Source organism: Tympanuchus pallidicinctus, unplaced genomic scaffold, assembly GCF_026119805.1.
Source record: "Tympanuchus pallidicinctus isolate F22 unplaced genomic scaffold, pur_lepc_1.0 scaffold1, whole genome shotgun sequence".
Classification (NCBI taxonomy): domain Eukaryota; kingdom Metazoa; phylum Chordata; class Aves; order Galliformes; family Phasianidae; genus Tympanuchus; species Tympanuchus pallidicinctus.
Window position 1 is genome coordinate 93,208,002 of NW_026294618.1, and position 286,636 is coordinate 93,494,637.

At 44.7% G+C, this 286,636-nt stretch overlaps 5 protein-coding genes and 1 long non-coding RNA gene across 29 annotated transcripts; 3 read left to right on the forward strand and 3 right to left on the reverse strand.

The window, feature by feature from the left end:
* Window positions 1–5,840: 5,840 nt before the first annotated feature.
* On the forward strand, window positions 5,841–45,013 carry ATL2 (atlastin GTPase 2). Of its 8 annotated transcripts, none has more exons than XM_052701604.1 (13): window positions 5,841–5,985; window positions 23,278–23,558; window positions 28,076–28,210; window positions 29,611–29,715; window positions 30,680–30,730; window positions 32,791–32,847; window positions 33,755–33,847; window positions 34,104–34,242; window positions 35,065–35,192; window positions 36,761–36,817; window positions 37,958–38,029; window positions 40,544–40,975; window positions 42,501–45,013. In XM_052701604.1, the coding sequence occupies exons 1-13, from the start codon at window positions 5,856–5,858 to the stop codon at window positions 42,606–42,608; spliced, it is 1,788 nt and encodes a 595-aa protein (XP_052557564.1). In that variant the 5' UTR covers window positions 5,841–5,855; the 3' UTR covers window positions 42,609–45,013. The 8 variants fall into 8 exon arrangements, with proteins under 8 accessions (XP_052557564.1, XP_052557606.1, XP_052557561.1 ...); XM_052701646.1 differs by having other exon boundaries at window positions 42,388–42,612; XM_052701601.1 differs by having other exon boundaries at window positions 5,919–5,985; window positions 43,023–45,013.
* Window positions 45,014–45,945: 932 nt separating this feature from the next.
* On the reverse strand, window positions 45,946–52,453 carry EIF4A3 (eukaryotic translation initiation factor 4A3). The gene is made up of 12 exons (XM_052676283.1): window positions 52,180–52,453; window positions 51,995–52,067; window positions 51,849–51,915; window positions 51,126–51,188; window positions 50,538–50,670; window positions 49,199–49,279; window positions 48,634–48,775; window positions 47,757–47,895; window positions 47,157–47,272; window positions 46,572–46,679; window positions 46,364–46,491; window positions 45,946–46,152 (listed from the first exon to the last, which is right to left on the reverse strand). Exons 1-12 carry the CDS (start codon window positions 52,349–52,351, stop codon window positions 46,136–46,138), a joined length of 1,239 nt encoding a protein of 412 aa, XP_052532243.1. The 5' UTR covers window positions 52,352–52,453; the 3' UTR covers window positions 45,946–46,135.
* Window positions 52,454–52,527: 74 nt separating this feature from the next.
* Window positions 52,528–68,838, forward strand: NINL (ninein like). 11 transcript variants are annotated; one of them, XM_052676141.1, is made up of 17 exons: window positions 52,528–52,633; window positions 54,141–54,376; window positions 54,554–54,682; window positions 54,770–54,907; window positions 55,203–55,341; window positions 56,358–56,468; window positions 57,093–57,182; window positions 57,694–57,702; window positions 58,805–58,901; window positions 59,418–59,485; window positions 60,454–60,776; window positions 63,644–63,748; window positions 65,516–65,585; window positions 67,012–67,263; window positions 67,619–67,831; window positions 68,402–68,518; window positions 68,612–68,838. In XM_052676141.1, the coding sequence occupies exons 3-17, from the start codon at window positions 54,615–54,617 to the stop codon at window positions 68,798–68,800; spliced, it is 1,989 nt and encodes a 662-aa protein (XP_052532101.1). In that variant the 5' UTR covers window positions 52,528–52,633; window positions 54,141–54,376; window positions 54,554–54,614; the 3' UTR covers window positions 68,801–68,838. The 11 variants fall into 11 exon arrangements, with proteins under 11 accessions (XP_052532101.1, XP_052532159.1, XP_052532142.1 ...); XM_052676199.1 differs by having other exon boundaries at window positions 68,426–68,518; XM_052676182.1 differs by having other exon boundaries at window positions 54,141–54,279.
* Window positions 68,834–71,773, forward strand: LOC128077356 (uncharacterized). The gene is made up of 3 exons (XR_008204943.1): window positions 68,834–68,847; window positions 69,247–69,475; window positions 71,093–71,773. It is a non-coding gene; the product is annotated as an uncharacterized LOC128077356 (long non-coding RNA).
* Window positions 70,092–73,334, reverse strand: GINS1 (GINS complex subunit 1). Its single transcript, XM_052676441.1, has 7 exons — window positions 73,210–73,334; window positions 73,071–73,135; window positions 72,888–72,983; window positions 72,595–72,685; window positions 71,898–72,014; window positions 71,097–71,171; window positions 70,092–70,831 (listed from the first exon to the last, which is right to left on the reverse strand). The coding sequence occupies exons 1-7, from the start codon at window positions 73,282–73,284 to the stop codon at window positions 70,763–70,765; spliced, it is 588 nt and encodes a 195-aa protein (XP_052532401.1). The 5' UTR covers window positions 73,285–73,334; the 3' UTR covers window positions 70,092–70,762.
* Window positions 73,335–74,173: 839 nt separating this feature from the next.
* SLC8A1 (solute carrier family 8 member A1) lies at window positions 74,174–173,417 on the reverse strand. Of its 7 annotated transcripts, none has more exons than XM_052676063.1 (11): window positions 173,293–173,417; window positions 147,726–149,558; window positions 90,386–90,492; window positions 88,041–88,061; window positions 87,371–87,388; window positions 87,247–87,261; window positions 86,853–86,921; window positions 85,931–86,061; window positions 85,099–85,198; window positions 82,822–83,097; window positions 74,174–81,144 (listed from the first exon to the last, which is right to left on the reverse strand). In XM_052676063.1, exons 2-11 carry the CDS (start codon window positions 149,519–149,521, stop codon window positions 80,768–80,770), a joined length of 2,910 nt encoding a protein of 969 aa, XP_052532023.1. In that variant the 5' UTR covers window positions 149,522–149,558; window positions 173,293–173,417; the 3' UTR covers window positions 74,174–80,767. The 7 variants fall into 7 exon arrangements, with proteins under 7 accessions (XP_052532023.1, XP_052532025.1, XP_052532033.1 ...); XM_052676065.1 differs by lacking the exon at window positions 173,293–173,417 and adding an exon at window positions 158,052–158,165; XM_052676073.1 differs by lacking the exons at window positions 88,041–88,061; window positions 90,386–90,492 and adding an exon at window positions 90,000–90,103.
* Window positions 173,418–286,636: the final 113,219 nt, after the last annotated feature.

Below are 286,636 nucleotides of genomic sequence, written 5' to 3' on the forward strand. Positions count from 1 at the left end.
ACAGAATGAGCTGGGTCTGAACCAGGTGAGTCCATCCTTGAGCCTTAAGTTGATTATTGAGATCCCTCCTCTCCTCTTCCTCCTTGTGCATCTGGGATGTTCCAGGCAGCTCCAGGTCCCCTCTAATTGCTGTTCTCTGAGGGATGGTGTCAGATGCCCAAGGTTGTTGCTCCCCCCAAGTCTGAAAGATTAGATGGAAGTTTTCTGGGTGGGAGATGTCCCAGGGCTGAGGTCAGTGACAGAAATGTAACTGGTTATACAATCCGCTGTTAAATAATCGTTCAGGGCCACTGTGCCTGCCAGGTGGCTGCTGCTGGCAGTGGGGCTGCTTGGAAAACTGGCTGTGCTTTGCAGGACAAGAAGCAGGAAAAACAGTTACATGCTTTGGGGCATCCCACCCTTGGGACCTCCCTAATTGTGCCTTGGGGTTTCCTGTTGCATGGTGCTTTTTGGTGAAGGACACACCAGCCTCTCAATGGCACAGCTTATTTGCAAACCAAGCGCCATGATGTTTGCAGCAGGGAACTGCTCTCTGCATCTCTTAAAGCTGCACTGAGGGTAAATCTGGGGCTGGGACCACCCAGCACAAACCCCTCTGGGTGAGGATGAGCCCTCCAGAGTTACCAGTGTTGTTTACCAGAGTGCAAGGCCCAGGCCTTATGCGATACTGCCCGTCTGGGACTGGGTCTCATTTATCAGCACTGCACTAATGATTTCAAACATGCTGCAGAACAAAGAAGCTGAGGAAAGCATATGGAAAAAAAACTGGGAAATGTGTAGGAAGGGCTTAGAATGATCTCTGTTGGTTGCAAACAAGCAGTCTCCAGGGTGCCGTGACAATTTGTCGTAGGAAATAGAGGCTAAGTCCAGCGGGAGAGGCTGTACCTGCGGTGTGGGGAGAGCTCCCAGAGCAAACCTGGAAAGTGGTCGTGCTGTGCTCTGAGTCTAAGCCTTGCTGCCCTGAGTTGCCTTCCTTTAGCACACATTTACAGCTAGTTAGCCTATTTTTGCTGGATATTTTCTTCCTAATAAGGGTATTTGGCAGCTGGCTGTTCTCCCCTGAGGGCGATGGAGAGCACCTCAACAAAGTGATGTAGGGCCTGTCAAATTCCTGTTTTCAGTTTGAAGAGTGAGAAATAGAAACACTGGGGGGTGGCTGGATGCTGCAAATGTGGCTTGAGTTATCCCTTAGTTGTGTTCTGCCCTGCTAAATCCTGCATTAATAAGTGCAGAACTGGCATCAGTGTGGTTCTGTGAAGCTGCAGGAATAAGTTTCTTGGTTTCACCTGTTGCTGCTCTGCCTCCCTCTGCTCTGAGGTCCAAAGGCTGCAAGCAGCAGGGCTGTGCTAGGAACTGGCTTAGGAAATGGAAGCTGGTGCTGATACAGGAACAACAAAGCTGGGGATAATGCCAAGCACCTTTCACCTTCATGTCCTTCACAGAACTTCTCACAAAGCAGGTGGGAGTCATAAGCTGGGTCTCCTGCCATCCCTTCTGCTCCACACAAGAGGCAGTGGAGACCCCAAACTGGCAGATCACTGGCACATGCAGCTTACCTGTCTCTGATATCAGGCTGTCCTGCTTTTCCTTTACAGTGAATTGCTCAACACCCAAGTGCTGCTAAGCTGTGGCACAGCGTGCTCTTTGGTGCCTAGTTTCATGTGATCCAGGGAGGCATTCTGGCTTAATGCTGCTATTTTGTTGTTTAATCCTGCTTGATTTTCCTTAACACCTTTCCAAATGTTTTAAGCTATTCTTTGTGGTGTTCATCCACTATTTAATCTGAGATCAAATGATTGTATCTTAATCTCTGGATCTCAAATGAATTTGAGTTTGGGCAGCTAGCCCTCTAATGCAGCCAGGCTGCATTTACACAGGATGGGGTGAATCAGGTAAGGAATGAAACGCCTCTTCTCTGTTTTTCTGACATGGAACAAATGGCAATGTTGGCAGCTAAGCCTATTTTACTTCTGGAAAAATGGTCTTTCTGGAGACATGCTCTGCATAAGCAGTCCCCAGTAACAAAGATGTGCTGTGCTTCTGTGTGCTTCATTTTGGTGGTACTGGAGCAGGACTGGAGCTATCAGGTACCCCCCCCTGTGACTATGCCTTGCCCATGGTCTGACCTGTCCTCTCACTCCTCTGTCACACAGAAAGATTTTGAGGCAGGAGGACCACTCCATTAAGCCAGTATAAAGCCAAAGACAACAGGACCCTCATCTCAGCCCCATCCCGGAATCATAGGGGTTGGAAAGGACCTCTGGAGATCATCAAGTCCAACTCCCTTGCTAAAGCAGGCTCCCTGGAGTAGGTTATGCAGAAGATTGTCCAGGCAGGAGGTGCCTATGGCCGTGGTGCAGGCCCACAACTCAGGCACACTGAAAGATGCTTGGAGAAAAACTGAATGCATATACTCGTTTTCATTGAAAGTACGTAAATTAAATTTGCATGCTAATCCAGAGTGATTAAGCAACACATTCTGTTTTGTGTCCAAGGCTTGGCACAGGGCTTGACTGAATCTGGAAAGGCAGGCGGCAAAGCTGGTCTGATACTTCACGTCTAGTCTCAGCCCCAGGTTTTGATTTAATGCCAGAGATTGAATCCAAGCAGTTTCATTGGTGTATTAAGGATTATGCCCCAGCCCTGGGCCTGGCTCAAAGCAGAGCATGGCTATCTGTTTTTCCTGGAGGATGTTTCTGCTTCAGGCATCCTGTCATAAGCCCACAGTGCTGGTGGAAGATCCCTAGAGACCAAGGCACTGTTGGAACTGAGTCTCAAACCAGCTCCTGCTGGTGACTATTACATTTTTGAGGCTTGGGCTTTGCTACCTGTGAGCTTGATGAGGAAGCCCACAACAACCCAAATCTTCTCTTACTGAGGAGAGTTGAGCACAGTAGGTTGTGGTTATATTGCACCGAGGTCTGTCCTGATGTGGCATCCGGGGGTGTGGGGATGGAAATGTGGGGGACAGGGCTGGTGAGAGTTTGCTTCCTTGGAAAGGATCATGAGAGCTGCAACTTGGCTTCTTTGGTGTCGTGGGAATTCACGGAAGAATCCCTCTTTGAGCTAATTCATCACTGTGCAGCCAGTCTGGACCTGCAGGCGAAGAAACCACGTGAAACCCTGGGAATGAACCACCCACTTTCTTAAGGGACCTGTAAATCTCGCCCAGCAGGGCCCGAGTCACGTAGCTGTGAAGGATGCAAATAAACTCTTCTGTAATGAGCACCTTTTGTACAGTGGGCCAGTCACATTCAGTCCTGCAAACAACCCAGAGCCAGGCCTGCGTCCACAGGGCTCGATGTAAAATACCTTCCCTGGGTATAAAGCTGCACCGCTTTATTCAAATCCGTACCACAGTGATGCTTTTCCCTGTGGCAGAGGAGATAGCTTGTGATACCAAAGACCAGTTAATCTACAAGGAAAAATAACCTCATCTAAAAGTTAAACCTGTGCTGATAAGAATGTTTCTTAGAAAAAAAGAGCACTGAACTAAGCAATTGGTCTTACTGTATTACACTGAATAATAAAATGTCTACTAAGCATTTTTTTTTCAAATGGGACTCTGAATCAACACTGATGCTTGTGTGATGATGGGGTACTTCCATCTCAAATTGGCTCTGGTATCCACATCTTTTTTGCTGCATCATGCAGGAAAAGCACCAGCAGCGTGTACTGAAGCACAGTACCATGCATTGCGTAGACACCGTTGGGGTCTCTTCCTTCCCTGAGCCACGTGTCTTCTTGTTTGTATTAAGCAGAGCAGAAATAGCTCTATGCTGTGGAGAGAGGCTCCAGTGGGTGGTGTGATGTTTGATGGGCATCATACTGACAGCTGGAGCAATTCCTCTTTTTCTAGGACAAGAGGTTTGGGAGCAAGAGTCTAGGGATGTGGTGAGCTTATTTGTGGTGGCTTTCCTGTGCTAAGCAGCTATTAGGAAATGACAACAAAGGGGCCTTTAACCCCAGAGGTACATAGAGGGACCCACATCAAGTGAGAAGAAGCAGTTAAAAACTCGTGTGGAAAAGTTAGCATCATGCTGGCATTTAATGTGTGTGTACTCCCAGGCTGGTGTCATTTTTGAACACAGAGGCAGGTCACAAACCAAGGCAGACACATCCTTGGGGTGAGGCCAGGGGCAGTGCAATGATTGTAGGCAGAGAAGCTTCTCTTTGCTGCAGGTTCTTTAGCATTCTGTAAGCAGCCTGTAAGGGAGTCGTTTTCTAGCCCTGGCTTTTGAACTGTCTTCATCTCATTATGCTTTTGCCTAACAGTGAGATGGAATTTGCACTGTGTTTGTAGAGACCCAAATGACAGAAATTGGTTTGAGGAAATGCTTGTACATGAAGGCTTCAGCTGGTTAGAGATCTTCATTTCCACCAACAGAAGTAAATCACTTAGCTATTCACTCCTCTGAAAACTTCAACCATCCTGAAGTGAGGGCAGAAGACTCCTTCTCCATATGCACTTCTGGAATTGCCACCATCCCTCAGAGGGGACACCTAAACCAAAGCATTACTCTGGAGTCTGTCCATTGTCCTTCCTCTGGCAGTGCCACAGCCTCTTGATGTAAGCCCTTAATCTTGGGAAGATTGTGCAACAAGCCCTTGAGGCTGAAAATGGATTATGTCCAGCTTCAAAGGTACTCAGGCTGCAAACCCAGTTTTGTCTTGGGAGAGACCAGCAAAGTGGCCCAATCCCTCCTGTGAAAGCACCTGCAGGCAATTTCTGCAGCTGGTGCCTAGCAACGTGCTCTGAGCTGCTCTAACAACAGCTAAAATTCAACGTTATTTCATCCTTCTTCCCCAGAGGAGCAGCTCTTGAGTCATCACCAGAGGGGATGGGATGCGTCTCCCACTTGGCTTGCTATAAATGAGTGGTATGTGAGGGGCTGCTCTCTGCCTCTTAAGAGCATGCACTGCTGCCAGCTGAAATGCTGTCTCCACTGAGCATGCAGAAGAGCTGCAGGTTCAGGGGATTTGATGAACTGTTTTTTTCTTCCCCTTCCTAACTCACTTTCTGCTCCCAATAGCCTCTCTGCTTTTTCAGAGCTCTCTGCAGGGGAGCTGCTTGCCCAGGTAGGTTTGCTATCCCATGTTTCCATGCTCAGCATGCACTGCTGAAAGCATCCAACCAAGTATGGATCTTTGTTAAGCACTATCTTGGTTTTGCCTGGGCAAACCCCAAGCTGCGTGCTTGCTACCCACCACAGCAAACACACAAATAGGTACAAGCTCAGGGCTGTGGTGGGCATTTTCTAAATTAGACACACAAAAAGTCTGAGATCACCTGCATGATGGTTGCAGACATCCCTCAGTTCAAGAGGTTGCCATGCGAAACAGTGAATATCAGTGAGAAAAAATGCATTGGAAACCAAGCTTGTCTGTGAGGCTGGAATCCTCAGTGAGGTGGTGAGGCAAATGCCAGACAGCTCAGGCAGAACCTAGCAGGATGTGTCCGTGGGAGCATGCTTTCTTACAGAGTCAGCTATAGCTTGGGTAGCCTTCACATGGAAAAAGAAGACAAGGTGTCTTGCAGGGTTTGTCCTAGCTCTGAGGGGAACATGCTTGACTCTCTGAGCAAGCCTGAGATCTGGGTGGATTTCCTAATGGGAGACTGTTTTGAAATCTAAGTGACGTGGCTCCTTCAGTGATTTCTGTCAGATAGCAGCTGACTATCTGACCAGAGCAGAGCAGCCACTGCTCACCAGACATGTTTTGTTGCTGAGGGGGCTGCCAGAAGTCCACCTTTATCTCACAGCTGGCTTTCTTCAGCTCTCTCTATACCTCTCTGCAGCCTGGAGGGAAGGCTGAAACTCGTCTTATCATTCATTTGGTTCTAACGCCCCAAGCAAATGAGGAAAGATATCACTGAGCTCAGTACCTCTGACAGAAACCTCTCCAACTCGACCCAGGACCCTCAGCCCTTCAGGATGCGAGACTGCCCCGTTCCCCAGTGCCAGCACAGTGTTTACAGTGACTCAGGTAGGTGCTAGGCTTGCTGATTTGTCATTGCGCAGGTTACCTTAAACAAGCAGCATACAGGTTAGAGATGGTGACAGAGGATAATTGTATATGGAAAAGTGTAAAGAATCTGAATCTGATCTGGGCTTTCTCAGTATGAAACCAGTGTTTGGCTTAAGAAGTTTCAGTACTAACTCCTTGCTAGCCTGGTTAGAGGCAAGCAGCAAGCAACTGGGAGAGTGGTGGAGGTGGGGACCTTTGCAGACAGGAGTCTGCAAGTCTGCATTCCTGAGGCAAAATCCTCAGCTTGGAAAATGTCTCCTTTCTTCGTGTGAACAGAGCAGAATTAAGGTTGAGCTTTCTGACCTCTGCGTTCTTAATATCTGTTCTCACATTACAGCAGCAGTAAATCCTGCTGCATGGAACAGAAATCTGTCCATCTGTATATGCAGTATTTCAAACTCTTCTTTGCATGAACTCTTTTAGACTTGATCAGAAATAAGACTGTTTACTAGCAACAGAACTTGGAACCATCTTTATTGTTTTTAATTTTTTTTTCCCAGCTCCTTAGATTCATACTGAGCTGCTGAATCTTAACTATGTCATACTAACAGGGTTTGATTTTCCATGTGTTTTACTTCAGGGCTTTTCCATTTGCCTGATCGATGTATGTCTGAAATACCCCCAAATCCCTCCTTTCTTGAAAGTCACAAATCCAGAGTGTGTTCTGGTTTCTTTCTGATGTCAAGGAAAGTTTGCCTTTTGACTTGGGCTGAGATGAGAAGGACAGGCAGTGACGCACTTACTTTCCATAGCAAGCTGCCACAAATAAGTGGGGGATATTAAACTGCAGAAGGCCAATGGCAGTGTTTTCCTCTGCACTTCTATACAGAGCATTCTGCTTCCATCTGTGCTGGCTTAAATACAGCATAGTAGAATGCTTCTTGTCAGTTTCACAGCGACTCATACAAGCCACTGTTCTCGTTCTACAGCACTCAGCTGCTGTGGTTATGCCATCTCTTTCCGACACTGAGCTGCTGGAGGCAAGGCCTGTCAGCGGTGTGCCAGGTATCAGTGACACAAAGCCCCTTGTGCCCAGCTGAAAGCAGGGTGTGCAGGTTCAGAAAGCGCTCGCTGGGGCTACGACAGAACACGCTGGTTTTCAACCTCGTCTGACTTTTCCTTCCACCTGTTTAGGCATTGGTGTTTTTAGCTTGCTGCCACTCAAAGCCGTGTCTCCAGAACCAGCTCAGCTAGGGTAGCTCAGGGCCCTGAGAAGGGTAAGGTCTACACAAGGCGCGTTGCTGCACTCAGAGGGGTTTCAGCAACGCTGCTGCCCGGCTCACGTGCTGATTTACCATTGAAATGTATGACGTGACCTCTACCAACAGGCAATCTCGCAGGCCTAAAGCCTTTCCGCAGCCAGTCCGAACAGCTGCTGGGGCAGAGCCGGGCACTGAACGGCACCAGGGAGCCCGAAGCGGCGGCACCCCCCTGCCCACCCCGCGCCGACACAGCCCCCTCACACCTCGGGGCCCGTCAAACGCAAACCGCGCATGCGCCCTTCTCCTCCCGCCACCGGCAGGGCTGCCGGTTGCGCATGCGCTTCCCCTCCCGCGGCGGGCAGCCGAAGGCGCTAGGACCCGCCTTGCCCGCGCCCCGCGCGCCGCCGCCGGGCGATAAAGGTCTCGCGGCGGAGCTCTGACGTCACGGGGAGTTAATTTTAAACCCGGACAAGATGGCGGAAAGGGACGCGGCGCGGCGCGCGGGGTCGACCCGCCAACGGCCCGAGCCGGCAGGTAGCGCAGCCCGCCGGGCGGCCGGCGGCGGCGGGGACCGGCAGCGGGAGCTCCACTGGGACCGCCGAGGCCGCGCGGGGCCGGGCGGCGGGAGCCGTCTGCGGGCGGCACGGGGGGAGGCCCCGGGTTCTCCCCCCTCCTCAAAATGGCGGGGGCGGCCGCCAACCCCTGCGGGGTGAGGGCGGTGGGGGCCGTAGCGCCGTTCCCTCCGCCCGGCCCGCCGCTCGCTCCCGGGAGCGGTGACCGCGCTCTCCCCGCGCGGCCCGGGCCCGCAGCTATGCGGGGCGGAGGGGGGCTGCGGGCTCGGGGCCGCCGACTCCGCTCGTCGCTGCGGCACTGCCGACGTGTGCGTGGCCGGCAATGCGGCGGCGGGGCCCGGCTGCGGGCTGCGGGTACCTCGGGCCGCTGGCGGGGCTCTGGCCGCCTGGCAGGGCGGGCGGCTGCTCGGCCCTGGGCCGCTCTCCGCGCGGAGCTGGTGCCCTGCACCGTGCTCGCTCCTAACGCGTCTTCTGGTAGTGGGACTTGTTTCTGCTTGGGGCTGAGCCTCAGATGGGCTGGAGTTTGCGCAGTGTGGGGTTTCTTTAATACATAGATACATTTTATATGATTAGATCTGAAGGGTAGCTTGAACTTCAGAATGTAGGTCTGCATTACTGCGTGGATGGGGACTATCACTGGGACTGGCAGAGTTAGTATTGACTTAAACACAGGTCTCAATTGCATCAGGTTTTAGTGCTGCAATTAGATGTTAAGCTATTTGAACAACTTCTAACAACTCTCACTTAATTTTGAAACAGAAGGGTGGAACTAAGCATGATTAAACAAAGCTAGCAGATGCCATGTGGCAGTATTGGTTCAAATTGCTTCTGCAAGCCAGCTAGGAGCTGGGAAGGCTGACAGTGCTGTAAGCTGGCAGGTGCAGATCTGCTGTTCTGACTTTCTTACAGGGGAGGGGTAGGAGAAAGCTACTGAGCTGTTTCATTGAAGATGCGGTGCTGCCAGATGCATTCAGAGATGGAAACTGAGGATGTGATGCTGCTTGGCTGTTTGGCATTCTGTTTTCCATTCCTCCACTCCTAGTGCTGTTGAATTTTATTTGATGGTTCTGTCTATATTTTCAGTAGTATGTGGCATAATAATCTTAAAAGTATTGGGTTATTGCTTAACTTGCTCAGGGTCAGAAGTGTAGCAGCACACATGTAATAAATGGCCTTCAAGGTAGCTGTGTCATCATTAGTGAGGGAAACAAGAGTATGTCACTGTTAAGTTGCATAGGTATTTTAGGAATGGAACAACATAGCTGACAGGGTCTGCATGTAAAGATATGGGTGATCCTTTCGTGCCTGCAGAATACCCTTCTGTGCAATGAAATAAAGCAGCATGGAAGATTAGAGTAGTTACAAAGAAAGATAAGTAACAGGAGAGGCATGTAACTCCTTATGTACCATTACTAAATGTTACTTAACAGCTGTTATGTTCTAACTTGCAGTAGAGCCACTCATGACATTACAGTTCTTTCTCAAATAATAGCCAGAGCTCTGATATATTTCAGCTGTGAATCTTCTGAAAGCTAGGTGTGAGGCTGAGGAAGGCTGCATTCTTTCCTTTTCATGTTGTTCACCTGCCTGTAGCTTAAGTACACTTCTAGAATAGTTCAGGTATAGCTGTTCTGTACTGGAACTGTTGTGAAAGCATTCCTTTAAGCATGGCATACTCTCCTAGCTCAGAGAGGCCAGGCTGCCCTCGTTTATGCCAGGTGGTCTTGAGTGCCTGAGCCAAGTCCTGTGGGGGTGCTGATACTTCTTGGATATGCCAGCTGTGATCCCCATGTATCAGTTAAATATCTGTGATTAACGTCTGCTTATTGACTAGGCTACTGAGGTACTGCTGAATGGAGCAAGGCACGATGATACAGGAGTGGTTGTTTCCTCTCCTTATCCTGGTAAGAATAGGAGTGCAACCTCAAGCTGGCTAGGCTAGATAAGTGCAGGTGTGTGTGGGAGGGAAGGAGGGATGGGGATTTTTCTCTGATGTAATAGCAGGGTGCTTATCTCCTGATGGCTGTGTTGTAACCCCTCTGACTTTTGAGTTTTGTCCAGCTGTGAAAACGGATGTAACAAATGCAGGTGAATTGTTTTCTGTGTTCTTGCTTTGGTAGTGAGGCGTATTGATGTGCCAGTCTCCAACACAAGTTGGGTCACTGTACTTGAGCACTGTGATAACTTGTTCCAACTTTGTGCTCGTTGTTAGCAAACTGTTACACATTTTTAGCACAGTCCATAAAGGAAGTTTTAACTGTTCCAAGGACATTTATAAGGAAAACTGCCAGGTTTCATATCAAACTTAGCTGGAAGTCAGGTTAAAGTTGGGGGTGCTGGTATGGCAATTCTTGAGCGGGAAATTTTGAGCTTTAATAGCAGGTGGAATTGCATCCTTATTTTTGTTGTTGCTGTATGCTGTGTTTATAATGACATCTTCAACTTGCCAGTTTGAGTACATTTTGCCAAAGTTTTGCTAATTCTGTCTTAACGTCTCAAAGTTGTTATACTATTTGGTAGGGTTTTGTCTTACCTCTCAACTATGTAAGGTGAACAAGGAAACATTCTATGAGCATCTGCTTAGACTTGCAGTATGTGTCATTTGCAAGCAGTCGGAAAGTTTCAGAAGTAATTACATGCATAGTTTCTTAAGACTTCTTAGTGGGAAATGGTTGGGTCTATTTCTCAAAACACTTCCAGCAACCCAAACTTTGAACTTGAGCTGTCTGGGAGGAAAGATGAAAGTGGCTTTCCCTGCTTACAGAAGGCTGTTTGTGACATTAAGAATATTATTTTGTTCTAGAGCAGATTTTGAGGTCAGAGAGCTGTAAAGCTGATTTACACATGAATTAATTTGTGGTGTTGGGATTTGTCTACAAAAGGAATATAGATCTATTCTGTGAGTGAGTTTAAGGTGCATGTGAACATCACTAAGATTGATGTCTGCAGCTAAACAGAACAGCAAAGTGATGATTGATATGAAGTGAGTTATGTCTGTTAGAATAAGGATTGTAAGCACGTCATTTCTAGTAACAAATTAACATGTATTAGGTACTAATTTTATGAGAGCATTGATGGCTGACTTGTCATTTCTGTTTATTTCTGAAAGGAATTAATACATTTTGTCTAGTGCTCATTTTCAGCAGAGGAAGACCTTATGTGCTTGCTAAATGTATGTTATGGAACACATCCAGTATAGAAATCTGAGGAATTTGGAGGACATTTAAACTCTGGAAGTCTTTTTTCTCTTCAACCAGGAAGCTTGAAATGAAATCTGTGGGACAGATTTCCCACTCTTAAGCCTTGGTTGACTATGTTTATCTTCTAAAACTTGAAGATAATGTTCATTACCTTCTATAGCTGCACAAACAAGTTACTGTGAGATGATCAAGGGCATAAAGTAATGCTAGGCAAGTACCTACCTGCTGCTGTCTAACTGGAGTTGTCACTGCTGCCAAGAAAGGAGCTTGCCCTCCTGTCTCCTTTTGGGAGGGAGCATACACATGCTGTACAGTGCTACTGATGGCATATTCACCCAGTGAGTTACCTCCATAGCAGGTTGCTCATCTACTTATGTTTTCTAAAGTTATCCAGTTGGCTTGCATGGAGTTGGTCACTGCAAGCCCCTGCTCTTTCACAGGTATTACTCCTCGAGCTAACAAAACCAGTTGGTTTCTAGTTCTGGTGTGAGAATAGTGGTGGGTCTTAGTGCTCATTATGACCTCTGGCGCTGAAATAAGCATTTTCTGTCTTTGACCACTATTGCATTAACTGAACAGGAAGTAGCTGGCTCCTGTTTATGGCTGGAAGATCTTAAGGCAAAACGTTTGGCACCTAAGATGGCTTTATTGAGTCATGCAGCATCCAAAGCCTGCTAAAAGTGACCCGAATGAATGCGGTAAGCCACGTACGGGAGGTCTTGGTGCCTCTTGGTGAATGCTTGCACGGAGCTAATAGGCAATCGAATATATGGAAATGGATTATGTACAACTAAGTTTTGGAGGTATTTTGTCCTGCTCTTCTCTATTGTGCAGTAATAGATGAGGGAACTGCTAGAGCTTTAAAACCACACTGTGTTGCTCTTGGAAGATTGAAATAGAAGCTAAACCAGAAAGACATTAAAGTTGAGGACTCGAATTAATAAAATGTACAGGTTACAGGTGTGGAGTTTAGAATATAATTTAGAATGTAATTTTGAGTAAATTGAAAGCAGAATGTGGTTTGATCTTATGCAGTTGTTGCTTAAGTGAGGTGAGGCTTGGATTCCTGTCAGTAGTTACTGTCAAATTGTAATATAGTCATATTGAACTTGTAAGTTTTTTTGGGTTTCAGTACAGTATTTGAAGTGGCTTTTGAGCAAAGTGTTGTATAACCGTTCCAGTTCAACAAGGCTTTTTGTTTGTTTTATTTGGCTTCTATACAGTTTTCAACCTGTTGCAGAATGTATCAACTGCTTGTGCTGACATTTTAGGATTAACTCCTGTGCGTTGTGTGTACTTGGAAAAACTGTTCTTGCCTCTCATCTTCTCAAACAGGGTGGTGCTGGTGAGTGGAGGAATAAGCATGGTTATTTTAACCATCTCTGTAAGCCCAGTCCTGTGATACTACAGCCTGTAAGCTTGAGTGCTGTGTCTTATTCCTTTCCCTGTAACTCTACCTGTGTTCTCAGTTCCTGAGGTAGATGTAAGAAACACTCCTCTGGCTTTTGCTGTCTCTCACTTTGTCTGTGTAGTGAGATCCACTTGTGGAACCTTAGCTAACTGAGGGAAGTGAAAGAAAATGTTTGTAAATCCTCTGCCTAATGCAGAAATCATTATAGTACTGATTTCAGGGTGTGAACAATCACTCAAAGTACATGAAATCACTTGGAAAGTTATCTTGTTTTTAAGAGAAATGTTTTCTTAAACTTTCTAGTTTGGAACAAATCCGAAGGAGTTGTTTTTAGTAATGCCAACAGCCAACGCCAACTCTAAACCTGCCCTGGAAGTTGCCCTTGAGGCAGTTATCACTTATCTTTCAGGCAGTGAAGTCTTAAGGTTGCCACAGGGATGAGGGAGGGAATGCAGTGCAAAATACATAAAAGGAAATGTTCCTAAACGCTGGTGCGTCAGACTGATTAGTACAGTAGCTGTTTGGGAAAAGGGCATTCAGTAATGCTTTTAGGGGCTGGGGCACCAAGCTGGGCTATCTTCTAGAACTGGTAGTGCTACAGAAATAAGCGGCTCTTAGCAGATGTCCCTAAACACCTTCAAGTCCTACCAGAAATCCTACTTGTTTGAGAAGAGCCTTGAAACTCAGCCTCTTGCATTTAAAGAGGTTGGAAGTTGGCTCATGTGATACCCTGAGACTCTAAGAATAACATTCAGTCTAAGTACTTTGAGTTGCAGACATATCACTGTTTCATTAATCAAATATCAAACTGAGCTGTTTGGTGATGTAAACTGTTGCTGATTTCTCATTCCTGTAGTGTACTAGAACTGAGCACATGAAGCCCTTGTGAGCTCTAAAAAAGCAACACACTGCTATCTATCTCTGTTTGGGTTCTTTTTGTGAACTTGGACCTGTCCTCTTATCCTCTATGTGCTCTAAAGAAGGATTTCCTGAACCACAGAACAGGATCACGAATATGCTCTGCAAAAGCAAAACTGTTGGCTGCTGAGGTGTTAAACATTCAGTCTGCAGACAGTCACTTATTTCCTTCTTCCTTTACCCAAGGGAAAGATGGCTATAAAAGTGTACTTCTGACATACAGCGTGCTGCAGAAAAGTAGTTGGTTTGCCTGGATATACTTACACTGAGAACTGGAAGTAAAGAGAAGTAGTAACTTGCTCCCATTACATGTTGTTTGGATCAGGAGAATGGTGTGGCTTGCTTTTCATCTGGGATTATCATCTTTCTCTCCCTAGCACTATACTCTGCTGAGCTTGGCTTTCACAACCCTTGGCATGCAGGTAACAATGGCATTTACTGTTTCAGAAGAGTACTGTTAACAACGACGTTCTTGTTTGGGCTCTCAGTTATCACAGAGGCTGCTGTGGTAACAAGTGTTGGACAAGATGATACAGAACTTTAGGTAAATAGGTAAGTCTGGAGTCCTTTGAACTAATGCATAGATGCTTGTTGCGTGGCACTGAGATTCTGAAGAGAGAAAGTTTTACAGCATCCTTACGACAATTCAAGAGCTGCAGTTTCAAAAATCACATAGTGGAGACTGCTGTTAGCAGGCTGAGGGCATTCAGTAGGTACGTTCGAGGGCAGCTTCCTCCAGTGCAGGAGGACTGGGAGACCTCAAGGTCTTCCCACCAGTTGCACAACCTGACCTACCTTATTGACAAAACTGAAGCTGGTGCTTAACTGCATATACAGAGGAGGGGAGCCCTGATAAATGACCATTAAAAAGTGTATTGGCTATCTAAATCTGAACTCTTTCAGCTTGAGACAAATCTTTGGCAATGCAGTGTCTGATCCAGTTACAGCCCAGTTGTCTACCCTTCTTTGCAGCATTATCAGGTATCGTTGACTTGCTACGCACTTCAGCTTTTTGGTGGTGGGAGAAGACTTCCAGCTTGCCTAGGCTGTAATCACAAAGCCAAACTTGCCTTTTAGCGCCAGTGCTGAGTCAAGCAGCTTGTGCCTCCACCTCACTTGTGCTGGTACAGCTGTTTCAGAAGCTGTAGGGTGCACAGCACATCACCTTGTGTATCTTCAAGATAAGCTTTTGTGGGGATCAAGGACAGTGGTGCCAACTGGTATGGCAGCTGTCCTGTACAGTTCAGCAATACTGATGAACTAGGCTCTGGGGTCAGATGATGAAGTTGCATGGCTATGCTGTTTTTCTTCACCTCAGCTACTTGTTGAACTCTTACAGCTTGTAATCCAATATGAATTGCTTTCTACTTTTTCTGCTGTAGTATAATTTAGCTGGTTTGCCTCTTAGCAGAGTTGGGTATGTGGCAAAGCTAGCAGGAAAGGCTGTGTATTGGTACTGGAAATGAGAAGGAGTGAGAGAGCCCACGTGTGAATGGGAGGTTAAAGCTCAGTTGTGGAGAGGCGGCAGGGAGGGAGGAGGCAGGTATTGGCACTGTCTCGTTGGCAAGAGAAGTGTACTTTGAGTTGTTGTCTTAGCAGAGGACTTCTGTGCAGCAGCGACGATGCCTGGCGGAGACTCGACAGTGGTGGAGAGTGAGTGTGGGGTTCTGGAGAGCTTGGGCTCCATGAGGTGCTGTATCATCTATTGTGGCTCAGCTGCAGAACTCTGATAGGGCAGCCCAGAGCTCTTTCTGTGCATGGTTAGCAGTGGGAACTGTGAGAACTGTTTGTGTTATAGCCTTGTGAAAACAGTCTCTTCCTTCAGTGTTCATTTTGCTTTTGTTTAAGTTCTCCCTAAAATGTGATTTGCATGGTATGCTTTAGTTTCTCCAGTTTTGATTCTGCTTCTCGTTCTGGGCACTAACTTTGCATGCATTTTCCCTGGTCATGCTTCGGTTTCACCCGGTGCGTGTGTGTGTTAGTGATACCACTTTCTGTGACATGGAGAGGGATTGAAATACCCCCTCAAGATGTCTGAAAGTAGTTACTATACACACTTTGCAAGGTACATGATTTAGAGAAGGCAGTTTCTTAATGTAAATCCAGTTACTCCCTGTACAGCTCTTAGCTCTTTGAAATTTAATGTAGAAGTATGTAATAAAACTAAATTATGGCATTCCATGCTGGAAAAGCTGGATGGGAGGCTTTCTGAGCTACATGTTTTGAAGGGGAGGCAGGAAGCTGGGTGTAAGCTGGAGGCTGGACTGAAGGATCGTTTTTACTTAAAAGGTTCAGATCAAAAGCATAGTCTGAGCAAAAAAGAAAAATTAAAGCCTCTTTGAATCGCTCTTTTTCTTAAACCTGTTGGTATTCCTACTGACATCTTGTTTATCCTGGAAATGAATATGAAAACTGGCCTTCTGACATAGCTGCTTGTACAGCCCAATTAAGCACTTCCTTGAGCTCTTCTGTGACCACAACACAGATGGGGCTGGTGGCTTCACCTATTCTGGCTGGTAATCTAGTGATCAAACATGGCATAATTGCAGCTGGCATCTCTCACTCTTATCTCCCTATCCCCACTCAAAACTGTGGTTTGGGGTAGCTAATGATTGTCTGACTTAGTAGCTGCTGATATGTGAAGACTACATGTAATGTATGTAACATGCAATTACAGCCTAAAACAATTAGAAGATGCTGCTTGAATCTTCCAGGATGAGCAGCAACTTGAAGCAGTGTCATACTCTGATCTTCAACTCTGATTTGTGTCTGTAATGGCCTGCAAGGATCCAGTTAGCCTGCAGTGTTTGTACACCTTTCACTTGGCAGTGTTAGAATCTGTGGTGGACACAGGCATTGCCACATCTGCTGTAAGCTCGTTCCCATCCTCAGCAACTTGGATGTGGTGAGAAAGGAAAGAAAAGGTTAATAATTTTGTCTACCTTAGTCTTGGTGTTCTAAAGCAGCGTCCTTTGAGGGAGCTGGAAAAATGCTGATAAACCTTTTAGTAGGTAGAGATCCTGTTGTACTCTCCAGTGATATGCTAATAATAGCTGTGGTTTTTAGGCAGAGAGGAAGAGGGCTGAGGAGCATGCTTTGTCGCTATCACTACCTTCCAAGTTTTTCCTTGTAGCTATGGAGAAACATCTCTCTCAGTTCATGATGTGCTTTCAGGAGAGCAGTTCTTTCATATACAAGTTTTTTTGCTGCTTATTTTCTGAGATTGGGTTAGGGGTTGTGCTGCTTCTGTCTTAGCCTCTGCTTCTTGGTGTTAATGAATATAGCTGAATTGGAAGGTTGACTTTTCTTGCTCATCATTACAGTGAAGTTGCCCTTCAGCCTCTCTCTCCCCTTAAATGGAGAATGCAAAATGCCAGCTTACAAGTACTTTGTATGGGGATGAGAGAGCTGACTCCTGTGTGCGTGCTGATCATTCAACAGAGGAAGCAATTTAAATCACTTCAGGAGTAGACAGACCTATTGTCTGATTAGTTATTTAGGTCATTGGAGTATCTTTTTCCCCCTCACCCCCTTTGCTGGCAGAACTGTAGCTTCAGGTTCTTTTTGCTTTTCCTAGTACTTTATGTAACAGTTCTAGATCCCTCCCTCAACATCCATTGCCCTGAAGGAAAAGAGAGAGTTAAACATGGCTTTCTTCCCCCTCCCCCGTTCTCCTCTGTCAGTCTTATTGGGTATCCAAACGAGTCTTTGGAACTTAGCTTGTCAGTCCTATTTATAGCTGAAATATTCAAAACATTTAATTATTTTTGGCCTTAAAATGAGCTACTTGGCAGTATTTGCTAGTCAGCAGTGAGAAAGCAATGATGCATTAAGTTCTGCAGCAGCCCCTTAACTTTCGTGTGGGTCTTGCTGTGAGTTAACTGCATGGAGTAGCACTGATGGAGAAAGGGAGGATTTGAGCTTAAATCTAGTGTGTGTGTTTTTTTCTTTTTTAATTTATTTTTACAGTGGATGTGTCAGGGTTTTTTTTTTTTTTTTTGTCTTGTTCAAATAAGGCTTGAAAGTTAACCTACTTTTTTTCTATGCTCTGGAACTCAATTTACACCTGCCTACGCTCTACTTGGTTCACTACTCCAAAATGAGAAACATTTAAATAATTTGTTTCCTTTCTCTCTAATGAAAATTTCCTAGGTGAAGCTCTGAGAGAATGCATTATTTTTACATGTGGTGCAGTGATTTCTTCATAAGGCCTTGTTTTAAGCTTTTAATTAAAGCTGCCAACTTCCACAGGCTGTCGAAGTACACCAGAATTTCAAGCTGGATGGTTTAAGATCAGCGCAGTCCACTTCAGCTTGCTTTGCCATTCAGTTGTGTGGACAAAGTGATGGTGAATCTACACTGAGGGGGGAGGTTTAGGTTGTTTTGTGCGGCCACAGATGTGTGGTGTCCGTGGATGATCAGGAGAGGGGCTCAGGCGTGCTGAGAGCTGAAGAAGCAAGGCTTCCACCTAAGTGTGGGCTTGTAAATGAACAAGATTGCAAGACTGCTAGCTTGGAGGCTTAGACTTCCTCATGTCTCTGTAACTCCTTGAGGGAGCGAATAGAAGGAATACTGATATACCATCTTCACTAAATGAAAATGACTGATCTAGTTGAATGTTTATAGAGCTACTAAAGAGCAAACAATTTATTTTAATGTGTCAGCTTCTGTGTCCAGAGATGCTTAAATGTGGTGTTGATCAGAAACACACTGTATCTAACACCAACTGAATTTAGTAATTATGTAATTTTTTTTAACCTTATGAAAGAGCGTGAGTGATGCGTTTAACCTGCTCAGGCTCTGTGTTGAAACTTAAAGGTAGGTCTGATGCTTGGGTTCAATGAATATGCAGGTTCCTCCTCCTAAGCATTAAAAGCAGACTGTCTCTTTTATTTTCATAGCATGCAAGTTGAGCTCTTGTTCCCATGTTCTTACATTGGAGGACAAATAGGTCATCAGCTGCTCACTGTGCCCTTAGGGGAAGCAGGAATTAGCTTTTGTTCATTTTACTTCATACTTTAAGAAATGGGTTATTTAGTTGAGTTTGTTCAATTGAAATATTCTCTTTACCTACACAAGAAGCTACTGTTCTCACAATCTGGCTTAGCATTTCAACAAATGTTGCTTGTTTTAGATACTTAGCTGTTGTGTCAGTAGTCCTGCTGTAGTGGTTGCTGAGCGGAGTGCAGAACTTCTGGGGAAGCTGGGCAAAGTTGGTTCCTGTGGCTGTATCTGCTTCTATTCAAGTCTGTCTACTTTTGTGATTGCTTCTCCTGCATCTCCTACGCTGTTTGACCTGGCTTAGGAAGCTATTGCAGTAGCTCAAATTCTTAATCCGAATTATTCAGGCTGTGAGGGGCTGAAATGGAGTAGGGAGTGATTAGCAAATCAATGTAGTCATAGGGCTGAATGGACAGCAGGCTTCAGGGCAAGTCCAGTCAGTGATCTTTCTGCATCAGCTTCTTCCAGAAGAAAGTATATGACTACAGACCAAAGTACGTTAGTTTAATAGTGCAGAAGCTTCAAAGGATGGATGTACTGCTTGAAAAAATTCAGCTGTGGCTTTCTAGGCATGTTATCACTGCTCTATGAACTCTATGAATGCCATATGTTTTGTCAGATGAGGCTTTTCTGTAGGTACTGAAAGCCTTAGGTCCAGTGTTCTGTGGGCATTTCCATTCACATGAGCATTTCCAACATTGAGGCAAGCCTTATGCCATGCCTCTGAAAAAACTCTTCTCCGAGTGCTTGTGAATGAGTGCACTGGGACCATAACCCTGTTTCTGGAATGGAGCTGGACTTTCCCACAGTGTCAGGCTTTTCAAAACAAAAAAGAGCTGACAACAAGAACTAACAAACAAAAAATCCACCCAAGGCAACAGAATTCAACTACTTAGATTGCTTCTTCTGCAATCTGAATACCCTGTCATGGAGACCTATACAGAGAGGTTGCCGTGAGCTTGGTGAATTCAAACTACTGTCTAGTTGTCTAGAAACACTCCAGTGCAGGGATGACCTTTCTGGGAAAGCCACTGCTTATGCTTGGATTATTGGAGTACTGGAAGAACCTAGAGCAGTGTGTGGTCCTTAGATGAGGTGTAGGACAAATACACGTAAATTCTGAGTTGGTATTTGTGCACTATGTCTGTGCTGGGATAGGTGAGGAATGGGGGAGGGGGGGGGGGGAAAACAATGCACCAAACCAACCAGAGAAAACAAGAACACCCAACTGATGATGAGTAGAGCAGTAAGGAGTATTCTGCACTTCGTCAATCCTGGCTTGACTTGACAGTGCTCAGCACATTTCTTTTATGAACTACGTGCAGGCTTACTGTAATGCTCCTGCAGCTTTTGATGAAAATTGACTGTGGAGTGGGACTTTTCCTAATCATTGTTTTGAGACACTGCTGTGGAAGTAGTTCTTAGAAGTGGAATGCGATCCTTCTGCCCAGGATTCCGAAGCCTCCAAGGAAGCCTTCCAGAGTATTCCGGTGCTACCTGAGACAGCAGCTAGCAAAGTGACAGGGTAAGCAGTCAGAAAGTAATATCGAGAGGCCAGATAGCTTTGATATCTGCCTAGGAGCCAGTGGCAGGTTAGCGTATGTTGGTTATGTTGCTGGGCTGAACAGTAGTACTTGTTCCACAGTTACCATATTTAACACTGCAATGTCTGTCCAGTTAACTGGTTTAAAATCTCTTGAAAGGCAGGGTATTCTGTGCCACCTGAGAGTGGATTTATGAAACCAGCTCTTCTGGATGGATCAAGTTTCCTTCACAGCTGTCAACACTGTAGTTCTCCACCCTCAAAGTGCTTGATTCATGGCAATGATAGTGTTTTCTGTAGGCAGTTTGGGAACTTGGAGATATATTAAGCTGTCTAGTCTGACCTTCCCTTCCCTCCCCCAAAGGAGGGGGGGAAAAAGGCAACAAAAACTAAACAACCCAACAAAAGAATATCCCAAACCAACCCACTCTGCCTCCTGACTTGATGCACTGGACTTTTCTTTCTAGTCTCTGTTGGTAAGTAAAATATAATGGACATTGAACAGGACTGGAGATTAAACTTCCATACTCTGTTATTTAAGCTGCAGGGTGCAGAAGACTATTAACAAGGTATTGTGGACTTTAGCAGACCTATCGCTTCCAAGCTCTTGATAGCATTATCAACTTGTGATAGGGAGAACGTTTGTTTAGAAAAAAACTAATGATAAAAGGTCATACTACTTGTTTGTCTGGAAAGTGTTTTGCCTTGGGGAGGCTTTGGGTGGCTGCTCTATGTATTGGCAGAAGAATGTTGCTAAGGCTCTTGCTTTGAGATCTGCTAAGGGTCTGTTGACTTCCAGGAAGGAAAAGGTGGTTAGTGTCCGACTCCTGTTCAGGGAAGAGAAATAGCAGATGTTGCTTGATATTATAGAATCATAGAATCCTTAGCATTGGAAGGGGCCTTTAAAGGTAATCTAGTCCAACTCCCCTGCAATGGAAAGGGATGTGCACTACTAGATTAGGTAGCCCAGTGCCTGATCCAGCGTTGCCTTGAAAGTCTCCAGGGTTGGGGCATCCACCACATCTCTGGGCAGTCTGTGCTGGTGCCTCACTGCCCTGATAATAAAAAACACAACACAGTCTATTTTACTTGACAAAACTGAAGCATTATTGCAGTTGAAATGGAACAGATTTAAGAATAAGGCTTTTACGAAGCAGAGTTAAACATTGTCTAGGGGATATGTAAAAGCAGAGGTATACTTTGCTATAACTTGAAAGCTGCTTTTTCCTACTTAATGTTTTTATCGATAGAATTATTCTCTCTTTCTGTCAAAAAGACAAGGGCTATCTTCTATGTTTTTTCACCTACAAAGAATGCTTGCTATATGGGGCCAATTCTGTTTTGTGAAACTCTTTCAAAAAAGACTGTGTGTTTAACTTCTGAGAAGAAAAAAGCTTTAGGAGGAAGGTAGAGTTTTTCTTCTGAAATGGTGACCAGTATTGTGTCAATGTACTTTGGTGTCCAACTGATAGCTAATCTTAAAGCTGCTCCTGTTTATCAGGCCTGTGGGTGCAGCTGAATGTTTTGGCCTGCTTTGTCAGCCAGACTGGGTTAGGGTGCTGCTGGGAGCTGTTTTGTGCACTCACTTGGATAATGCTGGATAACTTAACTCTAGCTCCTTAGGATTTAAACACTCAAGATTACCATATAATCATTTGAGTTGGAAGAAACCTTTAAAGGTCATCTAATTCAACTCCCCTGCAACGAAAAGAGATACTACAGCTTGATCAGGTTGCTCAGGTCCCTGTCCAGCCTGACCTTGAATGTCTCCAGGGATGGAGAATCTACCACATGTCCAGGCAATCTGCGCATGGGCAGACTCAACTATCGCTGCCCTCTCCTTCTGAACCTAGTTTGAAGCCCTACTGGCTTTTCCCCAAGGACTCTCTTCCCCTTGGGAAAGGTCATAGGTGTCTGGTGGCTGCAAGCCCAGATCCACGTAGGCCACCCCGTGGATGAAAACCCCCCAATATTTTGGTTGTGGCACCAGGTATTTATAGGTAGACTCTTTCCTCCTGAAGTTCTACACTGGCTTTATATTATATTCAAAGCAATACATACGTGCATTTTTAAAGATTTACTGCCATTGACCTTTGGAGCAACACAAGTGCAATGCTTGAAAATGGAGTTGTCCACTCTAATTTACAGTAAAGTGAAGTGCTGTCAGAACTGGCTAAAGAGGCAGCCTTTGGAAAAACTCCAGGGTCACTGTGTTGCCAGGCTTTCAAGTATGTGGTAATGATTCAAATGTCTCGTTACATCAACAAAACAGTGTGTTGGAGCACTGTTCAAAGTCTTTTGCTGGGGATGGGATCTAAGATGCATAGTCTGGCAGGAATGACTTGGCTGAACCTGTGGATGTTGGCAGGATCTCTGCCATGTATGAGTCCAGCTGCATGGGTTCCGTGGTGCCTTGTGATACTGCTCCTGGTCTGCTTCCACAGGGAACGCTGGGCTGGGTAATAACAAATCTACATACAGCTGCTTCCTCTCTTTGATAAAAGCCATGCTGGGGAATGTAGGCATGACAAGCCATCCAACACAGTGAAGCTGATACACTGATATTCCCACATACGTAACTGCTGGGGAGATGCCTCAATCAGCTTTGTGCACATGGAGTTCTGTAGCTAAATCTGACCTTCTTTCAGCTACTGAAAGAATGGACTCTCAAAGGTTATTGATTCTTAGTGTGAATAAAATGAGCTCCCAATGTTCTTTAACTTTTTCTTTTTGTAGCAACTTGTACTCGCTGTTATTGAACCATGCTTAATGTGTCAGAAAAACAGCATGGGAACTGTTTTGGTGTTTCTCGCTTTGTTTTAGACCCCAAGATGTTACTCCTTATGTATGTGTGTGAGGTTTTTCCTCTTTCAAGGCAATGAACAGGCATTCTACTGTGTTTGAGAACTGAAGCAGGTGTTGGAATTAGAAAGGAATTTCATCATCTGCTGTTGTAATCTTGGTCTTGCTTGTACATGTTGGTAACCAAAACGGACTGAAAACATTTTGACAGCAGCAGAAGGTGATTACCTAAACTTTTTTTTTTTTTTTTTTTTACCTCTTTGGAGCTTGTGTTAAACTAACTAATATTTCCTAGATAAAGAAGAAACCTGCAATTTTTAATGCAAGTTGCATATAAGAAGCCTTGAAAATAGGTCTTGGTGCTGAAAAACAGTTTCCTTCTGTGACTTCTTAAAACATGTGGAATGCTGGAATCTGAAATGCAGACGATGTGCAAAACTCATGAAAATGTACAGACAGCAGCTGTTGATCTCATCTGCACATGTGCATTCCCAACAGCATTACTCTTGTTGCTGGAATGAGAGCCTAGCATGGATTTTCATAGAAATGTCTGGTGTCTTAAGGTCTGATTTACTAATGCAGTGTAACCTTCAATTTGCAGGTAAGCATTATGAGGAGGAAGAAGAGGAGGATGCCCTACCTGACTCGGATGTCATGCCAGATTCCGATGACGAGGTGGATTTGGATAAGCCACGCCCCATACAGATTGTTCTCGCTCATGAAGATGACCATAACTTTGAGTTAGATGAAGAAGCATTGGAAAAAATCTTGCTTCAGGAACACATCAAAGATCTTAACATAGTAGTTGTGTCTGTAGCAGGAGCTTTCCGCAAAGGAAAATCTTTTCTGCTGGACTTCATGCTTAGATACATGTATAACAGGGTGAGTAATTTGGCCTTTTTCCTGCAGCAAAAAAGTGATCTTTCAGTTGTTTACTTTTGTATTTGTTGACTTGAGTACGAATATAGCAGGTAAAATTTCTTACAGAGGAAGAAGGGAAGCCAGCTGCTGTGTGCTACGACTCTGTAAAGAAGTGTATTTAAGGTGATGGTTGTCCAGTATGTAGTTGCTATAGTTATCGCTTAAATTGTTGGAGTCCTGATGTAAGTGGACTTGAGAAGATCTTGAGTCAGGTGATCACAGTGGCCTTCTAGTTGAGGTTTGCAGAAGGTCTTATCCAGATAGTGGCTTGGAAGAATATTCCTTTGACTTGGTCTCCTACAGTCATGTTGTGCCGCTGTCTTTATCCATTGCTGCAAAAAGAATCTTAGCAGATAGCTATTGGAGGGTTAAATCTGCTTACTGAGATGTGGCAGACAGGAATGTGTCCCTGAACATAATCCAGGAACTTTTAGGTACTTTTCAGTCATTGATTAGTTAATGCCTGATCTGAAGCTTAATTCCTCTACTTTGTAGCTTTTGGCTTGTCTACTATGTTTTGAATTTTTGGCTGATACAGAAGGTGGCATAGGGCCTCCTGTGAATGTATTCATCTGCCTATCATAGGTTGTGATGTGTTTCTTTGTACAGTGAATATTAACAGTTCAGTACTTTGCTGCTTTTTGAAAGTCTTAAGTGACAGAACAAGAACAAATTCCTTTTTGGTCACTTCTTGGAGTTGGAATTCATGGTAGAGGAAACTTGCCTTTGTGCTAGCTGGCTTGAGGAGAAATCAAGCGACCCCTGCTTTTTCAGGAAATGTGGGAATATTGTAAAGAAGCTGCTGGTAGCTGGCAGATGAAGACTTTCTTTCCCTCACTCCAAGTAATGCCTGCTATTGAATTCTTCTCACTGATTTGCCAAAAGTTCCATAAGACACTCACTAAGGGTGTAGTAGAAGGAATACTAAATAGTAAGTTGGCACTTGCAACTTCTTAAGACTCTTCTAGGCTACAGAGAAATAAACATTTCATTGATATGGCTGTTCAGTGGGTGGCTCTTCATGTATATAATGTTCATAATAATACCAACCCCCTCCCCCCAAAAACAATCAGCAACAAAACTCCCAAGAAATACAGCCCTCTGAGCTAAATGGGCACTAAGTGGAGACAAAAATAGGTTATCCCAAAAATAGGTTTGCTCTTCAAGCAAATACTGTAACTTTCAGATTGCAAAATAAAAGTGCAGAGAGCAAAACGTATTGGAACATTTTCAGTCTTGCGTAGTAATGTTCTCTGTTCGCTGTACTGTACAAACACTTTTTTCAGTTTTCTATAGGTGTCCTTCAAATACCATTTACTGACAAGCTCAGCCATTTGGTGTTACAGCTATCTCTTCCCTAAAAAGAGGAGGTCTTGCTCTCCATGCGATGCTTCTGTCCAGGCATTTGTGTTCACAAGGTGTAATGCTCGCAGGCCCTTAGCTGAGCTGATTGTGCTTATGGATGCATCAGAAGATGCTGCACTTTGCTGAATTGTTCCCTGCCAGTGACGTAAACTGGCTTTGGGGAGGAGTATGACAAGCATAAAAGCAGCTTCAAACTTGAATAATAGAAATTGGGGATGAGGAAAGATAAGTGCAGTGCCTCTACTTCTGAGCCTGCTGAATTTTATGTCAGGTGGTGTCATCTATGCTTACACAAATTTTGGTACAGGAGGGGAGGTGGAGCTTTGATGGGGCTTTATAATACTTTTAAGTCTGATCTCTCTAACTTTATTACAGTCTGTATTTACTGTGAACTGAATGTTGGCCTTTGCACAAAATACCAGTGCATCCATGTTCAATTCATACGCTAATCAAGCAATCCTGGGATATTCTGTTCCACTTAAAGTACATGAAAACCATGCCAAAATAACAGTGACATCCCATTTTCTTATCTAAGACCAAGAGCTAAGAGTCATGTGAGAAGTTGCCATTCTAAAAATCTAACTTGTGCTGCTGAAGTCAAACGTAGAAGTTTTACAAGTCTGAAACTGGTTGCTGACTTCAGGGAGAATGGGCATCTCATTTCAAGCACTGATAATTAACGTTATCATTGCTTATTTGAAATGGAACAGGAGCTGCTACTGAATAGCAGCAGTATGTGTTCAATAAAGCTGCTGCAGTGATCCTGTGATCTCTGCATAATGAGCTTTATAAAGAATTGGGTGCAGTAACAGTAGTAAATTTAAATGGGAAAGCTTTTATTATTTAGAGGTGTGACCATAGCTTGTATAAATCTGCAGGATGCACCTCATGTTGATGGCACTAACGAAATAAAGCTGCATTGGACCTTTCTTTGATATGAAATACATTTAGAGAGACTAATACAGTATTATGGTGCTTCTTACAGTTTGATTTCCTGTAGGAGCAAAGCCTTACAAAAGCCAGCTTAGTGGATGAAAGTTGTTAAAATATTGTTCCCTGGAAAGGAGATCCAAGCTAGGAATGCTTCAAAGTAATGCAAAGCTCAGAGTCAGACCCAGGCTTTGTCTGCATTGCCTACAGGACGAAGCAGCTTGAGCTGAACTTCTGCTTATTAAGGCACTAATGTCTCCTGTTGCATGAATCACATGAAGTAAAAAGTGATTTTATGCAGTTCTCACTGAAATACTTGTCAAAACTTCGGGTAGTTTTGATCTGAGTTTCTGTGCATAGGGCAATATATGTCTGGACTAAATTGGGAAAAAGTGTTCTTCCTCTTGAGTAATGGATTATATTGCTGAATAATGTAACAGCTGCTTTTGAAAAAAGTGCAAAGTTACAGTCAGCTACAGTATGTCTGTGAGATCTGATCCAGCATTGCAGAGTTCTGCCCTGGGGTGTACTGAGTCCCAAAGCAAGCTTGGAGCTCTGATTTCTGCAATGGTCAGTGGGTGTGCAGTTGTGGGCTACAAACAAAACCTCAAAAAGAACAAAACTTCCAGGGAATATTTTTGTGTTACTCTTCTTCTCATTGGTTGTAGGTATATGTGTGTGTTAAAGACAAAGACAAAAATACCTGTAAAGAGCAGTAGTTTGCTTCCCTTAGGTGAATACGTCTTCTGTATTTTTTTTAATCTGCTCATTTGATTTGCTTTTGCCATGTATGATCCAAGTAGCAAAGATGAATGGTGTGCACTTAGCTTGGGAGGATGCTGATGCAGAATTGCTTAATTGACTTTTCCTTTTAGCACATGGGTTTTCTCTGCAGAAGGAGACAGTAGTGTGTATGAAGCATACTTTTTTCTCCTCCTTCTTTTGAAATAAGCGGTTTTATTGAACCACAGCAAATATTTCTGTATGTGCAGCTTCCTGAGTGCCACATCATTGGTGTTCTCTGAGATGTGAAGAAGTCTGTCGTGAGCTATTCTGAAAAGATGTGATGTGGAGTTAACAAGTTAGGCTGTAGCTTAGTGAGTGGAGGAGATGCCCCTTTGACCTCCATTATGAGCACACTTATCTTGTTATTGATATTCTCTGGGTGCTCAGAGGCAAATTCATTGAAAATCTGTTTCTGTGTTATAAAGGCTTTTCCCTAAGCTTCCTCTTCACTTAAAAATTTGCTTCCTGCTTTTCCAGGATTTCAGTGTATGTAACCTATCACAGTTAAAGTACCTTAGAGTGCCTGTTCATGTTTCCTTACTTCCCCGGCATGTAAGCTGCTTTTGTGGGCTAAATCTGTTCACATTGTGTCTGGAATCCTCTATGTGAGCCAGTGCTCCATTCATTGCCAGTCCTTGAGGACTGAAGATCTTGCTACCATACCAGCAGCCAGACCTTAGCTTCAGTCTGTATTTGACTGCCCAGCAGCCTTTCCCAACACAGAAGTCTTGGCCTGTGAGCTTGTAACATACATGTGTTGATTGGTACATGTCAGGCTCTCAGTTTTACCTTGTAAGGTGAATACTAATCACTTGGGAAAAGTACTTTCTGTGACTGATGTATAGGAATCCTCTAATCCTTGTGCTTTCTTTTTGGCTTCTGCAAGCAGCAGTGGGATTCTTGACTTTTGCCTCTGTTAGTGCAGGGGTTTAGATGCTTATTTAATTTCAGCAGTTGACCAGTTTGCAGCGGAGAAGGGGGAGGATCAAGTTGAAATTAGTTCTCTGTTTCTCGCAGAGGTTCAGCTGTTTCTGAAGTTACAATATATGGTGTTTACAACTGTGTTTTGGAGAGGAAGAGTAGGCAAAGTGGAATTGATGGATGAAACTGAGCTGTTCTCATGCTGACTCTGAGCGCTTGAGACTTGAAAGTTACGCATGTACACTCTTCAGTGGATAAAGATCTGGGCAACTGCTGAAATGCAATAGACCACAAAACAAACTTTTTTATCATCTGCAACGTACAGTTGAGAGCATTGTGGTTTTTAATTCTTAATGTAATGTTGCTATTCAGCTTTGACAAAAATGAAAGAGCAATATGAAAATCTGCTAAAACATACTTGGAATAAAAAAAAACCCCTTTCTTGGTGTTAAATAAGATTTCTTCTTGTTTTATAGACTTCTCCTTGCTGGATAGGTGGAAACACTGAGCCTTTGACTGGGTTTACATGGAGAGGTGGATGTGAACGGGAAACCACTGGCATCCAGATCTGGAGTGAAGTGTTTGTAATTGATAAACCCAATGGAACAAAGGTAAGTGCTTGATTTAAACAGTTGTATTTAGTGATTTTTGGCCTCTGGGTGAAGAGTTTTAATGCCATGGGTTTTGTGGGGGCAATTCAAACATCGGTTGGTTCCTTTCTATTCACTGGCTATGTAACGCATTTGGAAACCTTCTATCAGTGCAGGTGTGTGTTTTCCTGCTGGTATTCAATCTCCAACAATAGTCCATTTTAAAATTACTTTGGCGAAATCTGTTTTGTCCAGGCCAATGGGTGGGTTATCCTGTGAATGTTCTAAAACTATGTTGGTTATAAATACAGTGTATAGACAAGTGCTGTGATAAGAACAGCTCTAACAAATACTGCTTTTGGAGTTGAGATGTGTTCTGGCTTGTAACTGTTCAGGCGACATGTAGCATGTAGCTGTAAGCACTAGAAATGCAGCTTCAATGGCCAGAAGATGATTGTTCTGCATAGTTCAGCAGCTGGCTCATAAAAACAAAGCACATCTACTTGTGGGAAATACTTTATATACTAACTATACTTATCAAAATTGGTGCACCTTTGAACTCTAAATTGCTGTAACTACAGAGTTTGATTTCAGATGTTTATTTTCATGCTGAAACAGTCTCAGTGTTGTCAGTAAGTATTTTCTCCCTAACATCAGCACTGTATTCTTAACTGTTCTCCTGAACTGTAAACTCTTATTTAACTTCCATAGTCCTTATATTGCTGAAGTGCAGTGAGAACATCTGACGATGAATTAGTATGGGAAGCTGATTTTACCATGTTTTAGAGCGAACCAAGCAGTTCTCTGACTGGAAAGCAGTTGAGTTATGAGGATCTGTTGGTGCTCTGGAAAAAAAAAAAAAAAAAGCAACAAACTTATTTGTTATTGCTTATTTGTTGTCTGCAACTGAAAGAAAAAAGGAGTTGTACTAGGTCCCAAGGATGGGTATTGGGCAGATTAATTCTTATCATTAAGACCACTTCATTTCCATGTCGCTTCAGTAGATGTGCCATTTGTCTAGCTTTCTTCTGAAAATGATTAGTTTAAGACATCTGTCTGTCTTTTAAAGGGACCACCTCATACTTAGTTGACAATGCAGTACAGCTTATCAAAGCTGAGACCGATATTTTTACAGTTATTTAAGAGCTACCTTTTTGTTAACTGGGCTGTGGGATGTTTTTTCTGTGGGAGGGGATGAACAGCATAGCAATACCAAGGACGTAAGGCTGATGCGTTTGTGTAGTTGCTGCTTGCTAATCTGTAGGTATATATAAACGTTTGTACAGGAAACTAGTTGAGGCTTTAATAAGCAGGTGTGGAAGCAGAAACAATACTGTACTGTAAACAGAATTTACCCCAATGACCTGGAGTTTGAAACTGTAACAACTTGGTAACTGTTGCTGCTCTTCCAAAATCTGTAGGTTGCTGTACTACTCATGGATACCCAAGGTGCCTTTGATAGCCAATCCACTATCAAAGACTGTGCAACGGTTTTTGCCCTGAGCACCATGACAAGTTCTGTCCAGGTGAGAATACCTGTGCTGACAAATAATGGCAGCTATAGGAACCCTCTTGCCCAAGTCTGCACTTTCTCTTTAGCTATGCTTAGGAAGTTCACCTGCACGTTTTCCTCCAGTAATTATGAATGGTTTCATACTTAATGGTCCGTTTGCAGTATTGTGTAGATAACCTTGATTCCAGAAAGATATCCAAGACCAGTTTGGGTTAAATTGCTGAGTGAACTGGTAAATCCCAAACAAAAATGTCATAGTAACAACCACTCCTGTACTGATACAGTAAGGAACCTTTAAGACTTTAGATAATACAGCTTAGGGTGAAATTACACTGCAGTCTCTTAAAGGTACAGCTACTGATACTAAAAACATCAAAGTAACAGGAGGATGTGGAACCCTGCTTCTGACCTCCACCCCTTTGTTCCTGTTGTTAGGATAAGGTGTGGATCGCTGATGCATCCTTGAGCTAAGTGCTCTTCAGTATTGATGTCATTGGAGCAATTGTGAGCTCCCCAGAGAAAGAGATTTCTCTGGAAAGATTTGAGAGCAAAAAGGGCTAGTGAACCATCTGCCCAGCTGTTTTTAAAATAGAGATGATGCCACAGGAGCACTTAAACTTGAGAACAGCAGATGGACATGCCCATCTTAGTCCTTCCCTCTCACCACTGTGCTGTAATTAGAAGCATTCCAGCATTCTTCCTAGATTTCTTTATCACTTCTTTCCTTGGAAAGAGGATGTTCTAAGAAGGACTAGGGTAGTCAGCAGTGGTTTTTTTTTTTTTTTTTTTTTTGTCATTACCTCTAGGTCAAGGTAGTGACTTCTCTTGAAGTGTTTGCTTTGGCTGGTTTTCAGACACTGGCTTTCAGATAGTTGGATGTTTCTGGAGGTGGTGAAAATACTCAAGAGGTCTAAAGGAGCCTACATAAAAGATAATGGTTTCAAGTCATGTTTTAATTTCTTTACTGTTCCTTCTAGGTATACAACTTGTCCCAGAATATTCAGGAAGATGACCTTCAACATTTGCAGGTAAGAATATACAGAACTTATGTTAAGCTACGTCTGAGCTGACAATCTTGAAATTGTTCTTGAATTTACTACTGATAGAACTGTGATTTGGTAGCTGCTTTGTACTTTGTGCAAGCACTGAGTCTGACCTGATGCTAAAACTAATGCTGCCTATAAAAACATTATTTGCATCAACTCCATGATGCTGTGATGTTTCCTCTTTGACAGCATGAAAGTAATATAGCATAAACTTCTCATTTGGTAAAGTCTTCCAAAAGTCTGTTCTCTATACAGGAAGTGCCAAAATTCCAGAAAGGATTAGAATGGGAAGTAATTCCTGAGAGCACTTAATGAGAAGTTTCCAATATTTCTTCTTTTTTCCCTAAAATTAGAAAACTGACAGTGTTTCATAACTGGTTTCTACTGAAATTTGGGAACGTGACTTGGAGAAGAAAGAGCATCTGCTGCCTGGAAACCTTTTCTAGTTTTTCAGCTGAGAAACTTCTAGAGAGTCCGATTCAGTCTGGAAACAAAAATCATAAGAGTTGTCCACTTTCTACTGTGAGATTTTCATCCTCTAATGGGATGCTGTAGTCAAATGTCACTGAATTGTGGCTTCATGTGAATGGTACAAGAGCTTTATCTCCTTAACTTAAAACCTGTAGCTTCAAAAGCAGTTTTGTATCAACTTATGTCTGCCTGTGCTCAGGTTGTGACCTTGTTGCAGCTTGATTATTTATATATTGTCAGATTGAAAGGACTTCTGTCTTGTTCAGCGCTGCGGAATGCTGGCTGCCAGTGCTGGGAGTAGAAGTGAATTAACTGAGCATAATCTTCTGATTCTGTTCTCAGTTAAGAGTGGTATGCCAAAGGAAAGAAAAACAACCAAAAACTCCAGAGTCCACAAAACAAACCCCATAAAAAAAAAAAAAAACCAAAACATTTCCAAGCAAACAGAAAAGGTCAGGAAAGTTTGGCTTTTAAATAATTTACAAATAACTTTTAATAACCTTTGGCAACCTCAGTGTAGTCAGAATAGATAAATCTCTGTGTTACAGTGAATAGTGAGATTTGAGGGAAGTGCAATTTAAAAGAAGCAAATGCACAGGTATTTGCTACCCAGTAAAGATGGGGACAAGGAGTCATGGGCTGAGAGAAGAAAATGTGCTAGTCTGAAATACTCTTCACTCTGTCTCTTTCACGTAGCAGGGAGGTGAGTGCAGTGGGCATTCAGGGTCAGAGAAACAAGCCATTCTCACATGGATGCTTGGCCTCTTCAAAGCTTTATGCTCAGGATGACAGGGACTTAGAAGTTCACTTGTATTAAGTCTGTCTCGTAAGTTCTCAGATGTTCTTCTGACAAACAAAGGGAAAATTGTCCACATAGGATTTTTTTTTTTTTCCTGAAGTGTCAGAGAGATTAGCTTTAATGCAGAGGAACAATTGCCTGATTATAGAGGGTACTGGCATGCCTCCTTCATCTTTTACTTGTGTTCTCATGAGTTTGCTGGCCCGCTTAACATGGAGAGGAAGAATGCTGCTTTTAGCATGAAAGATGGTGAAAGTAACCAGAGGAAGACAGTTAAGTTAGCACTTCATTTTATGCTGAAGAGTAACAAAAATTGTGAGATTGCAGGCTGAAGTAGAGATCTGGGAAGCTGCTTGACTTTGAATGTCTGCTACTTTGAGTCTAGGCAACTTCCTTGAAATTCTGAGGAATAGATCTTTAGTGTAAGTAAGGGACAAGTGTTAGGCAAGCTTACCTCCTTAGCCTTGCAGACAAGTGTTGGAAACTGGCTGGAGACCTGCTCAGCTTTCATCTGAGAAAAGCCTGCAGGCTGCCCATTTTGAGCTGCAGTGCCATGACAATTCTGGTGTGGCACTGTGAAACCAGTGGAAATTATTTCCTTCCTGAGTTTTACAGAAGATTGATGTGCTTGTTCTTGAGCTGTGTTGGCCATTTTAAACCATAATGGGGTTTAAGATTGAATGCTTTATTCATTAGTGATGTAATGTGACATAGTGAGTTGTTACAGTGGAAAAGTGTTTTATGTGTGGCACTCTCACACTCTTTCTATTAGTTGTTTACAGAATATGGAAGACTAGCAATGGAAGAAATTTACCAAAAGCCGTTTCAAGTAAGTGTACATGTTAAATGTGTTGTAAGCAATTGAATGTGTAGAAAATGAGCTCAGGATAATGTATGAAGATAAATTAGTTTGCCTCAAGCTAGTCTCATCTTTACAAGATGAGCTTAAGCGTTAAGGAGGTATGAAAGTCAAGTCTTGTGTTGACATTAAGGAGAAAAGTTTCATTTTTTCCTTCCTAATCATTACTACTTGAGTTGTGGTTGGTCTTTGCTGTGTGTTTGTGAGTATAGGTCATATAGCTTTGAAATACTGTTCAGGGCCATACTGTGTTTCATTTACTTGAAGCATCAGTGATGTTAGTGTTTGAGTTCTCTAGATTGCTAACTTCCTCTCTCCGTTGGCTAATCTAGAGAAAGGTTTGAGGCTTCTTACATCTAGTGGACACAAAGTCTGAGATTCCTTTCAATCTGAATTATCAAATGGTCCTTCTGAACATTTAAAGGTACTAGTGGCAAGTTTTTACAACTTGTGTCTCTAGAATATTTGTGTGAGTCCTTTGTGCTCTTGTGTTGGTGCAGGTAAGATGGAGCCTTTAAAAGCACCTCATCTAATGTAAGGCTAACATCAAGGTTAGTTCTATATCTTCAGCTAATAAATAGGAGGATGGACCATGTAATCCCTCAGAGGTAGCAAAAAGTAAACCCATGGAAAAGAGAAGCTATCTTTTTTGAGATGCTGAAATACTACTTTTCATATAAGAAATCAGTCACAGTTGCTTGTGTGTTGGTGTGTGGTGTCTTTTAAATGAGCTGCTACTTACACCACAAAGCTATAAGGCTCATTCATTCACAGTAGCCCAGTTTTAGACTTTTTAATCTTAAAACAATCGTGTGTCATAGTTCTCGACTTTGGGAATGATACAAACCATTGACCACTGTTGTTCTTCCTGTTATAGACACTAATGTTCTTAATTAGAGATTGGAGTTACCCTTATGAGCATGCATATGGCTTGGAAGGAGGAAGAAAGTTCCTGGAGAAAAGATTGCAGGTAAATTATTTACAGTAGTCCTAGTATCGTGGTCTGGCATAAGTGATGCCTCACTGTCAAGATAGTGATGCATAATGACCTCGCTCTTTGTGCTTTTCCACTTGTATAGAGTTCTGGGATTTAGAACTCTACATTTCTAGGTTCAAGAATGAAAGCTTAAATACAGTCTTGTGCTCTTACTGCTTTTAAACTGATGCTCAGTCTTTCTTGCAGTGCTGCAAAACTGTTAGCAGTTCTTAATGCTTTTTTTCTTCAGGTGAAGCAAAACCAACATGAAGAGCTACAGAATGTAAGGAAGCATATTCACTCCTGTTTCAGTAACCTTGGCTGTTTCCTGTTGCCCCACCCTGGTCTTAAAGTTGCAACAAATCCAAATTTTGATGGGAGATTAAATGGTAAGAAAATCTCTATTGTGTGTTCTTTATTCAGATCACTGAATTAATTTTGTCATGAAAGTTAAACACTGATATAGTTGGCCATTGAAATGTTTTATTGGAAAAACATGGGGCTAAAAGGTGAAATGATGGTATCTAGAAACATGTATTGTGTGTTCTTATCAATTCAAAGGGGATGGATATCTTTCTTTGCATCTAGGTGTTGACTGTAGTGTCAATTAGTGTGAGACATACCTAAAGGTCATTAAATAGGATTCTAAAAAGAAAAAAAAATTGCAGACATGAGCATTTGTAAAATTAAAAGACTTTTCTTAATATTGAAAGGCTTTTCTTTAAGAACTCGCTAAATGAAAAGGTCTAACTGGAATGACTGTAAAATAGCTGTAAGATTTTGCCACTGTGGAATGGGAGGCAGCTAGGATTTCTTCATTATTGTGCTTCTCCCAGTAGAGAGAATGTATCAGAGTGGCAAAGGCTAAAAATACGACTGTGCAGTAGTGGGATGCTGGCTAGTTCTGTGCTGAAGGCACAAACAACCTATAGGTTGTATAAGAGACTGGTGTAATTGGGATATGTAGACCTTGTAACATTCAAAGTACAGGACTCAGTTTTCTGTTTGAATTCAAGCTTTCAGGAGAAAATAGAACTTAATGGAGGCGTAGCATGTATTTAAGACTTGAAAAGTTTTAAAAAAAATAAAATAAAATGCAGTTGTGTTGCTATTTTGAAGGGTTAAGGGTTATGGGTTATCAGTGTTCCTTTAGGAAATATAAGATTGAAAAGAGAACTAATGATTGTTTGCTGAAACTAAATTTTTCCCAGATATAGATGAGGATTTTAAGAAAGAGCTGCGGAATTTGGTACCATTACTGCTTGCCCCTGAGAACTTGGTAGAAAAAGAGATTAGTGGATCCAAGGTGACCTGTAGAGATCTTGTAGAATACTTCAAGGTAAGCAAACTCATGCTAATTATTTTTGTTAATGGCTTGAAAGAAAATATTCTAATTTTAGGATATCTTGTTCCCAGAGAAGATAAAGGTATCTAGGCTGACATCCACTGATCATCTCAGTTTTACTTTCATTATCTGACTTTCCAGAACTGGCACACAGCTTAACACAATAGCCCTTTGCAATCTGCTGTTAGCAATTTTTTTTTTTTTTTTAATAAGCTAAAATACTTCAAGTTCTATCAGATAGAGATTTTTTTCTTTGTTTTTACTATTTTGAGAATCTAGTTTGTCTGGATTTATGTGGGTGGGTGTTTTGTTTTTTGGTTTTCTTTAAAGCTCTCACTGACAGGTAGAAATCCAGCTCCTAAGCTTCTAGGTGTGCAGTAAAAATCTCATCTTATTTTCTGTCCCTCCAAATTTGTAGTATGCAACGTGAGTGCAGGAAAGCATCTTCATGTGTTACACCATTGTGTGCTATAAAATTTGTGGGTCCTTGCAGCTATTAAACGCTGAGCTGTTCTGATATAATGATGACATCAGGAGTAACATAGTAGCATGATTCCAACGTCACCAGGAATTGGTCTGGTTTATAGCTCTTTTTGAATTGAAAGGACTTAGCTGGCTTCATATGGGAAAGCAGCATCCCTAATGACTTGAATTTTACTACTTTTGAACACGTGTTGATGGCAAGTCAGCTGGTGTTATGGAAGTACTGACATGGAGTGGAATCTGAGACCAGAACTCTAACACGTAGATGTTGTTTTATGTATGCTTAGAAGAAGATGCTTTGTGGAAGGTATGATGTGGGATGCAGTACTCATGGTTGCTTTGACAAGCATAAAATCTGCTCTGAAGCTGGTGTGCTGTCTCTTGGTGTTCACATGGTTGTATATAGCTTGCTCTGTTTTCTTCTTTAGTGAGGCTTGATCTCATAGGGTGCAGGGAGTACATATTCAGTGGCAGTTCGAAAAGGAGTGCATCATAAAACTGTTTTTGGCTATTGAAAAGCAGTCTAATTCATGTTGCAGTAGCCAACCTGGGAACAGTTGTGCAGAAAAAGCATTCCCTGGTCTGGATCTAAAGCTGAAATCGTGAACTCTGAGTTGGAAAACTGAGGGGTTTTAGTTGAAGGAAATAGCTATCAAAGTAATAGCTACCAAAGAGTGAAAAAAAAAACAAGTACAAGCCAAACTTCATAGTTTATTGGTGCTTGCACGTTAAGAAAGCCTGCCAGTGGTTATTGAAAGAGAACCATTTTGGTGGAGATGAACAGCTTATTTTTAATACCAGTAAAAGCATGTTACTTGAAATGCTTTGTTAAAAGCAAGTACTGCTTTGATTTGCTTTAACTGGAGATTATGGGAGCTTCGTGTTAGGCTTCTGAAATGTAAAGGGGTTAAAGCACTAGGGATAAAAGTGACAGATATTTATGTATGGAGAAACTTGTGTGAGTATTTGTCATTATGACAAAATAATAATTCATGAGCTTTGTCTCTATGTAATGCCTTCTCTTTCCTTCTTACCCATATATGCTTAAGAAGTAAGAAACCTTTCCTTTTTAATTCTAGGCTTACATTAAAATCTATCAAGGAGAGGAGCTACCTCATCCAAAGTCTATGCTGCAGGTATTTTGATAGTAGATGTGTATTTCATAAGTCCTGGTCATGACCATTGGGAATGTGAAGCTTCCACACACTTGTAATTCTTGAAGGAACTGTGTGCTTTGAAAGCAAGTGAAGCAGGGGGCATTGTTTCTTTTTTAACCTGCTTCAATTTCAGGCATAAGCTTCCTTTAATAACTTGCTCTTCTGTCAGTGTCTTTCAGACAGTATTCAGAGGGCTTTTAGTATCAGCCTTAGTAGACAAAATGGAGAAAGATTATAGTAGTGCAGCTAATACTACTGTCTGACAGTGTTGGGCTCCTAACAAACAAACATGTGCAACAAAGATCAGGTAACTACACTGAACTTTCCTTTCTGTGTTGAGGGTGTAATCAGCTATAAAGTAATTAGAAATAGTGACTGTATAAAGCTATGTGATGAACACTCAGATTTTTGTGATAGTTTTCTTCTAAGCACAGACTCTAGAGCCAGTTAAAAAAATATTACCCACATCAAATGGTTAAAATTAAGCTTTTAGTGTCACTTCATTAAATATGGAGGGCAAGTCAATACCCAGAATAGTTGAGGAAACAATTTTTGAGACTTTTGGGTAGAGTGGGTGATTGGGAGAACTTTTCACAATGAAAGTGGTGGTTACCATGTCCTCTAATTAACATGCTGTAAATGTGGCTGAGAGGTAAAGATGACGACATCTTGCAGTATGAGCCAGGATAACTGTCCCTGATGTGACACGGTTTGAAAGTAGTATAAGTCCTTACAGATTGACACCAAAACTGCACATACACAGTGCAGAATTAATACCAGCTTGCAGCTTTCCTCACAGGCAGTGATGTGTCAGGATTAATGTTCAGTAGTGTAGGGATCCTTATTTGCTTTTTAACAGTAGAACACTCAGATTGCTCACAGTAACAAGCTGTACAAGCACATGGGAGTTTGTTCAGAGTTGTATTAGCTGAAAAAACCTTTCTCCTAGTCTGTAATGTGTCTTAATGTGTATCTCCAACCTTCACTTGTTTGTGTGGGGCATTTTCTTGGCAGTCTTTCTGTTTGGTGGTGGTTGCTGGAATATGTTGGACAGTGCAGATACATGTGTAAAACTAGCTGGTAGTACTATAGTGATAAGTGGTTCTCAATGTTTTCTAGGCAACAGCTGAGGCAAATAATCTTGCTGCTGTGGCAGGAGCAAAAGACTTGTACAGTAAAGGCATGGAGCAGGTATGGTAACAAAACTTTTTCTAACTGAATGTAAATACGGGCCTTCTGTTTTAGCGGTTGGTGTAGGTCAGGAGTGTGTTAATGGGGGGGAAAAAATAGCTTAGGCAGCCAGGATGGGTATCTGATGTAGTGCATCTGGGTTTCTTTGAGATAGGAATTGGTGGGGCGGTGTGGGAATGGGAGTTTGTGAGAAACCACCTGTGGATTCCTGCTGCTGCTCCTGACACATCTTAAAGATCTTGTAACATGAAATAGACAGGTAAGTGAGGAGATGTGGTGTCAGGGCATCTGAGGGTAGAGTTCTAGTATGGTTTCACAGTTTTGAGTAGCAATTGTCTATTAGCTGTCAAATATGTGGATTAAAATCCTTTGAAGCAAGCCCTTGAAATACCAAAACTATGTATGCCATTTCCTACTTGCTTTTTCTCTTAAGTTAGTAACTTATATAGATGGATTTCATAGTGTTACACAAGGTTTTTATCACAGCCAATTCTGAAAGCAGTTGCATGTCTGAAATTTTAACGAGGCTATGCTTATTGTGAAACTTTATATTGGGAGGGGACCAGTGGGGGTGATAACATGCTACAAACACAGCTTCCCACTAAGCGGGCAAATTCTGGTCTTAATCACTGAAATAGCTTTCTGTTTTGAAGTTAGAATAAGACCTAGTGCTAGTGGCAGGCTAGGCAGTTTCAGCTGTTAGCAGGCTGAGCTGAGAATGCTGATGTAGAGGGACTCCTTCATTTGTTTCCATTTTTGGATATCTCTTGAAATAACTTATGTTGTGTATTTGAAGGAAAGAAAAAAAAGCCCAGTCTGTTTTCCTGTCTTGACTTTTCATTGGCTACTAAGATACCATAGTTGTAGGACTTCCTTACTTGGAGCAAGGAATAAACAGAAACAGATGTTCTCCTAAACAGACTCATGTTTCCATAGTAATTTCCCTCAGTATTGTATATTTTTATATTGCTGTAGAGATGAAACACAAATATCTTAAATCAGTTCTTATCCAGAAGTCCCAAATGCTCGTAATGTGACACAGCTTTGAAACTTCTTTTTTCAGGAACGAGGCTTAAGGCTGGGTTATGTATGGATATTTCTTACTGTAGTGCCTTGAGCTCTCCTCATGAGCCAAAACCCTCTTTCTGAGTATGCATGAACACTCTCTCTTAATGATCTTAAATGTAAGGAAAAACAAGTGCAGGCACACAGCGTAAGAGAACAGTGGCAGTATCTGCATGGCAAGCCGTGGTTTTGATGCACAAGGATCTCCTCAGTACTCTGGGGAATGTGGAAAGACTGTTCTGGAAAATGAGAGATTAGTAACTGTTTTCCAGGGAGCTTTCTAGCTAAGGAGAACTAAAAAAAAAAAAAAAAAGAAAAAGCAGAAAGGTGCTTATTCAACTCAAGCAGGTGGGGTGATGGTGTCAGGATTTTAACAGTGAGATTTGCTTTGAAAAAGCTAGCCAATGAAGATGTACATCTTGTGAGGCAGAAAGGATGTGCTGTACTCTGAGAAAGTGATCTTTCTGTGTCCAGCTGAAGGAACAGCAGCAGGAGAAAGTTAAGGTTGTGTTTGAAGAATGAGATGATGAGCACTGTGATAAGTCTGCCTGTGTCACAGGACGAAGGCTGTAGTTTAAGGTCACATGGAAAGAATCTTCAGGCATAGTCTGACTGTAAGGGACTCAAGGAATCAGGACTGAAATGTGAGCAGTTTGGATCTGTGTTTAGGGACTCTCTGACTGTAGCCCTCGTGGTCACACGACAGTTTTACAGATTAGTCCTTAAGAGCATAACTATTTCTGTACTTGTGCTTATTTAGGGGGAGGAAGATGATGGGTGTCCTTAATGCAGGTATCCATCTGAGTCCCTGCTCTCTTCCCTTCAGCAGAAACTTGTTCTCTCAGGTTGATCTGAATCAACTGTCCTAGAGGGCAGTCTAGGGAAGAACAGGCTAAAGATGCTGTCAGCAGCTAGTTCTTGTTCATTTGTATCACCTGGTGAGTTCCCTGGAGCCTGTGAGTGGCAACAATAACCAACAAGTTACTGAGTGGGCCAAATCTGCCCTGCTTGTCCAGATTTGTTGCTGAACTTCTCATTGGGGTGGGTGGTCTGAACTGAAAAGCTGAGGGGAGGTCGTAAGAGTGCTATTTAACTTTTCTCTAGCCAAGCTTTCTCTGCCTCTGGATGTTCTTTGCTTTTTCCCTCTTCATAGCAGGAAATTACAGTGGAGTTGATGCCCTCTCCTTATGGGCTTACCTGAAGGAGAATACAGAAAGTATTAGTCCTGTCACGTGTTATGGCTTTGTATACAGTCAGGCAGTTTAGGCATTTGCAGGTCCATGATGCAGAGTACTTTTAGCTGCTTCCCTTGGGATGGCACTCCAGACCTTACAGAGGAAAATTGCAGGAGTCAGTCTGATAGTGGTTTGAAGGGTAAGCAGCAAGGAGCAGGTTTGCTGTCTGTACAGGACAAGATGCTGTGTTGACGCCACCTGATTGTTCCTGCAGATCTGTGGAGGAGATAAGCCTTACATTGCCCCATCGGATCTCGAGCGGAAGCACCAGGATTTCAAAGAGTCAGCTGTCAAGCATTTCTGCTCTGTGAAGAAGATGGGAGGGGAGGAGTTCTGTCGGCGCTACCAGGATCAGCTTGAGGCAGAAATCGACGAGATCTATGCAAACTTTGTGAAGCACAATGATGGCAAAAACATATTTTACGCTGCTCGTACCCCTGCCACTCTATTTGCAGTCATGTTTGCCATGTATATAATCTCAGGACTGACTGGGTTCCTTGGTATGAACTCCATAGCTACCCTGTGTAATCTTGTGCTGGGGATGGCTCTTATATCCTTTTGTACGTGGGCATACGTTAAGTACTCTGGGGAATTCAGAGAAGTTGGAACAGCCATTGATCAGATCGCTGAAGCTATATGGGAACAGGTTGGTATCTATTTTAATGACAAATCTTTTTTTGAGCAAACATACAAAATAGTTTCTGTTCAGTGCTGTGAGTGAAAAGCTGGTGTAGACGTAATAAAGAATGCTAGTTTTGCTGAAGGGAAAATTAGCTTAGAAATGTGACTGATCTTTTTAGCAGGAGAGTGTACAGGCAATGCTAGCCCAGGAATGTTACAGGCCTTACTAGATGCTTGAATGGTAAGAGTGGAGGGACTCTTAAAAAATCTTATTACTTCTTGAAGAGGAAAAATTGTGCTTTTAAAGGTAAGTTTAAAGTGGCAGGCCTGCACTGTGGATGAGCTGGGTAAAATATTTCCAATGGTTTAAGAAATGTGGATGTTAAAAACAGTGCTGTCCTTTTGCATTTCACCAAATGGTGTGTCTCTGGAGGATTAATTAGACCTGAAGGAAAATGGCTGATGGGTGACCAGACAGACTCGCAATAGTTGTTGTACACCAAGTTCCTTCCTCTTCCTGGAATACTTGTGCTGTGTGTGATACTTCAGATAGCATGGTTATTGTGATACTTGTTAGACAAAAACGAGAAGACTTGAGTGTCAACAGTACCAAAGGCATCTGTACAAAGATCTTTTGTCTGAATCCAGTTAACATAGCTATCCCAGTACAGCCAGTGTGAAGATCTTGACCAACTGACCAACTCTTCCAAGTAGCTTTTGGAACATTCCTAGTAGCTATATTAGATGCCAACAAAAGGGAAGTGCTTTTAGAGCTGTTGTTACTACCAGTTAAAAGGGCTGACTGAATTGACCCAGGATGATGCTAAAATAGATCCTGCTCAGCACAAACAAATAACTGGAGCTTCCTATGCAGATGCAGTCTTGTACATCTCAAATAACTTTATTCCAGGCTTTTTGTAGGCACTGGTATACTCAACCTGTCTCTGGCAGCTGTGTAGGATAATGAATTACTCTGAAATAACTGGAGAGAAAAAGTGGATTTCTAATAAAAGGAAGGAAATAAGAAAATATACTAAATTGAGTTACACTGCTTGATTAGTGGTTAAAATTGAGGCTCTTCTGTACCACTGTAGCTTCTTGCTTTTGAGCTTGGAGCCGAAGAGCACTACAGGAGAAGTGGAGGGTGTCAGCTGGTTGTGCACTGCTCCCTATGAGAGCAGTTCTGCTGGAGGATACCTGGAGCATGTGGGTTTAGTTTGATCACTGGCCTTCCCTGAGGAGGGGAAGAACGTGGTTTACGGCAGCAGGAGCTTTTGTGGGCTAGAGGAAGGTGTTCTCCAAAGGAGTTTGCTCTTTCTGTTGTTATTCTACATCACAGATAACAGGCAAAGCATTTATTGGTCCTGGTCTGAGTCACTCTCTGTATGTCCCATATTCTTTCCATTGATTTTTCTTTCTTTTCCCTCCATGCTTCAGAGGAATCCCAGGAAGGTAAGAAGTTGCTGGCAATCAGATTTTTCTGAACTTAACTGACTTTATCTGCTGCCTTCTGAGAGCCACGTTTCCTAACAGCTCAATTCATATTCTAGGTGTTTCTCAAACTCTTTGAAGTCCTTAGATGCCGAACAATTCGCCGTGCTCTTACATCAGTGCCGCGACAGCGACTCCCATCCAACAATAACAAGAAGAAAAACTAGCCAGTGTTTTTAACTTTCTTTCTGTATCTGAAGTGTTCACAACTTACACATATAGGACAATAAGCTGGACCGTCTGGGCCGGTCTGCATAAATGCTGTAACCATACCAGACTGATGCTGCATATAGGGTATGGAATTGCACATCCACCTTCTAGGAACTGTAAAGTGGTTTGAATTCAGAGAAATACTGCTGTGTAGGAGGGATATCACTTGTGTTCATAGCATGTGACTGATTTAACCTCATTAGTGTAGCAGCGAAACTCATCTATTTCAGTTCATGCCAGTTTGTGTCAGGCTTCAGCATTCCACATTTTTCCATTATTTCAAGTCTCATCTTTTTGTATGGTTTTTTTAATGTTTTATTTTCTTTGGTTACCTCATTTTTTTGTTTCTTTGCACGTTTCTCATTCCACAGGTGTTGAAGCCCATGAGTGATAATTTGGTGGAGGATCATATGAGGCAGTCTGTTAGAAACTCTATCAAAGCAGGCCTGACCGAGCAGGTGTCTCACCATGCCAGACTAAAGACAGACTGACAGTACATCTCCTCTTCAACTCTGCCCTCTCATCCTAGACGTGCTTGCTGTACCATGAGAACTCAATTAAAAAATAAAATAAATAAATAAACCAAAGTTTACAATCAACTGTAGAAGTAGTTTAGTGTGACTGGCTTCACAGACTGCTGCCATCACCTGGGGAGAGTAAGTTTGTCAAGTGCTCTGCTTCTGAGACAAACCGGTGCCATTGGAGACTGGGGGTGGGTGGGAGGGGGGTGTTTTTAAGCATAGTCCTGGTGAACCGTGCATGTGTGCGTTTTGGGGTGTGTGAGGGGGAGGGAGGGATCTTCCCCCCCAGTGTTTGAGTTGATGTGTCTGGCTTACAGTGGGAGCCTGTCCTCTGCAGGAGGTAACTTCAGGGAAGTAAGGGTCAGACCTTGTAAGGGGTGCTGTGCTGTCCCCAGGTGTACCGAGCTCTACAACACCCCTTTGCCACCTCTAAGGCCAGAATGTTTCCGTGTATGGAGTTGGTGAAGCTATTAGAGCCACTATGTTAGATATGCATCCTGCTTTACTGCCTTTTATACCAGTGTTACACAAACATGTATGTTGGTTCCTCACACTGCTGATGGCAGAATAGCTCGTAAGGGAGGCAGTGGGTCTGAGCATCTGGTGTCTTGCCTTGAACTCGCAGACCTGGTCCAGAGGGAGGTGCATATCAGAACTGAGCTGTTTTTTTTCTGCAGTTTAGCCTTCATGTATATAATATTGCCATTAATTCTACTGGGGGAAGAAATTCCATTGAAAAACGTTGCCTACAGCTACCAAGCGATGAGTTAGGATTGTCTGTACAGTGTGTTTAGTTTTTATTTTTTAAGAAATCACAGATAGGGCATGTATATGAAATATAAATATATAAATACGATTTTGTATCAAAGTTTTGTAGTTTATGGCAAAACCTGGTTCTGTGGTAGCTAAGTGCAGTCCCTGTAAGGGAATGTTTGTGGCTCATGTAAATGTGTGAATGCATCAACAATTTGAAGTTTTTTGATATATTTGTGATATTTACCTGCCTTGAGCACTGCAATCTCACCCCCTTGGGAAAATCAGTGGGAATGTTTGTTGTGAAACTCTTGTCTTCTGTTGCATTTTAAAGTTATTTCCTGTAATTTATTTTCAGTACATGATTAAAATCAGTTGTGTATATATGAAATGAAATTCGTGCTTATTTTTAAAAGATGTTTAAGTATGTATTCTACTACATAAACTATGTCAAATACTTATCCTGACAATTATATAAAGAAATTGTCTATTGTACTTCATGGCTTTCTCTCGAAGCTGATGTTTCTTTCCTGCTTGTCTCTGAAAGATGACATCTGTCTAGGTCCTCTCCCCTCCCTGGTTAGGAAAACTTTCTGCTCTTCTGAAGCACGCTCCTTGACTTTACCGAGTTGTTTGTCAGCTTCTGCCCTTCAACAACTGTATCACTCTGAAATCTCGTTACAGGCCCTGTTTTCACTTGACTAAGCATCGACTAAGGTGTTTTCAGAAGTTCGGAGCATAAGGGCAGCTAAACAGTTAACTGCTGTAGTTTCAGCTGGAAAATGACTGTGTGCAATAGCTTGTATTTTATTATTTCTTCATTCCGAAGTAGTACAGATTTCCATCAATGTTTGAGCTGCGTCAGGCTCCCCTCTCACAGGGAGGGAAACTTATTTGTTTAAACTAAAGCAATTGCACTGTGACTTTTGTACCCTACGGAGCTGCTAGGGGTTGGTGGTTGTTACCTGTCCTCCAGAGATTAGGGCTCAGCTCCAGGTGAATGATGCTGAAGATGAGGTAGGAATGTTGCATTTTATGCTATCTTCTCTCAAACTGTACAGATTAAATACTGTTATTTAAACAATCTATTGCTCTTGTGCTGAATCTGTTTTTCTTCTTGGTCAAAAAACTGAGGAATCACAAAGGTGGCTTGGAGTGCCACACTTGCTTTGTACCCTGGCCATGGTGAGAGCAGAACTCTATGAGTGAGGCTGGAAGTCTTGATCCAGCCTCTACCATTCTACTGGCAGGAGGATTGGTGGTTATAACGGTGGGCATGTGGTGGGATGGGGAGAGAAGTTATAGATCCTGCCCCAAGAAGCTACAAAGCAAACAATGCAAGGACACAGAGGAGGGGTAATTGTCATCTTCATCCTTCCTCTGCTGTTTTAGTACTGAAGGTTTAGGATACTGACGCAGAAAAGAGCATTTGGGATTTGTGCAAATTTGCTGTGGGATGATTTTGAGAGGATCCAAAGGCAGGAAGAGCGAGGGATCAAAGTGCTTTTCTTTTTTTTTTTTTTTTTGGAACTGCAGTGCGACTGAAGTGCCAGCAACTGCACTGGGGAACTTGACACAGGGACTGTGTTGAGAATGAGTACGTGGGAAGCAAGCGCCAGCCACTGCAGAGTCAGGATGCACGTCTGTATATGAATCCGGATTAGCCCATAATAGGTAAACCTGCTGGCTTATTGAAGCAGCCCTAGGTTTGGGTTGGATGTACACGTTGTTCTCCCTGAGGCAGCTAGAGGGACCAAACCTCTTGTTACAGAGACTCTCAGGGCCACTGAGACCCATCTGAATTGTGTGGAGACTAAAAAGGCCTTGAGACAATAACCTGTCCAATGCCCAGTGTTCAAGGTCAGTATTGGTGTCTGCAGGGGAGGGTCTGAACCAGCAGATATGTGGTGCAATGGTAGTGCAGCAATTATAAGGGGTGGAGAACGGGAAACTGTATTTTATGGCAGTATCTCAAAACTCTGCCTGTTACTGTTGTGGGTTAAAGTAATGAGGCGCAGGATATGGTAAAATTTCACTTTTATTGAAAAACGTGGGCAGGAGAAAAGACATTATTTACACAAGTTCCCAACTGCAACCCCAACTCAAGAACATACGACCAGCAGCATGACAAATGGAGGGGGGTCCAAACCACAATTATGGAGGCTAAGGACAAGGTATGATGAGTCCAGCTCCCTCGTGAATGCGGGCCTTCAGATAAGATCAGCAACTGAAAAGAAGAAAATGTAAGTATGCACCAAGCGTGCTGAGAACTGCAGCCCAGTCGGAAAATGCATGTACTGCTGGGCTTCTCTCCAGGGGAAGGAGAAGAGGGGTTGTGGTTGGGAACAAAGCGTGCAGAACAAAGCACGCTCTTTCAGATGCGGCGCACCAACCTCCAAGCAGAGGAGGGCAGCAGCTTGGGGCAGGCCTGCACTCACCGTTCATGGGCATCTCGTCTATCTGGGTGGAGTAGTACTGCTCGATGTCTCTCAGGATGCGGATGTCGTCGTTCTTCACAAAGTTGATAGCTACACCTTTTCGGCCGTAACGGCCTGAGCGGCCGATTCTGAGAGGCAGGAGAAACAATGAAGCCACCGTGGGTAAGGGTAACTCAGCCATGTTCCCTACTGTGAACGCCAAGCTTACCTGTGTATGTACAGTTCTCTGTTGTTGGGCAAGTCGTAATTAATGATCAGAGATACCTGAGGCACATCCAGACCTCTAGCCCAAACATCTGTTGAAATAAGGACTCGGCTGCAAAGAGAAGGGGACGGTCACTAAGCACAGATGTGAGCTGAGGAGTCAGGCTGCCCAGTGCTGGAAACATCTGCTATTCTGCTCTCCCCAGTGCACTTCCACAAGTGTGCTGCTAGGAAATCTGGTCCCACAGAACCACCAAACCTCTCTGATGAGATGGCGCAAAGCCAGCTCTGGTCTTACATTTTAATTCCTTATTTTAAATGTACCAACTCCCAGTCTCCTCAGCAAAACACAATGGGTAATTCTATGCCTAAAAGTACGAGCATCCCTTCTTGGATGGTGGACATCTCCCATCTCTGAGACACTACAAAGGGATGGAGGGAAATCAATTCTGATTTTCAAACTAAACCAGAAACAAGACCTTGAGAGAAGAGAGGATTTAAAGGCTTCTAAGACTGTTTCCTCTGAGGCACAGGAAGACCTCTTGCCTTATGTAGCAATACTGTAAGCAACGCTGTTGAAATCACTTACCTTGCACCAGATCTGAATTCTTTCATGATGGACTCTCTCTCCTTCTGTGGCATGTCCCCATGCATGGATGAAACGGTGAAGTTGGCTTCTCTCATTTTCTCTGTGAGCCAGTCTACCTGTGTGTACAGCCAAGCAGCCTGGGTTAGCAATCTGCTCATGCCAGCTGAAAGTGTTAGTTCTGTTTGGAGAACGTTTGCACATATATGCTAGTAAGGACTGAGAGAGACTTTAACGAGTGTTTTGGAGCAGAAGGAACCAAATAGTCCTTGCAGGGCATCACCTAAATGACAGGGTTCCATGAACCCTGAAAGGAAAGGAATTAAAGGCATTCATTCAGAGTGATTTTGTTTTGGGAATTACAATTAATAAGCGCGTTCTTATCAGTCCTACTAGTCTAAAAAGGCAGTTACTGCCAACTACATCAGGTCTGCCTGTAGCTTGCTGTCTGCATTAGGCATCTCCTAAAGACACATTTAACTGCTGTTCTTACTAGGCAATTGTCAACCAGGAAAACAACCAGACACTTTGGCTCAGTCCAGCATTTTCTTCTGTGTTGCCCTCTGCAAGTGAGATAACGTGCCCACCTCGTGGCTGCTGTACCTTTCTCTTGGTGTTACAGAAGATGACAGCCTGGGTGATAGTGAGCGTGTCGTAGAGATCGCACAAGGTGTCGAACTTCCATTCTTCCCTCTCCACAGCCACAAAAAACTGCTTGATTCCTTCAAGGGTCAATTCATCACTTTAGGAAAGAAGAACAGCTTTAAGACACTGCAAGTGGGTGAGTGCATACAATGCAGCTAAAAGGGCTGGATGCTCACATAGCTGTCTCAAGTGCTCTGGATTGCTGGGTCTCAAGTTACTCTATGAAGTCCCTGGAGAAGACTGCTCTAAGAAAGGCTTCAGGCATGACCCACACAGCAGAGCCTCAAACTTAGCACCCTCTCTGCTCTAGGCAGACAACTTCGAAGGGAAACATTTCTGTTCTCACTCTTGCAAACATCTTGGCAAGAACAGAGTGTAGTGAGGTGACTGGGGCAATGTAAGAGACCAGGCAGGGGTGAGGCCTTTCCAGTCAGGCTGCCTACGCTTACTTCTTTGACACCTGATGAGATGCAGCACGTAAGGACCTGTTGCAATGCTAGACATAAGCTGTGTACCTAGGGCCTTCAGGATCAATCAGCGTTAAGCTTTCCAGCCATACTCTATGGTATCAGTGGAAGGCACCTACAAAAGCCTAATGGAGGAGCACAGGAATTGGGTAGGAATGAAAGACAGATTTCCAGAAGAGATTGTACTTGGGAGGATGAGGGAAGTCGGGCTGAGCAGCAGCAAACAGAAATGGAGAAGGATAAAGCCAAAGAACCAATCTGGCCTTTCTCAAAGTGCAACATGAGGATGTCTGTAAATACCTACTCCAACTGCAACGCTGAGAAGGAACGTGATGAAGACAAGAATTGCTCTTCCCAGAAAAACTCACCGTTTCACCAAGATGCGAATGGGGTCTGTCATGAATTTGTTGGTCATCTCCAGAATTTCATGAGGCAAAGTGGCACTGATCAGCACCACCTGTGTAGCTGGAGGTAGATATCTGTACACATCATAAATCTGCTCCTTGAAACCTGCAAAAGGAAATCAAGTAGCATTGGGAAGTTAGCACATCTTTCTCCTGAATATCCTTTTATTTCAGTTTAGAATTAGATTACTTCAGCTTTGGGCCTATGCTCTAAGAATAACACTGAGTGTTTTTACTATACAGCCAGTGTCACCCCTCATTTATCTCCCCCCAGTTCTGCCAGACTTACCGTGACATGGCTGTGTTGCACAGTACAAAAAGCAACACTCCAGAATTTATAACTACTGAAAAGAACATGATTACTGAATTAGGCAAATTGTATTAAATTGCTTCCTACAGCCCGTAATGTAACTGTGCTTGCCTAGCTTTGGTTAAACAGCTGTTTTAAGAAGCAGTGCTACTAACTGGGATGATATCAGAATCTCAAAGAGGTGAGCAAAGAGAAGTAGAAGGGAGATAAATATTTCACCTTTGTTGAGCATTTCATCTGCTTCATCCAAAACCAGCATTTTGATAGCACGAGTCCTTAAACTTCGTCGCCGGATCATATCTGTAAGATTTCACTTTGTAAGATGAAAAGGCTCAGAAAGCAAGCGAGCCTACATTGCTCCCAGCTGCTGTCAGTGCATTTCACTGGAGGAGGGACTGGCACTTCCCCTGCTGCCAACAGAGACTGGTGTTTGGTGATGGAAAAGCACACTCAAGTGCCACAGTGTTCCCCAATATCCTGCAAGCAGGGGCTTGCTTCTGCTGCCCAGATAAGGAAGCACATAAGGAAGCACAGGCCACAGGGAAGCTGAGTCCGAGCTGTGGGATATTATTTGCTAACTGCATGCAAGTGCATCATCTCACATAGAACTGCAGCTGGATGCCAGCAATGCAATGTGCCACCTCAATTTCGTGTCCAGTGGGCAAATCTACCTCCTGTTTGAAGGAGCACATGGCTCTGTGTAATTCCTTCATCCTGTGACAGAACTATTTGCTCTAAGAGTTGTTCAGAGCCACCCAGTTTGGCAGCTATGAAGTTGGTTTGTGGTTGTTGCTGTTAGTTATTTTTGTCTATGGAGACTAGTGTTCTCCCAGTAGTATGTATTCATATAACAAAGTACTACACTGTTTCATAAATCCGTAACTTATGGGCTTGAAGGCTGATTCTCCGCCTGTACCAACTGTCAGGAACAGTAAATATGAAAATTTTCATGATGTGAAACTAGATAATAAAGTTGCACGATTTGACAAAGAGCTAATGAGGATCAGTACAGTGAACATATGGGCCTAATATTTATCCCTACATGGGAGAGAGATGGATTTGAAGACTGTTTAGTCGACTATAAGGAAGCGGACACAGAAGAGGAGGCTCCAGGGAAGCCTCACTGCAGCCTTGCAGTACTGTAAGGGAGCTTATATGCAGGAAAGAGACAGACTTTTTACACAGGCATTCTATGTCTCCTGTTTTGACACTCAAACAGACCCAGCCCCTATCTCTTCCATGACACTGAGATAATCCCAGGATTGCAATATTACCACCATTAAAAATATTGTTTTCTATGCTACAATGTAAAGAACCACTTTGTTATGAAAAGCAAAGCATAAACAGAAAATTCTAATTCTTTCCCCAGTGTTTTCTTTCTCATCTCTTCCAGGTGCTACTACAGTAAGTTTATACTTTGTTGCTCTTCATCGCTGCATACATTAATGATAAATGTAGTTTCCATGCTATTTCAAATCTAAATGCATTAAATTTGTGGGTTGGTCCCACGGTTCAATTGAAGCAAGAACACAGAAGCATGCAGCCTCCCTGATCTTACCAAACACCCGGCCTGGAGTGCCAGCAACAACATGCTGCCCGTAATCCAGCTTTCGGATATCTTCACCCACGTTGGTCCCCCCGATGCAGGCGTGACACTGGACATTCATGTAGTCTCCCAGAGCAAGAAGGCCCTATTTTGACATAAATAATAGATCAATCATCTGAGGTCTTATGAAATTTGTCATTTATCAAGTCATGTTGGGCTGAACAGCCACGTGGTGCTTTTCTAGAGATAAAAGCATAAAGATTTTTTCTGTTGTTCTCCAAACCTCCTCAATGGCAGGCTTACAAAGGCTGGGGATCTGGTTACTTCCCAGGGATCACAACTACTTTTAAAGAGTTCTGTACTTAGAAATTCAGATAGGAATATGTAAAACATTAGACTGCTAACTAACCCGTCATGTAAGGAAGAATGGATATAACACAGATGGGAAAAACAGCCCTTCATTAGGATTTCTTATTCCATTCAGGAAAACGCATTCTCTTGAAAAGCAGAAGTTGCACTTCGAGCTCTGCCAGAGAACGCTTTGAGAATCTGCACCAGTCCTTATAAATGCTTTACAGGCAATGATTTAGGTGTTCCTACCTTTTGAATCTGCACAGCCAGCTCTCGAGTTGGTGCTAAGATCAATGCCTGGGTCTCACGAACCTGTTGACCACATGGCAGTCAATCACATAGCAAGTACAGTGCAAACAGTAACAAACAGAATAGAGCCCACAGCACCCTGAACTGTCACACTTGAAGAATCAATTGTACAATTTTGTGCTAAAACGTATGGGTTTGCAAGCATTGGTACACCTAGAAAGCTGCACCTCCATGGACTGCTTCCATGTTTATAGCCCTTACGTTAAGTTACAAGACTGTGCTTGAGCAGCTCTTCACTGGACAGCTTGTTTTATTCATCCAATTGCTGAGAACAGCTGATCTTCTTGTTCAGAACACTATGCCTGTCAAACGCTCGTCAGTCAGAAGCCTGTGTCTGACCACACAATTCGTGCCAGCTGTTCAGATGGATCCAAGAGACTCCAAGAGCACAATTCTGACTGGTGAGAAATCAATTCAGCCCTCCAATGAAAGCAATCACAGAAACATATTTTGGGTTGTGTTGGAAGGGACCTTCAAGTCCACCTCGTTCCAACCCCCTGCTAAAGGCAGGGACACCTCCCTCTACACCAGGCTGCTCACAGCCCCGTGCAGCCTGGCCATGAAAGCCTGCAGGGAGGAGCATCCACAGCCTCTGGGCAGCCTGTGCCAGCGTCTCACCACCCTCACAGTAAAGACAACGGACATTTTCCCCGCGTGGACTACCTGTATGTCCAGACACTGTAGCACAGAGATGGAGAACGTCGCTGTTTTCCCCGTTCCCGACTGTGACCTGAGAACAGAGGTGCGGTGAAGGCTCCGGCGTTCCGGAGGAGCCACCCATCCCGCAGCCCGCCCCCCTGCCCACGTACTGCGCGATCACGTCGCGGCCCTTGATGATCTGCTTGATGGCTCTCTGCTGGATGGCCGACGGCTTCTCGAACCCTGTGGGGACACGGCCGTTACGGCGCGCCGCCGCGCATGCGCGCCGCCCCTCGCCGCCGCCATTTCCTTCACCCCCGCTCCCTCCCCCTCCAGCCGCCGCCCCGCCGCGCACCGTAGGCGTAAATGCCGCGCAGCAGGTCCTCCCGCAGCCCCATGGTGTCGAAAGTGGGCGTCACGTCCACCTCTTCGCTCGTCTCGAACTCCACCTTCGTCATGTCTTCCTCCTTCATGATCCGCTTCCTCGCCGAGCCGGTGGTGCCGCCGGAGCCCGCGGACCCCGACATGGCTCAGTCAGGCCTTCCCACCGCCCTACCCGCACGCGACGACGATGGCGCGGCCGCCACACACCCAGAGCACAGGCCGCTGCGCATGCGCGGGAATCCCGACGGAAGCGGTGGGTGCATGCATGGTGGGCGGGCGGAAGAGCCGGGGAGAGGCGTGCGCATGCACGTCGGGGTGGTTGAGAGCGTCGCGCATGCGCGACGGCAGAGCGGGTAGAGATGGGAGGCGTGCGCATGCGCGGCAGGAGAGTGGCGTAGTGAGCTGTGCGCATGCGCCGTGGGGCGGTAAGTCGGGTATTTTCTGTCTTTTCTCTTTTTAGCAGCGGTTTGGTGCTGTTCTCTCTGCGTTAGAATCTGCGGGAACAGCTTGAAGCTGCCTCGAAAAAACCAGGAGGGGAGCTATTTTAAAACCCTGATCGGCTGCTCTCAGCTGTGTTCCTGCGGCTGGTGAGCTCCTGTCATCCTCCTTTAGGAGCCCAAAGATGCATTCACTAAATCAAACGAGGCTGGGCGCTGCAGGGTGAGCTCTGAGGAGCTGCAAATTGGTTTGCTCAGCCACACGACCTTCTTTTTCCTGAGTACACTGAGATCCCTAAAGCAACTGAGGCTGTTAGCACATCGTGTGGTGAGCTGAAAGGCAGAAAAAGATCCTGATTCGTGGCCTTGATCTGCAGCTTCTCAGAGGTGACCTCCATTAGCTTTGATTAAGGAGCTGTAAGTCATTGCCATACATAGTTCATTTCTGTCTGATGTTTCTGCAGTGTTCTGAAGGGAATCCAGACACAAGTCCAGCCATCACATCTCTGTTTCCCCTCACCCAAACATAAAACAAAATTGCTAAAGAATGGGTTCTACTGAGGATAATTCAGATGAAGATGCTGTTTTTCACAGGGGGCTGATTTAATAGACGTCACTTGGTGTGGTGAATTGGAGAGAGTTCTCTGCTTGTTCCTTGTAGAGATGGTCTGGGCCCTTGTGTAGCGTCTGAATGACCCTCTTGGGAGCCACTTGAGTAGAAGTGGGAGCAAATCCTGTGCAGGTGGGGTGAGACAATAGTGCAGAAGGAAAGAGAGCTGTTCAGTCTTGTCTCTTTACTGGGGGACAAAATAAAAGGGAAAAAATCACCCCAATTCTAATATTGGCTTCAGAAACACGTTACTGCACATCTTAACTGAGGTTGTCACACTCTTTAGTTCATCTGTGTTTTCCTCGTTTGGTGTAATGATTTCTTCATAGCACTTTTAATCCCAAGAACTGACAAAGCAGTTGCAAATGCATTTGAAGTGTTTTAATGCACTAAAGTGGAAAAGGAAAGGCTTCCTCCAAACCTGAAATGAAAGTGGTGCTCTTGGGGGTGTTACCAACTCTGTGTTGACTTTCTGGCATTCAAGTTCTTTTGAGTCAACTTGGCTGAATCTCACTTAGCTTTGAGGCAGGAAGGGCTAAGCTGACCTCAACCCAATTTTAGCTTCTAGATCAAACAAGTATCAGCTGTCTTAACAGCTTTCAGATGACCCTCTAATGCTGTATAACTTCCAGAGTTGGTCTTTCTTTGGACACTGACTTTTCATCGGTTAGCAGGGAGACCAAAGTGGTTGGTCTGTGGCTTCCAGCTGTCTTCTTATGGCTGCCTTAGAGGTGGCTTATGACATCTCCAAGCTAACTTCTGGCAGCTTGATGTCGTTATTAGAACTTGATCCAATATCAGTATTTTGATTTTGAAAGATATCAGTTTTTCTCTGCCAATTTTGCCTCACTGACTTAACTCTGTTGCTTTTTTTCTTGGTGTCAGAGGAGTGCAAGCAGAGGAGTCCATCCTTCCTGCCAAGCTGCGTAAGCCCACGTCTCCTCACCAGCAACTGCACTAGATTTGCCAAGCCTGAATTTGTCATTGCCATCTGAGCCCTGGAAGAACTCAGCAGATCCTCAAGGTGCTCAGCATTACCATGTCTGGTGGTGGCAGGTGAAGTGAGGAACGAGACCTTCTAGCAAGTGTCTCTCTGGGGTGGAAGAAGTGCTCGTGGGCAGGTTTGTAATGGGAGGGTGAGCTTTGGCCACCCCAGGGTTGGGGAAAGTCTGGGGTGGGTGTTAACTGGGGCTCTTTTTGAAATGGGAGGCTGTCTCTTGAGAGCAGTCAGCTGGTGTAACCATGGAAGTGTTGTTGGAAGAGAGGAAGAGTGATTTCACTCAGTGCTTCTGTTTCAGAAACTGATTAGCAGCACAGAGGAGCCCAGCAGAGCTGCCTGCAGCCTTGGACAGCACACTCATGGTCTCAAGGAGTGGGCTTCAGCATGCAGCCATCACCTCCTATGCATACAAACTCCAGTGTCTCAAGTAAGGATGCTGCTTCACATGTGGGGTAGAGGGCCTTCATTGGACTGCAAGAGGTGTCTCTGAATGCACTGCTTACTGTGCCTGCAGAAGCCAGGTGAGGCAAATCTCCAGGGAGAGGGACAAGGCCAGACTGGACTTAGAGAAAGCAGAGAGACACTGCCTGCAGCTCAGCAGGGAGTTGGACAAGCAATACATCGCCCTCAAGCATAGCCAGAGCAAGCTCAAGTAGGAAGGGTTCTTTTGGTTGAGCAGGGAAAATGGTTTTCCTGTGAGTGCCCGCTGCCTCTCCTTCCTATGCCAGTCTCCCTTTCTGAATCTCTCACTTGTTTGGACATTGTGTGAGTGGCAGAGAAGTCCCTAAAGACCCCTTAACTTGTGTGCACTTCACTTATGCTTCCAGTATCTCTCCAAACAAGGTCTTCTCTTCTTCTTTTTGTGGGGTGAGCATGGATGCCTGGACCTCACAGTAATCTGAGAATAAATTTCAGCTGCCCCCAGACATGTTGCTTATCTGTTCCAGGGATGTTCGGGCTGAAGTGGAGGCAAAAGAGCTGCTTTTGCAGCAAGCCATCAACCATCAAGTGAAGCTGGAGGCTGATGCACAGTTCCTCCAGGGCAAAGAGGCCACCCTTCATGGGAGACTGAACCTCATGATGAAGGTAAGTGAAACTGTCCTGAATTAAATGTTTTCACTCTTTCAGAGGAATCAAAGCAGAAGTGGTGACGAGGCTGGATAACTTGTCTTGCTTTTGCTAGGAAGGGCAGGATTTTATGGAGAAGTTGTGAGTCACATCCATACTACGCAATTAAAATAAGGATCTTATTTGCTGGCCAGGACATTATTGAACCCTCTTGTAGTCTGTTGAGAATGATTTGGCCCTTAGTGACACCTGAACTGATGGCTGAGGCTAAAATTGTATGAAGGAGTATATAGTAGCAGAGACAAAGGTGTCCCTGTGCCTGAATATTATCTTGGAATAATTCAATTTGTTTGGGACCTTTAAAGGTTGTCTCATCCAACTCCCCTGCAATGAACGGGGACATCTGCAGCTGGATCAGATTGCTCAGAGCCCAGTTCTGCCTGACCTCCAAGGATGGGATATCTACCATATCTCTGGGCAACCTGTGCCAGTGTTTCATTATCCTCACTGTCAAAAAAAATAGCCTTTTTTCTTTTATCCAATCTAAATCTCCCCTCTTCTACTTTGAAGCCATTTCCCCTTGTCCTGTCACAGCAGAATCTACTAAAGGGTCCCCCCCCTTCTTTATTATAGCCCCCTTTTAGATACTGAAAGGCCTCTACCAAATCTCCGCAGTGGCTTCTGTTGATGTAGATATACCATCAGTGAAAGTGACTAGGTTGATCAGGGAGGTCTCCTTCTTCTCAACAACTAGCACAGACAGGTAGTTTTGTGAAGCAGAGGTACAGACAAGCCTACAGGGCTGTCTAGCTCTTATTCTATAAAGCCTATGCTTCTGTCTGTTGTTTGGAGAGATGAGCCAATCCCCAGCCCATGTGGCATGCCACTGTCCTGCCCAAAGTGGGATTTCCTGTGAGCAGTGCTGCGATCACAGTGCTGATGTGCTAGTAGTTCTGCAGCTGCCCACTGGAGGTCCAAAACTGATGAACTGAGGACCCACAACGCAAAGAGAATCTTCTCTGCTTCTACTGCAGGAGAACACACAGCTGCAAAACAAAGTCATGGAGATGGGTGAGAAACTGACCGCCTCTGAGACGCTGGTGTTGGAGCTTCAGAAAGAGCTCAACCTCGTTGTGAAGGACAAGGTAGCCTTTGTTTCTGTGTGGTGGTTAAGTCTTCTGAAGAATTCCTCAAAAGGTTAATCTTTTGTTTTTTTTTTGAAATTTGGTTTATTACAGCTCAGTTGTTGTGTTACTCCCCCCCCCCACACACTTTGAATTCTCCTGCATATTAATGACAACCTGGAAAAAAGAATTACTGTTTTAATTTAGGCCTTTCAGAGCTTGAAAGGAGGAAATTTGCAAGTATAGAAAACTATACAAATCTGAGATTTCCAAGTGAAAATTAGATGTTCAAAAAAATCTTCTTAACAGGTATTGAATAAAGGGTTTGTTCTTGTTATTATCAGTAGTTGACGTTTCCACTCCAGTGAGGAGCATGAAGTGGATCTGGGAAAGAAATGAGTCAGCGTTCTTGGTAGCTGGTTTGGGGAAGCCAGCCTGTCTGCAGTTAGGTATCTCTGTCTTAAGAAGAAAGACGTTCTTTCCCCTCTTTCTGCACTTGACCCATCCCACTGGCATCAATAGGAACCTTTCTTCTGAATCTAGGGCTTTAGGACTGTGACTCCAGTGATTTTGTAGAGCTTCTGTCTCTCCACTTGGAGAGATGACAATTTCCTTGATGAGAAGTGTTTCCCTGTGCTTGTGCAGCTGGACCAGGAGGAGCCCCGCAACCCAGAGCTCCTGAACCATGGCAAATACTTTGCAGAGATTGTGCTGGAATACGAGCGGCAATGCCAGGTACCAGTGGGCACCTCTTCAGCAATGCTGTCGTGATGCATTCAGCTGTCGTCTGCACATCTGTTGAGTGCTGCAGTCTGGGGCAGAGGAATGGGGCAGTGGTAACAAAGTGTGAAGGAGTGGTTTTCCTTCTTGCCTTGCTCAGCATCCTTTGGCAGGAGGCAGGACACAGCTATGCCCCTAGTAAAGGAACCTAATGCCTTGCTCCCACAGCTGTAGGAGCACAACTGTGTGTTGGTTCCCCTGCCAGGTTGAGGGGAACAGGGGTAGCTTGCAAATTTCACCCTTCCTGCTACCCTGTAGCCGTGGACTGTTTTGTGTGGGAATCATGTAGCTCCTTATATACAGGCAGACCACTCCAGGCTCTGCTGTAAGGTATTTTCTCTTGAATGGGAAGAGAAAGCTGTGCTCCTTTGGAACGCATACCGTCAGCCAAATTCTTCTTTTGTTTTTCCCTTTCTTTTTCTGTTCCCTACTTCACAACCCCTACAAAATTACTGGGCTGTGACAGAGAGTCAAGGTAAGCCTATCCAGGTACTTGGTGCGTGCACGGTCCTGGCATTGGTGTTGTGTGTGTTGCACCTCCTTCTCAGCTGCTGCCCAGAGCTTTGGCTCTCTGGGATGTGAGCACAGCCTCTGTCACCTTTCTATGATTTCTAAGCAATTTTTGTCTCTTGCATGTTTTGCATGGCTGGGTGTTCTCTGTGTTGGCTCCTGATTGTGCAGTGTCCTGTACTTATTGCATTGTCTGTGTTTCCAAGTGCTATGAGTGATTGTAGAGCACCACCAGGTAGAGATGGTGACTTACCAAATCTCTTCAGAGGCTAAAATCTGTGCATTTGCAGCAAAGCCATTGACAGATTCAGCAGATAGCTCCTATTGAAGCTGTAGCTAAAGGCAAACATGCTGAAACACTATCCAATATAGCAGTACTCCAGGTGGCACCAGAGGGCTGAAGATGCTTGGAGCTGTAATTCTTCCTAGGGCTGAGCTGTCCCAGGGTTGTTGATGCAAATGCAGCTGGATGGAGATGCCTTTGGCTTCATCCTGCCATGTGAGGCACCCAGCTGGGTACTGAATCCTGAATGCTGGCAGCCTATGTCCTCCTGTCTGCTCTTCTGTTTAGAATGGAGGTTAAACAAACTAGGTGTACTTTTTTCTAGACCTGCTTAGTAATATTCGTTAGTTTGGATTTGTGGAAGTTCCATAGCTTGTATTCTTATGCAGCCCATTCATTTTCTGGATAGGGTAGCATATAGGATGTAATTAGATGTCAGTTCAAAGTGGAGGGGAGACAGGATTCCTCACGCGCTCTTGCATCCGGTGTGGGATTCAGAATATAAAGTGAAACAAGGGGGATTCCTGATCCAGATGCATGGAAGTGGCTCATTGCTCAGCGTGGTGTTCATCTGTGAGACTCTTCGCTGTGGGGTGACACTGGATAAACTCCTGTGCTGCCTTTGGAGCTCTCTGCTCTAAGCAGGCAGTGGGACCTGTTTCATGCAGTGCTTCCCAAGAGCTCAGGTCCTTTTCACCTCGTTTTGTTCCCTCTGCAACCTGGGAACATTCTGTCCCAGTCCTGGGAAGCTTCACAGCTGCGTCATGGCCTGTCTCTGCCTCAGGTGCTGTGGGACCAGAATGACGTGCTGCAAAGAGAGCTGGAAGAGCTGCGTCTTCAGCTGCAGGAGAAGAGGGCTGAGAGAGGGCTGCTGGCTGGAGGTAAAATGCAGGGGTGTTTGGGGCATCTCTGTTTGTTTGGCAAGAGCAAGGTTTTGTGCTGACGGGAGTAGTGGGAGTGTAGAGTGGCTGCTCCTGGTTTTGGCACTGGGCAGCCATGCAAGGGAAGAAAGGAGCGACAGAGGTGGTTCCAACGTGTAAGCTTGTGACAGCAACATGAGGACTTGGCAGCTGGGAATGAGCTGGCAGATTTTCACTGTAGAGAATGGTGAAGAAACAATATAATTAAGTGGGGTTGGAGGTTCAAGCTGAGCATTAGGAAAAAACTTCTTAGGATTAGCTGCCATATAGATGAGAGAATCTGGCTTTGGTGATAGTCTTTCTCTGAGCAGGAGTTGGATTAGAGAGCCAGAGGACTAGACTCCAGCACTTCACAGAGTGTGGGGCAATCCTAAGTATCAGGCACAAGGACAGTGGACCAAAGACTGTTCTCGCAGTGCATCTTTTTCCCAGTGTGTTCCTCTCCCAACCATCTGGTTCCCATTTCTGTGTGTGCAGAGACGTCAATCACGACGCAGCAGCTCCAAGAACAGCTGCAGGACCTGAAGATGCAGCTGGAATCCAAGGTGAGTTGTGGGGGCTGATGTCCAGAATTCTCTGCACAGCTGCTTGGTGAATGGAGGTGGGAAATCTGTATTCCCATGCCCATTTTAGCAGTCAGGAAGATGCAGAGCCCTCATGGGTGGGCAAAAGCTTTGTGAATGACTCTGTCACCTTGCAAAAATTTTGCATGAGTTTTGCTTCTTACGTGGAACTAGAGATTATTTCTACTTTGCATTGTCCCTGTAAAATCAGCACAAGGACCAGAAGGAGAAGCAGCAATGTGCCTCCTGAGAGCATGGAAATTATCAGAGCTCTGTCTCCCTGTGCTTCCAGCGCACTTTTAACCTGCTTGCACTAAGATGACAGTGTGAGCCCAGCCCTCTAGACAGCAGCAGGATAGATTATCCTGAGTTGGAAGGGACCAACGGGGATCAGTTTCCACCTTCACTTCTTTTTCTGCTGAACTAGAGGTCATGCATTCTTGCTGGGTTTCCACTGCAGCACTGCAACTGTAAATCCTAAACTGCCACACAGATGACAGACAGTTCAAGGAGCACAAAGCTGCTTGCAGACCTCCTGCCTCCGTTGTGCTAATCCCACCCTGGGTTTTATGATTTTTTGCAGGGAGCTGTGGAAAGCAGCAGCTCCTCACCGCCACCTCTAGGGCAAGGGGCTACTCTGCAGGGTGGAGGAAGGATGTAGGAGTGTAGAGACGATGCTTCTCCTTTCTCTATGGAGTCCCAGTGCTGCAAACAAGGAGAAAGAGAGAGGTGTGCTGACAGCTGGGAAAACTGGGGTCCATTTATTTTTGCTTCTTAAAGGCTGCTGTGTGCAGCTGTTTATTGTCCTGAGTTCACTAGGGAGCAGAAATGTCTTGAGAGTGTCCCCTGCTGGGAGGAACCATTAGGGTGGTTCGAGTCAGAGTTACCAAAAGAGAGAGAGGCCCTCAGGAGCACAGCACTAATGTCCAACCCCTGTTTCTTTCCAACAGGTAAACTATTATGAGGAGGAAATGGAGCTAATGAGGAAAAACTTTGAAAGAGAAAAGGACAGCAAGGAGAACGTCAAGGCTGAGATGAGCAAGGTGGAAGACCAGGAAGAAGACCTGAGAGAAACAGTTTCAAAGTACCAGGTTGTACCTGATGTCATGAAAGAGCGAAAAGGTGTGCAGAGCCTGGAGCTGGAGGAGAGGTTTGAGATGGAGCCAGCCAGGGTTGAACTTCAGCACACTGAGGACATAGGGCATCCAAGGCAGCAGCTGAACCAGGAAGGAGAAGAGCTGAGAACGCAGTGCAGGAACAGAGGAAGCCTCAGGTATGGTGGTGTTCTTTTCTTGGGTCTAAGTAGGAGACAGAGGGTGAATACATCCCCTGCCTGCACCAGAATGGACCAGGGAGATTTCTTATGAGTCTGTAGAGCTTCTTCAATTGGGGAAAAAAAATCTAGGCATGAGGGTGAGGATACAGCAGTCTGAAGTGGGACATCCGAACTCCTCTTACATGACTGCTTTTATTTGAAGACTTCAGTTTTCCTTTAGTGTTGTGCAGGTGTGTCAGAGGAAGTGCCAGCAAAAACTGTACCTAACAACAAAGAGGGAAACAGGATGGTTTTTATCAGTGTTTTCATATGATATTTCTCTTTCTTGGTCCTTTAGCAAACTTGCTGCTACTTGCTAGATCATTACAGTCTGCTGTCTGAAAAGCAACAAAAGATGGCTTAAATTTTTCTGTTTGGCCAAAACAAACTCACTCATAGAAAAATAAGGTAATCTGTGAATAGGTGATCATCCTCCTTTCCTGTGCTTGTGGTGCCAATTCTGCAGCCTTCCTCGGGGTCAGATTGGCTTTGTGAAAGAGATTAAAGAGGAAGTATAGGAACATCATGGAGGAAACTGTTCATACCTGCCCCGTCCTGCTTCCCAGTGCGCCCTACCACTGTCCCCTGTTTCCTTTTGCCTTGCTGTCTCTTTGTGTGTCTCCACTGCCTCTTTTCAGCATCTGAGACCCCTTTCACAATACGCAGGTGGACGATTTCTCTGTTGCTCTCTGTTATAGGGCACAGTGGTGTGGGAGCTTGCTGTAATACTTAGTAATTTTGCAACCTAAGGAATACTGTATTGTCTCTCCAGCAAAAATGTGTTCCAGGGCTGGTTGAGCTTTTCAAGCTGTGCCTGCCATGTGTGCTATCAAATCCAGGTCAGAGAGATGTTAGTTATCTTTTGGAAAAATGCAGAGGTTGAATATAATCAAAAGCAGTAATGGAGTGAATGTTGTGTGAAGGCAGCTGTAGTGTAGCAGCAGCACTGCTGTGAGAAGAAGTAATTTCTCAGTGAATAAAGGCTGCTGGGGAGCAGCATGCCCAGGAAAAGCAGGGATGGGTCCAGAAGGAAAAGGACACAGTGTCCCTGTGGAGGATAAGATGTGAAAGAAGGTAAATGGGAAGCAAGTCAAGATGTATCAAATGGTGGCTGTTAAGAGGGTGGAAAGAAAACAAGGTAAAACAACAAAAAACACCAGGATGAAATGGATGTAATGTACAAATCACAAAGCTGAGGACTCTGGTACTGAAGGGATGATGTAGCTGGAGAGTTGCCCTCCAGTTGGAAAGGAGCATGTACCCAAGACTTGGGGACATAGAACAGCAACTCCTGTTGCAACCTCAGCATCAAAGGAATAGAGAAGAAATGAAAGGTGTTTTGATAGGCTGTTACAGATGTCCATTGCAGCAAATGGACTGTTCAGTCCAGAAACTGGAGCCAAAGCTGAATGCACTTGTCATGGAGAAACAAAATCTTGATAGACAAGAGGCTGTGCTTGGGAAGGAAACAGAGAAAGCAAAGATAGATTTGCCTTCACCCGGCAGAGGCAGCAGGATGTCAGGACATAATGTGATCTAGAGGGAGGTAGAGCAACATAGCAGCACAGGGGGAAACATGACAGTCAGGCTGTCAAAACGGAGCTGCAGAGGGAGAGGAACAGACTGAAGCTGTAGCTGATGCAGCTCAAGGACTTTGTGCAGTAGTTGGAAAATGATCCCCAAACCTCAAGAGAGCGGTGGGTTTGAGCACTCAGGCAGTTTGCAGAACCGAGTGCTGCGACAGCAAAAGAAGACCAGATGTCTTGTGTAACACAGGACTGCTTAACACGTTGGTCCAAGACACTGACAGCAGCTCTGTTCTGGCTTGCTGTTCCCTACATCTTTTCCTAACTGGGGGAGTGTGGTCAGAGAGCTGGGATGTGCTCACGTGGCCCTGGCTGACTGTGCGCTTGTCTCCTCTGCCTTGTTCAGCTGTATGTGGGTGTTGGAGATTCCACAGGAAGAACAGCATGTGAATCCTGATGTAAAACTGACTCAAAGAGCGGCTGCTGTGTGGAGTATCCTGCTAAGCAGGGGGAAGCAAACACTAGGCAGTGCACTAGTACTCCTTGCTTGCTTGGGGAGTAGAGCAAGAACTTCCCTGCTCAGCTCCTCTGCCTCTCACGTTGAGTGACAAAAACTGCAGTGCTGTTTTCCATGTTGAGCTAGATAGGCTCTTCTCCCATGCTCTTCTCTGCGGAAGAATATGGAGCCTGGAGGGATCTAGAGGTTAGCACTAACTGTTGGATAGTACTGTGCTCTTTAACACAGGGCTTACCTGCCTTTCAGCAGATGCGAGTATTTGTGGCCTCGTGGGAGGCTAAGAGTAGAGAAGAGGAAAGACAATGAGAGGTTTCCTTGCATTTGGTCTCATAGCTGGCACCCCTAGCACTGTATAGTCACAAGCTGGCTTTTCCTGACATGGCCTTATTGCACTCAGGTGTTGGGTTTGCCAGCTGGTTATCCTGAAATGAAGTCTATGTATGTCGTGATAGGCCAAGCCAACAGGTTTGCAAACAGATTTTAGTCAGCTGGAAGCCAAATAAATTCAGCATCTTATGCTATTTCTCCTTATTCTCTTTTGTTTTCCTGCCATCAATACTTAGTACTCTTTCTCTACCTTTGACAGTTCTTTGATTCTCCCCCCACATTCTGCTTGAGCTACTGGATGGATATTTCTCAGAATTCTTTTGTTCTTCTTGTCCTCGCAACATGGATGGGAACAGAGAAGGAAGACTGTGTAAGATGCAAACAGCAAACTGGGCTTTTGTATGGTTTTTTTTTGTATGGTGTGATTTTTCACATTTCTCTTTCTCTCCCTGCAGGGGAGAGCAGGGCTGGCTTCTGGAGGAGAACAGCTTGCTGAAAAGTCAAACTGGGAGACTCCAGGAAGAACTGAGGGAGGCTAAGGAGGAGTGCAGACATGACGAGTAAGAGAGGAGCCAGCTGTGGGAAGGCTGGCAAAAGGGGGAAAGATAATATTCGTGAAAGAGACTGCTGCTCAGGTGCATTTACCTGATTTCAGCTGTCCCAAGCTGCCTTTTGTTTGCTCATTTCCAAAAGCCAGCACTCTCACTGCCTTCACTTCATGCAAAAGCAGCCAATGCTGGATCAGGCTTAGCCAAAGGCTGGGTAGGCCAGAGGACTGGGTTCAGAGCTGCATTTGGAGAAGACACTGGGGGCAGAGATGTGCCGAGTGTGGAAAGCGTGAGATTCTTGTTTACACAAACATTTTTATCGGTGGTCAACTGCTGCCTTTGTAAGCTTGGGATAGATACTGGTGTCTCCTGCTGTATAATCAATGAATATTAAGATGTCATCATTACAAAATAAACAAGAGAGTTAGACAAAGCAGATTATGATAACAAAAAGAGAGTAGATAGAAAGCCTACCCGTATCCTGTGCTCACTTTCAAAACTCCAGCAGAGTGGATCTCCAGAAGAGATCCTTCCCCACTGGTCACCCTGTAATCCACTGTCATTCTCCACGTGCCATCCGACTTTCGCACTGGCCATAGGGGGGAGTTGTATGGGCTGTGTGCAGGTCTCGATATTTCATCTTGCCCACCCAGGAGCCTGTACTGTCTCACGTTAGTAACACGGCGCGGTTTCAGCAGGCAAACAGGCTCATGTTTTGCATGGCCTCTTAATACTGCCTGCACTGCCCAGACACTGATACATCTCTGTCGAAGTCTGAACTCTCCCACAGTTGTCTGGAGAGCCAGACCCCATAGAATATCGATGCCCAGGATGTATTCTTGGACTGGGGCAATAGACACCTTGTACTCCCGGGGTGGGAGACACCCAATACCCAATTTTAATAGTGGCCATGCCATTGTGGATGGAGGCAGCCAATTGTCTTTCTTTAGTGATCAGTACATCCTTATTAAGTCCCTGAAAGTAGTCTGCCATGTGGTATGGGGAGATATTGCCATAACGCGTAAGGGAGCCCATTTTTCAATGATAACCACTAGTTTATAACAGGGGGATCCCACACATCCTGGGATCTGCCCTGGAATCATTTTCTCTAGAGGGGTATTGTTCTCCCCCTTGACCCATTTATAGAAATTCCAAAGAAAAGACATGACGTAAATTTGGCCTGCCTGGCTCGCCAAGTGTATAATCAATGAATATTAGGATGTTATAGTTACAAAATAAACAAGAGAGTTAGGCAAAACAGATTACAACAACAAAAAGAAGATAGAAAGCTTACCCCTATCCTGGGCTCACTTACAGAACTCCAGCAGAGCAGATCTCCAGAAGAGATCCTTCCCCACTGGCAGCCAGCTCTTAAATAGGTCTAGGAGGGCTGGAGCCTGGCTCCACTCCTTCCAGCAGCACAGGAGAATTGCCTTCACCTGTGCTCCTCTGGCTGACTCATGGCTCACCTCAGGTGATCAGTCTGAGGTTCAGGCCGTGACTCAGCAGTTCCCACACACTTGCTCAGCCATAAACCAGGCTTCCCCATTGTACTTCATACTCTGAATTTTTGGTCTCTAACACTGTTATAGGACTTCAGGTGTCCCCACCTCTCTGCCCTGAGCTGAAACACCCACTCTGGAATCAATTCAGGACCATGTCTGTTCTGGCCTGGTTTGTCTCCTTTTCCAGACCAAGATCAGCTGCGTAGGTCCCCAAAACAGAGGTTGTGTTTGCTGCTTTCTGTTATGAAGCTAATCATATCCCTCTACCTGACAGGAAACACACGAGCAAGTTGAGCAGAGAGAAGGTAGAAAAACTGGCTGTAGCAGTAAAGTTGAAGAAGTCGGTAAGAAGCCATTAACAATAACTGACAGATTCTTGGATGTGGGGTTTAAGAGGACAAAAACTGCATGGTCTTATAGGGGAGGATGCAAACGTCTTATCTCAAGCAACTGAATCTAATCTTACTTGGAAGAAACTGCTTTGTTTTATAACTATCAAGGAGGGAAAAGATATGTGACAAAAGCCTGTGAAAGTCTTTGCAGCAGAGAAAGGTGGTACTTAATACATCTCTAAAAAGATTAGCTTTAAGCACTTGCTCTCATTCCCTGAGTTTCTACTCAATCCCAGTCTCAAACACTCATGCTCCCAAGCCTGTGAACAAGTATGTGCAAAAGGTTTGGTCAGAATACTCGTGTGATTGAGGATAGCAGGTTTTCAAGTACTCACCCTTTTTCTGGGACTCTTCCTGGCTAATAACAGCAACTTCTCTGGAAATATCTTCACTGCTTGGGTCTGTAATGATGTAACGCTATAACGTGCTGGAGAGTTATAATAATAACTGCAGTAATAGCAGGGTGGCACAATCCTAGGCTACAGTAAAAGAGACCAAGTCCAAATGCAGCAGCCATGGATGCAGAAATAAAGGAAGAAAAATTTTCTAACCTTCAGAAGGCTTCCAGCAGGCAGAGATCTCCAGCACGATCACTTTACTTTCACTGCTGGCCCTTAAATGAGGTCTGGGAAGGGGTGGATCCTGGCTCCACCTCTTTCAGTTACTCAGGAGTATTGCATGCACCTGAGCTCCCCTGGAGGTGGTCCTGCCTTCCCACCAGGTGCTCAGTCACTGCTTCAAGCCCTGACTTAGCATTTCCACTACAGAGGCCATCATCTGCAACTGGGTGGTCCTTTCCTGACCCTTGCTGAGTCAGCTTCCATAAGCCTTAGGCCCAGGTACACCGCACACTTTTCCTCCATTTGAAGAAAGCTATGTTTGTTACTATTTTCCTGAGAAGCTGACAGGAATGAGGGGGCCGTGAGATGTATGCTGGTAGATGCAGGCTTCCTGCTGACACGTTAACCACGGAAACTGCACCTTGCTCAGCACTGCTGCTGAGAGTGTGATGTCCCAGGAACGTCAAGGGGATGGTGCCCTTTGGTGTTGATGGAGGTTGCATTTGTAGCCCTTCTTCTATTATGATAGTCCACTCATACTGCACTGATGCCAATCTTAATATTTCTGTTACATGGCTCTACTGTCAGACCTTAGGACCCCCTCTCTTCCTTCCCGACCAACCTCTTCCAGGGTTGTAATCTGTGTAGGCTTTCCTAAGCATGAGGCTGTTCATGGCTTCGGGGCTTGGTTCAGGTTGGAAAATGAGTCCTGGGTGCACGCAAGGTCCTGTGGTGACAGCAGTGTTCCTATGTAGGGACCCAGCAGTTTCTGCTAGTATTCCCACTCCAAACCTTTGTGTGTTTTATTTTATTTACAGAGTGGAAAGAGCAATGTGGATATCTCCCAGACAAACATCAAGGTGAGTAAGCTGAGCCATAAGATCCTGGAGCATGAAGTCGGCTGCAGCGCCAGCACTGGGTCCACCCAGCTGCAGAACCAGAGGTTCATGGAAGTCAAGCAACTACAAGGAGTGGAGATGGCCATGAGGCCGGAGCACTGCCAGCAGCATGCAGCGTGTCGGTCAGAGATGGAGCTGCTCTGGCAGCAGCTCGAGGCATCGCAAGAGGAAGTAGGTGCTGTTTGGTCATTGACAAGGTAGCATGCAGCTGGGTGGTCCCTGTGATGTTGGTGCTTCCCCACTGAGGGCTGTATTGAACACCTTCCCCAGACAGAAAAGACTGTCCTCTTTGAGAGCTACAAAGGAGTCACCCTTCTGCAGCTCCCAGCACTGTCAATACGTGGCTTTGCAGGCTGCCTGTTAAGCCTACCTGTCAAGATTCTACTGGTCTGCTGTGGCCATGATGACATGAGACCTAGGGTGGAGGCTGAGTGTGCTGCTTAGCCCCTCCTTTTATGTGCAGCACGCCTTCAACCTGTCCTATTGCTGGCACAATGCTGTAACTGGCAACCTTTCTCTGTTGCAGCTCTTTGAAGCCAAAGCAAGGTTGAGTCTGGCTCAGACTCAGCATGCACTGCAGCTGCAGCAGGCCAAGGCACAGCTGAACAATGTGGTGCCAAGGAAACAGTTTGAACAGCTGCAAGCCAGCTTGAAAGAGGAACAGTGCAAGGTTCAGCAGCTCCAGGCAAACCTCCAGCAGCAGGCTGAGCAGGCATGCAGACAGCTGGTCAGGACCCAGGTAAGCAGGGAGCTGCAAAAGTTCCCTCAAGGGTACCAGAGAGGGAGCACTACCAGCCTGGAATGGAGCTGTGGTCAAGGGCACCAGAGGAGTGGATGGAAAATTCTGTACCTGAAAAATGCAATCGATTTTCAAGTTCCAGCTGCAGTTTTCATTCCTTATGAATCTTGTCACCAAACTGTGCTTGATCAGGAGTACACTCCACTTCTATTCATCTACCTCAGACCAGATACCTTGTGCCTAGAGGGCAGGAACCATTTAGGGAGACACTGTGTGTTGGCTTAGGCTGTGGAAAGAAAGCTTGAGCCCTCTACATGGACATGCACAGAGCAGGCTGGCTTTAAATGTAGGGCACCAAGTCAACAAGGTGTTGGGTTTTAAAAAACAGACTGGTGCTGAACTAGGGAAGGTGGTGCTGGTCTTAAGCACTCCCCACCAAGCTCTTTGCATCTTGCAACACCTCCACTGCTCCCCCATTCACGCTTCAGGGAGAGTGCTGGGGACCTGGTGGGATGCATACATTACCTGGGACAGCCCAACATAACATCAGGATTTTGTTTCGTGCTGAAGAAAGAACATGAGCGCCTGTTGCAGGCAGCTGTGGAGCAGGCAGAGGGGTTGCAGTGTGACCTAAGGAGTGCTGAAGCTGCGCTTGCAGATGGGGCAGCTCGCCTCAAGGATGCACAGGTGAGTGCAGGAGGTGCTGGTGCCACTTGTCTCTGCTGGGCTGGGACTTCCGTGGAGGGACACTGAACCTTAAGCCTCCTGTCTGTACCGCAGGCTCAACTGTGCAGGAACAAACTGCTGATTAAAGATCTCCGTGAAGAAAACAGAGGGTTTGCAATGGCCGTGCAGGCAGCTGAACTGAAGCAGATGAACGCTGAGAGGAAGAACCACATGCTGGAGGAGCAGGCCTTGGCCTTGAAGAAGCTTGTTGAAAAAATCACACCAGCATCTCTGAGTGCATGATGGAGCACTGCTATGGCAGCCTTGCTCCTGAGCCTGAGGTTTGTCAGGTATGAAAGAAGAAATCTGGCTGAGTAATCAGCTTTGTTCTCTCTGATCTTGCTCGGATTTCCCTGGGTAGAAAGTAGAAAGTAGAGATGCTAGTCCTTCAAGGAAACTAGTCCAGTAGGTAGCTTAATTTTCTTACTATAAACGCAATCTTTGGTACCAGTCCCAATGGCAGCATGTGCTGTTGTCTCAGGGCAGCCATTCCCCAGGAGCTGCCTGCATCTGGAAAGCCAGGGCAGAGGGGGCTGCAGGTTCCTGCATCTGGTGTACTCTGAGTAGAAAGCTGTATTCTGTATTGTGGTATCAGTACTTCCTGCCATCTCCAGCCTCCTCTGAATTTCAGGTGTCTCCTGCAACTATTGCTGAACTTTTTTCTTTTTTTTTTTCCTCCTTCCCTACAGTTCCTCTAGGAGACTCTGAACCTGAAGTTTCCCAAAACCTGAGCCTAGGATCCAAACTAACTTGCTGGTGGGTTGTTGCCTCTGCCATAAGCAGATCAGAGCATCTGAGGGAAGAGTCCTCTTCAGATTTCAATCTCCAAAGCTTGGGGCAGGGCTGGTCCCCCCTGTGCACCACCATACTTCAGCAAGCTGTCCTTATTGCACGTTCTCAGGGAGAGCAGGAAGCATGGTAAGTAAAGCACAACATTTCACCTTCCTTGTTAAGTCTTCACTGGCAAGCTTTCTAAGATGCCACAAAGCCAAGCATTCACATGAGCAGATAACAGGTATATTGATCAGCCCAGGGTGTTACCCTCTGTACATCATTACACCCTGCCTTGCTCTCTGCCAGGCTGTAAAAGGACTTGTGATTCTCAAGGGACTGTGGTGACTGCTGCAGCAGAAAGACTAAACAAGCCTGACTGCAACAGAGTGGTGACACAGAGCCTGACAGTCAATATAGGCAAAAGGGCTTCAACATAGATCAACCTGTTGTTGGAATGAAAATAACGGTGGATAAATTGGCTCTTAACTCCTAGCCTAGCAGTGCTGGGATGTTCTCCAGCCCTGCTTCTATAAGGGACAGGACAGGGACAACACCAGGAGAGGGCTGACTGAAAAGGCCTCAGGTCTATGGGTGATTTTTCTGTTGCGGAAGATGGCAGAGTCTTCTCTTGTCCTGGGGCAGCCCTAAAGAGTAGGGCTATTGGAGAAGCTGGTAAAGATGAAAGCCCACACAGGGTAGCAAAACAAGGCAGGGAACACCTCTGAGCTACCCCTAGCTTAGGCTGGGAGCAGCAGTGAAAAAACTGCTTGGGCACTTCTCTGCTTGCATTCTTCCTTAAGCTACTGCTTTTTTTGCTTGTCAGATGGGCATCAGGCCAATAAAGCCTGCGGTCTTACCTAGAGCTCATGCTTTTGGAAGTACTATCTCTCAGCCACTATTGAAGGTGAGCAGCTCCACATCTAGCCCCAGCAAGAAACTCTTGGAGCTGACCTGATGGTTGAAGTTCACTGAGACACCTAATGACCTCCTAAGCATCACTCTGCACAGTCAAGCTGGGTTGAACAAAAGAGCCAGGTCAGAGAGCTGTAAAGAACATAACATAGACTCTCGAAGAGCTATTATCATTGGAAGATGAAGCAGTTTTTTATTTGGCAGCTGTGGAACTCTCCCAGCTGGTCAGTCTCTTATTTTCCAAGGCACAAAGAACTGCTCCAAGCAAAACTGCATTCACAAACACTGCTTGTAGCTGTGGTGCTTACAAGACACCCTCCACCCACTGCAGGACTCTCAGGCTTACTGTGTTACTGCTACGCACCCTTTGGTCACAAAGTGCTGGCCAATATGGTTTGCTTACAAGCTTGGAGATGATCTTTGTGTCAAGCTGTTATGAGAAGTTGTAGGGTGCTCTAAAATACTGAGGTGGCTGAAGTCCTGCACAGACCACCAAGCAAAGGCTCCTGTCCTGCACGCTTATGACAGAATGTGCTCCAGGACTCCTTGTCTGATTAACTGCTCACATTTCCAGCGGGGCAAGAAGTGCTGCACAGAAACACAGACAGATTTTCCCTGAAATACAGGCAGACTGGATTTGTTATTACATAGCCAATTCTGCTACATCACAGATCAGGCAGGGGTGAAGTGCAGTCCTGGTGCATGCAGACAGCTTGCAGCACACACAAGGGAGCCACACATGGGGGAACTGTGACATGCTGTGAAGCTGGGATGGGCAGGGCTACGTCACAAGAGTGGAAGAGAAGGAAAAGAACAGGAGAGGATTTAAACCTTGTTTTCATGTCACAGGTACCTGGCTGTTCTTCTTCAACAGGACAGTGGTGCCATCATCGATCTCAAATTCTCCATAGTCTCTCAAACACCGCACCTGTGAAGCAGAAAGGTAGCTGTGTCTGCAGCATTACACCTCCCACAGAAAATGTCAGACATCACTGCAAGAGACGCAAGAGTTATGGAGCATATGTCTGAAGTGCGGACATATTCCTACCCACCTCGCACAGCCCTGACTTGAAAATACAAAACCAGGTGGACCCCATAGTCTGAGGGCCTACCTGATGTTCTCTTCATGCCTCTGCCTGCAACATGAAGCACAGTGGGCAGAGCAGGCACCCCAGAGACTAAGGAAAGAGTAGCACTGCACAACAGCAGCATTTCTAGAGCCTCCTCACACATGTAGCAGAAAATGTCAGTCTGTTAGCAGTGAAACAGTTATAAAGAGCAGGCTGGTTGCCTGTATGTTTTCTTTTTAAGAGAACACAGCACTTCAGCTACTGACTCCGAAATCATTTTCCACTTGCTTTTGCTTTGTTGTATCAATGGCATAAAATGATTTATAGTCTGATCTGTGAAAATCTATTAAACAATGACAAGAAAGCACCAACACCTAGTTGACAATGCTTAAGTGAGAACAAGGTTTCTAATTGATCTGAAGAGGTCTTTAGAAGAATAATTAAATTGCTACGAACTACACCCTGCAAGAACTTTTCACTGCCATTCAGACCACTCACCACTACTACACACATTTCCTGCAGACTAGTCATGCATTTGTCAGCATACTTTGTTCACAGGCAGCAGCCAGCACTCGTGCACTTACTTCAATGTACAGGCTTTTAGGAGGCTTTATGTCCTGTGTAAGGTCCAGTCCCTCCTCTCCTCCCACTGACCTCATGTAGGTAGCCAGGGATTTCTTGTACCGATTGAACCACTCCACCTGCAGATGCCAACAGCAGTCCCTCAGGCAGAGCCACACAGCTCATGCTGAAGGACATGTTCCTGATGGATGACACCTGGTTTGTTTGTGCTGTCACAGCTCTCCTTTGAGTACGAGTTCTTCTAAAGGGGGAAAAAAATAAAATCTGTTCTGGGCACAGGGCAGTCTGGATTTGGGCTAGCAAACATGCTGACCAGCAGCTCTGTGCTTCAGTCTAGCATTTGACTGACAGCATTTGAAAGCAGCATGTGGAGACTAGGATGGTCAGACCAGATGACCTTACTGGTCTTCCCAACCTTTACGCTTCTATGAACAAAGTTCTGTGGGCTGAGAGTCTGATCTGATGAAGGCGATGATCCTTGAAGTGGTCATGCATTATTGGTACTTATCATGCATTTGGGATTGCATCCTTCAGGCATAAAGAAACAAACTGATATTTACAGTAAGGCACATCAGGTGTCTCAAGTTTATAGTAAAGGAAAAAGACGTAATGCTGTTCTGACTGTACTAAATCATTTGGGAGGAGTGAGGGAATACTGAGAGGGAAATAGGGTAACAGTTGAAAAGCAGGCTGACTCACTTCCTCGGCTGCCATGTGGAACTGGATGGCATTGGGCAGAATGCTTCCATACTCCCACCGGAGCGCCCGGATCCGTAGCAGCCGGTCGTACCTGGGGGGGACACGAGTGGCAAACACGGCATCTTTGCTGATGCGGCGCCTGTTTGCCCTCGCAGCACTGGGCAAGAGCTCTGCTTAGGGCTCCCTCCTTCCTTTGAAGGATGCCGTTTTTGACCCATTCATTAGTTCGAACTTCTCGAGCAGAGGAGAAAGCCGGGACGCTGCAGGCCGGGGCCCCAGCACGCAGCACTCACAGGTAAGCCACGATGCAGCGTTGGTTGCGGAGGAGGCAGCAGTGCCGAAACCGGATGAGGAAAATCAGATCCGTTCGGCCCGACTTCGCTTCAGACCTGGCGGATGAGGAGCCCGGTTACAGGGCGGCGTTACACAGCTCCGCGGCCCCGCCCTCCCCATTCAGCTCCCACCGCGGCACTCACACATCCGCCTGGTTCCGCTCGTACAGCGTCCGCATCTCCTCCAGCACCTGCCGCAGCTCTTCCGCCTGCAGCACCGCAGAAGCCCGGTGAGGACGGGCCGCCCTCGGCTCACCCCTCGCCCCGCTCCCACCGCACTCACCCGGAAGGGCGGCAGCCGCCCGCCCGCAGCGCTCTGCAGCTCCCGCACAAGCCCGACCGCCCGCTCCCCCGCCATGCTGCCGTGCCGCGCGCGCGGGAAACTTGGCCGCCCCGCAGCCAATGGGAGCCGAGGGGCGGGGCCAGGAGGGAGGCCGCGGCTCCCGGGAACGGGGCTGCGGGGCGGGAAGGGGCGGGTGTTCGACGGTGGGGCTGGGATTGCGCGGGAAGGTGCGGTGAAAAGGGGCAATTAAATAAATAAATGTGTGTGTGTGTATATGTTATATATATATATAAATATATATAAAACAGTCACTTTGAATTGACTTTTGACATGCGTTTTTGAATTGAGTTTTTAAATTGCACTTTGAAATGCACTTTATCATTGGAACAAATGCAGTCAGCGTTTAAAATTGGACCAAATGCGATGAGCATGTAATGTTTAGAATATAAAGGTGAACCTGTTTTCACTGCTCTTCTGTACGGCCTTCCCGAGGCTGGCCTCTCCCCCAGCCCACTCTGCTCCTGCTGCTTTTGGTCCCCATCCCATCCCCAGGTGCTGCCCAAACCCAAGTCAATGGAGGTGAGGAAGTGGGGGGCTCCTGCAGGTGGGCAGGACATCTGGCAGCCCGAGGCCAGGCACCAAGCCCTGTCCTGCTGTGAGCATTCACTGCCAGAACTTCGTCTCTCTGATTTCATGGGTCTCTACGTTGGCACCGTTGGCACACACAGGCAGTGCTGGTGCTTCAGGAGCCCGTCCTGCTGAGCTGGGAAGGATCGCAGTGATCAGCATCCTTCCCCACTTCCACATCCCCAGTTCCATCGGTCCCCAGTTTGACCCATCCTCAGTTCCATCCATCCCCAGTTCCAGCTGCAGGGAGCCACTGGGTACAGCAGCCATGAGCAGGGGTGGTCGTTTGGGGGCAGGTCTTTGCCAGATTAGAAAACATAGAGATAGACAAAATGAATGAAGAATTTACAAACATCTATATTTTGTGTTAGGAAATGTGATAAAATTAGGAAAACGGCTGAAGACACTGATTTGTACAACTCTGGGCTACTTCAGGCAATGAGAGGTTTACATAGCACGGGTTTAACAAGATAAAGCTCTCCCACAAAGCACACAGGTGACGGACAGCTTGTCGGAACCGGACACAACACAGCACCAATACACGTGTGATGTGATGGACAGTGCCAGGCCATTCCCCAGGTGGGTAACATACAACCTCTGGATAAGGCAATTCTTAATTCAAGTCACAACATACCCAGGCAGCATGCAGGGAAAAGTCATTTATTTTATACATTGGGATGACACACCTCGCAACGTTTCCATGTTATGTAGCATATAAACCATTCAAATAACATATATATATATGCTTTATATGTATATATATATATATATATATATATATCTCAAGTCAACAGTTGTCTTTATCGGAATAAAGATTATCTGTTTGTTGGCTTCTTTTTTTTTTTTTTTTTTTTTTTTTTTGGTAAAAATAAAACTATTTGAATTCCCTAATTAACAAAATGCACAGTGATCAGAAACCCAGTTCTTCTCCCAGCTGCTGCCCATCCCCATGATGCCACGGTTGCAGATGCTGCCGGGGGCTCCATCCCACACACCCCACATCCCTGCTTCACCCCCTGCACCTCACACTGCTGCCTCCTCTCCACTGCAAGTGCATGAGGAGCTGATCCCGACCCATTCCTTTGTCACCAATCTCTGGCTTTTTACCATCAAGAAGTTTTATGACTCTGCTCAGAAGCAAAAAACAAACCACCCGACCCAGTGACCCATCCAACCCAACCCCTCTGCCATACGTATCTCTGGTAAGGTGGGGTCTGATGGGTACAGATAAGGACGAGTTCCTGGTGCAACAAGTGTAAGGATCGCAGACGACGATGGGAGGTGATTTTCTAGCATTAAAAAGCTCTTTCGAGCAGAAACTCTGAGGAAGGATAATAAGACTCTTGTTTTGTTTTTGTTTTTGTTTTCCCAACAAAATAAAGAAATCTCTAATTTCAGAGCAGACGGATCTGGGCAGCTTCACCCCTGGTTAACCTCACACCCACCAGGCCCGGACCTGACTTGAGGCATTGCAGGTGGAGCTGCAGGGCCATATGAGCATGAACCCTCGGGGGTGGTTTGGGGGGCCCAGCTCATCCCACAGGTGCTCGAACTGTGGAGGGGGCACTTGCCCACATCTCCTCCCCTCTGCTGTGTCCCATCCATCACCCGAATGGTAAGAAGTCATCCTACTTCTCCCTGTGCCTCCCTGTGTCCCTCTGCTCCTCTACATACGGCTCTGGTTAAAAAGGAAAAAAACAAAAACCAAAACATGGGTCTTTTTTGTTGCCCTTATATATATACCAAAATAAAAGCAAGTCTTCCCAAGAGAGCAGGGAGAAAGGTGCTTTCACAATGACATTCAGAGCAAAGAGAGAGAAATGACGCTTACAGACCATTAAGAAAGCTATCTTTGGCAGAATATTTCAAATAAATTATTATTACAAATAATTTCTGCAGTCGTATGTTTATTTTGAACATGTCGCTTTCAGCTATAGGGGTACTTGTTCACTACTCTCTATGAACTGGGAAACACCACAGATATAAAAATAGATGAGCTCAGCACAATTTCTCGAGGCTGCCACGACTGTCTCTGATGGTTTCAAATGACACAGAAAGCACAGGGTGGCTCTATGGCCATGTGTGGGACGGTCAGCCTTCGGTGGGGACGGGATGTGCGGCGTCACCATGGCTTCGGATGTGGCCTCGCATCTCTGGGTGCACTGCCCCATTTTTGGGCCAGGTCCCGTCCCCATGTCCACAGTCACCCCAAGGGATGCCAGGTTGTCCGGTGGCTGGCCTCCCCTCACCCCGCAAACATTTAGGCTTAAATACTTTGCTTTGTTTATACAGCATGTACAGAATATACAGCACTGGGTGATTGTTCCCCAGTAGACTACGAGCGTCTCCCAAGATGACCTCTTTTATCAACAAATATATATAAATCAACAGTTCGAAAAGAGTCGTACCAACAAATAGTATGGCTTTTCAAATAGTGTAGCTGCATCGTGTGAGCCGACAAGGAACCGCACGAGAGAAGAGATGGAGAGGCTTGAGCTGGGGGCTGCCCGGCATGGTGCGCCCACTGGGGCTCGGAGGGCTGAGCAGTGCTGCTGGGCTCTCCCTCCTGCCCCAGTGAGGTTCTGCCTCGCTGATGGAAGCCTCCGATGAGGCTGCAAGAGCTCTGCTCCTGAAGTGGCTTTACCATCATCTGGCTGTTTGTCCCAGCGTCAGGCTGGAGCTCAGAGGAGGGCTCCCCGCTATCTTCTCTCAGTCTGCAAAAAGTCCCATCTGGCCATACTGCTGAGCTGCGGCCTCCTTGGAAGCCTGAAGGTCCAGGTTACCAGCAGAGCCCAGCCTCCTGCCATGAGGCACCGTGGGCTTAGTGCTCTGTGCAGGGCAGGAGCTGGAGGAGCCTTGTGACGAGGGTGGCCATTGGGGAACAAATACACATTGACTTGGGAAGGAGAGGGAAGCCACATGGAACAGATAGGTGAGGATATGGGAGGTGCTGGCTTGTCTTTTTGCTCAGGGCAGCTCTCACTGCTCAGCAAGACCAGACCACCACAGAGCCAGCAGTCTATGAAAGCTGGTTTTACCCCCAGACCGGCCTGGGTCAGGCTTTGATTTGGGCATAAAAGAGAGGAAATAAATCCAGCCTCTACAGAGAGGCCAAGGGAGGGCCCTGTGAGTGTCCCCCGTGTCCCGTGAGGGTCCAGGAGCTCTAAGGCTGGGTCAGTACCAGAGGTTGCTGCAGCTGGACGTCTCCCAGCAAGGACATTGTCTCAACCTCATGCTATCACCACGCAGCAGGACCACGCAGCAGGACTGATTGAGCTCTGCCCACTGTAATGTGGAGCCGGTGGGTTTTTTAGAACATTTAGTGCTGAGAATAGGCGCTTTTTTGATCTGAAAGAGGTGAAGTGGACCTCGAGCCCCCAGTTACAGTGTTCAGTTTGCTCTGACATGCTCAGGTGGGGAACAACAGCATGTGTGAGCCGTGAGGACATGGAAATTCAGCAGAAACATTGGAACTTCCAACACCCCCTGAGGGAGCAACAGTAAAAGCGAGCAGGAAGGGCTCGGTGTGCTCGCCTTCTCCACTGCCACCTGGAAACATGCACGGTGGCCATTGCTTGCCTGGCCTCACGTCCAAGATGCTGGGGAGCATCGCTGTCACCGTGTCCCAGCCATCAGGTGCATTCAGTTGACAGTCACAGCATTCAGGTTGGGGACAGCCCCTCAATGGGGTTTCCAGCAGTGGAGGGACATAGCGGTGCTGCCCCTGTCCCCATGCCAGACATCCAGCTAGCAGCGCCTGTGTCAGCAGCATTCCCACTCCTTCATGCCAGGGCTGGTGACGAGCTTGGCACCTCCGCTTCCAAAAGAGGGAAGTCTCAAGTCCTTAAAAGGTGAGGAATCTGGCTGTATTTATTGTCCCTCGGCGCATTTTGCAAGAATACAGAGGCCTCTGGATGCTTTCCTGCACAAGTCGAGCTTTTACAAGATAAACAGGCTTTCCCGCAGCTGTGCCTGTGTGTGTGGTTGGGCATCTTGAGAAGCTGGGGAGGCTCCTGGTGCTCTGCAAATGTGCTGCCTGGGATGGGCGCAGGTGCCAAAGCCTGTGGAAAAGCCCTGCAAAGGCTTCTCCCAGAATTATTCCCTCCAGCATGAAGCTTTTCCTTTTCTCTCTCCCTCTGGCACACCGGCACACCGGCACTTTTGGGCTGGTAAGGTGTCCGATCCTCCTCCGCAGGCACACACATAGCCCCCAGTACTGCCGCTCTTGCTTCATACCCAAGCGTTTAAAAATAACCCTAACAATAACACACATGCTCCAGCCCTCTCCTCCTGGCACGCAGCAAAAATAAATAGCACACTGAATTCACAGACCACATCCAGTTGCTTGGCATAGTTGAGGCATGTGTCTACCAGAAAGGGTCTCCAGCCCTCCCCTGCCCTCTTGTCCTTGTAGGAAGTGAAAAACATAGGGAGAAAATCTCTCCCAAAACTGGAGGCATCCGGAGCCTGTGTGTCTTGAGGAGTGCGGTTTGCAGGGCAGAGAGGCATCATGCTTTGCACGAGCTCGTTAAGGATGCCAGAAGCATGCGGCTGGCAGAGTAATAGCATAAACAAGGCTGGCGTTAACTGCGTGATTTAGGCCGTGTCCTAAGCAAGCAGTGCTCCATCATCCCTGCTGGAAGGCTCTTTGAGCAGAACAGTTATTTACTGCCTCTTAAAGCAGGCCGCTGCACAAGTCCCATTTGACTTGTTAATTACTTCAGTGAGTGCAGTTCATGGCAGAGAAGCGAAGGATGATGAGAGTGAAATACCAGCATCACCTTTCCGGAGATGTAATTACTGGGTCAGGAGAGCTGCTCTGCTCATATAGTTCAGGGCCCAGGGAAAGCATGTGGATGTGAGAGACTGTGCTTGGCTTAATGCTGCTGATGCTCAACCTGTGCTCGTCCTGGGGGATGCCGAGTGCTTGTGGGCAGATCGGGTGACACAAAGCAGCCTTGGATTTTTGGTTAGGAGGGCCAGGCTCAGTGATAGTGTTTGATCCTCACCCATGGGGCAGGAGCGGGCACGTGGGGGCCCTTGTTGGCAGCAGAAACACAACAAAGGCAAAGCGATGAAGAAATAAGAGGTGGGTGCCACGTACAGGAAGACAACAAGGGGGAAGGGGAGGGTTCTCCGTAGAGAATATGCAGGAGCACTACTGGGTCCATGAGGAATCATTGCAAACTTTATTTGTCTGTGCATTGTGTACCATTGATAAGGATCATCACAATTAGTGGATCACTGCCTATAGTGGTGGGCAATACACACAATGAAAAATCAACGAAGGCAAACAAATGAAAATGAAGTCATTGTACATAAAGGTAATCACACACCTGAACAACCTGCATCTGTGTTCAATTCTTCCCTTAAAACAAACAAACAAACAAACAAAAAAAACCAACAAAAAGAAAACCACAATAACCCTTCAAAAGTGAGAAGAGGATTGACAAGGAAAAAAAATCTTCAGACTCCTGGAGAAACTCTTACAACAGGTTCACTGAAGTTCCTGCAGATTGTTCACATGGATACAAATACCCCAGCCCAAGGGTTATGGTGCAGAGGTGCGTTCCAGCCAGGTTGGAGGAGCTCACCAGTGGATGCGCATGAGGGGTTTGCCTGTCTGGGCCACTGGTATGGCTGGTGGGAAGCGCAGGTAGGGGACATCCCCCAGACTCTGCGGGCATCCTGAAGTGGCCCTGTTGTGCCCCTTCCATTGGTTTCAGAAGGAGCATGTGCCAGACACATCCCTTGCTCTGCCTCCTCCCTGTCACCCTGCTCACCAGCCCCTCACCTCTGTGCCAGAGCTGCGCCCCAACGCGGCACATGAGGAGAACTTCTTACAGCCCTTGTGCTGAATTATTCCAAATGGCTGTGGGGAAGGAGCAGCCCCAAGGACACGTCCTGAAACGAGGGCTGCCACTTGGCCTCCAAGGACACAGAAAACCTACGTCCGTGTGGCTGTTTTTGCTTCTTGGGGACACATGTACTGAACAGGGAGTGGGGAAAGCTTTCCCTCCTGTCACTCCCTGTGAAGAGGAAACAAACAACCAAAGAACAACAACAACAACAAAAAACCCAAACCTATGAGAGAAACTACACTAACTATAATAAATAAAACCTGGTGAAAAGAAAACACTTATATCAGCAATGCTCAACCCACACAGCTGGAAGGACTATCACTATAGGATGTTATATACAGGTAGGGGTCGTTTTGTTCATGCAAATGTTACTAGTACCATGACAGCATGCCCAGGGAGGGACGAGGTGGGACCTCAGCTCAGGACACCAGACATGTGGCTGCGTCCCCAAAGCACAGAGAACATGGGGAAAGGGGAAAATGGAGCAGGGAGAAAGGGAGGAATGCTAATTGTACATACGTCAAAATGAAAAAAAAATAAATCAAATGATGAAAATGGTTGTGTTCTATCCTTAGGAGGCTCCCAATTTCCCCTTGTCTTCAGTCTGGTCTCTCGCTTCTTTCCAATAGGGCCGGAGGAGATGTTCCCAAGTGGCGAAGGCAGACGGAGGATGGTCGGAGGTCGGGACCCTTGCTCTCCTTTCCTTGCCCACTGTCTCCACTTCTAGCCAGCCATCGGCCTTCCCTGTGCCGACTCGCCCAGTTGCCTTCGCATCCATCCTCCCGGAGTCAGTGGGAGCAATGGGAAAGGGCTCAGGGGCTGCTGGCTGCTCTCACTGGTAGAGTTGCAAAGAAGGGACCCCTGAGGAGGGGTCCAGCCAACTTTGGGGTCCTGCCTAGTTCATCGGACTCTCCAAAGCTGCTTTCCATCAGCAGGTGTGTGAACATGGCAAATCTCTTTTATTCTTTCTCTGTTCATTATACACAGCATTATATCTATATCTATACCTATATATTGCTCTATATAGATACATATAGATATACATATATTTACTATCTCTGATTGTTCCTTTAGAAGCCTTTTATGTGGCAGTAGGCTTCCAGAGATGAGAAGAATATGTACAAGAGCCAGAGGAGGATAAAGAGTGAGGATGTGAGCAGCTTGGAAGTCCGCGGCCCACCTAGCTCACCTCCAATTTCGGGTCTCCTCCGGTAGAGCAGCACGCCCACACTGATGAAAGCAAAAATAGTGAAGAGAGTGACGGAGAAGGCCAGGGTGCCGGGTGAGACTTCAAAGGATTGTCCATGTGCTGCGTGGTAGATGGCCGCGATGGACCAGGCCACTCCGATGCCCAAGAAAACGTTCACAGCATTGCTCCCGGTGACGTTGCCAATGGAGGCGTCCGCATACTGGTCCTGCGTTGCTGCTACTTTACTGGCAAACGTGTCTGCAAAGGAAAGGTGGAGAGAAACCCTCAGGCAACAGACAGGTAGGGAGAGCTAGTGGAGGGTATCTTGGGGACAGATGCCACAAAGCACTGGTTAAGGATACAGACTTGTCTACAAGCGTTCTCAAGGAAGGACAGTCAGGGTCCAGAAATTCGCAGGAAGGAAATCTCTAATTCCAGAAATATGGGGCACCTCCCCCAGTATGATCCTCAGATGCCCCATGGTGCTTCAAGCTAAGGCAGCCCTTCCCAGTACCACTGTGTATCGGCCTCCGGCCCACATGCACTGACAGGCTGACTTGGTTGGAAGAGCTTTGTGGGAGCCACAATGGTTTGTCTCTATCCATCAGGTCTGCTGACGTTTGTATTTGCATTTCTGTGTTTGCTTTAATGATTTCTCTCCAGTGCCTTTTCCCTCACTAAATTCCAGAGCCTTGTGCAGAGCCTAACATTTTGGTAATCAAGAGCTCATCTTTCACCCCTTTAGCAGGGACTAAAAGCCATGCAGATGTGTGCACATTTGCTGTTTCACCAGCTCCAACAGCAAAAGATCTGTAATAAACCTGACTGGCCTCTTACACTGCAGACTTCGTGTCCAGTAGACCAGCGTGATGTTCCATAGGGAAGTGCTGGTTTTACATGCAAACCCAGGAGCCCAGTTAGCACTGCACCATCTGTGAGCACCTGCTAATTCAAACAAGAAGCCAAATATATCCTAAAAAGAATTTCTCGCTTTCCCTTGTTTCCCGAAATGCCAACTTTTGTCAACAAAAACAGAGGGGAGATTTTGTATGTTGAGGCTATGAGACAGCCCTGCAAAACTCACACGTAGCACTAGTGCCAGAAGACTATAAATAGCTTCTTTCCTTTCCTTGCTCAAATCTGCTCTCCCTTTTGGTTCTTTTGATTCCCTTTTGGGCTTTGATAGTGCTAGGTCAGTTTCAAGATCTCTGAGCACTTAAGTGTTGATCACTGGAAGTCTAGGACTGGTGAGACTGAAGCAGGAGAGTTACAGCCCCTTCTCTGGGAATCAGACTGTGTCTGGTCAGCACAGTGGTATAAGGCAATAGAAACTCATCTTTTATATCTCCCAGGTCAGTCCTCAGTCTCTGCTGTCTTCTGAAGCTGGATGACCTGACCAAGTGATCAGAGACATGTCTCTGAACATGTGTGCATACAGGGCCTTCTACAGCTTTTACAAAAGGCATTTCTAGCAGCTCCCCTTGGCTCAGTGGCCTCATCTTGATCAGTCTTAATCCCATGCAGAAACACCTGTACTGTGTAGCGCAAGCAAGCACCTATTTCAGCTGGGAGAGAATGTCAAAGGAGCAGACATTCCAAAAAAAGTGCATGATGGTCAACACTGGCAGCATTTTAATAAAAGACTGATTTCCCACTCTGAGAGCCAATGCTATGGAGGCTATCCAAAGAAAAAGAGGCTTCACAGCCTTTGCAAGTGGAAAGAGCTTGAAAGTATTTCCAGAGGAGTGAAATCACATCTTGGTTTATCCTCCTGTCTCATCTGAGACTGAAAAACAACTCCCATGTACATCTCCAATTGCCCCTCACTGGGTCCTGCAGAACACAGCTGAGGACCTCGCTGGCTTTCCCAACCCAAACCCCGGACCAGACTGGGCAGAGATGGATCTTTCCAACAAACTCTGCTGTTGTCCTTACCTGGCACTGATGTCCCCAGTGCCACAAACACAACTGCAGTGACGGAGTCCTTCAAGCCGATGGTGCAGCCAAAGTGGGATGCCAGGTCACCAATGAATGCTGTCAGGATGCCAATCATGAGGATGGAGACAACGAAGCAGGCCCAGCCGTTCCAGTAGTCTGTTGGGGGCACGAAGGCAAAAAGGACCTTCCAGAAGACGGTCAGAAAGTGCATCACGTAATCAAAGCAGGAGGGCAGCTTCTCCTCCCCACATTCATCATCATCGTCATCTTCCCCTGGAGAGAAACACCTGCTTAGACTCACCCATGTTGGGGGAAGGCTGATTTGTAGGCGTCAATTAACCCCACATACCATGACAAAGGAGCTATTGGGGAAAGACAATAAAGCAATGACCAGTCTGGGAAAAGTCCTACTCAGCATCCTGCTGGGTGGGCAACACTGCACACATATTGCTTGGCTTCAAAGTACTTTTGCAATTCAAGACCAACGTGTAAACATAGTTTCTCTAGAATAACTTGATGGAAAATCATGCGTTCGTTGGCTTTAAAACATTGCACTCACCATGGCAGAAGCGGTAGCAAATCAGGAGCATGGTATTATTATTTTGGCTAATATAAATAACCTATTCCTGTGCATTGTCGTGGATATAGGGAATTTTTTCAGCCTGGGAAGCTTATGCCTGCCTTTTTTTGCTTGTTGCACAAAAGCTGCTACTGGCAGGATACGCTGTACTGTGCTGACATTGTAATTTTGCAGCAGGTATTTTAATCCTTTTCCCAAGCTACTTGGCAGCAAGACTGCTGTGGATCTAGATCTTTAGGGAGATGATAAAGCAGACTGAAAAATGAACATGAGTGCTGCTGTCATAATGCTCATCCACATCTGTCTGTCATTTTGTTAAGCAGGAATAATGGCTCTCTTTTGAATTGCTGGCCAAATCCTGCTGAGGTGAATCGAAACACAGAGCAAGGCTGGGCAGTGACCAGGCAGCTCAGCTCACCAATTCCAGGATGTTTTTGCTTGAGGAGCTAAATCCTAGCAAAAATGTAGGGACAAACTTCTTTTTCCCAGATGCCAGGGACGGGTCATTTCCACTAAATTATGCCACACTTATTAAATGTCTATTAATCATTCTGTTAGCACTGATGGTAGCTGTATATTCAAGGCACGACAGTGGTGAGGCTTTCACATAACTGCAGCCTTTACATGCGTCACAGAGATGAGATCCGAATACCAGTGATTATCTTTGCTTTAATATGGGATGCAATTAAATAATTGATTCTGGCATAGATTATTTTAACCATATTAGCTATGAAACCTGCAGCGAGGATTGTCTTGCATGATATGTTCATTCTGTATCTGAAATAATAGGAAGCTCTTGGCTGGAGGCTCTAAGAATAACTATGATACAAAAAGAGGGATGGCAATTTGAGGGGATAGCTACTGCACGATGTCCTGTCCTCATTTTCAGATGCAAAGGGTAAATGGTACAGCCATCACTTTTAATTAATCTGTGCTGTGCAGAGTTTGCCCTGTATAGTAGAGCTTGAGGTAGGAAATGTGTTTCCCCACCCTTTTCAAAGCCAAATTATTCAGGTGGGCTCAGATTGCCTTCCGCTGTGTTTTAATCTAAGCTGGTTGATTTTGCCTTAATGCTTGCAGACACAGAACCCAGGGCTGTAACATCCAGCCACTGAGTTATAATGTCCCCAGTTGTTGAAACAAGATCTACCTTTCACAGAAGTGGGGGAAGTACTGGGTTGTAGAGCCATAAATACGGCTGGCTGGAGGAGCATTCCTGTCCTGAATGCAGGGGATCAAGAGCAAATTTTTGGCCATCAGAGGGGGATGCAGAGGCTGTCTTCAAGGCCTGTTATCTTGGCCCTTGCACAGACCCCACTGCAGGGAGCACCAGGGGCAGGGAGCAGTACCACTTCCTACCAGCACCATCTGTGCTACTCTGAATTTAAACACAGCATTTGCACCCCAAAGCTCTCTCACTGAAGCCACTTTTCCCTTCTGCCATGCAGTAGCAGCCTGGGTGTTTCTCTGCCGGGCACAACAAATACACTTACTGCAGGAGGTTTCCCATGCATCAGACAGGGTGATCTCACTAAAGGGTTTAATCAACTGCCTTATTTATGCAGACACTGTAAATAACTCTACCACTTGTTTTGCCTCCTCTTGCTCCACTATGATCCATATTACTGCTACAGCCAATCTGAGACATGACTGAGGTTGACTGTAATTCACCTGGTGCCGCAGACCAAACTCACCCGCGCTGACAGTAATAGCCTCAATAAACTGCTCTCTCCAACTGTTTGTGCCAACCACCAAGGCCAAGTTTGTCTTCTTAATGAGCTTGTCCACCGTGTTCTGCAAATGGAGATGCAGAAGAGAGAATCAGGGCCATGAGGCTGGAGATGCTGGACTAAAACCCACCAGTGCTGGTGCTTACAGCTATATGTTTATGGATAAAGCTTAGCAGATGCTAAGTTCACATCAAGTGCCCCTGCAGTGAAAGCAAATGTAAGCATCAGCAATTCCCCTTATTGCCACTCATAAAGACCTTTTGATCCTGCTCGCAGTGGGAGTTTGAGTGGTCTTGGTGGAGTTTTAACAGCAAGTAGCAGTGAGATGCTGCAGCTCACGTTGTTTGTAACACCTTGGGAGGACTTTTTACTGGGCTTCTTCAAAGAACTGTAAATAACTGAAACTTGAGAAAGATACTGCCTGTGTGTGCTGCTCAGGAGGAGAAGTTCAGTGCTCCTGGGAAGGCTTCACCACAGAGCCACAATTACTGCTTGCATTTAGGGTATCAGCCCTTTGCTGTGGGAGTCTCACATCCGGGGGGAGCACTCAACCAGGGTCCCACGACCAGGGACCACTCAAGACTGAATGTAAATAGAGTGCAAAGCATGGCTGTCATAGCAAGGTTATATGTGAAAACAGCTTGCTTGTATAATGGTGATCACAGACTGTCTGAGCCCTAGTGATGTCAGGAGCTGCCCTGCTTTGCTGTTATGCCATTAGCATGTGTTTGCCAACGCTGTGCAAACCCAAAAGCCAGAGGAGATGAAGGATGAGGGCATGAGATGCGAGCAGTACCTTGAACTCATAGGATTCCTCAATGATGACTTCAAGCTTGGTGTGCTCCCCCAGGACAGGGCGCCCCATCTCTGCAATTCGACGCTCTTCCTCCTCCTTGCTGGTCAGTGGTTGCTTCTCTTCGTTCTCCTCTGTAAAGCAAAGAGCCCGCCTGTGAGCCAGGCCCGGACGGCCACTCCTTGGAGCTGGCTTCCCATCAGCTGGTGGTCGGGAAGCCTTTGGGGGGAACATGAGCAACAGAGCAGGCAAGAAGAAGGAGGTCATGGAGCGATAGATAAGGCAGTTTTGCTGGGAAATGCTAGCAAAATTGGTTTGCAACTTGTCCAACCTCAGGAAGAGTTGAATTCGCCCTTCGGGTGGAAGAATTGTGTATTGCCTGGTGACTGCTGCCTCTCCTATGGGGTTGCTTGGGGGAACAGATTGCCTCTAAAGTTGCTACAATTCCCAGCCCTTCAGGTCTATGATTAGCACATTTCCATCACCCCACGGCAACCAGACAGAGCCACCTGCAACCCCAGGCCTGAGATGGGCATGAGACCCTCCTGAGCAGGGCTTGACCTTGAGGGAGAGCAGCCTGGCAGCTGCAGAGCATGGGGTTGGAGGGAAGAGCTGGGCTAGCACTGTGTGAGGAGCCATCTCCAAGGGCATGACTGGTCTTAGATGTGAGAGAGCTGGCAGTGACAGCACTGCAAGAGTCACGGAGCTGCTCTGCACCTTTGCTGACATCTTTGCAGCCTCCAGGCAGGGGACATTCTGTCATTGTCCCTGTGCAGACCCCCACGTTGCTCTCTGCCAGCCCACCCTGGGGACAATCAGAAGGCCATCAGGGTCCAAGGGGGGCTGGGTTTGCTGAAGAAATGGGTTAATCTGCCTGGGTCAGTAAACAAACACACCAATCAGTCTGTGTTAGACCCCTGGGTACCTCGGATGGTGACCACGGTGCAAGGAAGAGGACGCTCTCTAGATTGTACCTTCCTGAAGACAGGTTTGCCTATCAGAGCGATCAACAGGAGATCAGTCGGAGGCACTGCATGCCCTGTGCACACCCATGTTGTGCTGTTAGTAAACTCTACGTTCTACTGCAAACGGGGTTAGCGTGGCTCCCTCCCGGCTGCCCCACTGCCTGCAGAGAGCTGCTCGTGGCCAGAGCCTTGCTATAGCCTCAGGCATCACTGGCAGTGCTACTGAGGGGCTGCTCTGCGGCCCGCTGAGCCTTTTCCCAACCATCATGTCCTGCCAAGGGCCTCATGCATAGCAGGCTGGGTATGCTATGAGGGGACGCGGTGTGAGCGAGGGTGGCCTCACCACCTGCTTACCCTTCCAGAGTTTCCCTCCAGGGTGGAACAAAAGCAAAGAGGAAACCAAGAGGAAAGAGCAGGATGAGCATACAGCCATTAGAAAGGGAAGGGGGAGGGACAGAGGGAAAGCAGAAATCCATACCTGTGATGGTGAAGCCACCTAGACAAAACCAAAAACAAGAGAGACAGAAAGAGAGAAAGAGAAAGAGAAAGAGAGGGTTAGCATCACCACAGCAGCCCTCTGCAGCCTACAGTGACATGGAGGTCCTTCCCTGCCCCATGTGAGGATGGGGGCTGATTCCTTACTTCTAGCTTGGGGATGGCATGGGGACACCCTGCCCAAAAGTATTTGTAATTCCCTGGCACCTAAAATAGCCTGCCAGGGGCCTTGGGGTGCTTCACTTCCTTCCCTGTCTTCCAAACAGCAGGTATCACCTCTTCCAGATGGGTTGGCCAATTCTGCTGACCCTGCCACCAGCCCACTCTATTTTTGCCATGTCAGCATAGGCAGCTATGGACTAGTCATGGTGCAGTTTCGTGACCCGGGGTTGTTGGCGGGTTTGCTATGCCTGTTACTACTCCACTCCCAGAAAATGTTCTCTGCCATGGTGGGTTACCGCTCATTAACAATGACTTTTGGGCTCTATTCCGAAGGCTGATGGGGCATCAGATACCTGAGCTTACTTAAATAGTGCTGACCGCCCTAGAAGAGAATGTTGTGAGCAAGGAAAAATGTCAAACAAAATCAATCGTCTTCTGAAAATATGCAGACAAACTGGAAAAATGGAAAAGAAAAAGGAATGCGCGCTTACCAAGCTCATTCAACAACAGCGCTGTGAAGGAGACAGACAGAGACAAACACAGAAGAAGAAAAGTAAATGAATAATGAAATCAAAAGGAATATTCACAGAAAAACTCCAGATCCCAGGGCAGAGCTTTCAGATCTGTAAAACTGCAGGATACCATTAGTGTTGAGAGAGATGCACTAAAAATAAAGGAACGGAAACGTTTCATGGGACTGTGGATTTAAAATAAAAATGACTGCAGACATGGGGTGGGTATGAGATAAAAGGCACACTCCCAAAATTCATTTTTCCCCTTTAAATCATATGTGCAAGATCTTCCATTGGTCTCGGGGGTAGTTTTGCCTTGGAGGAGGACACAACGTGTCCCATGTGCAGTGCATAATGACTTTGACCTCTTCCAGCTGCTTAATGGGGAGCAAGAACTACTGCTGACAGCTGTGCTTCTAACATATGGAATGAGAGGAAAAAAGTCTGGGGCAAAGTTTGGCTCAGGGATCTGCTTACTCAACATTTGAGGTTTTTGAAATGAAAGAAAAAAGCTCTCCCTCGGTGCAAAGTGGGTTTCTGGCTCCCAAGGCACAGACCGCAGTGTGGCTACATGGCGCAGCGGTGATGTTTCAGGAGTGCTCCCATCTGCAGGTTGTGAGCGCTGCTCACCCCATCTCACTGCCTCTTATAAAATCAAGCACAAAATCCGGCTCAACAAAAAACCTCAACACAGCATGGCCAAAGCAGCAAATAGTATCCCTTTAAATCCTGACTAGCCTTTCAACTAGCTAGCTTGCAAAACTGAACATCTCTCAGCTACCCTCAATTTGTGACCAGGAGAGTGAGAAACTGATTTTTTTTTTAGCCTGACTCCTCCTACCAGTTCACATAACAAAGCTAGCCACAAAAACCAGCTGGAAACCTGACAGAGAAGATGGCAAAGCTGACCTGCAAGGCACCTGTTTGGAAGGGGAATCACTGCCAGATATTAGGCTGAAATAGTGTGGTATCTCCCTGCCTAGCATGGGGACTGCTGGAGACCCTCTCTGTCCTGAAGTGTAGTATGTGCCAGCCCTGTGGCTGCTGCAGGGAGAGCTTCCGTCCCAAAAACCAGACGGGCAGGCCAACCGTTCCTGCCAATTTGTTACAAAGGCTTTCATAAGGGACTGTTGTAGGGCAACTAATTATCTTAAGTAGCTTTAAAATTGCTTCTTGCTTGGCAACCAATAGCATGGAGGGTTAGCCTTGATGTTAATTTTTAGTTAATTTCTTGAGAGAAAAAAAAAAAAAAAAAAAAAGCTTAGAAAACGAAGTGAGCCGTGTCTTTTCGGAAAGGTTTGTAGTTGGTTGAGAAATGTTTTTATTTTATGTAATGAAAGAGGAAATTGTTTTTATTATTCCTATGAGGAGTTATTATCCAGTGCAGAGCCATGAAACTTTGAGTGTAACCTGATTTCTCCTGGATTGATTGCATCTTACGGCATTACCTGCTTGTGCCGTGATTCTGAGCTATTTTCAGACCCTAGTGCCAGCGTAGAAAAGACTGAAAAGACTGCTCTGGCCATGCATTTTACTTCAAGCAGAGGCTACTTGTATCTTCTGATAAAAATGATGCAGCACTGCTTGCTTCTGGAGGCTGAATTGATTTCTACTGAATTCTACTGGTTTTCTACTAAATTGAATGAAGCTGCAGCTGCGGGGTGGTGGGGCGATACGCTCAAAATGTCTGTGGGGGCTGGCGATGCTCATCATCCCCTGCCTGGATACCAGGGGGAACCCTTGCCAGCGAGACAGAGTCCCCCCCAAAACAAAAGAGAACAGAAAACAGAGTAAAAAGCTGCAAGGGCCAAGCTTCGAAGGAAGGAGGGCAAAACGGCCGGGAGCCAGAGTGCGAGGAGAAAGGAGTGTGAGAGTAGGGAGACACAGAGAAAAGCGGACGGCAGCGTCTCGAGAGCTGGTCTGGTGTTACTCTCACACCTTTCACTCCTCGTCGTAGCCACACCGGGTCCCCAAGCACAAGGAAGAAACTGCACTCTTTCTCATACTCCTCACGGTCAAGTATTCTAAGGGTAATGAATTTCCTGTGGGAACACAAGACAAAGGCAAACACATGATTGGCGTCGCACGCGCATGCAGTTCACGTCCGCCGTGGTGCCGAGATGGTTGGGGAGGGAGGGAAGCGGCTGCACATCCCAATGGGGCAGGCGGGGAAGGGCAGGAGCATCCCTGGGGGTTTCTGGGGGCTCCGCTCCTGCCCTTTTCCGCAGGCGCTGCGGATGTGAGCTCGGTGTTGCAGGTGCTAGGCATGAGTGAGCCAGACAGGGACACACAGGCTGGGCTCAGCCCCGGAGCACGTCCCCCACCTTTCTTCTCACTCATCTCCACCAGCCGGGGCTCCCCGATCTCTAGGTAGAAGGTCTTGTTTTTCTCATACTCCTCATCATCTATCACCTTGATTGATATCGTTTTGCTGGAACAGAGAAGAAGAAATAGAGATTCAAGAGTAAGGGGGGAAGAGGGAGGAGGGAGACAGGGAGAGGAGGAGGGTGGAAAGGCCAGGAGAAGGAGGCTGCGGAGAGAAAACAGTGGGTTTGGTAGCACAGCTGGAGGGGCAGCGCAGCCGAAAGCAAAAGGCAGAGGCTGAGAGGCCAAGAGGACGAGCAGGGAGGTCCATGGGGTCAGAGTACCTTCAAAAACTCTAGGTGCAAAGCAGCCCCTCGATGGCTTACTCCCATTTAACCAGCCCCGGCACGGCTAATCTGCAGCAGTGCCATTGGCTGTTCCATTGGGCTTTGTGGGCTTTGGTGGACGAGTTCAAGGGGGACGCAGCAGTCCCATCTGCTGCATCCTGCTAGGCAGAGCCCCTCTGCCTGGCTGACAGGTATTTGGCAGCAGAGGTGACGTTTTACTCTCTTTCACAGCAAACACTGCCAAGCACTTGGTGGAACAGCCAGGATGATTTCTTGTGCTGTTCGCTGTGAGTCAGAAGTGTATTAAGTTTGCCCTTCATGCTTATAATGAAACCATTTACTCAAGAGCAAGCAATGGCTGTGAAAAGTGTAACAGTGCAGCACAGTATGGGGTAATGGTATCTTAGAATGAATATCCGTAATAATTTGTTCTGTTTGTAATTATTGCTGCAAAGGTTTTGTACGTAGGAAAAATGGTTACCAAGCATGCAGCTCATCTTGCTATGCATTGATGAGTTAGAGGAAATTATTGCGTATTAAAAACCTAATGCTCTCAGCCAAGCTATCAGAGGACCTGACAGAATTAACAGAATGGCACTATTTCAGAAACATTACTCGCCAAATCAATAATTCTCCTGGCAACTCCCATTAAAATGCATTCTGCACCTTCCCTCCACATATGAAACAAAGCCCTTCTCAGGAAAGTTAATTAAAAAAGCTGTCTTCAGCAACGCTGAGGGCAGCAGAGCCATCAAGACGTAAGCTTCCTATGGGTGTGCTCTGCCTTCCTACATGCGGCATTTCTGAGCCCTGCAAAATAATTCTCTCTCACAAGAAGAAACTGGAAGAAGAAAGCTGCTGCCAGTGCTGAGACTCAGCACCAACAGGACTTGAATATGGAATCTCTGGGCTGAATCTCCCATTGCCAGTAGGTGTTGCTGCAATGAAGTTTTCTGGCTGGCATTTCCAAGGTGTGAGCATGTGCTCTGTGTCAGGCAGACACGTGCACTGCTCATTTTTTCTGCACAAGGCTAGGAGGAACAAATAGCAAGTCTGCTCACTGGATGCATTTCCAATCAGCAAAAAATTGCTGAGGCGAAATTGTTCCTGGGATGATACTGCAATCCCAGACAAAAGACTTTCCTTCTGATGATGTTCAAGACCACATCTGCTTGAGAAACAGCTATATGGAAATAAGACAGATTATTCTTAGACCATGGATCATCTTCACTGCACCGCATTTTGCCTTCTGGATTCTGCAGAGCACCCTGAAACCCTCTCCATTGTGCCCCAGCTGAGGTCCTGAGTTCTCAGTAGGAGAGGAGTTATTGCCTTTCCCAGCATTATGCTCCAGTTGAGTGCATGGGAGGATCAATCTGACCAGCGATGCATTCTCTGCTGATGAAAGAAAGCACTTGCATCAACCTAGCCATTCGTGATTATTGCAGGGAAGCTGGTGCCATGAAACATCACAGACATTTAGTGCACAGACACTGTGTGCATGGAAGACAGATAAAACATCGGGGAAATGTGGTTGGTGCCTCCTGATAGCATTGCCAAAACCCATGGAAGCCATCTGGGCCCAGCATCCAGCTCGGTGCTCATACCAACAAAAAGTTGGGCAAAATGTTGCCAAGGAGAAACCACACAAGTGTCTGCATTTCTGTATCAAAAATTGCTTGTCCCTGAGTCTGTAGGCAAGGCAATCTCTGAGGGAATGATTTTCAGCTCATTTCCATGTACCAGCAATCAAAAAATGAAATAAATCTTGCAGAACTGCAGCTCCAGCTCTTCTTTCCCAAAAGGATTATGTCTTCAGGGATGCAACATCCCTACTCTTGCTCTAAGCCTGTGGTCTCCACCAGGATAACAGCATTCTTTTCAAATCATGCTGTTTCAGTCAAACTGCAGAGCTCTTTCAGCACAGCCTCCACACACAATCCTTGGTCACTGGAGCTCATGGAAAGCTTCAGTACCAACCTCTTTGTTGGCAATGCCCTAGAAGGGTAAGTACTCTATGAAAAACCTCGTACATGAGCAGGGACAGGTCCATGCGTGATAAGTTAGCACAGACTGGCAGGAGCCGGATGGAGGGCAGCAGAGGAGTATTTCTCTGCAAGTATTTTTTTGACCAAGGCTACATCAGACTGTGGCAGCAGCACAGATGCAAGGAGCTGGGACTCCCACCTCAACCGTCTCTGCCATGCTTGTCTCTCTTGTGGGGTCAGGAGTGCCTGGTGGCGGCCTGCCTGGAACTTACATTCATTTTGAACCCGAATATGTGCACAGTCACTGGGCAAATCCTCCATGTGCTTGCAAAAATCCTGCTGCTCCCAATCCAGATGGTATCATTCAGTGATGTGAAATGGCACAAGCCCCTCTCATGACTCAGACAAGCACTGAACACAGCAGAGCATCAGCAATCGGCTCCAGAGAGATACAGGCAAGACGTGCTGGGGTATGGCCCCCAGAGCACTCGTCCTCCTTGACAGGACCAGATGTCCAGGAGCAGACATATGTCAGGTCCAGCACGCATGTCTGGCTGTCTGCTCAGGCTCAACATGGAGAAAGATTCCTTTCATCACAGCACAACGCATCTGTTAGCTCTCTTACAGATCCCTAGCAATGCCTTTTTAACACTGCTTTTGTTTTTTCCCTTTTTTTTTTTTCCTTCCTTCAAGTGAGAGGACAAGGCCAACTACCCCCATCCTTGGAGATGTGCAAAGCTTGCCTAAGCTACTGCTTGTGCTGTGATGGCCTTCTGAGCAGAGGTTAGACCAGAGACCTTCCAAAGTCCCTGCCAACCTTCACTCTGCTGTGCACCTAGATCAGAGATCTTGTGGCTAAGAAAGCATCACTGTGATCAGACCACATAACTAAGTGCTACATGTAGCCAGTCACGGTGTGCCCAGTGGGACTCGAAAATAAACATCTCTAAGTACAGCTGACCAACTGCTACAGCAGTCAGCAGCTAGCTCGATGATAAGCATGTAGCACACTTTTGCTGCGGGGACAGACACTTATTCCAGAATCAACAGAGACAATTATGTTCTTTTGCAGCTTGTCACCCATTCAACTTCCAGCAATCACCCAGGAGAGTTATATGTACAGACTGGAGGACTTCCAACTCCACATTCATAACGACAACATCCAGGTCAGAGGGCTGTGATGTCCTAAGTCCAAATCCCACAGTAACTAAGCACTTCCCAGCCCAATGGGTCAGTGATGGCAGTAAGAGAATAACCACGAAGGATGCATGCTCTGGAGATGATGTTTTGAAAGCACATTTGCTGGGGCTGTCCATTCCAGCCTGTGTTCTTAGACTACTGTAGAAAGCTGCCACGTTGATTTCTCATACATCTGCCTGTCAGCCAGTCACTTAATTAGTCACGGTTAAAGCTAGAGACGGCACGTGGCTGGAAATACTCCCTGCTTCATGCAGCTCACGTAGGTGCTGGGCACAGTGCAGAGGGGCAAGCATGGCCCAGGGGGCTGTTGCAGGGCATAAAAATCAGCACCAGAACTGAGTACAACCAAAGCCAGTGGCTAAGGCCAATTGAACTAGACCTAAGCCATTAGAAGCAGGGAGCAGATCCCAATGCATGGCTGGAAATAGCCACCAAGAGCAAAGTAGATCTTTCTCTTCCCATCCCCACCTCCCCTTTTTGGTGAGCACTCATCTGCCTGGAGACTGCAAGGGTTCAAGGCCCTGTCCGTGCTGTGAAAGATGCAAAGAGCCCTAGCTGCTCCTGTGCCTCCCTCTGCAGTGCACACCTTTTCAGACCCAGATGCTGGAGAATGTTTTTGTGCACTTAGCAGCTTCACTGCTCACACTTCTGACAGCTACTCGAGGAGGGAAGTTGTCTTGTTGCTGGGAAGTAAAAAGGAGGAGATGAGGTTTTTCTTCCACTAGTTGACAACAAAATTGCACCTGATAGCAAGAGGTGACACCTCTGTGTGCAGAGGCCCTAAGATGAAAGTGCTTATCCTGGCTGCAGTTGATGCACGTCTGGCAGGGGACACGTGGGAGGTACATGCAGTGTCCGCTGTGCCAGCGCAGGGACACCTGCTCCTGAGGGACAGAAGACGCAGCTGTGGACCAGAATGTACACAACTATTTATCACATGTGGTTTGTAGCTGTTACCTGGGGTCTCTGATGGAGGCGAGGGTTCATTAGGGTTTCTGTCCCTCCCATGCAAGGCCATGCTCTCTGGAGGCCTCTACCACCCAGCTGTACGGGGAGGGCAGCAGCAGCAGGCTATGATTCTGTGTAGAAAGACACAAAGATCACGCAGCCCAATCTTGGCTCCATTTCATGCCAACAGACAGGAGATGTCCCTTCTGAGGAGTGTCAGTTCTCTGTCAGCTCTCAGCCACCAATTCAGGCTGCCTAGAGGCCATAAAACGTCTTCTGGGAGATTCTGAGACTCACAGAGCTCAGATTCAGCCTCTTCTCCAGATGCACAACCACTAAAAATCCAATGGAAGGCAGGGGGAGCCATTGCAATCTCCTCTAGCACAAGCATAAAGGCAGAGCAAACCCCTCATCTCCTCTAGGGCAGGCTCAGAAAAAAGACATGCAGTGGTCTGTAGGGGCTCAGCAACTCTCTGTATCAGCAGCATGGTGGCCCTGACTTTCCAAGGGACAGACCTGTGGGAGTCCTACAAAAACACACTGGAATAGGGTAGACAAGACTCCTAGAGCCTCCTGGCAACTCAAAGAGCTCACATACGGAGTGTTACAGCACCCGCATGTCTAAAGAGAATTTGTTGCACTTTTTTTTTTTTCTTCCTGAAGCATCCTCAGTGGTTTTGAGAAGGAGCAGGTGATCAGATCTGGAGGCAGAGGCAGTCCCTTCAGCTCCATCACTGGCAGTGCATGCATCTGTCCTATCCCTCTCGGTGTTGTACACTGACTCAAGAAACGACCATCTCCAGCACTGCCAGCTTTATCCCAGCTGCACTACATGGGAAATGCTCAGTGAAATACCTGACTTTACTCATCCCCTATCTACCAAAAAGCAGAGAAACACAGCCCTTATCCTCAGATAGAGCTACAGATCTGAGTCGTCATCCCATCAACAGTATGGAGACCATGATGGTGAACGCCAGTAACAGAATCATCCTTGGTTCGAAGATTTTTCCCACTTGAAGAATCTGATCTGAAGAGTTCCTTTGCAAAGATAGCCACTGCCTTTGATCATAGGTGAAGGAGAGATATGAGACAGAGAGCACACACGGTGCAGTAAATCCGAACTCCCTGCTACATGGGTGTGAAAGAAAGCAGTTGCAAAAGCGGTCCAAGCTTTGCTCTTGTCTATTGCTCAAATCTGGAATGACAACAACTTGCCCAGGTGGTGAGAAAAGCATCTCAGGGCACTGATGATGCCACGGCTCTACTGCAAATGCTGGGGATGGACACTACATGGCTGAGCTGTGGGAACTAGACAGGCTTCCTGGCTTGCTACAGGTCCGACTCCATCAGATTTGAGCTCTGGTGTGCAAAGCTTGCAGGTGGTTATCAGCATGACATGTACTTCTTTCCACTGGGCTAACTGGACCACCATGGAGAATAAATTGCACAACTGACTGGAGATGAAGGTCAAATAGAAATGGGAGCGTGAGGGAGACAGGGGTGATGGCCATCCCTGATCCCATGCTGATGGGATCCCATATTTGTGTGATGCCCCATGAGTCACCCTTGCAGGGCCCTTTTCAGAACCGGCGCTTGCTTATCCAAAATGTCCGTGCTTGCTCAAAATTTGCCTGAAGCATGCTGCAAACATGACGTGGAGGGCAAAGGAAAGCCTCCCTGAAACTAAGCCTGACACATGCTTTGGGAAGGGTAAAGTGAGCAGATTTGATGAGGCAGCTCAGTTTGCAGGTCCAGCAGCCCAGATCTGAATGGAGCTGTACAGCCTAATGTCTGCAAAACAGTCAGCACACCAACCTGGCACTGAAATCTGTGAAGGGTGGGGAAACAATCATTTTCCCCTCATGTCTGGAGCCAAAATTTATTTGGCTGCTCTTATTTTCTTTGTTGCCCCACACTTCTTTTTTTTCCGAGAAATCAAGCTCGCTGAATCAATGCTTCTAAGAGCACAGATGATGTGTTGTCATCTCCCTAGCAGCATGAAACAACTGTTCCTCTGGCCTCAGGATGCATTAAATCTAAATGACAACACACAGCTCAAACACACAATGTTAGTCTGTTCCAGAGCATCGCTCCTAGAAGAGCCCTGGCAAAGCCTTATCTGTCCAGCCCATTCCCCCACAGCCTTGTGGAGAGGAAAGACATGGGAGGTAGTTTGCAGGGGCAGCAGAATCAATGATTTCACATGCAAGGCTGAATGCTGCTATAATTTCTATTTAGGAAGGCCATATTGGGCAGGATTTGTCAGATAAGAAACACTGCTTTTCTGGGGAATCCCTGATGTTGCCTGTGAATTTTGCACTCTAGCTCATCTGCCAACATCACATTTTGCAAAAAGCCATGACGCATTCTTGAGGTGCCCCAAAACAAGACCTGAGCCCTCAGTCACACTTAAAGGTTTCACCATCCCCAGATAGCTGAAGGTGTGATCATCCCATGGCTCTGGACAAACTGGAGTTTTGCTGTTCCTTCACACTCCCTTAGCTGTGTACATCAAGAGGTGGTGAGCACCTGGCACAGGCTGTCCAGGGAGGTGGTAGAGTCACAATCCCTGGAGGTATTCAAGAAGAGAGCAGATATGGCACTGAGGGACATGGTCTAGAGCAGTCACAGTCATGGACTGATGGTTGGACGTGATAATCTTAGTGATCTTTCCAACCTTAATGATTCTATGATTCTATGAGCTACCTTGTAAAGCTCATTGGGTGCCTGCTGCAGGCAGGACCATGGGGACACTGAACAGGAGACATTCTGTCTACATCAATGTCTGGATCTCCAAGGAGAGCATCACAGACAGTGCAATGCAAGTGACAACGACTAGGAGAAAAAATACATTTAATGTGAATTTGATCAAAAACACCCCCAACAGCAATTGCTTAAGGCGCCTGGGAAAGCTGACAAGGCAGAAATAACTCAACCCCTGGCACTGCACTGCCTTGCCCATGCCAGCTAAAAACTTTCATTATTTCCAAAAAATTCAGCTTGTGCTGCAAGCAAAGGGTTGAGTGCCCAGGGCTCAGTCTAGCCCAATACTCTTGCTGCATATCAATGCTTGCAAATGCCATTTCTAAGAAGCCTTCAGAGTTCAGAGCCAAAAGTTGGTACTTTACCTCTTCCCTAACCCCTGGTTGTTCTCATATACATTTTCCCCAAGAGAAAGCACTTGGAAACTCATTCAATTGCTTCTCACTTCTCCGCATATCTGAGCACATAGAAGCTTTTCTTTACAGGCAGGTTCCCTTTACAACAATAATTGCTCCGTTCTTCCAATAAATGCTTGTTGACCTTCTCTGTACGTGCCTGGCATAGTTGCCATGACTATGCTCCTCAAAGGGAAGACATCACTCTTATCAAAATGATTTTGGCACTCCTGAGAATGAATTTCAATGAGCAACAGCCAGCAGAGGGGACTTCTCTGCAGCCTTATAAATTATTTAGCAGACTTTGCTGCTTTTATGCTGAGTAAACAAAACAGAGAGCAGCATGCCAAATTGGGCAGCAAGGCTTCAGCACCAGGAATCAAGGCTGAAGGAAGCCCAGAACACATCTGCTGTGCAGCTCAGTGCTGCTACTGCAGAGAGGCAGTATATAAACGTCAGTAGTGCTTCCCTCTTGAAAGGTACCTTTCAAACTTCCTGGCATGGGTTTCCATGGGAGGTGTGCATCTGGCTCCTGGTGTTTGGTGCCAGCCCAAAGATCAGCCCCTTTGTTTCAAGCTGGGAGACGAAGGCATTCCCCACAGACTTTTGGAGTGACCCAAACGCTCTGACAAGAAGTGCAAAAAGCCTTTCATCATCACTACTTTTATCTTCTTTTGCCTGGTGATCAAGCGAGTGGCTTTGAGAGTGGGAATGTGCCCATGGTTCTGCTGTGCTGCTCACGCCAGCGTGCCTGCTGCTCTTAACAACTGTTCAAACTTAGCAAAACGTGTGTGCATGTGCACACACACAAGCTGCTGAGCAAAACATCTGCCCTGACTTGCGTGTGCACGTTGATGCAGATGTGATATGTATCTGCAGCCCAGCACAAAGCAAACATCCTACCTCCTCTCCCTGCTGGGGCTCTGCAGAAGCTAATGGGCTTCTGAGATACAGAAGAGCCTTTTGATCTTTTATGAGCTTGTCAGTGAGTGTCACATTGAACTTTTATTAGGAGAAGTTGTAAGTAATTGTGTGTCAAAGAAGGTTCCGATGCAACGCTCCTGTTTTAGCAATTGAAATGACTGGCTGCAGGGTGCCCACATATTCCAGCCTCCTTTGGGCCATTCACCTGTGCTGGTCCAGACCCGGCTGTAAAAAACACAAAGTCTGTGAGCATCAGCACACGAGATGCTGTTGTACTGCAGGCTTCAAATTCCAGGGATGCTCATTTCTGAAGACAGGAACCCCATCCCTGAGCTTCACCCTGGTGCTGTGCAATGCCATTTCTTCCCAGTCTTATCAGACATCTTCAGACCTCTGGCAGCTGCTATAGCAATTGGTGCTCAGCCCCTCAGAAAGGCATTTCTGAAACTGCCACAAGAGGATCAGAGGACCCTCATGGCCTTCCTGGACTTGAGATAAGTGAGACAAGACTTGTGAGGGATCACATGGACAATTTCAAGAGCCACCACTTGCTAACCGACATGCTGTTGATTTGCTGCCAAGTAAATTAAACTGTGAAATACAGCTCTCTCTGTTGAAACTCTAGGTACAGAAAGTCTTTTTAAAGAGACATCACATCTCCTGAAATCCCCAGTGATCAGTGGGGTTAAAATCCGCGGTGGGAGCACTGAAGCAAACGTTTGCTAATAAGAGCATTTCATTGGGAGACCTTTCATGCCTCCTCCTGGCGCTGAGATAGGCAGAAGGAGGATGAAAGAATTCTGCTTTTCCTTCCCGTTACCAAGGAGACTGTTTAAACAAAGCTAAAAACAAGAGGAACCGGGTGGCCGAGAGGAAGGCGAGCATGGAGGAGCACGTGAGTGCTTTGTCACTGCTTGCTGCAAGCCCTGCCAGGGGCTGTTCCCCTCCTCGTGGGGGAGAAGCCTGCATTTCAGAGTGCATAAACCTGGGTGAAGGTGTAAAGGAATATTTTAAAATGGCAACATAAAAAAGTGCCTAACCACAGGCTGCTCTTTGTGGCCAGCTCAGCACCTCCAATCACCATCTGTATGCCCAGACGGTTGATGGATGTATAAAATGCTGGATGAAAAATCCTACTCCATGGAGGCAGATGTGCTGTGTTGCTCCTGTGACAGTCAAAAGCCTGCAGCTAAAGCCCAGAAGACCTTTTGTAAAGGCAGGGCTTTTCCAAGCCCTACATACTGTATGCCCCAGCCCCACCTGGAAACCATGACATGAGGTGGAAGTGGTGATTCCCCCATCATTAGCAGAGGCCAGGGGCTGGTTTCCATCCCGCTGTGAACCCCCTGCTTCAGACATCAGAAGGGAAATGGTTCCCAGATGCATTTTCTCCATCTGATGCTCGTCTCTTATACTTGCTCATCTGCACGACTGAAACCCACAGGGCTTTGAGATTCAGGCAGAGCATGCCTGTTGTTACACCTGCTTGGGACTTCCTATGGAAATTTTGCCAGACTTTAGCTATTGAGATGGAAACTTTTCAGGTGGGGTGGCCACTGCTGAGAGAGTTACAAAGAGCCATCTCGCTGAGTGCTTCTTGCTCTGAAGGCTCAGTTTAGGGAGAAATAAGCTGTTTTGCCCATGGATTTTTTTTCCCCAAACACCGCACTGAGTAATTTTCTCCTTATGCTTCACTGCAGAGAATGAAACTTAGCAGAAAGCTCTCTCCAGTGCTTAGGATATGCCAATCCCATAAAAATTTGTTTAAATTAGACTGAGTTATAAGACTCAAAAAACTTTGAAAACACGTAGGCTCCTTTGAACTGGCAGCTCAAGGTCTTGGAAGATTTCATCTCCTCTGGAAATGCTCCATCCTATCCCAAGGCCAACCTGACATTATAGATGCTGTGCCCTCAGCAGGGCTTTCCCTATGTCTGGGAGCTGCTGGGGAGTTCTGGCCATGACCAGCTCTCCCTTTTCTGATCCTGATCCTGAGCTCGACTCTGCAAAAGCCAGAAATGGGACCACATTCCAACATGCCTCTGGGTGCAGGAGGGACCCAGGGAACAAGCGGACAATTTAAAACAAGATCTAGAGGCACTCAGAACAACAAAAGGTTGAAGAACATGTAAGGAGTGTCTTTGGGAGCATCTAGCCTGGCTCTGCAGTGGGAACTGCAGGGATGGTTTGGAAAATGTTGGATGGAAGGACAGAGAACAAAGTTGTCCAGAGCCCTCCTAGTGCAATGGCTGGGGTGAAGGCAGGCACAAACAAAGCTGTTGTTAATTGCCTTTGGTGATAGAAACCTATGTTGCTGTCAATAACATTCACATCAATACCCACCACCTCAGTGTGATACCTATTTTTTGACTGACTCCCAATCTGACCATGTATGTGTTTATTTGTTACAGCCCAGTAATGATCCTCTAATTGTCATAGACAGCTGCAGCTCCAACTTTTCACTGAAGCTCACCTTTTTGAAGTTATTTAGGTGTTTAAGGTTAGCTTAACCCTAATCACAATCACTGATGCAGGGCCCAAGCAAGGCTAGAGCTTCTGGCCATGCGCCTGCAGCTTCCAGCCCCAGCCTGCATCAAAGAACATGCTTTTTCTTTTTTTTTTTTTAAGAGAAGGAACCCTTAGTAATCATCCTTATTGTTTGCTAATTCAGAGCTGCCAGAGAGCCTGGAGGATTATTTTGTGCAGAGCTGTAAACGATGCCCCGTGATAATGATTGCTTTCACTGATCTTTGGAGGAAAATTCCAATTTCCAATTGTGAAAAAGAGATTTTCCACTTCTGTGCCTCAAATAAACAGCTTCACATCCAAAACCTAGCAGATAGGCTTCAGAAAAGTGTGTTTCCAAGCTCCCAGAAAGCCAGACAGAAATGCCCAAGGTGTATTCCAAATGGATGACGTGCAAAGGGCCTTGCCAGCACAGCAGGGAGCAGACTCAACCTCCAGCCAGCTGGGTTATGTCCCTGCTACACATATGGTGCCCCACATAGAGGCAGGACCATGCATATTTAATAGGCACTTGCACACACACAGCCCAGAGAATCAGGCAAAGCTGCAGCAGCCTCAGATATGCATAGCCTTGACACTGGATTGTGTCGAGAGGGTGATGGCACAAGCAGAGGAAACCTGTTTGCAGGGCTATATCTACCATGAATTTTGTCCTTTATTAGGTCTCTGTTATTCACTCTATTATTCATGAGCTCAGCCTTGTTTCCTCAAGAGCTAATCGGGATGAGTAATTCTGGGACAGCTGCTTTGTCAGTGAGCTGCTCACACAGCCTGTTGTTCCCTCAGACAGCGATCTCCCTGAGAAGACAGGGTTAAGCTCAGCAGGGTTTTCACCAGTCAAGGGGGATGTTCAAGGCTGGATTTATGTTCACTCCTTGGCTTAGGGCTTTGCCAGCTGATCCAAATGTGATCCCAGTCTTAATAGCAGTGCCCATACAAGCACAGCAGTGCCTGGCTGCTCCATTCCTCACTGCCTTCATGTGGCCTTGAGGGAATCAGGATTTCCATCCCAGGGAAAATTAGCAATATCCAGGCAAATCAAGACCAGCTGTGAAAGTCACTAGAGCCATTGGGAAATATTCAACCAGCCCATAGGGTTTCCCTTTTTCTAGCTTGTTGATAGCTACAGGAAACACACACTTTTTAAAGTTTTCATAACTGTGTTTCAAGAGGACTCATCAGCCTTATTTATTTATTTCTCTTGGCCCTGCCATCCCCATGAAGCTGCCTGGAAGTGAGGAGACATGGCCTTGCCACATTTCAGACTGAAGCAGGCTATAGGTCGGCAAGCCAACGAGGAATAGCATGTGAGTTAAAAATATGCATTCACATATATTTGCAATTATTCTTTGTGGCAAGGGTTTGGGAATTTGTTTTCTTGCTTTCATTGGGTTTATAGACCTTTCCAGATTTGATACTTAGGGAAACATCTTTAGTTGCTATATCCAGCAACCATTATGGCATTTTGATTTGCAATGCAACTGGCTATTCCAGCCAGCGGGCTCCAGACAGTCCATGATAAACAAGAGGAACAAAGCTGGGAAGAGAGCTATGTGGAAGATTTCTTTGTGTGGTTTCTAGCTGTTTATTTAACAAAGATCTTTGCACAGGCTAGATTCCATGTATCACTGCAGCCCAGACTGATGTTGGTCAGTGCGTGCTTTCAGGCTGACTTTTACCACTCTTTCTATGCTGTTGGGTTCAGCTGTGCACTCACATCACCGCTGGGTTCATCCTGTTCTTCCACTGAAAGAACCCAAATGCCTCAGAGAAAATTAAAGTTTCCAACTTCAGAGCTGGCTGTGCACAGCAGAGATTTGCACCGATTTGCATATGATTTGCATTTCATCTCTAATCACTGCACAAATGTGCGGAAAATACTCTTTTAATCATCTGACTGTGGGCCAACCAAGTAACCTCACTCGCAGCTGGGAGCTGGCTCTCCCCTGTCACGGCATCAGCAGTGGGCAGGCCAGGCTGCTTAGCCCACAGCCACAAAGCCACCCACCCAGCATGATACACTGAGGTACAGGACTCATCCCAGATCTCTGCCGTCAGACAGATAGATGTCTACAGAGGACACTGCTCAGGCTGACCAGAGGCCAAACACTGTGATCAACCCACTTTCACAGCAAGGACGGTCTCTCCAGCTCCGTGCAGTTCCTTGGATGTATTCATAGGCAAACCAAGACTCATCGATCAGCCAGGTAGCAAGCTGAACCCCACTCATGCCAGCACTTGCAGAAAGGCTATATTTCCTCCTCTAATCTCAAAAACAGGCCAGTCTGTTACACCTTCTAGTGGTTTGCTGTTAGGTCAGGACAGAAGATGGCAGATTCTTATCCAAAGAGGGAATTCCTGGGGAAGTGCACTGTGACCTGATTTCTGTTGGGCAGAAATGGATGTTTGTGATCCTGAGGCTGAGATATTCAGCAGAGATCCCAGCTTTGCTCATGACCCACTGTGTGAGGTCTCAGGAGGATGAGTTAGGACAACAATTTCAGTGCAGTCTTTGGAGGAGGATACTGAAGTCACCCAGTCAAACTGGCCCAGTGCCCGGTGGCCAGTGTCACCCCAGTGGGCAACTGGCCAGTTCAGCAGCTCTGTAAATAATACGCCTTTTTGATGAAAGTACTGAACTGGATCTGGATTCCTGGCCCTAACAAATCCAAATTAACCACGGTCTGACTCCAGTCTGTTGCTATTTTTAGCCTCAAAAAATGATCAGACCATGGGCTGCCCAACTCCCTGGTTGTGAATCCTTCCAGCATGGTTTGAATCAGAAACTGATTCAACACAAGCAGCCCTATTTCTGTTACTCTACTATGTTCATGATGCTGGCCTACCTCTCCTTCCCTCAACATGCCCATTCTGGGCTGCATTTCGATTCACGTGGATGCCTTTGGGCACTGGAAGATGGGTTCCCCAGGAGCTGCTTCAGAGCAGCAGATGGCTGATTCCCTGCGAAACTACCTGAAAGTGCACAAATCCCCCCCATATTTCAAGGCATACTTGAAACTTGAGTTCAAGATGCTTGATTCAAATTTAGGAAGAATTTCTTAGTGGAGAAGGTGAACAAGCATTGAAATGGGCTGCCAAGGGCAATGGTGGAGTCCCTATCCCTGGAGGTATTTAAAAGATGTGTGGACATGGCATTAAGGGACATGGTTCAGAAATTGGACTTGGCAGATCAGGTTGATGGTTAGAATTGATGATCTGAAGGTTGTTTCCAACTTAGATCATTTTGTGATTCTCTCATTCTCTAAAAATCACTCAGGTCAAAATGGAAAGGAAGATGTGATGGACCTGAATTGGCCAGGAGGCAGAAACAGCTCATCAGCATTGGATTTGACTGAGCGCTCTGGTATGTGCTGGCTGAAATGTCCCAGCCCGGCTGGTGGCACGGGAAGGGCTGCTCACACGTCAGGATGTCCAAATCTGTCTGCAAAAGTTATGTCTCACTGGGCTGAAGCCAAGTAGATACAGCCATGGCTGCCTTTCTCTTAACACCTCCAGGGCAGCTATGCCAAATGCCTCTTCCCAGATAGGTAGGGCACAGCAAAAGCAGAAACTCACTGATAATGGAGGTGTGAAAACCAGCACTGAGCTCATGCTTCACAGAAGTCCTGCAGGACTCCTTATCTCTCCTGCTCCATGACGGCAGCCATAGAAGGCTTTGGAAAACAGGTTACGGGTTTTTCCCCTCTTGTGGTCCCCAAAGAAAGATGAAGTCTTTAAACGTCTAGGCAGATATTAGTGCTCTGGCTCTGCTGCTCCCCAAATTTCTGACAAGCAGAAGAAGAGGATTAAGTTTTGGTCTGGAAGTCAAAATTTGCCCTGCTGAAGACCAGGCATCACTTGCCACCAGATCTGAAGTGGCTTTGGGAGCACAAATGGCTTTTGGCACCTTTGGCACCACTTGTGGTGCTAAGCTGGCTCTATTACATCTCCCAGACATAAAACCTCCTTGCCCTGGAGGAACAAGGTGCTAAAAGAGGGTAGATCAGAACAGAATTCTTCCTCAGATATTCTCCTTATGACCCAAAAAAGGTAGTTTACATTTTTATTAACAATGATGCATTGCTCTATTATTCCAGGATGCATCCAGAGTACTTTACACTATCATTTAAATGTCAATTCATTTACAGTCTTAGTTTCTATGTTAATAACATAAGGGTCATAATGTTCCTACCAGTATCTTCATCAGATTCTTGCCAAAATGAATCTCACTTGTAAGGGAGAAACTTCACCATCCTAAAAGCTTTCCTTTTCTCCCCACTTGAACGCTGCTGCAAGAGACCATTAGATCACAAAGCTACTTGGCCTTCTGTCCCCAAAAATAACAACCAAACGCCTTTCCCCAGTTGAAAGGCGAATTGTGGGATTCCCATTGCTATTTCACCACCCATCGCAGTTTCCAAGCAGATGGGGTTCAGCTCCACCAGCTAACTGCAGAAGGACTCAGCTATCCCCCCCATAGCCTGGTACTTTAGAAAGACATGGATGACCTTGAGATGCATTGCAGGATGTTTGTGTTAGAGGCAGTTTCTGCCACACTGGGAGAACTCCTGGAGTGACTTTTCACCAGATCTCTCTGCTTTTCTCCACATTCCTCCATGCTTTCAGCAGTGAAGGAAGCCTCTTCTCCAACTGCATGCACTGTGTGCAAAACAGGGCTGGGGCTGGCTGCCGGGAGGTCTGGCATAGCAAAACCTGGGGGCTCAAGGAGGGATTATCATGTGCCTGTTGCGCGTGTGGGACTTGATGTCCAGCTTAGTTAATGCCTGCTTAATCGCTCCTAAGCCACTCTGTTCTGAAAGAGTAATAACAATAATAGAAAACCCTCTTTAGTCTCTTTGCTTTGCTTTCCTGCTTGTAAATCCCAAGGCCTTCAATGAAGCATTGTCACTGCTCAGTGAACTTAACCTACAAAGATCCACCAGTGATTACATCTCTGAAAATAGATTTTATCCCTTCTCTCCACTCTCCCTTACTGATCGACACGCAAAAACGCTTAGTGATTGTTACTTGGCAACCATGGTAAAAATGTACCACAAGTTGCTCAAGAGGATGAAATCACTATCATGAAATTTCCAAAATAAGTACCATAATACCAGAACTCTTACTCCAAAGAGAAACAAATATCTCCCTTCCTTCTTTACTTCTTAAAAAAAAAAAAAAGAAAAAGGACGTATGCAAGAATTTTTAATTGGCAATCTTGTTTTCCCTGTTGCTTCTTTGTGAAGCAGGGACTTCATTCAGCTGATTTTTCTCCATAGATATTTCCATATCTATATGAGCTAGTAGGGTTCAGGAAAGTACATACTCTCTAAGTCTGATCAGAAATGTACCACCGTGGAGGATTTGGGTGGGCAGGAACCTCTGAAGCCCTCTGGTCCAACCCTTGCTCAAACTCAACCTCAAAGCTTGCTCACAGTGCTCACATATGTCACCATATAGGTGAGTGCACACACAACCATATGGGATATTTTCCAGGCTCTCAGAAGCAAGCCCAGACCACATCATAAGAGTTCAACCCCCAAGAGAGTGCATTAAAGCAGATATCACAAACAAGAGCAAAAACTGGGATGGAAATCAGTTATTGATTAATCTCTGCCTGAGCCTACAGTTGTCACATGCCCAACTCACATCGCCCTAAACCCATCTATCCTTTTTTGTATGCCTCAGCTCCTATATTTAATGCCAAGTAACCCCTGGGACTACAAAAGAGAAGAAAAAAAAAAGAAAAAAAAAAGGAGATGCAACTTGTAGGAGATAATTTTCCAGTTAATAAATATCTAAGCTTTAATCTTTAATAAAATGTTTCACAGTGAGAAAATGTTTGTGTCATGGCTCTTGTATGGAAAGCTGTGCCTTTACATCTGATCGAAAGCAGTCTTAGGTTGTCTTTGATTAATAAATGTTTCTCTGTTGGTGTCTCAATAACAATGGGGAAGAATTAATACTTTTATGTCTTTCTCAAAGACAAAGTTCAAAACACTTGGAGGCTGGCCAGCTTCTGGGTAGATAACTCCGCACAATCAGAGAGACCTAAAAGCGATGTGCATCAGGCTTAATTTTTCAAACAGGAGCCTCTTGGAGTTTTTCATTTTCTCACCAGGGAAATATTTAATTCCAGAGATTAAACATTCTGTCTGGAGACTCAGAGGCAAAATGTAATGCTGATTAGCATTTGTCTCAACGCCTAATTATTCACACCGTTCCCCATTTAGGGAACATACCTCTTTCAGGCTTGCACATAAATTTGTGCCCACAGATCTCTCTTCTCCTCCGATCGATACCCATTAGTTGCAACTTTCCCTAGGTAAGTGCATCCTTTGCTCTGAGGAGCAGTGCCACAGAGGACTGGCCACTTCAGATCAGCCTCACCACAGTTTTCAGTCCAACCCAGCCCCAAAGACTCTGCGTGCTGTGCTGCTGCAAGGACCAGGAGCATGAGGAGATGCTAGTGCATCCCTTCTGTGTCTCCTCCCCTGCAAAGGAAAGGAGATGCCTTCACCCATAAAGCAACACAAAGCATTGCTGAGGGGGTGAGACCCATGCACATAGGGCAAATTTTTACCTAACTTGTCTGAATCAGCAAGAGAAAACGAGCTTTAAGAAGACCACACAATATTTTGCATCTGTTTCCTGAAGCTTGTGATCAGCTGGGCTCTGAACTCCCCCAGAAAGTATTCCTGCTGCCTACAAGCACTTTAGGAATGGTTTTGGACACTGGCTTTTCGTCTGGTGAGAGCTGCCAAACCGTATCCTTTCTCCCATACTTTAAAGCCAATTTTTCACAAGTGCACATTTAGAAAATTCTTTCAGAAAATCCCCTAGCCAGCTAAATTGCATCTGCTTTCTAAATGTATGGTGCAGACATGCAGAGCTGTGGGTGACTAATAGGTATTTAAGCTAGCTATTATTTTCTTCTACAAACAGTGGCAAACCACAAGCACTAGTCATAGGGGAGTTCATTAGCTCACATGCAGAAGACTTAGCACTCCAGAATGCTGATGCACAGGGAGAAATTCCAACTCTGCATCTCAAAAATACAAGCCCTAAAGGAGCTGCTCTGAAGAAAGTCAAGCCCAAACCTATCTCCTGTGGGTGCAATTTGGGATTGTTGACTTGCTGGCATGAGCAAGGCTGCAGGTATTTGAATGCACTGTGTTCTCAGAGGAGTGATGGTGGACGCATCATGCTGTATGCAAGGGGAGCTACACTCCAGCCAAGGCTAGCATCCCCTCGTTGTGACAACATCACCCAAGAGGTGATGAATCACCCTGATCTCCACGGTGCTGTGGGACACACGTGAGGACCAGACAAATGGACATCTGTGGCTCCGAAACCACTCAAAGGTAAAGAGGTAAAGATCAGAGACCACAGGAAAGCAGCAGGAGCCGCTGGAGGAGCCAAGGGATGGATTACTTTGCATAATTCATTCCTGCACTTCAAGGGGAGGCTCATGAGCCAAGGTCTCCTCTTGCTGAAGCTGCTCTCCTCCATTGGCGCGCAGCAGAGACAAGATCAATCATGGCTGCTGCAGCTCTCCGGTGACATTTCTAAGTGCTCCACTGAGAGGAGATGAATTAGAGACAGTCGCAGCATAACCATGGGGTGCCCAGGTCTCCCTCCTGGGCTACAGCCTTGCTCTTCTTCCAGACCACACTTCCCGAGACAGATGGGATCAAGGAGATAAGGCTTGTACATAGCGGCACCAATCCCGATAACAAGCTATTAACAAGAAGTGCTTTCAAACTGTATCACTTTTAACAGGAGACTGACAACTGCAGAGTAAATAACACAAAGCAGATAAAAGCTGAGTGCTCCTATGCCTGTGCAGAGTGCTGATTGCAGCCATGGGGCAGAGCTCAGACCATGAGCGAGATACTGGGGAATGCAGCCATGTGGCGTAAGCCAGCACACAGCCCCTCCCTCAGACTTCCTGGGCTTCACTTTCCATTGTCTCTATGTGTTACCATGGGCTTCGTGAACTGCTTGGGGACCTCCGAGACAAAAGTGCTACATAAGACCCTAGATATTGCCGCATACGTTCAAGCTGCTGCACGTTTACATTTGGGGTGAGTACGGGTGACAGAGAGCAGCGCAGCCAGTTGGGATTTGCCCTTCAGAGCCCTGGATCTCCTGTGTGGCCATTTCATCCCTGTTGGTAGCAGCAGCCCTCTGTCAGCAAGGAGCAACCTGCTGCCAGGCTCGTCGCGGCACACAGTGCTCTCCGCAGGGCTGCAGCCTCGCAGTGCTCTCTGCTCTCCCAACCGTCCTGACCTGGAGAAGAAAGCCTCCAGCTGCACAGCCTCATCTCCTGGCTTCTGGCAAGGAAAGAACCGAGGTTTGTCCGCATCCTTCGCTCCCACCCAGGGCAAGGACCGCTCCTTCCTCAAAGCGCCTGCTTGCGGTGACGTTTCCCTAGGGGGACTGCGCTGCCAATGCCAGATACAGCTTCTAGGCTGCAATTCTTTTTTTCTAACTGGGTTGCTGTTTGTGCTGCACAATGCTTTCACAGCTTTCAGGACCTTCTGCTCCGCCCAAGGAGCTGTCAATCTGCTGGGCAGCTGTTTGCACAGCTGGGAAGGAGGGACAGAGCCCTTGGGCTGGATTAGCCCCAGGATGGTGCAGTCTGAATGCAGTACCCTCTGATGCCTGCCCAGAAGCCTGAGGAGATCTTTATTTGTCACCAGCATTTCCCGGGCCACAAAGCTGGCACATGGCCCCAGCACGGAGAGCTAAAAATAGACCATTTCTACTACAGCCCTGGGAAAGAGTGGAATTCCCATGGCATGGCCAAAAATGCAGGGAGAACAGCGGCACCAGAGCTGCCATGCAAACCCCCCCTCCACCTCAGGCAAGTACAGTCTGTGGGCATGCAGATGGAGTCCTACAGGCACACTTCTACGGGGTCAAGAAGGTATGGGTTGGGGAACAAAGTGGGGAGAGGGAAGCTGTGGGAACAGCTTCTGGGCAGAGCACCCAGCTTTGCTCTCAGCTCAACGGGTGAGTCATTGGTGAACAAGGAAGTTAAATGTCTGCCATCTATCAAATAGATGGCGATGATGTCGCTACTCAGGGCAGAGGACATGAGCTGGTCTCCCCAAATTGAAATCAGGATTTTGAGTGACAGGAGGTGGCATTTTGGAGAACAGACACTCATTGCCCAGCTGTGGGGTGGGCATGAGGGTGACAATGCTGCCAAGGCTTGCTTTCTTCAGAGGCAATGTTCTTGCCAATCTGAGCAATACAGGATGATGTAAGTGTATCATTCATTATCTCTATTTTCACTTTTGACACAAGGAAAAATTAATTTTCTTTTAAAATGTGATGTATGAAGAACAAAGATTTGCCTGAATAATATAAGAACCTCTAATCTGGCTGTTACCCTTTGTCTGAAGCATTAACATTAGCAAAAGGCAATTTAAGATGATTGCTTTTAAGTTGTAAAGCCAATGTTCAATTAGAGCATGAAATGAAAGACTTATCACTAGTACTGGCACAAAGATTTATTCTCAAAGTATTTCCTTTCAGCCACAAAGATGCTGGTTTTGTCTAAAGTGACATGTTTAGAACAAGCTGCTCTTGTCTAATACTACTAGGAGAAAAGGCTTGGAATTGAACATTTTTATATTTAGGATAATAAGAGCATTTTGTTAAAGATTTCTACACCGCACTTTGAATTTTGATTACTGAGCTCTCTTTGAGGAGAATCGAAAGAAGGTAGGTTCATCTGCTAGGGCAATGTGGTGGGAGCTGTGGTGGTACCACGAATGCTTTTATGACCAAACAGAGCCCTCAGCAGACCAGGTGTTTTAAAATAGTAATTCCCATTTTGTTCACTCCTTTGGATGTTCAACACACTGGGCTTTCCAGTGAACTTTCAGGGGAAACAGTATGTGGTTGTGCCACTGGCCACAGATGTGGGATTTGCCCCGGGCTAGGCACAGAGTAACTGCTACTGAAATAATGAAAGAAAAAAAAAAAAGCTCACTGCTTGCTGTGTTTAGCAATAAATAGCTGGAGGACAGTGACAGGGATGAGAAAGCCCCATGCCACATGCTGTGGGGCAGCCACGATCTGCTCAGACCTGAGGAAGCTTGCCAGTACGCCTTGTTCCTGCTCAGCACTATTAATTTGGCTAAGCAGCCAGGGCTGGTGAGTAGCCTGCGCAGAGCCCTAACATTGAGATGCAAGGCATGGCCAGGGCAAATCAGCCAGCACGTTCTGCCAGCCATCCCTCACCGCCCCGCCACCAGGACCCTTTCCTTTTGGAAGTGAAGTTTGTCTGCTGTGGTTTTTGCGTGCTTGGGTTGGCAGTAGTTCAATTTAATGCTATCATACAGCTAGGATTTGGAAACAGGAGTCTGAGAAAGCCAAGCGGATATCTGCAGTCAGTCTGTGCCTGGAATGGACTGAAAATGAGCAATGCAGCCCACTTTGGTCTTGGGGTGCTGCTCTGGAAGTCCTAGGGAAAAGATTAAAGGAGGACAAGGATGGAATAGCTACAAGGGGAGTTTATTGCTACAAAAGAAATCACTGGGTTCATTTGTACAAATCTATTTCTCAAGGCTGTAGAGATTATCACCTCACTAAGATATTTTCCAGAGGCCTGAACAGATCAGAATTACACCTTGGTTCTGGGCAGCTTCTGGCAAAAGTTTATATTGCATCAAGAAATGGAAAAAAGTACTAGAAAGTTTCTTGCAAGGAGAACATTTGTCACCGAGTTGTTTCACAGAATAAACCCTGGGCAGGGGACCAAGAGAAGTAATTGGACTGGCCTTACTCCATGTTTAAGATATTTGTCTTAGGCTTTTGAAATATGAAAGGAATATCAGGTCATTCTTCCAGAGAGCGAGGAAGAGAGGGGCTCATGGCATTTGTTTCCTCAGCCCTTGAAGCTCACATATCCTAACACTGCTGAAGGCGCAGGAGCTGACAAACTGCTGGATAGTGTGTGATGTGCAAAGGCAGCTGAAAACTGACTTCCACTCTGGGAAGGTGTTGTTCTTACCTCCTCATGTTATGACAGCGTTGAGAAAGGCTTCCTGCTGGGGAGACAGGAGATCGCTACGACAGCAGGCTCTCTACAGAGGCCAACGATGCTCTCAGTTAGCTCTCACCATTTGCTTCCATGTGGCTGTATTTAGCCTTCCAAATGGTTGGTTGGTTTGAAAAGAACTCAAGGGGTGACAAACCATCCTCCTGGTAGAACAGGGGCAAGGTGATTACGGATGAATAGTACTGAAGAACATCAATGGCTTTGCAAGTACTTCACATCCCACTCTTCAAACACTACAGGCAGTCTCAGCATTGAGAAATGCATCCTCACAAGCCCAACAAGAACAAACCTGGACACTGTAGTTGACGTCACCCTCTCTGGCATGGGAGAGATGAAAACTTGTTGTTTACTGCCAGCCTGAAAGCCTAAAATGCATATTGCCAGAGCACTCTGTGTGCCATGTGGGAGTCACGCTGCAGCACGCAGTGACGCTTGGCTGAGAGTCGTGCAAGGACAGCATCTCCAGAGAGGCACCTCTCCATGTGCTTATGGCCCAGGAGAGCTGGCAAAGACATCTCCAGCATGCCTTTTGCTTGCTGCTCCCCCTGGCCATCCATCTGTCACCTCAGTCCCAGAGGAGCTGCTGAGGAGAGAACAAAGCCCAGCTCTCGATGCACAACTCCCTTCCCAAATTCATGACAGCTTCTGAGTGATGTATGGATCAGTATATTAAAGACTGCAGCTTACTGATGCTTTATTATCAAGTAGGCAAGTCCTCAAGCATAGATTAATTGCCTCACTGTAGCAGGTAATGAAAGGGTATCTAAGCCCACTTTCACCCTAGCCAGTACAGACCACAAGACTCAGCCCATGCAACTGCACAAACCCGTTGCCTCCCAAACAGGACCAACAAGCCGAGGACGATGGATTTACATAATATTTGTTTGCCAGCAGAAGGTTCACCATCAATATTTAAAGCTAAATGAGTCTCAAGAGTAGAGATGAAGAGCCCTTCACAAGGCAGCATCCATCATTTTGGTTTTTAATTTTGCGCTTGCTTACTTGCTGCACAGCATTATATGCACATTGGGTAAATGAATAATGGATAAATAATTAATCAAATTGCTCAACCTTTTGATTTTCCCAGTCATCACTGAGCTCGGGCACCCTGCACAGAGATCTTATTCTCACTCTCAATGGGTTTTCGGGGAAGGCACGGTATCAATAGTTTACTCAATGCTTCTGAAATAAGCTTGCTAACAGCAGAACATTGCAGGTGCCCAGCCAAACATACTGCCCACACACTCTCCAAAAAACACAGCTCTGCTGGGAGAGCGCTCAAGATACTCAGGAGAGCAAACCCAAAGTACTGCAGAGCTCCCCTGGTCCAGCTTTCCTTTCTGGCTACCAGGCACAACTGAGCTGCTGGGAGAACCTTACTCCCGAGCCCTACAACAGGATTTATGTCACCGTTTACGGTGACAAATTGCAAACTGCCTGCTTATGGTGCAAAGAGACTAGCAGTTCCTGCTGGGAGATACTGCACACACAAAAGCTGAGTTTCCCCAGTAGCAATCAGTAGGCTCTAAACCTACCTAAAGCAGCTTGCTTTGTGGTCTGACAATTTTACAGCAATACCAGGGCTTTTGCAACCTCTGTTCCCAGAGGGGTGAGCAGGTGGTGTCACCTGCTCCAGTGCAATTTCAGTCCTTCTCTGCCTACAGAAGCATTGATTTGATGTGACAGTTCCAGTCCAGGTTTGGTCTGGCCTCAGACCCAGCTTATGAGGTGCCTCCATGCAGTTTTGTCCCTCCCTGGGTCACTGCAGGGATGCTGAGATATGGGAGCTCACCAGCTCCATCTGGTCAGAGCCAGTCTGTATGAAATGCAGCTCAAGGCTTTGCAGGCATTCTGTTAGTTTGTCAGTCCTTATACTGTCAATAAGCGTTTATACTTTGGGGAATAAAAGGGGAGATCGGGAGGTTCACTCCTGTTCCTTCCCCCACCACAGCTGCAAGAAGAGAAGGAAGAGCCCAGCATCAAAGCAAAACCATTTTCCCTCTGCCTCTGCTTTGTTTTGTGATGACCTTTAATAGTTGCAGAAGGGAAAACGGGCTGGTCAGTTTGCATTAGAAATTCACTCAAGTGTCTGGTGCTTTCTTCGGCTTATCAAATCCAAGCCGCTTGGATGAGCCCAGTGAGCAATTAGTGTTACAACCTACAGCCAGAAATTTAAGAAGCCCATTTGCATATAGTTAGGAAGAAAAACGTTGATTAATTTGTTCTGATATGCTCCAGAAAAAAAAATTCTGCTCAAATAGCACCAGGGAGTTTAGGCAGATTATAAACTGCTCTGCTCCAGATTGTAAATATCGTACCCGTGCCTCCTTTTGTGTTTTAAAGGCATCTTCATGGGCTGTGCCTTTGTGGAAGAGATTTGTTTTAATATTTTACACAGAAATGCATATTTCATTTGTAAGGTGCTTGTGAGGGAGGGATTTTTAATTTTGAAAAGCTTCGTCAGCTGTGGGGAGAACAAGAATGGATGATACACAGACACATAACTGCAATAAGCCAGGATGCTGCAGCTGCCTTGAGATATGATTTAAAATGCACAGGGCAGAAGAGAAGAAAAAAAACAAGAAAACAACAACACACGAGCACAGCCCTGAGCTTAGAGCCTCTCACCGTATCCCCCAAGGCAGAATAACAAAACCGTAAGTCACCTGGACCAGCTGATGGCCTCTTGTGCAACATAAGCAGCTGATATCATATTTTCTCTTTTCCTCTAAAGTAGGTAACATCAATTAAATTTTTGACCCTCAGGGAGTGATCTTCACAGACCACTGAGAAGTCACTTGTGAACTGTCACAAGCTGCAGGTGTTGGTACTGAGCACAGGATGCATCCCAGCTGGGGTCTGGGCCCTGTCCCTAATGTGCAGTGCTGCAGTGAGTGTTTATTTGCAGGGCTCTGCACAGTGCTAGCTGATGCTCTCCTAAAGATATGGTGTCCTCAGGCTGTGGAAATAACTACATTTTTCTTAAAACATTGTACCTAGGAGGTTTCTTGCAGTTCCAGGGCTTCTTAAGATGATATTCCCAACCCTGGACTGTGAAAGCTGCTCCCTTAAGAAGAAGGCTTTCTGCAGCTCCTTGCTGTGGTGGGCTGTAGCTCCAAGCACTCAGCAGTCTGCAAGGGCAGCTCCCAGCTACATCACAGAATAGAATCATAGAATAGAATCATAGAATTCTCAGTGTTGGAATGGACTTGGTGATCCTGAAGTTGTACTGCAACCTGGATGCTTCTGTGATTCTATGATCACTCACAGTGAGTTGGCACATTGGTGCAGAGAAGTGACAAAAACACCCAAGACCCTACCACAGCTGCAGCTCTGAGTGCCAGCAAAGCTTTAAACCTCAGCTGCAGGACTAGAAGGCAACGTGGCCTCTGTGCAGCCAGCAGCATTTTAGGGGAAGGTTAGGAAGACAGATTGAAAGCAGTGCCTTTTAAAGAGCTGACAACATTTAAAGACTGTTTTATATGTATGTATGCACACGTGCTGTCCTCTGAGCACTGCTGATCTAAATGAAGTCCAGCTATGCTTTCACAAACACATGCAGCTCTGGTTTAGCTTTGCACAAAACCTGGTCCTGTAAACTTGGGAAATACGGCCCGCTATGAAAATGGAAGGAAGCATGCAGAGGAGAATGACGATATGAAAAAACACAGGGACTTCAGCCTATGCACTTGCAGGGTACAGAAACATGTATTTATCTATAGTTATTCTGCAGACAAGCAGCTAATTCATCAACCATCCTCTCCTTAGGCAGTTTTTTTTTTTTTAAACCCTTTTTGAGGCAAAAACTGTCCACCATGGGGAGTCCCCAAGCTTTTGTCAGCACTAGCTGAGCTGCCCCTAAAAGTCAACCATGTGTGTCATGGGCATTAACAGAAGACAGGTGCTCAGGCTTTTATCCACCTATCTCTTCCTGAGCAAAACCAGCTGGCAGTCACCCCAGGACCCCAAGTGGTGTATGTGTCCAGGCCTGAGGCTCCCAGCACAAGACAGACATAGAGCTGTAAAAGGAGCTCAGGCTGTCTCTCAGCTGTAAGAAGGGCCTTGCAGGGGACACGGCCTCTGGACCGGAGGAGGCAGCTAAGCTGCAGTGGAGAGAGCTGTCTTCACCTCCACACCACATCAGCCCTGGTTCCCGTGGAGCAGAGAAATCCTTGGGCATACCCTACCTCTGTTGGAGAGCTCTGCCTGCTCCCCAATGCTGATTTATGGTCTTGTTCTGCTGCCAATGGAGCCCTTTATACCAGATAGCTTTTATCTCAAAATAAGCCCTGGAAAAATACCACAGGCTTTATTTGTCATTCGCTCTGGGAAAGTTTTGAGCTAAAAAATAAAGCTAAGTTATTCTAAAGAGCAGCAGCAGCTTTCCTGAAAACTTATTCAGGGCTCTTGACAGATACAACAATACCTCCATTGCCTCCATACCCGTAACTCCAGTTCCAGCAAAATTAGGTTTCTCAGACTGCAAAGAAAAAAAAAACTTTGCAAATCAAATTGCTTCATATTCATGTAATTAGCAATTATCTCCCTGGTGGAAATTGATTCCCCTACACAATATTTGGGTGAATCATACCCAAGTGTGGTTGTTTTTTTTTTTTTTTTTCCTCCTTTTTGCATGTGCACACACACAAGCTCTGAGGAACATCAGTATCTTGGCCAAGTTTTCCCCTCCTGGTTTTTAATATCCTTCATTTTAATACAGTTCAGATTGGAGGTCTCAGATCTTAAGCCATAGGAGGTTTCCAAGTGCTGGTGCTGCTGCCCCACTGACACTGAAAGAAAAATCACATCCAGGTCAGGAATGCGATCCTGCTCTGTGACATGGTCAGACCAGGACTCCTGAGGACAGCTGAGTAGTTTCTGCATGGTTTTGCAGAGCTGTGTACAGTGCTTGAGCAAGAAGGTGGGAGCACATCATCTCCATAAAGGTATGGCCATGCAGCAGGCCACAGCATCATGTGGGAGAGGGAGTCCTCACCATGAACCATATTTCGCACCTTCATTTTCACATGACAGATAACAGTCATCACATCCTCTGCTAGGACTCACTACTGCTTCCTCCCTGTTGAAGGATCTGTCACATGAGACTCCCCTCCAGGAACACCTCCATATTTCTGCTTGTTCTCCTGTCTTTGTGCCAGCAGATAATGCTTTTAATCCCTCTCCCAGCTGAAAAAAAAACTTGACAGGATGAATTTAGAAAATGGACTTTGATAATTTCAAATGATGTTGGCTAAGATTTGTTGAATCCCCTTGCTCAGGACACTAACACAACAGTAAGCACTCAATACAGCCACTAGAATCACAGAATCAAAGTCGGAAGAGGTCTCCAAGATCATTTAGGCCAACAGTCCACCTATCACCAATACTTTCCTCACTAAAACATGTTTATTTAATGCAACATCTTAACATTTCTTGAATGCCTTCAGGAGCAGTGATTCAACCACTTCTCTGGCAGCTCACTACAGTGCCTGACCACTCTTTCAGAGAAGAAATGTTTCCTAATATCCAACTTGAACCTCTCCTGGCACAGCATGAGAACATTCCCTCTCATCCTATTGCCACTTAAATAGGAGCAGGCCAAACACCGCCTCACCACAACCTCCTTTCAGGTGGTTGTGGAGAATGGTAAGTCTCCCCTAAGCCTTCTCTTCTCCAGACTGAACAATCTCCATTCCTTCAGCTGCTTCTCAGAGGACCTTTGCTCCAGACCTGCAGGACAACGTATATCTACATATGCACTCACATTCTAGTGGCAACTTCTGGAAAGTTGTGCTTTGAAGACATTTAAACTCTTTAGTTGGTTCAGCTCCTAAATCAGCAACAAAAACACAGACAACTAAACAACACGTTAGTATAAAATACCACTGCCTCTACTCTGAAATTCATAGCCTTAGGGCTCTGCCTTGGAAGTGATGGTTTATATAGATTTTGCATCTAATCCGAGCCTTTAATCACCTCTCAAAGGCAAAATCCCTATGGTCCTAAGAAGCAACATAGTACATGTGCCCATGAGAGAAGTGTAGACTGGGAGCCACAGAAGGACCCACATTTTCATTTTAGACCTGCTAAGACAGGGATCTGAGCAAACAACTGCCTGCCACCCAGCAGAGAACGCAAAGACAGCTCTAGCAAGCAAGGCTGAAGGGTGCTTGGAGCAGTATCACTTTACATGCAGTGCTGTCCCCAGACTTCATATGTCTGCAGAATGCACTGTCCATCTCCTATGTCACTTTAATGCACAGCTTGACCAGGTCAGCTCAGGATGCTGCCAGCATTTCTGCCTCAAAAGTGGATGCCTCACAAGGTACTTAGTGCTCTTTAATGGGACTTGTTTTCCAGTTTGAAGGGAACTGTGACAACGTTGAAACGCAGCACTTCTGAATTCCACCCCCAACACACACACACACACACTGCAATGCTGTTTTGGGATTTAAAAAAAAAAAAGCTCGTAATCTTTTTTTAATGTTCTCTTTCCCCTTTACACTATTTAACATTGTTTCACAATGGCTCAGTGACAGCATGCATGATACACTCCATTTCTCCCAGCATGGTGAACCAGAATTGTATTTACAGAACCATTTATAGAGTACCTCTTGAGTTGAATGAGAGACCAGCCTGTGCTAGAACAAAACACTCCACTCGCCTTGTCATCATATTATTTGTCATCAAGGGACTTGCTGAACATAGAATTAGCTTTTTTTTTTTTTTTTTTTTTAAATAACTTCATGAAATGAAGATTCCCCTTAAGGCGAGTCTGAAGCTGAAAGGCTATAAAGTATACATTCCTATGTACCATATATTCCTACATACACGTACCTATAACACAAGGTGTCACGTTCACAGAAGGGGCTACCACTCACCTTCATAGAATCATAAAATCATTTGTGTTGGAAGGTCACATAGTCCAACCCCCCTGCAATGAACAGGGACTCCTACAGCTAGAACAGGTTGCTGACAGCCCCATCCTGTCTGACAAATGTCTCCTAGGACAGGATTGCCCTCCACAGGCAACCTGTTCCAATGCCTCACCAAGATGTATCAGTGGCCACTTGATTCCCCACTGTATCATGTGAAAACTTGCTTTTGTTGTTTCTGGCCTCTTTATGGATTCCTAGAATTGCTGCCCATCTTCCTCTGGCGATGGAGGCTTTCTGGTTCTGCTGCTTCATGACTCACCTGGGAAAAATAAGAGCTGCCCTATGAGCAGACCTCAACAGGAAGCAGAAAGAGCTATCTCTTTGCTTCTGAGAGGGTTACCAAGGGGGATTTACATCTGCTTGTGTATTTGCTTATTCAGGTTTTGGAAAATGTAACAGCAGGGCTAAGACTTTCCTGGTATACCAAGACAGGCAGCAACGCACGGTGCAGCACTGAGCCCTGGATGCGCTCAGCCTCATGAGCTCACTGGTGGAGCAATATCAGCCCTTCAATGTTTTGGCTTTCTCTCCTGCCTCTTTGCACAATAATGTCTAACAATTTCTTTCTCAGTGAGCAAAATGGCTTCAGGCAGTAACTGGATTAGATTTTGAGAGAGGGTGAGCTATCACTGAAGGTGTCTGGTGTCAGAGCAGGAAATTTGATGATAAGAATCTAAGAGCATTCTGTGCAGCACTATCTAGTGTATAGTTCAAACAGCTTCAGTGTGGTCCAGGCCTCACAGAAAGATGGCAATGACAGACAATGATCACTACTGAAAAGATCTGAGACAGGTCATGGGTTTAAAAATAGCTCAGAAGTGGAAAACAAGGGAGAAAAGCAAAAGGTCTATTTTCCAGAGACTTGACAGTAAGGTGCCATCCAGTTGCATTGGAGAATACAGAGGGTTTTGTAAAGTCTTCAAAATCCTGAGAAAACACACACACACAAAGCCATTCATATGTATATATATATGCATGCATGTATTCCTCTCTCTACAGAGAAAGACATTGAAGCCCTGGAGATGTCCAGAGAAGGGCAACAAAGCTGTGGAGGGTCTGAAGCACAGGTCTTACAGGGAGCAGCCAAGAGAACTGAGATCAGTCTGGAGAAGAGGCAGCTCAGGAGAGACCTTTATTGCTCTTTATAAGCGCCTGAAAGGAGGTTGTGGCAAAGTGGGGGTTGGCCTCTTCTCCCAGGTAACAGTGATTGGACAAGAGGGAATGATCTCAAGTTGTACCAGAGGAGGTGCAGGTGAAATTTTAAGAAACATTTCTTCTCAGAAAGAGCAGTGAAGCACTGGCACTGCTGCCCAGCGAGGTGTTGGGGTCACCGTCCCTGGAGATGTTCAAGAACCATGGAGATTGGCACTGAGGGACGTGGTCAGGAGGCATATGGGCAATGGGTTGATGGTTGGACATGATAATCTTGGTGGTCTTCCCAACCTTAATGATTCTATACATGTGAATTTGACTCAAGCTCAGACTGGGAAATTTCAAATCACTTGCAAAGGGTGGAGAAATAGGAAGATGAAGTCCATAGAAATTAATGCAAAGCAATGCATGCATCGATGGAAAACAAACAAGAAAACTGCAGCTACAAACCCTACATTGCAAATAAGCTGTAGTAGCTGGCATAAAGGGCTAGTGTTTGCTGTAATCAGCCCTGTGCAGAGCTCCTCTTTGACATCAAGAAAACCAAAAAGCCTCTTGGACACGCGAATAGCAGATTGAAAAAAATAGTATCAAACCAGCACAAATGCCATTTGGTAAATCTGCAGGCAGTGCACATACTCACTTTTCTGACATTCTGCCCACAAAAGAGACAACATCAGTAACATGGTGACAACTGACTAAGGGGTGTAGACATTTCCACAGTAAAGCTGCATAGATTGGATTGGTTTTGATCAAAGATAAAGCAATATATAAAAGGTCTGCCTGACAGTTCTTATTTATCCTTACTTAACACAAGAGCAAATGATCTCAGAGAAATTAAAGCAACAGATTTAAAAGCAACAAAAGCATTTTTCTCTTATTTCTCAAAGAACAACAGAGTGCAGCACTAACTGACAAAGTATTTTTAAGGTCAGAAGATTAGTAGGATTTAAGAAGGAATTAGATATTTACACAGAAGATACAGTGACTTTAAATGCAAATTTAGAAAAAAAAACATGGTTCTTGGGCTCAATAAAAACAACAAGCAAGTTAAGGTCTGGAAAACTCAGCTGGCAGACTGGACCCTCTGCTCATCTAGCAGAGACTTATCTAAACCCAATAGCCTGCTGCTGAATTTGTGCTAAGAGAAGCCTGATAAACTCACATGGTGATTGAAGTGTGCAAATGCACGCAAATAATTAAGATTAAGAAAACTGCTAAACCTGCAGACAGAACAAAAGGACTGAACTTGCAGGGAAAGGGAGCATCTGAGCTTGATTTTCTTAGGTCCATGCAAGACTTAGCATAGCCCTCTGAGAAAGGTTTCCATTGACTCCCAATGAATAGGACTTCGACCCTCATCAGTTGCTATCCTACAGCAGCCCTATTTCCCCATCCTCCCTTCCTAGTTTGACTACTTTCAACCTCATGCTTCATGGCTGCATGCTTCAGCCAGAAGCACTGGGTTAGGAAATGACTTGCACGCTGCAAGGGCAAGCAAGTAGCCCACAGTGTAAGTCACCTTTGGCCTTTCCCATGGGAAAGAGCTCTCTAAACCTACTCACATCCATCATCACAGGTTCAGACCCTACAGAAAATTCTTGCTATGGTGCGTGGGGAGGTATTTCTAGAGGAAAGTAGCTTTATTTCTTAGCTGCATCTGTTGTAGGATATATCAGTTTTTTCCTCTCATGCTATAGAAGCATTAGTAGATGCTGGGACATTGCTACCTCTCTGTAGGTGTGCTCCCCAGCAGGAGCGAGCACAGCTAGCAGCACTGTTCCCATCTACAGAAGCAAAAGCAAGATTTGCCTGGTGCAGAAAAAGAGCAACCGGGGCTTAGGCAAGGTAATTCCTGCAGAAGCAAATGGTGTACAGAGCCCCACTGCTCAGTGGGACTGGTGGCTAGCTCCCTTTCAGGGGTCGCCCCAGAAGACGTGGATGCTACTCCCAGCAACTAGGGTAGGGACTACCTCAAAAGGGACTTGTCAAATGTGATGAGAAGGGGAACACAGTACCTTCCTGCATTGTTGCAGAGGGGTACCATGCTCCTGAGATGTGACAGATGTGTTACTTGTATTTGTAAACGACCCATACATGGACAAGACGTGCTATAGCCACTGCAGTAGAGAGAGAATAATGGCCGTAACTTGTCTCCATGCATATGGAGCCCAAAGAGACTCCCTGCCTCAATTCCCTTTAGAACAAGAGCAGCAGCTACAGCTTCGCATCTCTAAGCCATCAACACGCATTGAACATGCTCTCCTACAGTCCCAGTCACTATTTCTGGCACTGGGTTTGCAGCTTCTCCTAGCTATGCCAGGGTGGTGTCCAATTAACTTATCAGTCGCAGCTCTGTGAGCCCTGCTGGTGCAGACTCTCAAATGCATAAATAATAAATAGGAAAATTAACATGCTGTCTCTGTTTCTCCACTCTTTTCAATTGCAAATGCATGTGATGCAGACACCATGGTGTACACACAGACACAACCGTGCACACACACAGGGTAGCTAAGTGCCTGCACTCCAGTTTGATTAATACTGCATTTGGTGATGAGTTCAGCTCGTGGCAAGGCTGCACACACAACTTGAGAATGACAGTAGCTTTAATAGACCTAATTTTCATTAATCTTTCTGCTTTTTTCTCCCTGCCTCACCAAGAAGAAAACTGAAGTTAATCAGGAAAAAAAAAGGAGTCTCCTTCACAGAGCTGGTGGGAGTTCACAAAGAGCTGCATTGGTTATTTTCCATATTCCCCTGGGGCTTATGTAGGAACAGACATTTAGTCCAAACTATATTACTTGGCTAACAAGATTTACAAGCAGTTTGAGATAATGCAATCATTTCCAAAATGAAGGAAAGGCATTCTCTAAAAAGTAAAGCTGAGAGGAGGGAGCGGAGGGCTCATTTTCTCAAAATCCATTATGTGCAGCCCGGGCTCTGCGTATGCGAGTGTGCACGTTGCTTTCAGACTCTGAAGACTGATTTAAAGACCAGCTCAGAATATTCCCCACTAGCCTTTATTTGCAACGTTATTTTTCATTTTCATCTAGATTATTTTCCTCCCTCTATCTCACATGAATCTTCCGCAAGCAAACAGCAGAATCAAATCAGGCTGCCCAGCCTCGCCTCATTGCTGCTGCATGTTGTTCCACACACTGTCAGCAGCCATGCAAGAGCAGAGCATGCATCAATAGAAACCGGAATGCTCAGCTAATGCAATAACACCCTGGCAAACAGATGCCTGATTTGCAGCATGTCAGATCCTCAGGGATCGTGCCCACTCCTTATTCACCTGGAGCTGCAGAGGAGCACAATTAGCTTTCCAAAATGATTGACGACCATTGAATTGTAGAAAATAGAGATGGAAAAGTCAACTGTGCAATCCTGCTGCTCCCCACTTCACCTACATGCACACCCACGCACAGTCTGAGCTCACTGACCAGGCATCACCCACAGACAGTGCCTCTTCCCCAACCCATGAATTTGCACTTGCTCCATCATCCTTGTTATGCATCCTTCAGGTTTCTCCTGCACAGCGAGGCTTAGTAAGCGCACAGGCTATTTAATATTAAATGTGCTATTTATTATTTACACAGCAAAAAGCATGTGCTAAGGAGTGCTTCTAACACAGATGCACAGAGCCTGGCCCCAAAAAACCTCTCTTGCTCCTCCCAGTGCGGCCAAGAGGAACAAAATCTAGAAACATATCCATGGCAGTGAGGATGTATGTAGGTCATAGCAACACAGCAGGCACTGGGGCCATGGCCAGGCTGGGTCATGCTGCCTGGGACTATTGCTGTGGCCATCCTTTTCCCCCAAGCTCTTCCAGCATATGCAGGCTCACACGTGCTAACATGAAAATGCAAGCCACAGCTCCAGAAAATACATATAAAAATCAAATTGCCCCCAAACACCCTGCAGGGACTGTGCCTCCTCACAACCAGAACAAAGTGTGGTTAGCCCTCAAAACCAGCAGCAGATGCCTACCAAATGGATAAGAGGGGTTGGATAAGTAAGTCAGCCAAGTCTCTGGATCACAGGCAGGATGGATTGCTTCATACTCATACTTACATAGCAAGATTAAAGTACTTCCTATTTGCAAGGAACCATCCCTATTCCTTGAGCTGCAGAGGACTCAGATGAAAGTATGAGAATAGCTGCCAAACCCAGGCAACACAAAGCAAAATTTTCATTTGCTCCTGAGAGGAGTTATTCTGCATTCCTGATCTCTGCCATTGCACAGCTATGCAAAACCCTGAATGGACACGTGGCTGTGAATAGTTCAAGAATAGTTATGCCCAGAATTCAAAGACAAACTTGCCCTGAAGTGATGTCCTATGCCCTGCAATACTGCACTGATTTATGCCCTTTGGAATGCTGCTGAAATTCAGAGAAAAAAAAAATACCTGAATGGGGGTTCAGAGACCCCAGGGGAACCTGTGACAGGGGGTGCAGAATCTCCAAGCAGCCTTCTTCCAACCCCATCCAGTCACCACCCCCAGCCTGTCCATGCTGCTTCCCTGGCTCTATACCTCAGGATTTTTCCCTAGGCTATCTCCACTTTGGTTTACCTTGAAAGAGCCATGGTTGCAGATGGGTCTCCACATAATCTATTCCCTACTTTGAATTGCTTTAATCACATAGATACATAGACAAGCTAGCAAAAAACTTGCCTTATTCTCCAGCAGGATTTTGAGTCAGCATTTTTGAAGAGTTTGCTTGCTACATGAAAACTTCTGCTGGGCATGCAGGATACTCAGACACCTGCTCCCTTCCAGTCTGAGACACAGAGACACTGAGTAGAACATAACCACTCCCAAATGTCAGTCAAAGCAGCCTTAATTAATGAATTGCAGCAAAACATACAGATGCATGGAGCTGACCAGGGGAGCTGGGGCTTTCCAGGGAGTGCCTACCCAGAAGCTTTTGTCCTCCTGAGAGGTTGATGCTGGTCACTGGGTCAGCAGAACTGCCTGTTCTCATGGACGTGAGTTCTCAGACTCCAGGCTGATGTGACCGCATATGCAGCACAGCTTTTTCCTGCTCTTATCACATCCATTGTAATGCTGCATAAGAAACAAGCTTTTGCTGCAGTCCATATCCAGCCCTCCTTCCAGCTTGCGAGACCTCTTCAGATGGGAGCAGAATACATTACAGCAAACCCAAATGAAGGACTCTGGTTTCACAAGTCAAAATCTTCTTTGGAGCAATGGAAAAACACCTATTTGCTGCACTAAACTAGGATTCGCACATCTGTCTTCAGCGCCTTACACAAGGAATTATGGCTGCATCATTGGCAGGATTTAGAGCTTCGGTCAGCTCAGAACGATCATGAGACTGAATTTACTTTCTGAGCAAGGCACTATTTTATGACATCCTCTGCCTTGAATATATATGCCCTTGAGTATATATGCACCCAAAGTCTCCTCGGGCAGAGCTCAGAATACAACTCAGTGAAGATAGTGACCTTTTCCCAGGCAGTTAAGCTCCCAGTCCAAGCCCAGTAGGACTGATGGCACAAGACAGGTTTCCTCAGTTGTACAATGTACCAGTTCAGGGCTAATTGGCTCTGCCTGCCAGCTTCTAGTATGAAAAGTACTTTAATCAGACATGTTCTTAGAGTGCTTCCGTTGCTCATGCGTGCTTTGGTAAATGGTTGTACGCTGCAGTTGTGCATCTAAAATTATGGCAGCTGATAAACTGGAGGCAGAAAAGGAAGATAGAGCTCAAGGAAAAGTCTGCCAAGTTTCTAACAAAATTCAAAACACAGCAATATTTAAGAGTGTACACGAAGCCAGCATTTGTCTGTGTTTCAGTCTGCCTTGAAATCCCCTGAGCAATCAACCCACGTGGAGGCAGCTTAAGGAATGGAAAAATCAGTCACTTCTATTTCTCATGTCTTTTTTAGCCTGCAAAGTATGATATGCAGTGGGAAAATGAGATCCAAACCACTTACTCGGCAACAAAAGCAATTTTGGTTGTCTTCAACTTAAGAAAACCACTGATACATCTTTCTAAGGCCTGTCATGACAGAAGTCCACAGATGCTTGACTAAGCATGTGGGCTGAGAGAGAAAAATCTATCATCAGATATGAATGTTTCTCAGAAGAGTCCAGTTGTTCACTCACTCCTCAAATCATCTTTTTCCATTCTCTGTGGACATACACATTGTGAATCAGGAGACTTGTGAAGAAGTCTAACCAATGAAAAAAAAATCAGTTCTTTCCAGTATTAACTACGCAGTGCTGCATGTCTAAGCACAGGCTTTTAGTTGCTTCATATTTAATATCCAAAAAGATGCACAGTCATTCGTGCAGAGCTGTGGTTGCATTCACCTTGTAAAGACAAGGTCCTAGTTTGACCAGTGTCCCTGTACACACTGCAGTGGCCTGAAGCAGAACTAGTGTAGGTGTCCCTCTGGTTTGCACAACTTGCAACTGTGCCATGCACACCTCTGGCAGAGCTGCACAAGGAGGGATCTTGAAGCATCTGCAGAAGTATGCCAAGATGATCATTTCAGAGTAGAAGGAACAAGGTGTTAGGCTTGGTGTGCAGAACAGCATACAAGGTCTATGCCATAGCTAGTTTCTCTTAGGTGGCAGGGAAAGCTTACACGCCTTTCCTCCTGACCAGGCTGCAGCTATGAGAAGTTCCACCCTTCTATGTAGGAAACAAGCTTCAATCCCAAGACACAGTGAGAACTTGCTGTTGATAACAACACACCACTCTGGTCAAGGGAGACTCAAGTCTCTGAGGCAACAAAACCAAGACCAACATGAATATTCAGAGTGTGGAGAGCAATAAGATCAGCCTCCTGCATACCATAGCTCAATTTCACTGCTTGCTTTCACGCACTATAACACTAACTCATGATTTGAGTGGTGCCTTACAGTCAGAAATACCTTTGCTCATGACAGTGCTCTCTCAGGTACTAATTGTCCTTATGGTAGGAGTTTTTCCCAGCTTTCCTAGGGAAGGGAGCTCAGATTCTTAAACAAGGCAGAGGAAATCACTGTATTTGTTTAGAATGCAGTGATTTGGCTTACGAAAAAATTATTTCCTCTGAAACTCCACAAATCTCTTCAGAAGAAGGTTACTACCAGAGCTTTTTTTTTTTTTAAACAAACAAACACAGAAACATGCTAGAAGGTTTTCCCTCCATGAAAATTATCTCGCAATTCTTTGCTGAAATTTCAAGCCCTCACCATCCTTGAAACAAAGTGTTTAAATGCCACATTTTAGCTGCCTATTCAATTCCTTTTAGTTCTCGTTCTTGCTTTTTCCTACCCATTTCTTTTACTTCCAGCTTTTTGAAACTGTCAAGAACGCAGGGGAAAAAAGAAGGATCTGTTCTCCCACTTCCTATATGAGGGCTGCTCCAAAATTAATGCATCCCATTTTATTATGGGAATCCACGATGTCAGGGGCAGATGATGTTATGGCAGTAGAGGCTGAACCCTCCCACCAATATTTCTGTTTCATTTCACTGCTGTGGGACAGACAGCAACAGAGAGGCAGTCTGACACAGTGGGAGTGCATATAGAACAAAGGTGTTGAACTGAATTCCTCCATGTGGGGAAAAATAAATGGCACTCATTGACACAGATTAATGCTTGCTGAATGTTTCTGCAGACCAAACTGGATGTGCGTACAGTGAGGCGGTGGGTGGTCTGTTCCAGCAGTGGCAACAGAGACCTGAAAGAAATCACATTCTGGATGGCCATGCAGATTTTTTGAGCACAGCATGTAGGCTCTTGTTTACTGCTGGCAAAAGAAAAAAAAAAATAATGTGTAGCTAATGGTGGTGACTATATTGAAGAGTAGTGCTTTGTAGCTGAGAATTTGCTTAGTGTTACTGCATTCCTTGCTGTCGTTTCCACGGAAATAGGAGGCATTACTTTCAGAGCAACCTACATAGTTGAAGAAACCTTCTAAAGCTGAAGGAATTCTAACACACTATGGAGTTTCAACAGGCATAGTTTTACTTTCTGATTGCCATATCAGAACTTTCTTTCTACAAACCCAAGGAATTCTGGAAGAGCAGACAAAGCAAAACAAACGAACAAACAAACAAAAACCTTAGAATGAAAAGGAAAAAAGTAAGTTACTTCCCCAACCTTCTGTGTGACTTGGCAGTCGTTTACAGTCCTGACTAGTTAGATAAAATAAGAACCTGGAAGCAAAACCATGAGGATTCTAGTTTTGGGATTTTCATTTTTCCCCTAGCACCATGAGGTTTTATATTTTCAGTTAAATTTCTTTTCTCCCTTTTCAACCAGTCCTATCGTTTAGGCTGCATAATAATTTCCCCTGTTTAATATTTTTCTAGCTCATCTTGCATTTGCTTTCAACAATAAGGCTCAGCATTAATTATTTTTGGTTCTGGGAATAATTAACTCAGACAAGAGCCCACCCCATACACAACCTTGCTCCTGCCTACACACTGCATCGTGTCTACATTTATCACATCTGAGCACAGTTTACGATCCTTTGTGCAAAGAAAACCATAAGAAACAGGGCCCCATGCCCTGCCCTGGTATTTTGGTTGCCCTCAGCTCCAAGTGCACCCTAAAACCTCTACACTGGTGAGCTTTGTGTCTCTAGGGACACGCTACCTTATACAAATACACTAAGGAAGTTCAGTGGTGGGCAGTTTCCTAGTTACATGGTGTTTGCCTTCCGCACCAAGCGTCCATCTAGCGCTGGTGAGATATGGAGAATGAAGACTCTGGGGCATTATCAGCCTATGTCAACACACTATTAATAATCATTACTTCTGCACTGCCTATTGCTCGGCACTCCCAGCCGGATTAGCTCTGCTTTTTGCATCTCAGCTGTACACATGCTTATTACCACACCACCTTTACAACCAATGCAATTACTTGGCAGATTACTAAATGCTACAGATATAGCAGGCTTATCTCTGAAACCATCACAAAACCTCCAGGGCTAAAAAACAATAATAAAGTAATTGTAACAGAGATTAACTAATTTTCCCCCCTCCCATACGCTTGAGTGTTTGCTTTTCTTTCAGTTTGCATGGAGAACTGCTCTGCTTGTTCTAGTGGTGGCAATGATAAGCACTGAGAGAAGCAGCAGGCAGGAGCCTGCCTGGGGTGGATGTGGCCATGAATGCAGTCGCTCCAGGTAGGACCAGGGCAGGTGTGATGGTGAGAACTGCTGCCCCTTCTTCTCCACCTCCTGGCTATTTCCAGAGCTTGACTGAATAAGCTTGTCTGCTTTTTGTTCACAAGCATAATATTTACAAGTCCTTTCAACTGCCTGAATTAAGAGGGAAAATAAAAAGAAAACCTGAAATAAGGACAAAGCAAACAAGTGATTCTCACAGAAGCCTCTCAATACCTCTCAGTGTCCCATGCCAGACAGGAAGAGAAATGATAAGATCTTAAGCTTTCCTACTTTGAGGATGTGCCTGCCCAAGGCAGCAGTGGAGTCCCCATCCCTGGAGGTGTTTAAGAGACAGGTGGACATGGCACAAAAGGGAATAGTTCTGTAATGGGGCTCCGCAGGCCAGGCTGATGGCTGGACTCAGTGATCTCGAAGCTCTTTTCTAATCTGGATCATTCTGTGATTCTACGGGCAGAAAATCCTGGCTCTGCAGAGGCACCCCCACGCACTCTGGTTCATTCCCGTTCACAGTCTCAGGCAAATGGGATATGCTGGATGCCAACTTGAGCTACACATAGCAGGGCAACGATTCTCCTCGCTACACTGACATCTATTTTTAAACTACTGCATATGTTTCCTTTCATTACCAGTCACACTCATTTGCTTTGAAAGGAGGTTACAAATAAGGAGAAAGCCCCTCATTAATTAAGTGACTGGATGGGTCCATGCTTTTGGCTGAAGAGATTTATTGCCTCCTCCCTCCCTCAGCAGCCACACAGGCTTAAAGGCTGCACAAAGAAGAGCTGCTCAGCTCTGGTTTTGAAACAAACTGGACAAACACCAACGTTCAAAAGATGGGACTGACCCAAATTCTCCTTTTAACCTCTTGGCCTATTCGAATCAGACAGTTTCAGAGCAGCTGACATAGGTCCCTCTGTAAGAATACTAGGAAAAAATTCAGATTGGAAATTAAGAAAAGTTTCTTAGGGTGGTGAGGCACTGGCACGGGCTGCCCAGAGAGGTGGTAGAGTCACCATCCCTGGAGGTGTTCAAGGAAAGGGAAGATGTGGTACTTTCAGGGTTTAGTGGGCAATATTAGTGGTAGGTGGACAGTTGGACATGATCACCTTAGGAGGTCTTTTCCAACCTTAATGATTCTATGAAGGCCAGAGAGTGCCACCAGGAGCTGGGCTTCCCTGCGCTGTGAGAATGGGAGGAAGAAAAGGCCTAAGGAAAAATGTAGAAGGAGTAATGTAACACAAAAAGGAAAATAAAGTTTCAAACAAGCCTCAACTCCCCTAATGGAAACAAAATAAAACAATCCCAGCCTCCAACAAGGTGTTCAAATGCCTCCGTTCTCTGTATCTGGAGAGCTTGGGCAGGCAAACATCTGAAGGATGTTATTTGGAGCAGCTTGCTGGCTTTTCCTGGAGTTTAATAATAGCAACCGTATTTATAAGACTAAAATGTTTTTGTTAAAAGGCTAAGTAGTGGTATGTCACGCTAGTCACTTTAATTTAAAATAAATTCTAGAAGTTCTCACTGGAAAGGCTTGCAGCAAACTATAAATACATGCAATATGCAGATGGATTTTTTTGAAAGCAGATTTATTCTTCTTTGGAGACTGCATGAGGGCCCAGCATTTCTGTGGCACAGATTTCCAGAGGCCCTAGGAGTCAGGATTTTTACTGATATTGCTACAGTTTTGTTTTTTTCCAGCTCTTCTGCATGGAGTGGCTACAAATTCCTGGATTTCCATAGCATCCATCCCTGGGAGAAACTAGTGGAGAATACAGATGGCCCTTCTCACCACACACATTCACCTCCTTTGCAAGCCCAATATTCCAGATCCCAGCAGCTCCCCTCTGTTCATGCTCACAGGGAGCTTCACAGTGTTGCTGATGGTCTTTCTTTGGCTCCTGAGCTGGAGCGCGTGATGCCAGATGCGTGTTGCCCTAGCAGCAGTCCCACAGCAAAGCAACAGAGCTGTGGCAAGGCTGGCAGAGGTCTGCAACCATGCAGGTCTTTGGCCCCACATCCCTCCTGTGCACCCCGTGGTGCAGCTCTGGGGCTTACCTCCCTTGAATGCCCTTTATCAAGGGCAGGGTTTTTATTGCGGCAGTTGTAAGAGATGATGCCGGTGAATTCCTTAGAAGGGACTGAAGTCAGGCTGCTACCAGATAGCAGGAAATATTTATAACAATCTCTTCCAACTGCAGCCTTTCATCTAAAATCTAAACAGAAAGCTGAAATCCCCGGGCCTGTAAGTTGACACCTTGGCTATATATGGTCAAAGAAAAGGATGCTAAGTCCCTAGCAATGAGATCCATTAACCTCTGTTAAAATTAACAAGCCTGCATTGTCAGCCAGCTTCAAGGCTGGGTTGCCATGCTGTGCATGTGAAGAGCTCTGCTGTCCCAGGGATGTGCCAGCATGCTGTGCTCACCGCTGCCTCTGCAGCAGCCTGATGTGCTGGTAACACAGAGCATCCCCCTGCAGTCAATATACAGCAGTCGTTGCTATTGCAAAGCCACTGGGTGACCCACAGGGCTCTGAAAGCACAGCATTGCGGAGCAGAGGCATTTAGCAAATATCTGAACATCTGAATTTCAAGAACAGATTGTAAAAGAAAACGAAAGCTTCATCTTTTCAGTTCTAACATGCCGTCTCAACCTGCTTATTGTTACTGGGAGAACAGCAGAAAATCCGTTTCTGCATGTGTCCCTGCCATATGCAGTGACAAAACCATGAGAACCATTTCTATTTAAACACGAGCCCTCTTTTGTTTCTCTTCCTGTAACTCACACTTTAAAAAAAAACACCACCACTCAGTCTCCAATCTCCATTAGTGCTATGCCAAAAGCAATGCCAACTGGCTACACCACAGCAAATGGTGAGCACACAGGGCAGAAACAACCATCAGACACAAGACTCTTTACAGCAAGGATGCTGGCTTGAGAACTGTAGTTTAAAATACAACCCATCACAGCTTTTGCTGGTGGTGATTGTGTGGGCTGTGTCACAATGCATATTTGTGCAACAGAAACATCTTAAGATAATGCAGGAGGTGAAGACAATCCTACTGACATGCTGGGTTCAGCATTTTTTCTAGCTCCTCACAGCCAATCTTCCAGGAAACCACCTGGTCAGGGTGCATAGCCTTCAAGTGCCAGCATCTCTGCTGCACCTCTTGACAGGCTGCCTGCAAGCCATTTCTCACTGCTAAAAATACCCATCTTCATACCCACAGATTTACAGATAGACAGTTATCATTTAGCAGCTCCCTGCAACCTTGCTTTGCTTCTCCAGAACCTGGGAGGAGCACAAGACCATAAAACTCAGAACATGAGCAGGGGAAACCAGGGCTGGAGGAGAGGTTTGGACATGGGTGCAATAGGAAAAAAAGGGACTCTGTGAGAAGAAGGACGGACAATATTTTCCACCCTCAGGGGGAACACCTCAAATAGGGACATGGTGTGGTGATACACTGATGCCTGCTGACCCTTCCCAGCTTCCCCATCTGTTCTAGAGCCACTTTGCCATCAGGCATGATTGTTTCTGCACTCCTCAGAAGCCTGGTTACCTCTGACCACTGGTTGGATTGCCAGCCCTTTGATTTTTTTCCTTAGAAATTTCAAGAACTAAACCCCAGGGGTTTAAACCATAGAATGGCTTGGAAAGGACCTTAAAGTCCTCACTCCCTACTAGGAGAAAATTGTCCAGGCTTATCTTGTTACTCCAGTAGTAGTAAAGTACTCTAGACTTTAAAACAGGAAGTGGTTGACAATGAGAAACTAGGTAATGAAAGCTCCAATATAACTCATACCTCTGTCTTTTTCCTGTGTGAATTCCAGCCAGTGCAATCACACCTAAACGTGACATGGCTACATATGCTGAGATTGCTCAGAACGGCACGGACAGACCGCTTTGGTTGTCTCCTTATGGGGAGAGCGTTGTACAGGCATATTAGTTTCAGTCCTACAACAGCTGAGGCCAGTGAAATACTTGATTAATGGTTTTCCTCAGAAGTTCCTCAGTGTAATTCCTCCTTTTAGTGGAAGTGAGGAACATTGGAAACTTCTTACAGAAGACTAACCTTTATTTTTAAATTAAGAATTACAGAAGGAAGAATCACAGATTTTACAGGGTTTGGTTTTTTTTAAAGCAAAGACACCTGGAGCAAAATAAAACGTCAGCCTTTCCCACACCTGTTCTCAGTGGCAGAAACCCACAACACAACACTGCCAGTAAGTGACCTGCAGCCACATAACCTTTAGACCAGCTATGAGACAAAGCCTTTATTTGCAAGCTGTCATTGGTATTTAAAAATTGATGGCTGCCATTCTGACACAAGGAATTAAACCTCACTTTAGTGTGAATCATGGAATCATTAAGGCTGGAAAGACCAATAAGACCACCATGTCCAACCATCAACCCATGTCTGTGACCACCCCAAACCATATTCCTCAGTGATACATCTCTACAGTTCTTGAATACCTCCAGGGACAGCGATTCCCCCACACCCCTGGGCAGTCTGTCCCAGAGCCTCATCGCTCCTTCTTAGGGTAGATGTTTCTTAGAATTTAACTTGAACCTCTTCTAGCACAACTTGAGGCAATTTCCACTCATCCTATCACCATTCCCTGGGAGAGAAGGCCAACCCCCACCTCACAACAACCTCCTGTCAGGCAGTTGTAGACAGCAATACTCCCCTGAACCTCCTCTCTTCAACTGAAGAACATTCCAGCTCTCTCAGCTGCTCCCCATCAGACTTGTGCTCCACACCCTCACAGCTTTGTTGCCTTTCTCTGGACATGATCCAGAGTTTCAATACCTTTCTTGTAGTGAGGGGTCCAGCCCTGAACACAGCACTTGAGACACAGCCTCACCAGAGCTGAGTGCAGGGGAATGATGCTCTCCCTGCTCCGGCTGGCTGCACTGTTGTTGACACAAGTCATGATGCCGTTGGCCTTCCTGACCTTGCACACTGCTGGTTCCTATTCAGCTAGCTGCCACTGACAACACTCCCACATCCTTTTCCTCCATGCACCTTCCTAGCCGCGCAGTGGGTTCACACCACTCTGTGTTAATGACACTTCTTTTCATATTAAAAGTCATTAGTGCTACAGTGTTGAGAAGTTAACTGCTGCCAAATCAAGGCCCTTGCTCACAGAAGCTGGTGCAAAGAGACCATCATTTTACTTCATTTTTAATGACCCAAATGCAAGCCTGAAGCTACCCATGTTTAAACGTGTTAGCAGAGCTCACCAGTTCCCTTCTAATTAGTACATGTGCTTAAGCTCCAGAAGAAAGAAATGAATATAACCAATGGCACAAACTAAAGAGCACTGTGCCCTACTTCCCACAGCTGCTGCTGGACATCACCACCATGCGCAGTTCCAGGCACAGAGCTGGCATGCAGCCCTGCTACTCCCTGCTGCTCCTTTGTAGGATTTTCTGTCACCTAACAAGGGTGCCAGGAACAACTGTTTGCTTGCAAGGAGCTGTTACAGAAACGACACAGTATACACCTTTTTAACCCTCTGGCTTTTACATAGGCAGAGATGCAATGTTATTACTTTGCCTTCTGCCATAGTAGTTTTAAAACATTTGACTAAAATCCAGCTCCTGCTTAAGTTTCCAGCATTAATGAATGAAAGTGAGGCTCAAGTTGCAACTTGAACATTTTGTGAAGTAGTAAGTTAAGAAAAAAAAACAAAACAAAACAACAAACCACCAGAGTTCAATTAATCTCTTCAGATACCAATTTAGTCACTTGCAACATTCCTAAAAGGTAAAGCCTTTTTCCTGAAGTAAACGCTATTGCAGTGGAACAGAAAGCACAGCAAGACAGCAGAGCAGCAAGGTCCTATGCCATAGCAAGGCACAGATCCATTCAAACAAGACAGCAGTAAGTACAAAACAAGATAAAGAAACTGCTTACCTTTAGAAGGCCTACAAGGTCCTCAAGTAGACAGGGATCCCCAGGTAAGACACCCTCACCTCTACTGCCAGACCTTAAATGAGGTTTGGAAGTGGTGAATCCTGGCTCTAGCCCTTCCAGTCACTCAGGAGTAGTGCATGCACCTGAGCTCTCCTGGGTTGGCCCCACCTTCCCACCAGGTGCTCAATCACTGGTTCAGGCTGTGACTCAACATTTTCACTACACCTGTTCACACAGACTGGTATATATTCCCTTGATTTTTCAGCAAAGTGATTTTTAATCTCTGGTGTAGCTGAAAGAGAAGGGATCAACATAGTCTTAAACATGGAATTCTTCACATTACCTTTTTTCTTCCCATCTCTCGTGAGTGCATACACATAATCACCCACAAAGAATCTGGCTACCCTGGCACCGAAATGCTGAACAACAGCAGATTAATTCAGATCACTTTAGCTCTCCCTTTCACGTGCACAATTTGAAACTGTGTTGGCATTGGTGGCTATTTTTCTTCCTAAGCCCAAATTAATTTTCTTTTCCTTATTGCTTTTATTATGGCTGTCTAGCATCAAGCAAGGCCTTTCCCTGCAAGCACAATGAAGCTGAAATATCTGCAGTACCAGTTCAATTAATTTAAGACATAGATTATATAGCAACAGCCCAACAGTTTTTCATAACCAGCCTCTTTTCTAATTCCCAAGAGCTTAGCTGTGTTTTCCAGAAGGTCTCATGTGTACCCTACACATGGCAAAGTGTTCAGGTAGGCTGCTGTGGCTCTCCCTTCACCCTTTTCTCCTCTCTTCCACTTTGCACCTGAGACATGGCCATAAATGGTCCCAGCACAGTATCAACATGCTAGCAGCCTGGCCATGAGTTGATGGTGACTGGGACTGGGGATCAAAGCCCCGTTCACCAGCACAGCCTGGCACAGAAGTGGTGCTGGTTTCTCTCACAGGTTTCCCCTTTGTGCCACTGAACCTCTTCAGTGGCTTCCTGGGATCTCCACTAAAAATACACTGCTTTAGAAGCATAATGAGCTCCCCGAGTCGAGTCTTTTACTGACTCCCTGCAAATCACTGAAAGGACAAACTGCTGTTTCGATTCATTAGCAAATGCTTTGTAGAAATCTGTTTGTATATTCGCAAGAGACCAACGCACTCATTTATGTCAGGCCCAGGAAGACTGGCACAGAGGAGCCTCTCCCCTTCCCTTCCAGCTCTGCAGGGTGGACAATGAAGATCAATTTTCCTCCTAAAAGCACAGCAAATTCTCCCCTGGCACAGTAAGGGCCAGACAGGGCTCTCTGGATGTTATTCAGCATTTTTCTTAAAACCTCAACTCTGGGAGCTCTGGGATTCAACAAGAAATTTAATTTTCACCTAAAATACAATGCGCAAAAAACCCCTGGAGGGTTTAGTTTTTAGCACTGCAGAGGAAAACATCACCAGAAAGGCTCAGGCAAATAAAATAAACCTCATGATATTGGCATAATTTGCAGATCTTGTACGATTTAAGCAACCAAATCACCACGGCAGCTGTTTGTTATAATATTGTAAATGTGACCCACAGAGACCCGTGCAGGACCTACAAGAAAGTGGAGGCAAAGACCAGGCAAGAGAGAGGAATACTAGGAGACAAGAATGCAGGAAATAAAGCTCTAGGCTATTGCTTGGACTTTTCAAACTCACTGCCTTCGGACGCTTAATATTTGCTAATTAAAACAAGCACCACAGCTTTGACACCCTAAACTGAGCTAAAGCTTTCCATGAGGGTTTGTGGTTGCTGGAGAAGAGGAATTTCAGAAAACTTCAGGTTGGTTCAGCAGTTCTCTGCTGGATGGTACAGATTCATCCCAACTTTCCCTCATCATCTTTTTTACAACATTAACATCCAGAAGCAGCAATGGAATAGAAGTTACTGCTGCAGCCCACAAAGCTTGCTGGCTCAGTTACCTGGGGTGCAACAGCATGTGTTTGAATCCAAGGCAAGTGCTTTGCAGGGAGAGCAAATTCTCTTTCTACCTTGGAGAGGGCAGGGTGAAGGATCAGAGGTTAGGGGCTATTTGCACTAGTAAGACAAAAGAACAAGGAAGGGAAGTACTGTGTTAGGATCTGTGCTCAGTTACCCATAGGAGCAAAGAAATCCCCCCACACAGTGCCAGAGCACTGGATTCCCATTACCCACTCTGGGAGAGGAAGAACACTACGCAGAAATAAGAAGCCAGTAGTCCAAGTGAATTTTCCAAGGTCTTGTAATTGCCAGGTGAAGTTTAATATGCACAGCCCTCAGTCCACCACCACCTTCAGATCAGTTCATTAGCACCTTTGGGAGTGTTCTCCAAGACCGCCAGTTCTCAGGGGGCTGAGATGCAGTGTTTTAATTGTATATAATTAAATACTGCTCCCTTATCTAGATTTCAAAGTTTGCTGCTGGGGCTTCAGTACCAACACTCTTTCCCTCTAATTAGCTTCCTTAATCTGTGCAGCCTTGCTTCTTCCCCCACAGGGACAGGGCTTTCCTGCAGGGAAGCTTGGATTGTGTCTAATTATTAACAAAGGAGACAGACGGCAGGCGAGCACCATCCCCATCCCAGATACTATTGGGAGCAAAGAGCCCATATGGGGTAGCCGCAGGGAAGCTCTGAAGGCTGTATGGATGGATTTGGTCTTTGCTCCATCTGTAGGTTGCTTTGCATATTACCCCACCAGCCATTTGCAGCAGGAGATCATGCAGGACGAAGGCCTCTTGACTGAAGTACAGCTTACACAACGAATGCTTTTGCCTGGCTAGCATGTAAAAACAGGAGAGGGAGAGTTCCCAAGACCTCGTGTGACCCAGTGCTGTCCTAAAAGAGACAAGACACCAAACACTTCCAGTATCAATAACAGCTTTCCTCTGTTATTGATAGAAATTGCCCACTCCCGAGCTACTCTGGGTGGATCTATACATACAAGGAAGGAAATCCCTTCCTGTCTAATTTGAACTTCCTCTGCTACTGCTTCAAGACCCTGAAGACACAGATTGCCCTTTACGTAGCTCAAGGTTTAGATTTCTCCTAGGCCACGGTCTAAATTTAAAAGTTCTAGTTCTCTCAGTCTTTCTCCTAGGGTCTCATTTCTCAGACCACCGGTCATTTTCTGTGCTCAGGACTCTCCTCAACTTTTCCTGGATTTTGTGAATATCTCCAGGATGACATCAGCCTCATTCATTGCAGAAGCATGACACTGTGAGCTCAGATTTGGCTGCTGGCTCATGATGGCCTCAATCACTCCCCTCCTGCTTGGATCTGTGCTTATGACTTTCTTGCACAAGCACTTGTCTTTAAAATGTCCTGCTTCCTCTCAGGCTATTTCTCAGCCCACCTCTCTAAATCTCTGTCCTAGCCACAGTACTGCTTCCAGTGTATCCACTCTATCTGCGTGTTTAACAGCAAACTTGTCTGCTCCCAACAAGCTTCAGTTCAGGATAACACCTGCTGAACACATCTTCACCCTTGTCCACTTCCACATTTCTCTTTTCACACAGGTGTGACCCCATCACCCCAGTGGCCTGTTTAGCCAGCACCTCTTTACAGAGATACTGAACTAGGTAATATTAAAAACACTTCTGAAGTTGAGTTATGTGACAAGCACTGTTTCTCTCGTACCCAAAAGTCTGGCATAAAAGGAAATTAGGTTGGCTTGATAAGATTTGTACTTGACAAATCTGTGCTGGCTGTTACTCAACTCCTTGTTATCTTTGAAGTACTTACAAATAATGTGTTGATTTATTCCAGACTCTTTCAGGTGTAGAAGCAGACCTAATCTGATTGAGCTGCTATTGAAGGCAGCGTTGGAGCTTGACTACAGATGGACTACAGGGAACTGCTAGGAGCTCTGAGAGACCCTCTGGCATTCCCCTAACAACACAAAGCTAAATGTTAGTATCCACACTCACTCTGAGAACAGGTAGGTTAAATCATCTCCATCCTCCACGTGTGAGATTCCTGGAGGGGTTTCCTGACAGCCCCACAAGAACAGCTGAAGCATATTGAGGGAGGGATGTGCTTCTTGGTGGGAGCTGCCATTCAGCTCCACTCTCCTTCTCCCTCTGCACTACTAAGGTGTGGGCAAGACACCTCCTTTCCTTCTAATTCTCATCCAGCTCCTGCCCAACCTGACTCCAACCCAATTGCTCCCATGCAGCGCTGTTACATTCCTCCCTACTGAGCCGGCCCATTTTCTGTTTTTGTATGATTCTTTCCAAGTTCCAGGTCACTGGAGAGCTCGTGAGTCAGGTAAATCTCCTGTTACAGTTCCCTCCCTTTCCCCTGCAGTAGAATCATTTGTGCACAGGCCATTAATACTGACTTTGTTTATATTATTTTTAACCTGTGCAGAAGTGATATCTTATCCCCCTAGGTCCCATCACACATCCAGTCAGTAGGAGGAACATAAATTTCAAAAAACAGTCCTGAACTGGGAGTGCAGATCTAATGAACTAAGAAAAGGCAAAGCCCTGTGCAGTCTCTGGTGCTAGGCAAACCCTGCTCCCCGCTCAAGCCAAAGCAGTACCTCTCCTCTCAGATCCAGTCACCTGTTCCCAAAAAAACCAGCCTGGGAAGGCTCAACAGGTGATGGACCACTTAGTGGATTAGTATATTTCTACTCCAAATTGTTTGCAAAGGCCCGATTTATAACTGTTTTATTCTCCTGGAGGCAAGCAACTTTATTCAGCAGAGATTGAAAAAGATCTCCTAGGAATAAAGGAACTTCCTGGCAATGATGCCACAAAATGAAAACCACCTCCATGAAAAAAAACAAACCCACCGTCCCACAAAGCTAGTATCATATCCACTAGGCCTCAGAATAAAGGACCCTTCAGCCCAGTTCCATATCTGTTCTCAGCAATCTGGGAGCATCTGCATTGGGAAGACTTCCTCTGGAAAGGGTTTTGCTCTGATCAGCTCCTTCTCTCTCCTCCTGGCGCCCAGTTCGTGGGGATCCAGTCTGTGCCCCAGTTCTTTGCCAGTGCTTTGTTGCTTGCTGCCAGGCACATTTTATTGTCACTGTGATTGTGTAGGAAGGCGTCCAGGCACTATGGAAATGGAACCATATAGGGACTGGACAGAAAAGGCACATGCTGGTCACCCTCTCATTTGCACAGCAGTGGGAATATTTGTTCTCTTATGCTAAGATATTTTTAAAACAGAGAATGCTGTTATTATTCGTTGTCACCCAGGATCCAGCATTGCCATTCTTGGAAACCAGCACAATGCCTCCTGTTTCAGCATCAGAAACATTATTAGCAGACTTTTTGATATCTCCCCAGATGTTATCAGGTTAAATGGCATTTGGGACACGGACAAGGTTGGCACGATCTGCAACTGTGCCTGTGACCACAAAGCAGAGGACGTACCCCCACCAGTTCCAGTGCAGGCAGCCATGCACTCAGCCATTGCGTACTCTGTGAATGACTAACCTATATCAAAGCTTCTGGCCTGACAGTGTTGTAGGGATACAGGTGGTTAAGCCAGACCAGAGCATGGGTCTGCTTCTGACTCAGCCGCCTGTCTGCCAGGGCCAGCTTTTCCTCTCTGCTTGGCTTTGGATGACAGCAGATGTTTCTCTGCCCATCTGCTTGGATGCTGGCTGTAGTCAGCTGTCTGCTTTTTTGTTCTATTGGTCTCACATTAAGCCCACAAAACTACTAAATACGATCCACTGAGGTCAGGCCTAGGGGAGAACTGTCAGAGGGAGGGAAGCCTATTCCCAAGGAAGGGGCACAACTTGAACTCAAGGGTGCTGCACACATTTTTGGGTTGAATTTACCCAGGATAGGATCCCATGTGGACGGGAAGGAGAAGGGTGGGTACATGCTGCAGCTGGTGCTAGTGCCACTGCCAGCAGCGCTCAGGCCCATGGCAGGGGAGGAAAAGCACCTGCGAAGGAGGACAGGGCTTCTCCTGCCCACTGTTCTCATCTCCCCACCAAGAAACCAAGGAGCCATGTTGTGCTACAGGATGACTTTCCCATACCAACAGGCTTTGCTAGGATAGCTGCTTTACTTTCTTAAAACAAGCCTAGATCCTGTGTTTTATAAATTACTACAATGCTTTTAATAGGTAGCCTTTTCATAAAGGAGAACAGTGGATGTGTACACAGGCCCTGATGAAGCTAATAACTGCCTCTCAATAGCTTTCAGAGAGTTATTACATATTTAAGATCCAAGCTCCCTTAATCAACCACAGAGATGCAGCTGGCAGCAGTAAATTGCCAACAACAGCTCATTACAAATAAGGAAACATTGTTTTTTCAAGGACAAAAACTGTGTCAGTCCTTCAGCAAGAGCTAACCACTCTTGTCTTCACCCCTCTTCCCCCCCTGTCCCCTCAAGTGATGTGCTGGCACATCTCGCTTCATCCAATAACACAGCCTTGCTGCCTAATCTACTCCACAGGGGACATCATCAGATCAAGTTCCTAGATCTCATGCACATGCATCATGACTTATTTGGGCAAACAGCACGGACTGCATACTGCGCACACCCTCCCCAGGCAAGCCACGGGCAGGGCTTGTCCTACAACACCGCAGTGACTTGCTGCAGGAGCACACCCACTGGCTTTCCTCTGAGGATGACCAGATCAGCCCAAAAGACACATAGAGAAACTGTTATGACAAAGCACATTGTAGGCTTGAGACCTGGGAATGCTTTTCTGAGCCAAAACATATATGCACAGTATCCACATCACCTCCTGCCCAGCTTGCATACACAAGCCAACAGCGAGCACAAATCAGGCCTAGTGAGGTGCACGTTCAGCCAGCTCTTAACATGCCTCAACATCGGACATGCACTTTTAGTGGTCCTCCTGAGATGACTGAGAAAACAAAATCCAGCACCCAGCCCTATGCAACACAGGGTTTCTGCTGCAGGCAGCACCATTCCTCAAGGCCCCACACTGCATTTCCTTCTCCACCCTCAGGGTGGAGCACAGCACAGTTGCCACCCTCAGGGTATTTCTGCCCTCAGATCAGAAAGGCTTCCTGAATGGTAAAGCCATATGGACTCTCATTTTCAACTAGCGATGAATTTCCTTTCTTTCATGCCAAATGCCTAGCCTCATAGTGCTTTCATTTTGCTCAGTGTTGGAAGACTCAGACTGCCCTAAGCAGATCAATCCCCCTGAAGAAAATATTTCAAGCTTGCTTGGTTTCCTCCTCCTACATAGTAGTATCAATCTGTAAAGCACAAAGCTTAACAGAACTCCACACTACGTGGCCTTATTTTCCCTACTGTCTCCTAACATGGCATTCTGCTGTACAACTAAGACACGAGCACAGCAACTTAAAAGCATTCAGGAAAGGCTAAACGTGTCAACAGAAAGGAGAAAAAGAAGAGAGAGCTTATCCTATTACAGTTGCATCTTTCCCTGCTGAAGAAGGGACAATCATCTCAGGACCCAAAGCAAAGCTGCATTTCAGCCCTAGGGAACTTCTACTTCCCAAAACTCCTTTGGAAAGGGAAGTAAGCCCCTGAGACATACCACAGCCTTGCACTACCCGTATGCTCAGCTGTGCTCTGTGCCACCTCCAGTGGGCTGGATCCAGGATCCTGAGTGTGCTCATGCCAAGATCCCAGGATCTAGGTCCTGGTTGTTGTATTTGAGCTGTGTGTAAAGCCCACTGAGCCAGGTAGAACTGCTGCTGGCAAGGGGAAAATACGCTCCAAAGCCCAAACTGGGCAGTAGAAGCCAGATGAATAAGTTTAATCTTTGGTCAGTTTTGCTGCCTCATGCTGTGCCTCCAGCCATGAACCCTGTACAAGCCAGGGTCTGTGAGGGGATGCACACCAACCAACCCAAACAAAGAGAGAAAGAGAGAAACAATGCTTTTGATGACGAAAAATGGAAAGTGGAATGTTTGCTTGATTCACCTTCAGCCTCATTTATACCAAACTCTCTGCCACACTGGGTTGGTCCCTGCTCCTCAACTGCATTCTACTGTAAGGCTGGCAGTGCTGGAGGTTTCATTTCATCTCCTGAAGCTGCAAGTCACAGATGCAAAGCTGAGCTAGAGAAGGGTGAGCCAGGATTTTATTTTTTGCTATTTCTGTAGAAATACCTCACTCAACTTTTTCTGGAAAAGAAAAGGAGAACTTAAAAAAGCAGTACTACTTGGTTTTCCCCTCCTGCCACAATCTATATTTATTGACACTGGCATTTTTAAAGAGCCCTTGGGAGGGACATTCGCTCTGAGGATATTTTCCATACAAATCAGAGAGTTTAGCAGGTGTTTATGTCACTGTCCTAGATTTGTGCTTCCAGAGAAATACCAAAGCTGGCTTGGACAAGAAACTTTCAATGGGCCAAGAACTTCCCTCCCTAAGCCAGCAGCAGGCACCTTTTAGAAAAACAACGAAACCATACATTGTAAACAGCAAGATATATTAATAAAAGATTGTACATGCATTTATACAGCATAGCTGAAGTACGTGTAGAATTGTTTATAATTTAGTCTACCGTCTTCCTCACTTTTAATTGCAGAACAAACTTTTCTGCTCAGTACTCAGGGGGAGGCAGATATCTGGAGTACAGGTTGTAATAGTTCTCTAGTTGCAATGACAGCTCTAGAAAAGCTGCTATTTCTTGACTGTGAAAGAACATGTAGTTTTCTTGCAGCTCTGCAGTCACATCTGGAAGAGACGCACTTCCAGAAGTTTGAAGACAGCAAGGAGAAGAGATCGCATCAGCTGGGGAAAAGATTGTTTCCTGCTCCAAGATAGGAGGCTAGATTCCTTTTGAACTATTTGGCAGTTATTTATTCCATCAGGGGATAAAAATACACTGGCTAGATGAACCCCTGTCCTTTCTGACGGTTACAATACCTGCAGCAGATGGGTGTGCAGGAAAAGCCTGCAACTGCACATCTTACTAGTCCACGTTCTCATCAAGAAAGCTTTACTCATCAACAGAGATGCAAGACAAGGCCAGAGACGCCTTGCTGAGGTGGCCCCAGAGGAAAAGGTTTCTCCTAAACTTTACATCATAGCCGCTTGTCCTAAATGTATGTCTCACACTAGAGGTCCCTGTGCAACATCACTGAGATGCTGGCTTTACTGAGATGTAGGTTGGACATCTATAGCTTTCCCACATAACTTGGGATGATCTGTTGAAATGCTCAGCAGAGGCACGACTTCAGCATTTACACTGCAGTTTTGTATATTCTGAGAAAGGAGAAATCAACAGATTGCAAAATGGGAAATTGTGGTATCCACAAACAAATAACACGTTACGTAACCGGGCCTTTTGGGAGTTGGAGGGAGATCTCCAGGAGATCCAGGCTCTCCCAGCACTTCCTAATTTTAGTGGGACTTACCAGCAAGCCGGTCCTCTAATTTAAATACAGTCTTCCACACTGTTTTCTTTTACCTTCTCACCTTCCTGCACTTGCTCTACCCTCTTTGTTAGTGTCCCAGAGAAACATATCTTGCTCAGTTTTATTGAACTGATCAATACACCCTAGATTGGCAGAGCTGAAGAAGCACTGAAGACATTTAGAATGAGCAGCAAAGCAATTTCTTGGCCAGCCAAGCATGGGAAATATTAAAGTTTTAGAACTTTGACTTTACTGAGTCAAGTACTACAGAATGGCAGCACTCTACATAGCTGTGATTTAGCTGAAACACTGCACTAACACCCAGTGATGTAGTAAACAGGCTTTATCCCTGTAACCCGCATACTGTGCTAGCACATCTTGGATTCCTGTCAAAGCAAGGGGAGAATACCTATAAGCAGCAGCTCAGCTTCAGGACCAGATTTGCCTTTGTGCTGCAGAGCTGTCCTTAACTTGCACCCAGGCAAACACGGACTTGTGGGAGCTCTTCTGCAAGTCAGATCATACCATCCAACACCTGAACATGGACTGTAGTAGCTATGCTTCAGAAAAACGCCTACTGCCTGCCAAGCACATGGGCAGATGGCAATTTGTAAAATCGGTGCCATCAACTTCCCGAAATATAAGATACATGCATGTCTTCTCCAACCTGAATGAAATAAACCCCAAGCTCTCATCTGCTCTGGGCTGCCAATCTTAAAGTGCACACCGGTGCTTCCCATGTACTGTCCTTACAGTATCAGCAGAAAACAGTTTAAAGACAGCAGAGATATAACGGCAATACCTTGGCATTTGCGCAGAAAGAAAACACACTCCATTTTCTAAGAAAGCTGTTTTTCCCATTTGTTTCATGGTGTGTACATATAGATGACTGGTTAGAAAAGGAAGGAGAAGGCTTGCAGTGACAAAGACAAAGCAGTTCTTCCTGAGAGGTCAGGGAACAGCAGTGGCAGAATGTGGCCAGCCCATTTCCAGACTACTACCTGCTCACTGGGCTCTCAACAAAAACCAGCAGTGAGGAATGGGTGGAAAGTCCACCAGCAGCTGTCCCACTGCCTGGCCCCATGTCACGAGCTGAGCACTGACAGCAGGCATGGATACAGGTGATGCCACATCTCTTCAATAAGGGATGGCACAGAGATCCCAGCCAGAGCACTGACTCCAAGACAAAAGGGAAGTGAAATCAAACGTCAAGGTCTTCCTGTTGGCAGTCACATTTTGCTGGTAGTGATTTGGTTAAAAACTAAAGAGCCTTTGGTGGATATCCTTATAGACTAGCTCACTGCATCTCTGCAGATACCTCCCTATGTCTCCTACAAGGAAAAAAATCAAATCCAGTAACTACATTCCTGTCTACTATGACTATTGCTCAGGAGCCTGGACCAGGAGCAATAGTGTATTGTGTGCTCCTGACCGTAGCAGGAATAACATACACATTTTGGCCTCCAGAATGCTGGAGCTGTGAAGTTCTTGCTTAGCTATTTCTGAGAAGTTGAAACACCATCTGGTTACTAATACCCTGCCTAAAACTTATGAATCACCTTTTTATTTCTTGTTGTTCCTAGGAGTTTTACGATTCTTCTGTTTGTGTCATTCTCCCTATTCACATGGAGCAAGTATGAATAATGGAGAGAACGCACAGCCTACTCTCCACAATCACCTTGGGTCAGCCCCAGCTCCCAAAAGACCAGCTGTGCAAGATGCAGTATCCAAGCCACTGTTTAGGTCTCTCTTGACACAGCAGTGCCCTTTATCTAGGACTGCTCTGAGTCCTATGCAGTGGTTCTGTGCTACCGTGTCTACTGTTGGCAGGGTCTGGTCTACAGGTACAGACTTCAATGTAGGAGGAATCTGATGCTGGGGCAACACAACTCCAAGATCTTGCTCTCCCAGAGGCACAGCTGGGCAAGATGATGTCTTTCAAACATACCAAAGGACAAATGTTTTCAGCTGTGATTTACTGAGTTAACGGACATTCTCAGCATAACACGATAAACAAGGCAGAGCACAGTTTTTCCACTGGCCACCTAGCAGTACTTCATCAGTAGATATTCATCTTTTAATAATTTGCAAACAGCCAGATATGGCTCCACTTGCATCCTAACCATGAAGCTTCTCTTCATGACAATACTTTTTCAGGAAATGCATTAGACAAGTCACCCAAGCCCACAGTCCTTAAAAAGGGAGGAAGAAGAAGTGACATTCTCCAAATTCAGCAGCACTGAAGGGAGGAGTATCAGTGGCACAGGCCCAGAGGAACTCAGGCAAGTGGATGCAGTTACCACAATTCACACTCCTGATTTGGACATGTAACTTCATGGAACTGGGGGGTAACAGCCAGGTTGGTGTTCTCTCCTCCACTATAGAGCCAAAGCTATAGAGAACTGCTTGGCTCCTGGATAGAAGGTGGAAGGCTGGCCTTACACACCAGTTCCACTCTGTTCCTGGGAGGATGGAGTGCCTCTGAGTAGGCACAACTCTCTGACCTGCTAGCAAAGCAGGACCATAGCATTTCAGGCTCCCAGAAGCACACAAGAGCATTCAAAGCTTGCTATAACATACTGGCACCTGCACAATGCCAGTGCAGCTCTGGTAGCCATGTGCATTTAATTTCAGGAGAATGACAGACTATAAGTTACAAATAAAACCTCCACTTACACTATCTCATCATTCTGGAACTCCAGCTCCCCACAGGTGTCTTCGAAGTCTTCTCCTCCACCTTTGGCTGAGCCTTCAATGGTTTTATAGGGCACAATAACATTTCCTCGTGCGCCGGAGGTTCGCAACACTTTCACTTCCATGGTCCCCACACTCTCACTGACATGTGTTACTGGTTCCTCAAAGGTGAATATGCCAGCATGGTCATCGTCAAAGATGGTGACAGTGGCAGTAGATGGCGAGCCCAGGCAGGCAAGCGTGGAGACACGACTGGCCTCGAGAATACCCTCATCTGCCTCAGTGCTCACGCGGACGTTGCTGAGATGGACCAGAAAATTCTCATCCTCCTCAAATATGTCATCATCGATTATGCCAACACGGATTTCCTTCTGGGTCTCTCCAGGCTTGAAGACCACTGTCCCTTCAGTGAATTCATAGTCAGAGCCCGCGTTGGCCGTCCCATCCTCTGTCCGGAAGTCAACATAGACTGTGTTGGTCAAATCGCCACCCCGACGAATGATGGTCAGGGCAACGGTACCACAGTTCTCCAGACACTGGTAGGTACCCTGTTCGAAGTATAGCTTGCTGATGGGATCAGTTTCTGCCACCTCACTGTTGACCTCATGCATACTGACAGCTTTGCGGGCCTGGTCTGCAGCATGTCTCTTCAGGATGTTGCCAGCTCCTGTCATAAGTCGAGTGGCCTGGATGCGATAGAAAGCCCTGCTCTTCTGCTGCTGACTTAGGACCTGGTAGTTGGCCAACTCTATAAGCTGCTCAATTTCTTTGTCAGGGTGCTTTTGTTTCAGTTCTTTCAGAATCCGAGCCATTTCCCTCCTGGCTTCCTCATCATCCTGGTCTTTTTCATCTACCTCCAACACCAGTGTTCCATCTAAAAAGTTTTCAACATGAGAATTAGCAACCTTGCCGTCCATCTCAATATCAGCTTTGGAGGAGGGTCGGTCACCCTCATGCTCAATGATCATGCCTCTCTGTTTGCCAGCTCGGTATTTCTTGTAGACGTACTTGTAAAATAAAAGCCTCCTGTCAGCTATCCAGGCAAACACTACGCAGATTGGGAAGAAGAAGAAGGTGAGCAAGCCTTCCCAAACCTCTACAATCCCAGGAGAAGACACCGATAAAATAATGTAAAGCCAAGTGTAGGCAAAGATGCTCCAGGCTGCTGTAACAAAAAACACTCGCAAGTGCTTGATCTTCCTTATTTCTCCATCAGGAACAACATAAACACAGATTGCAATGATGACAAACATATTAAATGCAGCACTCCCCACAATTGTGCTTGGCCCCAAGTCCCCCGCTGTGAACCCATGGCCGCACACTTCAATGACGGACAGAAGGATCTCAGGAGCGGATGAGCCCAAGGCCATCAGTGTGAGGTTGGAAACAGTCTCATTCCAGATCCTCACTGTGGTTTTGCTGGTCTCACCATTGGGCTTCTTGATGGTTATTTCCCGTTCTTGGGATGTGATGACTTCAATGGAGGACATGAAGCGGTCAGCTATGATGGATACTCCCAGGAACATGTACACCATTGCTACAAAATACACTGTTGCTCGAGCTATTTTGTCACCAAATGAGGGATCTTGGGGTTCCCATATTGGTAAGATCACACCCTTTTTGCAGATGTACGAGCCTGTGCACACCTCAGATTTGTTTGCAGGCACTTCACTGGGACTTTCTGCGTGTATGCTGTCTGCATGGAAGAGCAGCACCACCACAATGCTCAGGAGTTGGAAGTTCACCAGGAAGGTGGGTGGGTGAGTTGTTTGCGACATGGCCGCTTCCACTCAGCAGTTCCCACACGTTCGCAACCTGCAGAGACAAAAGGAAAGACACACTGAGGCTGGCAGGAGACAACAGATCTTCCTCTCCATCCAATTTTTTTCCATCTTTCCCAAATGTATGATCAAATTACCCTATTGCTCAAGAAGACCCATTTAATGAGCCCTAATTGTATTATGATCACTGCAGTTTTCCATGTACAAATCATCTTCAGATCAGCTATCTGAACAAGGACTTAATCAGATGCTACCAGTGGGCTAGCACCTACTTCCTTCAGCTATACTGCTGTTTAATGCCTCTTTCTCTCTCTTTGCTGGAAGCCTATTTCTTCTACTATATTTTCTTGGTTTCCATCTAATTAGAATCCATCATTCAACTTAACAGCTAGCAGAAGTATTTCGTATTTCAAAGTTACAGAGCATTTACGCACTGGACAGCAGGGTGAGAGTAGAAGATGACGGGGAGATTTACTACCCTCCAATCATCTTTTCAAATATCTTTATAAAGCACATGTTTTACAGTCTTTTCTTGCTCACAGACCTCCCAAGCATCTACTCCATATCCGTACAAAGCAAGCTCAAGCCTTGTCAAAATCTTGTTCTTAACTGTATTTTGGTCATAAGGCACACCAGAAGGGCAGTCCTTAATTAATGATTTTGGAGCCATTTCTTCCACAGTGCATCACTTTGCACCTTCCTGAAACTGGAAAGAGCCCCATATGCATCCAAGCATGGTTATCTTGGCATGCTTCAAGAGGAAACCTGTCCTTACACTCTTTTCCCACTAGGTCAGCTTTGCTGGCTTTCCCTGCAAGGGCCTTTCTCACTCCATTTACAACATCAGTCACTAAGCATGACAGCAGTATTTGCCCTTGTCCTGCCTCAGGATTTTCCAGCAGTGTCAGGGAGCTGTTAAAGAGGTTTGCAGTTAGTTAACAGTGCATAAAGCTACGGACCAGATGTCTTTAAGTACATAGAGATCCTTAGTGCAAATACCCGAGCATGCTCAGTGTTAAATTCTCAATTTTACTAGGCAATAGAAGTTATTAAAGCTATATTTTCTTCTCAAGGAAGGCCTTTGCCATACTACATTTCTCCATTCCAAGTTAATTTAATCACACAGTACTTAAAAAACATTTCTATGAAGAGAAGGAAATGAGCATGTCAATACCTTTACTTTGCTGTAGCCTACAAAAGGCTGAATTGGTTTTGGTCATAAAAAAGAAAACAACACCCCAGAAACAAAAATGAAAAGAGCAAAGCTGGGGAAGACTTCATTTTTTAAGAGAAGGATGGTATTTCCAGACCTGTTCATACCAGAGACAGTGACATAAGCAGGAGGTCAAACCAGCATCACTGCCATGCCTGGTCTCTGGTAAACACAGAGGGGGTCCAACAGATCACAGGGTCACCGAGTCATCTAGGTCGGAAAAGACATTCAAGACCATCAAGTCCAACCATCAACCTGATCATCACTAAGCCATATCACTTAGCACCAGATGTACAGCTGCATGCAGTTGGAGCTATAGATGAGTTAAAGGCTGCATCTCAGTTGCCACATGTGCTTAGGTATGACCTGAGTGAGGTGGCAAAGCCACTCCTCTTCCTTCTTGAGGAGGGCTGTTCCTCGGCACAGCCGGGAGCTAGGCTGCTCTACACCCAGCACTGCTGATTGCATTCCAGGGAGATGCATTTATCCTCCTCAACAGGGTCACACCAACACCTACTTAAAGTGTGCCTGATCACCACCACTCATCTCCTTATAATGCCAAAATCATCCCTGCTCATCAGGGCAGGGGCATTTTATGCAGGGACAGGCTGCGTGCAAATGAAGAACTATCTGGAGGAGTGAGTACCATCTTGCACCCACGCTATAGAATCTACTCCTCAAAGAGATGTCGTAACGAGGGATGAATTTCCTCTGCTCGGTTTGCTTTTATTGAAGGATGCTGTAGTAGATAATTGATATGGAAGAATAATACAGAAAATATATTAACACAGTTTTATGTAAATGACATCTCTTCACTGGGAATTGTTGGTCTGTGCCACAATCCACTCCTTCAGTTTTCTAATTAAGTAAAGAAAAGGATACACTGAACAGGAAGTGAGCAATTCACAGAGTTAGGTGCTAAGAACAGATAAGATGAACAAGATGCTATGAAAAGCTCTTATTGCTGGAGTCAGAAGTCTCTAATCCCCGTGCACGTTCTGCTTCTCAGAATGCAGGCACGAGTCAACTACAGATCTGAAGTAAAAATCAAAAATGTGATGTTTATAAAGAAGAGTACCTTGCTGCATGCCATTTGGTAGATAGCTATGTTGAAGCAGAAATGCTTTTACGGTCATTGAAGTTTAGCCAAAGCATGACCCAACATCTGTAATCCTGACTGTGTTTCATGCTGCTTTAAAGCAGTCTTGGAGACGTTTGATACAGGGAAACACAAGCTGACTTAGAATCTAATCTGTTTATCCCATATATCTCCTAAGTGCTTCTTTATTGTTAGTATTATTTTAAAATATATATGCTTAAGAAAAAAATAGTATGGGCATAAAGTATTACTTATCTTTGTGGTTCTTCACCATCTCTTTCTAAAGGGCAGTAGTTTCAGCAGAAAATTCAAAACATCCACCTGCCCTTGTTTAGTTAATTTTCTCCCTGTGGCAAGTTATATCTCGTACATGTACAATTATTCAGAGCAACCAGGCATTGTGAAATCCCTTTGGCAAGAGGAGAAAACAGATGGTTCTAGAGAAAATATTATGCTTTGGGTCACTGATTTAGGTCATAAAGAATAGGAGAGTCCCATCACACTTTAGACCAACTCTGCCGTCTTAAAAGGATTTGAGCACTGGAATTCTCAGCCAGAAAAAAAACAAAAAACAAAAAACCACCCACTAAATCAGATTAATAAGTCACTTGAACCTTATTTGCCATCTTCTCTTCTTTCAAATATTCTACTACAATTTTTTTCTTTTAATCAAGTCCCATATTTTGTTAAACGGAAGGAACAAAAGCCTAGAGGCTTGCATCTGAACAATCCATCTTTCTGGCCTTCCCATGCAGCTCTCCATGTACAAACAATGTTTTTCCCTTAGACTGCCGAAGACAAGAGATGTGCGACTTTTCTGGAGGGCTCAGATGGGTGGAGAAGTGCTGGACCTCAATAAGGAAAAATATGCCAGCCTTGGCAATGTGCAAGTGGCTTTCTTTGAGTGGCCATAGCGTCCCCCAGCTTTGCACTGGACACTCCAACATTCTGTGGTGCAGTCATCAAGAAAGATTCACAACCCACCTCCTCTTCTCCCCCGGTCCTCCTGGAACCAATTCACAATCAATGTTATTGACACCAGACTCAGAAATTATAGAGGGTTAGAAACTGCTTGGCCACAACATGCTGGTTATGTGTATACAACTGGAGTCTGACACGCAAAATCTCTTAGAGAAGCAGCTGCTATAAAATCAGCAGTGTTTCTTTATTTACTCAATCCAAAATAAACAGCTCAGTCCCCAGAGACCCTCTTGCTCCGCATTTGCACGGGGTCTCGGCCCATGGTCAGCACTCTGCTGCAGAGGCAGTGGTAGGAATATTCCCAGACAAATCATTCATATTATTCTGTATCAAGAAGCAAGGCTACCGGAATGCCAGCTCTTCCTTCAGAGCCGACTTTGCTAGCTTTTCATTAAGGTGTCTCAATTGCATTTCCCAGCCAGGCCATCAACAAGAAAAGCAAACGCATGAGCTGGCTGTATGTGTGTGGTGACGAGCCACAAGCCACCACCCTGGATCGGCACAACCCTGCCAATAAGCATTGCCCTTACACCACAAAGCAGACCCAGAGCTTATTTTCTTGTTGGATCTGGTGCCTGGGGTCTTTCAAGCGGAGCTGGAGCTAACTGGGAGCCAGCCCCCAGCTCGGCTCCCCAAAAGCTCCCAAAGCACTAGCAGCAGCTTTCACACAGTCAGAGGGGAAAGCCTGCAGGAATGTGTGATCCTTTCGACGCAAGGTCAGCTTCCATCCAGACCCCAGCCAAGGGACATTTGTCCAGCTTTTATTCCTGCCTTCAGGGTTGTAAAACCCCAGGAGAGCAGCTTCTGCACAGAGTGAGGCTATGAGGGTTGCAGAGATATTTGCCTTTCGAATGGAAAAGGGAGCTTGAGTTTTTCCCTCAGACCTGAGCTTTACAGATTGGTAAACTAGGAACTCATGTTCCTAGTTCGTGCTCCAGCCTGCAGCTCAGGAGAAACCAGCTTTTGGGACCCTCCTTCGATCATTCCCTGGCAGGAATACTCCTTCAGGTTGGCTGCTTGCTGCATGCAAAGCCAGCCTGAAAGCTGCTCTGAGCTTGAGCAATGCACAGCTTTTCCTTTGCAGCAGCCTCTCCAAAGTCCCGTTCCCGTCTGGGCACTTCGCCCTCACCATGTCTACTTTTAGACCCTGTACCTTTGCATGATCAGGTTTGCAACCAACTGCAACAGGCAGCATTGCTATTGAGAGCACTGAAATAATACTGCTAGCTTGGATGCCTTTGGTATAGGGTTTGGGCAAGAAAGGTTGGGTTCATGAGGAAGGAGTGGCCGCACAAAAAGACTTTCCATAGGAAATATTTTTCGAGCATTTGACAACAAACGTTCTGCAACACATATAGCAGCTGTAACCCAGTGGCATTCACATCATTACTGCCAGCAACACAGACAGATACCCAGCTGTGCCTGCCCCACTGTACCATCAGCATGATGGTGAATTTGATGCCAGCTTGTACAGCATTCCTATGGCTGTGCCACCAGTGCAAGATGGGAGCAGCACTGTTTGAAACCTGTCTTCAAATCCTCACACCCTTCTCCCAGGTTGTCTTGCAGGCAAGCAGCACCCAATAGTCAAATGCAAGCTATTTCCCTTTGGGAAAGCTCTGCACACCTCACCTCCATGGCATCTATCTTGTCTCTCCACTTCCAGAGGACTAACAGCCTCCTCCACCCCCCTTCTCACCCTTGCTGGCCATGCTGCATCCTGCACACCTGCACCTTGTTGAAAGCAGCACTGTGATTTACAGCAGAGCGGCTTGAGCAGATCCTGCACTGGGAAAAGATGTGATAACTGTAGGAAAAAGCACCAACAAATTGGTTGTCTGAGCTCTGAGAATCAATCAGGAAATCAGCAAGGAGCCTACCTCCAGCTTCCTGAAGCTGAGGGACCAAAAGGGATGCAACAGGCTTGATCTGGACACTGCCTATGGCACAGCTCCTGCAAGCTGTGATTTGTACCCATCCAAGCAGGAGAAGGAGCTGAATACCATGCTAGTCAGACATCTGAACCCGTGGAGGAAAGCTGCTGTGTCCAAATGCGCTGCAGAGTGCGATGTCACTTTAAACGCAGCTTGGAAAGCCCTTGGCTCGCAGCCCTGCTCCTTCTTCTTTCTCCCAGCTCTGCCATGCTGAAGCTGTTGGCATTCCCTGCCCATGACCCTCCAGATCTCCACATCAGGAAAATGATTTCCAGGCTGTCAGCATCCTGATTGCATCAGTACAAAAACCATCAAAACCTTTCCAAATATAGTCAGAGGCACAAGCCCTTTACGAAGCCAATTGAGTACAATACACATCAGACCACCCTGTTTTCTGTAAAGGCCATTAAGAAGTTAGAATAATTATCAGTCTGCGACTGATTTTTCCAAGTATCCTATCTATCTCTTGCATACAGCATCCAATTCCCTCCTACAATCTCCCCAGCAACTTTCCAAAATAAACAGATAAATAGAGAAAATAAAGCGGCCCCAATCTAAAATTTGAGCCAGATTGGTTGAATTTGGGGGTAAGCCTGTAGAGAATGAGCTTAGGAGTGTTTGTGAGGGAAACTCCAGCTTTGCTTTTTAATGCATGCAGACCGAGTGGCGAGCTGTCCCTTTTCCTGTGGTACACAAGCTCAGCAAGGAAAATGCCAGGAAATGAGAAGCAAGGGAGAAATCCTTAATTTCTTTTTGTGCTGCGTTGTTGTTTTTTAACATCTCCCCTCTTCATTGCTTCTGTCTTCAAACCATTTCCCTATCCTCACAACGCCTTTTTGTCTTTTATTTATTGAGCGGCATCCTTTCCCACTATAAAATGACTGTTTAGAGAATAAAAGGCTGTCAACAAGTCCGGAGCTCCCGGGTAGCCTGGGGGAGGAATCATCTGCCCAGACATGAGGGCTACCATAGGACAGGAGGAATTAGCAGGCCTGTTGCTCTCCTTGTGCCTGCCTGTGCCCACTTTCCCTCGGATTGGCAGCTGCGTGTGGGATGCTCTCTTGGGCTCCACAGCAGGAAGAAGCAGAAGGGATTGGGGATCCCTCCTGTGTCCCCAGCTCCACCCGGATATTAGATCTCTAAATCCCAGGAAAGGCAGCTGAGCCCCAGTGCCACTAGGTCAGGCCCCAGTGCTGCCAGGCTTACCTCATGTCAGGGTTGGCCACCCCTCCATCCCACTTTGCCCACCTTCTCCATCTCCACAGCAGCAAATCTCCTTAGGAAGCCAGGCCTATGAAATCACACTTTCCATGTCTGTTTGTCCATCCCCCCCCACCCAATTTCAGCTAAACTTGCCAAAGGGGTACAGATAACAGAGAAAGCCGAGTTCCTCTGAGCTTCCTGAAAATAGCTGGAGAGGTTGCAGTCAGCACCCAGCGCTTAGGCTGCTTATGGTGCCCGTATCACAATCATTTGTGTTGGCCACGAGGAATTTGGTGGTCCTCCAGTGATGCCAGTGCCTCGGGCGTTATTACAAGATTTGAATTTCATTGGGATGCTGGAGAACAGAGGCTTTTCTCCCATAAGCTGGCAGGACTGTATGGCACCAAAAACAGAGCAGAAAACCAACATTTGTCCTACATGGAATGATAGAAAACTGTAACCATGACAGCCCTGAGCAGAGCGGGGCCAAAGAAAGGCCAGGGCAGCCAGAGAAGAGCTTGTGCCTACATGGCATCATGAGAGCAGGGACGTGAGACAAGCTCATGCCATATACAGCAGTGCCCAGAGAGCAAACCTGTTCAGTCTGGGCAGCCCCAGTACAGCCAATGTTACCATCTCAGGGGAAATATACAAATAAGACCTCAAAAAGCTCAATGAGGGCAGGGTAGAAAGAAGCAGGGAAAATTTCATTGGCTTAGAACTGCTGTTTGGTGTTGGCATTCAGGGATGCTAGGATGAAAAGTGAGCTTATCCTCAAATATCTTGAAGACAAACCCTCGTACAAAGGGAGCTTTGAGCAACACATTTCCCAACCTGGGCTTTGGAGCTGTTTGTATCTCCAATGGAAAAGAGCTGGTGCAACAAGAGAGGAGTCAGGCCACGAATCAACTTCCCTGGGGAGACAGAGAGGGGGTTCTGGCTGTACAAATGCTTGGCTGTGCCTTTGTTTGGTTTAAATACCGTAAGAGGGGCAAAGCTGTGATTAAAGAACCAGCTGGAAGGAAAGAGGGGAGATGGAAACGTTTATCAGACGCACCCAAGTGAACACAAATGCCTTTCTTTGGTGATGTCCATTGCCCCAGCCAAAGCCATGCAGCACAGCTGTTTTTTTTCCCTGTTGCCATCACCACATCAATGTGTGAGCATCCCAGCTTCCCTCCTCTGAATAAAAGCACACCTCTTCTCTTCATGGTGGTGTGAAAAAAGCATCAGAAAGCCAAAGCGGGAACTGGCAGAGCGCGTGGAGAACCCCAGCCTCCCTGTTCCTATCACCAGCCTCACAGCTTTCCAACATCTGGGACCGGAGGAAAGGCTTCAAGCAAAGCATGAGCAAGAGGAGCCCTGAAATCAACCGCTCGCACCCACACGCCCGTGACCTTGTGGTTTTACTACAGCTTTCATTTCCAGACACCGGTTCTCCCTAGCGCTTGCTGCATTTCTACAACATCTTGGCAGTTTGCTTTCGCCCTGGAGACAGAGCAGAGCGCGAGGTTGCTTAGAATGGCTCGGCGGGAGGGAAGCAACAAGGCTACGATTGAAGAATTAAACTAGAGATGACGGAAGAGCCCCAGCCATGCTTCCACCTAGACAAAGCCTACGTGATGCATGCTGCTTCATGCCAGCCCTTCAGAACGCGTGCCGCTCGAGAGGAAAAAGGGAATTTCGGCGTGGCCGCAGGTGTCTCTACCGCTCACCTCGGGAATCGTTTCGAGGCAGAAAACCCCGCGGCTGGAGGAAAGCAGCCCGGCCCGGGGGAGTCCGCAGCGCTGCTGGGCGGGGGCGCGGCTCCCCCCGCGGCAGATGCCCGAAGCCCCCCGGGGGGGGCGGCTCGCCGCAGCCCGCTCTCCGCTCCCGCATTCCCGAGTAAGGGGAGGCGCCCCCAACGTCGCCATCGGCCCCATCGCCTCGCCTCAATGTACGCGGCCGGATCGCAAAAAGCATCCCTGGGGCGGGGGGCGGCATCCCCCCTCTCCGCTTACCCGGCGGCTCCCGCACTGCTCCGGCTACCTCGTCCCCGCCCGGCATCGGGGACCCCCAAATGCGATAGGGCGGGGACCGGCGACTCGCTGTTCTTACCTGGCGGTGCGGCGGTTGGGGGACGGCGGCGGGTGCGGCCGGGGCCGGTTCAGCAGCGGCGGGGCATCGCGGCGGGGCGCGGGGCGGCTGCCGGAGCCCCGGTGCGCGGCTGCGGCGGCAGCAGGCGGGCGGGCGGGCGGGCGGGAGAGGGGAGGGAGGGAGAGATGGAAGGATGGATGGAGAAGCGCACACACGCGCAGCCCCGGGGATGCGCTCAGCCGGCCCGCCCCGCAGGCAGCCTCCCCTCCCTCCACATCCCCCCTCGGAGAAAGCCGCCGTCCCCCCTCCGCGGCTCCAGCCCTCCTCCTCCTTCTGCTGCTGCTGCTGCTGCTGCCGCTATTGCTGCTGGAAATATTTCCCGATTTCCTCCTCGGAGCGAGGGACTTTGAAAGGCAGGGCTGGCTGCGGACCCACCCCCGGCCGTCCTGCCCGCCCTGCCCTTCCCTGCCCTGCCCGGGGCAGCCCCCAGCCCTGTCCTGCTTGCCCCCAGCTCTGCCAATTCTCGGTCCCACAGTCCCGGCTGCCCTGCAGCCTGCCGGAGCAAGTACGACCCCATTTGCACCCTGCAGAGTAAGGGAGCAGCTGGCATAGCGCTCCCCCCGCATCCCCCCACTCCCTCTATCATTGGGTTAGGGAGCCCTGGGAGGAATGGAAAGATAGGCAGCGGGGTGCAAGGAGTATACTGCTGTGTCTGCCGCAGTCCCCTTTGCTGCTGTGTGGAGGCAGAGAGGCCAAGAGAGTCCCAAGGGGCCCGGGTTTGGGGTTCACTCCCTCCATCACATTCCCAGTGTCATGATGTTTGCATAGGACAGTAGGTGTTATGGGGCTGTGAGGTGGCAATCAAGGGATGCTCCAGTCATTTAGGGTCTTGGGAATTTCTTCTGCATCTGGCCACATCCAGGACAGACATTTAACCCTCAGAGCCTTCTTTCCTGCAGGGGTTCAGTGGAGTTGGGGGGAATCGTAGAATCATAGAATATCCCAAGTTGGAAGGGACCCAAGAAGAGAACCATTAGATCACTGAATCATTAAGGCTGGAAACAACCACTAAGATCATCATCCCAACCATCAAGGGATCATCACGCCCAACTCCTGGCTCCACACAGGAGCCAAAAATCAGACCATATGTCTGAGAGTGTTGTCCAGACCCTTCTTGAATTCTGCCATGTTCAGTGCCATGCCCACTGCCCTGGGCAGCCTATTCTGTGCCCACCGCTCTCTGGAGCAGACCCTGTCCCTAATCCACAGCTGCCCCTCCCCTGACAGCTCCACGCCGTTCCCTCAGGCCTGTCGCTGTCACAGAGAGCAGAGCTCAGCGCTTCCCTCCGCTCCCTGTGAGGAGCTGCAACCACCATGAGGCCTCCCCTCAGTTCCTCTGCTCTTGGCTGGGCAACCCCAGGGACCTCTGCACTCCTCATACACCTTGTCCTACGGACCCTTTCCCATCTCTGCATCCCTCCTTTGGATGCTCTCTAATAGTTTTATATCCGTTTTGTGCTGTGACACCCAGACTGCACCCAGTGCCGGAGATGAAGCCACACAGCGCAGAGCACAGGGGATGTGCTGGCCCGGTGGCAGTGCTGGGCCTGGTGCCCCCCACGTTGGCCCTCCTAGTGCCAGGGCACACTGCTGGCTCCTGTGCAACTTGCTGTCAGCCAGAGCCCCCCATCCCTTTCAGCAGGGCTGCTGTTCAGCATCTCACCCGCTGCCTGTACATACAACCAGGGCTGCTCTTCTCCCCAGGTGCAGAATCGGGCACTTCTGTTAAACTCTATGGCTGGTGATTGCCCAGCTCTCCAATTTGTGTAGATCTCTCTCTGAGGCCTCTCCACCTTTGATGGAGTCAACATCTCCTCCCAAATTAGTATTGTCAACAAACTTGCTTAAAACACCTTCGAGTCCTACACCCATGTCATTTATGAAAACACAAAGGAGAACTGGCCCTAAAATGGAGCCCTGGGGAATCCCACTAGTGACCAGCCACCAGCCTGAGATAACTCCATTTACTGTAACCCTTTGGGCCTGATTCATCAGCCAATTGCTCACCCATCGATTATATTTTTGTCTACTTCTGTGATGGGCATTTTGTCCAGGAGGATACCGTGGGAAGGTGTAAGAAGCTGCTTCCTATCAAAAGCTTTGCTGAAGTCCAAAAAGATACCTTCAGCTGGCTTCCCTTGCTTAACTAGATAGTTGTCCATGGGAAATCCTGCGGGAAGCCAGCAGCTCCAGAGAAGTCAACCAACGTAGAGACGTGCTCTCAAGCTGACCCAAGAGTGGGCAGTTCACCTCCTGCAACACCTGAATGACTCCTCCACCCTCTGCTGGCACCAGCAAGGACTGGATGAACCCATTGTCCTGCCCTCCAGAAAAAACTCCATCACTTTAACTACTTAAAGTAGGACCAAAGCTAATGACCCACAATCTGGTAGCTGCAAGTACCCAGTGACCTTGAGCAGCCCTCTGTACTTAGGCCCTCAGGTGCAGTGTGAACCCCACAGAGGCAGAGCCACACTCCCAGCTCTTGCACCTTCCTACACTTTCTCCTCTTACCTGGTCAGCCATGTGTGCAATTTATGTTGCCACTGACACAATAGCAAGCCAGAATCCTTCCTTCCTTCCTTTCTTCCTTCCTCTCTTCCTCCCTCCCTCCCTCCCTCCCTCCCTGTCTCCCTCCCTCCCTCTCTCCTTCCTATTTATTTATTTATTTATTTTCTGATGGGGAGGATAAGATTCCTGCATCACCATTTTCCCCAGTGAGGATAGGAAACCACATTTCTCTGGTTGGGATCTGGTGTAAGACGTGGATAACATCACAAAACCCATTTGAAAAATTCACTGTGATGAACAACACCGAGTTGTTACAAGTGTTGCCACAGTTATTGGTTTGTAGTTCTGGTTTCACTTTAAGAACGTATTACTTACACACTGGATGAAAAGCATTTCCAAATAATTTGGTTTAGGGAAGACCCTTTTGTGTCCAGTAGTTGGGTCTGGTTTGGCAGCAGTTGCTGGGTGTAAGGCGCTGTGCGAGCTGGCACAAGCTGTATGATCTGAGGCAAGTGGCTCCCTTGCAGCAAACGCAATCCCTGCATGCTGAAATCTAATCGGTGCAACAGTAAGCAGTAGAACTCAGATTTTAATTAGCTGTCAGCTGTGAAATTCTCCCTAATGCTCCTCGTTTCTCTCAGTTATGTTGCTGACCTACTTCCCAGCTTTATCACTGGATATGGTACACAACTCCTCTGGAGCAGGGAGATATTAACTTGGTGCACCCTGCTAACTGCTAGGCTGCTCGCTCAAGAGCCAGGCATGTCCCCAGCCTGCCTCTCCCTGCCTTTCAGCTGACTCCTTCCTCACCCCCAGGCTTCTCCAGCTGGAAGATCTTTTGTGATATCGGAGGAATGGGGGAATGAAGAAAACCAAAGTCTGCCAGTTGATGCTCATTAACCCATACAAATGTGCCCTTCACATCACCCAGCCTGAACTGCATGGAGACAGGAAAAGCAAAATCAAGAATTATCTCACCCATACCAGTGAGTTTCCTTCATCTATGTGAAAAGTGCCTGGTTGGGAGGGCCATGAGGCTGATAGGCTGGGAGAAGATGTCTTTCATTCTCCATCCCCTCACACACCTCTTTCCAGGCACATCCAGACCTTTGCTTTCCAAAATTGCCATTTAAAATGTGGAGCTGTGCTGGGAAAGAAAAAGCATAACCCAAGGGGTAGCTGTCTTTCTTCCCTGCCTTCCTTTGCAGCCATGCAAGTGAACATCTACCACTGCAAACATACTTACAACCACTAATTAGCGGTCTCAAAATCATGGAGATTCTTGTGCTGATGCTAAGGAATGGTTCATTCATTCATTCATTCATTCACACACACCCACAGCTCCTTCCGACAGCAGCCTGCACCTCCCTGCAATTGCTGGAGGAGGTTTTTGGATATTGGCTATATATGCAGAGCAGAAAGATGATTCCTCCCTGCAAATAAAGGAGTTAGTGGACTGTGGAGTCTGCAGGACAGATTGGTGCAAGCCAAATCTCCACTCAGTGCTTTGTGAAGACACCTGAGTTCCTACATGCTTTGGAGGAGGAAGACACAAGCATCTAGATATTTCTTGCATTTAAAAATCTTGCCCCAAATGCCCTATAAAAGACATATTTCTGAGCAGCTGTCCTACCACACTTTTACAGCCATGTCTGGAACATCTCAATGGGATGTTTTAGTCTCAGCTCTCTTTTGTGGGTACAAATAATGTTGGAGTATAACCAGTGAGCCCTCAGCTAATGCTTAGTCATTTCTGTCCACGTGTTCCTTGAGTCCCTCAGGAGGTGCCAGGGAGATCCTGTGGGAGCAGATGGGATGTCACCTCTGGCTTGCCATCCATCTGTCGTTGCTCCTCCCTGCAGCAGGCTTGTGCGTGTGCCCACTGAACCTTCCCTTGGCTCTCCTCTGTCTGTTCTTGGCAGAGACCTGGAGATCCCTATGAATTGTATTTCCAGAACAGATATTTCCCAGGCATAGTTTCCAAAAATTTTGAACATTCGCTTTCAGTCTCACCTTCACACCTGCCTTTGCTGGTTAGAGGATAAATCAGGCATTTAGAGACATGATGGATGGAATGGGGCATGGCAAAGAGCAGGAAGGGCAGTCCTCTGCACTGTACCTTGTACACTTTTGTTTGAGCCCTCCAGGCAGTGCCTGCCTAGCTGTTTCCCAGCATATGGCACAGTCTGAGTCCTGATCGTCCTGGGGAGGTCTGAACACATGGCAGGGGTTCATTGGCCTGACTGAGCCCTTGGATGTGGAAACCTGCCATGTGGCTGAGCAGAAAGCAGAACTTGTAGGGCACAGATTTAGGGGCTGCATATATTTCACAAACATCTAGCATGCAAAACCACATTCACACTTTGAACACAGCCTCAGAATCTCACTTTTTTGGGGGTAGAAGCTCTAAAGCCTTCTGGCAGCTGTCATTTGTCTCAACAGCACCAGCATCTCACTCTCATCCCTGTTCCACAGGCCAAAACCGCCTCCTAGCCTGAGTCACTGTAAAATGAAGGACCAGATGTCCCCTTCTTGACTGCCTGTCCCTTAGCATCTTTTCCCACCACACTAAAAAAGAAAGAAAAAAAAAAAAAGAAAAAAAAAAAGGAAAAAAAAGCAGCTTTGTTGTGCTGTTGCAAAACTGCAGAATACAGGAACTAGAAATGCAGATGCAAGGCAAGGTCAATCAAAGAGTGTTTCTCAGTGAAAGCAACAGCCCAGGGACTCTGTGCCTCCAGAGTAGTCTACAGCAAGGGGCTGCAGAATTGCAGTGTGCCAGCTGGGACTTCAAGAAACAACAAAAGTGCAAGCACCAAGATAATGTGGCAAGACCTGGAAAGCCACGGATTGCCAGTTGAAGACTGTATGATGCTTCCTCAGCAGCTCCAGTGTCATACGAGGCCATATCCATCATTTGATCTTCCTGCGATGGCTATCAGTAGGAGCGCCAGGGCAAATTAGATGTAGTGCATAGCTCTGGCTGTGGCCCCTGGTTGGGAAGGTAATTTGGCCTCCTCGGCACCATCTGTTTGCCAGCCCTAAGCTAGGCTGTGTACTCCAGGGAAAAGAGACCTTTTCATTATAAGTGAAGAGTGACTGACCTCAACTGCATTGAGGCACCTTCTCTATATTTTATTTATATATTCCAAGCCAAGAAAGCTGCTGGAACACCTCGCAAAACTCAAGCCTATTAGAAAAGAGGAGGAGAAATGACTTCTCTCAAAGGAGAAGCTGAATGAATGGGCTCTAACTCATGCTGCACTAGCAGGGGGGTCCTGAGACGCAAGTCCAGGGAATAGGGACCTCTACTGGAATGTGATCTTGCTGTTTTGGAGGAATGTTCTCTCTTTTGCACCCCTGAAGATGCATGGACCAGAAATTCTCTGTGCTATGCATCTTGTTCTAAATGCAGTAATTGAAGCCCTGCACATAGAGAGCATGCAAACAAAGAAGAAAACAGATTTAACTTCCTGAGAACCTAGTGACTTTTTTTTTTTCTTCTGGGGGATTTTGGAGAAATGAAACTACATTATTTGTGAGACTATATTCTCTGCTTCAAATTCCTTGTGAAGCCATGTGCCAGCCTGCTCTCCAGCTGGAATTTCAAACAGAGCCTCTTCAGAACTGCTTGGAGCTGAAGAGCTTTCCAGATTGCACAGTGCTTTAAAACACTGGGAGATGATACTTTGCCAACCATATCAAGGTTAGAAGACTCCAGGTCCGTTGTGAAAATCTGCTCCTATGGGAAGCTGTGCTTCTGGCAAAGCAGTTTGGGTTGTGAGGCTGCATTCCTGGGTTTGCAAATGCAGGAGAGACATGGGTGGGTTTGTGAAGGAACGCATGCGTGCAGATGTTTCTTAATGCAGATTGTGCAAGACCCAGCTTCTTCTCTCTGCGTTTCTGCTTATTCAAACAAACTCCTTCTCTCCCATGGGTGCTCCCATCTCTTCAACAGGTGAGACAATTTCCTGCACATAGCTGTCAGTCTGAGAACACAGGTTGCCGTGATGTTGTTATTTATGTGCAGCACTGGGGGACAGAATAGAACAGAGGCTTGGGGATTCACACACGCCTTGGCTCTGAAACAAAACCACTGCTTCACCTCCTGCCTCACCTGGGCTTTTCTTCTTCATTTGTCTCCCTTCCATGTGGTTCACACACACACTAAGAAAGCTTCCGGGTCCTGCAACTTCAAGATATCAGTGTGGTATTTCTGGTATTTGTGCCAGAGCTGTTAACAGTATCTGGCATTTTATTTGCATTTGTGGACTCCAGAGTTAATAGCTGTATTTACATGGTCAGTGACATCAGGAAGGTGGGAATAAATAGGAGAAGTGAGAGGCCTAGAAGATGTGAAGAGGAAACACTGAAGGAATGTGGACTGTCAAGTCTACGGAAGACATAACCTCATAAATCTGAAGGAATAGATGTTTCCCACTCCACTATTGATAAAATAAGAAGTCAGGAGGTTAATCATCAGCTAGGGAAACTGAAGTTTGATGTGTGGAAAAACTTTCCAGCCATGAGAGCAATGGTGTGGGTAGCTGGATTGTCTGCAGAGAGTGAGGAGTCTGCGTCATGGAAAGCTTTCAAGATCGAATGTGCAAACCTCTAGTGTGCTCAGATCAGGTGTCAGCAGCCCAGCTCTCAGCATCGTTTCATAAAGAAGGTGACAAGCAGATGAACAATCAGGAGACATGCATCATTTACCTCTCTTAGCAACCTCTTCTGATCATTTTTGTGCTTGAAGCTTTCCCAGATGCTCTCAGAAGCAGGTGACACGGAAAGACTTGTTTTGTGAATATCTGTCCTGCCTCAAATCCTTATCAAGTCCTCCACTCTCTCTCCTGCCCTCCTGACAGCTATATGTAAGGTGGGCAGACAAATTCCCTGCCCAAGCTGCAGCATGAGGAATGGCTGGCTGTTCCCCAGAGCAACGTAATACACCATACAGGAGACTAACTTAAGGCATGTCACAATGAAATGGTTTGAGAAGCTACCAGACCCCACTGGGAATAAACAGAGGAACAATGTCTATGCAGCTGAGTATCCCTGACTATTTAGTAGTTACACTAAATAGACAGCAGCATGAAAAATGGCAGAAAAGAAACATCAAGTGTAACAAAAGCAGACCACCAGCTTAGCTGTTGACTGAAGTAGAAATTACCAAGGCAACCATATCATGAATAACAAACAAGTGTAGACAGTCAGCAACCCAGGGCCGGTGAGGAAAGAATAAATATGTATGAATGGAGGGCTTGTCTGGGAGGAGCTGAACTTGGTAGAGAAGCAGAACCTGGGGAGATTCAAAGGGGCAAAAACAAGAACATAAAATAAAGCACTAGGAATGAGCTGTATCAGCCAGGTCTGAGGTCTGCCAGGCCATTCCCTGGCTCATTGCAGGGTCCAACACATTGTGGTGAGGGCTCTAGGAGGACAGAACTGGCTCGAGTGGAGTGTTTGCACAAATCACAGTCAAAAAAGCAAGGACACGTCACATGAAATCCCCTCCAAAGACAAGCAAGACAGCTACAAGTCAGGATGTAGGCGGGGAGTTAGCATGGTGAAACATTAGCTTTATTAAGGTTAAAGGCTTCAAACTTGTCTTGTTAGTTTCTGTAGGCTGCATACATCAAGGCACGTTTCAAGATAATCAAACTGTCTGTTTCAAAGAGAAGAATGTTAAAATTGGATACGTTTTTATCAACAGGGACAGAAAATGTCTAGGAAACATGAGTAGTGGCACATCTTGAAATGCTTACAAACTTGCCCTGTTTTGTAGCATTCCTCTAGGTTTGCGCATCAAAGCGTGCTTTAAAAATAGTCTGCCAGGCTATTTTTAAGGTACGAACACTTAAATTGGATACCTTTACATTGCTAAAGGCCAAAGATTTTTTAGTGTACCATCACAGAGGTGCATCTTTAGGCATATTGAACACATACCAGGCGTACTTGGAGGAGGCTTACCCTGGCCTCTAAGAATGAAAGGACTGTGGCCACATTATGGATCTTCAGGTGTGTTTCTGCGGATTTAAAATGGAGATTTTCAAGCAGCTACAAAAAGAATGATTAACTGTTATGAAGTACTCATGATTTGTCCTGAATCTTACTCAGTGATTGGTTGCTAAACAAACAATTGCTCACTAAGCAGATTTTCACTGATAGCCAGTACAAAGTTTTTCCTTTTTGATAAGGAGACATGACAGGTCTGTATACACTTTACTCCTCCATATCATAGCAGACAGCTTCATTCATGCTCACAGCAGCAAAACTTCAAGATTAACTCTTTCATTTAGGTTAGGATGCAGACCTGTCATACATCAGGGGAGCGACGAGGTTATCAGCACAGCTCTGAAGTGCTCCAATATTGGTTGCTGTTGTTCTTAAGAATTCACTTCAAACCATACCATCTCAAGAGAAAGGGTAAATGTCTCAGCTGTGGAGAGAGATGCTTCCTAAAGCATGTATTTTCCACAATCAGTGGCAAAAACTTTTTAAAAATGAGAGAATGCATTTGCTTCCCAAGCTTTCTGTGGACTGGGTCCAGGGCACAATGTGGCAGCAGCACAAGCACAGGGTCTGCTGTGGTGCTGGGATTATTTTATTTTTTTATGTTAATCTTTGAGTAATATAGCCAGAGTGCAAGGAGGGCACCTTTCACAGGTGTACATCTGTATTTGTACAGGATTTTGCCCACAAATTAACACTACCAATAAGATTTGGAAGACCTGATAGAATGTTTCCACAAATATTTGGTTAGGCTGCAGTTTTGAAAGACATGCAGGGGAGGTGAATGCTAAGAAATTAAACCTTTATTAGGTGCTCAGTCAGGATGGGGATTCCGTCTTGTGCCAGAGCATTGGTATAACATGCGGCTAGCATTTGAAAGCTGTCCTAGCAGTCAGCAAAGCAGTAAACACCACCATTCTGGATGGTCAACAGAAACGAAGACCTACTTATCCAGCTCAAGTTGGGGCAATCCAGAGCATCTGTCTTGCTTCTGAATCGGCCACTTACCCTGAACAGAAAATACTTTCAGAGCTGTTCCTTGAATAGCTAAGCTCCAAAAGAGCAGCCTAAATCCAGGAGGTCATCTTAGAACAATATTTGGCGGGCCAAAGTGACTTAGCATGCTGTAAGGGACCATATGGAATAAGTTATGCTGCAGTAAAACAAACACTTGTCTCTCACATCCAGTGTTATTGTTAGCAACTTATTTGACCGAGCGTATTTCTCAGCAGCGACAATGACTCACTGAATAACAGGATAATACCACGAATCGCTAGCATGTTGTGGTCTGTGGCCACAGGAAGGGTTTTACTTTTACAGTATACATGTTGGCAGTTTCAGCACACTAACAGCAAATCCAAAAGTTTATTGCTGCATCTAGTGCAGAGGCACAAGATCTCTGCTTGGAGCCTTTCTGTAAGCCAAAAAGAAAGCATGGGAATATTTTTAATGTCATGCTTGCCAAACTGCAGCAAAAGCAAAGAGCTGAGAATTGGTTACCAGAAGAGGAGACGTCACCTTTACTTTGCTTTTCTTCATTCTTCATTGTGTGGATATGGTGATCACTGGAGCTGGGAACCAGCATGAGAGCAGGTTGTCCCAAAGAAATGGACTCTGTGGTCCCCATATAAATATTCAACCTTGCTGCAGGTTGCTAATTTTGAACGTGGACATCAAAGCACGCTAATTTGGAAGGATGAAGAGTTTGCAGGACAAGAGATAAGACTGGTCCATCAAACCCCAGTCCAATCATTTTGTAGAAGAATTTGTATCCAGTGCACCTCAAAGCAGAGAAGAAAGCAAAAGGGAAGCATCTGTTGTGCAGAAGTTTCCAAGAGGGACTCAAGGAAGTTTTGGTGGGAGGATAGAAAGGCAGCAGCTTTGCAGGACGCTTTCCTGCACTTAATGTATTTTGTTATTTATCCATTTTCACATTTTCATTTAGCTCACTGCTTTTGCTTATGTAAGAGGAAAAAGAAAAACAAGCCAAATCAATGTTCCAGTGAGAGGAAGGACAATTCTCTGAAAGGACAGGAAATGATGTGTGCTGGTGTCATGCAGGAGTAGTCTGCAACCTCCAGGGCATGCTGTGGTCTGCAGGACAACCTGGGAAACATCCCAGAGACAAAAGCTCTGCTGAAACATCCTGGACAGGATGAAGGAAGGGCTTGAAAGCACTGGGAGACTGAGGACAGGAAAAGGGCTTTACACCTCATTCCATACAGCATATTCCCATGGGAATTAAAACAGTCCCAGCATGTATCTTCCAGTCCAGTGGGGAAAATTCTGTATTCAAACAGAACCCCTTGGTGGAAGAAGCTCTAGAATGTTTGTCTTCTTTGGATATTCACAGAAAAGTCATTAAGAATCATTAAGCAGAGTTGAGCCCAACCCAGTCTGGGGCATGTATCTTTCTGCTTTACTGGAATTTTGGCATTTGCTGGAATCCCGGTTCTGTGAGTGCTTTCCCTTCCACCTCTGCCCACATTTTTGTACAAATAAACTGATGTGGAGTTCTCCAGAACTGGAAAAGGCCCAGATGGAGAGACCAGAAACTGAAACCTGTATTTTATGTTAGCAGTGTCAGAGTTCTGCATTCCAGGGATTTGGGAAAGATCCTAAGAGCAAACATCCCAAACTCAGAAGGAAGTTTAGCACTAAATGCAAAAGAAATCCAAATATATTGAAGTATGGAAACTAAAACAACTTCAGCTTTGCCCTGCAGTGACCCCATGCAGTAAGAATACAATTACGATTAGATCACAGGAACAGTTGGAGCCCTAGATAAGAATAAACCAAGTTTTGAAGGCCTCCAGACATACTGCGTTGATTTGCCATATTTTCTCCCAGTGTAGTGCCAGAATAATACGGAGTTCCTTAAAGAATCAATTAAAAACTGAGTGTCAACTCAGAAATTGCCTGATTTACTTGTAAATTGGTGGAAAACAACACCACTACTTAAGGCTGTCATTTTGCTGCCTCCCTCCATAGCAGCACATGGAAGACTGGGGGGGATGATAACAAAATCTCCCTCTGTTTGTAGGATTAAATGTTTGGTGACAACAATGTCCTCATCAGCACATATGGCTTGGACCACCTCCAAGCAAACCCCTTCCACCACCTGAGTGTCTGAGCATGTTTCCTTTGTACTTTTCTGTGCTCTTCTTCCTCATGCATAACTGAGAGGTCTCCCATTCCTTTCTGGAAAAATACCTCTGTGCATCTTAGGGGAATGACTGCACTCTGACCTTGAATGTCTTCACATCAAAACTGAACTTCTTAGGTAACGCAACTCTGCATTCATGCCATTTTTTTCCCTCTACACTTGTAAAGAGGCTTCCTCTGTGCACTGGATACCTTGCCTGCAAATCTCTGTCCCTGGGTTTCCCTTGTATGAGCACAATTCAGCAGCACTGTGGCTCAGTACACTAACAAGATCCCAAGTCCTGAAAACCGAGTACCACAAAGAACTGACTTAAGTCTGCATTAAAGGCAACTTGTGTCATGGGACAGAAGTTTGGAAGTATTTTGTGTCTGTAAAGTGACTAAAAAGGACAACTGGATTTAGACCAGCGGAACGTTATTTACTCATCTCACCAAAATGTGCAGTTAGTTATTATACATTAAAGTTTTATAAAGAACAAAAAGCTTGTGAAGCTGGATAGCACACAGTTTAGCACCATGACACAAAAACGGCAGCAGTTTCTCCAAAGCAAAGGCAAATAAGTGTATTTTTAAGTCCCATTTGAAATGCTACGCTTATTTGAAAGATTGGTGGCCAAGTGCATGAAAGATGTTGAGTGGCTTTGTGCAGACAGCTGCACCAGGTGGCAATTGCAGGACATACTGTAGTGCCTTCATGTGGTGTTCACAGCCTGCAAAGCCAGACTTTTCCCCAAATACCATTCATTTTGGAAAACTGCCCGTGCTGTGTTTGTGAGTCCCCTAGTGAAACCTTCCCCAGGTCAATCGCTGTCCCACATCCTGAATATGCAGAGAAGAGAAAAAGAGAGCATGTTCTGGGCACAAGAAAACCAAAGAAGACAGCGGCACTTTTTCACAAGATTTCTGAAGCCTTACATTCTTCAGACATCAGCTTTTTGGTAAAATCAGAGGCAGGGCCATCCTGTAAAGGACTGTCACAAAACACCTTCTGACTTTCTGTGGTATGTCTTGAATGGGGAATGGTCACTCCTTCCATCTCCTTACAAGCTGGATGTGACACATCCTACAAACTGTTTTCCCTAGAAGAAAGGCAATAAAAAGTACTTGGCTGGATAAGCAAATCAGTCTGTGAGTGTGTCCCCAGAATCTGCTCCAATCTTCTGACTCATTAAGACTCCATCATTCAGGAATCACCATAAAAATATTGAAGTCATTGAAGGGAGGAGGATGTACACTTGGACTGATGCAAGCCAGAGCCAGTTTGCAAAATCCTTGCTGAATGACATCATGGCATAGCCCTCCTCCATGTGATTTATTTTGAGGACTGTCTCTTCTTGGGCATACTAAACAGCACAAATGTCCTTTCCCACAAGAAACTCTGCATTCAGGACCAGGCCAACACAATCTCACTTGCTCCAGGTGCCACCGGAGTTGAGACAGCTTTCTCTTCCACAGCACCAGCAAGGACAGCCTCCAAGTGTGACTTTGCCTTTGATGCCTCACTCAGTGAGTTTTGTGCCCAAGCTCAGCTCAGCGTCCAGTGGGCTGCTGGTGAGGAAGAGGAGCAGTGAGTGTGAGCACCTCGCAGTGGGTGCTCAGGGACCACTTGTTGTGACTTGTTGCTGGTAAAAGGCTCCCTAGCAATATGACTACAAAGGTGATTTGACTATTTATTTTCATGCCCAGGGTCTCAGAGTGAGATCCTGCCAGCTTTGCAAAAGAGACCAAACAAACACCAGCAATACCCAGGACTAATTGACAGTAAATATTTATAACAGCTAGTATGCTGATAATACTAATAAACTTTAGGGATGAAACAATCTGTATGGTATTGCTGCTGATGGAGGGGGGCACAAAGGAGAGGTCATTTGCAAGGTCTCGGTGCAGCTCTACCCAATGGCAATGGAAGCAATCCCAGTAAGCGAGGAGTGTAGGAGTGTCCTTTCATTGTAATAGCAGCATAAAGGGTTGTTTACTAGCAGCTTGATAGTAATTAAAAAGCTATTGTCTCTGTTTAGTTTAGGATTAATTTCCGTGCTTGCGTTTCTATAGAAAGGCGATAAGTGCTTGAAAGGTACTTGTCATAAAAAAGAGAAGTTTGTCTGGCACAGACAAATCTCAGCTGCAGCCTAATTGTGAACATTTCCAGCACATGGGAAGAAACCAGGCAAAGGGAAGATAAGCAGCTCAGTGAGTGTGAAAGCCAGGCTTGTGGGAATGTCCATAGAAATGCTTGCTAAATAAGGGGAAACCAGGGCTGCACTCACAGACCCTCTCGGCAGCAGACTTTACTACGGAGTTTCAAGTGAACGCTCCCATTATATTCTCCTTATGTAACAACAAGGGAAAGCATTTTCATTCATGAATGGAAATGCTTATGACATTTGTGGTCTAGTAATTTCCCTTTATGATCATCTGTCATCGTATCTCTGGAAATCTGACAATTTCAGTCATATTCCTGATATTATGTTCAGCTCTTTCTGTATAATTTCACTTCACCTGCTCTGCTGTTTTTTCCAGTCTATCAACCATCTGAAAAATGAGAAAGCTTTACCTGGCACTTTGCAGTGTGAGCATGAATACCACGTTTTAACACCTGAAAGCACATGAACCGATGTACAGATGTGATTCTCTAGCGTTTAAAGAAACATCTCATGTTAAACTGTACGGCCCCAAACCAACAAGATTTCAAGCCAAGGCTACAAGAGGATGATTGTGCAGTGTGGTTTTTTTTTTTTTTTGGTGTGTGTGCGTTCTGTTTAACAAAACACTGAAGTGGAGAAAGCCTTTCTGCCAAGGGTATGCTTTGCTTTTTTTTTTGCCAGTGCCCAGCTCAAAGAGCTAACGTGCTTCCCTGTGAGTTTGAAGGAGAGAGATTACTTCTGTGCTTTGGAAATAGTCACAATAGTGCACAGCTGTTTTCACTGGGGTCGACTTCCACCACGCTGTAATGACAGTTCAAGCCATACCAAAAATCCTCGCACAGGATGTAATCAACCTCAAATCTGGAGAGAAACATTGAGAAACTGCCTCTGAGTGCCAAGAAAAACAGCAGCCGTTTACAACATGCTTTTCCTAATGTCCACTCAGCTCAACCCACACGTCAAACTGGACGTCTCAAAGCGAAAGTAGGGCAGACCAGAGGAGAAAAGCCCCTTGACTATTGTGAAGAATTTTCTAAGCAGTAACACTGCAGGGCTCAGGCACTGGGAGCCACCTCTGATCCCTCCTACCCCTTCATTGAAGCTCTAGCATGGGGTGTCCTGAAAGACCACATCAGGAGTGTTAAAATGCTTGTTTTCCAAGAATTTTTTTTCTTGCCTCTTTCAGACACTTGGAAAGTTTCTGTCCCTCCAACAGCAAAGCTGCTACACGTCGCGTTCCGCGCTCGGAGCTTAACTGTCTATGCTGCTACAGGAGCCAGCCCACAGCGCCAGATTTACGGGTTTTCTCAGGATGCCGCGTTAACCAAAACCCTAATTATTCCCGAGAAACGCTCGAATCCATTTTCACTTACCCCAGCTGAGTCTCAGCAGTTGTGGATACAGCAGAATGGAAAAAAGCCCTCATATGATAGTGTCTCTAAATTTACCAGAAAGAAAGGAGCGGGGGTACTTGTCCTTTAAGTGTCTCTAAAGATGGTTTGCATAGCTGGATCTCAGCTTATCTATGCTTTTCTGCTTTTGCTTCCATACATGGATCTGTTCCCAACAGTAACTTTGAGCTGTCGAAAAGAAGCTATCTGGCAGCTTTCAGTTTCACCTGGCACATCAATGAGCAGAAATAAATAAATAACAATCTTTTCTGCTAGATCCCCTATTTGATTTGTACCCCTCTTTGTTTATTCCTTCTTTCTTCCTCCCTCCCTCCCTTCCTTTACCTCCCTTCCTCCCTTCCTTCCTTCCTCTCTTTTCTCACCCCTTTTCCTTTTTTCTCTCTTTTTTTTCTCCCCAGATTAAATTTTTTTTTTTTGCTGTTATTTCCAAAGTGATTCTTAAGTGGGGGCAAGTAGAAATGACCAAAACAGATTTTTCTTCCCCCTTTCCTGCAAGCTCATACACTTTATTCTCAGAAATATCTTTTTGTTGCTGTTGTTTTTTTGCTTTGCTTGTAGGTCAGGGTTTTGAATGTTTATTACTTGGAAGCATTTCAATGCAATATACATCATGTCTGCAGCAAGGGAAGGTTAAGAGTCAAATTTTTTGGAGAGAGGGATTATAGAAGAGCCACGTGACTGCTCCCAGATTAGCAGCAGTAGCAGGAGGAAGCATTCCTCTGATAATACAGTAACTACCATGGGACATGCCTGAAGCACCAAAGAGTGGAAGCTGTTGTTTGGAAGCTTCTTGCAGATGTGTTATGATTAAATTACTCCTCGTCCTCCTTCCCACCCCTCCAATCTCACCAGGTTTTTGTTTCAAGAAGAGCTGATACTGGACAAAACAATTTTTTTTTTTAACATGGGGAATACCATGCCACAGGTCAGAAAACCAATTATAGAAGGGCTGCTCTGAAAGTAATGCTTCTTATTTCATTATGTTGGCCCACAGCATCAAAGGCAGATGGCAGTTGGTGGCATGGCAGTAGGGGCTGAACCTTCCCACCAATATCCCATTACATTTTGTTGCCATGTGACAGATGGCAGCAGAGGGGCAGTCTGACACAATGGCATCTGACATGGAAGTGTGTCTGGAGCAAAGGTGTGGAACTGAATTCCTCAGTGTAAAAAAAACAGCACCCACTGACATTCATCAACGCTTGCTTGAGATTTTTCCTAAATATCTGTTAAACACATGGCAGAATAAAAGTTTTTTAAGATCTCACCAGCTCCAGCCGTACAATTAGTTACAAACTGTAATTTTGTTATTACAAATTATCCAATCAAGAGATGCTTCTTCAAACAACTTATTATCTCCTGTTCTTTGGTGCATAAGAAACTGGGGGAAGGTGTATATTTTGATGCGGCTTCTGGGAGGTTTCTAGCATCTACTCGGCATCCTGTGCCCTGAGAGCACACTGCTGTGTCCCACACTGAACAGAAGTCCTGCGTGGGTTGGATATACAAAACAGGCAGCAAAAAAACTCGTTTGCAGACAGTGAATGAGTACAAACTTGATGATCTTGAAGGCCTTTGCCAAACTAGATAATGGTTCTAAGATTCAGTGAAGGAGACCCTCCTGTTTCTGGCGTGCCAGCCAAATGATTAGTGCCTGTTGTATGGAGCAGTGGGAATCTGGAAATCCTTCCCAGGATTTCTTCAGCCTTTCAAGAAGAGCCAAGCTCATCTCAGGAGGGTGCTCAGGTGGGAATCCATGCCACTGATGCCTGTCAGACAAACCTGGTGACTCAGGAGAGAACCTCTTGTCCTATATTGCATGCATCAGTAAAGCCTTTGAGCTCCTGCTTAATTTAAAATATGCAAATAATACTTTTGACTTCCCTGGGGTTAGCCATGTCATCATTCTGTGCTTAATTTGGTTGTATAGAAGTGGAAATGAAGCTGTCACAAAGTGGCACAAAAAAAAAAAAAAAAGAAAAAAAAAGGACCCAAACAAGAACTGACATTATCTGAGTTTCCCAGATCTCTTGGCTGTGACTGTATTGCTCCAAAGCTGTAGAGTTTACCAGAATGGGCTAAGAAAAGCAAGACTTTTGGCTTCAACTCATTTCAGAAGTGTCTTCTTCTCTGTAAAGGAAATGTTGAAACCCAGATGTGCACATAACTTAAGAAAAATGTACGTTGCTTCGGGTTCCTGCAAATAAGATGATGACACAGCCCTCAGGGTTTGGGGAACTGAAAGGTGAAGGGAGCAGGCAATTTTCTGGCTATGTCCTGCCCTTCAGCACAGCCGCTGTGTGTCATCCCCGGTATGAGTGACACCACCTGCTTTGAACTCAGCTCTCTACGCTGACTGGCCAAAGAGCTGCTCATATTTTCCATCAAGAGCTTTTCCATTTGTCCCCGGTGAGAGAGGTGAAGTTGGTGTCAGGGCATGTGGATGGTAAGAGGAAAGGTATTTTTCTAGAGCAAAATAAAAAAGATAGATAATAGAGTCACTATCTAGTCCAGGCAAGTCTGACCAATTGCCCATGACCTGCATGAAGCCTGGCCCAGCCCGCCCTGTGGCTGTCCCCTGCCCCACACCATCATGGCAGCTCTGCCACACTGAGTGACCCAACCCAACCTCCTCCACACAGGGAGGGCAGAGTGCGGGGCTGAGTCGGTTATGGCAAATGGTTATGTGCATTGTGATGTGTTTGCTAAACAGTGGCCTGTCAACAGCAAAAAATATGCAGCCATGCCTTGCTTTTTGATACAGGGATTTGAGAACGGATTTCAAGATTGCTGAAATAAATGATGAAATTTTTTGTATATCTCGGTTCCATTTTCAGTCAACATGAATACATTACCTGTGAATTTCCAAGTGGAATGCATAGAGTTGCAATCAGATATTCATCTCAGAAATCTGACTCTGTCTCTTTACCATGCCTTGATAAGCCCTCTCCTACCAGAGAGAGAAGTACCCCCTCCTTTGCAGACACACCTTATCCGTGTCACCACTTTTGGGCAGCATGTACATTTGTGAACAACTGTTTTCAAGGCCTTAAGCTCAGAAAGAGTAAAACATCATCAGAAATCTCTGACAAACACTTGGGAGTTCACTTAGAATTGCAACCATTGCCACTGAACCTGACTGATGCATCAGCGTGGCAAAACAAGGAGAAATATCCCACTAGTTTATGAAGAGCGGCCGCCATGATGGTGCAGGGCAGAGGGCTGGCTGGGCCTCATGTGGCCCATGGCTTCAACATGCTTGAGCTACCCAGCAGGCCACAAGGAAATGGAAATACACACCTCAGCCTTTCATGCCCATTGACTCCTCTTGTCTTCCCTAAAACAAACAGAAGAGGAGGCGAAAACCCATCTTTGGGGGTGAGACAGCAAATGACATCTGAGGCTGTGCCTGGCACAGCATTGGGTAGAACGGCAGGAACTCAGGGCTGGGAGCAGGGCTGGTGCCTGTGCCAGAGCAGGGTGGTCAGACCTCATCTACTGAGCCTGATCCCCCTATGGACACCTTCAGTCCCCAGTGCCAACCCTGCCTGTGCTGCAGTTTGAAGCGACCAAAGAGGCATTGAAGCCTCTCTTCTGAATATCAATGTGAGTTTCACAAGCGTGGTTTAAATATAGCTGCTTGCTTTCCTGGGAGACCCTGTAGCAGTATTCTCGCTGCAGCAAAAGCTGCACCATATGCCCAGCATTCACAGCCGTTTCCCAAAGACCGCCAGGGAGTTGTTATTCTGCATTTGGCTTGCATGCCGTTCGAAATGAAAGGCTTGCTGGGGAGGAAGGCTGGAGGAACAGGCTGCAGCTGACGTCTTTCACACATTCAGATGTGCTGCTCAGGTGCGCTTATGCAGTGTTACGAGCTGCGAGAGCTGGATGCAGCTCTGAGCAACCTGATCTAACATGGAAGCCAGCCCAGCTCCAGGCAGGGGCTGGACCTCCAGAGGTCTCTCACCACTGAAATTATCCTCAACTCAACTTAGGATACAGTCATATGGCAGAGGAACAGAAAGGAAATCTGAATTTCTGGGTCATTTTGTCTTACCATTTATCTTACAAACCCTTCAAGCACGGTCCATGTCTCATCATACACAGGGCTTGTCTCCAAAGTAACTTGGACCTTACTTCGCTGCAAGTGAAAACCCACAATTCCCTCTTTTTTTTTTTTTCTTAAAGCAAACTGATTAAAATGCAGTTGGGACCATGCCCAGGTAAAGTGCAAGAAAGTCGGGCAGCCATTCTTTCCCTGTGTTAGGTATGTAAAGCACTGCAAGTGAGCAAGTCTTTTTCGTTCGGGATAAGCAAAGATGCTTAAAACCTGGGGAGTGTCCAATTCTTAGCCATCATTAAGTGATGAATTAACCATCGTTAAGACATATATTACCATGCCCTCAGGACAAACTAATAGAAAAAAATGCTAATTAGTGCTGGTCAGAAATTTTCCAGTGGAACATTTTTCTGTCAGAAACTCCCCTGATTAGTTTAAATTGAACTTTCCAGAAGAATGTGTTGGTTTTGCTGAATCCCCACTGCAACACAGTGGACTGTAGTGGGATGGGAGTAGGGAAAGAGGGACTCCATCAAAACTGTCGTGTTGACACCTTGCCAAATTATCTGCCTGACTGCAAGCCTTGTGGCAGCAGGAAGACCCGCAATTTGGGGCAGTCTGCCCCACAGAGTGCTGGCAAATGAACCCTGAATATTCCTGGTTCTTGTGCTGAGGGACTTGGAGATCACACCTGCAACCAGCAGCATGGTTAGGTCGTGTATGTAGCATTGCATGTTGGCTCTGCTCATGCCTGACTCCTTACTCCACTCCTGCTAAAGCCCTCCCAGCGCTCTGAATTTCCATGTTTTCCTCCCACAGAGCATGCCCCTGGAGCTGAGCACAAAAGAAGGGCTAAATGGGATCCTCTGGATCCTCAGACTGACAGAAGATGGCTCAAATGCTGATCAGAGTACTGCAGCATCCAGGACTGAGGATATCCTGAATTGCCAAACATTAATATTTGATGCATTTCAATATTTAAAGAGCTTGATAACATAATTTAAGAAATACTGTTGCTCTTTAAATTATTTGTAGACAATTTATAACAGGAGCAAATCCACTTGGAATGAGCAATATTTCGGCTAGAATAGATGTGTAGCTTAGACAGCTGCCTTCATTTATTTAAAGCATTGGAGATATGACGGTTTTGAGCTCCTCTGCTAGAAACCCCACATCCCACCAGGCCAGACTGCCATCCAGCAGAAGCGAGTGAACCATAGAATCACCAAGGTTGGAGATGGTTGGACTCCAAGGTCATCCAGTCCAACCATTCGCCTACCTCCAATATTGCAGACTAACCATGTCCTTTTCCTTAAACACCTCCAGAGATGCTGACTCCACCACCTCCCTGGGCAGCCTGTTCCAATGCATCACCACTCTTTCTGAGAGGAAATTCTTCCTAATATCCAACCTGAACCTCCCCTGCTGCAACTTGAGGATCCAGAAGAGTCTTTAGGCTGGTTGCGGTGTTGTTGAAGGAAAGTTTTGCTTTTGGAAACAAAGTTAAAGAGATGGAGGGTTTCCCTGAAAATTTTGTTTTCAGTGAAAATATTTGGGTTGTCATCTAGAACTATAAAACCACAGCTGGAAAAAAATAGGCTGCTGGTTGCCAAGAAAAAAAGAAAAAACCCACCCTGCTGCCATTCTTTCTTGATTTATTTCTTTTCCTGGAAACATCTTGGTGTAAGCAGCTCCAACAGTTTACACCTGGTCAGGATCAGTCCCAGCGCTGATAGCACTGCCATTCACTTGACAAATGCCATATGAGTCTGTAGAGAGCTCCCCGCAGCAGTCCATCTCCCATATACATCATCTCTGCCTGCAGTGGAGGGCAGGGAGGCAAGGGCACAATTCATGCAATGTTAGAATGAGCCTCTTTATTTAACACAGATGCCTCGGATGCACTGTGTGAAGGAAGCCAAGAAACCTCTGCACTGCAGCACAAGCAGAAGCACATGCTTAGCAGTGAGGGAACATTTTGCATCTGGCAGCCCCTTTATTTCCAGTCTTCCCATCCTGATTGCCAAGGGAGATCTCCAAACATACCATCAAAATGTAGAGTCACTACACTTTCATTTTTGCTCTAACCACTTTGAGCCTCAGGTCTTTGCCAGTTCTGCAGTCAACACAGAAGGGCTGTGCAGGGAAATTATTTCTCTGTGGTGATGCTGACAGTTTCCTATGGAAACCAACACATTGCTCCACAGATACCTGCACTAGGTGCAGTCCAGTTTTATCACAGAATTGTGGAATCATTGGGGTGGGAAAGCACCTTTGGATGCTATCTGTATCAACCCTTGCTCCAGCAGGACCACCCAGAGCTGCCCAAATGTCCCTGTCTCAGCAAATGTCCTGGGAATCCCTTACCCCTCTAGGATTACGAAACGAGTTTTCCACACTGTGGGAGAAGTGTGGCTGAGGGGCTCCCCTGCTTCTGCAGTCTTGTCTGGATGATGGGATTTTGACAACCTTTCTCCTGAGTGTTTTCGTTTCTGTTCATCAGCTTGTTGGTCTGATAACATTAATCAGCACTGTGGAAACAGTGCTTTCAGAAATGAACATTGTAATCAGAATGAAGAGACACTGAATGAGTGTTGCTAAAATTAAAGAGTCTAAATCCAGCAAAATTGCTTTCGCTGGGAAAAAGTATGTTTATCTATAGCCAGTGTTACCCACTAGATCCGTGCTATCTTGATAACATGAGGCATGATCCTTGTAGGAAGGTGTGGCATCTCTGGAGGAGCCCCACAAAGATATTCTTACAGCTCACATTTTCCCCGTGTGCCAGTTGGCAGAGGGAACTGGGATGGTTCAGTCTGGAAAAGAGAAGGCTCGGGGAGACCTTATCACTCTATATCAGCCTGAAAGGAGGTTGTGGTGAGGGGGAGATTGGCCTCTTCTCCCAGGTAACTGCAATGGCCTCAAATTGCACAAGGGAAGGCTCAGATTGGATATTAGGAGGTGTTCAAGAAAACGTGGCACTGAGGGACATGATTAGTGGGCATGGTGGGGAAGGATCAACGGTTGGACACAGAGATCTTAGAGGTCTTTTCCAACCTTTATGAGTCTATGATTCTATGACTCTCTCCTGCTCTATCAGCTGGCACAGACTCGTAGCAAGCAGCATTAGCTCCCAGAGACCAGAAAACCTGGCCCTACATTGGTTCTGGAAGTTCTTCATCCCAGACCCTGCTGCACATTGAAAAGATTAAACATTTCTACCATTTACCTCAGTCCAAAAATATGTCTAAAAATGGCCTGCTGGTGAGTTCTAGCATGTGTTTAAACATGATGAGATGATGCATGAGCTTGAAGGCAAGTGGCAAAACTGAAATCCCCGCTTAATATTTTCCTTTCTGAGGCTGCAAAGATCTCCAATCCAGGGAGTGATGCAAGGATATAACATAACTGCTAGCGTAGCTGGGATTAGGTAATTCGTGTGTGAATGTGGCTAGATGTTAGAGGAAGAGAACTATTTGTTGATAAGCCTGACAAAGATGAAGCATTTCAGAAAGATCCCACGGCCTATAAAACTGAAGTGCAACTCCTAAACATATTGCTGCCCCTGAAAAACATTAAATATAGCTGCTGGCACAAATATCAGGGCCATAAAGCTGCAAGTGCACAGCTCGAGGGCACCCTGAGCCTCTGCTTTCCCACTTCACCAGTTGTGTGAGCAAAACGGGGGATAAAAAAGAATTTCTTACTTTTGGATACTACTGCTTATAGTTCATGCATTGCTAATTAATATCGTTAATACAGTTCATACCATGCAGGATGGAGCAGTATACATTTAGTATTGTCACTAGACAGTCATTAATAATTTCCTTCTTGCTCTCAGAAGTCCAAAGCCAAGCCTTGGGCTGCCAGGGTAGAAGTCCCACACAGCATGTCTGAGCAATGGTGTCGTTTCTTACTTTTTTTTTCCTTTCTCAAGAATAGCTGCTCAAAATGCTTTATCCACTCCTAGTTGAAAGGCAGAAAGGGAATCTCCCCTCTTTTAGTTCAGAACCAGCCTCCTTGTCCTGTCACTATCTGCCCATGTAAAAATCACTCCCCCTTTTGCTTGTAAGCTCCTCTTAAGTACTGGAAGGCCGCAATGAGTTCTCTTCAGAGCCTTCTCTTCGCCAGAGAGGACGCCCAACTCCTTCAACCTTGCTCCATAGCAAAGGTGCTCCATGCCTCTGAGCATCTTCATGGTCCTCTTCTGAGCCTGCTCCAACAGCTTCCATGTCTTTCTTGTGCTGGGGGCCTGGAGCAGTACTCCAGATGAATTAATTCATTCATTCAATTTAACTAATTTGGATTTTTTCCTGTTCTTGAAGGCAGTCTTTGGATAGTTTAATAACATTACAACTAGTGACTGCAAAAATAAATATCTGACACCCCTAGTTTTTCTATGTGTCATCTGAATGGAAGTTTTCTGATGTATAATAATAAAAACATGCTTGTTAGGAATACATAATCTATAAATCAGACTTTTCCAACATCTTTGATTAATCTTTGTGAGTGGCGTAAGAAAGATTGCTTTCAACCTGTGACAAGTGATCCCTGCTCTGGGCTTCAACAGCGTTCACTGGCACTGAGGTCATAAACCACTTTTTAGTCAAAGCCTTTTGTTTTCATTTCCCTGTAAGTTTCTGAGACAATCACCTACAGAGCTAGAATTTTCCATGCTGAGCCTCCACCTGAGGGGGACTTCAGATGCTGTATTTTGGGAGGGAGAGTGCAGAGGGCAGCCAGAGGCACATTTTCCCTTCCCTTCTTCCTGTGGCAGGGAAAATTGGTTAACACTGGCAGAATAGCATGGAAGTCCTCATTCTCTCCAAGGAGATGTGTATAAGCTGTGGCTGGAACGAGCTGGTGGTGACAGGCTTACAAATACATGAAAAATATTACATCAAGCATGAATTCAAATGAGTGGCATGAGAAAAAAGTGTGGTACAGCCCCAGGCCACGACTCCATCCTTGCACAGGGAATGCTTATTCTCATCCTGGCATCATCCCCAGGAGATGATGTGTGGGGAGGACAGACGTTTCCAAGAAAGCAGAAAAGTGTAGAAGTGGGTCTTTCTTTTCCCAGGTTTGCTGACATTATGAGTGGTCTTACTGCTAAGTTTAGGCAGTTTGAGGATGGATCTTTGGGCCCTGCCGAGGTCTGCATAACAGCGCAAGAAGCTGGTGCACCTTCTTAACCAGGTTATTCACTGAAATAACAGCTTGGAAAGTTGGAAATTAAAAAATCCCCCATGCCTTTTCTGACAGTTAAGTAAGACAGCCTGGGCTTTAGATGTGCAAGAGCCTCCCCTAAATGCTATTGTCAAGGACAATACCTTCTGCCAGTCACCAGGGTAATACTTGTTTTTCCAGAGCTCCCCTGAGCTTCTGAGCTGCATGCTGACTCTGCAATGAGAGCACAACTGGAGCTGTCTAGGTGGCCCTGCTTAAGAGCAGGGCCAGGTGACCTCCAGAGGATTCTTCCCACCTCAACTATTCTGTGATTCTGTGATTATTATTGGTCTGAGACAGAGCAGGATTTTTGCCAGAATTTTTTTCACTTTTCTTGTGGAGAGTTGTAAGAGCATAAAGCATCTGATTGAAGTCCACTTGGAGATGCTGAAGAATTGCATAGCCCCTGTGGCTCACAGTAGGCCTTATTCAAATTGTTGCTCTTTGACATCATTTGACATTAAATGCTGTATTAGGCGGATGTTACTGGGGTCCGCTGTTGTGATCAGGCTTGTGGCTGCTTCCAGATAGCACTCATGAAGTCTGACACGCACTGCACTAAGACAGGTACTCGTGCACTCTGACTAATTGTGCCCACTGCTGTGCAGCTCATAGTGAATTATATTGGAGCTGGGAATCCCGCTGCAGGAAGGACACAATGAAATACAGCTGGTAATTTTGCAGGCCTGTGACACATTAACTTCTTGTGGTTTTGATGTTTCGATCAAGAAAAAGAGATGGCAAGGACATGGGTGGTACAGCTGTTAGGGTAGGAGAGTCGGATGAGAGGTTAAAAAGGAAGATAAACAGCAAGAAGTGCTGTGGGATGGTGTTGCTGGATCTGAAGAGCAGAGGGGAAAAAGAGTAAGATATGGCAGGACAGCTATATGAGGAGAGCCAAGAGAAATTAAGAGCCAGAAAGCAGGTGCTTTGTTTGGGCTGCTCCTCCAGCAGAGGGTGGAACAGGCTCCCTGGGGCAGTGGGCATGGCCCCAACTTGCTGGAGATCAAGAGGTGTTTGGGCACTGCTCTGACACATTGGGTTTGATTTGAGGTTGTACTGTGTGGAGCCTTGGGTTGGGCTCAGTGATTCCTGTTTGTCCCTTACAACCTATGGAATCCTATGATCATTTGCAGCCTGGAAAAGCAGGCTGGCTGAGCCGGCATCATTGCTCATATCCCTGCCCTGTGCTGCCAGAGCCATTGCAGCTTTTATATTTGCCTCCCTGCCTTTCCATTACCCACCATTATCCTCGGTTAACAGTTCTGCTGTGCCACAGCCTCCTTAGTTGAGATTAAATAGCACAAGCAGCTGAGAATACATGGATGGATGCCAAAGAATGAAAGTTGAAAGAATTCGTTTTTATGGTTTATTGAGTATAGTGACATATTAAGGCCTGCTAGAAAGCTGGAGCAGCTGGCTTTTTGATAACTTCAGTCATTTTAAGGCCATCTTTTTGAAGATTTCAGTGGGCGCCTTTTAGTTCTTGTTGTTCTGTCAGCTGGAGTAGTTGGCTACCCTGCTGTGTAGCATCCAGTGTTGGTCCTGGTTGTCACCTGGCTGTGCTGCTGGGAAGGTATCTGTGATGCTTCTTGTCTACTAGGGGCTTTGGTGGTGAGTTTGACCACGTATGCAAAGCACAGCACATTTCTGGCAGTTATCAGTCACCTCCTAAGGAGACCTCCTCATTTAGTGCCACATAGGCAGATTGTTTTAGACAAATAAACACAAGCATACAAGTACCAAATAAACACAAGAGGTGCCCAGCACGTTTATGGCCATAAGCTTGTCCTACTGGAAAGCTGAGCAACTACATAGATAGTTTTTTTTCCCACAGCATTATCCTTGCCAGTTCAGATGAGAAGATGTGATCTCTTCAGACCTGAGTTTAGCAAGATAATCAAAGATATGTATAAAACCCTACAGTTTTTGCAATGGAGTCATGTTTTTAGCTAAATTCTAACCTTTGCTTTAAGTATACGTAGGTTTTCTGGATTAAACTTATAATTTCAAACTCATATACTTATTCTTAGCAGCCTAAATTCTTAAGGTTGCCAGAAGTGTAAGGATTCCGGTTTTAAAACATCCAAGAGATTTTATATCTGTTCTTCAAGTTCATCTGGAAGCAATGACAGATTCTCAATAATTTCAACTCCATTTGCAGAGCTGAACTGCACTGTGATCCTGCTAAAGCTTCCTATCTGCCTGGAACTGAGTCAAATGGTGCTGCGACAAGTATGGGAGCAGCCGGTGTGCTGTTGGCGTCAGCCTGAGCATCTCCTCAGAATGAACATATGTTTCCCAGTTCAGCCACTTCTTTTGCTCTTCCCTTTTTAACTTTTACTGTATGCTTTTTTTTCCCCCTTAATTAAGAACTTTGAATTTTTGGAATTTTTTTTTTACTTTCCCACATCTGTGGATGTGAGCAAGGACAGATGCTGAAGGACAGAAGCTTTTGTTGATGAAACTAATCAGATTTTAATGAAACTAATCAGGTAATTCCTTCCTATCAAAGAAGGAATTGGAATAAAGACATCAGTAATTTGAGCAATGTTCTGAAAAATCACCATGTTTGGCTGTTTGTTAAAACTGCATCACTGATAAAGAGGGAGAAAAATTAGATGGAGTTACACCTGGGCTGGTGAACTCTAAAGACTCCAGAGCCTTCAGTTTGGCTCAGAAATGTTCTGCAAACTTGATGGCTGTGGAAGAGGATGATATCTAATGGGCACATTAGCAGAAATCATAATAATGACCAGAATTAGTGGGAGCGTGAGCCTTTGTGCACTCTGTCTTAGAAAACATCATGGAAGCAATGAATGCACAAATGGAAAGAGGAGATCTGGGAGCAGAGGTTTGGGCAAGTACTCCTCTAAGTAGCATTCAGATATGACTGGGAATAAAACAGCAAAAAGCACTGAGATCAATTCAGAGAGTCATTAAGATTGGAGAAGATCTCTAAGATCATCATGTCAACCATTTACCTAGCACCAGTATTCCCCACTAACCCACGTCCCTCAGAGCCACATCTACCCTTTTCTTAAACACCTCCAGAGACTCCACCACACCCCTGGGCAGCCTGTGCCAATGCCTCACCGCTCTTTCTGGGAAGAAAATTTTGCTAATATCCAACCTGAACCTCCCCTGGCACAACTTGAGGCCATTCTCTCTCATCCTATCACTGTTACCTGGGATAAGAGGCCGATCCCCACCTCACCACAACCTCCTTTCAGGGAGTTATAGACAGAGAAAGATAAAGTCTCTCCTGAGCCTCTTCTTTTTACCCCGTACGTTAACAAACAGGAGGAATGAGTAGATGATACCTCTTATAAATAAAAACATTCAAACATCAAAAAGAATATATCACAACATTCCAAAGGAAAGATCCTTTCTCATGCATTGCATAACGAAGCTGCAGAGCTCCCTTCCAGAAGATGCTTCAATAAATCAATCATTCAATCAATCATTAAATTAGAAATCTCATAAACTATCTCTATCAAAGGTTATTTAACATGGTAATAGGCACCATGGCCATCACTGTGGCTAAGATAGCAGGCAAATATGGTGAGAGAGAGGTGTTTACTTAATTCTCTCCTAGAATTTGTCACTGACAGCACGTAATGATGCAAAATGCAGGCAGGTCTATAATGATTCTGTCTGGTCTATATAACTATGAAAAAATAGCTTTTCTCCCTGTGTGTTTTCTGTTCTGCTATTGAGATTCAAGCTGTTCAGAGGGGGGCTGAGTCATATGACCAACAGACCCTCTTGGACCCTCTTGGTTGGAATCTCCACTGTAGTTTCTTAAAAGGATAATGACAATAGCATACAAGGACAGACTTCAGTAAGATATTTGCAGTATATTTGAGTCAATAAAGTCTATTTCATTCTATACAATCCCAAGAGACCAAGTACAAGGTGTCTTGAAGTCAGCTTCTTTTCCATGTGCCTCTGAATGAGTTGGAACAAGAATGTGAAATGTGATTTAACAGGTTCAAAGGCTGTCCTTAAAAGAGGTGGTATTTTGGCAGTGTGCAAACCTTTTTTTCTGAGCTTAGGAATCTTCCAAGTGAAGACACTTTGCACATTATGAGTTACTCTAGCAGATATTGCTTTCAGAAGTGTGAAAATTCCTGCTTATTTCCACCACTTGCTAATCCTGTTTTGGCTGGTGCAGTGCCTGCAAGGGGACCTCTCCAAAGGATGTGTTACTCAGAAATGAGCCGTACTATTGTTGAGATTTGGGAAGGGCTTTGATTTGCTTTATGAAGTGCTTCACTAGTAGAGAAAACCTGGTGAGTATTTGCTTGCTGCCAATTTGGTGCAAAGGAGTAAGAGTTATTTTATCCCCTTGCTTGAAGTGGACAATTTTGCTTCTTGTATTTATGCTAGTCTTCAACCTGGGAAGCTTTAAGAGTCAGTCTTTGTCAGTACAAACTAGTTCCATCATTCAGCATCAGGCCAATGTGCTCAGAGCAGATGTCCTCCAAATTCCCCCTGCTCTGTTAGTAGATGGCAGATGAGCCAAGAGTGTGCACACAGACCAGATGAATTATATGGTTGCTCAGACAGGAAATTGGAAGGAGGATGTTGCTGGCTGATAGGCTCACAAATGAACAACAAAGCAGTTGTTGTATCTTGATATGCCTCTTGTCAGCATCCAGCACCAGCTGCTTCAAAAGCATGGTTGAGGAAGGACTCTGGCAGGATATGCTCGGCACACTGTTCTTTGTCCCAAGGTAAGGTTTGATGTGGGTTAGTGGGCATGGTGGTGATGGGTTGATGGCTGGACTAGATGATCTTAAAGGTCTTTTCCAATCTTAATGATTCTGTGATTCTATATGTCTCATGGCCTGTCCTCATGAGAAGCCACTTTAGGAGGAGGACTTTCAAAAGATGAGAATTTGTACCTTGGAAGAAAACAAAGGCCCTTTTAATCTCTTGGATAGCAGTTGTTGAAATCAGGTTGCCCAAAGCTTCCTGGAGGGAAGGCTGTCCCTATCTGCTGGTGGCTTCAGGAATCTCACCTCATTTTCTCCAGGCTACCTTCCTAGGGCTGGGGGAATGAGAGCATCTGCCTGCAACACAGGCTTTGTACTGCGTGGCAAGCAGCATCCAAAACTGCACATGATGCAGAATGCTGAATTTTAAACTAGAGGAGAGACCTTCATTTATCCATCTGGTCTGAAGAAAACAGATATCCTATGGACAAGATAAGACATTTTATTAAAAAAAGGGAAATAATTGAACTCACAACAAAACCCACATAATGAACACACAAGCTGGCAGCTATGTAATGGACAGACCTGCAAATGCATTTCTGGGGACTTTTTTAGTATTATCTGAGCTAGCACTGACTCCAAGAGTCATAGCATTCCAGTCCATAGTTGTGTTCAAAGTATAACTTAAAATGTTCTCTGAATTTAAGGACGGCAAAACACTTTTGGAATAGCCACATAACTCTTTGTGGTGCAATAATTTAGTAATCAAAGCCTGTGTCTGGGGAGGGAGGAACAAATTGTGCTGCTTCTGCTTTTCTGCTGATGGACCCTGATTTCTCTTTGGTAGCTCTTCTATACGGCTTATTACTTTTATTACCTTTTTCATATTAATAGCATCCTTGCTTTCCTGATGGGTATTTCTTGTGAGAGCTGTTAATTCCTCGTACCCTCACTAGTGAACAAGTCTGGCAAACATGTTTATGTGCTGGATCAGATGCCAGTTCCTCCAGAGCAAAATGAAATCAAAGTTACAGCAGCTGGTGTGCAAATCTGCTGACACTGCATTCCCCTGGGAACGACCTGGAATACTGAATCAGAAAGCCTGTGTGGAGCCTTGCAAAGAGCCGAGCTGAGCCCAAGTCAGGAAGATGGACAAGGCAGGCCTGAGACATGGTGCTGGATACAGAATAGGATTGTAGAATTGCAAATCATTAAGGTTGGAAAAGACCTCTAAGATCATCATGCTCAACTGCCCACCTACCACCAACATTGCTCACTAACCACGTCCCTCAGTGCCACATCTCCACAGCTCTTGAACACCTCCAGGGACAGTCACTCCATCACCTCCCTGGGCAGCCTGTCCCAATGCATCACCACTCTTTCAGAGAAGAAATTGTTCCTAATATCCAACTCGATTCTCTCCTGGCACAGTTTAAAGAAGAGCCTGAAGGAGGGAAAGTTTCTTTAGGTTCGCTTTCAAGTTTCCAATGGAAATGAACCCAAGAATAAAGACACTTTTTCCTAAACACATTTGGATTTTAGGCAAACTCTTATACCTTGTTAAAGACTCTTTCTAGCAGTGAATTGTGAAATCTAGGCAGCCATAACTCTAATGGAGTTTCTTTATGGTGTGGCAGTTATGGTGATTGATATGGATAAATGTGATCTTGAAAGAGTAATAATAAGACAATACAGCTCAATATTAAAGCAAATGCATTTTGAAAATCAGTTTTTGAAATGACTGGCAAAGAAAATGGTGCAAGTGTGTGCATTTGTGCCTGGCTCTCTCATTCGTCTGGCTTTCAATCTGCAAAATTTGTAGCTGTGACCTCGGCCATGCTGACATCGATTATTGCTCTCTGGGAAGGCTGTGCTGTGACTGAGATTCTCACCTGCTTACATCGAAAGGTTGGAAGTTAAAAATGTACGTTGCTATCTCTTATCTTTTCAGAGGGACGTTCTGAAATATGTGCAGAGCTAGTGGAAGGAAAATATGAATCTATCACAGAGACAGAGATAAAAGCTCGTTTTGTGTGTCCGAAAGTATATGGCGCAGATGCTCTGCAGAAAGCAGGAGGAAAGGAGTTAGACTGAGCCATGCATCAGACCTAACGAAGGAGTTTGCAAACACATTCTCCAAGCATTCACTTGGCTCCACAAACAAGCAGATGAGAACAGAAACACACATCGAGTTCTTTGCAAATCTTTCTAAGCAGGGAACTGACCTTTAGCAATAATCTCATCTAGCAGCAGCTTCTTTCCAAATTTCCTTCTCTGAAAGCCTGCTGACCTCAGCCTGCTTTTCCAAGAGACTCCAGAAGGAACGTGGTGTTTTTCACCGATACTTGTTCGAGATGGAATCCTGTCCCAGACATGGTGCAGATGCCAAGCTCTCCCCTTCTCCTGCTGCACAGGCTGCACTCCCCTCTGCTGGAGGGATCTCGGGGCTCACCTTGCCACAGAACACAGAAACCGTGCTCTTGCTCAGAGAGGGAGCCTTTTCCTTGCGTTGCATGCTGAGAGGCTCTGGGAGACTGGAGATGCTGCGTCCTGTCCCTGGCAGTGCACGCACGCAGCTTAACGACTGCATTTTGCTGACATGGATTGCTTACTCTTGTCACTATGAGATGTTTCTCTCTCAAACACTATATTTAACCTGATGCTTTGTCATGCTGCCGTCTCTGAACAACAAGCAGATATCTTTAGTGAGCTTGCTGCAGTATTTCCCAGATCTATGCCCTTTAATAACCTTACTAGATTTTTCTTACTAGTATGTATTATGATACTTTTATCTAAATCATGACAGGAAGATATAATGATTTCCATCTTCCCAGCGTGTCTGGATATGTTTGGAGTTGGAGTGCTCTAGGACTTAACACTAGCATGAAACAGCACTGACAAAGATGGAAGCATACTCGTGAAATAGGAGTACTTCTTTTCATAGAATCACAGGATGGATTGTATTGGAAGGGACCTCAAAGCCCACCCAGTTCCAACCACCTCCCATGGGCAGGGCTGCCTCCCCCAGTACAGGCTGCCCAGGGACCATTCAACCTGGCCTGGAGCCCCTCCAGTGATGGGGTACCACAGCTTCTCTGGGCAGCTGTGCCAGAGCCTCACTGCCCTCTGAGTAAAGAAATTCCTCCTTACATCTAATTTAAATCTCCCCTCTTTTAGTTCAAAATTATCCCCCCTTGTCCTATCACTATCTACCAGTGTAAAAAGTTGATTTCCCTCCTATTTATAATCTCCCTTTAAGTATTAAAAAGCCACAATGAGGTCTTTTTTTGTTCAAGAAAATCAAACATCAGAAAAAAGTGATGCAACCTGGGCAACCCAAACTTTCTCTGTTACCAAATACAGCACTCCCAACAGGTCTGTCCGACTCCAGCAAGGCACATCAGGGAATCAGGGGAGTGCTGAGTGCTGTAGACTTGTCCATTGCTCTGACTGGCCAGAAAGATCTCGCTCTTCCCTATGAGATAAAAGGAAAAGCCACAATAGGATAGACAGTGTATTTGGGATTTGTCACTGAAGACTGAGCCAGGAGAACATGGCCTTAATTCTCTCAATTCTTTTGTTGGTACAGCTCTAACCATTTACTTCAATGATGGTACTCTCATGGATGCCATGCCACATTCAGAAAACACATTGTGCTGGAATCTATTGTCCTTGCATCACCTCTCTTGAGTTTAGGTATTAGAAAGGACAGACACAGAACTAAGAAAATGGTTGCTTCCCACCAGGGTGATGTGCAGCAGCCCAACATTGAGACATCCTGGAGCTTTCCTTACTACACTGTAAAAAATCTGCAGCACTGAAATATTTATTAAGGCATTTCTTTAACCCATATTGGCTTTCTGGTGCTGGAAACTAGCCTGACACAAATTATATTGGAATATTGCCATTACTTAGCTGAACGCTGGATAGGACACTTTTCTTTTTCTTAACATTCATTTTGATAATCTTAAACAGTCTTTGAAATTGAGAAATGAGAGCTGCCTTTGGAAGTATGTGACTAATGACAAATGAATCAGCATATTTAATAGGGTCAGTAGAATGGCTGGGAATTGCAAGAACCCTCTGATTTCCTGTTCTGCTCTTCTCACTGCATTAGAGTGAAGAATTACCTGAAAAATTGTTGCATTCAAACAGAAGAAAAGGGAAAATAGGAAGAGAGGGAAAAAAGTCATCACTGGATTTTTGAAGTGTGACTGGGCAAGGGTGTGAGCCTGAGCTCTGATTTGCCCTGCCACAAGCACAGAGTCAAACCAGGGATTCCTGGATTACTCAACAGTTCTGCAAATTTTCCTGAATAATTTCTCAAGCTACAGTCTGCTTCTATCTAAACACACAGTGCACGTAATCTTGTCTTTTCAGTGTTATCCTGCTGTATGTCAGCAGAGTTACATCCAGTAATGGAGATGTTGAAGCCAAATCAAAATTAAGAGAAAATTAATTCTGGGCTTTCCTACCTAGGAAAAGAGATGAACATGTAAACATCCTCTTATATGAGGGCTGCTCTGAAAGTAGTGCCTCTTCCTTTATGATGTTCTTTCATGATGTCAGAGGCAGATGTTGATGATATGGCAACAGAGCTGGAGCCTTCCTACCAATATCACATTCTATTTTGTTGCTGTGCAACCTTAATGGACTTACATCAGCAGTAGGTATAGAAGTTCACCATACTTCAAAGCGCATTTACATGCATTTTTAAGAGGTGAAATGCAAGATTATTGCATTCAAATAAAACCAACTGTTGAAAATCTCGCATTGGACCATGAAATGTAGGATGTGCTCCAGTGATTAAAAGCAGTGAGTGTTCACTGAAGTCAATGTTGGGCCATCTACATTCCACTAAGCTAAGCAGAATGTGGTTAAGAGCCTACTTGGACCCAGGAAAGCATAAGGAGTTAGGGAACAGAGCACAGTCTGGCTGGGGAGATTTCCAGGCCTAAGGATGTATTTATACCAGACTAACAACTGAGATACATCTGCCCATTTTAAGCCAGGGTATATTGAATGGCAGCAGTTCTCTGTTAATGTTTTCTGTTAATGTTAATGCCCCCTTTCAGCGGGCAAGGGCTGAGATGCTTGTGCAGTGCAAATGACAGCTGAGCCATGACTGAGCCCTCACAAAATGATCAACCTCAGAGCATCATGGGATCATTTTTCCTCCTGCTACATCTTCTGACACTTCACACTTACCATTTCCTCCTTTTCTGACTTTTTTTTCCACGTGGCTTCTCTCCTTAATTCCAGATGTTGAAAAAGAAGAGACATAAAATATCCAAAAGCACAACTTCTTCAAAGCAGTTCATCCCAAATAAAGTCAGGTTCCAAGTCACTCTATGTAAAAATGAGCACGACTGTTGATTTGCTTGAAAACTGGATCTTGTCTGTGGTGAAGGAAAAAAGATTTCCAAATTACTGAATATTCTGGACTGGTTCGTTTGTTTACTGCTGCCACTTCAGAGGGCTCAAAGCAGCATTGTGGATTTTCATCTTGGCATTCAGCAGCTATTCTGGAAATACTTACCTACTAAACACTACTGCTGACTTCTTATGTTAGTTCTCAGGTGATTTCCACATACGTTTCAGATCCCTTCTGTGTATTCCATGCTATCTGCCAGAGCTATGAGAGGACAATACGGTGTTCTTTACTCAAATCCAGCATTGTTTTCTCAAATGTTGCTTGGAATCAAGCAATTCTCAGAACAAAATCTTGATGAAAATTCCTTGAAAGGTTTTCCTCATATGCAGGAAACCATTTCAACCTGATTCAAAACAAGAAACTGAGTCACTACCTGTGGTATCTGCACTTCAAATTCATGATCTGTATTTCAGACAGGACTAGTGCTACATTGGTGATAAGTTATCTGTGGGTGCATACGTGGAACTTCGCTCCTGAGCTTTTTTCCTGATACTGCCTTACAAAGGATTACTTTGAGGATGATGGCAAATTGAATTCATCCTGTGAGGAATCTACATTTGGAACCTCCATTCACTTATTAAAGCAGAGGCAGTGTTTAACATTTCTTCAACACAGTATTAGAGGGAAGTGAATGAATTATTGAATGAACTATCTTCAAAAGTTCCCTGAGGCTTATATCATCCTGCACTTACCGAAAGTATGATGCCCGCTGTGCTCAGCTAATCCATTTACAAAGCTTTTAAAAATATTTAAGGGTGACCTTTGTCTTTCTTAAAGGCTTTTCTAAAAAAAAAAAAAAATAATCTCTGTTTAATTGGAAATAAGAAAAATACAAAATCTCACTGTTTAAAATAATTTTGATACTTGCTCCCAATAATCCTCTCTGTTCTTTTAACTGATTTTTTTCTATAATGCTATCTTGAATAAGTCAGTTTATCTTCAGCTTGCCATCTCTGATTACCGGATGTGGTTCGGGGTACATTGTACACCTAGAAATCTGCCCTGTGACTCAGAATGAGATGAAATTGCTGGCTTCTGGGAAGAGTGCCGAGTGCTAAGGAAGGCATTTTTCTCATGCTTTATGGACTCGTGGCAGTGTTGCCACCTACCCCTGCACTTCGGTCAGAGCTCAACCAGAAAACACTCAGTGACAGAGATTGTCCCCATCCAACAGCCTGGTGACCCGGATCCAGGGGAAGAAATTTCTCCGATGTCCATCCTGAACTACCAGGCTGCAGCTTCACATTGCTGCTCTGTGATGCATCATCTCCCAGGAACATGGCTCCTTGTTATTCCATCTCCTTTCACACAGTTGTGGCCTGCTTTCTGGTGTCTCTTCAGCCTCCTTTTCACTGAGTGTGCCATCATAGCTTTGCAGCGCTTTTTCCAAATTATGCACTGCTTGGTCACTGCTAGGAATAGGGTGGTGAGTATTGCTTCCTCCAGTTGTTTTGCCCCTTTCCTGCAATTGTTGAATTTCAGGCTCCTACTCAGAAGGGTCAGCCCCAGAGCGGATGATGAGGTTCAGCTCAAAATCTCAGACCGTGTAACCAGGCACAGTGCATGCAGCTTTAGGCTCTGATGATCTAGAAGAGATGATGCTTCCACATAGTTGCTTTTTATATATCTATGTATATCCACAATGTGATGACTTGCCACTTGCTGCCCAACATCTAGCGAACAGTACAACTGCCCACCAACACATCGGCCTTGTTAGCACAACACGTCATCATCCTCTGTCTAACATTCAGCCAATCCTCTAGCAGTAGGCTGACCCTCTCCCTCCAGCTAACTCCCCAAAGCTTTACCATCCTCTGCATGATGTCACGAGGCAGGGAACAACCCATTGCCCGATTCAGACCAGCTGTCTGGCTCTGCTCCTCCCCCTGCTGCTACAATTTTTTTCACACAGAGGAATTCAGTTTTACTCTTTTGCTTCACAGGCATTTCCATATCATATGCCACTTTGTCTGCCTCTACGACTGTACCACCAACATCTGCCTGTAACATTGTGGACAATATAATAAATTAGGAGGCATTACTTTCAGAGAAGACCTTGTAAAACCTATAAATTCGTGCCAAGGAGACCAAAGACGCTCTGTAACAGATCAGGGATCTCCCTGCCAGCTTTTGGGTAGTGAGGAATGTTCGTGGAAAGCAAGAACACTGCTCATGGTCAAGGGATGTGTTCATGCCATCCATTATGGATTTTTTGAGTTGTAATTTGAAGATGTAAGGAGGACACACTAAGAGTGGAGCAGGAGAACAAAAGACTCACGATAAAAAAACTGCAAGAAGGCCAATTTGAGCAGCACAGGTGGTGAGGTAAAGGAATAAGTGTGCTCATGTGTAGTGGTCAGCTGTCAGCAGGATCCAGCTAGTGCAAGAGGATACTGCTGGCATCAGGTGGGAGTCAGGTTTGAGAACTCCTGCAGTCCCTCCCTGCCTTCAATCCTGCCACTTGTTGCTGTAGGAGTCTCATCCATCACAAAAAAGGAATGAGCTTCCTGCTTTTTGACAGCAACAGCCAGATGATCTGCTTCTGATAACTACTACAGCAGGTCTGGAGCTTTACGTTACAGATGAGATGCTGTGATGGCTCTATTTACTCCTATGGAGAACCTCTCCAGTTAGGCAGTGCTAAAGGAAGCAAAGAAATGAATGTATCTGTATCTCTGGAACTGTTTTGAACTGACTTTCTTTAATTTCCCTGAGGCAAAGTCACAGGAAGGTACTAAAAAATTTCAAAGCAAGGAAACTCAACACGTAAAACTTTGTATAAAATAGAGTTTTATGTATGTAAAACCCCAGGATATTTGGCAGTCTGACTAATCTCTAAGCAATAACTAAGGTTTTAAATGCTTTCTCCGAAAACATTGAGGCTTTAATTCTGATAAAGCGATGTCAACACGCTGTCAGTTACCTCCTGGTAGATAATTACAGAGAACAATAAATGTTTTTGAACTCCTAGATGTGAGCTATATCAAGGGGAGAAGGTTTTAAAGACAATCCACCTCCCAGCTTGGATGTGCCGCTGGCAGACACCTCTGCTGCCTGGTCACTGACTAGCACAGAGCACCCAAGAAGTTCCAAGCATCGTGCAAACAGCTCACTTCTGTGTTGCAAAACCTTAGGAGCTTGGCCGGAGTTGTGCAAGGGACTCTGTAGCTGGGATGCTGCTGAAATGTGTCCTTCTGTGTCTCACCTTACAGCAAACAGGGTAAAACAGGGAGTTGAGAGAAGTGTTTAGAAGACAAAGTAAAACTGTAACTAAAAAGCCTGTGTAAATGCAGTAATGTAGTTGTGTGACCATAAATATTCATCTCAAACTAGATGGAAGCCTGGGCACTGTGTGAGATGAAGCCAAGGAGATGGCACAGTGCAGAGGTGGGTGTTTGGGGAAGTACCTTGGTCAGGTTCAAGACCCATTTTTGTGTTTTTATATCATAGAATCATGGAGTTGTACGGTTGGAAGGGACTTGTAGAGATCATTGAGTCCAACCCCCACCTAAAGCAGTTCTCTGTAGTAGTTGGTATAGTAGTAGGACAGCGTCCTGATAGGTCTTGAATGAATCAGGTTGCCATAAACGTAGACAAAATCCCTCAAAACAGTGATCAGTTTCCCATAAACAGTGATCAGATACTTATAAACAGTGATCAAGTCCCCATAAACACGGATCAGTTCCCTACAAACATGGATCAGATCCCACTCTTTTCATGATACACAAAGTCCAAGAATATTTGGGGGTGGGAGTTTTGGCCTTTCTAAAAGATATTTTATATTTTTAGCTTAGTTTCTGGTAGTGATAGCAAGTGGACATAATGTCATTTTTTTCTTATATTACCTACAAGCTCACATCTCTTGAATCCATTTGCCAAATTCAATGAGATCTGACCAAAGGGAAGAGATTTCAGAGCTGTCAACTTAAATTATATTCCAGTTAGTTCTGAGCTGCTGCATTACATTCTGTATGCTTAATGAAAATTGGCATTTACATGGAGATAATAGCTCCATTTTGGGCTTGAGTTCCCTTGAAAAAAGGCCAAGAGCAGCACTTGCCCCTCCCATACGAGCTGGGTCATTTGTCCTACAGAATTCAGTCCAAATATTATTATTATTTCAATATTAATAACTGTTTTCCAGTTCATGAAAATTTCTGGGCTAGCTTTTCCTATTCATTGGTATTAATCATAGATGGGACTACTCCGTTATGATGGTGTGAGGGGAAATAAAAGCCTTTATTCAGGGGAGTCCTGACTTTCTTCCCTTTCAAGACCTGTGCTCACTGAGTGCGTCAAAAACCAGGAAACAGGCACAGAGTGAGCAAAAAAGAGAATGGAAGTAATGTTGCTAGGGCAACTTTCTCATGATTTCCAAAGACATTAAAAAAAAACACAAAAAACAAACCACCAAAAACGTTAGTCATGCTCATTTCTTAATGCATTATTTTTATCTATCAATTTGGAGTTTGCTTTGCCGTAGCAGCCTGCCAGGAGAGCAGCAGTCACACGTGCTCACCAAGCAGCATGATGAAGCCTTGTGCACTGTGCACCAGGAGGAGCTGGTTCATCAGGAGGATGGCCATTAGGTTTCATGCTGAAAACAGCCCAGAATGCATTATTCACGGGTATTATTGCACTCTGGTTTTGCAAGAGGACCTACGATGCTCTCTGTAGCTGCACAGCCACTGCAATAAAGCTCTACCAGTTATACATTTATTCTCTTCCCAGATACTTGATTTAGCACAGAACATTTCCAGCATGCTTTGCAAGAAGAAAGATTTCTGTTGATGAACATTTTCACCTTGCCTAGCGTGGTTAAGTGAAATTAGGAAATCACAGTCGTTCCTTGTAGGGCTGTGGGGATATTTCTTATTTTTTTCCTCCAAACATGGAGATTATAAAGCCATAAAAAAAGAAAGGAAAATATTTGGCAAATGGAAAACTTAAAATCATTCTTGTGACACCATTTTTGCTTTGATAGTAAGCAATTTCTTTACTTGAAACAATTAGCTTGCAGGAAAAGCAAGAAAAAGTGCCGTGACTGAAGAAATGCACTTAATCCTGAAAGTGCAGGGAAAGGAGCTTGGCATTTATCTGAGTTATGTAACCAAGCCCTCGGTGGAACTGACAAGATTTTCAGAAGCATGTCAGTCCACAAATTCCTCGCAAATCCTCACTGGGGCACGGAAATTTTCAGTGCTGCTGAAGGTGCCATGTACCCTACGTACCCTATGTACCCTATGTACCCTATGTACCCTGTCTCACAGAAGCGCACCCGCTGTTTTTCTGCCGCTGTGCCCTCGAGATGTTCACGTGCCTCTTTGTGGGAGCCCTTGTGCTCAAAGAAACCCAGCCTGTGACTGATGGGAGCGAATCCAGTATGTCACAACAGGGACCGTGCTTCCTCTTTGTGATTCATTCCACTTTCAAAATGAAACAGGTCGTTTCCCAGCCCTGCTGGAAATGGGGGAGAAGTATGGAGCTGAGCTAGGTTGCTCACAAGCAGCCAAGCCAATTTGTTCACTTAAACTGGCTGCATGTGAAAGCACCCCTAGATTCAGAGCCACAGGGTCTGAGTGCAAAGGCTGTGAGGGATTTCAGAAGAAGATTGTGGCACATTTGCTATGCAGAATAGAATCATAAATCATTTGAATGGGAAGGGACCCTCCAAGACCATCTGCTCCAACTCCCCTGCAGTGAACACCTCAAACAGGCGCTCAGAGCCCCATTCAGCCTGATCTTGAGTGTCTCCAGGGATGGGGCATCCATCACCTCTCTGAACAACCTGTGCCAGTGCCTCACCAGCATTACTTTAAAAAAAGTTATTCTTTCTATCCAATCTAAGTCTCCTCTCTTTTAGTTTGAAATAATTTCCCCTTGTCCTATCACAACATACCCTGCTAAAGAGTTTGTCCCCTATGTTCTTGTAGCCCTGCTTTAGATACTGAAAGATTGCTAGATGTTGGAATTCTTTGAGAAGTGAATGGAAGTACAGGTCATAAAGTGGCCTTGTCCTCACAGTATTTCTGCAGTAGATGGCCTTCAGATACCCTGGTTTCAAAATTGCTGTGGTCCCTGCAAAACCTGCTTTGAACGAAGACTATGCTTATCACTTTATATGATGTTTTGTTTTGAGATCTTGTCTCACAAATAGCAGGTAATGGACCCTTGGATGCAGCTTTAGGAACTTATCACCTTTCATCAGCTTCCTAGAGCTCCAAAGTCTCTTCTTGCTGGTGTAGAAGGAGATACCTGGGTTTTATTCAGGATGATGAACATCTAGATAACAGACAGACTGTGGCTGGTATGGCCAGGGGGGTTGACATCCTCACTCCTTGTAATTTACTAAAGATTTTGTCTGTGAGGACAGAAGCAAAAATTTTGTATGTTGGTCTTTGCTGGGCCTTCTGTGTCATGTGCCAGGCTGTTTCATGTGAGTAACTCACTTGGTGCTAAGCAGATTCACTCTCCAGCCTATTAGCCATCATCTCAAGAAAGTGGAAGAGGTGAGGGGCTCTGGAGTGGGTGGTGGGATAGCAGCCAGCTCAGCTCAGAAATGAATGGCTTGCTGTGTCACCAGCTGTGTGTTGCCAGATTTAATCCGGGGAAATTCTTGCCTCAAGTACCAGAAGTTTGCTGAACACTGGCTAAAACTCAGAAGTGTGACTGGATGAGAAGATGGATATTTGCAAAACCATGCACCTATCAATGAAACCTACTGGGTAGAAATGCAGTCCTGCAATTAATCTACTACCTGATGTGTCCCAAAACATCATCTTATAGATCTGCAGTATCATAGAATGGCTTGGGTTGGAAGGGACCCTAAAGCCTACCCAATTCTGCACCAAGGTTTGCCTCTTCCTCAGCCAGGTGGGATGATGCAGAGCCCAAACCTTGTTTCTGTTCTCCCATATCTACCATGCCACCACACACACTCCTCACCATTTGGTTTTACTGTGTTAGTGTTGTAAAACACCCTGGAGCAGAAAGCCCTGTCTAGGTAGTGTTTGGCTGCTTGTTCTTTTGTTTCCCTCATGGTAGGGATAGCATTATTGCAAAGTACTTCTGCAAAGTACTGTGAAATTTAAAACCTGCTAGATGTGAACCCAAGAACATAATTTTCTAAAGGCAGTTTCTGTGCTCAGATGGTTTTCTCTCTTACAGTTCTTACAACAAAATTCAATGAAACATGGGAGAAAAAAAGCCATGGAAGGGGTTTATGTGAGCAGATGTTGCCACAATCAGGTACAGCTTATTAATTCATTTATGATCCGAGCTGATCAGTGCTACATCTGTCTGGGAATACATGGTTTAGAAGAAAAAAAAAGATGTTTCAGGGCTTGCCTACACACAGCTGCTAGTCCCACAGTGAAATGGATTTAGTTGAACTGGTAAGGCGTTACTGTTGCTCAGCTCTGAACTGTTTTCTTTTTTTCTCAGGGATAGTTTTGCATACCTGACAGACTGAAAGAGATTCTGTGTTACCTCATTTCTCTCTGGGAGACTGCTGTTGAGTTTAAATTTAACTTAAGATGAAAACATTTGGTATTCTTCAGAGAAAATATGTTCTGATACCCTCCAATTGATTGAGAATCAGAAAATTCAGTTCACCTAAATGAGAAGCTTTTAAAGTCATTACTTTTTATACTTGGAGCAGAAGTAGCAACACTGTTTCCCACTCTCATGAGTCATGACTAGAGGTAACAAAAACTCCTTCAGAATGTGGTGGTGACTGAAAACGGTTGTAGATGTTCATATATTTTCAGAAACAAAAACAAACAAACAAACAAACAAACAAACAAAAAAACACCAAAAAACCAGCCTGAGAAAAGCATGTTGTAGATTGGCAGTATTGTTATGATCTTATGAAAAATTCACATTTTCCCTATTAGCTGACTAGAGCCTACAGCAGTGTCTGTAATTGCTATTGTTACGCTAAGTCATTATTTACATTGCAGTTGTGCCTGGAGATCTTAAGCATGCATTCATATCTTGTTGTGGTGGGTGCAGGCACACGGAAAACAATAAAGCAAAATGTCATCTCACAGCCTGTTTCATTTTCCCTCTTTCCCAGCTGAGAAGGAAGGGCGAGAGGGCAGGCTGTCTATGTGTCTGTTATGCCGAGTGCCTCCGGTCTTGTCTCTTCAGCATTAATTTGTGGGTTTGAATGACTGGGTGCCACGCACTCCTTTTCAGCACAAAGTAGCTTTGTTTGAGCCACCAAACAAACCTAAATGATTCTATGATTCTGTGTGATGGGACTCATTAAGTCAGTTTGATGGTTGGACTTGATGATATTGAAGGAATCCTCCAGTCTAAACAGTTCTGTGATTCTATGATAGCTGTGATTCTACGATCAGTGCACAGAGACTTTCACATAAATAAAAAATTTGAACAGTTTCTCCTATTGTCTTATTTTGCTACCACAAATCCTTTCCTACCTTTCCTCTTCAAGGTCTTTCTCCTTCCAGCTCTCCAATTTCCAGTCCAGAATAGTTTGTACTTTTGTTCTATTGACGAACTGTACAGGAGGGATGTGCAGCTCTTGGAGCAGGTCCAGAGGAGGGCCAGAAGATTCTCAGAGGACTGGACCACCTCTCCTACGAAGACAAGCTGAAAGAATTGGACTCATTCAGCCTGGAGAAGGGGAGACCTCACTGGGCCTTCCAGTACTTGAAGGGAGCTTACAAGCATGAGAAAGAGCAACTTTGTACGTGATCTGATAGTGATAGGACAATAGGAATGGCTTTAAACTAAAAGAGGGGAGATTTAGGTCAGATGTGAGGAAGAAATTCTTTACTCAGAGGGCAGTGAGGCCCTGGCTGTGCTGCCCATAAGAACTGTGGTGCCCCATCACTGAAGGGGCTCCAGGCCAGATTGGATGGGGCCCTGGGCAGCCTGAGCTGGTGGAGGGCAGCCCTGTCCATGGCTTGGGGTTGGGGCTGGGAAAGCTTTATTGTCCCTTAGAATCATAGACTGGCTTGAGTTGTATGATTTACAGAGGTTAATTTTGAACCGTGGGGCCCACTGTGATAATTCCTGCAGGGACTGAATCTAAAACCTTGTTACATGGAATGGATTTGGGCTTCAGCAACAGAAAGGGCAATTTCACTTCAAGAGGTGGCCAAAGATCTATGGAGTTCTCCACACTTGGCAGTTGTCATGACCTAGGTGATAAAGTGACTGCCTTCATGATGCAGTGTTTAGGGATTGTCCTGCTCCAAGCAGAAGATGGGAGGAATGACTTTGAAGGTCTTTTCCCTGTGCTGTGGAACAGATGCCCTGTGCAGAGCAGAGCATTATTGTGCTGAGCAAGTTGTAAGAGCATAGACAGCTGCCTTCTCTCCATCTGGTTCTGGAACTGACTGCTCCCCAATTGTCATTTGCTGCCCCAAGACTACAGAGTGGGTACGCGTGGGAGCATTTTGGATGGCCATACAGCAGGAACCCCTTGTTTGCCCAGGGCTGGCAGGTGCTTACTGCAATTTGCTCATTTCTTTTTGATTTTTCAAAGCCAGAGTTCATGTGGGTCACTTCAGTCCTTTCATCTGGGTACAACGAAGCACGTCTCTGAGCTATTTGCACTCCACTGAGATCTACACCTGTATCTTTGCTGGCATTTATCTCCTGTACCTCCTCCCTGGTTCCTTGCTTATTTTACATGCAGCCCACTAACATTCAGCTGGGCATTTTGAAATCATTATTTTATTTTGTTCTGGTACAGTATTAGTCTGTTTAGTCTGTTTGTGGATTTATGTTTTTAAGCTCTTCTCTGATTTAATGAACCTCTCTGCTCTGCCTCACTGGAGGAGTTGCTAACAGATGGTTGGCATTTGTTTTTCCATTTAAAAGATTGAAAAGCAACCCTGTGAGGTTAGCGAGATGCCCAGGTGCCTCTGTTACAGCTCGGCTATTTGGCTGTATTGCTGTACCATCTTCCACCAAGCTCCTCACTGCCTTGTCCCTGCCAGAGGCTGCTCTGGCTGCTAGCAGTGCAATATTCCTGCAGCCCAGAGGGGAGGCCTTGCTTTGCACACCACACAGACCAGATTGCATGGGATGATGTTTTTAGCAGGAGCTTTGGCCCAACCCCTCAGGAATTTAATTCCAGTCCTTGGTCAGTGGGTTAGGACAGCAGCATCCTTTGTTCCTCAGGAAGGATTCTAGGTCACTATGGGTTATTAAACCAGTATTTGCTTGCTGGGCCTCTTTGGGCAAAAAAGCCTTACAGCAATGGGAGATTGCCTTTCTCCCTAAGAGACATTGAGCCGATCTTACTCAACCCACACAAAATAAACGAATGTTCTGGCACAAATGAAACTCAGCAGATTTTTCTAATACCTCTCTGCTCCACCTATGTGAAGAAACAAAGAAATTGTGGAAGAAAAGCTGTGAAGACTTTCCAGAGAAGCCCTATTATTGACAGACTGGTCGCTTGCTGCTGTGTAGGCCGAGCCATCACTATTGATGTGACCAAGGCCTGCTTCCTCCAGCAGGCGCCCAAGTTTCCCTCTCTTCACAAGCAGTTGCTCTGTCTTCCCTCTCTTCACAAGCAGTCCTCTGATGCCCTGCAAAGGAATGAGAGCTCCTGGCTGCACGGTACAGCAGTAAGTACTGGTAAAGACTTATTTGCCATCTCAAAATTTGGATGTAGCTTATCACTTTTGGAAGATAGGATGTCATGGTATGCATGTAGATGTTTTATCTACACCTGGCTTCTGCATCAGGGCAAGTTTGGTTTGCCAGCTGAGGCACAGCTTTGTCTCTTTTCTTTTTACAATACGGCATGTGTCACAGAGCTAGAAATCTCTGACTGAGGCTGCTTTAAAGAGAGCAGAGACACAAGGCATGTTAAGTTTTCTGTCAGATGGTGAAGTGTATTAGAAGGCTGCTACCTCTTGTCCTAAGTTATGTTGTACCAGGGGAGGTTCAGGTCAAATATTCAGAAATTATTCTCTGTAAAAACAATGAAGGATTGGAACAGGCTGCCCAGGGAGGTGGTGGATTCAGCGTCCCTGGAGGTGTTCAAGAAAAGGGCAGATGTGGTACATGGTCTAGAGCAGTAACAGGCATGGGCTGATGGTTGGACTAGATGATCTTAGAGGCCTTTGCAACCTTAATGATTCTACAAACTAAGTATGGGTAGAGATTTGAACCACCTACATGAAGGCTTCTGTTAGAAGTGTTCCAGTGAGTCAATTTGTGTTTTTTTTTTTTTAATTTATTTATTTATTGTTTGTTTTTAATAGGATATACTCACACAGAGAAAATCCTATCACCATTAGTTATTTCATGTGCTCCAATGAATGTAATTCCTCCCCTCTTTTGACCCATGGCTGGTACAAGTTCTTTATTTATTGTATAGTGTTTTTTTTGTTTTTTTGGTTTTTTTTTAACTTTTGTCACTGAGATTGTGGAAATAAAGATAATGGGTGAAACCTGTACCCTGTAAGGGCAGTTACTTACCACGACAGTCCTGTAGCCTGCTTCAATTGAGGAAGGCATACAAATGCCTACCCATAGAAATAGCTGGCCATCAAGGCATTTATTGTGATAAGTAAACTACTAAAAAGTCATATTTATATGGCAAAAGAAGGCAATAATAGTGCTTTCTAGTGGAACACAAATTCCCTAGAGCAATAGCAGATAAAAAAGAAGGAAAATTTGCTCACCACTTCCAATGACCAGTGACAGCTCAAGAGGAGTACAATCTCCATCCAGAGAGATACTGCTCTGTTAGCTGCTCAAGAGAAGTACAGTCCCCTTCCAGAGAGATACTCCTCTGCTACCTGCTAACCCTTAAAAAAAGGTGAGCAGGGGGTTGATCCTGGCTCTACCCCTTCCAGTTGCTCAGGTGCACTGCTTGCAACTGAGTTCCCTGGGTGAAGCACCTGGTGCTCATCTATTGGTTCAGACTGTGACCTGGCAATTCCACTGTACATGTTGTGAACAGATTGCTTGAGGGAAAAAAATAATGACAACCAAGTAAAATTTGGCTTTTGTACAGTCCTCATATTAAATGATATACCTTTGTTTATAGAAGGAAAACCAGTTTGTTGAAAAACAGCTTCTAGCTCTTTCCTTATTTCCTCATCAAAGTGTCACTCCCCATCCTGCAGGAACTGGTCACTGGATACGGATATAACACTTGCACTCCATGTCTCTTATTGCTGCTTACTTTCCTCTTCTGAATTACGCTGCGTTATGTTAGAAGGGTTATGAAGGGATACACCAGAAACATTTTAATGTCCTATAAAACAAAGTTCTTAACAAACAGCAGAACTAACTAAACCTTGCAGCCTAAATAAGCCTGGTTCATGTCCTATTTCCTTTGTAGGCAGCTTCGCCTCTGTTGTCCATGATGCCTGCAGGTAATGATGAGCTGCATCCCTGCTCGTCAGCCAGCCAGCGCATTTGTGCTGATGGGTCGCTAGCTGCTGCCAAGCACAACTTACAACAGACAGCAGAAACACTTCCTGGACTGCTATCCTATAACTAGATGCCAGTTTTCACAAAACTTGTAGCAGTGCAACATCCTGGAAACATCAACTGCTCAGTGACACCGATTGGTGAGTTAAAATGATTACACGAATATTGAAAGGTACATGAGAAATGTGATCTCTTAAACAACGTGGATGTGCAGAATCAGGCCAAAAAGTAAGAGCAGCATATATTATATGTACAATCAGGACTGATTACTTGTGTCTTTATCTCTTTTTTGTCTCTCTGCAAAAGATCTGTTGTTAAACAGCTTAAAGAATCGAAAAGATCAGAATCTAACTCAGTGTTTTTGCTTATTGCTCCTGCTGCAGAAAATATATTAAATGCATGTTCTGCAAAAATGATGTACTTTAAGTACACAATTTAAGTGCGTTAACATAAGTTATTTTGTCGGAACAGCAATGTCTTCTTCGAAGTATCAAAGGATGCTGTTTTTATTGTTTTTATTGTTATTTTATTGACTACAAAGTCTAGACCAAGGATGACCAATCTTTTGGCTTGCCTGGGCCATGCTGAGTAAAGAGGAATTTTCTTGGGCCTATTTAAAATATCTAAAATAATTAACATATAAGAGAAGTTTAAAAATATTTATTTTATTAAAACATTTAAAAAGAGAGAAGCAAAACCATAAAATCAGTCGGATATTTGACCTTGTTTTTGTGAAACTAATGCATCAGGATGGTTCAGTAGCAGTGACTGCAATTCTTAGTGAGTTCTCAGGTGCTCCTCAGAGGTTTCTAATGACATTTTACTCGTCCTGTGCTTTGTCCTTGAAAACAGTTGTTCATTATGTACTGCCAAAAAGCATTGACATGAATAAGACTGATTGTGAAGGGAGAGATGTTTTTGTTTGGGAGGAGAGGACTTATAAAAGTCTGATAAAGAGATACATCACATTTTTGTTTGAGTTGTGCATCTGATTCCATTTGCAATTTTGCAGGTAATGTATTTATGTGAACTGAAAATGGATTCACAAATATATCAAGTAATTAATTTTTTTGCAATTTTGAAACTTATTCTCAAATTCCTTTATCACAATGGAAACAGCTGCATGTTTTTCACTGTTCACAGGACTGTGTTCAGCCAATGTTACTTGCCATAACTCCAGTCTGCCATAACGTAAATTTCATTTTGAACAGTTATGGTATGAAACACAGCACAGATAAGCTGATTTTCACCTTGAAGATGCATGTTTAGCTCATTCAGATGAGCAGTCAAATCCACCAAAAATGCTACATCTGAGCCATTTTTCATCTTCAAGTTCTGGCACAATTTTTCCTTTTGATTCCATAAATGGTTTGATTTTATTTTGCAAACCATAAAACATTTTTAGCACTTCACCCTGACTTGGCCACTTCCCATCGGATATGTACAAGATGTCTCCATTATCAGCATCCATACTTTGAAGGAACTCCTGGAATTGATGATTCAAGCCCTTGGTCTTTATGGAATTCACAGCTTTGGTGATGGTTTGCACGACACTCTCTATTTTTAAAGCTTTCATACATACATTCTCCTGATGTACAACGCAATACTATTTCCTCAAACGCGAGCTGCTGGCGCATACGCATTGTCTGCTATTAATGTTATTAGCCCCACTTTTTTACCAACCATCACCAGGACACCATCTGTAGCTATTACCAGAGATGTTGACAAAGGTTAAAGAAAATCAATTGAATGTAACTTTTACAGCTTTGTACAAATCAAGAGATTTAGTTGTGTGTTTTAATGGCAACAAAGAAGCCATTCATCAGTGACATTATATTCATTATCAGTGTCTCTAATAAAAACAGCAAGTTCAGCTGTAACCATAGCATCAGTACTTTCATTTGTCACCAAAGCATAAAATTTGAAATTAGCAGCTTTATTCTCCAAATTTGCTTTGATAGATATTCCTGCTCCTTCATTTCACCTGGCTACAGTCTTATGAGACTATATAAATATCAGTGGTTGTCTTACGGAATGCCCTTGGGATGAAAGCAGGAATGGCTATAATTATGAAGAACTAAGTGCATCAGTCCCTGAAGTGCTGTTAGTACCTAATTGGAACACAATAGGTAAAAACCTTATTTTGACAACAGAAAAAGGATAATGCAAGATCCTCTAATACATGTGGTAAGAAGCTAGAGGATGTGAACAGGGAGGAGAAGAGCAGATTTACACTTCTTACGGAGGAATGCAATATATGTATCTTTCTAGTGTTACTGGAAAACAACTGCTGTTTCTACTGAATTATTTCAAATGACAAAGCAAAACTTCCTGTACTGTAAGCATCTAGAACTGTTGACCAATAAGTATCAAAGGCAAGCCTTGGTAAGAAGAAGCTCATGAGCTTTGTATTGCATGATCCAAGGTGCAAAGAAGGAAAAAAGCCTCTTGCAATTCTGAATTACTGTGCCAGCACCTGTAGTGGGGCTGGGAAGCTCTGTGTTCAGGATGTCGACATTGCCTCCATAGAGGAAAGAAAGACATTCTTCAGTGCTGCTGCTCAGACTCACTTTATGACGAAGTTTTCACAGAGCTGGGAGATTCCCTTCTGCGCTGATAAATATAGCATTAAGCAAAAAATATCTAATGATGTATCTTATAGAACAGATACACATGACAAGTACTTTGAAAAGGTGGCAGCTGAACCTACGCAAGACAGATGTCTCGGTGCGCACTGAAAGAACTTCAAGGCTGATTTTTGAGGAGAAAAAAATACGAAAATATTTCTTTGAACAAAATTAGAGGCATGCAGCTTTCTGCATTTGATTTGCCAAGGCAATAGGTTGCTTTTTACAGGGGAAAAAAAAAAGTGAAAGACAGTGAAGACAGTGTGCCTGCTCAGCTTGGTTTAGATGGAATTGGCATGTCCCCTAGGGATTAGACAACCATACATATTATATAGAAGTAATCACATGTACAATGTGAGGATTACAAACTTCTGAGAGTGGGTGGCTTGTCACAGCCTCTGCACATTTCCACGTGGTGGAACACGGGAAGGATACAGCTAAACCTTGTAGTTTTGCTGGGTTTGAAGATTTGCTTACATCTGAGATCATTCCACTGACTTTGAGATCCTTGCTTCCCCAGAATAGCAAGGTCACACCATTTCACCACAGCAATTAAAATATGCTCCTTATCTCCAGCCAGTGAGCTGTGGCTGTTCTCAGTTGTCTGTGTTGCAACTCTGTCTCTCAGCTTAGAAATCCCACTGCATAACTCCTGCTAAGCCTTTCCCTGGGAGCTAGCTATAATGCAGATTGGTATGGTCAAATCTGTCTGACCCTCCTGTGTCTCCTGGCAAAAATAGCCATAACCCAGCAATGTCTTGAGGCTGAGAGGCGTCAGGTCAGCTACCATATAGTGGCCAACACACTCCTGCAAGGCAAGCTGCCATGCCTAGAAGGGAATGGTGGGGGGGGGGGGGGGGGGAGAACAGTGAATGAACTTAGATGGGAAACTTGCTTGAAAATCTCCAGCATTTCTCTTTAGTGGAAAAGGTGCACATGGTACTTCTAGGAAACGTATCTTCCTTGTCATGCTCTGCTGAAGGCAAATCCACAGGAGAACAGACAAAAAAGAAAAAGCTCCACTTATCTGCTGTACTTCCCTTTTCTTGCAGCTCACTGCCAAGTGCAATAAGCCTTGTTTTGGTATAGGCTGAAGCATCACAGGCAAAACTTGATTTCATTATTACATTTCATTTGCTTTCTTGGCATTGTCTTGTTCCTGTCAGGCCCTCTGATAATCCATTTTTCTTTTCATTTTGCTGTTTTCTTCCATCCACTTACGTTTACTTAGTGCCCAAATCAATCTCCTGTTACCAGTCATTTATCTCAAATCCTTCCACTTCATAGAGACTACAAACGACTTGGAAAAGTCACTTGTGTTTTATTTTCAAAGGTCATTTGCCAATAACAATGCAACATCACATCAAGTTTCATACTTGATGGAAATCAGCAAAATAGGTCATTTTTTCCTCCCATAGATGAACTCTACATTTGCTTATTTGGACTTCAGCTTTCTCCTTGGACTCCAGTGACGTTTCCAAGTGCTCAGAAGCACTTTGGCGCAGCAAACTGAACCGGGAGCCCGATAGTTAGCCGTGTTTCTTCTTTTGTTTTCCTTTGGTCATGATAGCAGACACATTCTGATGGGCGTGCTTTAAATCAGAAAAATACTCCTAATAGCAACCGACAGTTTAATTGGTGTCTTGGCTTTTCTGTTCTTCATTTTTGGCAGCAGCACACCTACTACTGCACAATGTCTAATCCGGCACTATTAATATACTAAGCTCAGCAGCATGTACCTGCAATCTATTTCAGAAAAGGAACATGTATAAATGACCATGCAACAGCATTTCTTTGTGGGGAGGCTGTTGCTTATACAGTCAAGGACATGCTGTTCCCGTGCATGAAAACAGAAAGGAAATTGAGAAAATTGAAAACAATTCAATTGAAAATTGAAAAAGAAATTGAAAGAAAATTGGAACTGCATGAAAATGAAACGTCAAAAAATGGCACTAAGACATCGGAAGGAAGGGGACGTTCACTACAATAGCATTATACATTTTAACAATCTTTTTGAAGGGTTGCTAAATACTCTGGGGAAGAGCTTGTAAATACTTTCCAAGCAGGAAAGGGCCAAAAATTTGAATCTGAACTTACCTCAGTGGCATTGGCACTGGAGCAGTAGGTGAAATGACAAGGCCCTGCAAATACAATGAAAATAGATGGCTGGGTAGAAAGGTGAAATCCTAATACTGCTAAGGAGTAGACAGGAGAACAGATCCAGTCTGTATTAGATATCGCAGAACCTGTGCAAACTCTGCCGTCGTTCCTCTGCTCCCAGAATCACTAATTTGCTCTCGCAACCTCTTTCCTTTAAAAGATGGGAAATAAACTACACTGAAATTAACATTTCCATGACGACACACTGATTTTAGTCTTGTTCTCAAAGTTCAAAATTTTTAAAGAGTTTGTTCAGAGTTCTTTCACTGATGTATTTTTTTTCTGATCTTTTTTTCTTAGAAAGGATTGGCCATTGACTGTGTTCATTTTCTTCTGCATTTTTTCAGCACTTTTTTTTACTGGTTTGTTTTATATTTCTTTTTGTTTTTCCCCACTGCATTCAGCAGCATCAGCAGCGCTTGGTTCTTCAGATAAATACCTCATGGTGCCTGTGACATTTCCCTGTCTTTGTATTGCTGGAGATAAACTGCTGTGGCTGGAGTGATAAAAACATGTTGCAGAATGAGTTTTTATGGTCTGTTGGGTAATTCTGGCTGCACAGAGGATCATTTTCTTTCATGTGGCCTGCAGGTGAAACCACGGTATTGACAAACTCTGTGAAAAGAGATTTTACATAGAGAGGTACCTCATCATTGCCCCTCTGGCTGATTTCATTTCCCTGAGAGGAAAACAAACCCAAAATCTGGAGTGTCTTATCTCCTGAGCAGTCTCAGCTGAATATGCAGGATTAGGGGTTGTTTCTCGGAAATGCAGAAAACAGACATACCAGGAGAGTCATACCAGGCCTGCTGGCACTGTGTGGTGGTGTCTCATGGGCATTTCTCACCACGAGCCTGCTTTTTATCAAATTCTCTCTTTTTTTCCACACAAAGAAGTAGTGATGTGAAAAAAAAACTGGTTACAAAGCACTGATCAGGCAATGGCATGGGTTCTACCTGATCAAATCTCCTCTTCGCCAGCATCTGTATCAAGGCTGCTCAAAATATTTGGCATGCATTTCCCTGTCATTCAAGTGCTTCTGTTTGCCGGTCCTGGGGGGCTGTGGTTCTGCCTTTGGATTCTCCTCTCTTGGGCAAAGTTTGAATTCTTTGTGGATTTTGTTCTGTTAGAGGGTTGTCTTAGCTGTTAGAGGGTAAACTTTAGTTGCGCGCAGGTTCAAAGCACAATTTCCTTCCTGTCTTGCTGTTGTTTGGAATATAGACTTTTCTTTTAAAATATAAGGTCTAGCTAGTTGCTTAGGTTTTAGTGTCTTTGTAGAACAGCTTGGGGAAATGTAGGAGAGTGACTTATATCAGTAGCAGGCCAGCAGAGAAAAGGCACTTCAGAGAGATGGAAACTATTTGTGGGCTGAATTTAGCAAGTGGTCTTGTCTGAGAAAATAGTTTCCACAAGTGATGAAATACTTCCCCTCACACAGTCTTCTAAGAGGTTCCCTATGCCATGCCATGCAAAATCAGAACGTATAGTGAATAGCCACAGATAGGCTGTGGGAGGGATAAAGGGTTTCACTACAGTTAAATTAAACACAGCTAACACTGTCTCCCACAGTATTGTCATGGAGAAGCTGGCAGCCCATGGCTAGGACAGGTACACTCTTATCTGGATAAAAAATTGGCTGGAATGCCAGGCCTGAAGACTGGTGGTGAATGGAGTTAAATCCAGCTGGTGACTGTTCACAAGTGGTGTTCTTCTGGGATTGGTACTGGGGCCTGTCCTATTTAATATCTTTATTGATGATGTGATTGAAGAGATTGAGTGCACCTTCAGTAAGTTTGCAGATGACGCCAAGTTGGGAGGAAGTGTCAATCTGCCTGAAGGTAGGAAGGCCCTTCAGAGCGATCTGGATGGAATGGATGGATGGGCTGAGGCCAACAGGATGAAGCTCAACATAACCAAGTGCCAGGAACTGCACTTTGGTCAGAATGACCCCATGATTGCTACAGGCTTGGGGCAGAGTGGTTGGAAGACTGTGTGGAAAAATGGACCAGTGGGTGTTGATCAATGCTTGGCTATACATGAGCCAGCAGTGTGCCCAGGTGGCACAGCATCCTGGGCTTGTATCAGCACTAGTGCAGCCAGCAGGAGCAGGGAGGGGACTATGCCTCTCACTCAGCTCTGCTGAGACCTCACCTCAAGTGCTGCGTTCACTGTTGGGCCCCCCAGTACATGAAAGGCATTCAGGCCCTGGAGTGTGTCCAGTGAAGGGCAATGAAGCCCCCAACAAAGCTTTCCCCTCGAAGTGAAAAATGACATTTATAAGTATGCCTGAGTGTTAGGAATGTCTACTAATGGAGGCAGTATGAAACTGAGAGGAGGTAACGCTTAATAATAATCTAATGAAGCTTTTCTTCCATTAAAATGCTGCTTCAGGCAAGAGTGTGCTGTGTGATTAGTTTTTTGGAGAGCAGATTTTCATTCATAACAAGAACATACATCTCAGCCACTGTTATTCAGGCGAACATGCTCCGAAACAAAAACAGAAAGAATCCTACCCCCAAAGCTGTCAAGGCAGCTTAAAATGGTGTCAGATCATGACAAGGTGGGTTATTCAGTCCCATAGCAATGCTCAGGTACTCTGGGAGGCATGTGCTCTGTACAAGTCACTGATGTCAGTGCAGCAGTCACTCATATAATGGCCAGATTGGACCTCTGCTTCCTCTCCAAACAGTGGTTTTGGTACCCATCACTAGTATTGCTTTGCTGTCCTTGGCTTATAGGACAAAGTTTTTCCCTAAAAACCATCCAGATTTTTTCTCTGATAGTATTTCTGCTACCGTATCTGTTTTGAGATATGACAAATAGGGAATAGTTAAAATTGTTACCAAAAAATGTCGAAATGAACTCTTGAACTTAAAAAATACACTCATGAATTACTGTTTTCTAGCCCTGTTTGCTTTTGGGATTCCTTCTGACATGGAAATTTCTATTATTATTGTAGTCTTGCCAGGAAAATTAAAGCAGGAAATCCTGCTGGATAACTTGTTCACAGGAGTTTTCCAGACAAAGAGGTAAAACTACATAAATATCTTAAGGCTCAGACACACTTCGGAGCTAAATTAAGCTGCCCAGCTTTGCTCCTTTGCTGTGCTTAGTGTGTGACAGTCTCCCAGATTTCATGCAAGCTGCAGAACAATTGAGGATGCTGTTTTTCATGCTTGCCATTTCTCCCAGAGTACTGGAGGCACTAGCTCCTGTGCTTGACGTTTTCTCTCTGCTGTAACACTAGCCATTGACATATTAACAGTGTGTATTTTTTTATCTGTCAATTTTTATAGTGCGCTGTGTGCCCTGGGAGTATTTCGAAGCCGATCATTTTCTCCAGAAAATGAGGGATTATTTGTAATTTTTCCTACCAGTTCAGGCCAGAAGACATTTTCTGGGACAATCTGTACATGCATTCACCTTTCACAGGAATATCAGTTTTCTCAACTAAAATTTTCTTACTTATTCACTTACCTAATCCTTTGGTTCAAAGGCTGAATAGTTCCAAGAGAGCAGTGAAGTCTCTTATCCATTTTCCAGACTGATATTTTTATCTAAGCCTACAAATCAAGCATCAAGTCTGGGTCTTGCCATTAAATATACTGTGAGATGAGTTTGTTCATCACCCAAACCATATGCATGTGCCTGCATGAGAAAATGAACTAATTACATAAAAAGATCTGGAAGTGTTTAAATGCATGAGGAAGGTTGTTAGCTCAAAAGATGCTCTGTTGGAGAGGAAAAAGAACATAAATGGCATAAGCAAAATGGGGTTCAGGAGAGGATTCAATGCTCCAGAGGAACATTAGCTGATTTCCCAATTTCCGTAGAGGCTCTTCAGCTCCTTAAGGACTATCAGAGTCTCATTTGTCCCTAGCCATCTGGAATGATTTATATCCCATTCCTCCCATTCCTAGCTCCACAAGGCCATTAGATTGCTTGCAGTACATTTTAGACTGAGAAATAGGTAGTAATTATCTCTAGGAGACTGAGGCTTCAGCTTGTCAAGGGCAGGGGACCTTTCCATTTGATTCTTAATTGAGCTCTTCTGGTCTGAGTAGGAACCCATGTCTGGGCAGAACAGGATGCAGAATGAAGGCAAACAGAAATACTTGCTTCCAAACACTGTCTGTTGCAGTGATACAGAACTGAAAGTTGGTGAGATGCATCTTTCTTAAATTCTGAGGGAGATACCAAGGCTCTAGTCTGGTTTAGGGTCTTGAAGAGGAGAATCTATGCTAGAACTGGATGTTTCAATTTAGAAAAGAGCAAAGAGAGGCATGGTAGAAAAACAGCTGCTCTTTCTCCATAGAAGGGGACTTAACTCTTGTTCATGTCTTCTCAAGATATGAACAACATTCCACAGATGTGGGAAGGGACATTGATTGAGTCTAGATATAATGAAATCTTAATATTGTTTAATTGCTTATGCTAACAAATATTAGATGTAGGATTAGATGTTCAATTAGGATAGCTAAGATTGCCTCTGGTAAATGGAGAGGCAGATTGACTTTGGTACTGGACTTGCCAAAGGCACTTGAGAACAATTTTGGCTTCAAAGTGAAAAGTACTGGATGTGATTAAAGCTCTTCAGCAGCCCATGGGTTTTGTGTTCAGGATCTGGTAGGTGTGAGGATCTTTCACACAGAGTCGCTCACACAGAGTCAAGACAAGATGGGAGGGAAAGATCTGCTCTGAGTCACCATCAAAATGGCTGAAACCAGGCTTCTGTGAGCAGAAAGGTGCTCACACATGGATGGAAGGCAGAGGAAGTCTCTTTCAGCACAAGGGTTCACAAAATCCAATCAATGAGAAGTAAATGATCAATGAGAAAAGCATGCCTTGGATGAGAGGAGAAGGAGGGAAGCGGAGACATGAGATAACCCAGAAGTTATAGTCAGCTGAATACTGAATTACTAGTTCTGATCTGGACCATTAACGGTGGTCCACTGCTTGATTCCCAACGATTTTTTTCTTCTTCTCTCATGCTTTAGTAGATATTTGTGCTCTTAGGACATCTATTGTACAAGGAGCTGATTCAGAGCTCAGACCTGCAGTGTTCCTGAGGGCTTGAACTCAAGACAGAAATACACACATCAAATTTAATTTCTCTAGTCAAACTGACACTCTCCAGACCACTATGCTTAAATATGGGCTTATGGATTTCTTCTGATTGAAAATTGAAAATAAAATGTCTTTGTTCCCTATCTCCTTTCTAAAACATATGTTATATTTAAATATCTGTATCTACAGATGTCTCTATCTCTATATGCACAATATCATATTTTAAATTATGCATTCAAATAACACTCAAATATTCAAACTGAAGCTATCAGCATGGAAATGCAAGAAAGGAGAAACAGCAAGATAAAGAGGCCAGTGTTGTCTTCATATTTCTAGACTGCAGCAAGTGAGAAGCAGTGCCACAATGTTGGTCTTCTAACACAAACACAAAGTCGTACCCAGCGGATTGCACAGATGAAAACCCTGTCAGAGCATGAGATATGTTTTCATCTCAACTGCAAAAAGGATTATAGCTTCTGGAGAGTGCTACACATTCTGGGAAATCCATCCTCTGCATTTTTTTGTGTTGGGAAGCTGGTCTTGAGCTGCTACTCAGAAGAAGGGACAATTCTGCTTCTCTTTATTTTTTGGGGTTTTTTGGAGGGTGGGAGGGAGGTGGATACAGAACATAGAAAGAATTATCACAGCAGCAATTCAGGCATTTGTGGAAGAATCAGATCATTTGGAGAAAAAGAATACATGAACGTGTGATGAATAACAACACTGGGAAATAAATAGCAAAGAAAAGAGAAGTTGATGTAATTGTTGTAAACAAAGCCTAGTATACAATTACAGCTACTCAAGGCTTTTGTTATGAGAAAGCCAGTTAAACCAACAACAACTTCGCTCAGCTGTTTTTAAAAACAGAACAAACCCCATTAAAAAATAATAATAAAAAAAAAAAGAGGTCAAAAGAAGCAAACTATTTTCCCTCCCAATAGAATCTAGTGAGGGTACCAGCAACTGGTGAGACTGGAATGCAGGAGCAGAGGGCCAGTTACTGGACAGACTGGGAGTCCAGCTGCTGGAGACATCCACCTTGCACATAAGTGTATATGTGAGAATATATATGTGTATGTATTCTCATTGTACCTGGGGCATCTCTAAAACCTACAGTTACCTGCTGACCTTACTGGAGATTTTTCCTTGATGTCAGACCCACTTCATGGGCTGGCATGGGGGTAGATCAACATGGCAGACAGTCTTCTAAGCTGGTTGAGTCCCTTTCTTAGTAGACCGTGAGTTTGCTCTTCCTTTTTGGTCTGTAGATCCATGTTCCTTTGACACAAAGTGCTCTAAAGCATTGGATTGTTCATGATTCACATTATATAGAAAGCTGAGCAAAATGAGCTGTGGCTTACAGCCAACAATAGCTGAGATAAGAACTAGTGGGAACTCTGAACTTCAATTTGACAAGGGGAAAAATGCAGCATAGAGGGCAGTTCTGTGGCTCGCTGAGCAACAGCGTGATCTCATTTCTGACACTTCTTGTCATCTGGGAGATGAGAAGGGCATTTATACCCACTGCAGGAACACTGCCATAGGGTGACTTTCTCTGATGCTCCATTTAGAAAACAGATGTTTAAGCAAAAAAGAAAAGTTATGTATATGTGTGTGCGTGTAGCACTAGTTGAGGATTTTTAGATGGTGTGTTTATTGCCTGCAAATGCTACAGTTCATCGAAACCCATGTTTTGTGTGAACACGTTTAGTGATACTTTCATCGTGATTAATATGCCTTGCACAGTCCAACTAAGACTTTGCTGAAGTTCTCATCTCTCTGCCAGCCGTTGCTTGTGCTTGCACAGTGAGGTTGTAGTTCTGCTCCTGGAAACAGAGCTGCTGAAGACCTCGGAGAAAATCCCCAGCAAATGTTTTGCCTTCTCCAACATCAACTTGCTGCCCTGATGACAAAAATATCCCCATAGCAGCTTTTCTTCAGCCTTGTCACTCTTGAGTGCAGTGAAAATGGGGGGGGGAGGGGGGGGGGGGAGAAAGGGAGGGGAGGAAAAACCCTAGCAGAACATTAGAGAGAGGAAAGGAAAAAACCAAACCTGATTCCTTGGTCTCTTCTGGCAGAGAACAGACATCAAGACAAAAGATGGGGTCATCCTTTATCTATTGTGCGCTCTGTTTGTAGGTTGTCTCTGACATATGATTTATCATTAAATACCTGCTGTCTCTCCTTGAAGAGAACTCTGTTACTTCAGAAGGTAAGGAAACTTCCCACTGAGATAATCTGGTCTATTCAGTGCAGCCATCTGACTTCCTGAACTGTACTTCTTGGGATCATTTGGCGTGGGTCTGCCTAACTTCACCACCACAACGCAATAAATACAGCTGCCTGCATTGGATTCCTCTCAGAGAGGAAGATAATGAGCTGCTGCTGAGAAACAGAGGTTTTTTGGAGGCTCCAGTGCCACATTTTCTCCTCATCGTTTCTACACAAACATTCCCAGCAGCTCTGAGAGTTGTTGTGTCCAGGCAGCTGTGGGAGACTGAACAGGAAAGCATCTCTGAATAGCTCCTGGGGACTTCTTCTCCAAACCTTTCTCTGGAGATAAGCTGAACGTTGCTTTAGTACGTTGCATTTACTTCTTGCCATTTCTTCTTTCATACATCTAGGAGGAAAAAAACAGAAGTATGGGTAATCTTAATCTCTTTTTTCTTCCTCTTTTTTTTTTTTTTTTTAAATTTTTTTTTAAACATATTAAGCTGTCTTGAGTTCAATCCACAAGTTTCTAACTTTTACCCTTCCAATTCCCTTCCCCCACTTCATTGGAGCAGCGAGGAAGTGGCTGTGTGGCGCTGAGCTGCCTGCTTGGGTTAAGCCATAGCAATGGGTAAGGTCTTTCATTGCCCTAAAGTTTCAGTTACAAAGATTTTCAGGATGAAACTGTCTTCTTTGTGCAGTGTATGTGTCCATCAGGAGAATCTGTTATCCTTTTCTGGCCTGAATCACAGAATCACATGGGTTGGAAGGGATCTCTGGAGATCATCACACCCAACACCCTGCTAAAGCAGGTACACAGGAGAGTGTCCAGGTGTGCTTGAATGCCTCCACACCTTCTCTGGGCAGCCTGTTCAGTGTTAACAGCAAAGTTCTTCCTTGAGTTTCTATGGAACTTCCTATGTTGACTGTTGCCCCTTATCCTGTCATTGCACATCACCAAAAAGGCCTCATCCACTTGACTTCTACCCATTAGATACTTATAAACATTGATAAGATCCCCCCTCAGTCTTCGCTTCTGCTTGCTGAACAGCCCCAGCTCTCAACCTGTCCTCCTACCAGAATTGTTCTAGGCCATCTTCATGGCCCTCTGCTGGATTCTCTCTAGAACTTTCTGAAAGTCTGGCAAAAATCTGCCTCATGCTTCACTTTCTCCTTGAAAGCTGAGCATTTACTCCTCAAGTTCCTCCATGACTTCTCATATGCCCCGATTTGCAGTCATTTGTGAAGGACTCCTGAATAATTCAGCATCATGAAAGGAGTTTCAGCAGCCTTGGCTTAGCACTGCCTAAAGAAGCACTGCGCACACAGCCACAGGCTCCAGCACATCCCCAGCTCCTTTCTGAGACACATAAGACTCCTGAAGCATTTCTTTCTCCATAAAAACACCTCTGATTTCTATTAACTGCAGCTCAGCTCTGTATTGAGCAAGCAGCTAGATCCCATTAATCCTGGTGAGCAGATACTTCCACACACTCACCAAGCTGTTATCAGATCTTGCAGTTAGAATAGGCAGCCCTGTGCACTGACATGAAGTGTACATCACTGACAATTTAGATGGCTTGTATGCACATCCTAGAAATGCTTGTGTGTGCATATGTGTGACCTGCTGATGGACATGTTTCTTCTGATTAGGTTTAGGATTCGGTTTTAAGGGTCAGGGGCTAGGAGTCAGGATTAAGGTTAGTGTTAGGGATCAGGGGTGGGTTAGTTGTTAGGAGTCGGAGTTAGGCTTTAGGATTAGGGTTTAGAGCTAGGTTCAAGGGTTAAGCTTAGGGTTGGGATCACAAGGAGAACAGACTTGACTTGGGGAACGTTTATTTATTGCCTAATAATAGCAGACTAGTGCTGTGAGATCTAAAGGCAAACTCAAAATACCTTTCTCCTATCCACACTCTTCTACCACCTTTCACACATTCTGCTGCAGCAGAATGAGGGCTGCAGTCATCCATAATATTGGTTTTAGGGTAGATAAGTAGGTATTACAATGACTTTCTTAGGAGTGGGGACTGTTTCCATCACTTGAAATCTTGGATGAGACTTTGTGAAGTGACATGTTCCAATTCAGCAAGCAGTTGTCAGATTCCATCATACAGCTTTTAGATGGAAAGGAAAAAGACTATTGGGTGGTTATTTGCAAGCCTGTGTTATTTTTGTGTCTATGAGCAGTTGGTGAATGTGTTGCTTAACATATTAATGTTGTATATGGTGGACAAGCCCTTACAGTCATAGGAAGAGTTTGTTGAAGAGATTAAACCTATCAGAACTGGTTCCTAACTGGGATAACAGCAATAGGAGATGTCCATACTTTAGAGCAAGGGCATCTGGGATTTCAATTTTACCTTTCCAGAATAGAACCATTTTGCATCCTGATACTCTCAGTCAAGCAGCTGTGTAGTTCTGGTGGATATTAGAACAATTCTGAAATGAGGGCAGCATTATTGCTGACGTGATGAATCAGTCAGACCTCTGATTTCTTTTTTATCCACCCCAGAGCAGGTATAGGTCAGCAGTTACAGCCTGAGCTGTTTGCATGCATTTTCTCCCCAGGTGTTTTGCAAAGGATTACCTACATTATCTGGGTTTGAGCTTACGTCAGAAACAAGGCTTTTTTCTTTTTTCTTTTTCTCTTTTCTTTTTTTTTTTCCCCTCTGGAAGAAGAACCTGTAGAAAAATTTGACTGCTCTTGAAATCCATGGGCTCCTAATCCTTCAAACACCTCATGACCAGGGTGCACCAGAGATAGCAGGAGAATCTGGTAAAAACAAATTAGCAAGAAACAATAACAAAGATTTAAAAATGGGACTTTGGTAAGCTGCTTAGAGAAGGGCATTTAAATCTTCTTTCTGAAGTTGTGCATTCTTAGATTTATACATTATTACAAAACTAATCAGGGTTCTGAAATGCTGAATATCACCTTTTGTCATTTCTCATGGCTGCATAGCCTTTTACATGTGCTGCATTCTGTTAATTTTCTTTATGAAGAACTTCACATCTTTTTTCCTTTTCTTTTCAGTTGTATGTGGTATTCTTCTTTCTTCTCTGAATATTTATTATATTTATTCCATGTTTCAGTTACCCAATAGTGAACTTCTGATTTCCTTTGAGAATCCTCTGCATAAAAAAAGTCTTTATTCATTTATCGGGGAGAGTCCAGATGTCTCTGGCTAAACTGATGTTGTATTTTGCACAAACCTATAAAGTCAGGGTATTAAAAGGCTCTAATCCCCTCCCCGCAAAGGAATTATGTTAGTGTCACAACAATTTAACCAGATTCCCATTCTATCTTGTTGTCTTCAGACAACTCTATTCCTACAGTGTGCCTGGGAAAATACGAGACGTTATGGCATTTGGACTGAGATTTAAGAGCAGGAAAAAGATGTTAGGTGCGCAGCTCTGCTTTCATTCTTGTTCTGAAAGGGTCAGAAAAGAGCTAGGGAGAAGATTTCACTAGAAATGAGAAATACTTGGAATATTCTTGCTTCCCTCACTATACCTTCTTGATGCTTGGGGTTAAAAATGCATTGTTTGCACTCTTTATGTTCACACAGATCTCCAAGTTAAGACTGTTGTATTCCAGAAGAAATAACTTATAATTTCCTTCTCTATCAAAAAACTATTTGGACTTAAATACATCTGGAAGCTAGAAATGGGAATTAACCATATCATTTTGACACTAAGCCTAACGTATATTTAGGTATGCATCACATTTTCTACCTGCAGCAGCAAAATTAACTTCCTGCTGCCCCGCAGTGATTTCACCCTTATCTTCCCTATTTACTTTCCACCTTTCCTTATACAACAGTTTGTTTCCATAAAGATGTCTGTGAGCAAGAAGTGTACAGATCCATGAATCTTAGCTCTGGCCAGTGGCCCAATTTACACACATAGCTGTTGAAGTGTCATCTTTATGTGGCTGTATAATCAGCAGTAAATTAAATATACTACTATTTGTTTGCATAGCTGCCCCTCAGCTACAACAGGTTCAAACAGGTTCAAAAAACAGAAGAGCTCCAAAATCAATATCTATGTGCTTATTTTTCAAGTGTCTGCAGCAACATGCACATCCCAGTGGCATTCATTGTTCAGAGTAAGTTCTGTTTGCAGCCCCACAGTCTGGATAACCTTTGCTTTTTTTCTTTGCATGGTCTAATGATGGTAAGAGCAAAGACGTTGCTCTGCGAGTGACGGTGCAGCCTCCAAGTTACAACTCAACATACAACTCATCATGGACTCAAGGCTGTGTCAGTCCTTGAAAAAAGCAAGAGTTTTTCCCTGGAGTTTTGTAGCCTTGTTAAATCTTGCATGCAGGCCTTGAATCTTCGCCTCCTTACAGTTCTGTCCATGCTCCATATACATCAAATGCAACGGCACAGCTGCCCTTTCTTGCATACCCCTACAAAGGGCTGTCCTATGGGCCTGCTGTGTGGGGTTGTGGCAGGGGAGGGGGACTGGGTTCCTGCTGGCTGTGTCATTTCCCACGGTTTTGGGATCAAAAAGGCCTAATGGAGAATCACCTCTGGCAGATACAACCTGTCTTCGTGACTCTTTCCTACCCTGCATCACAGAGTACAGGACATGTTTCCTAACATGTTGTGCTGCGCTTGTGCCTCAGATACATGAGAACTCGACCTCCAGCAAGGGAGAACACCATGCTTACTAACCCTAGTGTCTACAAATCTCCTTCAGAGGCCGAGAAAACCTCTGATCAGCTAAGCAGCTTTTTCCACCCTTCTCTGCAATACCAGTGCCAGTCTTTATGAACACACCTTCAGTGTTAACAATGTTTGGGGCAACCCTGTAAGTCTCAACAGTCACTGTCTGATAACTTGAAAGCCAATGCTGCTTGATTTTTGAGTGCTGAAAATCAGGCTCGAGGGGTACACGCAAATTGTCGTAGGCAAAGGAATCTCTGTCCCACTCCTGACGCAGCCTATGCATTTCCAAGGCAGTGCCTTAATACGCTGGATTTTAGCATGGTTTCCTAGGAAACCAGTTTTGTATGATCAGGCTTTCTGTCATTCAGTTGCACCTCGGAGCACTTGAGTCTCTCGACCAAACTTAGCCAAATTTGGCAGTTGTATCACAGATACTGATTCCTTTGAAATTTTGTGAAATTAGGCAAAGATAGAGCAGTCTTTATCATGGCACCAATGTAAGATCAGCCCAACCCCAGCAAGACGTCAAAGGAAAAAGAAGCTTGGTCCTGGGGACACTACTGGCCAGGACAACATGGCATATATGACATGAAACTAGACCCTGAATTCCCCAAATTGGGTTGGGTAATTTCAAATTAAATAAGCTACAGCTTTCCAAGGTGCTTCTGATTTGGACAAACCCAAGGGTCTCGTTGTTCAAATACTTGAGGTGACTTCTCCTTCCCATTGTCTTTCACTCAGTCCAATGTCACAGTGGCAGCAATGCTATCCCAAGGAATGCACCGTTTTCCTTCACACATATTGTGGCAGTTTCACAGAATCACAGAAGCACAGAACTGTAGGGGTTGGAATGGACCTCTAGAGTTCATCGAGACCAAGCCCCTGCCAAAGCAGGCTCCCTACACCAGGTTGCACAGGTAGGCGTCCAGGCAAGACTTGAACATCTCCAGAGAAGTTTGCAGATCATAGAGTCATAGAATCATTATGGTTAGAAAAGACCACCAAGATCATCAAGTCCAATGACCAACCCCTCCCAACCATGCCCACTACCATATCCCTCAGTGCCACATCTCCACAGCTCTTGAACACGTCCAGGGATGACGACTCCACTATGTCCCTGGGCCACCTATTCCAATATTGCTCTCCTGTTTCAGAGAAGAAATTTTTCCTAACATCCAACCTAAATGATAGTTAGGACGTTTTCTGTACAGCTGCTTCCCAGAGAATTATGGATAACTCACCCTAACTTTTCATTCTCGTGCAGCTTGCACAAGGTTGCTTTAAAAACCAATGGGAAAAAGTTGAGTTCATTTCTCTTCCTTCTCTTTCCCAGGTGCTGAAACATAAAACCACACTAAGCAGATGCCTCTACTTTATATGCTAAATGTTCCTTGTAGAAACTCATTTTAAAAACCAGCTCGGGTACTCAGTTTCTTTCCCTTAGATTCTTTTCATTGTTTCTCATTACAGAACAGGGGAACTAACTGCTATTCTCACTGTTCTTGATAATTCTGCCTTTAAAACTCCGTAATACTCAACTCGTATTGCCTGGTGGCAGTTAAGAGTTAAAATAATGATATAAGGTGCATCTTCTTAAATTTTTCTATCCTTTACAAAATACTACATACTCTCCATAGAGACAAATCATAAAATGCCTTTCTCTTCCAGTTTTACCTTCCACTTGTGACTGAGAGCAACACAGCACAGCCACGTTTCTCATGGCTTTGGAGAGAATCTCCTTAGATGTGCATGACTCATGCAGAGCTAAACAGCTCATCAGTTGGATCCTGCAGAACTGATCAGGAGAGAAAATGTCTTTTAAAAGGATCCCTTCTGGGATGATATTTGCAATCCAGAACTGCTGTGAAAATGGAAAGATTGGGAAACACTATTCCTGTGACTCATAGCACGTCAGGTCTGGATACCCTCCTTCTTTCTCTTCTGCAGACAAGTTTCCAGTCCTGTCTGATGGGAGAGCTTGTTAGTCCTAAGAATGGAGAATGGCCACATGAAAAAAAAAGTTGCTGAAATTCCCACAGAAGTTCCACGCTGATAGACTTAGGCCACAGGTGCTTTAGAAAAAAATAATATTTTTTTGAGAGATTAAAGTGTTAGAAGGAAGTGTCAGAGGAAATGAAGGAGCTAGGAGAAAGTGGAGTAGACCAGAGATTATGCCCCCATCTTCTCCAGTTTACCACACCCTAAATTCTACCATTTTAATTTTATTGCATAGTTAAAAGGTAAAATAACTGTGCCTTACAGCAATGTTGAATCATCACAAGGACAGTGCAAAAATAATGTTGACAAACAAAACGTGGAGAGAGCCACAAGGAGAGACAGAAACACATTTGCTGTAATCCCTGAAGAGGGTGTAATAGCGACTTCATGCCTATATATTTCTACCTGTCTGCTGCTGGTATATATCAAATTCTGCAATGTGGTAGCTGTTCTGGGAAGTGTCACTGTAAGATGGGCCACAGAAATGACCAAGGGGTGGAACTCCTCCTCCATAGGGACAGGCTGAGAGAGCTGGGGCTGTTCAAGCTGGAGAAGAAAAGGCTCCAGGGAGATTTGAGAGCAGCCTTTCAGTATCTAAAGGTGGGGAGTAAGAAAGCAGAGTCAGATGTGATAGGATAGGGGGAAATGGTTTCAAGCTAAAAGTGGGGACATTTAGATTGCATGTAAGGAAGAATGTTTTTGCAGTCAGGGTAGTGAGGCCCTGGAACTGGTTGCTCAGAGAGGTGGTGGGTTACCTGTCCCCAGAGAAACCCACAGTCAGGCTGGGCAGGGCTCTGAGCACCCTGGTGTAGCTGTGGGTGTCCCTGTTCACTGCAGGGAGTTGAAGCAGATAACTTTTAAGGCCCCTCCCAACTCAAGTGATTCTATGATTCTGTGAAGTTATCATATAGTCCCTCATTTAAATTCCTGGTGATACCAATGTCTAAATGATTGTCTATGTAATCTCTTAGGGGTAAGATGTTAGAGATTTCTTCCTCATGATACATTTTTAAGGTGAAGAAATCACTGAATCAGTTGGAACCAAAGCATGAGAAAGCATGTTTGAAGTAGTTTTTAATTTGAACCGGAACCTATTATGAAGGGAAGATGTTTTATTCTCATATCTAGGCAACAAAATCATCACCTCCTTCCTGTTGACAAATATTTTCATGACCAAAATCCTGGAAGCACTCTAATAGAAAAAAATGTTGACTCCTTAATGAAACAGCAGCTGGGATAAGGAAAGGCAGAGGGGTCAACTGGGAAACTGGATGTTATTCTGCACTTTAGGGACACAGAAAAATGGGCTCCCTTTGCTGTTCTCATACAGACCATTTTCTCCTGGCTGTGCTGTTTCCAAGCTGAAATTTGTATCTAGAAAATGGTTACTAGGAAAATGTCTCCAATAGAGCTAAGAAGAACTGAAACTGCCTATCATCTCACGCGCTCTGTGTCCCAACAGAACTTCATCCCCTGCTAAATGTGACCTGACATGGATGCCCTCTCTTGCCAGATATGTGAGCTCCTCTGGAACATGTCAAGCAAATGAAGTTACTGTAAAAAAAAGTCCTGTCCTGTGCCTGAGTGAGGGTACTGTTGATGTACAGCATGCACAATCAGCATAGGCTAATGAGCTGGGTGGCAGTTACGAGACACGGTTGCTAATGGGAATAAAAGGTTGGGCAGTTCTATTTGGCAGTTTTTCTGCTCCTCTTTTTATCTGCTTGCTTTATTTCGGTCATACTGTTTTATGGCCACAGATGTCTGTCACCAAACAGTGGGTCTTAGAGAAATCATATAGCATAAAATCATAGCAGAAAAGGAATAAACTGCTGGAAGTATGATGTTTTTAGGAAAGCATGCCTTAGCTTAAGCATTTCCCACACAGATCACTGTGGCAGCTTGCCCTCCCCCTCCATTATCTAGCTAGGACCTAGGTGTTTGACGTGGTGGACAAGTGGCAAGGAAGCTGAGCACGTGCTGCCATCTTGCCCCTCAGAACCATGGAGCCTGGGGCTGGTGGCATGGGATGGCCATGTGCTGGTGCTGGGATTTGGGGCTGGCTTCAGGAGGAAAAAGTTGTCAGAGGGAGGATCTCTATATGGGGTTTTGCAAATTTTGAGCTGACCATCAATCCAATGGAGAATTTTGGTGCTTTGCTGACTTCATTTTCCCAAGAAACCTCTAAAAAATGGGAAAATGAGAGACAGAAAGAGAGGAAACCAAAGCTTGGGACCTGGTGAAATGACTGAAGGTCCTGGCACATTCGGGCTCTTGTACATCCCATAAAGCTGAGTGCATTTCATTTATGTCACAGCTTTGAATGAGCTTGCATGCACAATGAACTGTGCTGTCTGCCAGCAGAGGAAATGGAATAAAAGCAGAGCCAGCCAGAATGCCATGAGAGCTGTTCCAAAACCTAGCAGCATACCTGGCTGCATTTTCAAAAGGTTATTTAATCTTCCCACTGTTTTATATTGAAGCAATAATAGCCACAGACAAGAATCACTGATGCTTGTCAGGTCAAGCATCGACGGCAGTGTCTTGTCAGCTCTGGCTGTAAACCAAGACGAGGCTCCCAGGAATAAAGGCCCTTAAATGTTTCACCTGCTCCTTCTGCAGGGCTCCAATGTACTCCAGCCACGACATGGAGCAGCTGCCAGCTGTCAACAGCAGGAGAGCATGGGACCGTGCAGCTGCACTCAAAAAACACACTGCCATGCATGAAGGTGGGAATATCCTTGTGTGAGAAGGAGGAGAAAACAGACCTCCTGTGGAGGAGGGTATGTAGAGTTGGGTACGGCACAAAGATGACTTATGTCACTATCCCAAATGTTCTTGGTACAATCCTAGGAAGGGTAGCTGGGCCATGCTGCCAGGAGCCCCCTTAGGTCTGAGCTTTCTGAGTTTTACCATGTTTCCCCTCAGGCTGCTACTATCCCCTGTTTCCTGGCACAATGAGCTCTTAGGCAGAAAGATACAGACAAGAGTTTACTGGGATTGTCAAAGAAAAATGCATCTTTTGTACTTCGTTTCCCTGCTGGCACGACATGCACTGATTGAATCCTGCTCTATGCTCTCCACGTGTGGTTGTGTCTCCTGTGCCAGGACAGGCACATTGTTCATCAAAACGCAACGCTAAGCTTAATTACTCAGAACTTTTTCAAATATATAGGCTGAGATTCCCTCCTTCTTTTCTCTCATGTTTAGGGCAGTGATAAGCAAAGCTGTTCAGTAGCCTAGAGGAATATTCCAGCTAATAATTTCCTGGCTTTGTAGTTGCAGGCTTTCAACTTAGCTGTGACACTGAGCTGCTCTCCTAGCAAGACATGGAAGGAGCTCCATCTTATTGCAAGCACACTGTGCACAGAATGGGAGCGCAAGGATTGCAAGCATTGAAGGGCTGCAGGATACTGCATACCAGCAAAGAGCCTGGCCCTGCCTGATATGTATCTGATGCCTTGGGCACTGTCTTACCTCATGCTGTTTGAACGGCTATGTTGGCATAGGCCATCCTATCTCTGCTACAGTACAGTGAAACCACTGAGCTCCACAGCTTCAAAAGGATTTCTAAATGCCTAAAAATACATTAGCTCAAATAACTGCATTCAAGGTTTCTTCTGAGAGCAACAGTGAAACAGAAAAAGGTGTAGAGTGTCAAGAGTGCTGGGGTGCTCAAGATGCTGGGGGCAAAGAGAAAAAAAGCTCTATGTGTCAGTGAAGGTACTATGTTTTAACAAATGTTAGGAGTATCCTGTCTTCCAAGGACATGAGAATTTCTGGGGAAAAAAAGGAGAATTTCCATAGCAACAGGACTGAAGGGTGGTGGAACAGGCTAGGGTTGTCTTCAACCTTTTTATTCGCTTTGTTTCAAGACTGGGATCAGGTTGACCTAAGCTTTACTGATCCCCTACTAGTGATGCTTTGCTTTTCTACAGGAGAAAAGTCACTTGGTCAGACAGTCCTACTCTCCCCCCCATGGAGCACAGACTCTGAAAATACATTTTTCAGTGTATTTGTTCTTGTTCAGTTTGTACTAATTTGGAACCCCTTGATAAATTTTGTTTCTTTTTCCAAGTGTGAGGAGAAGGTCAGGGTGGTAGAAGAAAGGAGCCTTCAGCAGAGTGCTTGCAGAGCTTTGCTGCAACCTTCTGCACTGCAAGAGAAAACTGAAGCTTGCCTTTGGTTTTCAGTCCCAAACTGTGGGTTCTTGCAGGCCACATTTTGAATGGGGAAGAGAACTAGGGAGCTGAGAGCCATTGCCTGTGCCTGCTGTGAGTTTGATTTGTATTTCAGACCTCTTACCCTAAATTTCTCTCTAACACCTGAGGCTAGTACAACCTCTTTGCCATGCTCCAGCTCTTCTTGCAGCGCTATCTCCCCCTTTCATTTGTCAGTGCTTTCAGATCCCTTTCTGCTGCTTTACCAAATCTGTGTGTAGAGAGATTGTGGTAAGACTTGCAGTACTGTCACAACTGTGCCAGTTTTGGTACCAATTCTGAGAAACGAAGGACAAATGAGGGGTGAAAGCCAGCAGTGTGAATATCAGACCAAACGTGCCTCCATGAGAAGAGATGGATTATCTTTAATAAGTGCTGCTTGTGAAGCATCTCTGTTGACAGCTTAAATCCTGCAATATGAGATGGAGTCCAACATGATCAGAGCTGTGTCTTTGCACAATGCCACTGAGCTGAACCATGCAAAGCCTTGTTTGAAGAAGGTAAGACTGCCTCTATTAAGCAGCTGATTTCTAGGCTTTCAGGGTCAGTAACCTTGACAGGCCTTGGGCAGCATTTGTTTTAGGTCCTGAAGAGCTCTTTTTATCTAACAAAGACATGACTGACTGTTTTTTTCTCCTGATCCGGAGCTTCCTAGAGCTCCTCAGCTAATAGCCTGTGAAATATATAAATAAGCCCTGCAAGACAAAAGAGGTGTGTTGTATTTTCTGAACATGAGAGTTCTTCCTAACAGCCCTTTGGGGAGTATGATCACAGTCTAGTCATTTCCTCCATACTTCAATACAATTCTGGGGAGGTCTCTGGAGCAAAGAGAGTTTCCACTAGTTAATTCAGGTGATTAAATGATTGTCAGTGTGTTTTGGATGTATTTGATAAGGAAAATCTGGTGGCATAAAACCTAGGAAAGATTATGAAAAAAATTCTTATTGCAAAAAAAAATTGCTTAGTAGGAAAAATAAGTCTTTATTAGGAATAATGTCTTCTCTGAAAGAGTGGTGAGGCACTGACACAGGCTGCCCAGGGGGGTGGTGGAGTCACTGTCCCTGGAAGTGTTTAAGAACCATGAAGTGTGGCACTGAGGGACATGGTCAGTGGGCATGGTGGAAGTGGGTTGGTGGACAGACTTTCTGATCTTGGTAGTATTTTCCAACCTGAATGACTCTGTGATTCTATGATTCTATTTGAGCATCAGGGTAAACCTGCAATCCTCAGCTGTGCAAGGCGAATCCAGTTTTTGTTCTTCCCTATTTGTAAAAATCAAAGACAAACTAGAGTGGAGTGAGTATATTTTGTGTTAAAATCAGAGGGACCACCCATGACTTTTAGGGACATTTTCCAGATATGATCACAGATGGTCACCTGTGCTTCTAGCAGCCAAACTATGTAAGGAATTCTCCCTTTCTCTTCCATGAGCTGGTTTCATTAGCAAAAAAGCAGTCAGCAGTGGTGGCATTAAAGAGATCAGCATTAGACCTCTGAGCAGAGATGAAAGGGAAGACACAGCCATTGGTTTTCTGCAGTATCAGCCAAGCAGCTCTGCACCAGTTATAACTTATTTCAATGTCTGCAAGACTTTCTTCTTATGCAGAAGGGATTAATACTTCTTATTGTCAAAGAAGAGATGTGTCTTTGGAAAGAGTCACAGACAGCATCAAACACCTTAGCAGGGGTTTCAGAAGAAAAAAAATACTGTAAAATTGAAAACTTCCTAAGGAAATTATTTATATCATCAGGCCCCCCACACAAATGTGCAGCAGCTATTTCTGCTGCACAGATGATATATCAGCTGTGAGAGCAGATATTTGGGGTTTACGAGTTCTTTGAAAAGTGGACCGGTGTAAAGCAACTGGGACACAAGGTTGTAGCTTGTCTGTGATCCTTTGTTTCACTGAAGACCTGCTGAGCTTTTGCTTTCAGCCAGCTCCCCATGAAGATAAGGATTAAATATAAGAGCTTTGATGGTTTCTTTATCAGAGAAGATTGGAGTGCCATGTCCAGTGCTCCCACTGCAACCATTTCACATGGCAAATGAAACCATTAAGCTAAAACACAAGAGGAGAACACACTCTGGCATTAAACAAACAAACAAAAATACCACTATCAGAACGTAAAGACATCTTGGTCCACAAAAGGGAATATGTTTAGGCATTTTGGACTTAGTCAGAGGTCATTCCAGTGGGACTTCCCACTTAAACCACTCAGGAATGGTATTGCCTTGTGAAGGAGCCAGGGCAGTGCTGCCTCAGGCCAGTGGGGAACCCAAAATGCTCATTGGACTCAGAGGTCGGAGGAAAACAGCTTTCAGCTCCTTTAATTGTGAGAAGAAAGGGAATGCGTGCAGTTGTGTATGGTATGAACAGATATCCCTCAAGCTGACCTGATAAAGATAGAATATTCTGGGTATTTGTCTCCATGGGACAAGTTTGCATATTTCATTTCTGTTTGTTTGTTTGTTTCCTTCATAACTTCTATACTGCATAAAGGTAAACACTTTGCATGAGCCAGGTGGTCATTTTACATTCAGTTTTACTAAGGACAGAATTTTCATTTGAAAATACAGCTCAAATTTTACCTTCAGAAGATGTCAAGAACTGTAGCATGGTACATGCAGCAGGCATTTTCCCTTTATATCACCACATGGGAGTGAGGTACTGGGTGCCATGGTGCAGGAAGCAGAGAGACAGCTCAGTTCCCTTCAGTATCCTGTCCTGAGACTCAAGGTGAAAAAGGAGTGATTACTCCAGGCTGCTATTGCAGGCAGTAATCGGGGGAAGCAGTTGGCAAAGCACAGACAATTCTTCTGGCTCACACCTTTCAGCTGTCATTAGAACAAAATCCTAAATCAATATTATTGGTCCCAAGAGAGGTTTAGTGGAGCTAAATTAACATAACCTTATAAATGACAGGCTTTTCCATCCATCTCAGTCACTAGCAAGAAACTGTTGTTGCTTTACAGCAGCAGTTCACAGGCGCAGCCCCTGTGTTTCAGATGCTGCCAAATGACCTGAACCAAAAGCCCTGGTTTTTGCTTGCCAGCAATCTCCACAGACTTTGTACAAAGAAAAATCAACTTTCATCTTTTTATGTCTATAGAAAGGACAAAACATACAAGATTCTAAAAGTCTTTCCACTCTGTCATGGGAACTTAGAATTACAGAATCATTATGGTTGGAAAAGGCCTCTAAGATCATCTAGTCCGGCCATTCACCTCCCACCAACATTGCCCACTAACCCATGTCCCTCAGCACTGCATCTACCCTTTCCTTAAACCACTTCCCTGCACAACCCAGTCAGAACCAGCACTCTACTGGGGAGAAGGTTAATTTACTTCAAAGGCAATAGGCAATGCTGTACTCTAAAATGAAAATCAGCCAATCTTTTAGAAGTGGAAATAGTAAACAATTATTTTTGCATCCCGACACACAAAGGAATGAGTATTTTTCTCTAAAATCTCATATAGCTGGAAAAGGAGAGGCTTAGCCAAACATTTTGTTTTCAGCAAACCAGACTGATGAGAGATTTTTTTTTAAATGTCAGAGATGGAAAAGTACTGGTATGTAAAAACAATCTTAACTACAGGCAGATGAGATGATCAGATCCTACTTGAAAATTCAGTATATCCTTTCACTTTTTTTTTTTTTCACTCTGTCAAACTCCATAATCTGGTATTTTGTCAATTTATTGATATTCAAGCTAAGGAAATTGCCACAGAAGCTCACTGTACTGACGAGAAGCATGCACTCAGAGGCTGGGCACGTGCGGCATGCAAACCCTGAGCATCCCTTCAGAGTCTGCTCCTGCTCCCAGCAAGGGCTCTGAGAAAGCTGTTGGTGACACAGACTAACAGCAAATAGATGTTACTCAATCCCTAAAGATTCATTATATACATACACAATTCCCACAGGCTGGAATTTCTGTGCACGTAAAGATTCTGCTCCCTTTGCGGAAGGATGGCTGCTGCATGGACCACAGCCACTCTGGCTTCCTGCAGGGTGTCCTGGGCATTGGAGTGTCAAATACGTGGGAGTCAGTGGGGAGTTCAAACAAACTGCAGGGGTGAAGAGCAAGCTGAGGGAGGTGTTTTCCTCATTTGGAGGGGAAACAGAGTTCTTCGCTTTCTCTAGAAGATTATTTATGGAAAGGGTTGGATGAGAAATCGAACAGAAGGACTTCAAGTTTGGAAAAAACCATGGCTTTAGATATGACCTAGTTTTCTATGCTAGGAAATGCTCTTTATTGGCTATTTGTTGCTCTCACTTTTTAGTATGCATCATAGATATCTCGTTAATTTTGAACTATACCCCTCATGAAAAAAAGGCCATTTGTATGTACATAGAGCTTCTCAGACTTGGAGGTCTCAGGTGTTTTCATTATCTTTCTAAATATCTCAAGGTCATGGGGATATGATGAATAAGCGAGACTAAACTGCTTCTTATTGTTCATGGTAGTTTGCAGAACGCACAGCAATTTTCTCTATTGGAGACGGACCATTGTGACTTGTAACAGCAAATTAAAGATAGCACACAGAATGAGAGAAAGATGTATTTCTCCTGTATAGTCAGGGAGGTGATTTTACAATAACAATCAGCTTGCTGGAAGTCCCTTAATGGCTCTGCTCTGTGGACTCACTTCTACATTTTTCCATCTTTTTGATTGTTTTGGAGGTGTGTGTGTGTGTGGGGGGGGGGTTGATTTAATTTTCTTAGTTTAGGGGTTTTATTATGTTTACATGGAAGAGCACAGGGCAGAGAACTGGGACTGAGAATGTTTCCCTTGCCTGTCTTCTGTCACTGCCTCATGTCTTCCACAATGAGTCCTTCCAGACAGTGTCTCTCTCCTTGAACAGTGAAGGGCTAAGCTAAAGAATATGACAAGAAAAAAGAACTCTGATTTCTTTAGTCTGCAAGGACAAATAATCAGGAAAAAACTCCAGTACTTTGCCATTCACATACCTCCAGGTTTTGGAGCGTGGTCTCCCACCCCAAACTATCTGTCCTCTGAGCACTTCTGCTGAGATGTATTCAAGAACAAGACCTCATTAAGTGTTGTCAGACAGAGATGTGAGCTTTGACTGTGTCATGGAGAAGGCTAGGATAAGCATCCCTTACCCTCTGGAAGCACATACCAAGTCAGCAGGTGTAGGAGAGCCTCCCAGGGCAAGGTGCGTGCATGGCAGTATGGACACACAGGCAGGAGCAGAAATGGGCAGAGAGGCTGACAGCTGTAGCCCAGGGTAGGTGTGGAATGTGGTAAGGATGTGACATGGTCAAGCCAATGCTCTGATCCCTCAGAGGTTGGGCCCTCAAAATGCCATCCTTCTCTCATCTCAAGACCCTCTAAACTGCTTTAGGAATCTTCCTGGACCTACTGAAACATGGAATATCCCAAGTTGGACCAACTTATAGAAGGGATCCATTGAGTCCAACTGTAGAAGACAGAAGGAGCTGAGGACTGTCATGGACCTCTGGGACAAAAGTGGCCACGGTAGATTTTTCCACATCTTTGCTTTAAAAACTGATTTAGTATGTGCAGTGACAAGATATTTAAAAAGATGTTTAAAAGTTTCACATAGGAACACAGAGCGTAGATAGAAGAAAAATGAAACACCGTTACAAACCAAAGAACATAGTTAATAAATGGGTCCAAAGAAATGAGCCTTGAATGACTGCATGCCGCTTTTTGGGTGGAAAAATGGTGGCTGGCTCATTGTTAAAACAGTCCATATTTCTTGTGGGAAGTAACCATGCAGAGTAGTAACACTAATGCAAATAGAAATTCTCTCCAGAAATGATTTCTGAGAACGCCAAGAGTATTAAAATAGTTGCTTGCTCTCTCCAAATAGACACCACTGAGATAATGAAGAACTGACAAATTGGTGTAATTCCAGCAATAAGCCTGTAACTTTCTTCTGCAGTCATATTGTTGATTTACTGGGTGAGAAGAAGAAGGAGAAAAAAACCCACAACAAAACACAACAGCTCTAACACTGCAAGGCAAGTAGAGCTGGATTTTTGCTGTCCAAAAGAACAGCTTACAAAGCCAGTCTGGAAGAAGTCAAGGCAGCCACCCAGACGGAGCTTCCCTTGGGTGAGGCTGCTGTGCAGCAGAGGGCCATAACCCCTGCAGCTCACTCTTCCTTGTGCAGGATGGTGGGAGCCTCACCTGTGCCAGGTGCGCTCAGATGGAGTCACTCAGGCAGTGGGTGGAGGAGCTGCAGGAGGAAGTCAGCAGCCTGTGCTGTATTCGAGAGGGGAAACAAGAAACAGACTGATACTTGAGCTGGTGAAAGGAGAAATATTAAGACCTTGTGGCAGGGACCTCCAAGGACTGCCAGACAAAGGGCATCAACAACAGAGAACACCTTGGGGAAGGAGGCATCATGATCTCTGGTATTTTGTGGCAACAGGATGACTCTTCCCCATTTGTCCACCATCAAGTAACAAATACAAAGCCTTGGGCAGTGGATGAAGTCAGTGAGCAGGATTCACTGTGATAAACACATCAGCTGTGTGTGCTAACAGCCATAAAACAAAGCATCTAGGGTGAGGACTTTGTTAGGAGGCACCAGTAGCTGTGATTTTCTGGGTCAACTGTGCTAAAAGCAGGGTCTGGGATGGGCTTGTAGTGCAGAACAATTCCTGAGCCTTTCCTGGAAGCAGACAAAGAATACAGCTAAGCTTTTCTTTGCAGCAGACACGGTATGGGCTCAGGGTAAACTGACCTACATAACACCCAGCTATTGCTTTGCAATAGGACTTTGGAGCTTTTTGTTTGAATAAGCTTTCCTCTGTATTATATTAACGACTTTGTGATCAAGTACTGCATCTGAATTATTTCATTTCATGCCTGTCTTCCTCTTTATATTAATAGTATTTTATGCATTTAAATTTCAGGGAAAGCTAAACAAAAGGCATTGTAGCACAAGCACATCTAACAGACTCGTTTGTCAGTGTCACTTAAGGGGATGCTGTCTCTGCTGAGTCAGAAACCTGCCCATTGATTTATGACCACCTGCTGGTTGGAGGAAGCTTTCCTTGAGCCACAGCATTCAAAGCCTAGAGAGATTTTTCAGATCACCTGCACTGGCTGTCCATATATCACCATTTGTTCAGGCTATTCCCTTGGGACCCTGAGCTGTTTTTGGCTAGAAGGAAAGCTCTTGGGACAAGCAATCCTACATTCATTGGAATTTGAAGGTCAGAGCCGTTGGTTCTAACTGTGTCTCTCTATTGGACCAAAATTGCTCTGGGCCTGGTGGTTTTTTTATTCCAGAGGGTAGTGCTGTGCAGATGAAAAATAACAGGTAACTCACTGGCCATTTAGTAAGTGATTCTTATAAAATGAGATAAGGCTGACAGGCAGTCTGTTGGGCAGACCTGCATGCACAGGCAGTGTGTGCAGTGGCTCCAGTGGGACCTTGCAGGATTGTTTCCTGGGTTATTAGCATCAGGTGGTGTCTCGAAAGAGACTCAAGCTTGTTATAGAGCTTAAGGCCTCATTCGTACGTTAATAATAGGACTGACATTGGTACTGTTCTGTTCAGTTGAGAATAAATTGACTTTTGAGCACAAATAAGTAATGATGAATTTTGGCAGAGTTTAAACATCCCAGTGTTGATTGCTGCAGCTATCCTGGGCTTCAAGTCACTCAATGACCCGATACTCTGGAGTAAACACAGAGAAATCTTGAGAATTGAAAAGAGAAGTGCTTGCTAGGATAAGACAGCCAGGCTTTGGAGGTTTTAGTCTGGGAAGAGATGGCTGAAACATCCTTGATTACTGTATATTCTAGAGGTTGGAGGCAGCCCTGCTAAGACACTGCAAACAGTGAGTGGCACAAGGAAGATGGCTGTGGGTGGGGTGTGTTTTCCAGTTTGTTGTTATCTGAAGAGGAGGGCTGGGGATAGAGTTTGAGTTCTTCCAGTCTTACAGTGTTAATAGAGGCCTGCAACAAAAGCCAGCATGATGGCTTTGCTGTTTATTAGACTCAGCTGTGCTGTGCCTGCTACCAGAGCTTTCTACTCATAGCCAAGCAAAGAAAAAACATTTCCTTCCAAGGCCATCTGCAACATGTTGCTAGGTTTTCAGGCTTGATGGTGTTGGAGAACTTTAGGACTCCAAGTGCATAAAAGCGTAAGCGTGGTTTAAGACAGGTCAGGGAGAAACGTCATTAACTATGATCATAGCGAGAAGATGCCCTGGCAGCCTTTTTCCCTCTACTCCCCTGTTCTCTGCCAAGGGATCGTGCAGACCCTGCTTAATACAGATGCAAAGAGGTAAAGAAAAATTTATCCTTATGTTAGCACAGCCAAGCGTGCATTCTTTGAGGGAACAGGCTCCAGGTTACCATGTATATGTTAAAAAAGCCAAGTGCCCACGCCTGAGAGAGATGGACTCCTTTCAACTGCCACCATTATTTTACCACTGCAATGACAACTAGGCTTTGTTCAAAGAAAATGTCCAGTTAAGTTAGTGCAGCCCAGCATGTCTTCCGATCTTTGGTAGAAAAGGGAGAACCAGAAAACACCATCAAAAGGTACCTCTGCTCTGAGGTGTTTCTGGGAACAAGAGATTCACTTTTCTGGGAAGGCAGTTGCTGAGCTTGGTAAAATTAGGAACACTTCTTTAAGATTTAAGTTTCCCTTCTCACCAAAGGCCAATTCTGCAGTTACTCACTTTAAAGATACCAGTTTGCCGTAATAGCGGTGGACTTGAGCCAGGTGCAAAGATCTAACCCCTGCTCAGGTGTTTTATTGTCTCTAGTATAGAGCCTGTTGATTTATAGAGCACAGCTAGAAGGAGACCAGCTCTTAACGAGGTGCCTTAAAGCTGAGTTACTTAGCAGGGTCACATGAATTGTGAGTGCACAGCTTCCAGGTAATTAAAAGCAAGTGAATAGGTCAGAATTTTGTGCTGAAGTCTCAGGCGTAGGTATTTTTACTCAGCTGTGGGGGAATAAATAACTTCATGTCTTTCTTCTGTCACGTTATGGCTGGGCACTGTAAACAGTACTAACGAGGATCTCTGTTGCCTTGTAGTAGCTGTAATAAATCTCCTCCAAGTAAAATTCAGTTAGGCTTTACTTTGTTTTTAACCTTTTGAATGTTTTCAAACAGAGTATGTGACTTACCTATTTTAAAAATGATATGTGATTGATTTGGAAATGGTTGTAGGTGTGATTTTTGATATGGCCCCTGAAGGGAACAGAATAAAAGGAAGCAGCTAGCAGAGTTTGAGAATACTGATTCCTGGTGCTGTATTGCACCTGCAAATGTAAGCTGGGAGAGCATTGGTGCTGCACAGTGAAATGGCAGGGAGGACTTAAAGCAGTGCTCCAACCTGCCCAGGCAGCCTGCCTGGAGAAGTGGTATCTACCAACAGGAGGTGTTTAAAAGATGTGTGGACTTGGTGATGGTTGGATGTGGTGATCTTAAAGGTCTTTTTTCAATCTAAATGATTATATGAAATTGTGGTAGGCATCACGAATGCTTTGTGTCTTACTGTTTTCACTTCTTAATAAGACGCTCTCAGGCCTCTCTGATGAATTTTGTTTAATCTGCAGGTGGCCTACATAGCTCTGAGGAACTTCAGCACATCATTGCATCAGGCTGGTAAGATGATGTACCAGATGAATCCTTTTGTTTTCTTCCTAATGATTGACTGACCAAGTTCAGGTTTGCTAGAAAAAAACAAAAACAAAAAACAAACAAACAAACAAAAAAACACTTTTTTTTTTTTTTTCTTACTTTGGATCCTAAATTTAGTCTAACAGTTCTTTAGAAATGCATCATGCAGATAATAATATAATAATATATAATAATCAATGAGATTATTATATAGAAATAGGATATTCTTCTGTTTCTTTCCATGTCTTTCTACTGAATGAATGTTGGTTTTCCTGAAAATTAAATATAGTGATGTGCACTGAATGCTGACACAGATTTTTCTTGTGTAAAAATGTTACAGACAGAACTTCTGGAATTCTACAGAGGTTGAGTATGTATCTTGATCCGTTAAATATATCTAAAATATTGCAGACCAATCAAAGAAATGTTAAGCACACTTTGTATTTCTGAGAGTATTTTAAAGGATGAGGATTCAGAAACGTTTAAAGGAAAGTGTCCAGCTTTGGAAGGTGTGGAATGCCTGCTCAAGCTAGAATCTGTCCTTTAAAAATCCTTGTGTTTCCTGGAAATGTTCTTATCCGGACCATGCTTTGATCTCTGTGCCTCACAGTTTCTCAGGAATGGCTGAGGTATTACTAGCTGTTGAGATAAGAAGCCCAGCTAATTTCTACAATGCTATCATGCTTCATCTCTGCTATCTTAATCAGCACCATTCAGCTAAATATTGCAGCAGGGGTGTCCAACCTGAGGGATTTAACAACCAGTGCACCTGAGAATGATGCAAAAGAGCAATCCTACCTTAAGTTATGTTGGCAAATCTGGAGGGTGTGTTGGGGAGGATGGGGTTAAGGCTGGGGAAGTACCTGGCTGAGGATGCATTAGGAAGAGAAGTGCCTGTTCCCTCTCAAGTAGTGGGAGCCTGATTCAAGTCCTGGTAGAGAGAGCTTTTTCTTTGAGGCCTGGTAGGGAGGGTAGGGTCTGCTCTGTTATTTCAGCATGCAGGTGAAGCTCAAAGGGGGGACGAGCAGCCTTGCAGAGGAAGCTGCGTTCCCATTCCAGTCATATCCAAGTGACTCACCCCAGCCCTATGGGACAAGCTGGAGAGGGTGAGAAGAACTGCAGACTTGCTGCTTTTCCTTCTGATGGGGTTCAACTCTAAGACAGCTTTGTGTGCTGCAGCCAGTGTGTCAGCCATACAGCATCTCTGCAGGCAGCGTCTCTCTCAGGAGCCAGTTTTCCTGCTATGCAAAAGGGAGAATTGCCTAGACTGAGCTCCATACATTTGTAGCAGCCTAGTCCAGAGGCTGATGTTGCATACTCTGCCTTATTTTCATTCTGAGATCTGTGGTATAATTTTACTAAAACTGAGCCTAGGCAGCTGCTAAATCCACATATATCCACGACTAAAAACAAGCCAAAAGGTCTTTAGTAAGGCTAATTATACTGTAGAGACAGTGCTGTCAATGCAGTAATATTGTGCATGCTAGATTTGTTCTCTTATGCTAGTGAGACAACTCAGACCCCTAATGCTTTCACTTAGCATGTAACTAAGCTGCTTGTGTATCATGCAGCCAAGCCTGATTAAAGGCTCTTCTCTACTTGTCCCCAGAAAGGTATAAATAAAAGTAAATTTAGACACATTCCTTGCTTAGAGACATGTCTTTGTGAAGATGCAGATTATTTTTTTTTCCTTTAAGCTCCAGTCTTTATTTTCAGGTTCAAGTGAAACAGTCATCAGGTTTTTAATGAGGAATATAGTGGTAATGACGCTGTGACTAGGCTTTGAGCGATCTAGGAACTCAAGGTTGGTCTGCTAACAATCTGTGACCTCCAGGTGCTTCTCCAGGGGAAAACCAAGACTCTACATGTCTCATGTCTCATGTCTCTCTCATCCGGCACCCAAATGTTTGCTGGCGAAGGTACAGAGAAGTACCCACTAAACAGGAGTGACTGAGTAGAGAGCATCTATCAGCTATCTGGACTGAGGAGAAGGCTTGACTCTGTACTGACCAGAAGCCCAGTGCTCCAGAGAAACTGTTGATGGGCACAGCAGCGCCTCACCTTTCTAAAGCATTGCTTGCCAATGCATTGCAAAGAGATATCAGTTGTTCCTGAATCTTTAGATGTCCTAGTATGTGCTCTAGTACCATTGAAGAGGGAGGTAGTACTGCAAAATAATCAGAGGTTGAGATTAACAGGATCCCCATGGCTCAGCTCTCCTCAATGAGCCTTCTTACCCCATTTGTGCAGTGAGACACAGGCCATGCTGTTCTCTTAGCGGAGAAGCACCTCCTGCACCTCTGGTTGATGTCTCATCCTTGGCAAGGATCCCCTCCCACAAGGAGCAGCACAGCAGAGCAAGGGCAGGCTGTGGTGTGCAGGAGTAGGGAGCTTTCTAGCAGCTCTTCAGAAAGCTCATGTTGGCAAAATCAGCTCTTGAGGAAAAGTGGAACTGCAATTTTAAGTGCCCTAAGAGACTTTTAAAAGCACAGGTTGTGTTTTCACATCCAAAACTGCTAATGTTTTGATAATCTCCAGATTAATTGAAGGATGTTTCTGTCTGATTTAATTTGCTTATTGCTCTGCTGCCAAATCACGTATTTCAGATATGAGTGGATGTCTTTATGCTTTTGATCCTAATTATTGATAAGTAAGTGTGAACCATAATGGTACTTAACCCATGCCTCAGAGGATGAGCTTGCTTTTAATTACCAGATTTGTTGAGCATGAATGCAAATGGGGAGAGTGCATTATTTTAGAGTTAGGAAAGCAGAGTTGTTAGGAGATGTATCTTGTCCAAGGCTTGTGACTAAAGTTGCCTTCAGCATTATCATAGAATTGTTATAAGTTGGAAGGACCACTAAGATCATCATGACAAACCATGAACCCATCCCCCTCATGCCCACTAGCCATGTCCCTCAGTGCCACATCTACCCTTTCCTTGAACCCCCCAGGGATGGTGACTGCACCACCACCCTGGGCAGCCTGTGCCAGTGCGTTACCACTCCGTATGAGAAGAAATCTTTCCTGATATCCAGCCTGAACCTCCTCTGGTGCAACTTGAGGCCATTCTCTGTCATCCTATTGCTGTTCCCTGGGGGAAGAGGCCAACCCCCCACCTCAACACAACCTCCTTTCTGGCAGTACTAGAGAGTGATAAGGTCTCCCCTGAGCCTCTTCTCCAGACTGAACCATCCAAATTCCAGAAAATGCTTTCTGGAAGATCTGTATTAGTCTCAGGTAATGCTACCAACTCACCAATTCTGTTAGAACAACCCCAGAAGTCTGCTTATTCCCACCTCAGCCACCTGCTCCTTGGTGCTCGCTTCTTCCCAGGTGCCTAGCATGAGTCTGGCAAACCTCTGATGTTGTGCAATGACATTTCTCATCACAGTGTCACATGTGATTTGAGTTCTAATTTGATTTCAATTTCTAGTTGCTGCCCTTCTTTCTCAAATACAGCTGATGGTAAGAGGCATGTTTGACTTCCTGATTGATGTGGTCTGAGCAGGGTTAAAAAAACCCACAAAAACACAAAGCAGGTACTGATGTTTGGCACTTAAGGTATTCATATGAAACAATCCTTCGAGGCACTCTTCCAGAATGTAGATAATTTCTTGACAAGAATTTTATCATTTCACAGCGAGCTGTGCAAGCCTTGCATGTATCAGAGTACATAATATTAATTTCAACTGCAGGGCATTGTAGTGATATGAAATATTAAAAATAATAATAAAATAATCCTGGGTTAAAAAAAATAGCAATTTCTGCAACATCAAGAGTTTAAAAGCTGGAAGAAGATCACATCTTGCCCCCCTGTTGAACTGTGCTGATCCAACTATCTTCCAATTTTTCCGATGTGATGGAAAACATTTTACAAACCAGTGGAAGTAGAAATGGTGGGCATTCCAGTCTAGTTGTGTAATAGGGATGAATGATGGAGTAGCAGAATTTCTGTGGAATTTGTGCATAAGAATTAGGCTTGGACCCTGTTGGGGAACTCTTCTGTCGTGGCCTGAACTGATGATTGAGCATCTGGTGAAGGGGATGCTTGGCCCAGAAACATTGTCTCCAGCTGGGTGAGTTAACTTTTTCCTACATATGCTATTGGTATTCCCAATGATAGTTTGCCTGGTATTGCAAAAAAACTTGTCAGAAGCGGTTTTACTGCTTTCTAGGACAAAGAGATCCCTTCTCATGTTTGGTGGAATTGTGTGAGATTGCTTAAGATGAAAACTGAGGTTTCCAGCCCATACTAAGTGGCTGCCCCCTTGCAATAGTTAAAAAGGGCAAATGAACTTCTGTTAAGTGTAGAAGGATTTTACAGAGTACAGGAGCAGTCTGACTTCTGGGCTTCAGCTCTGGATAAAGGAATTGCTTTTTTATGTGTTATCATTATTATTCCCTCACCCCCTAAGGTACAACATACCTCTTCAAGTAGGGCCATGCAGGCTTTGGATGCCATCTGCTAGACTAGAAGATCACTGCATGGAACCACTGACTGGAGGAGGAAAATGGTGGAGAAGAGGTTGTGTGCCTCAGCCGTAGGTCTTCCTAGGTTAAGTGTCATGGCCAGGATTGGCACTGCTGTGCCTCATGGTGCTTTGTGGCTCTGTGAACAAAAAAATCATTAGGTGCCTTGTTGGTTTCAGTGAGGCTGGCTGGGAAAAGAGACCAAAGAGACGCAGCAGGAGGTTGGAGGAGTAAGCAATATGCTGGTCTACCTTGAACTTTCTTGATTTCCCAGTATCTTTGAATAAGCTCTGTCTGGAGATGGATCTGGAGCCCAGCCTAGCTCTCTCCCAGGCACATATCCTCTCCTTTTCTGGGGGATGAAAACAAAAAAAGGCATTGTTCTCCAATAATGAGTAAAATTCTAATTATGCCCGGTGTGGCCGAGGAGAGCATTGCCCCAGTTACACCTATGGCAAAAAGGCCTCTGGCTTTTCAGTTGTTTCTGCAGAGAAGGGGGAGGTGCTCCAGTAATTTAGGGAAAAACGTTCAGAACTGAATTTTCAGTGAAAATCTGAAAGTTTTCTGAAGTCTTTTCTAGTTCAGGAGGACACAAAAGGAAACGTCGTCTTTATGAAAACTCTAATTCATCTCTGCTATCTAGAAATGCTTTTAATTGGGATGACCAGGAAAAACAACAGGATAGCAACAATCTGGGGACAGATTCCTTGTACGGGTTCCTTCTATCTGTTCTGTGAAAGCACTCTGCAGCCTCCCAGCTGATGTGCTGGTTGGTCTTGTTTTTTTTTTTCCTTTTCTAAATATGCTTCTGGAAGGAATGTCTGACGCAGCAGTTCTTGATTGCATGTCCTGATTGCAGAGCTGTCATTTTGAGTCTGCTTGGCAGCATGACAAGATCAATATTGCACAGAGGTGTAAGAGGTATTTCACTGCTCTCCCTCCTTGAATAAATTGACTGATTGTTCTATAATTTACATGCTAGGTGAAGGACAACTGAATCAGGTACCCATGCCAGCACATTGCTAGTGCTTTCCAGCAGCGGCCTGGAGGGGCTATGAGGATTAATAGGCTGGTGTAAATTAGCACAGCTCTCTGGTGCTAGCAGTACTATGAGGCTGGCTTCTTAAAGAAATAAGGTTTGTTTGATCATTGTCTGTCTGGTCTTTCTTCCACTCCCAATAACTCCTGACTGTAGTGGACAAGCCTGATCAATCTCATAAATGAGCAGAGTTCCCCAAATTAATGAATTTTCTACCATGAATTCAGAAAATTACTAGTCAAGGAGGGTTGTGATGGAGTCAGCAGTTTGGTGCTGGTTTAGTCAACTGGTAGTTAGTCCAGCTCAGGAACAAGCCTCCTGGGAGGCATGGGGGAAAGCTGAGAGTACTGCGATGGGGAAAAATAATAAAGCAAAAATGTAAAGATGCAAATGTGCTGAAACTAATTCCACCGTGTGGCAAATGGGCTTGTGAATGAACTACGTAAGGAAGGAGAAGTCTGTATATAAAGGTTTATTGCTTTTTCTGTTGCTGCAGTGTCTGAGTATTTCCAGTCTTCTGTGAAGTTGTACAGCTAGCCTCCATCATATCTGACTTGTTTTTCTTTCAAATAGACCCTTTCCACCTGCTCTCTCGGGATAGACTGCTTATTCCTAGTGCTAGCTATGCCAAGCTTATGCTCACATTGGGTGGCCTGGTGGCAGCAAGGGCAACCCAGAAACACAGTTTGGCATCTTCAGCCTGGTGCATTGCTTTGGTGATGGCTGAAGCCTGGCTTATTCAAGAGCTGACTTATTTGTCCAACTTCAGTGGATATTATACTTTGCAACTGGCAGGTCACAGCAGCACACATGCATGGTGTCACCAGAGATAACAGAACCACAGTGTAAAGCTGATCCTGTTAGAAGTGACCCTGTGCAATTGCTTTTGCTGTAACTATCCTTGTCCTTCATCACACATCCAAATTCTGTTTAAATGAAATTGTGCTGAAGATGCATACCCTGGGTGGGGAAAATATACTGAAAAGGCAGTCTGGCAATGTCTGAAAATCACTGAAGCCCTACTGCAGACATCATTCCAGGTATGTGAAGGGCTGTGTTCTGATCTCCTTCCTGCATGGATGGATTTATTATGTACCAAGGGGTCCCTCTGCCCTTCGGGTTTGCTCTTAAAAAGAGATGCCTGAACACCTGTTAGGCACTCTTCATCAGCAGTGAACATGAGATTGCATCCATGTGGTTGAAATGACCACATGGTCACCATGAGCTGCAGAGAAGGAAAACATGCTGCAAGACCCTCTGATGCAAATGCAGCAGCTGCTTGCTGTGTGGGGTCTTGGCACAGCCATCTTTGCAGTCCCTAGTAGGTATATGCATGTATATGACTGAGAAGTATGTTGAGCTGTTCTGAGCTGAACTTGGCCTGATAACCTGATTATGTCAAGTAGTTCATAGGCAAAAGAGCAGAGGGAATTTACCCAGCTGTAGGTGCTTTACTACTCGGGGCACCTACCTGGACAGAACTGGAGGAGACTGAAGATATCACTAAGCTCATAAGGGCAACCTCTCTGCCAGTTGTAAGCATGGATAACCCTTCCCCAGCAGTAGATATTCTGTAAGGGATGGATAGATTCCAGAGCACATGATCATCACGTGGAGATGTGCCTGGGTGGCCACAAGGAAGGCAAAGAATGCAGCAACTGGGGAATTGCAGCAGGAAGGGAATAGTTAGGCACAAGGTACAGCGATGCATCAGCTGCACAAACCCTGGCCATTTCTGTCACTTTATTGCTGCGTGATGCAGCAGGAGTTTGCTAGCCTTGGGTGGAGTTGAATGGTGACTCACATAAAGTATGATCAGGTTTTGAATTAAAAGGTTAAGCTTTGCTGGTCAGCTGTAGGGACTGCATCGGGGATGATGCAGAGAGCACTCTAGCTTGTGTGCGTGCAGATCTGCACCATGCATAGCTGTGGTTCATGTGCTGGCCCGGCTCCTTGCCATGTGGCTGTCTCCAGAGATGCTTTGCTCTGAGTCTGGTCCTCCAAGACAGGAGATAAGGGAAATGAAACCCAACTCTTCCCCCTACTTTAGCAAGGCCTGTGCCTAATACTCCCTGCCAGCTTACAGAAATTTCTGCCTTAGCTGCTCATGTCAAAATGTATAGAGCACAACACTGAAAGGTAAGGGTTCATGTTTGTTAATGTCTTGGATGTTCTGTGAAGAAATTTCAAGGGTTTGGTCAGAAGGACTTCTGCAACACCCTTAAAATTTGGTTATTGAATGGATTTATATTATAGAGCAAAAATGCAGAGACATGGCACTACTTTGGTTTGGTGGAGAAAGACTAACATTGAAGATCTTTTATATGCAAATTCAGATTGGACACTGGATACATATTTTTCCATAATGTTGGAGTAAAGATCCCTCTGTTACTTCAGTTCTTGATGTTTTTGAATTATAATTGAATCCCTGCATGCACCCTTCTGCAGAAATATCACTTTCCAAGCAGAGTGCTGGAGATGTGGGATCTCTGATCCTAAGGGTCTGTGCATTCAGTGGGGTCGCTAGCACAAGCTGCTGGTTCAGGCTCTGTTACCTGGGGTTTGAATTGAATCTCAAGCTGCAGAACATCTTTGATTACTCACATTCACAGTACGGATGCTTTTGCTTTAGAGGATTAAGTGAAATGTCATGTCTAGAAGCTGAAGGAAGGGAGTGTTGCATTTCTCTCTAAGCCATCAATCATTTGAGGCTTCTTGTTGCTAGAGTGGGTGGGTGTGGTATATTAGCACTGACAGGGAACCCTGAGATGCTTTTTGTGCCCAGCTAATCAACCCCTTATGCTTGCTCTTAAGGCTGTTGTTGCATAAGGTCCACAATCAGGCTCAGGCTGATTTTTAAATGGAGCTGCTGGAGGTGACACGTGGGGAACCAAGTTCCTTAAAATCATTGCTGCCATTATGACAGAAAGGCTGCTTTCAGTCTGAATGCATCCCTCTCGTTCTGAATGATTATAGTATTTGTGCTAGAGCATTAGAACCAAAGGTCTAATTACTGCCTCTCTTCTTTTTCTTACTTGGGGTGGGCTGGGAAAGGAGAGCATGTTGGGTTAGCCAGGTTGCTTTCTGTGCCTCTCAGTCTGGGTGATGTGACCTCTTCAACTTAAGTCCTGTCTTCCAGTTGCTCTGTGGCAAAGCTGCTCAGAGGATAGCTAAATTTACCACAGTGTTTCAAAGCACTGAGCTCAAGCTGGCTTCTTCAGCCAGGCTGTGCCTTTGATAGGGAGAATTGGCTTCAAGCTGCCTCATGTAGTGCTTAGGACTGCGGCATTTTTCTCAAAGTGGCGATGTAGAATTATACACAAAATCAAAGAGCTGAGTGTGGCTGATTTTCAAAAGGCTGCTCTCAGTGCTGCAGGAAGCTTTCTCGTTTCACACAGTGAACACAGCAATAGTGATTGTTTTCTTTTTCATATTATGAGCAGTGGGTTGTCTTTGCTGTTTTCCATTGCTTACTAATTCTCTTGAGTTATTTTCCTCCCTATTTTCATCCCCTGAAGATGGGCTGCTTGGAGAAGAAGCCATCTCCCTAATTGTATTGCCATCACTAACCTGTTACAACTTTTGCCAGGCAAAAAGTGAATGATGTTTTGGAGGCAAAGGAGAGAGAAATCTCATGCACTTTCAGTCTTTGCTGTTACCATATTATTGTCTGAGCACAACCAGTACTTTTCTTTCCTCTCCTCTCTAATGCTGCCACCTCAATTCTTTGCTCTTTGTTTCAGGGGTCCCTAGGTTCTCAGGCTCTCTGTTTCTCAGTTCTCCTCTCCTGCTCCCTACTGCTTTGTAGTTGCTCCCCTGATGTCTAGTATGGGGATATTTCTGTTCCTTCATTTCTGTACCCTTTGGCTGCTTCTCCTTTATTCCACACATACTTCCAGCCTTTCTCATATAATATACATGCTAATTCCAATTGGTTCACATCTCTCCACAAGGATTTCCAAAGATACTTCAGTGACTTCATCAAAGTGATCCAGTGAACATTCAGTCACAGCAGCTACAGAAAAAATGTTTCTCAGCCTGTGGTTCTTGCTGCAGCTGAAGAAGAAAGTAATAGCTTGCAGTAGCCTGTGCTGTGCTACGTGTCAGGCATTCATAGAGAAGGTAAGGAGCGTTAAGAGATATGAGAATCTTCCAGGACTCAGCTCATGGGCTATTTGACTCATCTGAATCATATGAAACAAAACACTCTTGGCACAAGCATTATGAGGATGCATACACGTACCCAAAAGGGAGAGGAGTATGGTGTTGGTAAAGCCCAAACATCCAATTTAGGTAGGCACTGAACAGCTTGCAGAGAATCAGGGTGTGTTGTTTAGGTAGTTGATGGTCTGGTCACCATCCTTAAGATAAGGACTGTGTTCAGTTTTGGGTTCCTCACTGCAAGAAAGACAATGAGGCCCTGGAGCATGTCCAGAGAAGGGCAATAAAGCTATGAGGGATGTGGAGCACAAGGGCAATAAAGCTATGAGAGATGTGGAGCACAAGTCTTATGGGGAGTGGCTGAGGGAGCTGGGATGGCTCAGTCTGGAGAAGAGAAAGCTCAGAGGAGATCTTATTGTTCTCTATAACTGCCTGAAGGGAGGTTGTGGCGAGGTGGAGGTTGGCCTCTTCTCTTGTGTTACTAGTGATAGGATGAGAGGGAATGGCCTCAAGTTACACCATCGGAGGTTGAGGCTGGATGTTAGGAAAGAGTGGTCAGGCAGTGGAATGGGCTTCCCAGGGAGGTGGTGGAGTCACTGAACCTGGAGGTGTTCAAGGAATGTTTGGACGTTGTGTTGAGAGACATGGTTTAGTGAAAACTATTGGTGACTGGTGGATGGTTGGACTGCATGATCTTGTAGGTCTTTTTTAACCTTGGTGATTCTACAATTCTATAACTATATCAACTTCAGCGTCTTCTGGTCAGAAAAATAATGCTGCTGCCTAGATTCCTGAAATGAAAGAAAATCTGCCTGTAGCCCAATAGGCTCAGGCTTTAAATTCTTTGGGTGTTAGGACTATTTCTCTGAAGTGCTTAGTGCTCTGGCTGTGGAGCTCTGGTTTCCCTCCTGTTTAGTTAAATTCAGCTTTTAGGTTTGCTCCCCCCATTTCCTGATTAAGATGGGAAGATCCCTACAACTTATACCTCCTCAGCCAAATACAACATCTCTTCTCATCGTTGCTCCAACAATATGAATAACCTGAGTTGGAATGGGCTGCAGAGTGCAAATGCTTTTAGAGAAACCTGTGGTTTTACCCAGCAGGTAGCTCAGTATCACAAAGTCATTTGCTCGCTCCCTCCTCTCCCTGTGAGGTGGAGGAGAGAAATGGGTAGGGAGAAAAAAAACAAAGTAGGGCTTGTAGGTTGAAATAAAAGGTATTTACTAAGGCAGAGAAGGCAAAAAAGTAGTAATGATAATAACATATATGTATATGCATGATGCAATTGCTCATCACCTGTCAATTGATGCCCAGCCAGTCCCCAAGCAGGACAGTATGAGAAGCTGAGAAACTGCAGTGTCCCTGGCTCTGTTCAGCACTGCTCAGCAATGACTGGAAGCATTCAGATGTTATCTGCATTGTTTTTCTCCTGATGCCAAAGCATAGTATCCTACTAGATACCATCAAGGGAAAGTCAACTCCATCCCCAGAAACCAGGACAAATCTCATCAAACAGAGGGACTGCAGTTGTTAATTAGGGCTGTTACCCAGTTGAAGGCTGTAGAGGCCAGCTGAACATGTCTCTTAGTACAGCCTGTGCAGTAAATATCATTAAGCCAAATAGAATCATGGACAGAACGATGTGAAAACATGCCATCCATCACACTTGACGTGGCAGTTCTGGCATTAACTAGGACAGTGTGATGTGGCATTTTGCCACTTCCTGCTGCAGTCATTCATCTTTACCATGAAAGCACAGTATTCTCATCTATGAAATACTGGAGCTCACCACCTCCTGTGGTAAAGATGACCCTTATTCTGCTGTCTGAACAGGTCTCTGCAAATCCGCTTAATTTAAGGGGGTGGTTGAAAAATAAATGCATCTATGGAAGGCTTTTTTACTGAAGTTTATTTTAGCAAGTGATTTTTTTTTTTTTTTTTTGGCTCAGAAATGAATATGTGAAATGTTATCCTTCTTTCTTCCTTTCTTCTTTGGCTCTGCATTAAAGGGACAAGAAGCATAGCAAAATATGCATTTCTGATCTGTAAATGCAATCCTATTTGGCCTTGTAGGAATATAGCTTATGGTGATTCAAATAACTTCTGTGTGCATTCGCAGGTGGGAGTGGGGAAAAGATATCCATGCCTATCTTTACACCAATTACTTGATGCTATTGCTTTATGTTAAATACTTGTTGTTTTCTGGTGTTTCTAGCACTTCAGCTGGGGCAATTAGGTCAACAAGACACAGATGTAACTTTTTGTCCTAAATATCTGTAGCACAGAGGCCACTGTTCTCTGATCAGTGATGCATATGTTGTGCATCCATCTTGGCACGCGTGTGCTGCAGACTCTGGGCAGGCTCAGGTACACAGGCAGCCCTCTTCCTGTCTGAACATGGTCTTACCTGGGTACAAAACACTCTTCACCCTTCACCCGGTACAGAGCTGGAAGTGGTCATACCCTACAAAACTTGTGCTGAAATTGTTATATTTTACATAGGTCCAGAAGTTTGCAAGGAGCCCCTTCGAAGCTCCTAGAGTCTCCTCCTGCCTCTGCCATGTCTCTCTTTTCCTTGTACTTTTACTGAGCAGTACTGTGAGTCTTCAGTCCTGTCCCTTTTGGGCTAGTTATTAAAGGCCCAAAGGCTCTAATTTAGTATGAGCTGCTGCTAGAGTTTTTTACCATAGGCAGTGGCCTTCTTCGCTGTCCAAAGGCATGTGAATCCAACGTGATTAATTAGGTGAAAATATATTGGGGTTCCCTGAGTCTCAGTACAAAACAAAGGCTCTGACCTGTTCCTTTGTCTGATCACAAGCATGCAGAGCAGATGGTGAAACCAAGGTGAAGAACGAGTTTTAAACTAGAACATATTCTCAGTCTTTCTTCAACAAGCTTCAGAAATGGCCTTTTGAGTCTCATGCCACTAATTGCAGATGTGTTTACAAAGCCCTTTTAAGAAAACAGCTAATTCTTTGGGTACAGTTAATCGGCTTAATTTTTAAGGATGTTTCTTGCCATCAGGAATGTATTCCTATCGTCTTGTCGTTGAAGAGTAGTGCAATTAGATGTTTAAAACTACTGATAATTTTTTTTTTTTTTTACTATTTCTCATCCTTTAGCATTACTTTTTCAATTTTTTTCTTTATTCCCTTTCCATCAGCTCAGCTAAAGCTCTTCATCACTAAATTGAAATGAGTCAGTTGCTTCCGTCTTCTGAAGTTTGAAGTTCAAAGGCTTAATGCCTTTATTCAGTGGCATTTTCCAAAAGGAAAAGGTTACTTTTCATGGTGTATTGAAGAACATTTGGAAAGAATATCAGTAAGGGGAAAATCTGTTCAGATTTTCTGTTTGCTTTTATTTCTAGCTAGCTTCTGCTACCTTTCAGAACTGCTATCATGTGCTCTAAGAGCTCTGTACAGCTCAGCTTCAGGACAGTGTTGTGCCTTGATAGCAACTGAGTATTCTGGGAGAGCAGCTGACAGGAGGAAAGAAATCTGTCTTAGAACAGAAAAGGCAAGGGGCTCCTGTATTCTGCATATAGAAGTCTCATCCCTTCAGAAACTTTGGTTTTCTAGTTCTCAACAGAGCCAGATTGCTCTCAGAAGTACCTCGTAGAGGTGTAGGAAGAATATTTCTATCTGAACATGCTGGGAAAAGTTTCACCTTGGCACAGGAACCATGCTGCAACAAGCCAAGATGTGGCTGTGGGGTCTTCATACTTGCAAATACTCAGTGCTTGACTGGATGAGCAATTTGACCTAACTTCAGAGCTCTGAGCAGGAGGCTGGACCAGAGATCTCCACGGGTCATAGAATCATTTCAGTTGGAAGAAAGTCTTAAAGACCATCTTGTTCAGCACCCTTGGAATGAACAGGAACACCTACAGTTTGATCAGGTGCTCAGAACCCTGTCCAACCTGACCTTGAATTTCTCCAGGGATGGGGACCGCCTCTCTGGGCATCTTGTGCCAGTGCCTCACCACCCTTATTAGAAAAACTTTTTTCCTTATATCCAGTCTAAATGTCCTCTCTTCTACCTGTGGTGTAAACATTGTTAGATCTACAATGCTTAATATCATAGGTTTATGCGTATTTTCTAAGACAAACAAGAAGGAAATGTATATGAAAGGGAGCTTCTCAGGTAAGGATGGAATCAAAGAAGAGGAAAGAAATAACAAGTCAATTATTACTCAGTAATGTTAGGTATTTCCAGCACTCTCCAGTACCTCTTTCCTAGCAAGCAGTCATCCATTGAACAGTTTAATATCCCAATTGCAACAAGCATTAGACTCAGAGCAATGAAGCAGCATAGCAATGAGGACTAAAGAAGTCCTACCCTGCCTTTTATTCATTACTTCAGGTTGCTGATCAAAGTCTGCATGCCCAAAGCAAACAGATGTGATCTCTGGAAAGGCAGCACCCTGGGGTGAAACCTGACAGTATCTGTGCCCAAGTCTCTGAAGATACAGGAAGAATAAAATTTTACAGAGAAAAGGACAGAGCTGTGCACAGCAATGAATGTTTTCCCATGTGAAATATGAAGGGAACCCCTTTTCAGGCTGTGCTTTTTTTTTTTCCCCCTTGCTTTTGTGAAATAAAAGAGCAGCCCCTCCACCATCTTTCGCCTTATGCCAAAATAGTTTCCTGTGTACAATATCACAGGATATTGTAGGAAAAAGTCTGGGAAAGTGTCCAGCCTGTCAGGAAGGGAGAAGACTTGCTAGGACAGGGCAGGACATGGGGATACCAGATCCAAATCCCCTGGGACTGCTGGTGACAGGAAACTTTGTCTGTGGTAACTGGGAACAGGCAAGCCCTGAAAGAAGAAAGCAAAGAAAACCAAGCAGCAGAGAGATGCTCAAGGAGTGTATGGAACTATAAAATCTGTCCAGGAGACAAACTCAACTCAGACAGATAAATTAAGTAAAAGCTGTTTTGGAAGGAAATCATTTAATTTAATTACATAAAAGCAGTTTTGCTTCCTTGACCAGGACAGCTCTCTGTATCATGGCCTCAACTGCGCTATGTGCCTCTACTTTCTGCTCTTGTCCTGCTGGAGATCACAGCAACAGTGATTCCCCAGTGGCTCAGGTTCAGATGAGCAGCATCCCAGTGCCTCTGGGAGCTAGAGGCTGCGTGAATTCTGTACTGCCACTGCACTGTATCAAAGTCCCGCTTAAACTCCGATATATTGTAATAAGCCCCTCTGCTCAGAGGCTGCAGGGGTTCTTCAGTGGTGGGAAAGGATCTCTTCCTGGCTGCTTTCTCTTTGGGTCCTTACCAGCCCAAGTTTGGGAGTCTGAGTGATAATACCTAAGGTCTTAACACTGATCTTGTCACCATGATGCTTCTTTTTCTACGAACTGGATGTACTGACATCTTCCACAAGCGGAGAACTCTGTCCAAGCTCACAGGAGATGAAGATCTTTCTATTGAAAATAGTATACAGATGCCATTCCTCCTCAACCCTTTTTTTTTTTTTTTCCTGCCAAGAACAGGAGCGTTTTTGCTTTATCTCTTTTCCGTGTCCTCTTCAGTTTAGCATCTCTTGCTCTCTCTCTGGTAAGACTTCTGTGTGCTATGCTTTCCCTGCACAGCAGGGCAGTTATTTGTCAGGGAGCTTAAATAGACCTGGCATCTTTTTATTCCAAATATACCAGCCTGTCACCATTTGCAATGAGAAGAGGCTTCTTAAGACAGTGCAGGTATGAGTGTTTGCTGTCATTATTGCTCTTGAACTGAGAGACTTCCACAGATTTTTGGTTGACTACACTGTGAGTGTTGATAGTATCTTTTAATAGCTGTGTATCTCATAGTACTGCCTGGAGAAGTGCATGTGGAGCATTTCCTTAAATTTGTTCCTGTTGCTGTTCAGCTATTATGCCTTGCCTACAAGACACAATGTATTTTGAGTCTTTTGAATGTATTTATCATTTCTTGTATGCAGCAGCCCTGCCTTGTGATGTTCCCAGATCTGGGTGAGATAGGGCTGCCCTGCAGCATACAAATGCTTCATAGTGGGAAGTCCACAGGAAAGCATGCCTGTATAATTAAAACCAGGAGCTAGGAGAAGAGTGTGCCACTTGGTGAACCTATGCTGTGCCAGAAAAAACACTTTCTTGTTATGTGTGGTCCAGCAGAGCTGGGCAGCCAAGCAGGGAAGGCATAAGGAGCTACACACAGAATAGGCGAGCGTGCTGACCTCACATCTGCAAAGAAGACTTCAGCACTCCCAAATCCAGTCTTTTCCCTGTGCGACTGGGGAGACATCCTACTTCTCTCTTTGAAGTTGGATGCTTAAATAGCTCTAGCCTCTAGCTTTTGCAGTTTCTCTCAAAGTAGAAGTTGTGAAGCTTTTTTTTTTTTTTTTTTTTTTTCTTAAGTAGTCTCTTCCTTAGCTTGTGTAAATTGCCAAGAAAAGGATGCAATTTTTAATTAAACCACGTCTCTGCAGACCTTGGCCTTCTTCCGTGCCCAAACACAGTCTTCCAATGTCCCCTCCCTGCATCTACACTTATCTACCAATGTCCCAGGCAGCAAATGTAGGCTGGGCTGCCACCCTTAGAGTGCTAGGTGTAGATGCTCAGATGCTGTGCACTGGAAAGCTTGTTTGAACAGCTATGTATCTCCACCCCTGGTGTGTACTTACATTTTCTGCTGCAGAGAGTTTATAACAATAAATAAAATATTGAGGCCCCAAATTCTGGTGATGCCAGTGTTAGTAACTGCTTGACTACCCTGAGGACATGGCCATGGGCAAACTTATCAGGTAAGTTACTCAGAAAACTGTCAAGTCAGGCTTTTGCAGTGTGCTTCAGCAGGACAACTAAATCATTTGGGAGAGCATCAGTTATAGAGCAGAGGGTTAAATGTAATCTTTCATATAGGTTTTCAACGTTTCTATGTATAAATGTGTCTTTTCTTCTCCAAAGCACAACATGAGACCTTTTTAAGACTAGAAAATTCCGTTTAATGTTTCACAGAGCATTTGAAGTCCAGCACAGAAACTTTTTCCTTGCATTGAGTTATGTCTAAATCTGCCTTGGTTTCTCAGGAGAAACGCTTGCTAGGATGGAGAGTTGTGATCTCTTTTGATGTACTGATGAATTCATTGCTGTGTTCTGTATTCCAGCAGGCGTTCTGCTGTGCTTTATTTATACTTTTAATGTAATGCCATTTTGTATGTATCAAAACTGGCAATGAAATTAATATACAGTATATAAATGCATTAAAGAAAAAAGAACCCTGGCAGTTGCTTTAGAGAAGTGATTAAAATTTAAAAGGCAATTTTCCAGTGGAGAAAACAAAATAAACTCATTATTTACCATGGCTACCTCCCTAATGGAGTGTGGAAATTATTTTATTAATGATTTTGATATTTCAGAGCATTTTTTTTTTTTTTAATTGACAATTACAAAAGATCTCTACAGGAAGGATGATTGCTCTGAAATTTAACACTTTCTGTGATAAACTCAGTTGCTCTGGCAACAGCTTTCCTTCAAGAAGATAATATCCAATAAGTATATATTTTTCTTGTTTTTCAACCAACGTATTTGTAAATCAACTTACCTTATTATTCTAGATGCTCAGGCCAGAAATAAGTCTGTGCAAAGGTGTAGTCCATGAGGTCATCAGATGGGACAAGGAGAAATGGCTTCAAACTAAAAGAGGGGAGGTATAGATTGGAAAGAAGAAGTATTTTACACTAAGGGTGGTGAGGCACTTGCAGAGGATGCCCAGAGAGGTGGTGGGTGCCCCATCCCTGAACACATCCAAGGTCAGGCTGAACTGGGCTCTGAGCAACCTGATGGAGCTGTAGGTGCCCCTGTTCACAGCAGGGGAGTTGGGCTAGATGGCCTTTGGCGTCCCATCCAGCTCAAAGGATTCTGTGATGATTCTATGGTCTTAACCTGTTAAATCAAGTGGGGATACAAACTGCCCCAGGCAGTAGGCTGCTAACCTGATAAAGCAGCTGAACCCCTGAAAGTTGTGACTGCTGGTGTATGTTTGTTTATTTATTAAATTAGCTCAGCAGAAAGGGAAGTGGAAGCGATTTTCTTTTGGCGCAGAGAGAGGCTTTAGGTTTTGTTAATTAAACAGCAAGACAGTAAAGTCTTGATGTATTAATTGGCTATGTTGAGACATGTATTGATTGAATGAACAATTAGGGTGTCGCTGCAAGAAGATGGTGATTGCGTTAAGGTGGTTTTGGGGCTGGACTGTTCTGATGCAGAGATTTTGGAAACTGGTACTTGTTAAAATAACTGCTGCCTGAATAGGATAGTGGAAACGTTGAAGCAGTGGAAGGTAGTGCCCTGAATAGATTGTGGAACTAACGCCTGCTGCATTTTAACTATATTCAGGAATGTGATTTAATTATTTTGTTTTGGCTGTCTGTTTACCTACTGCAGGAGGCTATGAGTACAAAAACATAATAAGCCCTTGTGTTGTAAGAATGGTACTTTAATGCTGCTAATCAAAGGATATGAATGGTACCTTCTGCTTTTTGTGTGTGACTGCGATTATTTTAGTAGAGCAAAAATCACAGCTGTAGCCTGTTTTTATCTCCTCAAGGTAATCTGACTGTCAGCAAAGGTATCTTAGCCTGGTATCTAAGTTTTTTATTCCTTCAAGACTTGGGACTAATTAAATTCATATTTAACCTTAACATAGGTTCTGATAGGCCTTGAAACTGCTAAGCTCCAGAGAATGACTTTTTCATATTTTTTTAATAGATTGAATACAAAGTCATGCTAAGATATGATTGCAGGTACTGCTCCTGAGGAATTTTAATGCATTCCTTTCTTTTAAAACTAAGAAAGTAAAAGCAATGTTAACCAATTCAGTAGAGCACAGTGTAAGGAAGCAGCTGAATCTGAATAAGAAAATTGGATGCTTACCTGTCCTTATGCAGACTGTTTGTCTTGGTCCCCTTGGGTCTGGAATTCCTGTTCTCTTAGTCCTACACCTGCATATCTGGACCAAGAAGCCGCCCATTTCCTACCTGGTAGCTGTGGCAGCCTAGAGACTGCCCTAGTCAGCCTACTACCAGGATACTAGGAATAGTTTACCAGCCCACTTTTGTCTCTCCGTCAAGTAGGTCTTGTGCAGCATGCACTTCCCCATCCAGAACAGTGGAGATGCCCAACAATCTCCTTTAATTACTACACCTGAACATGGGAAGGGAAATTTCCAGCTTGCTTCCAGAGAAATCTGCTGTTCAGGATTGCGGGTTTGGGAAAGTGCAGCGTGCTGTGATTGAGTCCTTTTGGAGTAGGGCTGAAAGGCCTTGCTCTAACTAAGGTTTGACACTTTCTAGAAGCAAAGCATAGTTTGGTGGTAGCTTCTGAGTTCGAGTCACTTGTTTTTAGTGGAGGTTGGTTTTGCTTGTTTTGTTTTTTATCTCTCTCCTTCTGCCCTCCTCCCTTCTTTGTTGTTTCTTTTTGTTTGTTGTATTATTATTTTTTTTCCCAACCCAACATGCCTAGATCAGCATTTCCTCATTCACAACTGGACCTGCTGTGACACGTTGGAGAATTTGACAAGACCTCCAGGAAATGTCACCTTCTCTTGATATTAATAATCCCTTCCTATGATATATGGTAACATTATCATTATTTGCCTCTGAGCAGCCCAGACGCTTTCTGAGCTTATCCTCAGGTGGCTCTGGACACCCTTTTCCAGTTCATTTGCTTAGTCTCCAAGGATAGTTTTCACCTGCAAAACCAGGGAAAGGCAGAATGATTTGGACAGCGGTTGAATTCTTCTGTGCTGCCCGATGCCATCAGCTGAAGGAGAAATCCCAACTACGGGAAAACATAGGTGGACCTGTTTTCCCTGACCCATGGCTATAAACTAGGAAAGCAACTTGAAACTGAGCAACTGAAGTGTGCTAAATATGGTTCAATCAGATAGGAATCTTTCTTCCAAGCAGGGGTTACCTGGAGGGTGAGCTGCTCATGGCAAATTAACGTTACTGAAATAATAAAGAGAGTTTAAACTGGTTTCTATTCATCTGGCAAGTGCTTTCATGCTAATAATAGAAATGGCAGCAGTATTATGTAGTAATGGGCCTCCTTTCCATTGTTCTGTGAAACTGCACTTCATTAAATGGCAACCTTTCTCCTGGCCCTAAACAGTAAACTAGAGCAGTAGCAATATAAAAGCACTTCAATATTTTATAACAGCTAAGGCTGCCTGCTATCTATAATTACAGTCAATACTTGGACTGGAGGGAAATGCCTAATTTTCTTAATGTTTCATGCATGGAAAAACAATCAGGCTTTTCCTGTATTTGTAATTGCATTGGCTGGCTCTAGATGAGTGTGCTTTTCCAAATTATTAGCTGGCCCTGGCAAAAGTAGCACTGAAGTAAAAGCTTCTTGCAAATAAATGCTATTTCTTGTTGCACAAGTCCCTACCTCAATTCCTATTTATCTTTGGGATTACCAGCTTCACATTCATAAACCTTAAACCTTGATTGAATTCTGCCTGGAAAGCAATGAGCCTAGGAGCTTTTTATAATCCAGTCTCTGCCCTGACAAGCTCATGTTGTGCCATCACCTGCAAACCTGTAGTCCTGCTGGGAAAGGGGAAACTGGAGATTTGGGATAGGGAAGAAACAGGGAGCAACTTTGCTCAACTAAGCAATTACAGGCAGGAGAGAGGAGAACAAGGAAGAAGCCATAAATTGTAGGGATCTTTCTGTTTTGCTATGGGACCTCTTTCTTTTCCTTAGAAAAGGAATGTCAGGGCCATGAGAGCCCAGTAAAGTCCTGAACAAAGAGAATCTAAACTTGCTCATGTGTGCATGCTGGTCCAGCACTCGTGTAGTGCAGACCTTGTCCTTGGGACAGTGATGAGCAATCCCACCAGGATCAGATGGAAGCCAATGGGAAGTTTTAGTAATGAAGGGACAAGTAAATGAGAGTGGAAGAGCATTTTCTGTACAGTACTGCTAGGATGAGGAGAGCTGAAACAAAGGCACAGTAGGCTGTGACTTTCCTTCTTTATTGGTTCTGTCCTTAAAAACTACATCAGAAGTAGAGGTGATATCATTTTTCAGGTCCTTTACAAGCAGCCTGGGCTGGTCTACTACTTGATTTTCCCAGAGAGAACACCAGCCTACCAAAAACATCATTTATCTTCTGTTGTCATAAACCGAAGGCTTATGACTGTGTAATGCAGGAAAACTCTCCTCTGATGATGTCGTCTTCATCTCTCTCCAGAAGGCTTGTAGATATATGAGTGTTCAAAGTGTCTTCTTGTCTTTGTGTTAAAGGTTGTTTCTAGCTGGTCTAGCCCAGTCCTTCCAAGGTAGGAAGGTGTGGATATAGCCACACTGATCTACAGTGCACAGATGTCTAGAAAGATGTGGTATCTTCAGAATCTTGCAGGCTACCTGTATACTAAGGAACCGATTGCTTGGGCCATGTGCCTGCTATGTTACAGTGAACAGCAATCTGATGCTTACACTGAAAAGCAAGGGCTTGTAAATACATATTGTGCCATAATGCATATAGCTTACCTTTAAGAAAGCCCCCCATCCTTTGCTGTTGTCATTACTATGTCCCAGTAACATTGGTTGGGTAGTCAAATAGGGAGAGATGATTTCTGCACAGCTGGTACCCTAACTGTGGCTTAGCTGAAATAGCTATAACATTGCTGAAACCTTGCTCTAAGCCTAGTTTGGCTAACACTGACCTCTGCCCAAGCACAAAACAGTGCAGAAATTTTCCTGACTTACATGGTAAACTTTCACATTGGTAGTTTGCTCAGGATGCTGTGGCTTGAACTGGTGACCTGAGTTTGGTAGAGGAGGTGTTCCAAGAAAGTGAGAAGCAGAACTGACAGAAAAAGGGAAAGCATTCACTGTAAAGAGAGAAAAAAAAAAAAAAAAAAAGCAAGCAAAAAACAAGAAAACCCCAAAACATATCCTGCTGTTAGAGAAATTGGCACCTCCACTTCACAGCAAATTTGAACAAGATGACTGCCAGTATCTTAGGCAAGGATTGGAACTCAGCAATTGCATGTTCTGGGAAGAATTCCCTTATGTATGAGGAAAAATATTGATAGAAGCATGGTCTGGTGTTGTAATTCAGAGCCATTTAGCACCAGAGCAAATTCAAGTGGCCTTCAGCACAGCTTAAGAAGGGGGAGAAGAAAAAAAAAAAAAAAAAAAGAGGAAAAAAATGAAAATCAAAGCTCTTAATCCAATATCATTCCATAGCACTTAAAGGAGAGCCCAGTAGCACAAAGAGTAAGTTATCATAGAGAAACACAGTTGTACAATCCCTTCTACGGCATTTTGAGACTGATGCCAGTTTTGTCAACCTCCTTCATGCAAAATGTTGCATATCTGTCTGTCAGCTTTCGTCTTCCTTGTCAGCCAGGTCATGTTTGACAGTTCCTTCTCTAGAAGAATGTACCCACATTTTCCATCTCTTTGCAAGTGAGAGGTTATGATGTTTCTGCTGTGATTAACAGAAACCATTGTCTCACAACCCTTAGCTTTGTTTTGCTCCTATCTCCTTTCCTAGGATTATGGCCAGAGAGACCCTTAGCATGCAGCTCCTGCAGCCTTTCAGCTCAGGAGGTGCCATCAGCACTGGCTGACATGGCCCGCCTCCATCCTCATTTTCTTCCACCCTTTCTCAATTGCCATGCCTCATATTTGTGCTCGCTTCCCAGCCTACCCTGGGAGAACCCAGGCAGCCACTGTCTCTGCACGCCTCTCCTGCAGGCTGGCTCCTGCTGCTGACAAGCACTCTGCTACGGTCAGGATGGTCTTGCTCACAGTGCTCCTCAGGAGTCTTTTGAGCCTGGGCAGTGGGATACTAATTCATTCAGAGAAAGCAGACATGCACAGAGAAGAATTAAATATTTAGGCCAAAACTCAGTGCTCCCTTCCCCTTGAGATGTGGTTTTGGAAAACACCAGACTCTGTGCTAGATTATAAGGAAATATTTCATGAAATGGAAGTTGAGAGTAAAACTTCATTGTTTAGTCACTAAAAAAAGTTTCAGTACGAGAAGAGCTAAACCAGTTCTCAAATTCAGCTTATATCCTCACATATTGATTGAGTAGAGGATAATAGGACAAAATATTTTTCACATGAAGAGGTTTGGCAGGGAGATGATGCATTCAATGTGAAGGGGTTTTTTTTGTTTTTTTTTTTTTTGTTTGTTTGTTTGTTTTTTGGTTTTTTTTGCATTAAAGAAGGACATCTAACAACTAAATGATTTTAAACAGGCTTTTCAGACAACCATCAGACAGATATAAATATGTATTTATTTTAGGGTGAGAAAACCTCTTGTGTTCTTCCCAAATGATCTTACAGTCTTTTCCTAGTTTTAAGACCAGCTGGGATACTGTAAATTTGACCCCACATCATTCGGCTACATGCCAAACACTGAAGCTGGGGCAGGAAGTAATGCCAATGCAAAGGCTACCTTCATCCTAGCCAAAATCACTTGGGTTTGCAGAAGAGCCTGTATCTCATCCTAGGAGTCTTCCCACTTCCCTATTTCGTAGAATTGTAATATCATTTGAGTTGGAAGGGATCCCCAAAGGCCATCTAGCCCAACTCCCCTGCTGTGAACAGGGACACCTACAGCTCCATCAGGTTGCTCAGAGCCCAGTTCAGCCTGACCTTGGATGTGTTCAGGGATGGGGCACCCACCACCTCTCTGGGCATTCTCTGCAAGTGCCTCACCACCCTGAGTGTAAAATACTTTTTCCTTGTGTCCAATCCTTATCTCCCATCTTTTAGTTTGAAACAATCTCCCCTTGTCCTATCACAAAAAACCCTGGTAAAGAGTCTGTCCCCTTCCTTCTTACAGCCCCTCTATAGGTACTGAAAGGCTGCTCTTAGGTCTCCCTGGGGCCTTCTCCAGGCTGAACAGCCCCAACTCTCTCAACATGACTCAGCTACTGAGCCAAAGAATCAATTATTTAGAAAACTCTAGATTTCCTCTGCAGTTTGGCTTGGGATTTTGTTGCAGTCCGATTCCTTTTTGCCTCCCTGACTTCACATTTTAATCTTAAGCAACAGTAAATTTCCTGATCATTCGAACTTCTGGAATCCTTGCAGAGGAAAAAAACCCATGCACTTGTGGGAAAAATTAGCCCTCCAAATTCATCGCAAAACTTGAGAATGGTTTCAAGTATTCTTAAATAGAAAAAAACTGGAATATTCTTCTGGTTGCTTGGAGGAATAGAGGAGAAAAAACTTTGAGCATGTGTTTCTTCAATATTTTTTTCTCGTTCTTGGAAGAGATTTTGTACAAATGTGAAAATTAATTAGGATGCAGAATGTAGGATCTTATTTATGTGAACATATTTGTTGAAAGTTTATAAGGGCTGGATATTGCAGTAATTGATGCGTGCTTGTATTTCAGTTCTTTGCGGATGCCATCTGGTCAAGTTAAGTTGCTCTGATGTTTTATATGTTGTGTTGTTTTTGTTGTTTGGTTTTTTTTTTAATGATTTCTTTTGTTGTTTGGGTTTTTTTTAATGATTTTGTGCTTGCTGTTGTGAGGGGGGAGAGAGAGATTGAAATGTGGACAAGTTGGAGGAGGGCTGAAATATCTGTGAAAGCATAAGAACAGGATGAGTTCTGAGAAATTGGGTTTGTATCTGAACATGCGTTCTCTATACCAGGACTGGCAGCATGTGACCAAAGGGATGTGGAAATATTTGATGCAGATTTTTGAACAGTAGTCAGCTGGTGTCAGGGAGAAGGAAGAATACCTGCAAAGCTGCTAGTGGCAAATATGCATTTTTTCATCCTCTACAAAAATGGATGTTTTCATACCTACAAATAGGATGTGTAGGGGGCGAATTGAATTCTTCCTGGAATGGCCATACCTGGGCAGAGCAACTATTCTGCTGAATGTGCTGCTTTCTCATGCTTCCCATCCCTCAGCAAGAAATGTACTGTGGGTAATGACATTTCTTTCTGTTCTCCCTTATGCTGGTGTCGAAGAGGAGCAACCCACTGCTGAAACACAGCCGTGGAGCTACAGATCTCTCTTGTTGCCTTTCCATTCCACGTGTTCAGTTCCCTCCCTGCTGGCACAGAACTCTTCCCTCCCAAAATGGACTTTGCTTAGCCTGGCAGTCCCATGGGCAGCCCTGTTTGTATGCAGTGTTCTGCATTCTGTTCCTGTGCTTTGCCGACCGACCGCCATCCTTCCCTGGCTGCCAGCCCAGGACTGTGCTGCCAGAGTGGTTTTCATCTCCTTGCTGGCAGCTTTTCCCTTCATCTCCCAGGTCCTCATCAGCAAGCATTAACCCCATGTTTGGGCCATCTGTTCCCATCTCGCTCTACACAGGCAGCAGCAGATCTATTGCAAAACCAATTTCTCTTCCACAGAAATAAACTTCTCTCCCCATCGTGGCCTAGGGGGGAAGATATGCTAGTGCACAGACAGTTGGGGCTGGTCCAGGCCAAGCCACGTGCTAAATGGCCAGCCACAACACACGTGCTGATCAGTCAGCTAAGGCTGATGGTGACACATCTGTCTCCCTTTGGGGGCCTTGTGGAGCGTTTCCCTCTTCTGGACAGTGATTTTTATCATACGTGTAGAAGATTAGTTTTATTTCAGGTTTCTCTGTCAAATTGGGCTGAAATCAGCTAATGGACTCAAAAATGATCGCAGGGTCTGAAATGACTGTGCTAACAAAGCCAGGCAAAGAGCACCATTTCAGGCAATATGTAAATGGCTGTAGCTTGCTAACCTGAATGCGTTGTATTGAATTCTCCTTTTCAGCAATACTCAAGGTTCCAAAATGCTCTTGGTTCTTCTCTGTAGATGAGAAGAAAATGTTAGTCAAGAGACCACGATGCCATGAATAAGCTTGTGCACACAATGTAGCAAAAACTTCTTTGTGTGGAGGGGTGTATATTTCTTTGTAGAAGCAACAGTTAGTAGAGTTACAACTGCCTCATTTCTATGGCTGTCCTTAGATATAAGAGCTCTCTTAATCCCTGCGCATTTTAGAAGACGTGTTTTTAATTCCCTAGAAAGAGTTAAAACTTTAATAGGTAAACACAAATGTAAAAATTACAGGGCCATAAACTCTACTCTGAGCCGAGCTGATTGGAAACAGTTTGGCCTTCCTGAAAAGTGGAAACTGCGATCTTTTTCAAAAGGCAGTACTCCCCATATGATGCTTTTGTTTTGCCAAAATATTGGAAAGTAAGATAAAGCAATAATAATGTTCTCTTCCGTGGGTTGGGTTCAGTCACCAAGCAGTATCTCCCAAGATGTGATATATCCTGAATTACATGGCACTTAGGACAAACCTAATTATTAAAAAATTGAGGTAATCTCAAGGATAGATTTCTACTTATTAATTTTATTTTTTCAAGACATTATCTGGAGGAAATTACTGAAGAGTGAAACGACATTTTCCTTTCATAACTGATGCTGAATCATTTCTCCATTGGATGGCGAGGCAGAAACTGAATTATGGCAGAAGACGGACTGTGATTAGGTTTATCTGACAGCATAACTATCTTTCATAGCTGGAGATCCAAGGTCCAAGAACAGACTGAACTGGATTTTAAATCAGACCTTCCCCTCCAGGTACTCCCAAGGTCTCAGTAGCCATTTATGAGCTCCATATGGTAATTTACCACTGTTCTGCTCAGGATGAAACCCATCTTTTCTCCTGGTTTATTCTTGGCTGGCTGGTTGGCTTCAAAGTGTTCTGCCAAATATAGGATCTGTGGTGTCTGCTTTAGCTGCCCAGAAAGCAGTAAATTGACGTAGAAGAGAGCTGAATGGTTTAAGTAGAACTGTCTTTTCAGTTATCTTGACTTTGTATTGGCTTTCAAAGGCCATGCAATTGACCCTGCTGTGTGCTGCAGCAAGGACCTAAGTTCACCCAGTCCCTAAGCCAGTGCATCCTTCCTTGTCATTCTGTTGAACCACTGTGTTCAGAATTGTGGAACTTTCCAAAAAACCTGCACAGTAGAAAACCTGTTCCTGTGGCATTAATCCTGCATGAAAGTCTACTCTTGATTGTCTATCTAAGCAGATCTCTTGATCTGAGCTGTCCTGTCTTGATCCAGGACAATGCCATGGGTTTGCCTTCCCTGTCTCTACCACCCAGGGCTCAGACTGGCTTTGGGTATAGCTTCCTAACTCTTTCGTAGTATTAAATGTCAAGAAGAGCAAAAACCATTGGAAAAAATATTTTCAGAAACAGTGGTGAGGTTTGGTACAGACTGCCAGGGGAGGTAATGGAGTCACTGTCCCTGGAGGTGTTCAAGAAATGTGGAGATGTTGCACTGAGAGACGTGGGCATGGGGGGAATGGGTTGCACATGTTCTTCAACAGCAACTTTGGAAACAAAGGGGGCACTTCTGGAAAAAATACCTTGCAGAACTTCTTGAAGGGCTCAGTCTGAATTTTGAGAAGATCTAAAAGGAGCGTTGTTTGCAGGGTATAAGAATCTCACACTGAGGAAATAGCGGGTATTGAGAGCCATATTAATGTAGTGGAGAAAACCTTAACAGAAAAAAAACATCATAGAATCATAGAATGGTTTGGGTTGGAAGGGACCTTCAAGATCATCAAGTTCCAACCCCAGCAGGGATGCCTCTCACTATACCAGGTTGCTCAAGTGTCTAGAAATGAAAGTTCATATGAGGGGGAAAAAAAAACATGTTTTCTAGCAGGGAGGGGGACAAGAACTACTGTGAGATGCTAGTAAGCTTAACAAAGCTTCTTTTTGTACGTGCATGCAAGTTCAGATTCACACCTGTTTGGGGGAGATGAGTGCACCTTTAAACAAGTGCCCTGAGCATCATACATACAGAGTGCTGAACAGATGTTAGGGCTTAAGGTGTGCCTGCTGTCTACTTACCTGATCCTCTTCTGCATCATGATTTTGAGCCAAGAGCACCTGGGGGCCAGAGACAGTCTTGCTGGGTTCAATGATGCAAAGAAGGACCTTTTTTTTTGTGTCCAGGTTACCACAAGTAGGTACCTCAGAAAAGCTATGTTTGAATTTTGTCAGCTTCAGGGTATTCACAGAATTGCAGGAGTTGGAAGGGACCTCAAGAGATTGAGTGCAATGCCCTTGCTAAAGCAGGTTTCAAACAACAGGTTGCACAGGTAGGTGTCCTGATCTTGATCTTGAAAGTCTCTATAGAAGAAGACTTCACAACCAAATGTTTATTTCTCCCAACAAGGACATCAGATTTGTGATTAATTAAGGAGTTCCACTGGTTGAAGTACAAATAATTGAACCCCTGAACCACACTCATTTTTAGCTTTCTTCATCTAGATAAATTAGTTAAGGAAGCTAGAAGAAATCCACATCTTTGAGTATGAATAGATGGGAGTAGTTATTTCAATCCCATACTTGCAGTTGGGGCAGAGGTGGTGTGTGATGTCTGGAAAACAGCCTTTCCATCCCATGCCCTGCTGCTAACAGCTCACTCTACCCCAGCAGCCTCCTGAGTGGAAGAAATAAAATTCTCATGGAAAGCATCTCCTTGCTCCAAAAACAGATTGCACTCACTCTGCTAACACCTGCTAACACCTGGGGCAGTGCAGCCATTGCAGCACTGTGTGCCATGTTCCAACTGGGAAAGCACGTACTGCCCACAGCAAAGAAACCCTCTGCATCCTGCTGAGCTTGCTCACAGAAGGAGTTGATGTGGCCGAAGGGATACTCCAGGTTGATACACTCCTAGTATTAAGCGGCCCTGGATGGAGGTCTGTATTTTGCTCAGCATCTGGGAAGGTCCCCCTGCAAAATGCTGCTTGTCCAAACTGTTCTCCTGACTTTGTCACCTGGCTTGTGCACTGGAGCAGGGAGGGCTCACGCCTTTACTTTTAGAGTTCTAGGGAGTTTGGGGGCTCTTAATGTCCTCATCATCTACATGAAATAAACTATCATTGAAGTAAAGGGAACTTTTAATCTAGAAAGTTTCACCACTTAAATTTTTTTGTCTTGTAACTATTGGAAACACAGACATAGCCATACTGCAGTTAGCTAATTTTTTCCAGTGCTTTTGAGAAAAATAATGAGCTAATTAAGCAATCTCCCCCTTGGTCATGACATTACTGTTGCATTGCATGAACCTCTTTCTGATGTGTAGGATATGTTATTTCTGATGAAACCTGTTAAGTTCAGTATGTGCTTATTTATGAGATAGACCTTGAAATTTGTAAAAAAATAATTGGGCAGATGTGCTCAGCTTTCAGTAGCCAAACCTCTTTGTCTGAGTTACCAAGAAATAGAGATGCCGCAGAAAGGCATGTAGGTATTTGTGTGTCCTTTCCCTCTAACAGTAATCTCTGGTATTTGTTTGAGCTTTTCTTCAAGATTTCTTTTCTTCCTTTGCCACTTCCTCAGTACAGCTACTCAGTAGTCTAGCTGTCAGTAAAGATTTTCTTCATTTCTTTGAATATTTGTTTCATAGAAGCCCTAAGAAGATTTTGAGGGGTATTTGTCTCAAGTCTTCCCACAGAGAAGATGTAAGATGTGTGCGCAAAAAATCTCCACTATTCATTAAAGAGTGACATTTTGCTTTCCCATCTCTTGGGATACTTGTCCCCCTGGGTTGTCCTGTGGAAAAACTAACATACGTTATAATCTCTGTTACATTTATTTGTTTAGGGCTCTTTTTTGCTTTTTCATCCTTATTTGAAGATGAGAATGGGTGTTTAGAGAAGCCGCAGTACTTGGTGAATTGCTGGGTTGTCTAGGCTTGGAGGATTTGGAGATTTGGCCAGACAAAGCCACAACTGACTTGATCCAGTGTTGGGAACTGCCAGGCGGGTCTGGAAGCCTCCAGGGATCTCTCTCAAGTCACATGCAGGAGAAAAGTCCGATGACATCAGCAGTGAGGACTTAAAGGTGGATGCCATGATCACACTGGGTGTTTGCTCTCCTTCTCTCATCAGGCGTTGCTGGAAACAGACTGAAAAGTCTTTCCCATTTTGAGTATCTAGCCTTTCAAGCTTTTGGGGATGCATATGATTGTAAAGGCTTTAGTAGTAGGAATTGCAAGCAGTGAGGAGAGATAACGGCTGAATTAAATGCATTACAGTTCTCATCTAATAAGCATTATACATTACACCTTGGTACAGTTTGGAAACAAACACAAAGACTGGAATGAAAAGATGTCAGAATGTACACTAATCTTTTTACCTACAAGTTTCTCAGCCTTTCTTGCTAGAAGGACCACCTCTCCTTAATTTTATTTTCTTTTTGCCTTTATGGTTGGAAATCTTCATGTTATTTTTTATTTTTAAGATGTATATATTAGTCTCCCTGGAATGCTCTTCCAATAACTCACAGACAGTGCTGGTGGGACAGTTGACAGTAGAGAATCTCAAATCTATAGCATCCTTTCCATAAATTTTTCCCTTTAATTTATGTTTGGGAATCAAGCAGATTTTGAAATGTCTTAAAATATTAATATACCATAAGCGAGAACTGAGTAGGTGGGGATTCAACTACTCCAATGCCAGCAACCAGAATAAAACAGATTAAGGATTTGTCAGGAAAATGTCATCTTTTCTATGTTTTCTTGTTAGCCTATATAAAAAGAGATGAGGAAGCAAGATTCCCTCCTCCTCACTGCCCAACAGCAAAGCTTGTCAGACTGCTTAATGGAAGGGATGCTCACCTTCTTGAAGAAAGTGTCCTGCAGTACTATTCCAACTGTTTTGATTTACAGCTGATAAAAAAATGGACACAACTTTTAGTAGTCATTTCCTACTTACATAGCTTTTAGGATAGGCAAGAATGTCTCCATTTGACTTCATTCTCTAAAAGAACACCTTGTCAGGGTGCATTTTAATGGAAGATTTTCAGGCGCTAGAGATTTATATAAGTTTTTTTTTTCTGTATAAACTTTCTTGGTTTTCCTCAGAAAGACTTGGTTGGTCTCCTTAAGATTATTGAAATTATTTTCAAAATAACATTTCCTTTATTTCTTCTTTCCCAACTAGATTTGTCTCCATTTTCTTCCCCTTCCTGCTCTATTACTTAAAAAAGGGGGAGAGGAGAACACCACTTCCTGTGAATCCTCTTCCCAGTACCTTCCAGTTATTATGACTTAAGGTGACAGTCTGCTGGTTGTCTGTTCTCTGCATCCTGTTCCTGCCTACCTTTCTTGTTAGTACTTATCTGTAGGAAGTATTTATTGTGAGTGAGCTAAAGAAGCTTAGGAGGGGCTTTCAAAAGCAGTAGACTTTATTCTCTGGTTTACTAAGAAACCAAACATATTCCAAAACTGAGGAGCTGTGCAATGATAAGTAATAAGAGAATTCACTCTGCGTAGCAAGTTGAAAACACCATATGTTATCTCACAGTATTTAGCCCAGTATTTATTTCTTTCTCGTTTTTTTTCAGCAGCTGGAAAGGCTTACAGTATTTGTTGGTAATTGAATTAATGGGATATTGTCAGTTTGTTTACACAGTTTGTCTAAAGAAGCATATCTTGCCTCATAATCTGGAATAGTAGATGAAATACAGGTTGCATGGAAAGCTGCAGGGAGCTGCAAAAAACCGTCGGCCATGCAAAAGTTAGGCAGACCCAAACACCACTGTCATTCTGCTTTAGGCCATAGTTTGTGTAAGTTCATCAATGTTGTAATTAAAACTAATGAGCAACAACAGCAAAACAGCTTTAAACACAAGAAAAGCATCTTCAAGTCTTTCCTTAAAGTCTGCAAAATTCATGTTGCTCTAATTTGAAAGAAAAGGTTACAGCGCAGTGCAAGAATCCATTTTCCAAAGAATTTATAAGATTTGTACAGCTTAGTAAAGATGCCCAAGCACACAGTTCAGCTTTTTGAATACTTTTCTGCTGCCATCCCTGGCACTAAAGCTTGTTCCCCCAGCCTTTTCCATGTGGCACATTTGCAGGTGATATCTGCTTCCTTTTCTGCAGCAAAAAGGATGCAAGTCTGTGCTAGTTACTGCTAAAAACAAGGGAATGGGAGCACTGTGCTCCCAGTGGCAGAGAAACAGCCTCAATACTCAGCCCCATACGTGCATGCTGTGGCTAGTGGTACATCAGGGACAAGTTGCCTTCAGACTCAGGTATCTTGTTAGCTTAGCTACAACAGTCCCCAGACTGCAGAGCCTGGGATGCTGAAGAAGTTATCTGTTCCGAATGGGCCCATCTCCATGGCCCAGCATGTTGGCCAATAAAGTTTCTGCTGGCTTCTCTTTCACTGTTGAGGCTTGACACTCTGGCAGGAATGATTTATGACATGAGATAACTAGAAGACAACATTTCTTAATGCGTTTTTGCTGTGCTTGGTATCAGCTCCTCTCTGATGACTCAGTGACTGAACTGTGGACAGCTCTGCCAGACCAGTCCATCCTGAAATGAGGCAAAGCAGGCAAAAGCTGGCCTGTTTTTAGGCTTCCAGCCTGATGCTAGTCCTTGCAAGCCTGCTGTCTCTGTGAGTGGTGACTACTACAGGCTCTGACCCTTGCTTGTGGCTTTATTGCTGACAGTACATGTGTGCAGACAGCAAGAAGAGCAGTGCTTTTTTTCCTGTTTGTCACCATCCACTTCTTCTGCAGCTATTTCAGAGTTAAATGGGTTTGGCACCAGAGGCAAGAGATTAAAATGACAACCTCTTCAGACAATGGAGTTCAGTTCATAAAGAACCTTTTCAAAAGGTAGACTTGTTTGAGACAAAATAATAGCCAAAAAAAGTTTGGAATTGAAATGTATGTTGCCATTTCAGTTCTGACTTTGGAAGTTGTCAACATCGGATATTTTCCTGCTGAATGTTAGAAAATCCTGGGGCATGATTTGCAAGCTTCCATGATATTCTCAACTTCAGAAAAATTAGAGATGAGAAGAAAAAGCAACTTGGCTACTTTTTGCCTGCTGAGAAGTCAAGGAAGATTGCAAGCAAGCAAGCAAAGAATGAAACCTCCTAAACTTTCAAACCTGAAAATGGAAGAAAAAGAAAAAAACTTCTTGGATATCAAGAATGGATAAATTGATGACTCATACACTTGATGGTCTGCAGTCTGGGAGATTAGGAAATCATGACGTTTTTTATTTTTGGTTTTGAATTCTATAGAAAGATCATGAAAATTGATAATGTTTGAGCACTGTTCCTCATTTTCAGATTGCTTTCTTTTTAAATATAATGAATGACATTATGCAGTTCTTCTGCTGTGCTGATTGTCAGCATCTACATGGTAACTGCAGGTTTCTCTTGGTGTGGTGTTAGGCAGTGTATGGTGAGGTACCTGCTTGCCTCCACACCTACGCCCTTCTGATTCTGTGGAGTCCAGCCCTTTGAGTAGATACGGGTGTTTGAAGGGAATTAACAGTGAGGATGGTTGTGATAGACATTAGAACAAGGGTAATAACCAGAAACTGTGGTGCTGGAAATTCAGGTTGAAGGTAGGAAAAGTCCTGGCCCAGGGTAGTGCAGCCGCCTGGAAATGTGGGGAATCTCTGTCCTTGGAGTTTTCCAAAGACCTTTCCAACCAGTATGCACTGTGTTGCTGGTCATCATTGTATTCAGGTGGTGCCTGAACACTGAGCAGTCTTCCTCTGTTCCCTGCACACGTTAGAAGGCTTTACCAAAACTGAGCTGGTTCTTTCTAGACTAAATGTAGATGATGACAGCAGCTTCTCCTCGCCTCTGTTTGACAAGGCTTGTGAACCAGTGAACCAAGACTTGCACTTTGCCCTCCACATGACGAGGACTGTAAGCATCCTGTAGAAGCCTTTAACTTTGTATCATCACCAAAATTGTTCACAGCTTTTTTTAATTTTTTTTTTTTGGCCAAGATTAGGAGTGACTAATAGGCTGTATTGTGGCATCAGCTTAATCATTTTCCTCCTTCATCTTGGCAAGTGTTTAGGGTGGATCTGAGATGAGATTCAGCATTCAGCGCTGAACTTGTGATGTGGGGTGGAAGATGAGAGGAATGGCAGGGGATTTTCAGAGTTAGTGATGGCTGTTGCCAGTTTGCTCACATCTTGGACAAGTAAAACACAGGTACAACACAAAAGTGGATATGCAAGGTTGTGGTTTAACCCAGTAAGCAACTTAGTGCCACACAGCCTTTTGCTCACTGTATCTCCCCACAGTGCAACGGAGGAGAGAATCTGAAAAAAGTAGAACTTGTAAGTTGAGATTAAAAAAACCACACTTATTTACAAATACAGAAAAGGAAGAGAGAAATAACAGTAATCACTAATTCACCCTCACTGTGGCCAACTTCCCTCAGTTTTATAGTTTTTTTCACATGACACCATATATTATGAAATATCTCTTTGGCCAGTTTAGACCAGCTGCCCCAGCTCTGTGCACCTCAGCACCCCTCGCCATCAGGACAGTACAAGAAGTTGAAAACCTGAACTGTCCTTAGCTCTGTACAGCACCATTCAGCAGCAGCTAAAACATTGGTGCATTGTCAAAACTGTTTTCTCCTGAAGCCAAAACATAGCATCATTTCAGACTCTAGGAAGAAAATCAACCCTGTCCCATCTGAAAGCAAGATGATATTCCATACCATTTACGTCACATTCAGGTCCCACAGTTTCCCCATACATCATAATTAATTATCATCATCTACCTTGCCTTCTGATATATACACAAACCTGTCATTCCTGTGGTTTATTGGCCATCCCTGTAAACTGTCCATGGAGTTCATTTAATTTACAACCTTGGGCTTCATCTGTCCTAACAGCCTTTCACGACAGAATTGAGTTCCAAAAGAATTCATTCTTCTTTAATCTGTGTGATTCTTACAGTAATACCATTGATAGGCCCTATAAGAGCCATAGTAATTATGACATTAAGTATTATGCATGTATATTATGTTAATATCATGCAAATATCAAATTACTGGCCATTCTCACCCAGCATCAAATCCCCTTGAGGTGCACATCAGACATCCTAGAACAGCCTAGAACAGAGATCTCAAGCAAGAGGAGTTATGACAGAGGTTTAGGTGAAAATCTCCCTGGAAAGGATGCTGTGGAGGAATCATAGATGTTAGTTACAAGGCTGGGTGTGCATGTGTGTTTTTTAACTAGTATTGGGTCTTTGTGCACAGTGGCAGCTGCAGTTAATCAGAAATGATTAGTGATTCTTAAATATGTTCTTATTTTTGTATTGTTTTGCCAATTCCCAGATGTTTTCAGAAATGTTTCTTCTGTTCCAGCTAAAAAATGATGGTTGCTTGGAACTCCTTGAAATTAAAATGTAGTTCAAGAAATAATGGGCAAGCACTTCAGCAGCAGATGTTCTCTTTCACTTAAGACCTTAGCAGTCCAGAGCACAGGAGCCCACAGCTCCCAGTAAGCTCTGCTCCACTGCTTCCTCACTGATCATGGAGCCTATTGAAAGCAGGAGTTTATTCAGCAAAGGGAAAAAAAACAAAAAAGAAACAACAAAATCTCCAAACTATCAAAAGAAAACACAAGGTATCCTAATAGTCCCTCTACGGTTATCTGAAATGAAGGAAAATGATCTCCAGCTCTTTTGTGGACAGATGTGTTTATATCTGATGCTAATCTTCAATTCAAACTAATCTTCCTTCTTCTTCAGAGAGGGAAAGAAAACATTTTTTTCCCCAAAATGTTTACACATTGCCAGAGTTTGATGTATTATTGTTACAGTGGCATGGACAGGTGGTATTTCCCTTCCAACTATCCAGGCAGCAGAAAAAGTAAGCAAGTAGCATTAAATACTAATTGAAGCAGAGCAAACCATGAAGGGAACAAATAACTGGGTTTTTTTGTTGTTTTTTTTGTTTGTTTTTTTCCCTTGATTGGAATATCTTTCAACACACCAGGTGCAAGTGAGTCTAAAATTCTATATTGGGGAGGGGGGGGAGATTTTTTTTGTCCTTCGGATCCAATTTAATATTTTGGTAGATGTGAAATGTGAGGATTTCATATGGGAAGAATTTGAAATATTCTCAGTTCTAATCTTATTCCTTTTACACCTGCAGTGACTCAAAGATGGTAGAATACAACATCATTAGGACTGGCAATGTTTTTAGGGATGGAGCACCTCTCCTATGAGGACAGGCTGAGAGAGCTGGGGCTGTTCAGCCTGGAGAAGAAAAGGCTCTGGGGAGACCTAAGAGTGGCCTTTAAAGGAGGGCTATATGAAGCAAGGAGATAGGCTCTTTAGCAGGGTCTATTGTGATAGGATAAGTTTGGTTTCAAACTAAAGAAGGGGAGACACAGATTGGATATAAAGAATAAGTTTTTTACTCTGTGTGTGGTGATGCACTGGCACAGGTTTCCCAGAGAGGTGATGGATGCCCCATCCCTGCTGACATCCCTGGTCAGGCTGAACTGGGCTCCAAGCACCTGTTCATTGCAGGGGAGTTGGACTGGATGGCCTTTAAAATTCTCTTCCAACTGAAACGATTCTATGATTTTTCTCTTTCGTTCCTGGTGAACTTGTTTTTGCAGAACTAGATCATTTTATGTAATGAGTCTCTTTAAAACCCACTTAAGCCTGTTCAGCTCTACCAAGCCTTCACAGTTTCTCTCTTGCTCTTCTGAACTTCTTTCTCCCTCTTCTGAACAAATGCCAAGTTGGAATCATAGAATCATTTGAGTTGGAAGGGACCCCTGTGGGGCACCACTTGTCACTGATCTCCATCCAGACATTGAGCCACTGACCACTGCTCTCTGGATGCAGTGCCCTGACCCTGGACTTCTGTTCGTCTGTGTGCAGCTTTAGTGGGGAGTGCTAGAGTTATGAGCATCCCCCTGTGCCTGCCCTCACGGGATGGGATGTGAAGTCTGATAGCCTTTGCCCATCTTTTCTGCAGCAGGCAGTACATGCTTGTGTCTGTGTCATCTCCTTCATCTCACCTGCCCAAGGCTGTCTAAGCAGGGAGTGGAAACACGTGGCCCTGTATGTAGTTCACTGCTAAAGCTTCTAATTAGGCCTTTAGTATTTTTGAAGGTTCACACATACCTTAGAAGTGCTGATTTTTAAATAACTTGCTATGCAGATTGTGCATCCACCAAGGAGATTTCAAAGGTGTTTTTGCCCTCTTGCACTGTTTGTTGTGTTTGTCATTGTTGTGCACACTTCGGCTGAAGCAGCATTTTTCCAGCTAATAAGATGGCAATTTTGCCTGCCTTAGAGAACTATTGAAGCAATAGAGAAGGACTTGTGAAGATGGAAGAAGTAACAGCAGAAGGAGATAGCTCTCTGGGTGGCATTTTTTCAACAAGCTGGTCCATTTTACATAAGCTTTTTGGAGAATTGGTAGGGATTTCAGTTTGGGGCTCAGGGAACAGGGAATGAGGAAAAGAAAGAGATACTCAGAGTCTTGCTATTCTTGATATTGGCTAACAGCTGTGGTGAGACTTTTGACCTCTTCCAACTTGCTTCTCTATCCAAAGACTGAGTGAGATTACAAATCTTGCAGATAAAATTCTTAAGGCAGAATAGTACTGCCTTATTACCTCAGAGCAGCTATTTGGAGGGGACAATTTATTTGTCCCCCTGCTAATGTAATAAGGACCTGGGAGAGATCTTTGCCTTCTCCTGTGTGCAGGAGCAATCTCAGTGATGTTTAGTGAGCATGAAGCAGTGCCATATTCTAACTTGATGAAGCTCAGCAGTATGTCCAATTGGTGTTGCATTCAGCACCTTGTGAACAAATCTGCAGGGATCCTGTGTGGCCATTAAACCACAGCTCCTACTTTCAGAGAGGACACTGCACCTCCTGAACACAGGATGTGCCCATGTGTCAGCCTGCAGGCTAAGGAACCTTGCAGATGCATGTTTATGATGAAGGCTCTGATGTGTATGTAGATTGCTCCAAAAGTAATGCCTCCTACAACAGATACAAAGAGCACAATAACACTATTTAATAGAACAAATTCTCAGCTACAAAACACTGTTTTTCCATATAATCACTGCTATTAGCTATTCATTTTTGCCAGCAATGAAGAAGAGCCTGCATGCTGCACTTGTAACAATCTGCACCAGTGGAGGTGACCCACTGTCGCTGTTGACCCACTGCTGAAACGCACCACCCACTGCCTCACTGTGTTCACATCCGCTGTTTGGCCTCCAGAAACATTTGGCAAATGTCAGTGAATGTCAGTGAGTGTCATTTTTTCTGCATGGAAGAATTCAGTTCCACACCTTTGCTCCAGACACACTTCCATGTCAGATGCCGTTGTGTCAGACTGCCCCTCTGCTGCCAACTGTCCCATGGCAACGAAATGTAATGGGGTATTGGTGCGAGGGTTCAACTCTGCTGCCATGCCATCAACATATGTCCCTGGCATTGTGGGCCAACATAATGAAATACTAGGCATTATTTTCAGAGTAGCCCTTTTATATGCAGTGCAAACTAACTTGAGATGGGAATAAATAGAACTATTCCTAAATGAACTAGTAAATGAAGACTGTGCTTTCCTGAGACCACATTTTATTTTTATAGGTGACTAGTAACGTATATTTCTTGGTGAGAGCAGTGGTGAGGAGGGAGGTGCCATCCTTGTGAATGTTCACATTTTATATGTTTTAACTTCTGCTCGAAAGAAATGCACAAATGAGCAGCGTAGCTAAATCAATCTGTTGCTCATAAGTGCTTAACAAAAACATCTACCTGAAATCAAGGCAGTTCTGAACGACTAATCAATGTAAGTGAATCTGCGTTAAAGTAGGTGAGAGTGCTGTGCTGCTATGCTCCAGTTTCAACAGAGACTTAAGAAGGTTTAATGCAGTGAAAGAGGTACTGTACAACAGTGGGAGGACAAGGCAGCATTTCCTCCGTTATTAATTGCAGATCATCTACAGAGAGACCTGTCCCCATCTTCCAGGGCTTTATCCTTTTCTGCCCAAATGTCATTCAGCAAGTTTTCCTCTGATCCTAAGGTAGAACCACAACTCTGAAACCAGCCTCTCTATATTGTAACCAGGAATCAGGTACTGTCACTGTATTTCAAATTAAAGAGGATTTGAAGAGCATTTTTCCTCCTTTAGAGAGATTCCATGGTGACACGATCCTTGACTGAGGGAGAAGCTGAGTGTGTCAAGTGTCCTAAATGTACCAGGATAGGTTGTGAATGGAGAGACAGCAGGGATACGATGACATCAGGACAGTTCTTGTCTCCTGGAACCCTGTGAGGAACTTGCCTTCTACTTGCATATGGCAAGTGGAGGCTCCATGGCCGCTTTCCCTTCTCTGCATTTCATCTGCACACACATGAGATCATGTGAGCCAATGTGTGAAAACCACAGCAGGGTAAGAGGCTCTCATTTATTTGCTTCAACCTTGTTCGTTGTGAAAGCCAAGGTAACGCAGGGACACTCCTGCACTGAGCAACAGCTCTAAACAAATGTTAAAAAAAAAGAAGATGACGATAAGCAGGATGACTCTATCTTGAGCTGTTATTAACATTTCCAGCAAAAGACCTTCAAGCACTCTCTATATATAGCAATTAGTTAAGCTTTATAGTTAAATGACGTGACTCCAAACTGCATCAGACAATCAAGCCTTCAGGTGAGAGTGCAGCAGCTACAAGGATGGCATGGATGCTTTTGAACAGAAATGCTCAGCTCTGCCTGTAAATTATTACCCTGTTTCTCATCAGCCTCCCAGCTGACATGAGAGCTGCAGTGATATAAGCTAAATCTGAAGGTATTTATTTCACAAACGTGGTGTAGCCAGCAGCAGAACAGGTAGAGCTCTGTGTGATGTCATGAAGGGGGTTTGAGTCTGTGGCAGGACTAGAGTTATTTGTGGCTCTCCTCAAAATGTTTGTTGTTAAACAGGCAAAATAACTGAAGTAATTCTGTTTAATTTCCTTGCTATTTGCCGCCAATTAGAGATTAAAAAGTAATTGCTATCCTTAATGAGACTAGGAGTGACACTGACAGATGTCAGTGATAACAGATTGTGAAGGGAAAACCTCTTATGTGTGCTGGGTGAGTTGTGCTACCACAAACCTAAGAAATGAGGGGCCCTGAAGATTTGTAATTGATAAGCTGGGAAGGCATGGGCCTGAGGAGGGCTTAGTAGGTACTGCCCTGTCTGTTCATGAATGTACTGCATAGCCTTGTCTAACCAGGGAGCTCAGTGCCAGCCAGTGCAGTGCCTCAGCAGGGCAGGGAATCTCCCTGTGTTATTCATCACCCTGCCTGTTCAAGCTGGGCAAAAAAGAAAAAGCAGTGTTATTTTACTGATGACTTCAACCATGTAAGTTGATCTCAATGTAAGGAAATGTCACCTGGTAAGTTAAAACAATGGTACTAGAATGGGAAGGGGGTTAGGCAGAAGGAAAGACTATTGGGGTAAAATAGCTTAAATACTTTTCAGTTTTATTTGCAGTATAGAGAAATTTTGAAGGAAAGGCCCTGCAGTTCTGAAAATCTAGTTCTGAAAACATGAACGTTTATTTCAAAAAAGAATTCTAGTGTTTATGTTGGAATGGATGTCTGGTCCAGCCTCTCACTCACAAATAGCTCAGGAAGGGTGAGCATCTTGAAACCCACCACAGCAGAACTAGTGTGTGCTGCTTTGGGTGGGAGCCTTTTGTGGGAAAGCAGTAAAACTGCTTGTGCCCATCAAACCATGTTCTCATTCAGCACATCAGCTATTCCCACTGACTCACACGGGGATTTAGCTTGTCTGGGAGGTGTTTTCAGGATGGAGTTGTGTATTTGCCCAGTTGCTCTTTGGTTCTTTGCGGAGTAAATGACAGGGAACAGGCAGGGTGTGGGGGAGAGGGGCATTTCCATATTTAGAAAAAGGAAAAGTGATATTCATAATCTTTTTCCTCTTCTCTCTGTCTGCCGAGTGGCTCTTGGTCAAGAATTAAACATATTTTGAAAGCTGAGATTCTCAATACATTCTCTACTTGAGATGAGAGGCAAGGCAGCCTTGGTTGGGAGGATCAGAAGAAGGAAGTATGCAGCTGTCCCCTTTCAGTGGAATGATGTATTACTTTTGCAAACAGGCAATTTGAAAGCTAGCTAGCTGCCAGTGATTTCATCTTTAGTTGATTTAACCCAAGTCATCAGCAGAGTTATAATGCGCAAAGACCGTGCTCAGTGGCTGAGGGAATGAATCACAGAATGCCTCCTCTTCTGGGAGAAGAGTTCCTGATATTGCAGACTAGGGTTATATCAGTGCTTTGATGAGAAAAACGAAGAGAAAACATCTTAAAGCAAAATGGTCGCACTGGATGAAAGGATGACAGGCCATGTGCTGCATGCATTGGGTGGCAGTTCCTCAACTCTGCTGAGCTGGATTTCCAGGTCTTGCTCTTTGTTATTTGATTTTTCTTTTTACAGAAGGGAAAGGGAAACACTTCCCACACTGTCTTCCTCACATCAGCTAGTTCTGCCCTATCATGCCATGCAGCAGGCACAATGATACCAGAGGAGTCCTTCTGTCCGTTTCCTCTTTCCTCCTCTTTCCTCTTTCCTCTGGCTGGGCTCCAGGAGTAGCTGAGCGGTGAAGGTGTTCTGAGGAGCATACCTTGAGCCTCTGCATTGAATCCCATATGGTTTGAAACATGCTTGGATAGTTTGATTTGATTTGCATGGCCCAAGGAACTGAGACACAGGCACCTTTGCCCAAGGGGTGTTCCTGGCAGGCGACTAACAGCAGCTGCTGGAGGTGTGCTAGGACATAGAATCATTAAGATTGGAAAAGACCTCTAAGAACACTGTGTCCAACAACTGACCCATCCCCACCATGCCCAATAACCCATGTCCCTCCACACCTCCAGGGACGGTGACTCCATCCCCTCCCTGGGCAGCCTGTGCCAGTGCCTCACCACTCTTTCAGAGATATTTTTCTTAATACCCAACCCACACCTCCCCTGGCACAACTTGAGGCCATTCCCTCTCATTCTATCACCTTTACCTGGGTGAAGAAGCCAATCCCCACATCACCGCAACCTCCTTTCAGGCAGTTATAGAGAGCAATAAGGTCTCCCCTGGGTCTCCTCCAGTTCCTTCAGCTGCTCCCCGTAAGACTTGTGCTCCAGACCCTTCACAGCGTTTTTGCTTCTCTCCGGATATGCTCCAGGGCCTGAATGCCTTTCTTGTAGTGAAGGGGCCAACACTGAACACAGCACTTGAGGTGCAGCCTCACCAGAGCTGAGCATAGGGGAACGATGACTTCCCTGCTCCTGCTGGCTGCACTGCTGCTGATGCAAGTCAGGATGCTATCAGCCTACTTGGCCACCTAGGCACGCTGCTGGCTCCTGTTCAGTTGGCTGTCAAATAATGCTCCCAGATCCTTTTCCTCCATGCAGCTTTCCAGCCATTTTGCCCCCAGCCTGTAGCAATGCATGCAGCCTTTGTGGCCAAAGTGCAGGACCTGGCAGTTGGTTTTGCTGAACATCATACAATTGGCCTCAGCCCATCCATCCAGCATATCCATATCCACATGCTCAGGCCTTCCCCTCTGTAAATGCTGCAGCACTTACAGCCTCTGCTGCTCCAGTGTTTCCACATCATGCCCCTGCACAATGACACTGAGAGTGTCAGAGCCAGAGCCCTTTATCCAGTGTACTTCTAGGTTTCCCCTCTTCACTCTTGCTGCAATCAATTCTATTCTGTTGCTGCATCCACGTGTGAAATGGAATAAGACTGAATCAGTAGGTCAGCTGCTGCTGTTTGCAATTCCAGCTGGCCCTTTGCAGGCCCCCATCACACACACTCACACGCTTTATGGATGTGCAGGCATGCATTTTCAGCAAATGACGATGTTTACCTGCTCATATATCCACAATGAATTTTAGTACATTGCCTCCATTTGCTCACACCTGCCCTGCTGGGATGTTGCTGACCATTTATAACCAAGCAAAACAGCTAAAGTGTAGAACAGATAACACTGTTCCACCAACCACAAAATCTGTGCCTGAGTAAATTTCCTGAATGTGGCTGCCAAACACTGTAAAAGCATTCAGGTGCTGGGCAGAGAAGCAAATTCATCAAACTAATATCTCACAAAAAACTTCAGCCCTAAAGAACTCCTAAGTTATTGATATGGCTTTAATTTGTACAAGGGAAGGTTTAGGTTGGATATAAGGAAAAGTTTATTCTCAGAAACAGTGGTGAAGCAGTGGCACAGACTGCCCAGGAAGGTGGTGGAGTTGCTGTCCCTGGAGGAGGGAGGTGTTCAAGAACTGTAGAGATGTGGCACTCACGTATGTGGTTAGTGGGCATGGTGGGGATGGGTTGGTGGTTGGACTTGATCATGGTGTCCAACTTTTTGGCTTGCCTGGGCCTTACTGAAGAATTGTCTTAGGCTGCATATATGTAGGTTGTTCCAAAAATAATGCCTCCTGTGGGAACTACAACAAAGAGCACGATAATTCTATTTAATAGAACAAGTTCTCAGCTACGGTTCTTCCATAAAAACACTGTTTTTTCATATAATCACTGCTATTAGCTATTCATTTTTGCCAGCAATGAAGAAGAGCCTGTATGCCACACTTGTAACAATCTGCACCAGTGGAGGTGACCCACTGTTGCTATTATCACTGAAACGCACCACCCACTGCCTCACTGTGTTCACATCCGCTGTTTGGTCTCCAGAAACATTTGGCAAATGTCAGTGAATGTCAATGAGTGTCATTTTTTCTGCATGGAAGAATTCAGTTCCACACCTTTGCTCCAGACACACTTCCATGTCAGATGCCGTTGTGTCAGACTGCCCCTCTGCTGCCACCTGTCCCATGGCAACGAAATGTAATGGGATATTGGTGGGGAGGTTCAGCCTCTGCTGGCGTACCACCAACATGTGGCTCTGATACCATGGGCCAACATAATGAAATAGTAGGCATTACTTTCAGAATAGCCCTCAGAAAATATATAATGTAGTTAGTGTATATAAATAACAAAGTTTATTTAATTTTTAATGTTTTTTCTTATAACACTTCCAAACAAAACCATAGAACCAGTGGGATATATGACCTTGTTTTTGTGACGCTGATGCATCAGTAGGGTTCAATGGCAGTGGTTGCAGTTCTTAGTGTGCTATCCGGTGTTTATCACAGATTTTTGATTAAATTTTCCTCTTCCTGAGATTCATCCTTGAAACTGATGATTTTTTCAGCAATCTTGAAACCCAAATCCCTGTATCAAAATGCAAAGCACAGCTGTGTGTTTTTTGTTGTTCACAGGCTGTATGCAGCCAATATATCACAACCATTTCCCATATCGGAGTCAGCCCTGCACTGTGCCCTCCCATGTGCCAGTTTCAGCCCGTGCCGATCGCACACTGCTGTGTGGTTGTTGGGAGCAATGGATGCACGGCTGGGCCGGGCCACTCAGCAGGGCAGAGCCACCACCATGAGGTATGCGACCACCTGGACCAGATGATCTTAGTGGTCTTTCCAACCTTACTGATTCTATGATTCTATTTCTTCTGCCTTCCAAAAATTCATATCCTCTGCTTTGGCACACAAGACATCTGCAAATGATTTCTACCTTGGGCTACAGTCAGTTGTAGCACAGCTTTATTTTCTTTTTCAGCTTTAATCACCAACGAGTGGAACCAATCCATTTTGTGCAGACTCCTGGTAACATAATTAGTTAACTGAGGTCCTTTGTCTCCTTAAATTCAAATATGTTACACTTCCCCTCCAAAACCCTTAAATAGATATAAAATTAAGTTATCTTTAGGGATTGTTCTGGTGTTGGCATGCTGTTTGTTCAGAAGGCTTATCTGCAGCACCAGGACAATCTGCCACTTAAAATGAAACAGCTGGGGATATTTTATTTTCTCATGCTCAGTCTGAAAGCAGAGGTGTTCTTAATTAATTTTGAAATGCTCTTGCGGTTTAACCCGATAGGTAGCTCAGTGCCACACAGTCTTGGGCTCACTCCCCCCTCTCCCAGTGGGATGAAGGAGAGAGTTGAGGGGAAGAAAACAAAGCAGAGCTTGTGGGTTGAGATAAAATCTATTTACTAAGACAGAAAAAGGAAGAGGGAAAAAAAACCAAAGGATAATAGTTATGATGATCATATATATAGATATGTGTATATATATATACAAACCAAGTGATGCATAAGCAATTGCTTACTACCTGCCGACCAATGCCCAGCCAGTCCCTGAGCCTGCTCTGACCAATTCTCCATCATTTTCAAGGTTTTTTGCATGATGTCATATGGTGTGAAATATCCCTTTAGCCAATTTAGGCCAGCAGTCCTGATCCTGCCTCCTCCCAGATCCTTGTATTCCCCTCAGCCCCTCTCTCCAGAAGGACAGTACGAGAAGATGAAAAACTGCAATGTCCTTGGTTCTGTGCAGCACTGCTCAGCTACATTTCAAACACCGGTGCGTTATCTACGTTGTTTTTCTCCTAATGCCAAAACACAGCATCATTCCCGACACTATGAAGGAAAAATCAACTTCATCCCAGCTGAAGCCAGAACAGCTCTCTCAAAAGACTGTAAAGTAATTAAAAGAATGACAGGAGATGTGGTATATTACCACTGCCAAATATGATTCAGACAAACTGTCACTAGAAAATGTCTTTAATAATTCAAAATCCTCCAAAATCTATTATTAAAGCTATTTGGGCTATTTTTTTTTTTTTGTTTTCCACTGTCATTGCTAAACATAATCTTAGATCTAGCAACATACAAGTTACTGAGGAGGTCTCCACTGTATCTTATCCACTCTCAGCCATTTTTGGTGGCTGAACCCTGCAGCAATTTGGTTACCCCCCTGCAGCTCTAATCCTTTGAGTGCAACTCCAGGAACCAATGCGACTGTATGTCACCAGCTTCCTGAGCATGTGTGGCATGGCCAGCCTAGGGAAAGGCTATGACAGAGGCAATGTGTGCTGTACAGATGTGTGCTCCCTTCAGCCCAGGGAAAGCAGGTGTCTTTGCAGAGCTTTGTAAGTTGCTGCTGCTGAGTCAGTTGTGCTCACTATTCGCACATGGGGTTTTTGCCCCATGAGGTTGTCCAGTGTAGAAGGGTAAGGAGTGAACTTAGAAGAGAATTAGAGATCATTTTACCCCACAATTGTTAAAGCCTGGAAAGGCAAAGGAGTGGAGAAAAGGGGTTGGGAATTGGAAGGGAGCCACAAGCAGCAGGCCAGGTGGCCGCAGGATGTGAAAATCCTCCCACTGCTCAGATTTGCCTGGCAGCTCTTTTTTTGACTGCCAGTGTTGATGGTGTCTTGCCATACAGATGCTGCCTCCATCTGAGGAGGAACAGAACAGAGGGTTGTAGGAATGCATTCCTGCTCCTGGGAGATCTGTGCCTAGTGCCTCTGTTGCAAAGATGGTGAAGTATTCCAACCCAATGGCACAAATTCTCCACTTTTTGTGCCTCATGAGTAACAGGTCATGCTATTAAGTCATACAGGGTACTCTCAGAGACTTAACTGGTCTCTTCTCCTTGGAAGATGAGAAAAAGTCCTGAATCAGAGACTGAAGCTCATCACTTCAGCAGCAGTGATGACAGAAGAGGGTACCCACACTAGGTCCTGACATTATTCAAACACAGATGTGGGGTAGGTCTAATGTAGGCATGTCCAACCCACAACCCACAGCCCTGAGCGTGCACCCATCACTCCCAACAACCACACAACGGTGTGCGATCGGCACGGGCTGAAACCAGCACATGGGGAGGGCAAAGTGCGGGGCTGAGTCGGCTATGGCAAATGATTGTGTGCAATGTGATACATCGGCTGAACATGGCCCTGTGAACAGAGAAAAAGATGCAGGTTTGAAAGAGACCTCAGGCACATTTCGTGACCAACAGGAGATCGCAGAAAGGAATAACGTAGGTGTGTTTGTGCAGGCCAAAATTTTTGATAAGGTGTGTGGGAGGGAATTTGTATCCAGCATCCCTGTTTGCACCTCTCCTCCCTCTTCAGTCATGGTCTGTTGGAGCTGAGAATGCTTCCACTGCAGCCCCAGGCTCCGTCAGCATCATTTCTTCTTGCCCAGAGAACTTTTCCTTCAGCTTGCGGTATGTCAAATTGTTCTCCTTGCTCTGTGGTGAAGTGGCAGCAAGCCCCAGTGAAATCTGTTCAGGCATGCTGTGTATCGTTTCTGACTGTGCAGCATTTCTCAACAGATGCAGCATTTGTAAGGAGCAAGCTGAGGAGGTGTTTACAACCAAGAAAGAAGAGAGGAATGTGAGTGTGAGAGCCTGGGCTGCTTGGCAGTCTCCATGTAGAGAGAAATGCCCACTTCTGTGGCCTATCTGATGGTACTTCCATAGCTCTCAGCCTTATGGACTCCCAGTGCTCTTAGAAGGGACCTCCATTGGTCTCTAGTCTCTCTCCTAGAGCAGAAATACCACAAAGGTATAAACCTGCTTGTGATTTTGCTCTCCAGCCTCCATGAACAGTGAGTGCAATAAGCAGTGAAGCAATGGCACTTTGCTAGAGCTCCCTGCTGCATGGCTTCAGCTGCTGCCCTGGGCAGATGTGAAAAGCAGCAAGGACCAGCACTTGTGATTTCCCCTGGGAGAAGGGCAGAAGCAAAGGTGTTTGGAGGCAGACGTTCTCTTAGCACTTAATATTCAAGGCAAAGCTGCTGTATGTTTAAAGACAGCACCAAGCCTCTTTCCAAAGTGCAGCTCTTTCATCCCTTTGAAGAACTGATTTCTTTGACCCAGCAGGGAGGAATTTGATACGTGAGGTCATATGTGAGGAATATGATATGGAGGCCACAGTTTTGAAAATACACTGCACAAGAAGCCTCCTTGTATACCCAGTCTGTTCTGAAGGGCTTCACCAACTCAGTATTCTGGACTGAAGTCACACACAACTGAGTTAGCAATGGGGAGAAGAGGAGACATTTCTCAGCAAGGCCCTTCAGAGTGGCCTGATCCAAAAGAGCCTCCATGACAGAGAGGTGATGGGAACATCAAATATCAATTTATTTCTTAGCGGTTTAGAGGCAGATGCTCCAAGATACGGATCATCTTCAGACACAAACTGTCCTCCCAGTCATGTTTGAATTGCCTCCCCCATGTTGCTGAAACTAGCCAAAAAGCTTTAAAAAAAAACATCCTGAACTGTTATTCAGCAGTGGCAGCTTCAGATCAGCAATGAGTCCCCCAGTGCCTGGTGAAGGCTGTCCACTGAGCGCACTACTGACTGCAGAAATGCTGTCAGGGAAGCTTTGAAACTTGGCTGAATCCTTCTGTCACAAGAACAAGGCAGGCTGAAAAGTAAATCTTGACATCTGCTTGGAGGCAGTAATGTTCCCCTGTGGCCAAGCCAAAGCCATCACTAGGGAATTGTTTTATTGAAAAAAGAAAAAAGAAAAAAAAAAGCAGGATGTGGAAGGATTCAGCCAAGATCTGGAAAAGCTGATCTGAGAAGAGGCTGAGAAAACGTGGCTCAGGAAGGAGGTGAGGGATGGAAAAATACCACCTATTCATGAAGAGCCCTAAAAGCTGTGGGACTCCCTTGTGGTAGGAAGTTGTGAGGCAGAGACATTGGCAGTTTCCAAGAGGGAGAAGGAGATTTTATAGAGACATCAAGAGTTAGGGTTCAGATAAGTGTGGATTCCACAGGATATCAGACCTCTTTCATCCAGAATATACCACAAAGCAGTCCAAACTCACTTCCTGTTTTGTAGGAAACTGTCAGTTCAAGCTTTGACTTGCCTTATGTTCCTGACTGCAATAGCATGCAAATGCACTTCTCAGAGTGTTCATTCAAAACACAGTTTTGAAATGTGAATTTGGTAATAAATCTATTTTTCATTTTATTTTAAGGTTTTCCTTCCTGGGGAAACACAGGGTTCTTGACTAATACCAAAAGAATAGCCTAAGAAGCTCTGACTGCTTTCAAAATTCAGAATTACTGAATGCAGCTTCTATCTCTATTTGGCTATTAGGAAAAAATTCTTCTCAGAAAGAGCAGTGAAGCACTGGCACTGCTGCCCAGGGAGGTGGTGGAGTCACCATCCCTGGAGATGTTCAAGAACCGTGGAGATAGGCACTGAAGGATGTAGTTTGTGGGCAGGGGGTAATGGGCTGGTGGTTGGACTTGATGATCTGGGAGATCTTTTCCAACTTTTGTGATTCTATAGTTCTGTTTCATACAGATCCAAAACAGGTACTGTAATTTAAGGGAGGGGATTTGGCAAAGTAATACTGCAACCAAGAGACATTTGGAAATAGAAGAAGTCATCTTTATCCCA

What these genes read in the sequence shown, in the direction of transcription:
- ATL2 (XM_052701604.1), top strand. Translation starts at nt 5,856, where the DNA reads ATGAGGAAAGATATCACTGAGCTCAGTACCTCTGACAGAAACCTCTCC. An exon ending in TTTACCAAAAGCCGTTTCAA is followed by an intron (nt 32,848 to 33,754) that starts GTAAGTGTACAT and finishes TTCCTGTTATAG; the next exon opens with ACACTAATGTTCTTAATTAG. An exon ending in CTGAAGCTATATGGGAACAG is followed by an intron (nt 40,976 to 42,500) that starts GTTGGTATCTAT and finishes TTCATATTCTAG; the next exon opens with GTGTTTCTCAAACTCTTTGA.
- EIF4A3 (XM_052676283.1), bottom strand. Translation starts at nt 52,351, where the DNA reads ATGTCGGGGTCCGCGGGCTCCGGCGGCACCACCGGCTCGGCGAGGAAG. An exon ending in GCGCGGCATTTACGCCTACG is followed by an intron (nt 52,068 to 52,179) that starts GTGCGCGGCGGG and finishes GTGTCCCCACAG; the next exon opens with GGTTCGAGAAGCCGTCGGCC. An exon ending in AGATGAAATGCTCAACAAAG is followed by an intron (nt 48,776 to 49,198) that starts GTGAAATATTTA and finishes TTCCTTTTGCAG; the next exon opens with GTTTCAAGGAGCAGATTTAT.
- NINL (XM_052676141.1), top strand. Translation starts at nt 54,615, where the DNA reads ATGGTCTCAAGGAGTGGGCTTCAGCATGCAGCCATCACCTCCTATGCA. An exon ending in CATAGCCAGAGCAAGCTCAA is followed by an intron (nt 54,908 to 55,202) that starts GTAGGAAGGGTT and finishes TATCTGTTCCAG; the next exon opens with GGATGTTCGGGCTGAAGTGG. An exon ending in GAGAGGGCTGCTGGCTGGAG is followed by an intron (nt 58,902 to 59,417) that starts GTAAAATGCAGG and finishes CTGTGTGTGCAG; the next exon opens with AGACGTCAATCACGACGCAG.
- GINS1 (XM_052676441.1), bottom strand. Translation starts at nt 73,284, where the DNA reads ATGGCGGGGGAGCGGGCGGTCGGGCTTGTGCGGGAGCTGCAGAGCGCT. An exon ending in GGCGGCTGCCGCCCTTCCGG is followed by an intron (nt 73,136 to 73,209) that starts GTGAGTGCGGTG and finishes GCGGTGCTGCAG; the next exon opens with GCGGAAGAGCTGCGGCAGGT. An exon ending in CTAAAAGCCTGTACATTGAA is followed by an intron (nt 71,172 to 71,897) that starts GTAAGTGCACGA and finishes TCTGCTTCACAG; the next exon opens with GTGCGGTGTTTGAGAGACTA.
- SLC8A1 (XM_052676063.1), bottom strand. Translation starts at nt 149,521, where the DNA reads ATGTCGCAAACAACTCACCCACCCACCTTCCTGGTGAACTTCCAACTC. An exon ending in CACCGTGGTCACCATCCGAG is followed by an intron (nt 86,062 to 86,852) that starts GTACCCAGGGGT and finishes TTTGCTTTACAG; the next exon opens with AGGAGAACGAAGAGAAGCAA. An exon ending in AGGAATCCTATGAGTTCAAG is followed by an intron (nt 85,199 to 85,930) that starts GTACTGCTCGCA and finishes CTCCATTTGCAG; the next exon opens with AACACGGTGGACAAGCTCAT.